The 244,040-nt window shown below is 43.7% G+C and overlaps 1 protein-coding gene and 1 long non-coding RNA gene across 3 annotated transcripts; one reads left to right on the forward strand and one right to left on the reverse strand.

The window, feature by feature from the left end:
* Positions 1 to 17,772: 17,772 nt before the first annotated feature.
* samd12 (sterile alpha motif domain containing 12) lies at positions 17,773 to 146,213 on the forward strand. Of its 2 annotated transcripts, none has more exons than XM_033019205.1 (6): positions 17,773 to 18,146; positions 63,468 to 63,643; positions 79,479 to 79,614; positions 93,926 to 94,066; positions 140,909 to 141,004; positions 145,017 to 146,213. In XM_033019205.1, the coding sequence occupies exons 1-6, from the start codon at positions 18,134 to 18,136 to the stop codon at positions 145,037 to 145,039; spliced, it is 585 nt and encodes a 194-aa protein (XP_032875096.1). In that variant the 5' UTR covers positions 17,773 to 18,133; the 3' UTR covers positions 145,040 to 146,213. The 2 variants fall into 2 exon arrangements, with proteins under 2 accessions (XP_032875096.1, XP_032875095.1); XM_033019204.1 differs by having other exon boundaries at positions 17,774 to 18,146; positions 140,906 to 141,004.
* Positions 135,818 to 146,686, reverse strand: LOC116971978. Its single transcript, XR_004411675.1, has 4 exons — positions 146,585 to 146,686; positions 137,607 to 137,611; positions 137,048 to 137,051; positions 135,818 to 135,828 (listed from the first exon to the last, which is right to left on the reverse strand). It is a non-coding gene; the product is annotated as an uncharacterized LOC116971978 (long non-coding RNA).
* Positions 146,687 to 244,040: the final 97,354 nt, after the last annotated feature.

The following is a 244,040-nucleotide window of genomic DNA, read 5'->3' on the forward strand; positions in this document are numbered from 1 at the left end:
TTGGTAGTTCATCCCAGCATCAATGCAGAAACGCCATAGTACCAGATACTAGGTCCAACCATCTTCCATTGTATTAATGGAAGGTCACAAGTGGACATGTTTGCTAATGATTGCACAATGCTTAATATCCATTTCAGTTATAGAGTCATAGAGTCATACTAAATGCACACTTGCCCTTTGGCCTAACTCAACCATGCCGACCAAGTGCACAATTAAGCTTGTATGACAATTATCAATGGGAAGCCAATTGACTTTATTTTAAGCATGGCCTCTAAATGTCACAATTGATTAAACTTAACATGATGGGCAGGCATCCTCACGTCACTTCTCAATTCAGTTCTTTGAGCCTTGCCAAGATGGAAACTGATGTAATCTGGAGCCGAGTTGGCCTGGCAAAATCAATTTTGATGGAAAATGCTGCTTGATAGCGTGATTGATGCCACAATCTATGACTTGTTTACAGGCTGGCTGAATGGTAATTAGCCAGAGTTTATGAGGCCTACTTTTCATAAACAGGATGTATCTGGCGTTTTTCACATTGTCAATTAGATGCCAGTGTTGTAATTGTAATGCAACAGCTTAACTTAGGGGCATCTTGCTCCCTAGTGCATGTCTTTAGTACCAGAGCCAGGATTTTTTTTTGTTACTATTGGTTTTGATATGCTGTAAACCCTCATTTAATGCTTCTCTTCATAATGGATTTTGGTCCCATTGCCTGCACTTAGTCCATATCCCTCCAAGCCATATATATCCACATACCTGTCAAAATGTCTTTCAAATATTGTTATTGTATCTGCCTCAATTACTTCCTCTGGCAGCTCGTTCAATATACCCATCACCATGTGAATGAAAATCTTGCCCCTCAGGCTCCTATTATAAATTACCCCTCCCACCGTAGACCAAAACCTCTGGTTCTTGATTCCCCTACAATGGGAAAAAGATTCCAGCAATCACGCTATCTATTCCTCCAATATTGTATACAACTCGATAAGATCATCGCTCAACCTCGTACTCAGGCCCTCAAGTCCAGGCAACATCCTCGCAAATCTTCTCTGCACTCTTTTCAGCTTAAGAGCATCTTTCCTGTCGCAGGGTGACCAAACTTGAGCACAATACTCCAAGTGCAGCCTCACCAACGTCTTGTACAACGTCTGTCCCTGACTGATGAAGGCCACTGTGCCAAAAGCCGTCTTCACCATCATATCTACCTACAACGCCACTTTCAGAGAATTAGGTGCTTGTACTCCTAGATCCCACTCATTAGGGTCCTACAGTTCACTGTGATGGCCATACCTGGTTTGTCCTTCCAAATTCGACTGTAATTCTTGATAACCATCTTCACTGTCTACCAGCTTTTCCCGTGTCGTAACACCTATTTTAATTTAGTTCCTCAGCAAATAAAACAGTTAATGTTGCAAGAATCCATATAATGTTCAATCATAGTCTGATAATTGGGAAGTAAGATTCTTGCCCCATAAGTACCAAGCAATGACTATTACCAATAAAAGGAGAGTCTGAATACCAACCTTAACATTTAGTAAGACTACTGTTGCCAAATCCCACAGGATCAACATCCTTGTACTAAATTGTCAACTGAGCTATCCACATAAATATTGTGGTTACAAGACCAGGTCAGTGGTCGGGCATCATGTTGCAAATATCTGACGTTGTGACACTCCCCAAACCTTTCCACTGTCTGAGATGCATAAGTTAGAAGCATGATGGAGGACTCTTCACCTACTTGGATGGAGTTAGTGTGTGCTGATGCAAGAAGATCAATCCTGTTCAAGACAAAGCAGCTTGTTTGATCGGCATGCCACCCACTTCCCTAAACATACATTCCAGCTTTCATCAGCTTGCAGTGGTTGCAGGGTATACCATGTAACAAATTCACTGCAGTTATTCAATGGTCTAATCTGGCAGCACTTTCCTAACACGTTACCTCAGCCATCAATAAAACCGTAAAGGGCCTGTCCCACTTGGGTGTCATTTGCGCGTCATTTACGCGACAACATGTATGCGTAACGACGCACGACGCACGCGAGTCGTGACTTGTACGTAATGCGCGCTTGGTGCGCATTACGCGCACATGGTGCGTGGTGAAGTAGGCAGTGACGAGCGGGGATCGCGCGCGGCGCCCCAGGATTATGGGATGTACAAAATCTTTGCGCGCCATCTGCGTGATGTGCAAATGACACCCAAGTGGGACAGATCCTTAAGACTTCATTACAGGGGAACTGTGGAGCAAAGCAGAACAGCAGAAAACAATAATGGATCTGTCCCACTTTGGTGATTTTTTAGGCAACTACAGGCGACTAAGCTGTCGCCATATAGTCTCCATGGTTCGCCTGTATGGTCGTGAGTAGTTTTCTCAGTCGCCCAAAGAGTTGTAGCGTTTATGTGGTCGCCCCTGGATTTTGAAATGTTCAAAAATTGTCGGCGACAGTTGGTGACAGTCGGCTTGACGCCAATGAGCGTAGCTTGACTTCTCCAGACATAGGTGCTGTCCTAGGTTGTCGCCAGGATGACGTAGGTTGTCGCCAGGTGACATAGGCTGTCGCCAGTGCTGACTTCAGTGAATTCCATTGGCGACTACCTACGTCAACCTAAGTCAACCGGCCACAGGTACCAGCGACTGATTTGACTTACCTTGTCGTAGCTTGTCACGGGTGAACGTAGGTTGCCGTAGGTGTGGTCGTAGGTGGACGTCCTAATGGGTCGCCGGTTGTCGGTAGCTTGCCATAGCTTGACGTCGGCAAGGTGGTAGGTTGTTGTAGCTTGTCGTAGACATTGTCGTAGGGGGGTCCAGTCAGCGTTTATTCGGCGACCTGCTACGACTATGACAGTCGCCAGCAGTCGCCGAAAAAATCGCCTAAGTGGGACATGGCGTTAAGACTTCATTACATGGGAACTGTGCTGCAAAGCAGAACAGCAGAAAACAACTAGGCTTCATGGGTCCACTCAATTTAGAGGTTACTCTAGGATGGAAATATATTGTCACTTTTTTCATCATCCCGCTGCTTATATCCTGGAATAATGTGCCCAGCAACACAATGGGAATATGTTGACCAGAAACATCATACACTTGAGGAAGATGACTCACCATAACCTTCTGAAGGACAATTACAGACAATCAATAAATGCTGGCCTTACCAGTGACTCCCAAATCCCTAGAAGAATGAATAAAAAATAGAGGAGAAATGCAGAGAAGAAAAAGATTCAAACACAGTGCAAGTGTACAGCAAATCGTGAATGCTGCTGTAATAGCTTGATGGGTCTTCCTGTTTGTGAAAGGGACATACAGATCAAGTATATGCAAGTTTCATGGAACAGTGTTATTCCGTGTGACATTATCCACTTCAGCATGGCATTAGTTTTACTGACGTATTGACATACGTCAGCTGCTGGCTTTTATGTTAAGGTGAGATCATCGCAGTCAGATCTTAAGAAGATTTACAATAATTCAGTTTCAGGCCAGTGTTGCAGCCAGATAAATGTGCAATTCTATGAAAGAGTGGGCAGGATGCTGCTTCCTGCGAGTCAGAGGGATCTGATAAGGATGATAAATAACAGTGCCTGCTGATGAGAAATACTTTATACATTGGTCCATGGTGGTGACTCTCTAAGGCTGCTGTGAGATGCTCTGGCTGAAGGCTACCTCAAAATTCTTTGAAGGGACTTAAATGTGGACTTTAAAATGCTGAATGATGGGGAAACATGCTTTGTCTGTGCCTCCCTTGTCTGCTCCCCTGTGTGAAGGAAAAGTAGATGAAGTCTTCATTCCCAGAGCATGGAGTTTGAATATTTCCAACTGCAATGGTGAGCAACAAACTGTGAGATATGTACGAAGGAACTGCAAATGCTGGTTTAAACCGATGATAGGCACAAAAAGTTGGAGTAACTCAGAGGGTCAGACAGCATCTCTGGAGAAAAGGAATAGGTGACGTTTTGAGTCAAGACCCTTCTTCAGTCGGCAGAGATCAGACTTATCTGCAACAACCGTGAAGCGGAATAGCTGATTCGGGTTGCTCGTGGGAGCTACATGTGAGGGTACAGGAGATCAGAGATCTCAGTGAGGATGAAGACAGCCCACTTTTTAATCAACACTGATTCAGAGGTGAAAGGATTTGTCTACTTTGGCTGCTCCATGCGTAAATCAGAACTTAGATTTTTGGGTAGGAGGGAACTGCAGATGCAGGTTTAAAATGAAGATAGACACCAAATGTTGGAGTAACTCAGTGGGACAGGCAGCATCTCTGGATGGAAGGAATGGGTAATGTTTCAGGTCGAAACCCTTCCTCAGACTGAGTCAAGGCAGAGGGAGATACAGAGATAAGGAAGTGTAAGGTGTGAAAACGAAACAAAGAGGATGGAGTTCTGAAAACTAAACAAAGGGGATGAAGATCAGTCCTTTTCTCTGTATCACCCTCTCCCCTGACTCTCACTGAAGAAGGGCCTCGACCCGAAACGTCACCCTTTCCTTCTATCCAGAGATGCTGCCTGTCCCGCTGAGTTACTCCAGCATTTTGTGTCTATCTTATATTTTTGTGAATAATGGGATTGGAAAGCTCACTATAAATTAATTTAGCTTATTACATTAATGTTGACCTTATTATGGGAGTTCAGATGAAACATACCAGAACAAACAAATCCCACTGACAGTTCAGGAGCTGGATTTCCCAACAGTTACTGGGGTGTAACAAGCGTGACAGACCTGAACCATTTAATTCACAATAAAGTTATATTTGAGAGATAAGGCAGCTGCATTGCACAAGCAGTTCTGTGACCTTAACACAAACAAATTGTTTCTTTCAGGAACCAGTGGAACTTCTAATTGGACTTATAAAACAGGGTGTGATTTGAACAAACACGGTAGAATGTATTTACACAGGCACACAAATAGGATGAACTTCAGACAAACCACAGGAAATAAGTAGAACAATTGCACCACACAAATGCCTTTGTTGGAATTTGATTTGTCTGTCGATAGGATTTACAAGTTAACACACAGTTGGGACACCATGGTTACACCGTTTGGACTTGTCCCCAGCTACCTGTGTAAATGTTAACATCAATGCTGTGAAACCTATTCACCATCTTTTGATGCACGGATAAACTTAGAACCTTACCCGACAAGATGGCGTTTTTGGTGTTAATGGCCTAGCATCAACAGAACCGATTTACTAAATCCAATACTTCATGGTTTAATAACAAACGCACAGGATAAAGAGGGTTGCATTCATCAAAATGCCATTAATAGGATATTTATGTCTAAAGAGTTATGCCCCTGTCCCACTTAGGAAACCTGAACGGAAACCTCTGGAGACTTTGTGCCCCACCTAAGGTTTCCGTGCGGTTCCCGGAGGTTTTTGTCAGTCTCCCTACCTGCTTCCACTACCTGCAACCTCCGGCAACCACCTGCAACCTCCGGGAACCGCACGGAAACCTTGGGTGGGGCGCAAAGTCTCCAGAGGTTTCCGTTCAGGTTTCCTAAGTGGGACAGGGGCATTAGCAATCAAGGGCAAACATTAACAAATTGCAAAGGAGCTGTGGACAGGATTGATCACTTGGAACAGACTCCTCTGAGTGAGCATTGAAATGAGTTGAGTTCAAATCATAGTGTTAGAAAGCTGTATATGTGTGTGCGTGCCTGTGTGCGTGAGAGCAGTATTTAAAGTAGAAGAAAAGAGCATATTAACTTTTATAGCAGATTTGTATTACTCCAGTAATTGTAAGTATAATTTATATTGGGAAGAAAGGAACTGCAGATGCTGATTTACACTGAAGATGGACACAACACGCTGAAGTAACTTAACGGGACAGGCAGCGTCTCTAAACTGTATCTCTGAACTAAACTATAGTAGCTCTATTTCACCAAATGGAGACACAAAGGACTGCAGATATTGGAATCTTGAGCAAAACACAAAAATGCTGGAGTAACTCAGTGGGTCAGGTGCCATCTGTGGAGGGAATGGATAGGCAACATTTAGGGTTGGGATTCTTATTCAGCCTTATTGTAGTAGGCAGAGAAAACTTGAAAAGAGATGGGGCAGGATAAAGCTCAACGAGTGATATGTGCATCACTTGCACGATCCCTCTTCCACATATGTCTCTCTTCCTGGCTTTACGTTTCACTCCCCTACTCACCTTATCTGATGCCCTTTTATCTCATATTCAATCTCTAGCTTTTGTCACTTACTCTGGGGGTTTAGAAACATAGAAACATAGAAAATAGGTGCAGGAGTAGGCTATTCGGCCCTTCGAGCCTGCACCGTCATTCAATATGATCATGGCTGATCATCCAACTCAGTATCCTGTACCTGCCTTTTCTCCATACCCCCTGATCCCTTTAGCCACAAGGGCCACATCTAACTCCCTCTTAAATATAGCCAATGAACTGGCCTCAACTACCTTCTGCGGGAGAGAATTCCAGAGATTCACCACTCTCTGTGTGAAAAAGGTTTTCCTCATCTCGGTCCTAAAAGATTTCCCCCTTATCCTTAAACTGTGACCCCTTGTTCTGGACTTCCCCAACATCGGGAACAATCTTCCTGCATCTAGCCTGTCCAACCCCTTAAGAATTTTGTAAGTTTCTATAAGATCCCCCCTCAATCTTCTAAATTCTAGCGAGTACAAACCGAGTCTATCCAGTCTTTCTTCATATGAAAGTCCTGACATCCCAGGAAGGCAAGGCAAGGCAACTTTATTTATATAGCACATTTCATACACGAGGCAGACTCAAAGTGCTTCACATAAAAACATGTCATACAATAAAATGAAATAATAAAATTAAATAAAATAGAAGAATTAAAAGAAAAGAAAAGCAAAATTAAAAATGCATTATAAAAAGTGCAAAAGCTAAAGGAAACATAAAAGTTTTCAGTCTTGTTTTAAAAGTGGTCAAAGTTGAGGCAAATCTTAAATCTTCAGGAAGTTTATTCCAGCTATTTGTTGCATAGTAACTAAATCCTGCTTTCCCATGTTTGTATTTACTCTGGGAATCACTAAGAGATTGGTTTCAGAAGATCTTAGCGGTCTAGAAGGCTTATATAGTGGAAGCGTGTCAGTGATATACTTTGGTCCTAAACCATGTAGTGATTTATAGGTGAGCAGCAGGATTTTGAAATCAATTCTCTGACATACAGGGAGCCAATGTAAGGATTTAAGAATTGGTGTAATGTGTTGAAATGTTTTGGTCTTTGTTAGAACTCTAGCAACAGCGTTCTGAACAAGCTGTAGCTGCCTGACAGTTTTTTTCGGAAGACCTGCAAGGAGACCGTTACAATAATCTAGCCTACTAGTAATAAAAGCATGTACAAGTTTTTCTAAGTCTTGAGCTGACATGAGTCCTCTTAATCTTGCTACGTTTTTGAGGTGATAGTAGGCCGATTTTGTTACTGATTTGATGTGACTGTCGAAATGTAAATCTGAATCCATAATAACCCCAAGATTTCTGGCTTTGTTTGAAGTTTTCAGGGACAGAGAGTGAAGGTGTTAGGTTACTTTAAGCCTTTCTTTTTTAGCACCAAAAACAATTATCTCCGTTTTGTCGTTATTTAGTTGGAGGAAATTTTGGCACATCCAGTCTTTGACTTGCTCAATGCACTGGCACAGCAGATCTATGGGGCGATAGTCATTTGGTGATAGCGCTACATAGATTTGAGTGTCATCAGCATAGCAGTGGTGGTCAATATTATTATTTCGCATGATTTGCCCTAGTGGGAGCATGTAGATGTTGAATAAAGAGGGCCCTAAGATCGAACCTTGTGGGACTCCACACGTCACGTTGGTTGGTTCTGATACAAAGTCGCCAATGGAAACAAAATAGTTCCTATCTTGTAGATATGACCTGAACCAATTTAAGACTGTGCCTGAAAGCCCCACCCATTTTTCCAACCTGTCCAAAAGTATTGAGTGATCAACAGTGTCGAATGCAGCACTGAGGTCTAATAGCATTAATATTGAAACTTTGCCAGAGTCTGTGTTAAGACGGATGTCGTTTACGACTTTAATAAGGGCGGTCTCGGTGCTATGAAGAGGTCGAAATCCTGACTGGAAGTTGTCGTAGCAGCCAGTTGAGGCCAGGAAGTGATTAAGTTGCTGGAGGACAACTTTCTCAATTATTTTACTTATGAAAGATATTGGTCTATAATTGTTAATAATAGAGGCATCTAGGCTCCGCTTTTTAAAAGAGGTTTAATAACTGCAGTTTTCAAGGCTTTTGGGAAATTGCCTGATTGAAGAGAGCTGTTAACTATTTGCAGTATGTCTCTTGCTAGGCAGTCAAAAACATTCTTAAAGAAGTTGGTAGGTAAAGCATCAAGGCAGCAGGTGGATGGCCTTAGTTGTGTCACCGTTTCCACAAGAGTTTTAGAGTCTATGACATTAAAGCATGTCATCATTGCCACGTTACTTTTGCCTAAACAGGGTGGTGATCTAACATTTTTGTTTGAAGCGGAGATATTGATGGCACGTCTGATGCCTTCAATTTTATCAGTATAAAAGAATGCAAACTCATTGCACTTCTGCATGGAATAGAGTTCAGGTGGTATTTGTGTTGGGGGGTTGGTCAGTCTGTCAACAGTTGTAAATAGGGTTTTTGCCTTATTAGTGTTGTTGTTAATGATATTGGAGAAAAATGTTTCTCTAGCACTTTTTAAGTCTAAATTGTAGGCACGGAGGCTCTCTTTATAGATGTCATGGTGAATATGAAGTTTTGTTTTCCGCCAGATGCGTTCAGCTTTCTGGCATTCTCTTTTCTGGGCTGTTACAAAAGCCCAGAAAATGAATCAGTCTGGTGAACCTTCTCTGTACTCCCTCTATGGCAAGAATGTCTTTCCTCAGATTAGGAGACCAAAACTGTACACAATACTCCAGGTGTGGTCTCACCAAGACCCTGTACAACTGCAGTAGAACCTCCCTGCTCCTATACTCAAATCCTTTTGCTATTAATGCTAACATACCATTCGTCTTCTTCACTGCCTGCTGCACCTGCATGCCTACTTTTAATGACTGGTGTACCATGACACCCAGGTCTCGTTGCATCTCCCCCTTTCCTAATCGGCTACCATTCAGATAATAATCTACTTTCCTGTTTTTGCCACCAAAGTGGATAACCTCACATTTATCCACATTATACTGCATCTGCCATGCATTTGCCCACTCACCCAGCCTATCCAAGTCACCTTGCAGCCTCCTAGTATCCTCCTCACAGCTAACACTGCCCCCCAGCTTTGTGTCATCCGCAAACTTGGAGATGTTGCATTCAATTCCCTCGTCCAAATCATTAATATATATCGTAAATAGCTGGGGTCCCAGAACTGAGCCTTGCGGTACCCCACTAGTCACTGCCTGCCAATGTGAAAAGGACCCGTTTACTCCTACTCTTTGCTTCCTGTCTGCCAGCCAGTTCTCTATCCACATCAATACTGAACCCCCAATACCGTGTGCTTTAAGTTTGTATACTAATCTCTTATGTGGGACCTTGTCGAAAGCCTTCTGAAAGTCCAGATATAACACATCCACTGGTTCTCCCTTATCCACTCTACTAGTTACATCCTCGAAAAATTCTATAAGATTCGTCAGACATGATTTACCCTTCATAAATCCATGCTGACTTTGTCCAATGATTTCACCACTTTCCAAATGTGCTGCTATCCCATCTTTAATAACTGATTCTAGCAGTTTCCCCACTACCGACGTTAGATTAACTGGTCTGTAATTCCCCATATTCTCTCTCCCTCCCTTTTTAAAAAGTGGTGTTACATTAGCTACCCTCCAATCCTCAGGAACTACTCCAGAATCTAAAGAATTTTGATAAAATTATCACTAATGCATCCACTATTTCTGGGGCCACTTCCTTAAGTACTCTGGGGTGCAGCCTATCTGGCCCTGGGGATTTATCGGCCTTTAATCCATTCAATTTACCTAACACCACTTCTCGGCTAACCTGGATTTCACTCAGTTCCTCCATCTCATTTGACCCCCGGTCCCCTGCTATTTCCGGCAGATTATTTATGTCTTCCTTAGTGAAGACAGAACCAAAGTAGTTATTCAATTGATCTGCCATGTCCTTGTTCCCCATGATCAATTCACCCGTTTCTGACTACAAGGGACCTACATTTGTTTTAACTAATCTTTTTCTCTTCACATATCTATAAAAGCTTTGCAGTCAGTTTTTATGTTCCCTGCCAGTTTTCTTTCATAATCTATTTTCCCTTTCCTAATTAAGCCCTTTGTCCTCCTGTGCTGGTCTCTGAATTTCTCCCAGTCCTCTGGTAGGCTGCTTTTTCTGGCTAATTTGTACGCTTCATCTTTTGTTTTGATACTATCCCTGATTTCCCTTGTTATCCACGGATGCACTACCTTCCCTGATTTATTTTTTGCCAAACTGGGATGAACAATTGTTGTAGTTCATCCATGCAGTCTTTAAATGCCTTCCATTGCATATCCACCATCAACCCATTAAGAATCAATTGCCAGTCTATCTTCGCCAATTCATGTCTCATACCCTCAAAGTTACCTTTCTTTAAGTTCAGGACCCTTGTTTCTGAATTAACGATGTCACTCTCCATCCTAATGAAGAACTCAACCATATTATGGTCACTCTTGTCCAAGGGGCCACGCACAACAAGACTGCTAACTAGCCCTTCCTCATTACTCAATACGCAGTCTAGTATAGCCTGCTCTCTCGTTGGTTCCTCTACATGTTGGTTTAGAAAACTATCCCGCATACATTCCAAGAAATTCTCTTCCTCAGCACCCTTGCCAATTTGATTCACCCAATCTATATGTAGATTGAAGTCACCCATTATAACTGTTTTACCTTTGTTGCACGCATTTCTAATTTCCTGTTTGATGCCATCCCCAACTCCGCTACTACTGTTAGGTGGCCTGTACACAACTCCCACTAGCGTTTTCTGCCCCTTAGTGTTTCGCAGCTCTACCCATATCGATTCCACATCCTCCAATCTAATGTCCTTCCTTTCTATTGCGTTAATCTGCTCTCTAACCAGCAACGCTACCCCCCCTCCTTTCCCTTTCTGTCTATCCCTCCTGAATATTGAATATCCCTGGATGTTCAGCTCCCAGCCTTGGTCACCCTGGAGCCATGTCTCCGTGATCCCAACTATATCATAGTCATTAATACATCTGCCAATGAAAACCCCCATCGCCTGTACCCACCGACAAAGATCTTTGCCAACCAATCACAGGTCTGCCAACATTGGGTGAGAGTTGGGAGTGAGAAATTGTCCCCCCTCCCATTGGTACGGAACTTTTGCATTTTTCAGCTTGAAATTGTGCAATATTGTGCATACTGTAGTGAGTTTTTTAACTTACACTTGAATGCAATATATATGCTTTAAATTGTAGCTATGAATAAGGTTAGACTAAATTACATTCCTAATTACTTTCCACAGTAGAGCCCAGGCTCTGATCAACACGTGCAGCACATTAATGATCTTAGTGTATTCATGTATGGAAATCAGATTATAATCAAACACTTGGCCCATGATGACCAACCTGGGTCTCACTGCACACCTGGTACTACTGGCCCTGACTCCAGTTGCATACCTTCTCTCATTCCTGTCCCTGAGTCCAGGCTTACACCTGGCCCCCTATTCTACCCTGATCATAGCTGCTTACCTGCTTAGGTTTCCAGTACTGAACATTCCCCTGGTCCCAGCTTTGACTGCACATCTAGTACTATTCCAGACCTTGAACTGGATGCACACTTGGCCTTGCTCCTAGCCCCTTTGCACTGACAATATATCTGGCCCACACATAAAACCCCACATCTGACCCCCTGGACTTAACCTATTATGTTCAAGTCCACAGGTGCTTATCTAATGCAGTAATCTTTTATGGGGCACTTCACAGACCAAATTATGGATAACAAAATTTGCTACATCCATTGGCTTCCTTGTTATCTAACATGCTAGTTACTTTGTCAAAGAAGTCATCAATTGTTTGAACACAATTACTCATCCATAAAATTATACTCACTCAGCTGTATAAAAGCCCTGTCCCACAGTACAAGTTCATTCCAAGAGCTCTCCCGAGTTTGCCCTGATTCAAACTCGGAGATTTACGGTAATGGCCACTCGTCGGTCCTCGAGGCTCTCGTGGACATTTTTCAACATGTTGAAAAATCTTCTCGAGTCTTCCCGTGCTTACCTGCCATTAGCAAGTCTTCCCGAGTACCTGCCGTTCGCGTTACGAGTCGCTAAGAGACGTCCCCGAGCTCCGACGTACCCGCTACGTTCATTCTCTGTGCTTACCACGAGTTTGATTTTTTTTTAAACTCGGGAGAGCTTATGGAATGAACTCGTACCGTGGGAAAGGGCTTTTAGTATTCTGTTACCATTTCTTTAATTTTTGTAACAAACTGTCCTGAAGTCATTTTCACCCCCAATATTTTCAGTATTTTGCTGTCCCTCTCAGCTGGGACTTTTCCGAAATGCAAAGTCCAATAACTATATATTTAAGCAATATTATTCTATTAAATGTGATCTTGAGTACATAATATTTTTTGTGGTATTCATAACACAACAATGATAAAAAAAATCTTTGTTTTGATTGCACCTACCAACATGCATACCTTATTATATTACAGTTAATATGTCTCGAGGGCAAATTTTTGTTCCAATGCTCCCCATTCCCAATTACTTTTACATTGAAGTAATTGAAATCCAAGTGAAGTTTAAATGGCATCATGAAAGTAAAACCTCCGGAATGAATGATATTCATTACGTGGTTGGTTGGGGTCAGTATCAGCACAATTACTATATTAAACTTTGAAACTTCAGATGTGCTGGTTGAAGCTAAAACTAAAGACAAACAATAATCTTCTCACACATTCCCCTGCAAGTATCTCTGTCACTCCTTTAAAATATACCCCTTCTTTGAACAAGCTCTTAAACATCACATCTGAATCTGTTTCCATCTGATTACACTCCTTGAGGATGTTCATCTACGTGTTCAATTAATAAAACAACGAGATTGGGGACATTTCTATTCAACCTGTCAAAGGAATTGGGGGGGGGGGCTAGAAATAGTCAGTGAGGTAAACAAACATAATAGTTGAGTGGCAAATGACAATAGTGCTATCTTCCCAATATTTAACTGAAGGAAATAATGGGTTATCAGGGCTATATGTTGTGACAGACAGCCTGACACCTTGCATGTCATTTTAATATTACACTTATCCCATCCCCCTGGATGTTCTGGATTAATAAATTAAGGTGTTGTCAACTAATTACAAATCAGGCTAATTACAAATCAATAACATTAGCCAACTCCGAAACATGAGGCGCTGAGCATTGGGATCCATACATCACGGACAACTGGCCTCAGTTCCCCGCTCACATCTGGCAGTGTTCTCCGTCTGAACCAGTGGCCATGGAGCGTTTTTGAAAGGGGGGAGGCTGAGCAATCACTGATCACTGGCCTTGGGGGTACCCGGTGAGGGAGTGGAGCAACCGAGTGGGGAGAGGTGTTCCCCCTCCCAGGGTAGGGACTTTTTGAAATTTGATGTATTAAAATCATGTTTTAGTGCATTGTAGAAGTATGATTTCAATGTTTTTTGTATGAAGTATTTTTAAGAGGTAACTTTTTAAGGGGTAACATTTTCCATACAAAGGATGGTGGGTGTATGGAACAAGCTGCCAGAGGAGGTAGTTGAGGCAGGGACCATCCCAACATTTAAGAAACATTTAGACTGATACATGGATAGGACAGGTTTGGAGGTATGGACCAAAAGCAGGTAGCGTAGCTGGGACATGTTGGCGGGTGTGGGCAAATTGTGCCAAAGGGCCTGTTTTCACACTATATCACTCTATGACTACATTATACCTCCACCAAGCATGAATGCTTCAAAATCAAGTGATCGAGTTTTATTGCCATATACTCAAGCATAGAAACATAGAAAATAGGTGCAGGAATAGGCCATCGGCCCTTCGAGCCAGCACTGCCATTCAATATGATCATGGCTATTCATCTGAAATCAGTACCTCTTTCCTGTTTATTCCCCATATCCCTTGATTTCGTTCACCCCAAGAACAAAATGTAACTCTCTCTTGAAAACATCCAGTGAATTGGCCTGCACTGCCTTCTGTGGCAGAGAATTCCACAGATTCACAACTCGCTGCGCGAAGAAAGTTTATCCTCGTCTCAGTCCTAACTGGCCTATCATTTATTCTTAAACTGTGACCCCTGGTTCTGGACTCCCCCAACATCGGGAACATTTTTCCTGCAGTTACAGTAAGTGAAAATCTAGCAGGCAAGCAGGATGCTTTCTCCAACCACCCCCATTTGAAGTCCACTATCTTCCACCGTTTCTACCCAGTGCTTGGTACTTACTTCCAGCAGCCACTGGTTGTCCTCCAGGATGCACTGATCCATGCCGGTCACCTGGGTGAATTTGGCACAGAGACTCTCACGGCAGCGGCACAACGCTTCCGATGCTTCCAACGGCCCAGGACTCTTGCACTGAGGCTGCTCCATGGCCGGAGCTGCAGTGAGCGACTCGCCAGCCCGGCAAACACTCGCCAGCCCCGGCTCCCCGTCCGCATCTGCCCCCGCCGCTGCTTCTGCTTCCAACACCCGTGGCCCATGCAGTTGATATGAGTTTTGACATTTTCGTTGATCACAGAATTTCTCACAATAGAGCGTGAGAAATTTGTGATCAGCGTGAGAATTTGACGAAATGCGTGATTCTCACGCTCAATGCATGGGAGTTGCAGCCCTGCCTCTCTATCCCCCCCTCTCTCTACCCCTCTCCTCTCTCCCCCGCTCTCTCATCTCCCTCTCTCCTCTCTGTCCCCTCTCTCCTCTCTCTGTACCCCCCTCTCTCGTCCACTCTCTCTCTCTCCCCCTCTCTCCTCCCTCTCTCTCCACCATTTCTTCTCTCCCTCTCTCTCTCACTCCTCCCACCTCACTCTCCTCCCTCTCTCTCCCTCGCTCTCTCATCCCCCCCTTCTCTCCGCTCTCGTCTCCTCTCACCACCCTTCTCTCTCTTCCCCTCTCTCTACACTCTCCCCTCCCCCTCTCTCTCCCCTCTCTCTCCCATATATATCTCTCCCTCACCCTCTCTCTCTCTCTCTCTCTCCGCTCACCCCCCTCTCTATCCCCTGTCCCACCCTCTCTCTCCCCCTTCCCTCTCTCTTCCCTCTCCCCCTCTCTCTCTCTCCTCTCTTCCCCTCTCTCTCCCCTCTCTCTCTCCCCCTCTCCCTCTCCCTCCGCTCTCTCTCTCTCCCCCTCTCTGCCCTCTCCCACCCTCTCTCTCTCGCCCCTTCTCTCTCTCCCCCTCTCTCCCCCTCTCTTCCCCCTAACTCTCTCTCCCCCTCTTTCCTCTAACTCTCTCTCCCCCTCTCTCCTTCCCTCTCTCTCTCCCCCTCTATTTCTTCTCTCCCCCCCTTTCTCTCACCCCCTCTCCCTCTCTCTCTCCCCCCTCTCTCTCTTTCTCCCTCCCTCTCTATCTCCCCTCTCTTTCCCTCTCGCTCTCTCTCCGCACACTCGCCCCCTCTCTCTCCCCCCTCCCCCCCTCTCTCTCCTCCATTTCTCCCTCCCACCTCACTCTCCCCATTGCTCTCACTCCCCTCTCTCTTCCCTCTCTCTTTATCCTCTGTCTCTATCTCCTCTTTCTCTTTGCCCCCCCCCTCTCTCTTTCCCCCATATCTCCCTTCCCCCCTCTCTCCCTCTTCCCCCTCTCTCTTTTACCACCCTTCTTTCTTCCCCCTCTCTCCCCCATTCTCTCCTACCCTCTCTCCTCTCTCCACCCCCTCTCTCTCTTCCCTCTTTCTTTCCTCTCTCTCCTCTCTCTCTTCCCCTTTCCCCCTCTCTCTCCCCCCCCTCCCTCTCACCCCTCTCTCTCTTCCCCCCTCTCCCACCTCACTCTCCCCCTCTCTCCTCTCTCTCCTCCCCCTCTCCCCATCTCTCTCCCCTACCCTCTCTCTCCCTCCCCTCTCTCTCTCTCCTCCCTCTTCCCCCTCACCCTCTCCCTCTTCTCTCTCCCCATTCTTTCCCCCTCTGTCTCTCCCCTCTCTTCCCTCCCCCCCCTCTCTCTCTCCCCCTGTCTCCTTCCCCTCTCTCTCAGCCTCCCTTTGAGATTCTCTGTCCCTTCGGCCCAGAGACTCTCGCGGCAGCGGCGCAACGCCTCCGACGGCCCGGGACTCTTGCACTGAGGCTGCTCCATGGCCGGAGCTGCAGTGAGCAACTCGGCAGCCCCGCAAACACTAGCCATCCTGCAAACAATAGCCAGCCGCGGCTCCCCGCATCTGTCCCCGCTGCTGGTTCTGCTTCCATCCCTCCCTCAGCCCCGGTTCTCCAACACCCGGCCCATGCAGTTTATCTGAGTTTTGACATTTTCGTTGATCACAGAATTTCTCACGACAGAGCGTGAGAAATTTTTGATCAGCGTGAGAGCATGAGAATTTGTTCAAATGCGTGATTCTCACGCTCAAAGCGTGAGAGTTGGCAGCCCTGCAATCATTGGTGAGGGAATGAATGGCAGATGCTCGTTTAAACTGAAGGTAGACACAAAAGGCTGGAGTAACCCAGTGGGCCAGACAGCTTCTTTGGAGAAAAGGAATAGATGAAGTTTCAAGTCGAGACCCTTCTTCAGACTGAGAGTTAGAGGAATTGGAAATGAGTGATATGGACGGTGATGTAGAGAGATATACAAATGAATGAAAGATATGCAAAAAAGTAACGATGATAAAGGAAACAGGCCACAGCCCAAAACGTCACCTATTCCTTTTCTTCAGAGATACTGTCTGACCCGCTGAGTTACTCCAGGTTTTTGTGTCTATCTTCCACCAATCATTTGCCAGGCTTTGTTTCACCCTCACCTCTTTTCCAGCTGTGTCCCTCCTTCTACAATCAGTCTAAGAGGGGTCCCAACACGAAACTTCATATGTTCATTCCCTCCACAAATGCTGCTTGACCCACTGAATTAGTGCAGCACTTTGTGTAAAACTCTTATTTCACCAAATATGGATGTAATGGTGTCCTGTATTGTAAACTTACTGTGATTCCAATTGATGCACAGGTGTTTAAGTGTTTTAAGATGAACATTCATTTTCCCAGATTTCTGAAATTAAAAGCCATACAAAATTCTAGGGGATATTTTAACGTGCAAGCCAAATGTAGTCAATGACTGCTCATGAATTGTATGAGAATATCATTTGTAAACTAAATCACCCGTTGAGTTACTCAAGCATTTTTGTGTACCTTCGATTTCACAGCATCTGCAGTTCCTTCTTAAACATTCTTTTACATTTGACAATATTGCTATGCATTTGTTGTCAAGCTTAATTGGGCATGCATTTTTAGCTGTATAAATCCCCACGAATCGTTGGAATTCAAGTCAAAATGCTCATTGCAATCCCTTACAAATTACATTTCTGTTAAATAAATGACGTAATCGATCAGACTTTTCTCCCGCTGAATAGGACGCCTCTTTTGAAGGAATTTATTGCAAAATCTTTTGAAACACAATGTACATTTAGCATTTAATTTTATGAAAATAATCATACAGAATAACCGAGATTGTCGAGTGTTTGCATCAGACAGGTAACTTTAAAATAAATACAATGTCTTGGTACGTTCTGCTGCTGCTGCTGCTATCTGCAAATCGATCACGTCATTGCTGGCAATATAAAATGCTTAAAATAATCCGGCCGCAATTGGCTGCGGGATTTGTCAATGATATGATAGCGCGTTGAACCACCCTTTAGCTCCAGCAACCTGCTTTCATTACAAAGCACTTTGGGAATTAGAGTTTATGTCCACCGCGTCCGAGAAAGCGGTTGCAAATTGCCGCTGCGTTGCTGTTGATCTATTCGCGGGGTTTTTTTATTTGTGTGGTGCGGGGGGTTATCTAGACAGGAGAGGCAGCGCTGGCCGCGGCTGCTGATGTGTGTCGCTGCTGCAGTCGTGCAGGGCGCGAGGCGCGCTTCACTACTAGTCCCGGGGCCCCGCTCGCTCTCTCTCGCTCTCTGGGCAGCTGCAGGTTGCGCTCATCACCCGAGTAACAACACACCCCGCATTCCAGGCAGCCCGTGTCCAGGAACAGTTGCCCAGCTCAACATATCACTGAAGGAATAATGCTCGAATTAAGGAATTTGATATAATGGCTGTTGAAGGTAGGTGTTGCTCGCGTTTCCCCCCCCTGTTTTGGGGTATCGTTAGCAGCAAATATTGGGTTATTTTGACATCCTTCCCGGTTGAACGGGAAACCAGCTCTTGCTGTCCATTCATGTGATCCCCATTCGTGTTTGAGGGACGTCTGCCTGTGCAGAGGTAGAACTGAGCGTGAGATGTTGGAGGGAGAGGAGACTGACCTACATTTATCTCTAAAATCAAAGCCGCCTTGTGGATATTCGGCAGTGAAAGTCAATTATCCAAGGCCAACGTGTTAGTCGGGGAGAAGGCATCTGTATGACAGAATTGCATTATCTATACGTCTGCCTTAAAAAAAATAGCGACGTGTTTGACAAATTGTAACGAAAGTGTTATGAAACAATGTAATTGTGTATTCTGGTGTGATTTTTATTTATTTTTAAATCGTAGGCACCAGTGACAAGAATAGTTGTCCATCCCACAGTGTCCCAGAACAAGTGGCGAGCTGCCTGTTTACATTGTTGCTTTGAAAGTGCCCACAAATCAATCGATATTTCCCGAACAGAACTGCTTTAACATAGAAGCAATTCCTTATATTTCATTTTCATACAGTGTTTTCTTGTTACAGCATATCCTTTTTCCCCCCTAAAACTTTAAAAAACGGAATTTATAAACTTGTCGTTATGATGGAGCATAAACGGTTAAGGAAGGCTAACGATTATAAAGTGTCATTCCTCAGGATGCCTTTAAGATACAGGAAGACAAATTCTGCAATGTTTTGGAAAATGTCAACAAAGTAATATTTTCAACCTTTTAATTTCTAACAAGTACATTTCCTATTCCAACCACGCCCCCCTTCCATTCCCACATGTGAATTCGGTGAGTAGATATTGTAGGGTCGAATAATATTGAATTGGAAAGAGGAGTTGTGTTAAACTTGCAAAGATCCATACATATGATAGACACAAAAAGCTGGAGTAACTCAGCGGGACAGGCAGAGCATCTCTGGAGAGAAGGAATGGGTGCCATTTCTGGTCAAGACCCTTTTTAGGCTTCAGTTAAGAAAAAGTTGTGCAATTCTTGTCTCCAAATCTCAGAAATGCCTTTTTGTATGTGAATGCATGTAATCAATTGTATGCTTTTTTTAAAAAACTTTTTACAGAAGTCTGAAAGATAATTGAGAATAGTAGGGAAGTGAGAGGGAGAAATAGTTATCATCGCAATATGTGCATCGGAATTTATTTCTTAAAATAAAAATGGGAAATGCGCAGCAGATCAGGCAGCATCGGTGGTAAGAGAAGCAAAGTTAATGTTTGGAGACAAAGGGCCTTCATCAGCATTGGGGAAAGGACTACTAAATCTCCTAGTTCTCATGAAGGAACTTTTTGACCAGCAACATTCCTTTTCTTTGTGGCTTCTCTTTGTACTGCCTCTGCCAAACCAATTGTTCAATGTCATCTTGATTTTTTAACATTTATTTTTTACTTTAATTTAGTGTTTGAGTATGATGCAGATTGAGAAGGTTTGGAAAGTAAGGGTTTGAATTGTAAAGTTGAGGCATTGTTTAAGCAAGAGTTAATGTGGATGAGAAGTGGTTGGTATGAATTGGAGCAAAAGTAATGTTCGCAAGCTGTGGAGGATACATCACTGATGTGAAGCAAGAACATATGTCTACGCTTGTAGTCATGCCCACACAACTGAGCTGGTCATTAAGTTCCACTCCAAGGTAGATGATAAAGATCCCGTTCCCTTATCTGAAGAACAAGGAGTTTTGTTCTCGGCAGGATCCCTAAAGGCTGTGAATACAAAGTGGTCTAACTTGCTTTTGCATAATGTTTAACTCATAGCTGTCGTGTTTGCTACTTTAGTCATTGCCTACAAAGGCATTTCCTTGTTTTTTTTAATCTTGGCCTGCAGGTGATGTGACAAAGTCACATTCCTATTTTGCCTTTGACAGTTCATGGTAGGCTCTCTTTTTGAACCGATATGGTTCTGTGATGGTGTGATAATCATATAAAATTATAAAAGGACTAGAAACATATAAAATTATAAAAGGACTAGAAACATATAAAATTATAAAAGGACTAGAAACATATAAAATTATAAAAGGACTGGACAAACTAGATGCAGGAAAAATGTTCCCAATGTTGGGCGAGTCCAGAACCAGGGGCCACAGTCTTAGAATAAAGGGGAGGCCATTTAAGGCTGAGGTGAGAAAACGTTTTCACCCAGAGAGTTGTGAATTTGTGGAATTCCCTGCCACAGAGGGCAGTGGAGGCCAAGTCACTGGATGGATTTAAGAGAGAGTTAGATAGAGCTCTAGGGGCTAGTGGAGTCAAGGGATATGGGGAGAAGGCAGGCACGGGTTATTGATTGTGGACGATCAGCCATGATCACAATGAATGGCGGTGCTGGCTCGAAGGGCCGAATGGCCTCCTGCACCTATTTTCTATGTTTCTATGTAACATGGGCAGGGCCGGATTTACGTATAAGCTTAACAAGCTTAAGCTTAAGCATCGAGATCTAGGTGGCCACCTCTGGGCGCCCCCCTCCCCCCCTCTCTCTCTCTCTCTCTCTGTCGCTCTCCATCTCCGCCCGCCATCCCTATCCGTGTTCGGGCCACATGGCTCTGCTCTCTGCTCGCTCTTCATCCACCGGCACGGCAGGCTGCCTTGCACATGTGCACTGCTACGGCCTGCACATCCTCCCCCTGCACATGTGCACAAACACGGCCAGAACATCATCGGCCGCCCTGTGCATGCGCACTGCCACAGCAACTGGTCGGTGCTGGGCACTTTCTCCCTCGCTTTGAATTGTGGGAGATCTGGCCGCCATTGCTGTCCGGTCGCCGACCCGCCGCGACCACTGAAAATCAACGCAGAATCACTCCCTGACCTTGGATCTGGAGTAACACTCTGGAGTAACTCTTGCTTCTGGTTTCCTGGTCCTCCATAAATATTCTAAATGGAATTTAAACTGGAGGTGGTGGAGGGCTGAACAATAACAGCCTATTGCATTTTATTAGTTTATTTATTGTGTATATATATGGTCCATGGTATATAAACACACTGAACTTTTATCTCCTGTTCTGTATTATGTTTACTTATTCTGTTGTGCTGCAGCAAACAAGAATGTCATTGTCCATCTGAGACAATAAAACTCTCTTGACTCTTGACTTGGTCTTAAGCAAAAAAGTGTTCTTGGGGGGGGGGGGGGAAAGAGGTACCTTAAATTTAGTTGCATCTGGTTGTGTAACTATGGTAGGGTGAAGGCTATTCCATGCTTTAATTGTGCGGGGGAACTCCATGGAGCAGCCATAGTGTTTTAAGCCAATAACTCGGCACTAGCACTGGCAATAAATAAATAAAAGCACAGCTTTCCAGCCCCTTATCTCATTGGCCACGCTCAGCTGCAAATCGGTGTCAATCTGGTGGACCATCTTCCTCTAGTCGTGGGGGTGGGGGATTGGGAGGGGCCTCACAAGTGGAACAGCTTAGGGGCTCTCTTCATCTAAATCCGGCCCTGAACATGGGGAATAATATTGAAGATTGAATAATGACATCTGGATGGTTTTGTTTGAAATCTATGCTGTTCCAATGCTTTTTTTGATGCTGTGCTTGGTGAAAAGTAGCAACAGAGAGGCACACTGTTGGAGTTACCATGAATATCAGCCTTGGCAGTAGGGACATGCTCCCTCGGTTGTACAACCCATGTTGTAAGGTTATGTGAAATAACAAAAAAAAATGTAAACCAGATGTGGCAATCTTACTTTAAAAAACAAATTGCTGTAAACCAATCTCCAAAGAAACTCTACCTCTGTTGTCATCTCTGCAATGGGGTAAATTGGTTTTGTTAGTTTTAGCATCTAGTTGAATTCAGCCATTAGTATTTTATAGTGATTGGGGTTGGAAGATATGACTCGAGGACCTGGGTTATTCACTGAGGGGGTAACATTTTGTGCATATTTAAAATTCCTGACAATTTCTTACCTAATTTCTCTACCTAATCTGCTAAATCCTTGTGCAAGGTCCATTTTAATGGTACTGGACAATTCTGTGACAATTTTGTTTTATTTTGCCCTTATCAAATAAAATGGGATTTCATGTTGCCATGTCATAATCTTTTAGAATACATTGTATGATCTGACACTTTTGCTTACAATTTTCACTGAATCTCCACAACTCTCCTGTTTTGTGAGTTTCAACGATTCTGCACTCTCTGGGTGACAAAATCCTTCTAGTCCCTTTCCTGAATGGACAAGGTCTTAATTTGTGGTAGACCTATCATTTTAGACAGTTTAGCTGAGCAATTGTCAAATATTTTTTGTGCATTTCAATGACTGTGCTCATATTGAAAGTGAGCAACGGCAATTCAGCTAAGGGCTCTACTAAGTCGATAGATTATTCACTCCTCTTAATATAATTGGTTGGGTTTAGTTTAGTTTAGAGATACAGCATGGAAACGGGCCCTTCGGCCCACCGGGTCCGCACTGACCAGCGATCCCTGCAAATTAACACTATCCTACACCCATTAGGGACAATTTTTACATTTACCAAGCCAATTAACCTACAAACCTGTACGTCATTGGAATGTGGGAGGAAACCGAAGATCAAGGAGAAAACCCACGCAGGTCACGGGGAGAACGTACAAACTCCGCACAGACAGCACCCGTAGTCGGGATCGAACCAAGGCCTCTGGCAACGCATTCGCTGTAAGGCAGCAACTCTACTGCTGTGCCACCGTGACTGCCCTTGCATAACATACATGTTATATTAATCCATCAGCAATGAGACAGCTCAATCTTAAAGATTGAAAGTTGCTGTAAATTAAACTCCAACAAAACTCTACTTTAGATGTAGTCTCTGCCGTATAGTAGGCATTCCTTTTTACATGGAATTTAATAATTCTTTCAGAATTGAATATAATTATAGGGTGGAGTGTGGCAAGTTGGAGGGCTGCAAGGCAAATGCTGAGAACTACAGGCCTGTGAGCTTAACATCAGTAGTTGGAAAGTTACTGAAGAGTATTCTGTGGGATAGGATATACATGCACTTAGATGGGCAAAGGTTGATTAGGGATTGTCAGCATGGTCTTGTACATGGGAGGTCGTGTCTCATGCATCTGAGTTTTTGAAGTAGGGAAATCGAGAACCAGAGGGCATAGGTTTAAGGTGAAGGGGGAAAGACCAAAACGGTTGATGAGGGCAGAGCTGTAGATTTATATATGGATTTCTGCAAAGCATTTGATTAGGCTGCTCTGGAACGTTAGATTGCATGGGATCCAAGGAGAGATAGCTGAAGAAGGAAAATCAGCTTCATGAAAGGATGCAGAGGATGATGTTGGAAGGTTGTTTCTCAGACTGGAGGCCTGTGACCAGCTGGTGTCACCTTCCCTAGCTAACAATGATCCATTCAACATTTCCTTGATCATCGTCTGCTTTCAGCTGTCTTTTTCATACCTTCCCCTTCCATATCTCCAGCCTCTCTCTCCTCTGGCTGTATATGGGAGAAGGCAGAAGAATGGGGTTAAGACTGATAGATCAGCCATGATTGAATGGTGGTGTTGACTTGATAGGCCGAATGGCCTAATTCTGCTTCTATCACATTACTTTATGACCTTGTGACTCTCAGTCTGAAGAAGGGTCTTGACTCGAAACGTCACCCATTCCTTCCTCTCCGCCTGTCCCACTGAGTAACTCCAGCATTTTGTGTCTATCTTCGGTGTAAAACAGCATCTGCAGCTTCTTCCTACACCAATCCATGAAATGTTAATTGGGGCAGAATGATCTCCAGGATTGTGATGAAATTTCATGTTCCAGCTCTGGTTGTTTATTTAAATTGTAAGTACATGTATCTGTATTTAAATTCCAGAGCCAGAGAAAGCCCATGACCAGTGTATCTTATCCTCGTCTTGCTGTGAAGCGGGGAGCAATGTCTGTGTCCATATCACAGCAAGATTGTGGAAGACATAGCAAGCAGTAGTCAACCACCCTCAAATCAGTGCCCCACAGTAGGCTGGGCAGCAGAGCAATTTCTTCAACAAGCCAGTGATTGCCCCCTTCAGTATTTTGACTGACCGCACTGTTGTAAGAGCACTATTCCCTTATTATGTGTGGTCTTGGGTTGAGAATCAGATATACGGAGATAGTCTTTATTTGCCCATAACTGCTGATTGGTTGCTCCGATATGGTGGTTGCCATAAGATAAAAGCATTGTGCAAGCTTGCTGACATTTACCAGACAATGAGCATCTTGCAGGATTGATAATTCTCGTGACTCAATTGCAATCCCACGCATAGGTTCCTGAGCTGCTGTGGTTGCAAGTGATTGCTTGCATTATTGTAAATTTGGCCAATTTTGCATGTCACTGCATGCACATTGCATTCTGCTCCCACCTTGAGGTGGAGATTAATTCTCCACCCTTGTTTGAGAAGCGTAACTTTGTTATAACCCTTCCTCTGTGGTCAAAATATTAGATGTTGCAATTATTGCCAATATCCAAAGTACTACCGTGAATCTATTTGGGTGTAAAAGAAAAGTGACGGATCACAGAAAACTTCATTTTTATTAAGACAGATTAAATGACCTTATCAGAAAATGTATCCATGTAGCTCTGGGCACAGTTCCACTGGGTGCCCTGCGCCAACACAATTAACTGATGTTAAAATCATAATTCCTAAATTTACAATAAATAAAATGTTTTAATTTTTCCTGGCATCTGATGCCTCCCATTCATTTGAATGGCGCTGTGATATTCAAGAGAGTTTATTGTCATGTGTCCTAGATAGTGCAATGAAATTCTTGCTTTGCTTCAGCACAACAGAATATAGTAGGCATGAATACAGAACAGATCAGTGTGTCCATATACCATTATATAAATATATACACACATGAATAAATAAACAGATAAAGTGCAAATAAACAGATAATGGTCTATTAACGTTCACAGTTTCGTTTGAGGAGTTTAATAACCTGATGGCTGTGGGGAAAGGGTTATTCCTGAACCTGGACATTGCAGTCTTCAGGCTCCTGTACCTTCTACCTGAAGGTAGCGGGGAGATGAGTGTGTGGCCAGGATGGTGTGGGTCCTTGATGATGCTGCCAGCCTTTTAGAGGCAGCTCTTTGCTCTTGCATTTGCTCTTGCATTGACCTGGTGCAGCCTCGGGAAGTATATCACTAACAGAGAGCTAGGAAGTCTGCAGACGTTCATGCACTGTGGTGCTGGAGTCTATTGGAGAAGCCAGATGCATGGTGGAAGATGCCCTCAATGGCTTACGCCGGCAGCATAAAGGATATCAGGGCATCCTCACTTGGAAATGTGTCTGAGGCCCAGTAGCTGCACTGTGGTGGAAGATTTGCTCAATATGTCCAGGGCTCGTATGAGTAAATTACAATCCACTAATTACTTTGAAGGACAGTACATAACTAGTGAACAGGTACAGACTGTTCAGTTTATTAAAGATTTTGGGTGATTAAAAGTTTTTAAAATAAGCCTATCAGTGCCTTCTCTAAAGTCAAGCTTGGCAAAATGTTAAATATTTTCCCGTCAAGTCAAGTTTATTTGTCACATACGCATACGAGATGTGCAGTGAAATGAAAAGTAGCAATGATTGCGGATTGTGCAAAAAAACCCGACAAAACAGAATGGAACAGAATCAGTAATTACATATTTGTGAGAAAAAAACAGCAATTTTAAAAAGATACAACAGTAAATTAGTGCAGTAAGTTAGTCCCTGGTGAGAAGAGTTTACAGTCCTAATGGCTACTGTGAAGAAACTCCTTCCCATCCTCTCTGTTTTCACAGCATGACAGCAGAGGTGTTTGCCTGACCATAGCAGCTGGAACAGTTTGTTGCTGGGGTGGAAGGGGTCCCCCATAATGTTGTTGGCTCTGGATCTGCACCTTCTGATGTATAGTTCCTGCAGAGGGGCGAGTGTAGTTCCCATAGTGTGTTTGGCCGAACGCACTACACTATGCAGAGCCTTCCTGTCCTGGGCAGAGCAATTCCCAAAACAGATTGTGATGTTTCCGGACAAGATGCTTTCTACAGCCGCTGAGTAGAAGCACTGGAGGATCCTCAGAGAGACTCTGAATTTCCTCAATTGCCTGAGGTGGTAAAGCCGCTGCCTTGCCTCACTCACCAGTGCGGCAGCGTGTGATGTCCATGTCAGATCTTCTGTGATGTGGACTCCCAGGTATTTAAAGCTGCTCACCCTATCCACAGTAGTCCCATTTATCTTCAGTGGCGTGTACGTCCTCGGATGTTGTGCCTTCCTAAAGTCCACGATCAGCTCCTTAGTTTTTTTGACATTCAAGAGGAGGCTGTTGTCCTGACACCAGAGTGCCAGATGAGCCACATCTCCCCGGAAGGCCTTCTCATTATTTTCGGTGACCAGGCCCACCACCACAGTGTCATTAGCAAACTTGATTACAGAGTTGGAGCTGAACCTAGCCACAGAGTCATGTGTGTACAGGGAGTACAGTAGAGTACAGTAAGTAGAGTCTTGCATCTGTGTCCCGTGCCCAAGGAAGGGGGTGGATAGCAGAGTAGGGGCAATGAAAGGGCCACAGTTTTGCCCACCCTCGTCTTGTCATGCACTTTAAGTATGCAGTCACGCTAGTCGCTAGTGTGAAATCTGCTGTCCTCGTACACGAGTAGCCCAGTCACTGATTGAGAAATTGGTGGGCACAGAAGTCACAAAGACTGTTAATTTAGGACTTGCACAATAAAAGGTAGAGTGATGGAGAGGGTTGCAGAACAGCAGCATCTGCATGGTTCCCTGAACGTGGTGAGTCAGGTGGACAGTGTAGTGTGGAAGGCATGTGAAAAGCTTGCCTTCAGTGGGAAGGTTATTGAGCACTAAAGTTGGGACATCATGACGCAGCTGTGCAAGTCATTGGTAAAACCACACTTGAGGTAATGCATGCAGTTCTGGTCGCGCAACTATAACGAGGATGTTATCTGGGTTTGCAGGCTAGAGTTACAGGAAGAGATTGCCTAGGCTGGGACTTTTTGCTTTGGAGCATAGGAGGCTGTATTGAGGTGTACAAGATCATGAGGGGCATGGATAAAGTGAACACTCAATCTGTTTCACAGGGAAGTAGATTCTAAAACTAGGGGGCATAAGCTTAAGATGCACAACCTTAAATGTTTCCACTTGAAGGGTAGTATTTATCTGGAATGAGCTGTTGACAGGAAGCTTTAGTAGTGGATGCAATTATGACTTTTGAAAGCCATTTGGACAGTGATGTAGATGGGAAGGGTTTGGAGAAAAATGAACTAAATGCAGGCAAACGGGACGAGCCCAGTATGGTCAACACAGGCCCTTTAGCCCACCTTATCTGTTTCAATGCTGTACATCGAGTACTCTGACTCTATGTGACTGGATATATTGACTGGAACCGTATTTTAATGAGGGGAATTGGAGAAATAAGCAATACTGTATATAGTTTGAGCTCCTTGGTTGGGTACAATTCCGGTGTGTAGCATCATCTAGATATTTAACATTGAGCTATGACAAGGGGTAATTTTAGAATTAAAACCACATTTCACAAAACTGTCAATGTAATTAGGTTCCTCTTGTAAATGCGTGGCTTAAGAGCTCTGTTGCAAAATCTCTTTACAAGAGTTATGGAAACTAAAACAATGGAAGTTGATAATTGAGGAAGATGGTTAACTCATCTTGTTTCACTGATACAAACATTTTCAACTAACCATTTAAGTTTTTCTTCTGCTTCTGTTTTCCTGTAAATTTAGTTTTGCGTTTTAATTACTTTTGTGAAGGACTTTCATTAATCCACTTTGACTTTCGTATTTCAACTTGTGCCAGTTAACTCTGCTATTATGATTTAATTGATGTTTTAGATTTATACTTTAATTTCCTGCTGTCTTACATATCTCTGCACTCACCATCCTTCAATGGTTATAGTTATAGATGGCTCCACATGACATCAGGAAGTTGGCATTGCAAGATGTAGCGATTAAGGAGATAAACTGTTCTATTGCAACAGGACTGCAATGCAAAAAATACATTTGGAGTACTCTGACTAATTTGGAGTACTGCAGTATCAAAGGAAGGATATACTGATCTTGAGGTGGAATGTAGATTTAAATTCAGATGTGTGGGTGGGTGAAGGAATCCTCCTACAAGGAACAATTGTCAATGTTCACTTGAAATTGGATGTGATCTTATTGGAATGTGTGTGTTTGAGAGGTTTAACTGGATAGGTTCATGTGACTGGTTTCTCTGGCTAGAACCGGTAAAGCAACTACTTAGAAAAAAAAACTCATTTGGGAACTAGTAAAACATTTTTTACTTGGAGGGTTGTGAATTTGTCATAGGGAACTAAGGATGCTTGTTAGAAACATAGAAAATAGGTGCAGGAGGAGGCCATTTGGCCCTTCGAACTAGCACCGCCATTCATTGCGATCATGGCTGATCGTCCCAAATCGATAACCCGTGCCTGCCTTCTCCCGATATTCCTTGATTCCACTAGCCCCTAGAGCTCTCTTAAATCCATCCAGTGATTTGGCCTTCTACTCTGTTATTCTACTCTGAAAACTATAGCTTTGGACACTAAATGGTTGGTGCTTTTCATGCTTTATGATATATTGCCTTTAGTTCAGAAGCCCATTTGCCATAACAGTGAGATGCACAGTACCACACTTGTCAATTTTGTGGGCACATGTTGCTAACTCTAGGTTTGGAATTCTGCTTTGCCGCTCCAATATCATCTTATTGGGCTGGTATGCACATGCCTTGGTCTTATGTAATCAGACATAAGCGGAGAATCGTCTGCAATAGGAACAATGCTATCAACAATGACACCAATTTTTGTGTTGTCTATAAACTATGTCCCTGTTCTGGAAACCCCACCAGTAAAAGAGGTTTGCCTCTTTCTTCACAAACAATTATTTTCTAAATCCTAACCACCATCTTCCCCATGCTAATTATCTGACTCTGGGTGGTACAGCTAATGGCACTTCTGCACCTCAGCGCCAGAGACCTGGGTTCGATCCTGATCTTGGATGCTGACTGTGCAGAGTTTGCACTTTCTTCCTGTGACCACATGAGTTTCCTCTGGGTGCTCTGGTTTCCTCCCACATCTTAAAAATGTGTGGGTTTGTGGGTAACTTGGTTGTTGTAAATTCCCCTTAGTGTGTGGGTGAATGGATGCAAAAGTGGGCTAACGTTGAGTACGTATGAACGTGAGATCGATGGTCTGTGTGGACTGGGCGGGCCGAAGAGCTGTTCCCAGGCTGATCTTTGAATAATTCAATCAAAAAAGGGAAATGACAGTCTTGTTGTGTGGATCAAAAAAAATTAAACTTGTAACATTGATTTTTGTAAATCTGTACTGCAGTATGTCCTTTGTAAGATGATTCGAGAGGTTGCATGCATTTTATTTCTGGAGGTGACCAAATCTCTTAAACATGCCCTGGATGACCTATGCATTCATTGCAGTACCTATAAACTCAGCTGATCCAAAACATTTCACCACGTTACGCTTCCAGTCCAATACCTAAAATTTAAACTTATTTTAGATAAATTCTAAAATTTCACTCCTTAACCTTTCATTCTAGTAACTTGGAGCAGGAATTTCTTTGATCTTGGTCCATTTTAGGTTGCTCTGCCGTTCATCAAAACCTCACTGATCTTCTGGTTCAATGCCTCCACTATACCCACATTCTACATCTCCAAGAGTCCCCACACACTCCAGAGAAGAAAATTCCAAATCATCACTTGGCATGTTTTTAATTTATCTCGTTATGAAACTCTCCAGTCCTTGTTCTTTGGGAACCTTTGACGTTTTGTTTTGGAAGTGGTGCACAAGTTAGGAGGTGAGTTTGTCTTGTTTGAGAGCAGTTTTGAATGAAGTGGAAAGTCTGAAAGCAATGCTGAAGGCATAATGATGTGCACTGAATGAGGGGCACAATGGTTTTATTGACACTCAACTAAATTACCTCTTGTCTTTTAAACTTAAACACCAATTTTTGTAAGTGTTACAGCACATAGTAAGATGATTAGAGAGGTTGCATGACCTTTTTCTGGGGATGACAAAGACTCATCAGAAACCATGTTACTAAGAAGGGTTTCGGCCCGAAACGTCGCCTATTTCCTTCGCTCCATAGATGCTGCTGCACCCGCTGAGTTTACCCAGCAATTTTGTGTACCTTCGATAACTTCCAGCATCTGCAGTTCCTTTTTGAACACTTTGATTACTAAAATGTTTGTCGCCATGCCAAAGTCTGAAGGGGAACACATGATTTTCCCATTCCCCTCTCAGCCAAACCCAATGGCCTTCCACCTTGGAGTTCTCCCACATCTGATTCAAATTTACAGGCTCCTTTCAGCAGGAGCTTTTCCCAGTACCTGACAAGATTTTGATATTCTACTGACATGAATGGTTCTTCACTGAAGGATCCTCTCTATTGTCAATGCGATTACTTCAGATCCTCTTCTGCTACCTCCGGTCGCTTGCAAAGAAAAAAAAACATTTTGTAAAAAGACAATGGTTAACTATTTAAAAGTTTGTTCTAACATAAAGGAATTTCTGGAGACTTCATAATATATTTTTAGTCTAGTTTAGATAGGAAAATGGCCCTTCGACCCACCAGGCCCGCACCGACCAGGGATCCCCGCATATTAACACTATCCTACACACACTAGGGACAATTTTTACATTTACCAAGCCGATTAACCTATAAACCTGTACGTCTTTGGAGTGTGTAAGGAAATGGAAGATCTCGGAGAAAACCCTCGCAGGTCACGGGGAGAACGTACAAACTCCATACAGGCAGCACCGGTAGCCTCCCATTATACTCCACATCAACAGATTCAAGATTCAAGGGGTTTATTGTCATGTCAGTTCCATACATGGTACAATCCTGTGTGACAATCTTGTGCTGGAGGATTCCGTACAGTAAATTTAACATTACATTATAAAGTCCATGCATTAAATTATAGACTGAGTCCAGTTCAGGTGAGTTTCAGGGCTGGTTGGTTCAGCAGCCTGATTGCCTGGGGGGAAAAAGCTGTTCGAGTGTCTGGTGGTACGGGAGTGGTACAAAAGTTGTCATGTTTTGGCACAATTTTTCATGATTCATGTCCAAGTGGTCATACTTGTAGAGTTCTTAACTTGGCCATAAAGGGCCCTTTCTACGGGTGACATTGCAAGCTCGGCCTGGCCAAGCGAAGTTGTTGGTCCTCAACTGCTGTTCCAACGCTCTATGCAGCTGCAAGCCAAGTCCGATCCATGCGCTCGACTATTTGGAGTGGGGTCCAGTCCACACGAGCTCCAGGGCCTCCTGTGGCCCAGTTCACCAATGCCGCGATCTGGGCACATCGACTACAAACCTTCGTCCCTCACCGCACTCAGCCACCGCTCCGTCTCCGAGCCCCAGAGGCATCTCCTGCAGTGACCTCCCAGTATGCAGAATGTTTATGAGGCAAGACGCCAATCACGTCCTGGCATCTTTACTCCCTGCATCCGTCGCCACCATCGTCTTGCACGCAGGCCCCACAGTCCATAATATCTGTGCCGAACATAATGTAGAGATAGATTAATCTCATCTGTCCTCACACGATCCATTCCATTCCGTTCACTGCATGTCCATGTGCCTACAAAAAAACTCTTAAATGCTTCTATCATCATTTCTTCCAGCACCACCACTAGCAGCATGTTCCTGGTGTCTGCCGTGCAAAAAAAAACCCTGCTCCTTGTATCTCCTTTAAACTCTGCCCCTCTCACCTCAAAGCCTTGCCCTTGTCTGACATTTCTTCCCATTTAAGAATTAAATAGGTTTTTTTAATTTTTTTTATTACTGGATAGCTCAATTCTCATTTACCAATTGCACCTGGAAACAATACTGATAAGCTATAGAAGGTACTAGACTAAGTGGGACCCGTTGGGTCCCATGTTCACACGGGAGGGCTGGTCCCCCAACGCAATATTCCACCTCTCCACCAATTCCAATATTGGTTGCCAGTGGGGAGGCTTTCTGGAGTGCTGGTATGGGTTCTTGGGGGAGGCAGCTCAGTCCCTCAAGCCTGATCTGCTGGCAGCTAACTCATGGCTGGTGGGCTGGCAGTTGAATCATGATTATTCCTTGAAATTCCATTTCAAGCAGGGTGCAAGGCCACCAAATTCAAATCCATGTTCCTACCACTTCAAGCTGGATCCATGGCCACCAAATTCAAGTGCAGTTTCATACCACTTTCAGCAGGGTGCAAGGCCACCAAATTCAGTGCAGTTTCATACCACTTCAAGCAGGATGCAAGGCCGCCAAATTCAAGTGCAGTTTCATTCCACTTCAAGCAGGGTCGAAGGCCACCAAATTCAAATGCAGCTTCATACCATTTCATGCAGGGTGAAACCACCATAAAACCACACAAAACACCAAACTCACAGTTCAGTAGACATTCAGTGTGTTCAGTTGATTCACAGCTCAGACAGAGTCATGACCTCCCTCCCCCATCATGCAGAGACTGAGCCACACCCACACTTCTGGGTTTTATAACCCCTCCCCCTCCCACCAGAAAAGGTGTGGCTTTCAGGGCGTGATTGACAGGAGAGAGATTCTCAACATTTTTTAAACACTAATAACACTTTTATTTTTCATTGATGGGAAGAATTCCCTGCACCTGCTCAGCGGAAGGGGGACTGAGTAAGATGGCCAAAAATCACAGCCGTAAGTGGTAGCATTTTATCATAAATCAATATACAGTGCAAACAGGAAGTAAGTGCATTTGCAGTAGTGCCTTTTAACTTCAAGCCAAAGTACCCAAGCCACCATTTGCAGTAAATAGTGCAATTCAACTTCAAGCCAAAGCACCCAAGCCACCATTTGCAGTAAGAAGTGCCTTTCAACTTCAAGCCAAATCACCCAAGCCATCATTTGCAGTAAGTAGTGCCTTTCAACTTCAAGCAAATCACCCACCACCATTTGCAGTAAGTTGTGCCTTTCAACTTCAAGCCAAAGCACCCAAGCCACCATTTGCAGTAAGAAGTGCCTTTCAACTTCAAGCCAAAGCTCCCAGGCCACTGTTTGCAGTAAGTAGTGCCTTTCAACTTTAAACCAAAGCTCCCAAGCCACCATTTGCAGTAAGTAGTGCCTTTCAACTTCAAGTCAAAGCATCCAAGCCATCATTTACAGTAAATAGTGCCTTTCAACTTCAAGCCAAAGCGCCCAAACAACCATTTGCAGGCAGTGCCTTTTTACTTCAAACAAACCATATTTTCATTTTCACACCACATTAAGGGTGTAGACATGTGTAGACATTTGTTCAGTGTTATTCAGAGCTCAGAGAGACATGACCCTTGGCTTCATCCATCTTGCAGAGACTAAGTGAGGCTCACCACTTCCTGGTTTTATAGTCCCTCCCCCTCCCTCCAGCAGGGGCAGCAGAGGGAATGGTGAATTTTTAAAAAACATTGAAATCTCTGATTTTTCATCGATGGGAAAAATCCTCCACACCGGATTTAAGGCGGAGAGGGGCTCTGAGCGAGGTGGCCAAAAATGACGGCTGTAGGTGGCGGCGTTCTGTCGGAAATCGCAGCACAGTGGGCCAAAAGCGGTCAAGATCAGAGATTTAGTAATATAGATTGGAGACTGGAGCCAAGCAAGGTGAACCGTTTTGGACCAACTGATTTTCTGCATCAAATGGATAGTGTAATCTGGGGCATGTCTACAGGGCCTGTCCCACTTGGGCCGTCACTTACGCGACAGGCTGGTAGTGACGGTCGCGCTACGGTCCCGCGAGAGTTGCGGGCATCACCATGCGCTCGCACAGCCGTCTGGAGCCCGTGACGTCATTTGAAGATGGACACAAAATGCAGGGGTAACTCAGCGGGACCGTCAGCATCTCTGGAGAGAAGCAATGGATGATGTTTCGGGTCGAGACTCTTCAGTCTGAAAGACGGGTCTTGACCCAAAATGTCATACATTCCTTCTCTCCAGAGATGCTGCCGGTCCCGCTGAGTTACTCCAGCATTTTGTGTCTATCTTCAAATTTCTTGGCCCCGCTCTGGGAGTAGGAGTGCTCCTCCACGCCACTCCACACTCCTCCTCACCACTCCATGCGCCCGTCCCCGCGCTACCCACGCGCTACCCACGAGCTACCCACGCGCTAGCAGGTCGTGTAAATGGCGCGCGAAAGACAGCCAAGTGGGACAGGCCCTAAGCATTTCCTCCACAGATACTGCATTGCCCACTGAGTTACTTTGGCACTGTTTTGCTCAGGATTTTAGTATCTGTATTCCCTTGTTTCTATCTATATTTTAAATGGGCCTACACAGACTTGTGGTTTAAATTTTCATGCATGCAATTATATGACTGCCAAATATAAGGTATTTGAGGATTTAACTAGCTATCATTAGAAGAAACCTTGTGTGGATGCTTGTTTGTGTGAATGCCAAAGAGGTGAGTGGCCATTCATAGGAGGTTATTATTTATTTTTTTTTAACACACTAATACAGTGTATTAGAACTCCGAGTTCATCCGCATGTTGAGTCCTAAACCAGTTGTGTGGAAATTGGAACAGAAGCTGGGTGTTGACTTTAGACGTGTGGGAATCTGAAGAACCTCTTCCACTTAAGTTGAGTATCAAATAGAAATGTCAATGACTGACAGTGATGATAAGGACAGAAAACAGAAGGCAAATTTACCCCTGCTATATATCAAGTAGGCCGTTGCAGTCCATAAGCCTGTTCTGCAAGCCAGAAATTTTACAAACTCTCCATTTTGTCCTTGTACTTAAATTAAAGATAACTTATTCATCTCGGTCTTGGTATACTTGATGACTGAGCATTCGTAGCCCATTGGGATTAATTCGTTTTGACCCATGCTTTGCAAGGTGACGCAGTGGTTCGGTCCTGACTACGGGTGCTGTCTGTACAAAGTTTGTACATTCTCCTCAGGTTAATTGGCTTGGTATAAATGTAAATTGTCCCTGCTGTGTGTAGGATGGTGTTAGTGTGTGGGAATAGCTGGTCAGCGTGGACTTGGTGGGCCGAGGTGCCTGTTTTCGCATTGTAACTCTAAACTAAACTAAACATGTACATGTTGTTTTAATTATGCTTTTGTTCTTTTTCCCCGTCCCCCCGCCCCCTATGCCCCAATAACCCAAATTAATTGGCCATGGTTGAGGGGGTCAAGCTGTTTTGAGGGTTGATAAAATTCCAAGAACAATGAAAATTATTCTGGGTGATGCTGGGTTTCTGCCGTTGCTCAAGAGTGGGCGAACAGCTGGAGGTTTAATACAAATTCTTTCCTGCACCAGATCTGAAATATATCTTGTCTATCCACTGGACATCAATAAGGCACACACCTATTGCCATTCAAAAGTCCATATTTTTTGTTGCCTAGCTGGTAACAACACAGTACAAGGCAAAAGCAGATATGTCACGGTTGCTGAGTTCCATAGATTGACGTGGGGACAACAATGAGATGGAGAAAGCTGTTTACCTACTGCTGCAACGCCTAGGTGATCTTCTGGTCTACTAGCTCAGCTTTTGTTTGCAAACTCGACCATTCATGTTATTTAGTGTAAATAGACGTATTTAATTTTCCGGTTTTCACCTGTACTTTAAATCAGCTCCTCATGTAAACAAAGTGAATGTAAGATCATAACTTTCCAGCACTGCAGAACTACCATTCAAAATAAATTTGCAGGTGCTATGGGCATCCCCAGGTTACTAATGCCTGGTTTATGGACACCCCTACGTACAAATGTTATTTCATTCCAAAATCTGACATGCATGCAAATGTTTGCTCTTTCAAATGGCAGAAAGTTTCCCCTCTTCTCTTGGTAATTGTTCTTTGTTATTAGTCGTGTGTGCCTTTGATATGATTCAACGCTATGGTAGCATGATTGCTATATTGACGAACTTTTGTTTATTTTCCAAATTATGGACAATATCAACTTAAGAATATCTAAAAAATTTTACCTGTGCAAATAATCTGGCAAATTCTCCAAACGGGGCATTGGAGATGATGCGAAAGGAATGCTGATGATTATACATCCTGTTTTCTTTTAATTATCAATCTTCTTTCGTAGCTTCACAGCCCATGGACATAAGGGGATAGGATCAAGAAATGAGTAAAGTGCTTCCAAAATTCCAGTTTATCCACTCAACACAAACATTAATGCAGATGGGACCAAATTGCTAAATTTAATTAAAATGTAAACTGCATATCACAAAAATAAACGCATTATTATATTAACATAGAAAATTAGACCAGTGGTCCTTTACATTTGCTTCACTTTTCACTAGATGATGGATCATTCTTCATCTCAATACCATTTTCTTGTTCTCTCTACATAGATGTAACAAGTGAGAGGAGTAGAATTAGGCCATTTGGCCCATCAAGTCTATCCCAGATTTCAATCATGGCTGATCTGTCTCTCCCTCCTAACCCCATTCTCCTGACTTCTCCCCATAACCTCTGACACCAGTACCTATCAGACATCAGATGTCCTTTACATCTAAAATGTTTTCTGCTTTTAAAAATAAATCATCAACCTGACTTTTACAATCCTCTGTTTTGAGGTTCAATGCCCGTCAGAGTAATTAAATGTCTCTTATTAGTCCCAAATGTCTTGCCTTGTGATAACATCCTCCCTTCATTTTAGATGTAACAGCCAGAGAAACATCTTGCCCACATCAAGTCTATTGTAGCAAGTCTATTGTCTATTGTAGATATTCTTGCTTGCGTTTAAATCCTCCTGTAGTGAAGGCCAATATTGACCTTAACTATTTATTGCCTTGAATGCTTACTACAAGTGACCAGTGTACATCAGAGTCACATTTAAAAAAAAATCATTATTTCTCAATGTAACGCCATTTAAATAATTCCCAACCTTTCTGCTTTTCCAACTACTGGACTAGCAGGTTTAGCTCTATTACTTTGCATCGAAAGTACTTTTGCTCAATCTCTCTAAGCAGTAACTAGTGGGATGCAGTCTAGATCAGTGCTTGGGTCTGAGCGATTCATAATACAGTATGGCTCAAGGTGTGGGTGATGGAGCCAAATGTTTGAAAGTTTGCCTGCAATGTTAAATTGGAATGGATTGTGAATTCTGAGGAGGATGCAAAGCAGTTTCCTAGCGGTAGAGAATATTAAATGCCAAATGCAAGTGCTTTTAATAGTTGACATCCTTCAGTCTCCTGTATTTGAGTGATTTCTTGTTGTGTTTCAATAGATTTATGTACTATAAGTATTTTTTGCAGTGATAGCAATCCAGCTATTGGAGTTCAAACCCTGCCATGGCATCTTGTGGAATTTAAATGGTTAATAAACGATTTGTTTTTAAAGCAATTTGTATATGTGTCTTTTTACAATACTGCACACAATGTGACAAAGGGCCAAATTTCAAATTTCTTCAAAAGTTGACAAGCACTTTATTGGGTTCATAACTAACAGTATCAACAAAAAATATAAAAGATAGCATATTGATGGCAACTTTCCAAAAATGACATCAGAATACACAAGTACATTTTGTGTAACGGTTGTCGCGTGGTATCCTTTTCCTTTCCATGTTTTCACATGGAACAATAAAATTGCAAACACCGTTTCCACTTCATTCACCTGATCATGTAGTAGAATACTGCATCCATCACAATGGGATATGGGTCAGCTGCGGAGATGAGCGAAGAAATGGCAGATGCAGTTTAGCTTGGGCAAGTGTGAATGTTGCATTTTCGGAGGTTGAATGTAAAGAGAGAGTATACAGTTAATTCCAAAACCCTTTAAGGGCCTGTCCCACTTGGGCGTCATTTACGCGTCACGACGAGCGCCTCGTGCCGCGGATGTGATGTGTGCATGGTGCGTGGTGATGTAGGCAGTGACGCGTGGTCGCACGTGGCGCCCCAGGATTTTGTGATATACAAAATCTTCGCGCGCCATCTGCGTGACGCCCAAGTGGGACAGGCTCTTTACTACACGATGTGCAGATGGATCTTGGGGTCCATGTTCATAGCTTGCTAAAGGTGCAGCACAAGTAGATGGGGTGATATCGAGGGGCATTGTCAGGAAGTCATGGCACAGCTATATAGGACTATGGTTAGGCCACATTTTGAATATTGCGTGCAGTTCTGGTTGCCCCATTACATGAAGGAAGTGGAAGCCACAGTGTTTCAACTACAGGGAGAGGTTGTATAGCCTTGGATATTTTTTTCCTCTGGATCACCGGAGGTTGAGGGGAGATGAGAGAAGTGTATGAAATTGGGAGGCAATTGGTAGACAATCTGACCTTTTTCCAAGGGTGGAAATATCCAACGCTAGAGGGCATAGCTATAAGGTGATGGGGGGGTGGGGGAGAGTTTTAATGGAGATGCGTGGGGCAAGTTTTTGTTAGAGAGGTGGGGGCCTTGAATGGATTGCCATGGTGATGGTGGAGGTGGATACGATAGTGGCGTTTGAGGCTTTTGGATAGGCGCATGGAGGTACCGTGAATAGAGGGGTATGGAGCATGTGCAGGCTGTCACGATCAATTCAGCTTGGTATTGTGTTTCAGCACAGACATTGTAAACCAAAGGATCTGTTCCTGTGCCGTGCTGTTCTATGTTCTAAATATCCACCTTGGACAGACTCTACTATTGTTACCTATATGTGACCAGCATTAATATACTTCACCACCTGCAAAATATTCTGTTGGCTACTCTGACAGCTTCTCACTAAGAAACATCTTTCTCTGAGAAGCATGAAGGCAACCTGGCATTGGAGCACCGCCACCTGCAACCTCTTTGATTTTACAGAATCATGACTTGGCAATATATTGTGTTCCTTTGTTGTCACAATCCTGGTATTCCACACCCACCGTGTTGTGGGAATATCTCAACCATCACTTTCACAAAGGAAATTGGTGATGGGCTCTAAATACTGGTCCCAGGCTCGAGGCCCGAATCTAAAAAATACATTTTATGGTTGCAGGTAGACAAAAATGCTGGAGAAACTCAGCGGGTGATGGGGCATCTGTTAAGGTTCACTTCTTAATAAACAGACAACTCACAAAAAGGTTAGTTAGACCAACTCAAGCTTTACTGATCATCGGCCGGGAAGTGACGGGGATGACCAGTCAAGTAAGCAACACAGACTTGATTTGCCCTGTGCCACCACTTCAATGAACAAAGAGTTGCATGGTGTTTTATACTGTGTGTTTGTCACTTAGTCACATTCCAAAGATGTTAGTCATGGTCAGAGATACAGTCAATACGCATTACTGCAGGATGTGTCTGAGCTCTTGTCAATTAGTAGACACATTTCAAAGGCATCTTATCGGTTGGTACTTTCAAGACAAGACATCTCAAAGGCATCGATCATTGTCTCAATATACCTCACTGAGAAGTCTGAGCTTCTCCCTCATCAATTGGTCGACGCATTTCAAAGGCATCGGTCATTGTCTCAATACACAGCAACCTGAGGCAAGCCCGGGCTTGTCTCTCTCTCTTATCAATCCACTGAAAAAGGCCTGCTTGAAACTAAATCCAGGATTCCATTAAATATATTTTACATATTTAAAAGCATTTAACCTTTTCGCATCTATGGAGTGAAGGAATAGGTGACGTTTCGGGTCGAGACCCTTCTTTCGGAGAGAGGAGGAGAACTTCTTCAAAGTTGGCATACCTTGAGGAGATTTCGCAGTGGAGTAGACAAAATGTTTAAGAAAGAACTGCAGATGCTGGAAAAATCAAAGTTGCACATGTGTTCATTTTCATAATTTACCAGGTGAAGTAGATAGTAAGAAATCTCTGCATGACATCTCCAACAGCAGGTTGCTTTTGGTTGCCCAACTTGGAGGGCACTTAAATAGCAGTCTTTTTATCTGTGACATCTGGTACATCGTGCTGGCAAAATGCAAACTGATACATCTGGATTTTGTTTTTGTTCCATAAAATCAGACGAATCTTCTTGCCAAGATTGGAATTGCTGATTTGGAAATTTTGCAGGAACCTCAGCCTTTGAAATGTTGCTCTAGACACTTTTCAACATTTTTATTTTGTGGTTTCTTGCGACAGGATGGTGGTGGCCCGTCAGTGACGACAATGGCAGGTTGTGCAGTCTCAATTCTGGTGAGTTCTGATATGGCTCACGAATCGGAGAAGAGGGCTGCACAAAAACTTGTGTGTGAATGGGTTTAAGGTGGAGAAGCTGTTGCACTGTAACAATCCCACCCTCTCGGCCGCAGAAGTCAGAATCCAGTGGTATGAAAAATCATCATGGCTGGAGACTTCTTGGCTGCCGTGGATGGCCATGTCATCTTTAGTGCTCTGACTAGTCCTTTGCATTCAAAGTCAAAATCAATTTTATTCGTCACATGCACCCGAAGGTGCAGTGAAATGAATTTGCCACCAGCGATACACTTAAAAGGAACACACAATACACAATAATTCCACACTGTGTTGCTGTTTCCCCTTTACGGCCGTTGATTCATAAAGATCTCGTCGGCCTGGTCCGCCAAAGCAGACTTTCCATGGAGGATGAGCATGTCTCACAGGTTGAACTGGACTACATGGTACCAGTTGCAAGGTTATGCCTTGACCTGACAATATGCAACTACCAAAGTGCTCAGATTCTATCGTTCCTCTTGCCCATGACTAAGATATACTTGGGCGTTTGAAGTCAAGAGTGTTTTATTGTCACGAGTACCAAAACAGAACATTTAAATTCTTATGATTAGCACCATTATTTTGGGAAGGCACAATATAAAATTATTTATGAAAGATGACCACGGAGCTGCAACATTGGATAAAATACAGGCCTTGCTGTTGCTTACTTAACTATATATATGGGATTGGGACATTGCTGTTAAGGCAAATGAGAAAGGTCGTGAAGAAATGATCATTCTTGAACTATGATGTCCTGCGATAAGTGTGCACGCCTTGAGGATTATATTTTCGCTGCTGATTACTTTCATTTGGAAATGTAGGATTTATCCAAAGCAGATTGATTTTCGATAGATCTTCCTTATCCTGACAACCAACTGCAAAATTAGTTGGGTGGGAGGCGATGAGGATGTGAATACCATGCAATTCCTGCATTAACATCTTGTCCAAGACTGAACTACTTGTTACACCTCTGCATTTATTACCGGTGGAATGTCTACTTCATGTAATTGCTCTCTAATACTTACGCAAACTTGTCATAACCGTGGGCAGTGGACGTGTCTAGCTAACGTGAAGCATTCGGGAGACGAGGTAGATGTGCTGAGCCAACTGGTGTTTACAAGCAAAAATTAGCGGGTTCCTTCTGCTCCCTTAATTATTAAATCTGAATCTTATTGCATTTGAATCTGATTTCCTGATTTTGAAAATGAGCTTGAGGAAATTGGAACTATCTTCAGGACAGAGTCCATGTTTAGATTAAACACCTTGCTTTCCCTATGGTCCTTGGCCTCTCACGACCAAATTTGATTGAGGAAGCTATTTGTGGGAAATTTCACCCAACATAGACAATTTAATTTGTTACATGTTTGGACTGAACTAATTATGACTGATAATGAACCTTATTTCTTCTCACATGGCCAGTGGACACCTGCAGAATCTCTGGGAAGATCTGCCAGAGGTCAGTCACCCCGAAAGCTCTCATCAAATATCCCGACTGGATAGGCCATTTTAAAATCTACAGGGAATATCTGGGAAAGTTTCTATGCAATGTAAAATGCTAATGGTTTTAGTTGTGTTAATTCTACCTGTTGGAGCTAATTCTAATTGTGTTATAATATTTAATGTAATATTCAATGCTGAATAGCATTTTTCTTATAGTAGGGTGACAAAAACATTGCACACTACTCCAATTGCAAACTCACCAATGTCTTCTACAACTGTAACATAATATCCAAATTTGATACTCAATTCCCTGACAGCATCTTATCTACCTACAATGCCACTTTTGGGGAACTATGTATTTGTACTCTTTGTCTCTCTGCTCTACAATTCTGCGAGAGCCCTACCATTTCAAGGTCCTGCCCTGGATGATTTTCCAAAATGCAACACCTCGCACATCTGAATTAAAATCTATTAGCCATTCCCCAGCCACTTGCTCAGCTGATCAAGATCTCGTTATAGAAACATAGAAAATAGGTGCAGGAGGAGGCCATTTGGTCCTTCGAGCCAGCACCACCATTCATTGTGATCATGGCTGATCATCCACAATCAGTAACCCGTGCCTGCCTTCTCCCCATATCCCTTGATTCAGCTAGCCCCGAGAACTCTATCTAACTCTCTTTTAAATTCATCCAGTGAATTTGCCTCCACTGCCTTCTGTGGCAGAACATTCCACAACTTCACAACTCTCCGGGTGAAAACTTTTTTTTCTTTTTTCTCTCATCTCCGTTTTAAATGGCCTCCCCTATATTCTTAGACTGTGGCCCCTGGTTCTGGACTCCCCCAACATTGGGAACATTTTACTGCATCTAGCTTGTCCAATCCTTTTATAATTTTATGTTTCTGTAAGATACCCTCTCATCCTTTTAAATTCCAGTGAATACAAGCCCAGTCTTTCCAATCTTTCCTCGTGTGACAGTCCCGCCATCCCGGGGATTAACCTCGTGAACCTATGCTGCACTGCCTCAATAGCAAGTATGTCCTTCCTCAAATTAGGAACCAAAACTGCACACAATACTCCAGATGTCCTCTCACCAGGTCCTGTACAACTGCAGAAGGATCTCTTTACTCCTATACATAAATCCTCTCGTTATGAAGGTCAATATGCCATTAGCTTTCTTCACTGCCTGCTGTACCTGCAAGTTTACTTTCAGTGACTAATGTACAAGGACACCTGGGTCTCGTTGCACTCCCCTTTTTCTTAATCTGACACCATTCAGGTAATAATCTGGCTCCTTATTCTTGCTGCCAAAATGGATAACCTCACATTTATCTACATTATACTGCATCTGCCATGCATTTGCCCACTCACTCAACCTGTCCAAGTCACCCTGCAACCTCGTAGTTTTGTGTCATCTGCAAATCTGCTAATGTTACTTTTCATCCCATCATCTAAATCATTAATATATATTGTAAATAGTTATGGTCCCAGCACCGAGCCTTGCGGCACTCCACTTGCCACTGCCTGCCATTCTGACAGGAACCCGTTTATTCCTACTCTTTGTTTCCTGTCTGCCAACTAATTCACTATCCATGTCAATACCCTACCCCCAATACCATTTGCTCTAATTTTGCCCACTAATCTCCTGTATGGGATCTTATAGATAGATAGATAGCCTTTATTGTCATTCAGACCGAAGTCTGAACGAAATTGCAGCAGTCATACATATAATACAATAAAAAACAACAATAAACACATATTAACATCCACCACAGTGAGTCCACCCAGCATCTTCTCCCTGTGATGGAGGCAAAAGTTTTAGGTCTGCAGTCTCTTCCCTCCTCTTCTCCCTCTGCACTGAGGCGATACCCCCCGGGCGATGTTATAAATCAGTCCCGCGGCTCAAACACTCGAAACTGCCGCCCACGTCGAAACTGCCGCCCACCAGTCCTGCAGACGCAGCCGCTGGCCCGTGGCCGAACCCCGGCCTCAGGCCACCACCGCCAGAACACCGTCCCAGACACCCTCATGTGAGTATCGTGCCGTCTTCAGCCTGGGACCATAACTATCAAAGGCTTTCTGAAAATCCAGATACACTACATCCACTGGCTCTCCTTTATCCATTTTACTTGTCACATCCTCAAAAAATTCTAGAAGGTTAGACAAGCAGGTTTTCCCACTCATAAATCCATGGACTTGGACCAATCCTTTTACTGCTTTCTAAATGCACCGTTATTACTTCTTTAATAATTGACTCCAGCATCTTCCCCCCCCCCCCCCCCCACCAATGTCAGGCTAACTGGTCTATAATTCCCCGTTTTCGCTCACGCTCCTTTCTTGAAAAGTGGGATAACATTAGCTACCCTCCAATCCACAGGAACTGATCCTGAATCTATAGAACATTGGAAAATAATCACCAATGCATCCATGATTTTTAGAGCCACCTCCTTGTGTACCCTGGGATGCAGACCATCAGGCCCTGGGGATTTATCAGCCTTCACTCCCATCAGTCCAATACTATTTCTCACCTAATGCAAATTATTTCAGTTCCTCTGACTCCCCAGATCCTCTGACCTCTAGTACATCTGGGTGATTGGTTGTGTCTTCCATAATGAATACAGAACCAAAGTACCTGTTCAACTCTTCTGCTATTTCCTTGTTTCCAATAATAATTTCACCTGTTTCTGCCTTCAAGGGACCCACATTTGTCTTTATTAATCTTTTTCTCTTAACATACCTAATGAAGGTATTACTATCTTCTTTATATTCTTGGCCAGCTTACCCTCGTACTTCATCTTTTCACCCCGCATTGCCCTTTTTGTTACCTTCTGTTGTCCTTTGAAAGTTTCCCAATCCGCTGGCTTCCTGCTACTCTTTGCTGTGTTATACACCTTTTCTTTTAGTTTTATTCCAACCCTAACTTTGCTTGTCAGCCACAGTTGTCTCTTACTCCCCTTAGAATCTTTCTTCCTCTTTGGAATGAAATGACCTTGTATCTTCTGGATTATGGCCAGAAATTCCTGCTGTTCCACCGTCATTCCTGCTAGGAGCCTTGCAGCTCAACACTGACCAGATTGAGGAGTTATAGGTGGACGTTGGGAGGAGATGAACACTCCTGACCCCTGTCTCCATCGGGTGTGGATTTGCAGTTTACCAAGGAGTACAAGTTCCTTGGAGTATAGCTGGACTGTAAACTGGACTGGTCCAGGAACGCTGAGGCACTGCATAAGAAGGGACAGAGCCGTCTGTACTTTTTGAGGAGGCTCCACTCTTTCAATAAGATGCTGCAGATGTTCTATCAATCGGTGGTAGCCAGTGCCACCTTCTTTGCTGCCATGTGCAGGGGCAGCAGAGCGAAGGCTGCAGACGGCATCAGAATTAACAAGCTCATCAGGAAGGCTGGCTCTGTATAGGGGGTGGAGTTGGGTTCATGGGAGGTGGTCTTGGAAGGGAGGATGCTCCTTAAACTGCGGAGCACCCTCGACAATACAGCTCAGCCCCTCCATGACAGTCCTAGAGTGATACAGTGTTGAAACTGACCCATTGGCCCAAATTGCCCACACCAGCCAATATGTCCCAGCTACACTAGTCCCACGTGCCTGCATTTGGTCCATATCCCTCCAAACCTGTCCTATCCATGTACCTGTCAAACTGTTTCTTAAACATTGGAATATTCCCTGCTTCAACTTCCTCCTCTGGCAGCTTGTTTCATACACCCACTGCCCTTTGTGTGAAAAGGTTGCCCCTCAGATTCCTATTAAATATTTTCCCCTTCACCTTGAACCTATGCCCTCTGGTCCCCCCCCCCCCCCCCCCCCCCCCACCCCAAATCTTTGCATGTTCCCTATCCTGGACTTTCCACTCAACAATTTAATTTCATGTTTCATGCATTTTGTGTTTTATGACTCTTGGCAAACCAACTTCCCTCCTGGGATAAATAAAGTTCTATCGTATTGTTTCCTCCTACATCCCAATAATGTTGGTACGCTAATTGGACTCTTTAAATTGTCCCTGGTGTAGGTGGGTGCAAGATAATTAAATGTTCAAAGCTTACAAGGTGAACTCATTGCACCATTGTTAGGTTCCTAAAGGTCAAGCAGTGGAAAGTACTTCAGAACAGGTTGTACCTGGTGACTTTCTTGGCACTGTAGCATCTAATTAAAACAGGCTGGGCTGTGCCTTGCAGGGAGGTAGACGGGCTGAGGCAGGATAGATGATGGATCCTATGACTTCTCTTCCTGGTTTTGTTGACGCTTACATTAGACTATTGCCTGTACCTGATCTCTAATTCTGTCTGTGATCAGTTTGTCATTGTCCAAACCAAATAGTAACGATATGCTATTCTTTCACTTCCTGTCTAGACCAGAAATGTCAATGCCAATAATGAGAATTTCTTCGTGAAGCTGTACCACAGTCCTAGGGGTACATGGATCCCTCGCTGGCATTGAGGCCATCTATCACCCATACATCAAAGGACACACAGTGCTGGAGTAACTCATTGGGTCGGGCAGCATCTTTGGAGAACATGGATAGGTGAAATTTTGGATCGGGACGAATAAGTCTGTAAAAGAGTCCCGACCTGAAGCGTCACCTATCCAAACGGGAGACCTTGCTCACCTGCCTTGCTCACCTGCCTTGTCAAATGCTGCCTGCCCGACCTGTTGCAAGCTTATTTTAAGTCATTTCAAATCATCGTTGATCTTGGACTGACAAAGCAACACTGTCAATGGTATTTTGATTATTTATTTGCTTTGACAGATGCTCCCTGGGTGTAATTATTTGCTCTAGTCCAACTCTGTCCCAAACTCTCCATGTCCTGGTTCACTTTAGTTGCGATCCTGATTTTGTTTAGTGAGCCACTCAGTCGCATCATGCTCTTTCCCAGACCTTTTAATATTCCATATGAATTTAATTTGCATTGCGTAAGAGTGTATATTGGAAGCAATCGCTTTTATTGTATTGTATTGTTATTTTCCTGAGTACTCACATACCCAGAGGAAACAAAAAAACGTTACTCAAACCAGTGTCCATTCAGTGTGCAGTAAAAAATAAATAGAAATAAAAATACATATATCATGAACAAATTTAACACTACTCTCAACTAAACATCAACAGGCGTTCCGATCGGCAGCGGCACGACAGTGGCTCTGTCCAGGTTGGTGGTTGGTGCGCGATACTTTGGCAGGGGGCAAAGTCCGTTTAACAGTCTTATAGCCTGCGGGAAGAAGCTGAGGAGCATCCTGCTGGTTTTGCAGCTAATGCTCCTGTACCTCTTCCCAGATGGCAGGATGGAGAATATGTGATGCGATGGGTGGTAGGGGTCTTTGATGATGGAGATGGCTCTGTTGATACATCTCTTCCTGTATATGTCCAGCAAGAAAGGGAGTGGAGCACCAATAATCCTGCTGGCGGTCTTCACAATCCTGTCAAGTTGGTGCCGTTCGTACGCCTTGCAGCTCCCAAACCAGGAAGTGATGCCGTTGGTTAATGTGCTCTCGATTGTCCCCCTATAAAAAGTTCGTAGATTTGTAGTGGGGAGACCTGCTTTACGTAGTCTTCGGAGAGGGTGTAGTCGCTGCTGGGCTCTCTTGACCAGTGCTGTGGTGTTGGTTGCGGACATCAGGTCATCTGACCGGTGGAGTCCTAGGAACTTCACGCTGCTGACCCTTGCCACATCAGCTCCATCGATGTGCAGAGGTGTATGGTGTTGTTTTCCCACCCTCCTGAAGTCAACCACCATCTCCTTAGTTTTTCCCACGTTGAGAATGAGGTTGTGGGATTTGCACCATCCTGTGAGCAGCTCCACCTCCATCCTGTACGCCGACTCATCATTGTCACTGATGAGACCCACCACTGTTGTGTCATCAGCGAACTTGTTGATGAAGTTGTTATTGAGTCTAGCAGTACAGTCGTGTGTAAGCAGACTAAACAGCAGGGGGCTTAGGACACAGCCTTGGGGCGAGCCAGTGCTCACGGCTATGGTTTTTGATGTCCTACTGCCCACCCTGACTGTCTGCTGCCGTTGTGATAGAAAGTTCAGGACCCAGTTACATGTGCCAGCATCAACCCCCAATAGCTCCAACTTCTCCACCAGCTGCTGCGGAATGATTGTGTTAAACGCAGAGCTGAAGTCTATGAAGAGGATCCTGGCATAAGTATTTTTCCGATCAAGGTGTGACAGTACGAGGTTCAGTGTTGTTGAGACTGCGTCCTCTGTGGATCGGTTGGCTCTGTAGGCGAACTGCAGTGGGTCTAGGTCGGCAGGTAGACTCTTTTTGATGTGCTGCATAACCAGTCGCTCAAAACACTTTATTGCTATGGGTGTTAGAGCCACTGGTCGAAAGTCATTATGGCAGGCTGGGTTTGGTTTCTTCGGGACAGGGACGATGGTGGCACTCTTAAGACAGTTGGGCACTACTGCCTGGCTGAGTGAGATGTTAAAAATGTCTGTGAAGACATCTTTCAGTTGCTCGGCGCAGTCTCTTAAAACGCATCCAGGAATGTTGTCCGGCCCTGCAGCTTTGCGTGGATTGATGCTGGCAAAGGCCTTTTTAACTCCGGCTGCGGACAGCCTGAGCGACTGGTCACTGGGAGATGGCAGTAGTGCACATGTCTGGGTGCTGTTTTTAACCTCAAACCATGCGTAGAACTCGTTCAGTTCATCTGGTAGAGAGGGGTCGTTTTGGCATATCCGCAGCGGGGGGGGGGGGCTTGTAGTCAGTGATGGTATGAAATCCCTGCCACAAGCGACGTGTGTCTTTGTCATTTTCGAAGTGGCTATTAAGTTTTTGCCCATACAGCCTCTTCGCTTCCCTGATCCCCCGGGATAGGTTACTCCTTGCCAGTCTGTATGCTGCGTTGTCCCCAGATTTGAATGCAGCATTCCGGATTCTCAGTAGGGAACACACTTCCCCAGTTAGCCAAGGTTTCTGATTGGCACGCCTCCTGACGGTTTTGACCACCGTTACATCATCAATGCATTTATTGATGTATCCGATGATGGATTCTATGTATTCTTGGAGGTTGATGCCACTGTCATCTGTTGCTACCTCTCTGAAAATGGCCCACTGTGTGGTTTCGAAACAGTCTTGTAGTGTTGCGGTAGCTCCCTGTGGCCATGTTCTGACTTCTTTGACCGTTGGCCTGTCCTGTTTCACCCTGGGTCTGTATGCAGGTGTGAGCATAACCGCTAGGTGGTCAGAGTTGCCGATATGGGGGAGGGGGGCTGCTTTATATGCATCTTTAATGTTGGTGTACACCAGGTCTAGTTTGTTCTTTCCCCTGGTTGCAATGTTCACATGCTGGTAGAATTTAGGCAGAACAGATGTAAGACTTGCCTGGTTGAAATCCCCAGCTGCCATGAAGAAAGCATCTGGATGTTCCCTCTGCTGCTCACTGATGTTGTAGAGCTCTGTCATAGCATTCTTCACGTCCGCGCTCGGTGGTACATAGACGGCCGTTATGAAGACTGCCGTTAGCTCCCTGGGTAAGTAGAAGGGTCGGCATTTCACAGTCATTAGCTCTACATGGGGTGAGCAGTAAGTGGAAATCACCACAGCATCCTGGCACCATGATCTGTTCACATACACAGCCAGTCCCCCTCCTCTTGCCTTACCAGCTAGCGAAGCTACTCTATCAGCTCTGTATAGCATAAGTCCCTCCAACTGGATCGCAGCGTCTGTGATGTTCTGATTCAGCCAGGTCTCCGTTAGGACGTAGACACAGCAGTTCTTCACGCTTCGTTGGGAGGCTCTCCACGCTCTGAGGTAGTCCATCTTGTTGTCGAGGGAGCGGACATTTGCCAACATGACTGTAGGCACTGCCGGTTTGTGAGGGTTCGCGTTTAGCCTAGCGTAGGCTCCTGCGCGCTTCCCCCGCTTCTGCCCCCTGCTACACCGCTTGCGTTGTTTTCCCACCAGCGTTGTTCCAGGTGCGGGTGCAGCCGCGGTTCTCCATGGGCCTGCGCGCCTCCGTGGGCCTGCGCGACGCAGAAGTCTCGGCTCCACCGGGACGCTCCGCAAGGTAATGTTGCAACAAGAAGCCTTGTTGCCGATTTTTAAAAGGACCTGCCGCTCGTACTTACGCACATACACACTCTCCTCCGACACACACTCTTCATACACACCACTCGTTCCAAAAAACCGCGAAAACACTGAACTTTCACTGGGAGAGATCGCTGCAAACTCCGGTCGCGCCGCCATCTTGCCCTAACTCCCAGGGCAAGATCTGTATTCCACAGATGTCACCACCTCCTGCCCTAACATCTCCTCTGAAACATGCTGCTGTGCCCCCGAGAGCAAAATGCCTTGAGCTTTTGAGACTTGAAGGAATAGTGCAGTGCTGCCATGATGGAGCAGGCTTGGGCTTTTGTAGGTTGGGATTGTCCTGTCCAGATTGGAATAACATGCGGCATGGTTTCTGAAATTGATATTGGTAGTATTGAGTGGCATTTATTGCTATATTTTGCAATATTGGTAGTATTGTGTAGCAATAGGTTGGCACGGTGGCGCAGCGGTAGAGTTGCTGCCTTGCAGCGCCGGAGACCCTGGTTCGATCCCGACTACAGGTGCTGTCTGCACGGAGTTCGTACGTTCTCCCCGTGACCTGCGTGGGATTTCTCCGAGATCTTTGGTTTCCTCCCACACTCCAAAGACGTACAGGTTTGTAGGTTAATTAGCTTGGGTTTATATACTTGATACAAGTGTAAATTATCCCTAGTATGTGTAGGCTTGTGTTAGTGTGCTGGGATCGCTGGTCGGCGCAGACACGTTGGGCCGAAGGGCCTGTTTCCGCACTGTATATCTAAACTAAACTAAATCTAAACTAAATTTGTTATTTTATCACAAAGATCTGAATCCCAGGGTATTCCTAGTGCTGCACTGTATTCTAATATTTATTCAGAAGGACAGATCATATTAATTCTGTTGATGCCGCTCATATCCTCGAATATTACTTTTTCTGTTTAGGAATGCCTTAAAACAAAGGCGTTTTTGCAGCACTGGGGGATGTGAGCATTCCTTTGCCGACTGTGCTTCTGCCATTTGCAGACACGATGTTTGTCTGAATATGTGGAATTCTTTTGCTTTTGCAGTAGGTGTAGGAATTGAGCAAGAACACAGGAGGTCCCGTATATACAATGAATAATTATTAGCTAACTGTGCTAGTGCTTTTAGAGTTGTAGATGTAGCCTGGTCTATCACACCAACCAAACTCCCCACCATCGACACTCATCTATACTTCCCATTATCTCCACGCTCCACTCCAGTCATTCCTTCTCCCTGCTCCCATTGGGCAGAAGGTTCAATGCTGGAAAACATGCACACCAGACTCGGGAACAGTTGCTTCCCTTCTGCTATTAGGTTTCTGTTCCTTCCAGAAGCGAGGGTACTGTCCAATTCACCTCTGCCATACTGTGGCATTGGACTCCGTCTATGGAACTGATGTACTGCAATGCTGAAAACTATATTCTGTATTTTCACCTTTGCTCTACCCATTGTACATGACTTTAACTTGATTGTATTTGTGTACAGTTTTATCTGAGCTGATTAGATAGCATGAAAAACGAAGCTTTACACTATACTTCAATGTTTTATTGTAATACGTACTGAAATTCGTACTTGCAGCAGTAGCATATAAAGTTTGGTACAAACTTCTGTCTGTACATGTGACAATAATAAACCTAAGCATTATAAAATTAGAGATCCTGCCAAATAATTCATGAAACAGATGAAGTGCCTTGTAACATACCATCGTTAGCACGTATGTAACACTGATAGAATTGCAAGACCTCTTAAATGATCCTAATGTTTTGTAGGAATAATACTAATGTCCCAGTTAGCACTCTGATAAATACACCTAGTAATACTAGTAGAAAAACTGAGTTTGCCTCAGGATGAAATTGTGAGGTAGTGCTCACAATGGCAGGGACAGGCTAGCTGCACAATTCTTGCCATGCCTATCTACTTGGGATTTGGTGCTCAGGGCCAGAGCATCCACTTATGTTGGGCTGTTTTCATAAGCAACAAAATGTCCTGTGGTCTATTTGTGAATACTATTGGGCAGCACGTGGAAAATGCATATGCCACATTTTCACATTTTGTTTTTCACCCGCAGAAGTCAACGAGGGCAGATTCTGATTGACTTTTAAGGTTCCACAAGGGACTTCATTAATTTTTTTTTCTATGCATTGATTCTGTGTTAATGGAACTAATTAAGCCCTCTAAATGGGCAATGCATCTTATTTGCAGAAACACCCTGGAATGTGTCCCAGTGTTGGCAGACTTTGTTCCTGCTAACTACTTGAAATATTGTCTGAATGCTAAAGATGACATATGAAGTATAATTTATTGACCACTTTACAAAGGTTTTGCCCTGGTCAATTCTTCCCTTCCCACCCGCACCACCCCCTCCCCGGGCACTTTCCATTGCAACCGCAAGAGATGCTACACTTGTCGCTTTACCTTCCCCCTCAACTCCATTCAAGGACCCAAGCAGTCGTTCAAGGTCCGACAGAGGTTCACCTGCACCTCCTCCAACCTCTTTTATTGCAACCGCTGCTCTAGATGTCTGCTGATCTACATCGGTGAGACCAAGCGTAGGCTTGGCGATCGTTTTGCCCAGCACCTCCGTTCGGTCCGCAATAACCAATCTGATCTCCCAGTGGCTCAGCACTTCAACTCCCTCTCCCATTCCGAATCCGACGTTTCTGTCCTGGGCCTCCTCCATGGCCAGAGTGAGGAGCAGCACCTCGGGCAGTTTACACCCCAGCGGCATGAACATTGACTTCTCCAATTTCCAGTAGCCCTTATTGTCTCCTCCCCTTCACAGCTCTCCCTCAACCCTCTGGCTCTTCCTCTTCCTTTCTTCTCTATCTCTTTCTCCACCCCCACCCTACATCAGTCTGAAGAATGGTTTTGGCCCGAAACTTTGCCTATTTCCTTCGCTCCATAGATGCTGCCGCACCCGCTGAATTTCTCCAGCACTTTTGTCTGCTTACAAAGTTCTGGTTTGACTTGAACACTGCAAATTTCAGAGCTGTGGGCAAAGAGGCAGGGAGTAAGAACAATTGGTTAGCTTGTAGTGAGGGGCAGAAAGACATAAGCAGTCAAATTACTTCAGTTGGTGCTGCATGGCATGAGGTATGATTCTGGTGCAGATGACAGCTGTACATCTGTTGTGTGCTCTGATCTATTTACCGGCCATCACTCCAGTTCTCAACATTTTCTCCTAAACTGTGAAGTGTGGCATTTTTCTATGTTGTGACCTATTTGGCAGTCCCTTAAAATGTTGGGAGGTAAAATAGAAGATACACAATGGTAAAGATCATGGGTCTGTATCTGATATCAATTGAGTTCAGCTTACACCCATTCATGTTCAGCAAAACTCTTGGAGATAAAGCAACGCACCCAAAAACTGTTTAAATAAACTTTTAAAACATGAGCTATTATAGTATAAAGCACTACAAATATTATAATAAAATGTCATCTTATAAAACAATTGTGATTATAAAATGTTGCTAAATGCAATACACTCATAATCTCTTTGTACTACAAAGATCTTACACGGCTTCCAACTATTACTTAAATTCAGCTATAATTATCTCTAATCTCTGGTTCGGAGCAGCAAACACTCAAAAAGAGCATGTTATGAATCTAAAGATCAAATCCAGTCAATTGTTTCCTTCCAAGTTTCTCCAAGCTTGACCACCAACACACAAACATACCTTGTTATCAATTTAAAAAAATGATAATTGAACCAGGTCCCTCGCTTTGATATTCCATGTGAGTGAATTGTCATATTGGTCCTCGTTCGGCGTGTTTTATTGCCATATGTCACAAAACAGAACAATTACTTATTTCAGTAGCAGCACAACAGGTTTGTGAATGCAGTACACACAATTGGTAACACAACAAACAAACAAAAATAATTTCTCTAAATCAAAAAAACCCAATATAGTTCAAAAACAAAACAAAGCAAGAGCTTAGTTGGAGTTTGTTCTGTTCAATAACCTGATATATGTTGGAAAGAAGCTGTTCCTGACATTAGTTTTCAGACCACCTTTCCAATGGCAGAATTGAAATGAGAGTCGCCAGGGTGGTCTTGGTCCTTGATGTTGGATATCTTACACGAGTTCCGATTTTTTTGTATCAGCGAACAGGATTGCTAGGAATGGAAAAAAAATACGCCTGCTGGCCGGAATGGTCCCGGGCGCGCTGAGCAAAAAAATACCACTGCGGGCCGGATGCTTGCGAGAGAAAAAAAAATACGCCTGTGAATGATTTCGAGTTACGGGCCGCATTCGTCCTGTGGGCCTTAGTTTGTCGACCCCTGACTTAAGAGGATGTTGCCAGGACTTGGTCCGAGCTACAAGGAGAGGTTGAGCAGGCTAGGACTCTGATTTGGAATGCAGGAGAATAAGGATTGATCTTGGAGGTGTACTAAATCGTGAGAGGAATACGTCGGGTAAATGCACAGAGTCTCTTGTCCAGAGTAGGGAAATCAAGAACCAGAGGACAGGTTTAAGGTGAGAGGGGAAAGATTTAGCAGGAACCTGATTGATAATGCTTTACACAAAGGGTGGTTGGTGTATGGAACAAGCTTATGACTGTGTGATATCCAGTCAAAGAAAAGATTATATGAATCAAGGGATATGGGGAGAAGGCAGGCACGGGATACTGATTGTGGATGATCAGCCATGATCACAATGAATGGCGATGCAGGCTCGAAGGCACAAATGGCTGCTTCCTGCACCTATTTTCTATGTTTCTATGATTACAATCAAGTCGTCTACAGACTGCAGATCCTCTTCTGGGATCAGTACACAAAGAGTTAGCTAGCTCTGGACCCATCTATGAAATCTTTTCAACAAAGATGCAGCCCCTTCCCCTCTACCATTCTCTTCTAGCTGACAGAACTTGTTCTTTCCCCCTAGAACTTCTCCTTGGATTCCTCTCGCTTCCTACAAATGAAGTGTGTAATTGTAGAAGATAGACAAACAATGCTGGAGTAACTCAGCGGGTAAGGCAGCATCTCTGGAGAGAAAGTGGGTGATGTTTCGGGTGGAGACCCTCTTCAGACTGATGTCAGGGGAGGGTGCAGGACAAAGATAGGCGGAGACAGTAAGACTAGTGGGAGAACTGGGAAGGGGAAGTGGATGGAGAGAAAGCAAGTGCTCTCTGAAGGTAATTGTGTAATTGTCGACATTTGCATTGGCCCATCTACACCTGTCTTTTTGTTGGCTACATGGAATAGCCCTCGTTCCAAACCTACTCTGGCACCATTCACCAACTCTCTGATTTATATCAACAACTGCATTGTTGCTGCTGCTTGCACTCGTAGAGAACCCAGCAATTTTATCACCTTTAGATATAGTTTTTTATTGTCATATGTTCCAGATAGGACAATGAAATTCTTGCTTGCTGCAGCACAGCAGAATATGTAAACATAGTACATAACGGGAGAAAAAAAAGTTTGGTGTGTATATATACACATGCACACATACTCAATATATAAACACATAGTGCAATAATAATAATAGTCTGTTGTGGTTTCGAGCTTATTTGTTGTCGTGTTTAATAGCCTGATGGCTGTAGGGAAGAAGCTGTTACTGAATCTGGACGTTGCAGTTTTCAGGCTCCTGTACCTTCTTCCCGATGGCAATGGTGAAATGAGTGTGTTGCTAGGATGATGTGGGTCTTTGATGATATTGGCTACCTTTTTGAGGCAGTGACTTCGATAGATCCCTTCGATGGTGGGGAGGTTAAAGCCGATGATGGACTGGGCAGTGGTCACAACTTTTTGCAGTCTTTTCCGCTCCTGGACGTTCAAGTTGCCGAACCAGGCCACGATGCAACCAGTCAGCATGCTCTCTACTGTGCACCTGTAGAAGTTCAAGAGAATCCTCTTTGACATGCCAAATCTCCGTAATCTTCTCAGGAAGTAGAGGCGCTGATGTGCCTTCTTTATAATTGCATCATTGTGCTGGGACCAGGAAAGATCTTCGTAAATATGCGCGCCCAGGAATTTGAAGTTTTTGACCCTCTCCACCATCGACCCGTTGATATAAACGGGATTTACTGATCTTGAATTTGCTGGAGCCATTTCTGATACTTCTCTCCTTTTTCTAGATCTCTTCATCAACATCTCTGGAGACAAGCTATCCACCAATATCTTTTGTAAACCCATTTCCATTTCTATCTAGACTACACCTCCTCCCACCACATCTCCCTGTCCTTTTCTCTCTGTTTCTCTGTATCTGCTCTCGAGATGAGGCTTTCCCCTGTCACAACTTCGGAAACTCTCCCATTCAGAAACTTCCCTTCCCACCGTAAATGATGGAGCATTCACTGAGGGAGCAGATAAAAATGGTTCAAACGTCCACTCATCCCAATTTCTTCTTTATATTTTGAGCCCTCTATCTAGAGCTTGTATGGGACACCGTTGTCAGCATTGGATTTCATGCCTCCTAAATATTCTGCAAAGATCTAGTTAATGGATTACTTTCTGAAATAAACTTGTCACTGTGATGTCAGGAATTCAGCAGCCGATCTCACTAATGCAGTGAAATAATTGAAAAGGTTCATTTTATTCATTTTCATTTTAGTAGTGTTGGTTAAGGAGCAACAATTGGCCAGAACGTGGGGCAAATTTACATGCTCATTGAAGTACTCTGGTATGTTCTATACCTAATTGAATCATAAAATTAGGCCTTTATGTAATATCTACTTTAAAAGTTATTTGAAGCCCTATGGAATTCACTCGGTACCAAAGTGTCAACTCTAATTATGATACCACATCTTTGAAGAGGAACATGAACCTTCTGATTTGGCTGAGTGCTACTGAAAAACCGCTAGCGGTCTGCAACAGACTATTCAATCTTAAATAAACATGCTTGTACCAGGTGGAACAGTCTTTCTGCGAATCAAGATTCATTACTTTTGTGATAAGTGAAAGTCCATTCGATGTGGCACTGGCACCTTGTGTGCACTTGGTGAGTGAGTCTGGGACTTCCCATATTCCAATGTGTAAATTTGAGATAAATCCCTTTGTATTTCTTTGTTACAATGTTATTGGCTAACAATCCACAAATATGCCCCTGAAGTCTTGTCCTAAACACTGCGCACCTATTTATGAATAACTATGTGTGAATAACTATGTGTGAATAAATGTGTGTGAATAAATATGTGTTTATGTATGTGTGTGTATATATGTGTGTGTGTATGTACAAATGTGTGTGTATATGTGTGTGTGTATATGTGTGTATATATGTGTATGTATAAAACATATTTAGATCTATAGATGTACATTGGTTCGCTATTGAGACAGACGGTAAATATGAAATGCCTCTGAGGGCGGTGGAGGCTGATCACTGGAGACTTTCAAGAGAGTTGGGTAGATCTCTTAAAGATAGAGGAGTGAAGGGATATGGGGAGAAGGCAGGAACAGGGTACTGATTGTGGATGATCAGCCGTGATCACAGTGAATGGCGGTGCTGACTCGAAGGGCCGAATGGCCTACTCCTGCACCTATTGTCTATGAGAACTTTTTCACCCAGAGTTGTGAATGTGTGGAAATCTCTGCCACAGAAGGCAGTAGAGGCCCATTCACTGGATGAATTTAAAAGAAAGTTAGATAGAGCTCTAGGGGCGAGCGGAATCAAGGGATATGGGGAGAAGGCAGACACGGGTTACTGATTGTGGATGATCAATAAAGAAAATTCAATTCAATTCGATCACAATGAATGGCGATGCTGGGCCAAATGGCCTCCTCCTGAATCTATTTTCTATGATTCTATTACAGTCGATAGCAACATCATGGATATCTCTACCACAGTTAGCAACATCATGGATATCTCTACCACAGTTATGTTCTGGTGATTTCATTTATTGTTTGTGATATCAATAGAAGAATTGTGGTTCTGTGATTATTGAGATACTGTACAATAGCAATAGTTTGGCTTATTATGGATGGTTCATATTAGGTATACCACACGACTATTACTCTGTCAGCGCTCTAGTATAAGCTGAGTGATTATTATATAGATGGGGGCAGAGGTTTTCATTTAGAGTTTATAATCTATGCTTTTGCTTCAATCTAGAAATCTTACAACCCCGTGTTTTCTTTCTGAAGACTTAAAGTCTTCAGCACAGTTGGTGGAGCTGCAGCCTCGAAGCTCCAGAAGCCCAGGTTCGATCCTGACCATGGATACGTCCTGTGTGGAGTTCTCCCTGTGACTGCATGGATTTCTTCCAGGTGCTCCGGTTTCCTCCCACTTCCCAAAGGCGTGCGGGTTTGTAGATTAACCAGTCGCTGTTAAATTTCCATGAATGTGGAGGGATTGGATAAGAAAGTGGGCTCATGTAGAACTAGTGTGAGCCGTGATTGATGGTCAGTGTGGACTTGGTGGGGCGGAGAAGTTATTTCCATATTGTATCTCTAAACTTGCTCTTTCTAATCAAGTACTTTTAGTCATCGGAGGAGATGTTAGGTGCAAATCCTTATCTGACCACTATGTGGCAGCAATGTATTTAGTTCAAAATTTAGGTCAATGTTCTGAAATAACTTTCCACTTGGCAAAATATGACCTTCAACTGAAGTTTAAACTACAGTTTTGATTTTAAAATGCCAGTGTGAACCATTTTGCAGTCGGCAGTGACGGTTTAAACTTTAGATAGACACAAAAAGGTCAAGTAACTCAGCGGGACAGGCAGCATTTCTGGAGAGAAAGAATGGGTGATGTTTAGGGTCGAGGCCCTTCTTCAGAACTGTCTGAAGTTACTCCAGCTTTTTGTGTCTATCTTCAGTTTAAACCAGCATCTGCAGTTCTTTCTTACACATTTAGACTTTAGATGTCGAAACGGGCCCTTTGGCCATCGAGTCCACGCCGACCAGCAAAAAATATCCTCCACATTAGTGACAATTTACAATTTTACTGAAGCTGTACAAACCTGTACATCTTTGGAATGTGGGAGACACAGGTGCACTTGGCGAAAGCCCACGTGGTTACGGGGAGGACGTACAAACTCCATCCCGTAGTCAGGATTGAACCTGGTTCTCTGGTGCTGTAAGGCTGCAACTCTATTGTTGCGACACCGTGCTGCCCAAAGATACCAGAGCTTTCTTCTACGATCTTTGGTGCTGCCCACTGTCACTCTTCTAGGTAAGTAGCAAACCCAAGCCGCCTGCTAATTAACAAAAGCCACGTAAAGATGCGACCTTTAGCAAAGTGGTGTGATTTCCAATGATTCTCTGACATCTCATGACAATGTCTGAAAACGGGCAATTGCATTGAAGATGTTCAAATTCTAACCACAATTTTTTTTAAATAAAATTCTTTAATTTTTTTAAATATTTAACTACTTATGTGGAAGTAATAAACATAAAGAACTTCTAGAGTGTGCGTGTTAAACTTGAAATGCAGAAGCTGGTATCAGCGTGTGCCTGCTTTCACAGGATTTTCCTTTTAAGTACTATTATTGAACTGTAACAATATAATATCCAAGTTCACTTCACACGAGACAAAGTTGGAATTTTGAAATTAGAGAGAAATATTGTGCCAAAAGGTTGTTAATCAATAATTATAGATTAGTTTTCCAATTAAAACTCCTCATTCATTAAAAATGCATTGTTTTATATGACTCGATTTAAACAAGAATAAACAGTTAAGACACTAGAAATAAAGAAATGAAATGCATTACATTTACAAAGAAATGTGAATCAATTGAAATTTGCCTATCTTTCTCTGGTATTCCTTATTCTAGTAAGTGGAGTTATATACCTGTGCCAGTTCTAAATTTTCACAGGATTAGCATGCTCATTTCGCAAGATAATTGCTATAAACCTGCAGAAATTTGCACTCTACCCTTTTAAACTCCTCGGATGTCCAGCATTGGTGCAAAGTAAACATGAGGATAGCCATCAGTTACATGGAGGTTTAAGACTAGGGCATTTGGACCCTCTGTTCAACAGTGAGCAAACATTTTTAGTTTTGTTGATAATAATTGTTCTCCGTTCTGAGAAACTGCCTGATTATAGGCAAACATTTTGGACCAGAGATCTCTGATGCATTTAAGCAGAGGTTATATTTTGTAGTTTTCCACTGTTTTGCTAATTTTTATGGGTTTTTTTAGTTTAGAGATACAGCACAGAAACAGGCCCTTCGGTCCACCGAGTCCACGCCGACCAGTGATCCCCTCACATCAACACTATCCCACACACACTGGGGACAATTTACTATTTTACCAAGCCAATTAACCTACAAACCTGTACGTGTTTGGAGTGTGGAAGGAAACTGGGGCACCCGGAGAAAACCCACACGGTCACGGGGAGGACGTACAAACTTATAACAGGATATAGTCAGGGTCGAACCCAGGTCCCTGCTGTGCCACCGTGCTGCCCAATCACACAGACAGCCAAAAAAGGGCCTTGGATCCTGCATCCTGTGAAAGCAGGAACACGCTGATACCAGCTTCTGCATTTCAAGTTTAACACGCACACTCTAGAAGTTGTCAGATTTCCTCCATTGTAACTCTGAGAACCTGTAGCTTGAGATTCTCACTGTTAATTGAAGACCAATGCCTGTCCTATTGATTTTCCTTTTAAGTACTATTATTGAACTGTAACAATATAATATCTGTTCAGAACTGCTTTAATTTGGCTTTAAAACTATATTTCTGGTAATATTTCTGTTTATACGATGGTATTGAACTTTTGTGGAGGAGATGTTATTAAAAAACAGTATTGTGATGTCCTTTTTAGTGTTTGTGTATGTATATATAATGTGTGCATTAGATAATGTGTGTGTGTGTATGTATAAATAAAAAATAAATAAAATGTGGTTTCTGATTGGTAAGTTACTCTCTCGGTCAGATCTTGAGTTTTGCCACACATTTCAAGCACTGGCAAAGCATTCCCTGTACATGGAGCTAATGGTGCAGAATAAAGGCAGAGAGATAAGGGATGAGGTCTGATCCAGCAAAGGAATAATTATTGAGAAATATGGACATAGGGCCAAGATGCTCAGTCCTTTGAACATGCACTGCCCGACAACATGATCATGGCTGATCTTTACCTCAACGTCATTATCCAGTCTTATCCCCACATTATTTGATTTTTTAAAATATCCAAAACGTGTTCAAAATGTATTCAGCTGTGGGGCTCCCCACAGCCCTCCCAATGTAGAGAAGTCTTAAGATTTACCACCCTTTTGAGTAAAGATATATCTCCTCATTTCAGTCCTATGTGGTCCACCTTCATTTTGAGAATGTGACCTTTAATTCTTGGCAACTAAGCCAGAGAAACAGCCTTCCTATGTTTGCACTAAGTGCTCAAAGAATTTTGTATGTTTCACCGAAGCCATCTCTCACTTTTCCTAAAGAATAGAAACCTCGTCTCCATTTTTGGCAGACTCATCATCCAAGAATGAGTCAAGTGACTTTACTGTATTCCCTTTGTAACAAATATATCTTTAAGGTAAAGAGAGAAATTGTATCAAGTATTCCAGATGTGGTTTCACTTAGGCATCTTATACTCTTGTACTCAAATCTGTTGCAATAAAGGTTGATTGGAAAAGTGATGGAGGGGAAGTTGGGAAAAACTCCTCCTGTGGGGTTAACACAAGGGGTTTATATTTCTGGAGATGGTCGTTCTACTTAAGATCACATTCCAAATTAATCATGTGTAATTGGCATGCCAAGTAATAATTATTATCAAATAATTCAATCAGATGCTCTGGTCCGCATACTTTCTTTGTTCGTGGAGAACATGGCATCAGTTAAAAAGATCTGGACCAGTTTGTTCAGGCCTTCTATGTCTGCACCTCGGGTGAAATAGTTGTTTTTGCATTAATCCAATCTTGTTTTTTTTTCTTTTTTTCTTTCTTGTTTTTAATGCACGTATGAATGTGTTCTTCAAAACCAGGTTGCATTAGGTCTTGATACTGTTCAAACTAAGAACATTGAGTTTGGGTCACAAATTGGCTGCTTTAGTTTTAAAAAGATTCTACTCAATTCAGCTTTTTTCCTTTTTGGTGCTCTAAGTTGTGCTTTTAATATAATGGATATTTACCATGGTAAGTGGTATCTCGGCAACCCTCGTTATCATTGTGCAAGCCAGTTTTAGTTCAGGTAATACGGCACGGAAACTGTCTTTGGCCCAACTCATTCATGCCAAACAAGTTGCCTCCCTGTGCTGGTCCCATTTGGCACATGTCCCTTTAAACCAAACCTATCCATGTTCCTGTTCAAATGTCTGTCAAAGTACTCTCCTCCAGCACGGCCTCTGTTACCTTGTTCCACATACCCACCATCCTCTGCCTACGGAAAGTTGCCCTTTGAGTCATCTTTTAAACCTTTCACCTTTAAACCTAGGCCCTTTAGTTTTCGACTCCCCTGTCCTGAGAAAAAAAGACTGTGACCATTCACCTTATCTATGCCCCTCATTTGATATGGCGCTGTAAGGTCGCTCTGCAGTTCCTATGTTACAGGGAAAAAAGCCCCAGCCTATCCAGTCTCTATTACGCAAGTCCTCCAATCCCAGTAACATCCTTGTGAAGCATTTTTGCATCCCCTCCACCGTAATGACATCCTATAGCTCAGCAATCAGGGGTACCACAATCTTCCAAGTGCAGTTTCACCAACTTTTTGAACAGTTGTGACAATTGATCTTATTGCTTCCATTCTATGTTCTTGCATTTCTAAATTGCTTAATGTCCAAACATTGAGGCAACAATAACATCTTTCTAGAATGAGAAAATGCTCTTAAAGCTAATAGTGAATACTTGGGGAACTTGGCCACTTAAATTATTTCTTAAAGATTACAATGGCACTGAATGGAAGTTGCTTATAAAGTATGTGATATTACAGTCATAGAAGTGAACTGAAGACCAGATTCTATAAACCCTGCTGGAATTATTATTTAACACATTTCTGAATATTATATTGTTTCACATTAGACTATTCCATAAAGAATAGATAGGGTGCTGAACTGTTAAGGGACTGTCCCACTTACACAATATTTTTCGGCGACTTGCCGGCACTGGTCTTGGTCGCAGCAGGTCGCCGTAAATTTTCAACATGTTGAAAATCCAGCAGCGACCAGAAAAATGTACGACTCTTTGGGCGACTACTCACGACCATACAGGCGACATGTCATGGGGCAACACCTGTTTGGTCGTGAATAGTCGCGCAAAGAGTCGTATCTTTTTCTGGTCGCTGCAGGATTTTTAACATATAGAAAATTTTCGGTGACATGCTGTGACTATGATGGGTGCCAGCCAGCAAGTCGCCGAAAAAATCAAAAAAGTGGGACAGGCCCTTTAGTGTTTTTGAATGAGATAATGAAGTTGCATTTATTTTATTCAAGTTCTCAAATGCTATTGTTTTTAAATAAACACACACAAGTTATTCCTGGTGTCCTGGCAAATATATTTTTTTTTCAGTAACCATCATTAAACACAGAATATCTGGCCATTATTATATTGCTATTTAGGGGGCTCACTGAATGCAAATTGGCTGCTGTGCTTCCAGCATTACAAGTGCCTTGACTTCAGAGTGTAAAGCATATGGGACATCAGAGCTTCAGAAATGTACTAAATGCACATCTTGCTTTTTTGGTTTCTGCTTTGTGCTCTCTCTGCACCCTCACTTTAGCAGTGCCTATAATCTTGAATGTGGAGAGATTTCCACAATGGAAGATTTATTTCTCCTCCAGCCTGACTGTTCACACAATTTGCTTTTCCACTGATGGTGGCTGGATTGACATGTTTACTTATGTCTTATTGTTAAACTTCCATTTCACAGCTGTTCATTGTAATAACCAGAATGGTGTGGATCATGCTGTTTGTACTGAAGATGTAAGCCTACAAGTACTTGGTGATCCAGAGGTCTTGAATTCAAATGATGAAAAGATTTTAAGAATTGTGGAATCAAATGACATTCCAAAGACTCTTCACGTGCCTGAAACCGAATCGGTGAAGGTAAGCGCAGTTGCAATTGGATGTATCGTTCAGTTTTCCGACATCTAACAAAACGCAACCATCTCAAAGAATGAGGCACCTAGCCATAAATATTATATGTAATCGGTCTTGTGCCATTCAATATTGACTAAAATGTAAGAATGCTGAATTAAAAAAATTACCATTATTCTTAAACTGGTAAATGAGGGTAATCTCTATGTTGTATTTACTAAAGAGAAGAAAGCAAAGGCCTAAGTGTGAATGTGTTACCAAGTATGGGAATAGTGAAGAGAATTGATGAGCTTTAAAATTTGCCGCGCCGATGGCAGTAATGTTATTTTCCCCAAAATTGGTGACGTTGTGGTTAGTGAGGAAGGTGGTCCCAGACTGCAGGAGGATATCAAGCTGGTTGAAACTGAGAAAATGTCAGGAGATGGAATTTAATCCTGACAAGTGTAAGGTCATAGGCAGCGAGTCAGACAGCATGCAAAGAGGCCCTTCAGCCCAACTCGTCCAGCCGACTAAGAAGTCCCATCTAAGTTAGTCCCACACCCGCGCTTGGCCCATGTCTCTTTAAACCTTTCTTATCCCTGTACCCATCTAATTGTCTTTTAAATGTTATAATAGTACCTGGCTTGACTATCTCCTTTGGCAGATCATTCCATTTACCCACCATCTTCCGAGTGGGGAAAAAAATAATTACCTATCTTGAACCTCATCTTAAACTGATATCCTCTGGTTTTTGATTTCCCCTATCCTGGGTAAAAGACTGCATTCACTATCTATTCCCCTCTTGATTTTATACATCGCTATAAGATTATCGCTCTCCCTCCTGTGCTCCAACAAATTAATTCTTAGCCAGCCTAAATTCTCCCTATTTCTCGGCCCCTCTAGTCCTGACAGCATCCTCTTAAATCTTCTTTGCATTCTTTCCGGCCTAAAGACATTCTCGTTATAGCAGGGTGACCAAAACTGAACACAATACTCCAAATGTGGCCTCGCCCACACCTTGTACAACCAACATAACATCCTAACTTCTATGCTCAAGACCTTTAACCATCCCCTCGCCAGGTCCTTTCCCTTGCAACCACAGGAGATGCAACACCTGTCCCTATACCTTCCCCCCCCCCCCTCTCCACAGAGTCTGAAGAAGGGTCTCGACCCAAAACATCACCCATTCTTTCTCTCCAGGAATGCTGTCTGTCTCACAGGTACTTCAGGATTTTGTGTCTACCACTAACTGATGTTGGTCAACGCACCAAATGCCTTCTTAACCAACATCGACCTGTGATACCACTCTCAGGAAGCTATTTACCTGCACTCCTAGATGCTCTGCTCCACATCACTCCCTATGGCCCTACCGTTCACTGTGAAGGTCCAGTCCTGGTTTAATTTCCCAAAAAATGCAACACCTCACACGTATCTGCATTAGAAACTCCATTCGCCATTCCTCAGCCTACTTGCCCAGTTGATCAAGAGCTGGTTGTAATTTTTGTTATATCTTCACTATCGATGATTCTACCTACTTTTGTATCATCTGCCAACTTGCTAATCGTGCTTTGTACATTCTCATCCAAACCATTGAGACAAGCAACAATGGAGCCAAGCACCAATCCCTGAGGCAAGTCACTTGTAACAGGCGTCCAGTCTGTAAAGCACCCTTCCACCACAGCCCGCTGCTTTCTTCTCGGAAGCCAATTCTGCATCCAGTTAGCTAGCTCTCCCTGGATCCCATGTGATCTGTCCTGGTAAGTTGATAACTTTTGGGAAGTTATTAGGGGGAGGTCTTGTGCAGTAAACGATAGAACACTAAGAAATGTGGATGCACAGAGACACCTATATATTTACCTGAAAGTGGCGACATGGGTTGATAGCATTGTGAAGAAGACAGATGGCACCCTCCCCATATAGGTTGTGACATGACATTACATGTTGGTGGGGCCACATTTAGAGAAATATGAAGAGAGACGCAAAAAGCTGGAGTAACTCAGTGGGTCAGGCAGCATCTCCAGAGAAAAGGAATAGATGATGTTTCTGGTTGCGATCCTTCTTCAGACTGAGAGTCAGGGGAAAGGGAAATGAGATATCGATGGTGATATAGAGAGACATAGAAAATATGAATGAAAGATATGCAAAAAAGGAACAATGATAAAGGAGACGGGCCATTGTTAACTGTGTGCAAGGTGAAAATGAGTTACAGACTACTCACTAGAGCCTCACTAGGCTGCCTGGATTGAAGGACTTTCATCATGGGGAAAGTCATTAGGGGTAGGACTTGTGCAGTAAATGTTAGAGCATCCACCCCTCGTAGGTTATGACATAACATTACATGTTGGTGAGGCCACATTTAGAGTATTGTTCAGTTATGGTCGCCGCACGAGAGAAAGAATGTGATTGCAGTGGAGAGGGTGCAGAAGAGGTTCACTAGGATGGTGACTTTCATCATGAGGAAAGATTGGACAGGTTGGATTTGTTTTCCCTGGAACAAAGGGGGTTAAGGGGTTACCTGAATAAAGTACGTAAGATTGTGATGCATAGATGGGGTGAATAGTCAAAAGTAAGTTAAGTGAATCAACAATTGGGCATAGGTTATAGCTGAGTGGAAGAAGTTTTAAAAGGAATCAGCAGGGTATGGTTTTTTAAATCTCCAAGAAGGGTTGACATTGGGAATGTGCTTCCAGAAGAGGTGGTGGAATCTAAACAATCACTACATTTGAGTAACATTAGATACTTAAATTTGCAGGGCAAAGGAGAAAATGGGCAAATAGGATTAGTATAGATGAGCAAAAAGGTCATTTGGAGGGGCACATTTCAGTACCCTACAACTGGCCCTATGACTCCGTTTAGTCAAGGTAGTTGGAAATTTATTTTTTCCAAAAGGGTGGGAGGTATACCAACATCGCATTTCAAGTTATGTGAAGAGCAGTGCATATTATATTCATTTAAGGGCATGATATCTTAAAAAAATAACTGGTCATCTGCCATGTGGACAATTTGTCAATTCAGATTTTCCGATTACAGGGGCTCCCAAGTTATGAATGACATGATTTATGGAAATCTAACTTTACTATGTTTAAGAAGGAACTGCAGATGCTGGAAAATCGAAGGTAGGCAAAAATGCTGGAGCACTGGGCAACGATTCGGGCCGAAACCCTTCAGTCTGAAGAAGGGTCTCGACCTGAAACGTTGCCTATTTCCTTCGCTCCATAGATGCTGCCTCACCCGCTGAGTTTCTCCAGCATTTTTGTCCACCTTTACTAGGCTTAAAACAAAGGGAAGAAGTTGAGTAACAATAAAATGTTTCACAGTATTCATTAATGATGCATAAATTATATATTATTAGTTCAAATATGGGCAATGATAGGGTGGTTACTCCATAAAAGGGGAGAATTCTAACTAGTGCGTGTAGAGCGATACAAAATGATTTGCCATAAAGCCATTCCTGAGATACAGAGAAATCGGCTGATGAGAAGGCACCTTTGTCTTCTGGGGACTGCTTGTATAGAAGCAGATCGCATCACATATGCTTGCCATTCTCTAAGTGTGGTAAAGGTTGTTCTGAATAGATAACATCCATGTCCATGGTTGGCCATTTGTTGATGATTGTTTGGTCAGGAGTGTTTAATTGATATATGTACTGGCAATGGGGCAATACATTTTTTATTTCCATTTTTAATGGGCCGTAAATGCAATTACACATAGATAAATATGTAATAAACATGATGAAATCTTTGAATTAATGGGTTGGACCCAGGGCAGGTTTAGTTTAGAGAGAGCATGGAAACGGTCTCTTCGACACACCGAGTCTGCACCGAACAGCGATCCGCGCACATTTACACTATCCTACGCACCAGGGACAATTTACATTTATACCAAGCCAATTAACCTACAAACCTGTATATCTTTGCGAGAAACCGAAGATTTCGTAGAAAACCCATGGAGAACGTCCAAACTACATACGGACAACACTCATGTCGGAATGAACTCTGGTCTCTGGCGCTGTAAGGCAGCAACTCTACCACTGTGCCACCCTTTCAGAGTTATGCCAGCCCAGGAACTTGAAGCTGTTGACTCTCTCCACCGCTGTCCCATTAATGAAGACTGGTTTGTGGATCTCGGGCTTTGCCCTCCAGAAGTCAATAATCAGCTCCTTGGTCTAGATACGGGTGAGTGCGATTCAGTCGGCAGATGAAATGCCAGAGTTGAAGAGGAGATGAGGATAAGGAAGGAAAAGGAGGAATAGAACTTAAAGCTGGAGGCAGGGGTATGGATGAAGGGTGGGGGATAAAATGGAAATGTGCGACTCTGGTATGGGCGATGTGTACGAAAAAAGCTGGGTGATGTGAAATGGTCTGAGAAATGTATGCTCTGAGAAAGGGTGGGTGCAAAGGAAATTGAGAGTGTATTGCTTGAAATTGAAGAATTGGATGTTCATGCCATTGGGCTGCAAGCTTCCCAAGCAGAATATGGGTGCTGTTCTTTCAGTTTTGTGTGGCTTCATTCGGGCAATGGAGACCCAGGACACAGAGGTCGATATGGGAAGGAAGCTAAAATGGTTAGCTACCAGGAGCTTCAGGAGGCTTTGGTGGACAGGTCAAGTGTACGGAGAAACTGTTGCCTAGTCTACACTTGATCTCATTGAGGTAAAGGAAGCCACGTTGAGATCGCTGAATGCTGTAGATGAGGTTGGAAAAGGTGCAACATGAACCTCCATCTAGAAGGACTGTTAAGGTCCCTGGATGGAAGTATGAGAGGTGGTGTGGGGACTGGGTTGGGGATATTTGCTATTAATTTTTGTCCATGTTTCCTGGGTATACATTGAGTATGTATGAGAGTTAGAAACCATTTCATATTTTACATGGTAGACAAATGTTTTACATGCATCCATTTGTGCACATACACTCATTGCAAGCTGATGATCACAATCTACTTGCTGTTGAAAATGGACAATAAATAGTGTAATCAGCAGCTATGGTTTCTAGCAGAAATCCTGGCTTGTGATAGGGAGTCACTTGCCACAAGAAACACACTATTTTAATGGCTAATTAAATTAAAGGGCCTGTCCCACTTGGCCGTCATTTGCGCGTCTCGTAGATGGCGCGCGAAGATTTTGTACATACCAAAATCCTGGGGAGCCGCGTGCGACCGCGCGTCACTGCCTATGTCACCACGCACCATGCGTGCATCCCATGCGTGTCACGACGCGCGCGTTGTGCATCGTGATGTGTAAATTATGTCGCGTAAATGACGGCCAAGTGGGACAGGCCCTTAAGGTGTCCTTGCTCTCTTGCACGATGCCACTGCCTACCTGTCTGTGGTTGTTGTGTGGGGAAGCAACAAATGGTAAACATGCTGAGCAGTAGGTGGTGAGATGATCATGTCATTGCCTGAAAATTGATGCAAATACATGCGGTTTAGAAGCCGACCTAATTTTCATGGAGGTTTGCAATTTCTCCGCCAATTTTCTCCATTCTCACCACAACCCCATGAACATTTTTCAGATTCTACCGCACACATAATAGGAGCAATTTACAGAGGGCAATAATCCTATCAACATAACTTTTGGGTGTGTGAGAAAGTGGTGCACTACAGGAAAACCCATGTGGGCATGAGGCATGTGTCAACTTCATACAGAATGCACTAGAGGTGAGGTTTGAACCTGGATTGCAGAAGATTATGTAATAGGCCTACCAGCTACACACATTTTCACTTTCATCCAGTGACGTTTTCCCCTTTATTCCCTTGACTTCATTTCTTCCATGACTCCTTAATGCCATAATTGGTCAATTGCTTCCTTGATATGAAGGTAATCGCACTCTCCTCTCCATAGCAATTTATCCCTTTGGAATAAAGCTCTGGTCTGGAAGTGAATGGTCCTGGCAAAACTCCAACTGAGCATTGATGTGCAGAGTAATTGTTTCAATTTTGTTCAAATGTATTTTCAGTAAGATAGACACAAAAAGCTGGAGCAACTCAGCGGGTCAGGCATCTCTGGAGAAAAGGAATGTGTGATGTTTTGGGTCGAGACCCTTCAGACAGAGTCGGGGAAAAGGAAACGAGCGATATAGACGGTGATACAGAGGGATATAGAACAAATGAATGAAATATATTTGTTGTCGAGTTAATAATGCGTTACACAGACAATGAAACTCGCCAGAACGACAGTGAAACTAGTACAACAACTTGGGTGGGGGTGGGACGGAGAGAGGGGTTGCAATGAGTTACTTGAAGTTAGATAAATCAATATTCATACTTCTGGGTTGTAAATCACCTGATTCTCCAATTTGCTTTTGGCCTCGCTGTGTCCACCCCATTGTGGACTGGTTCAAGTTAAATTTGGGATCATTATTGTCAGTAATGCTTTTCAGCACTTTGATTACATTTCATTTGGTTGGTAATTATCTGGAATTAATTGATTCCAAGTTTTGTGGATGGAACAATCTGGATAGTTTTCTCCATTGTCAGGTAAATTGAGACATAGACACAAAGCTGGAGTAACTCAGTGGGACAGGCAGCATCTCTGGAGAGAAGGAATGGGTGATGTTTTGGGAAATGTCTTCCATTCCTTCTCCCCAGAGATGCTGCCTGTCCTGCTTAGTTACTCCAGCTTTTTGTGTCTATCTTCGGTTTAAACTAGCATCTGCAGTTCCTCCTTGCACAAATTGAGGCATAATTTTATTTGACCAATTTGGGTAAAGATGTGGCTAATTCTCGAAGACAAACCTTCAGTACATATGGTTGAAGCTGACAAGGCCAGTATTGATTGCCAATCCCCAACCGGCAGCAAGAGGCCTGTCTCGAATGGCTCCAAGTGCAGAGACCGTGTGGACTTGGATAAGAAGGGTAGGCTAGTGTTGTAAGGGAGATGGTGTCTGGATACGTTGCACAACTTGCAGTTGCAGGGGGGCACACCAGGGAGCAGGAATGTTGAATGGGTGGGGAGGGCTCAGCAGACCAAGGAGTTGGGGGAGAGTGGTGCCTGTGGATAGAAACTGAGGAAGGGGAGGTGCAGGAAGGGGATGATGAAGAGGGGGAGATGGGACGTTGTAAGGATCCTTTTGGAACAGGTGGAGATGACAAAGGCATTGTGCTGAATGCTAAGATTAGTGGTATGTAAGGTGAGGCCCAAGGGAACTGTGATCTGTCTGGGGGAGTGGGGCGGGAGCAGATGTGTGGGAAATGGAGGCAATGTGAGTGAGGCTTCTGGCAACAGTTGAGAGGAAACCACATTTCTTGAAAATGGAGGACATTTTGGAAGTCCTAGAACAGAAAAGCTTTTCCTGAGAATGGAGGTGGCAGAGCCTGAGAGAAAGATGGTGGCATCTATGCAGGAGACGGTGGGAAGAGGTACAGAGTCGGTGGCGTTTGTAGTAGTATTCATGGTTAGATTGTGTCCGGAGAAGCAGAAAAGGGGAATTGTCGGAAATGTTGGGGTAGGTAGTTGGACTTTTCTTGGAGATGCCTGTTGCATGGCATATCTGTGACACAGATGTTACTTGCCATGTTATTTAATGTTACTTGCCACATCAAACTATGTCTAAATATCATCATGGTGTTGCTGCATGTAGGCACAGACTGCTCTATAATTTCTAAGCAATTGAATCCCAAAGCAGTACCCTTTGGTGTCAGTGCACCAGGTTTTGAATGTGACACTGGGGACCTGTGTAAACACACATTCAGAATTAAAAAAACTTTTCCTTCCCAGAAAATGGAACTCAAACTGATAACGTTTGAAAACCTAAGAATAAAAGGATCCATCATCACAAATTAAGGGCAGATTATGTGTTTATTCTCTGAGTGTTTTTGGTAAGACTGCTTTGCTAATATTAACAGGCGAAGTAACTGCTATGCTCCAGACATCACATTAATGATGAAAGGAAATTCTGTAGGCTATGATAACATTGCATTTGCAACTCTTTTGATGATCTTAATAATGGTACCTCTTATAGCAAAAGCAACCGTGCTATAATACATTTGTCTTGCATAATTAATTTGTCTCCCATAATAAATAACAAGAGTGCAATCAGTTTTAGTGAGTACTGAGGATGGAACGTTGATAACATAATTAATGTTTATGGTGGTTTGATTTGAAACCACATACTAAGTTTGTGATTGTTTGCTATGAATTTAAAAGTATCAGATCTAAAAGCCCATGAAGAGTCAATTACCATTTGCAAAAGCATCTTGCAAAAGACGCACTCTTCATTCAACTCGAGGTCTTCCCGCTGCACTGGATGGACCATACTACATCGACGGGCAAGGTTAAGGATAGAGTAAGAGGGGTCTGCCTTCCAATTGCGTGGTGCTTGGATGTGGTGGCCCTGGAGAGCTCCTGCTCCCCAGAACTGGAATATCTTGCAATGAAGTGTTGTCCCTACGACCTGCTGGGCAATTCACTCCGGTCATCCTGACAGCAGACTACATCCCACCCCAGGCTGGTGCTATGCTTGCACTTGAGGAAGTGTACACGGTCACCAATAACCTTGAAACAAGGTATCCGGACTCCTTGTCCACAATAGAGGTTGGCCAAGGAAAAAAAGAAAAGGGGTTGCCCCAGGAAAAGCTAGAGAAGAGGTGGCCAGACAGAAATGTCTGAGAGTGGGCTCAACTGGGGAGATCTCAAAAGAACTGCCAACAACCGAGTGAGGTGGAGGACATCTGTCAATGGCCTATGCTCCCTAGACGAGCAAAGGGCTTAAGAAGAAGAAGTAGACTCAGGCCAATCTCATGTGCCAAAGTACTTCCAGCACATCTCCTTCCCAACAAGAGGCTCAAGTAAACCTAGACCATTGCTGCACAAACATCTAAAAAAAACATTCTACAGACCACATGTTGGTCAATCTCATCACCCAACTGTGCTTCTGTTCCCTGCTTACAAGCAGAAACCGAAGCAGGAAGATCTGGTATAGGAAGTAGTGAGGCACTGTTCTATGGAAACAGATGACACCCTTTGAGTCTTTAGACTGGTCCATATTCAAGAACTCTGGCTAACCTAGAATAACATACCACATCTGTCACAGACTTGATCAGCAGGCGTGTGGGGGATGGTGCACCAAAGAAGATGATATGTGTATTCCCCAACCAGAAATCTCCGTTGAACTGCGACGTCCATTTCCAGGTGAAGTACCAGTCTGCAGCATTCCAGTCAAGTGATCTTGAGCAGTACAAGAAATCTGTTTACAACCTTCGCAGAGCCATTGAGGATCAAGCTGGAGTCTTGAACAAGTGCACGGATACACGTAGATTGTGGCAAGACTTGCAAGGTCTGAGGGGCTACAAAGTGGAGGTTGGCAGTATTGTTGGAAGCCATGGTTTCCTCCCTGATTAACTCAATGCATTCTATACCTGTGTGGAACAGAATGCCGGTGTAGGAATGTCACCCACCCCACTGGTCTATGGTGCACCTGTACCAATAGTTGCTGTGGCATATGTAAGATCGGCCTTCCTGAGAGTGAATCCATGGAAAGCAACTGGTCCGGATGGAGTCCCTGGCCGCATCTTCAGGACCACTGCTGATCAGCTGGCAGAGGTATTCATAAACATCTGAAACCCCTCGCTACTCAATTCTGAGGTTCCCACCTTTTTCAAGAAGACCACTGTCATCCCAGTGTCAAAGAAGAGTACGGTAATGTGCCTTAATGACTAGTTCAGTGGCTCTGACGTCCATCTTCATGAAGTCCTTCCAAGGACTGGTGATGGCGACAATACATGATGATAATTGAGCCAATTACAGTGTATAGATACACGATAAAGGGAATAATGTTTAGTGCAAGGTAAAGCCAGTAAAGTCCAGTAAAAGATAGTCCGAGGGTCACCAACTAGGTAGATAGTAGTTCAGGCTTCTCTCTAGTTGTGGTAGGATAATTCAGTTCCCTGATAACAGCTGGGAAGAAACTGTTCCTGAATCTGGAGGTGTGCGCTTTCACATTTCTAAACCTTTTGCCCGATGGCAGAGGGGAGAAGGAGTGGCTAGGATGTGACGCAACCTTGATTATGCTGGTGGCCTTACCGAGGCAGCGTGAGGTATGCTGGGTGATCTTGGCCCTAAACTCCTCTCTGGAACACCTAGACAACAAGGACTTATGAGACTCCTTGTCATCGACGAGAGCCATAATCTCACCCAAATGCATTTCCAAACCAGTGAGCATCGGTGAGAACAGCACCTTCACAATAATTGGTAATGCCTCCTTCACAATAATTGCCTAGCAAGGATGCCTTTTCAGTCCCTTACTGCACTTCCTATACACACGATGGTATGGCCAACTTTGGCTCTAACTCCATCTGCAAGTTTGCAGGTGGCCCCACTGGCGAGGGCCAGATCATGAACAATGATGAGACCGAGTGCAAGAAGGAGCTAGAGAACATAGTGATGTGGTGTCAGGACAATAACCTCTCTCTCAATGTCAGCAAGAGAAAGGAACTAGTTACCTATTCAGGATGCATGGTGGAGTACATGGAATCAATGGTGCAGACAAATGTAATAAAAACACAATGCAGAGGCTGGCTTACACCAAAGATAGACACAAAAAGCTGGAGTAACTCAGCGAGACGAGCAGCATCTCTGGAGAGAAGGAATGGGTGACATTCCGGGTCGAGACCCTTCAGACTGCCTAGGGATAAGGGAAATGAGACATATAGGCGATGTAGAGAGATAAATAACAATGAATAAAAGATATGCAAAAAAGTGACGATGATAAAGGAAATAGGCCGTTGTTAGCTGTTTGTAGTGCGACTTGGGTGGGGGTGGCTTATATCAAAGATGGACACAATGTTGGATTAATCCAGCGAGTTAGGCAGCATCTCTGGTGAAGATGAACAGGTGCTGTTTTAGGTCAGGACCCTTAACGTTGCATATCGACTTTCTCCTGAGTTGCTGCCTGTCCGGTTGAGTTACTCCAGCACTTCATGCCTATTAATAGTGCAGAGTGGAAACTGTTGAGAGCTTCAAGTTCGTGGGCATTAATACAAGAGACATTTATTTGTCACATGTACCAATTGGTACAGTGAAATGTGTTGTCACCATGCAGCCATACGAATAATAAAGAGCACAGAACACGATAGACTTTAACACAGACATCCCCACACAGCGGAATCAAAGTTTCCCACTGAGGGAAGGCTCTAAATTTCAGTCATCCTCCTCCGTTGTCTTCCATTGTTCACCAGTGGTCGGGGGGGGGGCTCCCGAACCCCTCGCAGTCGCTGCCATGGGCGGCCCGATGTTCAGGCTCTAATATTACGGAAGATCTGTTGTGGACCACCCGCACTGATGCGACAAGCAAAAAGGCACACCCACGCCTCCACTTCCTGAGGAGACTGAGTAAATTCTGTGCATTTCCAGTGACTTGTACAAACTTCTACAGATGCACCATGTCCCTATTCCTCCCTTATCACCTCCATCCAGGGACCCAGAAGTCTTTCCAGGTGAGGCAGAGGTTGACATGCACCTCCTGTAGACCTCATCTACTGCATCCAGTGTTCCCGAAGTGGCCTCCTGTACATCGGAGAGACCAAACAACTCGGCGACTGATTAGTTGAACATTTGGTGCTCAGTCTGCCGAGGCCTACTGGATCGCCCTGTTGTAAACCGTTTTAACTCCCCGTCCCATACTGACCTTTCTGTCCTGGGCCGCCTCCATTGCCAAGTGATCCCACACACAAACTAGTGGAACAGCACCTCATAATCCTCTTTGGTATCTTGCAAGCCAGCAGGATGAACATTAAATTTCCAATTTTAGGTAACCTCTATGCCACACCCACTTATTTGTACCCCCCCCCCCACCACCACCTTCCCCTACATTCCTTCCTTCGACTTCAAAATTCCTTACTCTTCAATCCTTTTGTCTCATCCCTTCTGTTTTTTCATTTCTCCCTCCCATAATATCTAAAGGGTCCCAGCCTGCAGGTCATGCTGCCTGACTCACTGAGTTACTCCAGCACTTTTTGTCTTTTTTTGTAAATCAGCATCTGCAATTCCTTGTTCCTAGATTTAAAAATATATGGTCAGGTTGCATCAGCTTGGTTTGGGAACAGTTCTGCCTTAAGGGGCTGTCCCACTGAGGCGATTTTCTTTCGGGACAGCCGGAAAATAGGTTGTCGCCACATGGTCGCTGGGTGACGCCTATATTGTCGTGAGTTGTCTCCTGAAGTGTCGTAACTTTCTTTCTTGTTGCCGCTGGATTTTGAAATGTTCAAAACCTTTCGGCGAAAGTGGGCTTGACATTGCCTATCTTTTCCTGTCGTAGGTTGTCGCCAGGGTGACGCCAGGTGACGTTGGTTATGGCCGGTGCTAGGTTAGATGAATTCCATTGGCGACAACCTACGTCATCCTACGTCAACCGGTGATAGGTACCGGAGACTGAATTGTCTTCAGTTGTTGCCGACAGGATCGTTGCTTGTCGTATCTTGTCGTGGGTGGACGTGGATTGCCTTCGGTTGTCATAGGTTGTCGACTGTGTGGTTGAAGTGTGTGTCGACTGTGTGGCTGATGTAGCTGTGGTCGTAGGTGTGGTCGTAGGTGGACGTCCCAAGTTACAAGAAATTATGTTGACATAGCTTGACGTCGACTAGGTGGTAGCTTGTCATAGACATTGTCGTAGGATGGGTCCAGAAAGCCGTTTTTTCGGCGTCCTGCTATGACTGTAACTGTCACCGGCAGTCGCCTAAAAAATCTCCCAAGTGGGACAGGCCCTTAAGACTCCAAGAAATTGCAGAGTTGTGGATGTAGCCCAGTCCATCACACAGGCCAGACCTCGGACCACTACTCCATCTACACTTCATGCTGCCTTGGAAAAGTAGCCAATCTAATCAAAGACTTGTCCTGCCCCAGTCATTCCTCCTCTTCCCTGCTCCTGTCTGGCAGGAGGTACAGAAGGCTGAAAGCATGCACTGCCAGACTCTGGAACAGATCCTTTCCCTCTGTTATCCAAATGGTCCTTCCAGAAGCTAGGGAACTGTTCGAATGCCCCTCTACCCAATTGTGGACATTTGACTTTGCCTGTGGAACTGATGTGCTACAATGCTGAGAATTATATTCTACACTCTATCTCCTCCTTTGCTCTATATATTGTACCTGAGTTTGACTTGATTGTATTAATGTATGGTGCAGCTGATCTCAAGGTTTCAAGGTCAGTTTATTGTCACATGTACCAGTTAAGGTACAATTAAATTTGTGTTACCATACAGCCATACTAAGTGAAAAGCGACAAGACACACAACCACATAAAAGTTAACATAAACATCCATCACAGTGGATTCCACATTCCCCACTGTGATGGAAGGCAAAAAAGTTCCATCTTCTTCATCTTGTTCTCCCGCGGTCGGGGCAATCAAAGCCCTCACAGCCGACGATCGAAGCCCCCGTCGGGGTGATCGAAACTCCTTCGTCGGGGCGGTTGAAACTCTCTGCGGAATGGAGCTCCCGAGTCGGCCTCTTCTTACCAGAGGGCGCGGGTTTCATGATGTTAAAGTCCACAGGCCCCGCGGTTGGAGCTTCGATCCCCGGCAAAGGGATCGCAAGCTCCACGATGTTAAAGTCCTGCAGACTCCCGTGGCTTGGAGTGCTCGTCGGCCTACAGGATGCATGATGCATATTCAAGACCAAATTTGAATACATGTGACCCTGAAGTTACAGCCATTTGGGTTATAGAAGTTCATCCTTGCAGAATTAACAAGCATTGCCCAGAAATTTGGAATACGAACTCTGAAGAAGGGCCTTGACCTAAAACGTCACCTTTCCATGTCCCAGAGATGCTGCCTACTCACCCGTGTTGCTCCAGCACTTTTGCTTTTGTGTTCTACCCAAGATTCCAGTTTCTTGGATCTTCATTCATAATGTCTTCAGAAAGTGTACACTAACCTCATCTGTAAACGGTGGACTGTCACTGGTTACACTAAGAACTTCGGTGGGGGTGGGTTTGCACTAGTATTGATGTTATTAATTTATTTAATTTAAATTTTAATTTATGCCCTATCTGTTTGAGAAGCTGCAATGACCCAAATACATTTGCTCAGTCGCTTATGCTGTTGTATTAATCATTGGCATTTATTTATTTATTTAATTCTTTATTTCGAACAGAATTAAAGAATAAAAAGCATATGTGAAACAGCATACAAAAAACTAAACAAGAATATTTATAAAGTGTCATAAACAATATCTATAAATAAATGAAATTGTATGTGGCCGAAAAGGAGCAGGAAGAAGCCAAATCTTATTACTTCCCACCCCTTATTCAACTGCTTATAATTATCTTATACAAATTTAGCAGCTATATGTACACCATGTGTACACCAGCAGTTATATGTACACCAAATTATTTACATTTACACACTAATCAAATATTTACAAAGCCATACAAAAAAGAGTGAAAAAAATAAAAAATAAAATAAAAAACCCTCATATATTATACAGTATCTTTGTCATATATATATACAACCCATCACCTTATAATCACCCTTCCCAATACAATCAGTATAACAAATACCCCACTCACAATCACCTATCCTCATCCCAATATCCTTTTTTAAAAAAAGTGTTTTTGTACACCTTTTTAAACTGAATTATGTTTGTGCTAAGTTTTATCTCCTGTTCCAGACCATTCCACAAATTCACACCACAGATTGCTATGCGCATACTTTTAAGAGTTGTTCTGACATTGATTTTCTTTTAATTATGTTCCCCTCTCAAATTATACCCACCCTGTCTTTCCATAAACAGATTTTGTATATTTCTTGGAAGTAAATTATTTCTTGCTTTGTACATGATTTGCGCAGTCTTAAATTTAACCAGATCGGTGAACTTCAGTGTATGTGACTTTAAGAATAATAAATTGGTATGTTCAAGATATCCAATGTTATTGATAATTCTTATGCTCTTTTTTGTAATGTGCATAACGGCTGTAGGTTGGTTTTGTAGGTGTTACCCCATATCTCCACACAGTAACTCAGATATGGCAATATGAGTGTTTATACAGAGTATGTAATGATTTGTGGTCCAGAATGTGTCTTGATTTTCCCAATATTGCCATAGACTTTGCCAGTTTTGCTTTGATGTGGTTTATATGTGGTTTCCAGCAGATTTTGTGGTCTAAGATCACACCAAGAAATTTATTTTCATATACTCTTTCTATACTTATGTTATCTATTTTCAATTGTACTTGAGGGTTTGTTTTATGTTTTCCAAATAGCATAATCTTTGTTTTGCTTTAGAGACAATTTGTTGACATCAAACCACTGTTTTAATTTATTCATTTCTGATGTGATGACCTCCAAAAGCTGCTTCAAATTGTCACCGGAACAAAAAATATTAGTGTCACCATATTTTGTTCATTTTCACTACTTTCATCTGGTTTAATGATCTCATTTATTCCAATATCCTTTATCCTGTTACAGTTGTTTGTTGAGCTGGCCCTCCACATGTTCATTAATGTTGTGTTGAGTTTACATTTTCTCCCTGTGACTGTGTGGATTTCCTCCGGATGCTCTGGTTTCCTCCTACACCTCAAAGATGTGCGGGGTTAAAGATTAATTGGCCTCTGTAAATTGCCCATATTGTGTAAGGGGTGTATGAGAAAATGGGATAACATAGAACTAATGCGAAAGGAATAACATAGAACTAATATTATTAGTTTATTATAAGGAACATAATAAACATGGAACTAATAGGGTCTTTGGCGATAGAGCAAACATAGCAATGAGTGATTGATGGTCAGCTTGGACGCAGTGGGCCAAAGGCCCTGTTTCCATGCTGTATCTCCAAACTAAACTAAAACATTAGGTTGCTAAACTGTCTTCGAAGAACAGCTATGTTTGGTTTAATATAATGTGATGTTAATATTAATGGAGGTTTTTTTTTTTCCAGTCAAATCCTGGTCAAGTGAAGCTCAGCAAACCAGTAGCTCTGTGGACTCAGCAGGAAGTTTGTAAATGGCTGAAGAAGCACTGTTCCAATCAGTATCAGACCTACATCGAGTCCTTCAAACAGCATGATATAACAGGTAACGTAACAATCTAATGAGTGGGGAAAGAACGCCGCATTAAGGTACATCATGATTGGTCTGAAGAAGGGTCTCGACCCGAAACATCACCCATTCCTCCTCTCCAGAGATGCTGCCTGTCCCGTTGAGTTACTCCAGCATTTTGTGTCTACCTCATGATTGAAGACGTTAATACTTTCCTATGTTATTCTTTCTCCCAGTGTACCTATCCAGCTTGCATCAAGTCATCTAACAATTTGCTGAGTGTAGATGGCTTGGGTATCATTTCACCTCTCTTGGATTGTCTAGCAGTTGCTGCTAATGCTGATATGGAGGTATTTCCCTGATACCTCCCCTGCAATGGTCATGATGGAAATTGCATATGGCGAGTGTGAACTGAGTGCAGCCGCTATTTTGCCATGGTTCAGTTTGTATTAGTCACCTTGCTGTGCTTGCACACCATTTCTAAATTTGAATTTCACTAGATCATGGCAGCTTTGAGGGAAACATTTAATTAAATTGTTCACAATTATTATACAGAATGATTCTCCGAAATATTTTGCCCAAAACTGCAGATTTATTATAACTGATGTGTTTCCAGATTGAGGTACCCAGATTTAAATAACGTTAGTTCCTCTCTGTAACGCAAGTCGGGGCCTGATCAACCCCGGCTGGGTCGCCTGGGCGAGGGTGTCTGATGTTGTGAGACCCAAAACACCCGATAATCCCAGATCACATCGAGGATCCGTCCCAGCGCATCTAGAAGATATACATTTCACACTGGAGTCTGGCTCAGCCAGTGGCACCTAGGAATACACTGGGTGACAACCACAAATAATTTGGTGACTAATGGAGAGACAGTTGACGGCACGGATAGACGGCACCCGGGACAGGCTGGGTTAGCACCCCAGTCTGTGTCTTTCGTGAGAAAGACACCCAATAAAGCTACGCAAAGGCCTAATGAACCACCGTGGCCTAAAAATCCATCGGGCAAGAATGAAATGCTCGGGGAAGGGGAAAGAGGTGTAGCGCACTGGCCTTGAACCAGGTGAGACGCAGGAGGAGCCCGGCCAGGACTCACCCCACAGAGCCCAGTCCCTCCACGCGCAAGAATCTCCCAACCCCTGCAGAGTAGTTATTAAGATGGCTGATCCGTGGGCGGTTGCTGCTGGGACGCAAGACGGGGCCTGATCAACCCCAGCTGGGTTGCCTGGGCGAGGGTGTCTGATGTTGTGAGACCCAAAACACCCGATGACCCCAGGTCACATCACTGAGGATGCGTCCCAGCGCATCTAGAAGATGTATAATTTTCACACTGGAAAGCATATTTATTCCCCTGATATTGCTTGTGTAAAGCCCTACGTATATTCAAGTTTATCAAACTTTCCCTTTTTGTGGATGGGGTCACATTGGGGAAGGGTAGAAGATCTATGCATGCATTGATGCAAGTTTCTACTTTCAAGAGACGGGTAAGCAAGTAATTGTACTTTGTTTTCTATCATGTTCATTATTTATAATTGGGTAAGCACGTATGTAAAAAACAAATTGTGACTAGGACAGGCCACTTGGCCCCCCAAGCCTGCTCCATCATTTATTGAGATGATGGCTTGTACGAGGACAACACCACTGTAATGGGCCAATATTAAATAATGAGGAATACAGAGAAAAGATTGAGAACCTTATTAACCTGGAGCCAAGGCAACAATCTTGTCTGTCAATGTCAGCAAGACAAAGGAGATGATGATTGACTTCAGGAAACAAAACAGTGCACACACCCCAGTATATCTTGGCGCCAAAGATCGAAAGCTTCAAGCTCTTATGGGTCTGTCCCACTTGGCGATTTTTTTTTTTTAGGTAACTGTCGGCGACAGTCATAGTAGTAGCAGGTCGCCGAAAAAACAGCGACAATCTACGACAGCGCCTACATCAGGCGAAGTTAAGCTACGCTCATTGCCGTCAAACCCATTGTCGGCCAGAAAGATGCTACGACTTTTTGCATGACTGAGGAGATGACTCCCGGCAGCCACCGGCGAACATGTGGCGACAAACTAGTCGCATGTAGTTGCCTAAAAAAATCGCTTAAGTGGGACAGGCCCATTAGGAATAAAGATCACCAGCAATTTAACCTGGACCGACCACATCGAAGCTATGGCTAAGAAAGCACACCAACGCCTCCACTTCCTTAGAAGTTTTTGCTTCAAACTTCACCATCCTCACCAACTTCTACAGATGCACCACAGAAAACGTTTTATCGAGATGCAACACAGCCTGGTTTAGGAGCAGCTCCCTCCAAGAACGCAAGAAATTAGAGTTGTGGACGAGGCCCAGACTATCACGCAAACCACCCTCCTTTCCGTTGATTCCATCCACACTTCACGCTGCCTTGCAAGGCCACCAGCATAATCAAGGACCAGTCTCACTCTTGTCACTCCCTCTTCTCCCTGCTTCCATCAGACAAGAGGTGCAGACGTTTGTTAATATATACCTCCTGATTCAGGAACAGTTACCTCCCAGCTTTTATCAGGCAACTAAACAGTCCACTCATCAGCTAGAGTACGATCCTGACCTCATTGGAGACCTTACAACTATCTCTCATTGGACTTTATCAGACTTTATCTTGCACTAAATGTTGTTCCCTTTATCTGTGCACTCACTGGATTGTCACCTTGTCGTGGTGGAGAAGCTTGTGTGGCCCTGAGATCCTGAGAGCGATGCAGTCTGGAGCTATGCTCCTGGTAGGGTCACCCATGGCAGTAAGTTCGAGGGGGCGGTCCCTGACAAAGAGCAATCCAACCAAGCCCTCAATGGCAGAAAAGGGTCTCGGGTCATCTTGGACTCCATGCCACTGGATCCTGACCCAGATCTGTCAAGAACCTTGTGGTGGCTGTCTGTGCACCAGTCTCCCTACGTTAAACAAAGTCATGCACTGGCGTCCTCCATATAGGGAATAACACCCATGGTCAGCCATGACCGAAGGGAGCCTAAGAAGAAAAAGTATCTGTGGACTGTAGACGGGTTGATTGTAATCAGCTATAGTCTTTTAACTGGATAGCACGTGAGCAAAAGCTTATCGCTGTACCTCAGTACAAGTGGCAACAGTAAACTAAACTATATTATAACCTCAATTTCTCATTCCCAACTACATATGGGGAAGAGAATTTGCATTTAATCTGGCTCAGTTGTTCAATTCTTTTTCCAAATAATCGACCCTGCTTGGAGTTTTTCTGAAGAGGAAAGTGCTCGCCAAATTCTTTCTGTAAAGATTCAACATTTTATTTTTCAATCAAGCCCCCTCTCCCTTTTCCAAAATTCTGCTGATGCAAGCCTAGCCTGCCCAATCTTTCTTCATAGGTGGCCCATTCCAGCTGCTGTCTAATAAACCTTTGAACTATGACCAATGCATTAAAATCTTTCCTAAATAAAGGCATCAATAGTGTACACAGTACTTCCAATGTGTTCTCATCAAAGATCTCTATAACTGCAGCATAATTTCTCTACATTTGTATTCAATTTGCTGGCAATAAACGATAACATACTGTTAGCTAATGTTCAGCATTAATTGTGTATAATTTTGTTCTTGTTTTTCATGATGTTGTATTCAATGATATTTAATGGAAATTGTGTATAGCCCAAATTCCCTTTCAATAACAATTTTCACCTGCAAGAAGTGAATTCTTAGTAATTGGAATCCACTTTATATTTTGTGTGCCAATGCTTTGTATAGTGCTAATAGGGTCCTTTTTTAAAATATCATAATTTGTTTTAAAACAAATGTATAATTGAATAATGCATAAAGAAGCACTATGAATCACCTGCCCAAGTTGCAATAATCAGGTTGTCAGCTTCCAATGAAGCACTTGGCAATTAGACAGCAGCAACATAGCGGCTATTGGGGAAATAAGTTGTAGGGAAAATGAAGAGTGCTCCCAGATGTTGGGATTAATTCACTGAAGAGTTTAACTGGAAGATGTTACCAGGATCCTCTCCACTCTCCAACTAGTTTGACTGTCCTCCGGATTATATTTTGCTTTGTATGCCTCGTTGTCACCTTCCCCTAGTTAACAATGATCTATTCTACATTCTCCTTGAACTTCGTCCCCTTTGATCTCTCATTTTCACACCTTACCCTTCCATATCTCTCGTTTCCCTCTCCCGACTCGGTCTGAAGAAAGGTCTCAACACAAAACTTTGCCAATTCCTTCTCTCCAGAGATGCTGCCTGTCCCGCTAAGTTACCCCAGCGTTTTGTGTCTATCTTCATTGTCAGCAGGAAGTATGACCTATGAACTGGGGCCGAAAAAGTTGCCAGGGCCACTGAGAAAAGCTTGTGTCAAGTATGTGTCAAGTTGTTCTTACCCCCCCACCCCCCCCCCCCCCCCCCACCCCATCCCCCTCCCCATCCCCCTCCCCCCCCCCCCCCCATCCCCCTATGGAGCAATGTAACAAAGAACTTCATGATCTTGCAAATTAGATGAAGGTAAGCAAAAGGCCAGTATTTTTAGTTTAGTTTAGAGATACAGTGCGGAAATAGGCCCTACGGCCCACCAGGTCCGCGATGAGCAGCGATCCCTGCACATTAACATTATCCTACACCCACTAGGGACAATTTTTTACATTTACAACAAGCCAATTAACCTACAAACCTGTACTTCTTTGGAGTGAGGGAGGACACTGAAGTTCTCGGAGAAAACCCACACAGGTCATGGCGAGAACGTACAAACTCCGTACAGACAGCACCCGTAGTCGGGATCGAACCCGGGTCTCTGGCGCTGCATTCGCTGTAAGGCAGCAACTCTGCCGCTGTGACACAATCTTTTAATTAAAAATGTGCTCTGGCAAACATGTCAAGCCTCCAAATATAAGATATTGAGGGTCATCTTCTCCATTAGCTTCACATTGTGAAAATTGGATTTGAGGCCCCCTGGTGCAACTTTTGTTAAAACTGGAGATGCCCATCAGGCGGAGAAGTTGCAGAAAGCCATCAAATTAATTGAGCAGGGATTAATTAGTTCATAGAGTGCTGCAAGTGAATCAGCAGAAAGGTACATGGGGACATCATCTGCATTATCCGGGTTTTCCCTGTGTTATATCGTGTTTGTGTCATTTGTAGCTAATGACCACACTCATCTCTCCGTTGCCATCAGGTAGAAGGTACAGGAGCCTGAAATCTGGTACATCCAGGTTCAGGAACAGCTACTTCCCCACAGCCATCAGGCTATTAAACACAACTTCAAACAAACTCTGAACTACAACAGCCTATTGCACTTCATATGTTTATTTATGTGTATATGTATGGTCTACTAATCTGTTCTGTATTTATGCCTACAATATTCTGTTGTGTTGCAGCAAACAAGAATTTCATTGTCCTATCTGGGACACATGACAATAAACTCTCTTGACTTGACTTGAATTGTGCAGGATGTTCAATTCCACAAGGGAATTATTTAATGCCCAATGGGACAATGCCTCCAACTTCAATCTGGAAGTTGCAAATGTTGAGCAAATGCATCCTCTGGGAATCTACGTTGTGTTCTTACTCCAAGTCTTGTGCACCCACTTTCTGGTCAAAACCGTTGGATTTGTTGAGTGTTCTTCGCCAGGCACCATGTCCTGTAATTTTTTTGGCTGATTCACGCAGTTTGCATTGCTTTTTTTTTTGTTTATGTGAGTGCCAAGAAATTTGAATGAGTCAGTGGTGGATATGGGTTTGCCGGAGATGAGTAGGGGGGTCTTGGGTTGTGCCTTTCCTCTGTGCTTTGTTCAAAATGTCAGACAATTTGGATTTCCCCTGTGGTGAAGAAGTCTTAACACGAGCCAAAAAATTTGATTTTTTTTTTTAACCATAATTTTTACTGTGAAACACACTATACTATAAGTATACTATACTTATACACATTATAAAGCAAACTCAATGCTAGCATTTATTTCAAGAGGGCTTCTATACAAAAACAGGAATGTAATGCAGAGGCTCTATAAGGCACTGGTAAGGCCACATTTGGAATATTGTGAGCAATTTTGGGCACCATATCTGAGGAAGGATGCGCTGGCTCTGGAGAGGGTCCAGAGGAGTTTTATACGAATGATCCCAGGAATGAATAAGTTAACCAATGTGAGCATGTCAGCACTGGGCCTGTACTCGCTGGAGTTTAGAAGAATCGGGGGGACCTCATTGAAACATACAGAATAGTGAAAGGCTTGGATAGAGTAGATGTGAAGAGGATGTTTCCACTAGTGGGAGAGTCTAGGACTAGAGGTCATAGCCTCAGAATTAAAAGATGTTCTTTTAGGAAGGAAATGAGGAGAAATGTCTTTAGTCAGAGGGAGGTGAATCTGTGGAATTCTTTGCCACAGGGTTGTGGAGGCCAAGTGAATGGATATTTTTAAGGCAGCGATAGATAGATTCATGATCAGTACAGGTGTCAGTGGTTTATGGGGAGAATGGGGTTAGGAGGGAGAGATAAATCAGCCATGATTGAGTGGCAGAGTAGACTTGATGGGCTGAATGGCCTAATTCTACTCCTATTCCTTATGACCTTAAGATACTAGCAAACTGGAAATTATTTTTTTTTTTAATTACGAAGAGATCTGTGTTATTCAAAGGAGCCCTTATAGGGGCATGAGTGAAGTTGGTGGTTGCCTGTGGTTGTGGGGAAACCGTCAACATGCTGGAGATACTGTCACTTGCTACCTTACAAAGTAAATTGTTATTCCTTCGTGAACACAGAGCTTCCATGACCTCCGAGCAGCAAATGGTGATGGTTGATTAGTGATGTCTGCAATGATCCAGTGACTTTCAACTCTCCAGATAGCTCCAGACAAGATAATGTGTCTGAGGGTCATCAGACATCTGTTGTTGAGGCCTTAACCTGAAGCTTGCAAAGACATTTCTTCCAAAAAAAATATTATGGATTGACAAAAATGTGACATGGTAGCACAGCGCGAGCGACCCGGGTTCGATCCGGACTACGGGTTCTGTCTGTACAGAGTTTTGTACGTTCTCCCTGTGACTGCGTGGGTTTTCTCCGAGATCTTCGGTTTCCTCCCACAATCAAGACATACAGATTTGTAGGTTAATTGGCTTGGTGTAAATGTAAAAATTGTCCCTAATGTGTGTAGGGTAGAGTTAATGTCAGGGGATCGCTGGTTGGTGCAGACTCGGTGGGCCGAAGGGCCTGTTCCGCACTGAATCTCTAAAAATAAAAAATAAAAATAAACATAGCATGTAGATGATTTGTTGATGGACATTTCTGTGTCTCTATCCTTTGGTTATTGACTCTTACCCTGTCCTGAACCCTTCAGTAATGAAGTGTGCCTGTGATGTTTATTCCCAGGATGGCAGGACTGTCATATGTTGATAGAATGGAGTGACTGGGCTTGTATTCACTGGAATTTAGAAGGAAGAGAGAGGATCTTATTGAAATTAAAATTATTAAGGGTTTGGACACGCTAGAGGCAGGAAACATGTTCCCGATGTTGGAGGAGTTCAGAACCAGGGGCCACAATTTAAGAATAAAGGGTAGGTTATTTAGAACGGAGATGAGGAAAAACTTTCTCACACGGGGGGTTTAAACTTTCTCACACAGAGTGAATCTGTGGAATTCTCTGCCTCAGTAGGCAGTGGAGGCCAATTCTCTGGATGCTTTCAAGAAAGAGTTAGAGCTCAAAGTTAGCGGAGTCAGGGGTTATGGGGAGAAGGCAGGAACGGGGTACTGATTGGGGATGATCAGCCATGATCACAATGAATGGCGGTGCTGGCTCGAAGGGCCGAATGGCCTACTCTTGCACCTGTTGTCTATTGTATTACCAATAATGCCCTTACTGAGCACAGCAGCCGCATGCAACAGAAAGCACTCCCTGCTGGTTTAAGCACACTGGACTTTGAGGTGTTTGAGCAATTTTGAAACTGCCTTGAGCTTACATAACATCAGCAGAATGTCCTTTTAAATCGCAAGTAAAAAATAAAGCATACTATGCACCTGGTTTATTGACCCTCTTTGTGCGGAGCTTTGAGTTCTGAAATCTGTCAGACGGGGTTGCTATGTTCTTTGAACAATTACTAATATCATTAGGTGTACATCCGATGAAGGGAACATTCTGGCCTGCTATTAAGTATCCTGACTGGAAGGCTCAGTTAATTTGGTAATTAGTGTGGTTTTAGACAGTGATTGTTCACATTATTTACTTCAGGTAAAGTCAATATTTAGATTGTTTAGCACTGAAAAGGAAGTGCTTTATATGATCTTTTTTGGCAGAATTTCCATTCATTTCGTACAATTTTCAAAATTAAAATTGCTGCACCTGTACTGTATTCAGGGTGGCACAGCGGTAGAGTTGCTGCCTTACAATGCCAGAGATCCAGGTTTGATCCTGGCCACGGGTGCTGTCTGTACGGGATTTGTACATTCGTCCAATGACCTGCATGGGTTTTCTTTGGGAGCTCCAGTTTTCTCCCACGCTCCAAAGACGTGCAGGTTTTGTAGGTTAATTGGCTTGGTTTAAATGTAAATTGTCCCTAGAGTGTGTGGGATAGCGTTGGTGTGCGGGGATCGCTGGTCAGTGCAGACTTGTGGGCCGAAGGGCCTGTTTCCACGCTGTATCTCTAAACTAATTCCACTGAGATACCTGGGCCTTGTGATATTTCTGTATTAATATTCCAGTAATTATTATATCTTTCATAAAATTTACATGCTTGCCATCAAATTTCACAAGTTATATTTGTATTCAATTTTTCATTTTCAATTTCCCATTCAAATCTGATTCTTTCCCAGTCGAGTTTAGTTTAATGTTGTACGCCCAGTGAGTTACAGGTAAAATGAAAGTCTTGCAGCTGCATCACACAGACTTGGACAAACACACAAAAGCACACATTGTATGGATTACACAAAATTCTCCAAGACAATAAGAAAAAATGTGCAAAAAAAAACAAACATTATTGCAAGGCGCCATTAGAAAAAAATTGTCCTTGGCAGTGCAAGAAGTGGCCCATACTGTTCTAATATGGGGGTAGGGTTAGGGTTACACAGATTGTTACAAGAACTTGATAGTTGATGGAAAGAAAGCTGTTCCTGGACCTGTTGGTGTGTGACCTCCAGCAGATGGTAGCAGAAAAGATGGCACGCCCGAATTAGTGGAGACTATAATGTAGCTGCTTCTTAATGGTAAGGAGGGCCTGCAATATCTGTGCTGAATATGATGCCAAGACCAACTCTTATCTCCCTGCACGTAATCCATATCCCCCGCCCATTCTCTACATATTCGTGTGCCTACACAAAAGTCTCTTCAATGCCGCTATCTTTTGTGCCACGACCCCCAGTAGTGTGCTCCAGGCACTCGTGTGTGCGTGCGTCCATTCAATTGGCTTACTTTTCTTGTTTTTGTGGTTTAATTAAAAAAAATTCAGAACTCAAATGTTTTAATTTAGTTTACTTTAGAGATACAGCGTGAAAACAAACCCTTCAGCCCACCGAGTCCGCACTGACCCCCAGCGATCCCGGCACACTAACACTATTCTACACACACTAGAGACAATTTACATTTATAACAAGCCAGTTAACCTATAATCCTGTACGCCTTTGGAGTTTGGGAGGAAACGGAAGATCTCGTAGAAAACCCTCGCGGTTACCAGGAGAAGTTACAGACAGCACCTGTCGTCAAGATCCAACCCGGGTCTCTGATGCTGTAAGGCAGCAACTCTACTGCTGTGCCAACATGCCGCCCAATCTATTTAGAGTTTTTGAATGATGGTCAAAAGATTTTAAAATCTTTAAAGTACATTTTAAAACTACTTCAAGAGCCCATGGTTTGTTTGCTGCTTGTGAGCTGTTCGGTTTCATAGTGCGACCACGACTGCCAGTCTTTTGAAGGATGGCGGGCGCTAGTGGTGAGCAAAGGTGGCAGGCCAGGTGGAAGTCAGTCTAACCCATGCACTCAGTTAATTATTTACTAAGATCAGCTTTTTGCTTGAGGCGGTCCATGAGCTGATAGTTGCAGTGAGTCATTAGTATTGATATTTATGACCAACGATAATGTGCACGAGAGGCAAGCAGCTCTTACAGTGAGAACTAATTACATTAAGAAATTAGCCTGCATTTTACTGCCTGGGAAGCAACCAGCATCTGATACCCTTAGGGAGCTTTAGTTTAGAGATACAGCACGGAAACAGGGCCTTCGGCCCACCGAGTCCATACCGACCAGTGATCCCCGCACTTTAACACTATCATGCGCGCACACACACACCCATACACCCACACACACCCACACCCACACACACACACACCCACACACACACACACACAATACACACACACAATTTACATCTGTAGCAAGCCAATGAACCCACAAACCTGTATGGCTTTGAAGAGTGGAAGGAACCTGAAGATTTCAGAGAAAACCCACGCGGTCATGGGTAGAATGTACAATCTCTGTACAGACAGCACCCGTAGTCGGGATCGAACTCTGGTCCCTCGCGCTGTAAGGCAACAACTCTACCACTGTGCCGCCTTTACTTAACATTCTCTCATCCTCTTGCCTGCTCCAAAATCAATGGTGGTGATCTCTCTTTTGTAGGCTTTAGTTGGAGTGTGGGAGGCAAACCTGCTGTTTGGCACAGAGCTGAACAAAATAAAATTCAAGAAAACTTTCACAGCTGGTGCCTCAAAGTCAATTATTAAATTAATATTTTTGAATGCTTCAAACATTCAGAAATTTCAAAAATAAATCAAACTAGTAGCTTTGAAAATGAAACAATTTGAGAAATTCTGAATTAACTAAGACTTGACCCTTGCTGCTGTTTCTCTCTTCATACAAAGAGAGCAGTGATGTTGCTGCACCAAGTCTAACCTGCTGCAGGTAATCCAAGTTCACTACCCAGCAACTCCATATAACTGTGCTCCCACTTCAGAGTTCATGAGTAGTATGTTGTTGGAGTCCTTGCTTCAGTTGGCAGTAACTTTGAGATTGTAATTTATGTGTGGAAGTCCCCGTCTTTTTAGGGTGAGGTACTGCAGAGTATTATTAAGGCACTGTAGAATGAGGGTGGAGGAAATGAATGATTGAGGACATGTCATAGAAACATAGAAAAATAGATGCAGGAGCAGGCCATTCGGCCCTTCGAGCCAGCACTGCGATTCAATATGATCATGGCTGATCATCCATAATCAGTACCCTGTTCCTGCTTCCCCCCCCCCCCCCCAATATCCCTTGATTCCTTTAGCCATAAGAGCAAAATCTAACTCCCTCTTGAAAACATCCAGTAAATTGGCCTCCACCCCCTTCTGTGGCAGAGAATTTCACAGATTCACAACTCTCTGGGTGAGAACGTTTTTCCTCTAAGTCCTACACACACTCAAGGGACAATTTACACTTATAACAAGCCAATTAACCTGCAAACATATACGTCTTTGGAGTGTGGGAGGAAACCAAAGATCTCGGAGAAAACCCACAAGGTCACGGGAAGAACGTACAAACTCTGTACAGACAGCACCCGTAGTCAGGATCGAACCCGGGTCTCCGGCACTGCAAGCGCTGTAAGGCAGCATCTCTACCGCTGCGCCACGCCGCCACCATGCCGCCCAATTGTGAGGATGTTGTGAGGAACTTTATTTTTGGAAGTTGGTGCAAATTGCTGAGGCTTTGTCACTGACTACAAATTCTCTGCCTTTGTCAGATGACAAGTTTCCTACTGGAAGAGCTTTGGCATTTCAGCAGCCATAATTTGTCGTCTTTTTATACCAGATTTATAAATTTCCTGTGAAAATCCTTCCTAAGCATGGCATAAATGAGGATTGTCCTGTTCTCTTGATGTCTGCTGTCTAATATCTGCAGACCCCTTTTCAACATTTGAAAGTATTCAAAGTATTGGATTGCACATTGTACAATAGACTTGTGAAGCATTTGTAAGCACTGAGCCCTCCATGAGATTGGACAATCTGAGCAGCTCTAACAGGCCACAATATCATAGATGAGTTTCCTAAGCCTCAGGCAGTGCTTGCTGGTGACATTAAATTAAAATGCCTTTTCAATTAAATTGAATAATCTGTTGTTACCATAGATTTGTGGTGAAAGTGGTTCTAATTATGGGCATGTTTGGGCTCTTTAAAAATGGGCTCTTTAAAAATGGGCTCTTTAAATTATGCCGCATGCCGCAGACCATTTACTCAAAAACAATCAAACTCACCGCAGTTAAGCTGGGTTGACAAATATTAATGATTAAAAGCTATAAGTACTTGGTGAATTTACCATTCTCTAACCTTTCTTTTTCATTTCTGTTTGGCTAATAAATCATGGTTGCTATTTACAAGATTATGTTTCAGTCATTCTTTGACAGGTTATTGAATACATTTTATGATGATTTACAGTGACTTTTAAATGCATTGTTTGTATTTTGCACTGCATTGCTATTCGAGTTCATTGATCCTCTATAAATAAAATGAATTATGAGCAACCGAGAAAATGACCCTCTGCAAAAAAGATGAAGTCATCACTGCAGTGGACCTGGGAGAGCAATGCTAATGAATTCAATGAATATGAACCACTAAACTGCCTCTAATGAAGGGTCCGTTTTGCTTATTAGGTCAAGCAACCGCAAAATATTGCTGTGGGAATTTGTGACGGTATCGTGGACAATTCTTACATGATTGTGTAACTTCAAGCTTGCTGTTCATCGCTCTATGTGGAGAAGACCAGATACCATGTGGACAATGCTCTTTACCTAGTCGCTTCATTTTCATGCTAAAGTTCATTTAGTTTGAGAGATACAGGCCCTTCGGCCCACCGAGTCTGTGCCGACCAGCGATCCCCGCTCATTAACACTATCCCCACACACAATTTATACATACACCAAGCCAGTTATCTGACATCCCCTGCACGTCTTTGGAGTGTGGGAGGAAACCGAAAATTGGAGACAATATCCATAGTCGGGATCAAACCCGGTTCTCCGATGCTGCAAGGCAACAACTCTCCCGCTGCGTTACCGTGCTGCCCTGGACTGGCTGCGTTCAAGATGAGAGGGGATCTTATGGAAATGTATAAAATTCTTCAGAGCTAGATGCAGGAAAAATGTTCCTCTTGTTGGGGAGTCCAGTACCGGGGTCACAGTTTAAGAATAAGGTGTAAGCCATTTAGTACTGAGAAAAACATTTAGCACTTTGGGCTAACGGAATCAAGGGATATGGGGCGAACAGGATGACTGACTTGACTTTGCCTGGGTTTGGTCGTGATTCTGGATTCCCATGATAAATGAGCCCACTGCACTAGATGAAGTCACTTTGTGCCAACCTTCGCTCCATTGGTGATCACGAGAACTGCAAGGATAATGCTCATGTTCAAACCATAATTCCAAGAAATGCCTGTTGGTTTGAAGGCTAGGTGTTATGACATTTGCAATTCTATTTAACTTCCATTAAATTCAAATGGTTTTGAGTGTGCCTCTGACTAACCTCTCAAATAAGCTTTAAATCTGAGTATGTACTTTAATTGACAATTATTTTGACCTTCCATTATACAGCTCCACAGGGTAAAGCTGATCACATAGGATGTAAATCTGATCTTTACAACCTGAGTAGTTTGTTTTTCCATTTATGTAAATTTTGACCATTCCAGTTGAAGATGTGTTTATAAATGCTCAAGTTAACTGTGTGTTTCCGGTTGGCGGCGCGACTCACATCGCAGCGGCCCCTGCAGCCTGTCTTTTTTATAAATTTTGTCTAGTTAAATGTAGTTGTTGTGTTTTTTTAATATTATTTCTAACTGTGTATATATGGGGGGAAACGGGGGGGAACTTTTAAAATCTCTTCCCTGCATGGGAGACCCGACCTTTTCCCTGTGGGAGCGTGGGGAGCGGTAGTGGCTCGCTGCTGCGGCCCGACTCCGGAGCTCAGAGGCTTCAGCCACAGGTCCGGTGGACTGTGATATCGGGAGCTCCCTGGTCCGTTTTTCAGAGCTCCGCAACGCAACTTCTCCCGCCCGTGTCGCAGGGTTGGAATGACCCGGAGCGGGGCCGTACATCGCCCGGCGCGGCTTTAATGGCCGCGGGACATTCCAACGCCCGCCGGGGGCACCCCGTTGACACATTTAGAGCTGGAGCGGGGCATTACAGTGCCCGACGCGGCCTTAATGGTCGTGGGACTTACTATCGCCTGCCTGGGGCTTCAACATCGGAGGAGGAGATTCACTGTGATGGATGTTTGTGTGAATTGAATTGTTTGTGTGACTTGTAGGAATTGTTTTGTTTGTATGGCTATAGAAACAGAGTTTCGTTTGAGCCTCACTGAGGTTCAAATGACATTGAATAAATATTGTATATTATATTATATTGTATTGTATTGTGTTCTTAGGTCGAGCGCTTCTGCGATTGACAGATAAAAAACTGGAAAGAATGGGTATTGCCCAAGAAACACAGCGACAGCACGTACTCCAGCAAGTCCTGCATCTGAGAGTCCGGGAAGAAGTTCGAAATTTGCAGCTACTGACTCAAGGTACGGAATACAGGCTTGGATAGAGGTACTTAGCCAAATTAGACTTTTAAAATGTATAAGATAAATGAATTCAGTAGATATTTATCCTTGTCTATAGCCATCATTTGGCTGAACTTTGGTTAAAGGACAAATTTTCAGTCAAGCTTTTGGTAGAACATTGTAATGTTATTATTGAAGTTGTTATCATTTGGGATACATAAAATACTATATTAACCATGTTTTAACCATTTTGGGCAATATGTTCTTTAGGATAATTCAGAAATGCCATTGGAAAACATGTTGTTTCATTATAGTAATTCTGAAATTACATTTTGAAACGACAATAGACAATAAACAATAGGTGCAGGAGTAGGCCATTTGGCCCTTCGAGCCAGCACCGCCATTCAATGTGACCATGGCTGATCATCCCCAATCAATACCCCGTTCCTGCCTTTTCCCCATATCCCATGATTCCGCTATTTTTAAGAGCCCTATCTAGCTCTCTCTTGAAAGCTTTTGACAATATAACGTTCGGCTGTAAAACCCATTTATAATATTCCCCCTTTCTTCAACTCTTATTACTAATTCCAATCGTACTACAATATTTCCATCCTGGGACGACCATGTCCTCCAACCCAAGCCTCTTGCCCCTCCCTTTCCTCTCGCATCCCATGGACTGTTGTACCTTCAACCATTTGTCTGTTCATTCTAGTAGTTTTCCTCTTTGTCCCCTTGCCATCTCCTTGCTTAAAACCTCCCTATTTCTTCAGGCTCTGTTTGCTCTTCTATTGACTTTTCGTTTTATCCGTTGTTTTCTGATTTATATTGGAAAGACCAGACTTAATTAAGAAAGATACAAAATTAATTTAATATATTGTATTTGAAATAATATACATATTTCTAAATGTCCATACAGATTATAGTAGACAAAATGTGTAGGAAGGAACTGCAGATGCTGATTTAAATTGAAGATAGACACAAAATGCTGGAGTAACTCTGTAAATAACAGTCTGAAGAAGGGTCTCAACCCGAAACGTCACCCATTCCTTCTCTCCAGAGATGCTGCCTGTCCCGCTGAGTTCCTCCAGCATTTTGTGTCTATTTCAGCATATAGTAGAAAATATATATTTATGGATCACATGATTACCAGATGTAATGTGAGATTAATAAAGCAATTACAACAGTTTGCAAAGAATTACAAATTGCATTCAAGTTGGCCTTTATGTAGACATGATAAATTTGAACAAAGCACTACTACTCTGCAGCCACTTTTATCTACCACGTTGGAAAGAATGTTAAGTGGTAGTTAAGAGTGAAATAGATAATTGACGAATTGAGATTGATTGTAATGTAGTAATATTTTTTTTTTTTTAAAGATCTCTAGCTCCTACACAATGATTTGAGTGATCATTACTTTTACTCGCAGAAAAATTAATCATACTTTAAGTTATGTCAAAAGATCAATGCATATTGCATTTTAAAGTATAGCAGTAAAATATAGTGGTAATGTAGCAAAGTAACAAGACACTTTCAATATTCAAGTTAGACAGATCAATTATTTATTGTATTTTACCTTTGCTGAATTGGAGTCTATTTTCTCAGCTCTTCAGGCCAAATGCTTGCTATCTTCTATATTACAAAAAGTCTGTTCTTGACCGGTTTTGGCCATCTGTGCTGCGATTTCCGAGAGAACACCGCCACCTACGGCCATCATTTTTGGCCACCTTGCTCAGAGCCCCCCTCCGCCGCATGTGTGCCGAGGATTTTTCCCGTCGATTAAAAATGACAGAGATATTAATGTTTTTACAAAATTCCCCATTCTCTCTGCTGCCCCCGCTGGCGGCAGGGGGAGGGACTATAAAACAAGGAAGTGGTGTGCCACACAGTCTCTTCAAGATGGAGGAAGGCAGAGGGTCACGTTTCTCTGAGCTGTGAATAACACTGAACATGAAGGTTGGTTAAGAAGGTTCAATGGTTGGGTATTAATGGTGGAGTAGCAAGATGGATTCAACAGTGGCTGAATGGGAGATGCCAGAGAGTAATGGTGGATGGTTGTTTGTCAGGTTGGAGGCCAGTGACGAGTGGGGTGCCACAGGGATCTGTGTTGGGTCCACTGTTGTTTGTCATGTACATCAATGATCTGGACGATGGCGTGGTAAATTGGATTAGTAAGTATGCAGATGATACTAAGATAGGTGGGGTTGCGGGTAATGAAGTAGAGTTTCAAAGTCTACAGAGAGATTTATGCCAGTTGGAAGAGTGGGCTGAAAGATGGCAGATGGAGTTTAATGCTGATAAGTGTGAGGTGCTACATCTTGGCAGGACAAATCAAAATAGGACGTACATGGTAAATGGTAGGGAATTGAAGAATGTAGGTGAACAGAGGGATCTGGGAATAACTGTGCACAGTTCCCTGAAAATGGAATCTCATGTAGATAGGGTGGTAAAGAAAGCTTTTGGTGTGCTGGCCTTTATAAATCAGAGCATTGAGTATAGAAGTTGGGATGTAATGTTAAAATTGTACAAGGCATTGGTGAGGCCAATTCTGGAGTATGGTGTACAATTTTGGTCGCCTAATTATAGGAAGGATGTCAACAAAATAGAGAGCGTACAGAGGAGATTTACTAGAATGTTGCCTGGGTTTCAGCAACTAAGTTACAGAGAAATGTTGAACAAGTTAGGGCTTTATTCTTTGGAGCGCAGAAGGTTAAGGGGGGACTTGATAGAGGTTTTTAAAATGATGAGAGGGATAGACAGAGTTGACGTGGAAAAGCTTTTCCCACTGAGAGTAGGGAAGATTCAAACAAGGGGACATGACTTGAGAATTAAGGGACTGAAGTTTAGGGGTAACATGAGGGGGAACTTCTTTACTCAGAGAGTGGTAGCTGTGTGGAATGAGCTTCCAGTGAAGGTGGTGGAGGCAGGTTCGTTTTTATCATTTAAAAATAAATTGGATAGTTATATGGATGGGAAAGGAATGGAGGGTTATGGTCTGAGCGCAGGTATATGGGACTAGGGGAGATTATGTGTTCGGCACGGACTAGAAGGGTCGAGATGGCCTGTTTCCGTGTTGTAATTGTTATATGATTATATTATATGGTTATATGTCTACTCAAACGTAAATGCCCTTAGTGGTTCTAAAATGCTTGCAGAATGTGTCTATTGGTCCTAAAGCTTGCAAAACAAAGTATATTGGTTCTAAAGCTTGCAAAAAATGTCTATTGGTTCTAAAGCTTGCAAAAAAAAGTGTCTATTGGTTCTAAAGCTGGCAAAAAATGTCTATTGGTTCTAAAGCTTGCAAAAAAATGTCTATTGGTTCTAAAGCTTGCAAAAAATGTATATTGGTTCTAAAGCTAGCAAAAAGTGTCTCTATTGGTTCTAAAGCTAGCAAAAAGTGTCTCTATTGGTTCTAAAGCTTGCAAAAAAAGTCTATTGGTTCTAAAGCTTGCAAAAACGTGTCTATTGGTTCTAAAGCTTGCAAAAAAACGTGTCTATTGGTTCTAAAGCTGGCAAAAAATGTCTATTGGTTCTAAAGCTTGCAAAAAAATGTCTATTGGTTCTAAAGCTGGCAAAAAATGTATATTGGTTCTAAAGCTAGCAAAAAGTGTCTCTATTGGTTCTAAAGCTTGCAAAAAAGTCTATTGGTTCTAAAGCTTGCAAAAAAAGTGTCTATTGGTTCTAAAGCTTCCAAAAATGTCTATTGGTTCTAAAGCTTGCAAAAAATGTCTATTGGTTCTAAAGCTTGCAAAAAATGTCTATTGGTTCTAAAGCTGGCAAAAAATATGTCTATTGGTTCTAAAGCTTGCAAAAAAATGTCTATTGGTTCTAAAGCTTGCAAAAATATATATATTGGTTCTAAAGCTTGCAATAAAATGTATATTGGTTCTAAAGCTTGCAAAAATAATGATTATTGGTTCTAAAGCTTGCAAAAAATGTCTATTGGTTCTAAAGCTTGCAAAAAATGTCTATTGGTTCTGAAGCTTGCAAAAAAATGTCTATTGGTTCTAAAGCTTGCAAAAAATGTCTATTGGTTCTAAAGCTTGCAAAATGTGTCTCTATTGGTTCGAAAGCTTGCAAAAAAAATGTCTATTGGTTCTAAAATGGTTCATAATAGCGCTCCAGAAAGCGCCCCTCACCCTGCCCCCCCCCTCTCCCCTGGTTGGCTTGGCTTGGGTGTGTCTTGAAATTGAAAGGCACTACTTACTGCAAATGGTGGCTTGAAGGTGAAAGGCACTACTTACTGCAAATGGTGGCTTGGGAGCTTTGAAGTTGAAAGGCACTACTTACTGCAAATGGTGGCTTGGGAGCTTTGGCTTCAAGTTGAAAGGCACTATTACTGCGAATGGTGGCGGGAGCTTTGGCTTGAAGTTGAAAGGCACTACTTACTGCAAATAATGGCTTGGGTGTGGCTTGAAGTTGAAAGGCTCTACTTACTGCAGATGGTGGCTTGGGTGCAATGGCTTGAAGTTAAAATGCATTACTTACTGCAAATGGGGGCGTGGTGCATTGGCTTAAAGTAGAAAGGCACTACTTACTGCAAATTGTGGCTTGAAGTTGAAAGCACTACTTACTGCAAATTGTAGTTTGGGTGCTTTGGCATTAAGTTGAAAGGCACTGCAAATGGTGGCATGAAGTTGAAAGGCACTACTTACTGCAAGTGGTGGCATGAAGTTGAAAGGCACTACTTACTGCAAATGGTGGCTTGGGAGCTTTGGCTTGAAATTGAAAGGCATTACTTACTGCAAATGGTGGCTTGGGAGCTTTGATTTGAAGTTGAAAGGCACCTCTTACTGCTAATGGTGGCTTGGGTGTGGCTTGAAGTTGAAAGGCTCTACTTACTGCAAATGGTGGCTTGGGTGTGGCTTGAAGTTGAAAGGCACTACTTACTGCAGATGGTGGCTTGAGTGCAATGGCTTGAAGTTAAAATGCATTACTTACTGCAAATGGGGGCGTGGGTGCATTGGCTTGAAGTAGAAAGGCACTACTTACTGCAAATTGTGGCTTGAAGTTGAAAGCACTACTTACTGCAAATTGTAGCTTGGGTGCTTTGGCATTAAGTTGAAAGGCACTGCAAATGGTGGCATGAAGTTGAAAGGCACTACTTACTGCAAGTGGTGGCATGAAGTTGAAAGGCACTACTTACTGCAAGTGGTGGCTTGGGAGCTTTGGTTTGAAGTTGAAAGGCACTATTACTGCAAATGGTGGCTTGGTTGCTTTGGCTTGAAGTTGAAAGGCACTACTTACTGCAAATGGTGGCTTGGGAGCTTTGGCTTGAAGTTGAAAGGCATTACTTACTGCAAATGGTGGCTTGGGAGCTTTGATTTGAAGTTGAAAGGCACCTCTTACTGCTAATGGTGGCTTGGGTGTGGTTTGAAGTTGAAAGGCACTACTTACTGCAAATGGTGGCTTGGATGCAATGGCTTGAAGTTAAAAGGCATTACTTACTGCAAATGGTGGCGTGGGTGCATTGGCTTGAAGTTGAAAGGCACCACTTACTGCAAATGGTGGCTTGGGTGCATTGGCTTGAAGTTGAAAGGCACTATTTACTGCTAATCGTAGCATGAAGTTGAAAGGCACTATTACTGCAAATGGTGGCTTGGTTGCTTTGGCTTGAAGTTGAAAGGCACTACTTACTGCAAATGGTGGCTTGAAGTTGAAAGGCACCGCTTACTGCAAATGGTGGCGTGGGTGCATTGGCTTGAAGTTGAAAGGCACTACTTACTGCAAATGGTGGCTTGGGTGCTTTGGCTTGAAGTTAAAAGGCACTACTGTAAATGCACTTACTTCCTGTTTGCACTGTATATTGATTTTAGACAAAATGCTACCACTTACGGCTGTGATTTTTGGCCACCTTATTAGTAAATTAGTTTTTAAAAAAATGTTGAGATTCTTTCTGCTGTCAATCATTCCATGAAAGCCACACCTTTTCCGGTGGGGGGGGGGGGGAGGGGTTATAAAACCCGGAAATGTGGGTGTGGCTCAGTCTCTGCAAGCTGGAGGAGGGAGAGGTCACGACTCGCTGTCTTTAGTGGCTTTGCACCTTACTTCAAATGGTAAGAAACTGCACTTGAATTTGGTGGCCTTGCACCCTGCTAGAAGTGGTAAGAAACTGCACTTGAATTTGGTGGCCTTATACCCTGCTTGAAATAGAATTTCAAGGATTAGCCGTGAGTCAACTACCGGCCCACCAGCCGTGAGTGAGTGAGTTGCCAGCACAACAGGCTTGATTGACTGAGATGCCAGCCCAAGAATCCATTTGGCGCACAAATTGCATACTAGTCCTCTGGAAACCAGTCCCTTCAGCCCACAACACCCATACTAGCGCTCCAGAAAGCCCCCCCCCAACTGGCCACCAATATTACAATTGGTGCAGAGGTGGAATATTGCGTTGGATGACCAGCCCTCCTGTGTGATGCTTTAGTATTTTTTTTAAAACTAATAGAACTTTTATTTTTCATTGATGGGAAGAATTCTCTGCACCTGCTCAGCGGAGGGGGACTGAGTAAGATGGCCAAAAATCACAGCCGTAAGTGGTAGCATTTTGTCTAAAATCAATATACAGTGCAAACAGGAAGTAAGTGCATTTACAGTAGTGCCTTTTAACTTCAAGCCAAAGCACCCAAGCCACCATTTGCAGTAAGTAGTGCCTTTCAACTTCAAGCCAATGCACCCACGCCACCATTTGCAGTAAGTGGTGCCTTTCAACTTCAAGCCACCATTTGCAGTAAGTAGTGCATTTCAACTTCAAGCCAATGCACCCACGCCCCCATTTGCAGTAAGTAATGCATTTTAACTTCAAGCCATTGCACCCAAGCCACCATCTGCAGTAAGTAGTGCCTTTCAACTTCAAGCCACACCCAAGCCATCATTTGCAGTAAGTAGTGCCTTTCAACTTCAAGCCAAAGCAACCGCCACCATTTGCAGTAAGTAGTGACTTTGAACTTCAAACCATAGCTCCCAAGCCACCATTTGCAGTAAGTAGTGCTTTCAACTTCAAGCCAAAGCACCCAAGCCACCATTTGCAATAAGTAGTGCCTTTCAACTTCATGCCACCATTTGCAGTAAGTAATGCATTTCAACTTCAAGCCATTGCACCCAAGCCACCATTTGCAGTAAGTAGTGCCTTTCAACTGCAAGCCAAAGCACCCAAGTCACCATTTGCAGTAAGTAGTGCTTTTCAACTTCAAGCCAAAGCAACCAAGCCACCATTTGCAGTAATAGTGCCTTTCAACTTCAAGCCAAAGCTTCCAAGCCACCATTTGCAGTAAGTAGTGCCTTTCAACTTCATGCCACCATTTGCAGTAATTAGTGCCTTTCTATTTCAAGACACACCCAAGCCAAGCCAACAAGGGGAGGTGCTTTCTGGAGCGCTAGTATGAACCGCTTTAGAACCAATAGAGACACTTTTTGCTTTAGAAGCAATAGACATTTTTTGCAAGCTTTAGAACCAATAGATATTTTTTTGCAAGCTTTAGAACCAATAGAGACACTTTTTGCAAGCTTTAGAACCAATAGACATTTTTTTGCAAGCTTTAGAAGCAATAGACATTGTTTTGCAAGCTTTAGAAGCAATAGACATTTTTTGCAAGCTTTAGAAGCAATAGACACGTTTTGCAAGCTTTAGAAGCAATAGAGACACTTTTTGCAAGCTTTAGAACCAATAGAGACAATTTTTGCAAGCTTTAGAACAAATAGAGACACTTTTTGCAAGCTTTAGAGCCAATAGACATTTTTTTGCTAGCTTTAGAACCAATAGACATTTTTTTTGCAAGCTTTAGAACCAATAGACATTTTTTTGCAAGCTTTAGAACCAATAGACATTTTTTGCAAGCTTTGGAACCAATAGGGACACTTTTTGCAAGCGTTAGAACCAATAGACATTTTTTTGCAAGCTTTAGAACCAATAGACACTTTTTTTGCAAGCTTTAGAACCAATAGACATTTTTTTGCAAGCTTTAGAACCAATAGACACTTTTTTTGCAAGCTTTAGAAGCAATAGACACTTTTTGCAAGCTTTAGAAGCAATAGAGACACTTTTTGCAAGCTTTAGAACCAATAGAGACAATTTTAGCAAGCTTTAGAACCAATAGAGACACTTTTTGCAAGCTTTAGAACCAATAGAGACACTTTTTGCAAGCTTTAGAACCAATAGACATTTTTTTTGCAAGCATTTTAGAACCACCAAGGGCACTTACATTTGAGTAGACATGTGTTCAGTGTTATTCACAACTCAGAGAAACGTGACCCTCTGCCTTCCTCCATCTTGAAGAGACTGTGTGGCACACCACAGAGAATGGGGAATTTTGTAAAAACATTAATATCTCTGTCATTTTTAATCGACGAGAAAAATCCTCGGCACACATGCGGCGGAGGGGGGCTCTGAGCAAGGTGGCCAAAAATGACGGCCGTAGGTCGCGGCGTTCTTTCGGAAATCACAGCACAGATGGCCAAAACCGGTCAAGAACAGACTTTTAGTAATATAGATAAAGGGTCATAGATGCATACAAAGTAATGAGCTTGTCTCACTTGGTGATTTTTTTTTTAGGCAGCTGCCGGCGACTGTCATGGTCGTAGCAGGTCGCCGAAAAAAAACGGCGGCAAACTACGTTATCCTGGCCACAACCTACGACAGCACCTACGTCAGGAGAAGTCAAGCTATGCTCATTGGCGTCAAACCCACTGTCGCCAAAAAAATTTCAACATTTTGAAAATTTAGCGGCGACCGGAAAGACGCTATGACTTTGTGTGCGACTGAGGAGATTACTCCCGGCGACCACCGGCGAACATGTGGTGACAAACTAGTCGCCTGTAGTTGCTTAAAAAATCGCCATAAGTGTCACGTATTAGAAAGTAATTGGCCGTCATATTTTGTGCACTGCAAGGGAATTTTACAATCGATTATCAAATTGCAAAACATTCAACAATTCCTAATGATAAATCATGATTATTAAAGGTTGCCAAGTCAAAGATCAATATGTTGATGAATTCCAGGTTTCTTGCTTTGTAAGGCAAATCCCTTCCTAGTATTCTAACTGACTTTTAATGAGGAGCATAGTATTTTCATGCAAAGCATTTCGGCTTATGAGCTTTCTTTGCCAGTACTAGAGATGAGGTCTGCATTAAAACTCGTGTCTCTGACTTTGTTAATTTTACGCTGGAAACCAAGGCCAGGAATTTTTTAAATCAAAAATAATATTCTATGAAATTCATTTTCATGGAATGTCTTTTTTTTAGATAATGTTAAGTTTGGCAATAAACAAATCCATTAGTGTTTCATGTTAATTCACCTATTGAATCCATCTCTATGTCCCCACATTCCTGTATCATACAGATTTGGATATATACCTTTTTCCCTAAGATTTGGTTAAATTCAAGATATCCCATTTGGTAGTGTTTCGTTGTGTTTAGAAGAATCAAATACACAGGACAAGATGTTAAGAAGTCCCTTGTGCCAATAGGTGGGGAGCATTTCACGACATTCGTTGATTGTTGAGAGTGGTAGACGCTCAACATCTGTGGGGGGGGGGGCGGGGGGGGGGGGGGGGGGTGGGGGAGTGGATACGTATATCTTGGCCTGGGTAACCTTTAGGACAGTTGGGCACAGGACACATCATCAGTAGTGTACCCTTGCATCACTGGGTGTTTCGGCCTTTTATCACTATACACCCTCCACAAGGGCGGCCCGCTGCAGGATGATCAGCCCTCAGCGCGTGTCCGGTGTCAAACCGTCCCAAAGATTCACCCTGAAATACTTGGGGCCCAGCATGGATCTTTCCGCTTGAGCCAAATCCACCGGCTGCTTCTTTCAGCCGCCTCTGAGAGTGATCTTATGGTCTTCCGCAGAGCCTGACCGTGGATTCCAAGCTCCTTCAGCAGTCTGATGGTAGATGACGCAACAAATCCTCTGCATCCCACTTCAACTGGATAGACTTTGGTGTTCCAGCCACGCTGCGTTGCCTCTGCTGCAAGCTCTGCGTAATGCAGCTTCTTACGCTCATAGGCCTCCTCAACAGAGTTCTCCCATGGAACTGTGAGCTCTATGATGTAAGCAGTCTTCTGTGAAGGGGACCAGAACACCAAGTCTGGCCTGAGGTTGGTGGAAGCAATTTCAGGTGGAAAAACTAGTTGTCGGCCAATGTCCGCCAGCATCCTCCAGTCGCGGGCCCTGCATAGGTTTCCTTCTTCTGATCTGGTGGAAGGATGTTTAGATGTTTTCTGTCCTTCTCGGACAAAGGTTGTTGCCCTTAGGGGGAGGGGGTTGCTTGCTCTCGGAGGCAAGGAGTTGGTCGCACACCGCCTGTTCTCAAGGGCTGATGCCAGGCTTTTTAGTACCTGATTATGCCGCCACGTGTATCTCCCTTGCGTGAGGCTGGTCTTGCAGCCTACCATGATGTGTTTGAGGGTCGCTGGAGTTGGGCAGAGGGCACAGGTTGGATCCTCGCCGTACCACTGATGGAGGTTCTTTGGTGATGGAAGCACGTCATAAGTCGCTCTGATGATGAAGCTGATCTTGCTTGCTTCCATTTCCCATAGTTCTTTCCAGCTGATCTTCCTCCGCTCCACACCTTCCCACTGCATCCATTGCCCCTGTTTGGCAAGAGAGACCGCCTTTGCACTTCTTGCGGCCTCCTCTTGTCGCCGCACCTCCTCGACCACCAATGTCCTCCGCTCTGATGTTGTGGCCTTTCGCCAAGTTGGTTTACTTGTCGTAAGGCCAAAGCCTCCTCTTCCCTGCTGGACTTGCCCCACGATGTCTTTGTATCTCAGGGCTGATGAAGCTTGCTGTAATGCATCAGATGGCGTCCACTTCCGGCCAGTTACTAGGGGCGGCGCAACAGCACTGATGGTCTTGTCTCTAGAGTCCCTCAGTGTCATCTGAAGTCTTACTTTAGAACACTTGTATTCCTCTGTTAGACTAGTGAGAGGTAGTTCCAGGACCCCTTTGCCATATAGGCCGATGTTAGTTAGACATCGTGGGACCCCGAGCCATTTCTTCGCGTATGAAGTTATGGTTCGCTCCATCTTCTCCACAGTTGTTATTGGGGCTTCATAAATGGTCAGTGGCCACATTGTCCGAGGAAGGAGTCCAAACTGTAGGCACCAGAGCTTCAGTTTCCCAGGCAGTAGGGTCTGATTGATGTTCTCCAGGCCATTGACAATTTCTTGCCTTAGTTGTTCCACCTGCTCTTTATCCTTGAGACTTGCATTGTACCATCTGCCCAGGCTTTTAACTGGCTGTTCAGACACTGTTGGTATAGGGTCGTCACCGATACAGAACCTTGTGTCTCTAAGCACCCCCTTGACTATGGAGATGCTTCGAGATTTACATGGTTTGATCTTCATTCGGGCCCACTTGATGTTCTCCTGCAGCTTTCCAAGTAGCCGCTTGGTGCATGCTGCAGTAGTGGTTAGTGTGGTCATGTCGTCCATGTATGCCCTGATGGGTGGCAGACGGAGCCCAGCCCTGGTTCGTTCACCGCCCACCACCCATTTTGAGGCCCTGATGATGACTTCCATGGCCATTGTAAAGGCCAAGGGTGAGACTGTGCAGCCTGCCATGATGCCTACTTCCAAGCGCTGCCATGTTGTACTGAAGTCAGCTGTTGTGAAGCACAGCTGCAGGTCTTGGAAATAGCTCTTGACCAGTGTGGTGATGAGCTCTGGTACATGGAAAAAGGCAAAAGATTCCCAAAGGAGTTCATGGGGAACTGAACCAAATGCATTGGCCAGATCGAGGAAGATCACATGTAGGTCTCTCTTCTCCTTCTTAGCTGCTTGGATCTGGTGCCAGATCATGCTTGTATGCTCCAAGCAGCCCGAAAATCCTGGAATTCCTGCTTTCTGTACAGATGTATCAATGTACTTGTTTGTTACCAGATAGGTGGACAGCCTTTGTGATACAATGCTGAAAAAGATTTTTCCCTCGACGTTGAGGAGACATATTGGCCGGAATTGGCTGATGTCTGACGCATTCTTTTCTTTAGGTATTAGCACGCCGCCGGCCCTTCGCCACGCCTTAGGTATTGTTTGCTTCTTCCACACCACCCTCATGAGCTTCCATAGAAAGCGTAACACATCCGGTGCGTTCTTGTAGAGCTTGTATGGTACTCCATTTGGCCCCGGAGCTGATGCTGCTCTTGCTCGCCGGACAGTGTTCTCTACCTCTTTCCATCTTGGAGGGCTGGTGTCCAGGTTGAATTCAGGTGGTTGAATAGGCGGGATGTCATGTGGGATGACTAACTGCTCATGCCTTTTCGTGTCTTGGTGGGCCTTTTCCAGGTGTTCCTCCAATTCCCGTTTTGATGTTTTCAAAGTTCCACTTTTTTCCTTTGCGAAGAGGTCTTTGATGAACTTGAAAGGGTCTTTGTAGAACCGTGTTCTTGTGTGTTCTTTCTTCCTGCGAAGTTTCCTCAAGTTCTCTGCTTTTCGCAAGGTTGCCAATCGGCTCTTGATGTCCTCTTGGAGTAGCATGAGACCTTCTCTCTCTGCCTCAGTTGCTTTTTTCCATTGCTTTTTCAACTGTCTCCTCTCTCTGATTAGCCTCTCGATCTCCTGCTGCCTCCTAGACTTGATTGGTGTTGGTAATTTCTTTCCACCTCTCCCTTTACTCACCCCAAACCGTTCTTCTCCATAGCTGTAGATTGTGTTGCCCATCCTTTCAAGCTTTTCCACTGCTGTGCCCGCTTGTTGCTCCAAGATATGTATAAGGTCACTGTTGACCGTCTCCCACTCTTTCTTTTCAACAGCTTTGGGCCATTTCACTCCAGGTTTGTGCCCTTTGATCTTTCCCTCCAATGGAGGTCTTTGTCGTTGTTGCGTGGGCTCCTCCACCGGCATTTCTGTGCTTGTATCACCCTCTTCAGTGACATGGGTGCTGATGCTCTGCGAACTTTGGTTTGAGTCCTGTCGCTGTGCTTCACTCGACTGATTTGACTGGTTGCTTCGTAAGAAGTACTGGTCAATGCAAGGCCCATGTCTCTGCTCTCTCAAGCACTTTTTCCTCCCTTGGTGGATCTTCAAGCCCTTCACTGATGTAATTTTCTCCCAACCACAAATGCACACCTGAAGTTTGTGTCCCGCAGCTGTTGTGGATGTCTCATGTGCCATGCTCTCCTTGTCAGTAGTCGTTTCCGTTCCTTGGTCTGTAACCGTGTTATCAATCGGTGAGCCATCTTCCGCCCCCGCTCTCGCAGGCTCTAGGGGTATTCTCTTTAATTTACTTTTAGTAGCATTTAGCGGGTGTCTCCAACTAACTGAAACAGAAGAGATACATCGTAGACACAGACCCTTCAGCCAACCGCTGAAGTTGGTATGCTTTTTTGGCCATTGCTTTATTATGGCTGGTCCATGACAAATTGCTGGTGATATTTTATTCCTACAAACTTGAAGCTTTCAACCATCTCTACTTCAGCAGCATCAATGTATGCCAGGGTGTGTGTACACTTTAGTCCATCACAATCTCCTTTGACTCGCTGACATTGAGGGAGAGGTCATCTTGGAACCAAGTTACCAGGTTCTCAAATCACCTTTCTGTACTCAGTCTCATCATTATTTGATATACAGCGCACTAGGGCAGTGTCGTCTGTGAACTTATAAATTGAGTTGGATTGGTATGAATATATAAGGTGTATAATCGGAGAACGCATCCTTGCAGGGCACCAGTGTTGACGATTATTGTAGAGGATGATTTGTCAACCATTCTCACTGCTTGTGGTCTGTTGGTCAGGAAGTCGAGGATCCAGTTGCAGAGGTGAATGCTAATTCCAAGATCAATGAGTTTGGAGACGAGCTTAGATGGAATAATGGTTTTGAAAGCTGACCGATAGTCAACAAATAGGAGTCTGACATAGGTGTACTTCCTATCTAGGTGTTCCAGGGATAAGTGTAAAGGGCCAGTGAGATGGCACCAGCCATGGAACTATTGTAGCAGTAGGCGAATTGCAGTGGATTAAGGCTGCTTGGTAGATTGGAGTTAATGTGTGCCATAACCAGCCTCTGGAAACACTTCATGTTTTTGTGTGTGGTCAATGTAAGCTGTTACATTACTTTCTCTGACCTCCAACCCATTCAAGTACCTGCAAGTATGCTACTGCACATATACGCCTGCCCCCCTGCAGTTAAATAATGCCTAGCTAGGAAAATGAGTGGTTGCAGGCTCTGCAGTCCATGTCTCTATGATTCACCTGTCCCAGTCAGTCACAGGTTCTGCTTCTCCAACCTAGATCACAAGTGGGCCACCCTTCTGTGTGCGCCTGTATGTTTTGGTGTAGAGGGGAGGAGGGACAAGGGAATATGCATGATTGGGGTATTAATGCCCTCAGGTGCAAAGTGTGCAGATGTGCCCACGTTTTGTATTTTTACCACATCTAAAAACAATCCTAATTATGTCTACTTGAAGTACTAGATCATTTGTCTTGTGACCACCTAATGTCTGCAGTAATATCATGGGCAACGTTTGCAGATTCATAGCTGCAGCCAAGTAACTCTGTGTTCTAGCTTACTTTTACAATTTTTTCATATACTAGACTAAGTGTGACCCGTTGGGTCCCAGCTTCACATGGGAGGGCTGGTCCCCCAATGCAATATTCCACCTTTCCACCAATTCCAATATTGGTGGCCAGTAGAAGGGGGGGGGCTTTCTGGAGCGCTAGTATGAGTGTTGTGGGCTGAAGGGACTGGTTTACAGAAGGCTAGTATGGACATTGTGGACCGAATGGAATCTTGGGCTGGCGGCTCAGTCACTCAAGCCTGTTGTGCTGATAGTTGTCTCACGGCTGGTGGGCTGGCAGTTGACTCACGGCTATTCCATGAAATTCCACTTCAAGCAGGATGCAGGGCCACCACATTCAAGTGCAGTGTCCTACCACTTCAAGCAGGGTGCAAGGCCACCAAATTCATGCAGTGTCCTACCACTTCAAGCAGGGTGCAAGGCAAAGACTGAGAGTTGTGAACTGGACTGTCATATCCTGAGAGAATGGAGAGGCTGGGCTTGTATACTCTGGAGTTTAGAAGGATGAGAGGGTATCTCATTGAAACATATAAGATTATTAAGGGTTTGGACACGCTAGAGGCAGGAAACATGTTCCCGATGTTGGGGGAGCCCAGAACAAGGGGCCACAGTTTAAGAATAAGGGGTAAGCCATTTAGAACGGAAATGAGGAAACACTTTTTCTCACAGAGAGTTGTGAGTTTGTGGAATTCTCTGCTTCAGAGGGCGTGGAGGCCAGTTCTCTGGATACTTTCAAGAGAGAGCTAGACAGGGCTCTTAAAGATAGCGGTCAGGGGATATGGGGAGAAGGCAGGAATGGGGTACTGATTGGGGGTGATCAGCCATGATCACGTTGAATGGCGGTGCTGGCTCGAAGGGCCGAATGGCCTACTCCTGCACCTGCCCAAAACCAACAATTCATTTGAATCTGAAATGCTTTTCATGTCAATTCTAAATGTTTGGATGAATCTGCATCCACGGCCCTCTGGGTTAGGGAAGTCCAAAGGTATATAACTCTCAGAAGAAGTTCATTTCAACTCCGTTTTAAGTGGCAGTCCCTTGTGCTGAAATTCTGTCTCCTTGTTTTAGATTCCACTGCAATTGCAACCAATATTGGAGCACCTACCCTATCAATCCCGCTGACATGTTCTACATTATAATGAGATCACTTGACCTAGAGGGCCAAGGGCTGTGTATTCTGGTTTTCCGCATATGATGGTACGCTCATCCTAGAATTCCGTCTAGGTGTGGACTTGTATATATCGCCGAGACCAAGCGCAGGCTCGGTGATCGTTTCACTGACCACTTCCTCTCAGTCCGCCTAAACCTTCCTGATCTCCCGGTTGCTAAACACTTTAACTCCCCCTCCCATCCCCATACTGACCTTTCTGTCCTGGGCCTCCACTGTCAGAGTGAGGCCCAATGCTAGGGCAGCTCACAACCCAGCAGTATGAATATTGACTTCTCTAACTTCAACTAACCATTGCTTCCCCTCTCTCCACCCGTCCCCAATCCTAGTTCTCCGACTAGTTTGACTGTCCTCCTGATTAAATTATACCTTCCCCTCAGGTAACAATGAACTATTCTACATGTTCTTTGATCTCTCGTTTTCACACCATACCCATCCATATCTTTAGTTTCCCTCTCCCCTGACTCTTAGTGTAAAGAAGGGTCTCGACCCAAAATGTCACCATTCCTTCTATCCAGAGTTACTCCAGCATTTTGTCTATCTTTGGTGAAAGATGTACCCTTAAATTAGGTGACCAAAATTGTAGTTTCATGTGAAAACATTTTAACTCCTACACAGTCGTTGAAAGACTTCCTTACCAGGTTTATAATCCCCTTTATAATAAAGAGCAAATTCTACTTGTTGTACAATTTGCTGTAACTGTACAGTAATCTTTCCTGTTTCTTGAATGAAAGCACCCCAAATTCAATTGTTTAATAGTTTGTATTTTATTTTTAATAATCTGATTCTATATTCATCCTCCTAAACTGGATGAAGTCTTGCGTTATTGTAGAAAGTAAATCTTTATGGTGAAGAGGCAAAGTATTGATGTGTCGGAATTTACTGGCTAAAGGAAAAGTAGTCGGCATAAATGTCTATTTTTGGGCTGCTAAGATGTAATGTGGCACGTCACAGGGATTGATACTGGGGCCTCAACTCTTTTATAATTTAATAAATGACTTGGATGAAGACACCAAAAGAATGATTGCTCAATTTGCTGATGTTACAACGGCTAAAATAAGAAAATAAGCTCTGAAGAGGGCATAAGTAAGCTGCAAAATGTAGGTATGTTACAATACTTACCTTCAGCAGCGCTGCAATTCTGCCACTGACCGTGTGCGCGATTTTGGCGCCTTTGAGGGGGGGGGGGGCGGGGTTAAAACACAGTTTTTTTCCTAGGTACACAAAATTGCTGGGGAAACTCAGCGGGTGCAGCAGCATCTATGGAGCGAAGGAAATAGGCGACGTTTCGGGCCGAAACCCTTCTTCAAACTGATGGAGGGTGGGGAAAGAAAGAAGGAAAAAGGGGAGGAGGAGGAGGAGCCCGAGGGCGGGCGGATGGGAGGAGACAGCTAGAGGGTGAAGGAAGGGGAGGAGACAGCACGGGCTAGCCAAATTGGGAGAATTCAATGTTGATGCCATAAGGACGCAAGGACCCCAGACGGAATATGAGGTGCTGTTCCTCCAATTTCCGCTGTTGCTCACTCTGGCAATGGAGGAGACCCAGGACAGAGAGGTCGGATTGGGAATGGGAGGGGGAGTTGAAGTGCTGAGCCACCGGGAGGTCAGGTAGGTTATTGCGGACTGAGCGGAGGTGTTCGGCGAAACGGTCACCCAACCTACGCTTGGTCTCACCGATGTAAATAAGCTGACATCTAGAGCAGCGGATGCAGTAGATGAGGTTGGAGGAGATACAGGTGAACCTTTGTCGCACCTGGAACGACTGCTTGGGACCTTGAATGGAGTCGAGGGGGGAGGTGAAGGGACAGGTGTTGCATTTCTTGCGGTTGCAACGGAAAGTGCCCGGGGAGGGGGTGGTGCGGGAGGGAAGGGAAGAATTGACGAGGGAGTTGCGGAGGGAGCGGTCTTTGCAGAAGGCAGACATGGGGGGAGATGGGAAGATGTGGCGAGTGGTGGGGTCACGTTGGAGGTGGCGGAAATGGCGGAGGATTATGTGTTGTATTTGCCTGCTGGTGGGGTGAAAGGTGAGGACCAGAGGGACTCTGCCCTTGTTGCGTGTGCGGGGATGGGGAGAGAGAGCAGTGTTACGGGGTATGGATGAGACACTGGTGTGAGCCTCATCTATGGTGGCGGAGGGGAATCCCCGTTCCCTGAAGAACGAGGACATTTCCGATGCCCTGGTATGAAATGTCTCATCCTGGGAACAGATGCGGCGTAGGCGGAGGAATTGGGAGTAGGGGATGGAGTCTTTACAGGGGGCAGGGTGGGAAGACGTGTAGTCCAGATAGCCATGTGAGTCAGTGGGTTTGTAGTGTATGTCGGTCAGGAGTCTGTCCCCTGCGATGGAGATGGTGAGGTCAAGGAATGGTAGGGAAGTGTCGGAAATCGTCCAGGTGTATTGGAGTGCCGGATGGAAGTTGGTGATGAAGTGGATGAAGTCAGTCAGTTGTGTGTGGGTGCAGTTTTTTCCTACCTTGTCCTGGATTATATTTTGTTGGAGTGCAAGCTTTTGCTGAAGAATCGTTCCCGACGGCCGTTCTGTGTATTTTTTTTTTAAATCGCCCAACTAGTTCAGCGCTGGAGTCATTTTAAAATCAGCTTCTAAAGCCGTCAACGGGGACGGATTTCATGTAGGTGACAGGTAAAAGAAAGCCGTTTATTTTTATGTATAAAAGTGGTCCTTAAGATGCCTTTAGTTCACATTTAAAGTTGCGAAACGGTGATTTAGTCCCCATACGAACCGGCATGCCGATAAGGAGGTCTAAATCACCGCAAACCGCAGCGTTCCAAAAAATGATCACATTCCAGAAAAACCCACTCGCAAGATGATTTAAATGGCCATTAATTTACAGGTACTAAACATTAAATTTCTTCCATTTGGCCTATAAATCCATGACAAAGAGATTTTAAAATTATGTTATATTGTGAATTCTTGTGTGAATGTTATTTGGACACTTAGGCTATTTAAAAATGTTAATCTATTCTTAAGAAATTGATAGATGTTTAGATCTAGTAATTGAATTTTGTAATTAGCTACAATTAGGTAACTAACTAATTATATGCTTTAATTTCAAGTCATCTAAGTAAGATTGTTTCATATTTGTTTCAAAATGCTTCAACCTATAATAACTGAAAATTAATTTTAGTTCTTTTAATTTTTAAGAAAGTTATGGCCATTTGACTTTTTATGCTTTATCTGATGGGATAAATTACAGACATGATTTTTTTAATCTAAAATTTTTTGTAACATTGCTATAAAATGAGGATATAGCTGGATTGTGTGAGTGTGCAAAGATCTGGTAATAAGTTGTCTGGGAAATAGTCAAAGTGTCTTTTTTTGGCTGGAATTTTTATTTTATTTCTTAAAGCATTTTGGCCTGATGATAGATTGTAGAGGATTTGAGTTTCCTATTGAATGATTCATTGAAAGGTCAATATTCAGACAGAGCAAGTAAAACTAAGAGAATGTTCTCATTTGTTGCCATGGGGATGAAAATGTTAGGGATGTTATGTTTCAATTACCATAATATTTGTGAGAACTTTTCTGAAGCACTGTACAATCAGTGTTGGTGGTTTCATTTAAGGACAAATGTTCATGTGTTGGAAACTGTTCAGGAGGTTTTACTGAAAGAGGAGGGTTGTCTTGAGGAAAAGTTGAATAAGCTGCATTCTTATCTGTTGAACTTCAGATGAATGATTGGGGACTTGGTTGAACCAGGTTAAAACCTCATGTTGAGAGGATACTTCTACTTGTGGGCAGGGGGCGGAAATCCAGGTGGGGGGGGGGGGCAGGGGGGACGCATCCCCCCCTGTTTTGAGAGGTGGGGGACGATCCCCCCCATTTTTTGTAATCCGGATTTTAAAACCCGGTGAAATCTCCGCTTTCCGTGAGACAGTGGGGGTGGGACTGCTGATCGAGGGCGCCGATTGGACGAGAGAGACGTCGGTCAGTAGGCAATGGGGGCGGGATATGATGATTCAGCGCAATGATTGGAGGAGGGAGGTTTCGGTCAGAGGCGGAAGTAGGGAGTGTGGGACTGAGGATAGAGCGCGGTGATTGGAGGAGGGAGACATCCTGGGGGGAACGACTGCCCAGGTTTACAGCCAGCGTGGAGAAGCAGCACTAGCTCCACGGCTCCAGACTGGTGTCCCGTCAGTCCAGGCAGGGCTGTAGGTGAACCGGCGAGACAGGCAGAGTTGAGCTGGATTTAGCGCTGCTTCTCCGCGTTGGCCGTAAGCCTGGGCCGTCATTCCCGTAATTACCATCCACAGGGCCCACGGCTAAAGCCTCCGAAGCCTCGCGCACACGTGTGTGTGCGTGCGAGTGCGCGTATGTGTGTATGTGTCCTCGCCCGCCAAGAAATTGTGTGTGTCCCCCGGCCCCCCCCCCCCCCCCCCCCCCCCCATGTTTTGATAACGATTTCCATGCCTGCTTGTGGGAGAATCCAGAATGAAGGATCGCTGTTACACAGTGAAGGGTTGACTGTTTGAAGACGATGGGGAATTTATTTTTTTCCCTGCATATCGTGAGTGTTTGAAACATTTAGAGATAAATATTGCTTTTGGTGTAATATTTGTCGTATGTGCTGAGATGGTGAAAAACTTTGCATACTATCCAGTTAAATCATGCTATAATGTAAGTATAATCAAGCCATACACAAATATAATAGTGCATACAGAAAAATAAACGGAATGCAGAATGTAGCGATAGTGTTACAGCTGCAGAGGAACTACAGACCAACAAGGTGCAAGGTAGAATTGGAAAATCAGGATTACACCCTCATGCCCCTGTCCCACTTAGGCGATTAGGGAGGGGGAGTCATGTTTGTATGATGGGCTGCATCCACAACTCTCTGCAATTTCTTGCGATCTTGGGCACAGCCATTGCCAAACCAAGCTGTGATACATCCCTGTAGGGAACTGTCGACAGTTCATCAGTGGAAATATGGTACGAGTTGTTGGAGGAATGCCAAGCAAAGATACTAAAGGAGCAAGATAGACCACTTGACGAAAAAGCCGTAGTACGGTCATGGGCTCATGGGTAATTTTTTTCGCGCCATTTTGGGAATCAAATATATGAGGGTTTTTTTTAATGGGCTTCTGTCATGGCGTCCACATCTACACGCGTAGTGAGCTGTTCTGCTATAGTTCTCGAATCGCCAATGTAAGCGATTCGAGCACTTTATAGCAGTCTTTCTTCAGGTTCCCCACTAAAGACGAAAGGTAAGAAAAACATTTTCTTTATGTCGTGTGGCCTGCCAGATCTCTTCCTATAGCTCAGATTGCGGAGCCGGGGGTCGCCAGAACAATTGCTGTGATCGCTGGCCCGCGTAATATAACACCCTGAAGCCGCGGTGTGCGGAGCTTCTAGTCGCGGGGGCAGCGTGCACTTTCCCTCGTGGAGTCTGGGATTCCTCGCCGGAGAAAAGCTTCGACCGCCGGCCCGCGGCCTATAACATCGTGAAGCCCCAGTCTCCGGTAGGAGGCGGCCAATTCGGGACCTCCAAGCGGCGGAGATCCCGAATCGGCTTGTGTTTATGCCGGTTTGAAATAGTGCTTAAAATACATGATAAATGGTATTAAATATACACAATGTACACGGATCAATGGTGTTTAAAATACATGATAAATGGTGTTATAGGAAACAACGACATGCCACGAGGGGCACACATTAAAGCCTTAATTTCCTTCCCAATGTATGATGACTGTAACATATACAATTCTATTCTTATGATCCCGACAATGTATTATATTATATAAGACATGTTTTGGTACATGAGCAAGTTATTAGAAAGTCTTCTTTTATAGATCTAGACTTACCACAATAATAAAGGTAGACAAAAATGCTGGAGAATTTCTCCAGCATTTATTGTTTACATTCTGTGTTCCAGCATCTGCAGTTCCTTCTTAAATAATAATAAAGGTATCAATTTTTACACTGCTGTACATTTTTGGTTTTGTTCTTGTTGAAAGGCATGCATGGTATTGTAGGCTCTTCTACATTTAAGATAAATTGACCCATTAGAGGAGAAATGCATCTTGAATATACATGTCTCTCCCCATCCCTGAAAACAATTACATTTAAGTGACATATCATCCATTCTGCAGTTATGTAGTTATAATCAGATTTGTTCTTATGTTAATTCTATATGATATTTTACTGTAATTTTGGATGTCGACAGTGGGTCCAGAATACTCGTTGACAAGATCTCTGACACCGAACTATGGAGTACTTGTCAAAGAACTGCCGTCTTTGTTCTGACCACCCTGTATATCTCACACATAAAACAATAAATTATGTAAATCTTATAAAACAATAAATTATGTAAATCAAATATGACAGAAAAATAAAGTGTTATCCTTGTTTATGAATTTTGAGGTAGAATGATTTAAAATTGAGTGGATTGATGCAATATACTGCTAACCCACATATGTTTAGTTATGAGATATTCACATTTAAAAACTCACTCAGTAGCTCGGGTGGCTGCGAGCGGCCGCCAGGACCGAACAGCGGGACCACAGCTAGACCCGGGGCTCGCAGTTGACCTGGGAACTGCAGCTAGTCCCGGTGTGTCCTGGTCCCGGTGTGTCCTGGCCCCTATGCAAAAAAGACTGCAGACCCCTAGACTAAACCAAACCCTCGAACCTGTCCCGCCATCCATTTTTCAAAATTTAGCAACTCAAATGGTGGTGCGTCTTCATTGCCGGGAAATACGGTAACTCATTTCCCTCAAATATATGTTAGATTATCCTCAAATATATGTTAAATTAAAAACTAAACTATGGTAGCAATGCACAGTATTCATGTCTAAAACTCGCACTTCTGCATCAATGTAGGTATGTATACACTATATTTCTTTACACTAATATAGAATGAAAAAATATCTTTGCATGTGTTCATTATATTTTATTCACAATATTAGGATTTCAGAGAGAGAGATTGAATGAAAGAAAAAAAAGTTCAACAAAATTAGAGATCACAAGAAAGAAACTAGAGAAATATACACATGTGTGTGTTATATATTTATGTACATATATATCACACATTTATACGCATCATATATATATATACAGTGGCTTGCAAAAGTATTTATACCCCTTGAACTTTTCCACATTTTGTCACGTTACACCCACAAACGTAAATGTATTTTATTGGGATTTTATGTGATAGACCAACACAAAGTGGCGCATAATTGTGAAGTGGAAGGAAAATGATACATGGTTTTCAAATTTTTTTACAAATAAAAAACTGAAAAGTGTGGCGTGCAAAAGTATTCAGCCCCCTTTACTCTGATACCCCTAAATAAAATCCAGTACAAACAATTGCCTTCAGAAGTCACCTAATTAGTAAATAGAGTCCACTTGTGTGTAATCTAATCTCAGTATAAATACAGCTGTTCTGTGAAGGCCTCAGAGGTTTGTTAGAGAACATTAGTGAACAAACAGCATCATGAAGCCCAAGGAACACACCAGACAGGCCAGGGATAAAGTTGTGGAGAAGTTTAAAGCAGGGTTAGGTTATAAAAAATATCCCAAGCTTTGAACATCTCACGGAGCACTGTTCAATCCATCATCCGAAAATGGAAAGCGTATGGCACAACTGCAAACCTACCAAGACATGGCCGTCCACCTAAACTGACAGGCCGGGCAAGGAGAGCATTGATCAGAGAAGCAGCCAAGAGGCCCATGGTAACTCTGGAGGAGCTGCAGAGATCCACAGCTCAGGTGGGAGAATCTGTCCACAGGACAACTATTAGTCGTGCACTGCACAAATCGGGCCTTTATGGAAGAGTGGCAAGAAGAAAGTCATTGTTGAAAAAAAGCCATAAGAAATCCTGTTTGCAGTTTGCCACAAGCCATGTGGGGGACACAGCTAACATGTGGAGGAAGGTGCTCTGGTCAGATGAGACCAAAATTGAAGATTTTGGCCTAAATGCAAAACGCTATGTGTGGCAGAAAACTAACACTGCACATCACCCTGAACACACCATCCCCACTGTGAAACATGGTGGTGGCAGCATCATGCTGTGGGGATGCTTTTCTTCAGCAGGGACAGGGAAGCTGGTCAGAGTTGATGGGAAGATGGATGGAGCCAAATACAGGGCAATCTTGGAAGAAAACCTGTTAGAGTCTGCAAAAGACTTGAGACTGGGGCGGAGGTTCAACTTCCAGCAGGACAACGACCCTAAACATACAGCCAGAGCTACAATGGAATGATTTAGATCAAAGCATATTCATGTGTTAGAATGGCCCAGTCAAAGTCCAGACCTAAATCCAATTGGGAATCTCTGGCAAGACTTGAAAATTGCTGTTCACAGACGCTCTCCATCCAATCTGACTGAGGTTGAGCTATTTTGCAAAGAAGAATGGGCAAAAATTTCAGTCTCTAGATGTGCAAAGCTGGTAGAGACATACCCCAAAATACTTGCAGCTGTAATTGCAGCGAAAGGTGGTTCTACAAAGTATTGACTCAGGGGGGCTGAATACTTTTGCACGCCACACTTTTCAGTTTTTTATTTGTAAAAAAATTTGAAAAACATGTATCATTTTCCTTCCACTTCACAATTATGCACCACTTTGTGTTGGTTTATCACATAAAATCCCAATAAAATACATTTACGTTTGTGGTTGTAACGTGACAAAATGTGGAAAGGTTCAAGGGGTATGAAAACTTTTGCAAGCCACTGTATATATATATGTGTATATATATATATATACACACACACATATATATATATATATATATATATATATATATATATATATATATATATACACACACACACACACACACACACACACATACATACATATATATATATAATATATATATATATATATATATGTGTGTGTGTGTGTGTGTATATGTGTGTGTATATTATATATAGATATGTGTTGGTGTGTGTTATTTATATATATATATGTGTGTGTGTGTATATGTTATATATCTATCTATATTACTAAAAGTCTGTTCTTGACCGGTTTTGGCCATCTGTGCTGCGATTTCCGAAAGAACGCCGCCACCTATGGCCGTCATTTTTGGCCACCTTGCTCAGAGCTCCCCTCCGCCATATGTGTGCCGAGGTTTTTTCCCGTCGATGAAAATGACAGAGATATTAATGTTTTTACAAAATTCCCCATTCTCTCTGGTGCCCCCGCTGGCGGCAAGGGGGGAGGGACTATAAAACCAGGAAGTGGTGTGCCACACAGTCTCTTCAAGATGGAGGAAGGCAGAGGGTCACGTTTCTCTGAGCTGTGAATAACACTGAACACATGTCTACTCAAATGTAAGTGCCCTTAGTGGTTCTAAAATGCTTACAGAATGTGTCTATTGGTTCTAAAGCTTGCAAAAAAATGTCTATTGGTTCTAAAGCTTACAAAAAGTGTCTCTATTGGTTCTAAAGCTTGCAAAAATTGTCTCTATTGATTCTAAAGCTTGCAAAAAGTGTCTCTATTGCTTCTAAAGCTTACAAAAAGTGTCTATTGCTTCTAAAGCTTGCAAAAAGATGTCTATTGGTTCTAAAGCTTGCAACAAAAATGTCTATTGGTTCTAAACCTTGCAAAAAGTGTCTATTGGTTCTAAAGCTTGCAAAAAATGTCTATTGGCTCTAAAGCTTGCAAAAAAAGTGTCTATTGGTTCTAAAGCTTGGAAATAATGTCTATTCGTTCTAAAGCTTGCAAAAAATGTCTATTGGTTCTAAAGCTTGCAAAAAAATGTCTATTGGTTCTAAAGCTTGCAAAAAGTGTCTCTATTGGTTCTAAAGCTTGCAAAAATTGTATCTATTGCTTCTAAAGCTTGCAAAAAGTGTCTATAGCTTCTAAAGCTTGCAAAAAATGTCTATTGCATCTAAAGCTTGCAAAACAATGTATTTTGCTTCTAAAGCTTGCAAAATGTCTATTGCTTCTAAAGCTTGCAAAACAATGTCTATTGCTTCTAAAGCTTGCAAAACAACGTCTATTGGTTCTAAAGCTTGCAAAAAGTGTCTATTGGTTCTAAACCTTGCAAAAAATGTCTATTGCTTCTAAAGCTTGCAAAACAATGTATTTTGCTTCTAAAGCTTGCAAAATGTATATTGCTTCTAAAGCTTGCAAAACAATGTCTATTGCTTCTAAAGCTTGCAAAACAATGTCTATTGGTTCTAAAGCTTGCAAAAAAATGTCTATTGGTTCTAAAGCTTGCAAAAAATGTCTATTGGTTCTAAAGTTTGCAAAAAGTGTCTCTATTGGTTCTAACGCGGTTCATACTAGCGCTCCAGAAAGCGCCCCCCCCCCCCCCCTCCCCTCCCCTGGTTGGCTTGGCTTGGGTGTGTCTTGAAATTGAAAGGCACTACTTACTGCAAATGGTGGCTTGGGAGCTTTGGCTTGAAGTTGAAAGGCACTATTACTGCAAATGGTGGCTTGGTTGCTTTGGCTTGAAGTTGAAAGGCACTACTTACTGCAAATGGTGGCTTGGGTGTGGCTTGAAGTTGAAAGACACCACTTACTGCAAATGGTGGCATGAAGTTGAAAGGCACTACTTACTGCAAATGGTGGATTGGTTGCTTTGGCTTGAAGTTGAAAGGCACTACTTACTGCAAATGGTGGCTTGGGAGCTTTGACTTGAAGTTGAAAGGCACTATTACTGCAAATGGTGGCTTGGGAGCTCTGACTTGAAGTTGAAAGGCACTACTTACTGCAAATTGTGGCTTGAAGTTGAAAGGCACTACTTACTGCAAATGGTGGCTTGGGAGCTTTGGTTTGAAGTTGAAAGGAACTACTTACTGCAAATGGTGGCGGTTGCTTTGGCTTGAAGTTGAAAGGCACTACTTACTGCAAATGGTGGTTTGGGAGCTTTGAATTTGAAAGGCGCTACATCCTGCAATGATGGCTTGGGTGTGGCTTGAAGTTGAAAGACACCACTTACTGCAAATGGTGGCATGAAATTGAAAGGCACTACTTACTGCAAATGGTGGCTTGGGAGCTTTGACTTGAAGTTGAAAGGCACTACTTACTGCAAATGGAGGCTTGGGAGCTTTGGCTTGAAGTTGAAAGGTACTATTACTGCGAATGGTGGCTTGGTTGCTTTGGCTTGAAGTTGAAATGCACTACTTACTGCAAATGTTGGCTTGGGAGCTTTGACTTGAAGTTGAAAGACACTACTTGCTGCAAATGGTGGCTTGGGAGCTTTGACTTGAAGTTGAAAGGCACTACTTTCTGCAAATGATGGCTTGGGTGCAATGGCTTGGTTAAATGCATTACTTACTGCAAATGGGGGCGTGGGTGCATCGGCTTGAAGTTAAAAGGCACTACTTACTGCAAATTGTGGCTTGAAGTTGAAAGGCACTACTTACTGCAAATGGTGACATGAGGTTGACAGGTACTACTTACTGCAAATGGTTGCTTGGGTGCTTTGGCTTTAAGTTGAAAGGCACTACTTACTGCAAATTGTAGCTTGGTGCTTTGGCATTAAGTTGAAAGGCACTGCAAATGGTGGCATGAAGTTGAAAGGCACTACTTACTGCCAATGGTGGCTTGGTTGCTTTGGCTTGAAGTTGAAAGGCACTACGTACTTCAAATGGTGGCTTGGGAGCATTGGCTTGAAGTTGAAAGGCACTACTTACTGCAAATGGTGGCTTGGTTGCTTTGGCTTGAAGTTGAAAGGCACTACTTACTGCAAATGGTGGCTTGGGAGCTTTGGCTTGAAGTAGCAAAGGCACTACTTACTGCAAATGGTGGCATGAGGTTGACAGGCACTACTTACAGCAAATGGTGGCTTGGGTGCATTGGCTTGATGTTGAAAGGCACTATTTACTGCTAATGGTAGCATGAAGTTGAAAGGCGCTATTACTGCAAATGGTGGCTGGGTTGCTTTGGCTTGAAGTTAAAAGGCACTACTTACTGCAAATGGTGGCTTGAAGTTCAAAGACACCACTTACTGCAAATGGTGGCGTGGGTGCATTGGCTTGAAGTTGAAAGGCACTACTTACTGCAAATGGTAGCTTGGGTGCTTTGGCTTGAAGTTAAAAGGCACTACTGTAAATGCACTTACTTCCTCTTTGCACTGTATATTGATTTTAGACAAAATGCCACCACTTACGGCTGTGATTTTTGGCCATCTTACTCAGTCCCCCTCCGCTGAGCAGGTGCAGAGAATTCTTCCCATCAATGAAAAATAAAAGTTTTATTAGTTTAAAAAAAAATGTTGAGAATCTGTCTCCTGTCAATTACTCCATGAAAGCCACACCTTTTCCGGTTGGGGGGGGGGGGGGGGGGGTTATAAAACCCGGAAATGTGGGTGTGGCTCAGTCTCTGCAAGATGGAGGAGGGAGAGGTATATATATATGTATATATATATATATATATATATGTGTGTGTATATGTATATGTGTGTGTATATGTATGTGTATATATATATATACACACATACATATACACACACATATATATATATACATATATATATACATATATGTGTGTATATGTATGTGTATATACGGGAGTTTTTACGGACATTTTCAACCTCTCACTTCTGAGGTCTGAGGTCCCCACCTGCTTTAAAAGGGCATCAATTATACCGGTGCCCAAGAAGAGTAAGGTGACATGCCTCAATGACTATCGACCAGTGGCACTAACGCCGGTGGTGATGAAGTGCTTTGAGAGGTTGATCATGGAGCAAATCAACTCCTACATCGACAAAAACCTGGACCCACTGCAGTTCGCATACCGCCACAACAGATCAACGGTGGATGCGATCTCGCTGGCCCTCCACTCCGCACTGGACCACTTGGACAACAAAAACTCATATGTCAGGCTGTTATTCATTGATTACAGCTCGGCATTTAACACAATCATCCCCTCCAAACTGGTTACCAAACTCGCAGAACTGGGTCTCTGCGCATCCCTCTGCAACTGGATCCTTGACTTCCTCGTCCACAGACCACAGTCTGTTCGTATTGGTGGAAATGTGTCAGCCTCAATAACAATCAGCACGGGAGCACCTCAAGGCTGCGTGCTCAGCCCCCTGCTGTACTCACTCTATACCCATGACTGCGTAGCGAACCACAGTGCGAACTCCATCATCAAGTTCGCTGACGACACCACTATTGTGGGGCGTATCACTGATGGGGATGAGTCGGAGTACAGAAGAGAGATCGAGCAACTGTCCATATGGTGCCAGCGCAATAACCTGGCCCTCAACACCAGCAAAACCAAGGAACTGATTGTGGACTTTGGAAGGAGTAGGAGGGGGACCCACAGCCCCATTTATATCAACGGGTCGATGGTTGAAAGGGTCAAGAGCTTCAAATTCCTGGGCGTGCACATCTCTGAAGATCTTTCCTGGTCCGAGAACACTAATGCAATCATCAAAAAAGCACATCAGCGCCTCTACTTTCTGAGAAGATTACGGAGAGTCGGATTGTCAAGGAAGACTCTCTCTAACTTCTACAGGTGCACAGTCGAGAGCATGCTGACCGGTTGCATCGTGGCTTGGTTCGGCAATTTGAGCGCCCTGGAGAGGAAAAGACTACAAAAAGTAGTAAACACTGCCCAGTCCATCATCGGCTCTGACCTTCCTTCCATCGAGGGGATTTATCGCAGTCGCTGCCTCAAAAAGGCTGGCAGTATCATCAAAGACCCACACCATCCTGGCCACACACTCATCTCCCTGCTACCTTCAGGTAGAAGGTACAGGAGCCTGAAGACTGCAACAACCAGGTTCAGGAATAGTTACTTCCCCTCAGCCATCAGGCTATTAAACCTGGCTCGGACAAAACTCTGATTATTACCAACCACTTTCTGTTATTTGCACTATCAGTTTATTTATTCATGTGTGTGTATATTTATATCATGGTATATGGACACATTTATCTGTTTTGTAGTAAATGCCTACTATTTTCTGTGTGCTTAAGCAAAGCAAGAATTTCATTGTCCTATACAGGGACACATGACAATAAACTCACTTGAACTTGAACTTGAACTATATATATATATATATATATATATATCTGGTCATCCAACGCAATATTCCACCTCTCAACCAATTCTAATATTGGTGGTCGGTTGGGGGGGGGGGGCTTTCTGGAGCGCTAGTATGGGTGTTGTGGGCTGAAGGGACTGGTTTCCAGAGGGCTAGTATGCAAATTGTGCGCCAAATGGATTCTTGGGCTGGCGTCTCAGTCAATCAAGTCTGTTGTGCTGGCAACTCACTCACTCACGGCTGGTGGGCTGGTAGTTGACTCACGGCTAATCCTTGAAATTCTATTTCGAGCAGGGTATAAGGCCACCAAATTCAAGTGCAGTTCATACCATTTGAAGTAGGGTGCAAAGCCACTAAAGACAGCGAGTCGTGACCGCTCCCTACTCCATCTTGCAGAGACTGAGCCACACCCACATTTCCGGGTTTTATAACCCCCCTCCCCCCCCCACCCCAACCGGAAAAGTGTGGCTTTCATGGAGTGATTGACAGGAGAGAGATTTTTTTTAAACTAATAAAACTTTTATTTTTCATTGATGGGAAGAATTCTCTGCACCTGCTCAGCGGAGGGGGACTGAGTAAGATGGTCAAAAATCACAGCCGCAAGTGGTAGCGTTTTGTCTAAAATCAATATACAGTGCAAACAGGAAGTAAGTGCATTTACAGTAGTGCCTTTTAACTTCAAGCCAAAACACCCAAGCCTCCATTTGCAGTAAGTAGTGCCTTTCAACTTCAAGTCAAAGCTCACAAGCCACCATTTGCAGTAAGTAGTGCCTTTCAACTTCAAGCCACCATTTGCAGTAAGTAGTGCCTTTCAACTTCAAGTCAAAGCTCACAAGCCACCATTTGCAGTAAGTAGTGCCTTTCAACTTCAAGCCAAAGCAACCAAGCCACCATTTGCAGTAAGTAGTGCCTTTCAACTTCAAGCCAATGCTCCCAAGCCAACATTTGCAGTAAGTAGTGCCTTTCAACTTCAAGCCAAAGCAACCAAGCCACCATTGGCAGTAAGTAGTGCCTTTCAACTTCATGCCACCATTTGCAGTGCCTTTCAACTTAATGCCAAAGCACCCAAGCTACAATTTGCAGTAAGTAGTGCCTTTCAACTTAAAGCCAAAGCACCTAAGCCACCATTTGCAGTAAGTAGTACCTGTCAACCTCATGTCACCATTTGCAATAAGTAGTGCCTTTCAACTTCAAGCCACAATTTGCAGTAAGTAGTGCCTTTCAACTTCAAGCCAGTGCACCCACGCCCCCATTTGTAGTAATGCATTTTAACTTCAAGCCATTGCACCCAAGCCACCATCTGCAGTAAGTAGTGCCTTTCAACTTCAAGCCACACCCAAGCCATCATTTGCAGTAAGTAGTGCCTTTCAACTTCAAGCCGCACCCAAGCCACACCCAAACCATCATTTGCAGTAAGTAGTGCCTTTCAACTTCAAGTCAAAGCTCACAAGCCACCATTTGCAGTAAGTAGTGCCTTTCAACTTTAAGTCAAAGCTCCCAAGCTAACATTTGCAGTAAGTAGTGCCTTTCAACTTCATGCCACCATTTGCAGTCAGTGGTGTCTTTCAACTTCAAGCCACACCCAAGCCATCATTTGCAGGAAGTAGTGCCTTTCAACTTCAAAGCTCCCAAGCCACCATTTGCAGTAAGTAGTGCCTTTCAACTTCAAGCCAAAGCAACCGCCACCATTTGCAGTAAGTAGTGCCTTACAACTTCAAACCAAAGCTCCCAAGCCACCATTTGCAGTAAGTAGTGCTTTCAACTTCAAGCCAAAGCACCCAATGAACCATTTGATGTAAGTAGTGCCTTTCAACTTTATGCCACCATTTGCAGTAAGTAATGCTTTTCAACTTCAAGCCATTGCACCCAAGCCACCATTTGCAGTAATAATGCCTTTCAACTGCAAGTCAAAGCACCCAAGCCACCATTTGCAGTAAGTAGAGCCTTTCAACTTCAAGCCAATGCACCCACGCCCCCATTTGCAGTAAGTAGTGCCTTTCAACTTCAAGCCACACCCAAGCCATCATTTGCAGGTAGTGCCTTTCAACTTCAAGCCAAAGCAACCAAGCCACCATTTGCAGTAAGTAGTGCCTTTCAACTTCAAGCCAATGCTCCCAAGCCACCATTTGCAGTAAGTAGTGCCTTTCAACTTCAAACCAAGGCTCCCAAGCCACCACTTGCAGTAAATAGTGCCTTTCAACCTCATGCCACCATTTGCAGTGCCTTTCAACTTAATGCCAAAGCACCCAAGCTACAATTTGCAGCAAGTAGTGCCTTTCAACTTAAAGCCAAAGCACCCAAGCAACCATTTGCAGTAAGTAGTACCTGTCAACCTCATGTCACCATTTGCAGTAAGTAGTGCCTTTCAACTTCAAGCCACAATTTGCTGTAAGTAGTGCCTTTCAACTTCATGCCACCATTTGCAGTAAGTAGTGCCTTTCTATATCAAGACACATCCAAGCCAAGCCAACCAGGGGAGGGGGGGAGGGGCGCTTTCTGGAGTGCTAGTATGAACCGCTTTAGAACCAATAGAGGCACTTTTTGCAAGCTTTAGAACCAATAGACATTTTTTGCAAGCTTTAGAACCAATAGACATTTTTTGCAAGCTTGAGAACCAATAGACATTTATTTTGCAAGCTTTAGAACCAATAGACATTTTTTCTGAGCTTTAGAACCAATAGACATTTTTTTGCAAGCTTTAGAACCAATAGACATTTTTTGCAAGCTTTAGAACCAATAGAGACACTTTTTGCAAGCTTTAGAGCCAATAGACATTTTTTTGCAAGCTTTAGAACAAATAGACATTTTTTTGCAAGCTTTGGAACCAATAGACATTGTTTTGCAAGCTTTAGAAGCAATAGACATTTTTTGCAAGCTTTAGAAGCAATAGACACTTTTTGCAAGTTTTAGAAGCAATAGACACTTTTTGCAAGCTTTAGAACCAATAGAGACAATTTTTGCAAGCTTTAGAACCAATAGACACTTTTTGCAAGCTTTAGAACCAATAGACACTTTTTGCAAGCTTTTGAACCAATAGACACTTTTTGCAAGCTTTAGAACCAATAGGAATTTTTTTGCAAGCTTTAGAACCAATAGACATTTTTTTGCAAGCTTTAGATAGATAGATATATAGCCTTTATTGTCATTCAGACCGAAGTCTGAACGAAATTTCAGCAGCCATACATACAATACAATAAAAACAACAATAAACACATATTAACATCCCCCACAGTGAGTCCACCCAGCATCTCCTCACTGTGATGGAGGCAAAAGTTTTAGGTCTGCAGTCTCTTTCCTCCTCTTCTCCCTCTGCGCTGAGGTGATACCCCCCCCCCCCCCCCCCCACCCCCGGGCGATGTTACAAATCAGTCCCGCGGCTCAAACACCGCGGCCCGGGGTGGTCGAAGCTGCCGCCCACCAGTCCTGCAGACGCAGCCGCTGGCCCGCGGCTGAACCCCAGGCTCAGGCCACCACCGCCAGAACACCATCCCAGCCACCCTCACGTGAGTACTGTACCGTCTTCAGCCTCGGGCTGGGCCACCCCGACATGGGCGCCGAACCTCCCTCTGGCCGGGCCGCCCCGACTTGGGCGTCGCTTCTCCATCTGGCCGGGCTGCCCCGACTTGGGCGTCGCTTCTCCCTCTGGCCGGGCCGCCCCGACTTGGGCGTCACTTCTCCCTCGGGCCGGGCCGCCCCGACATGGGTGCCGAACCTCCCTCGGGCTGCGAGTGCCGCACGTCCCCGAGCTCGGCCGCTCCGACGGGAGCCTCGTTCCACCCTCGGGCTGGCCGCCCTCACGGGAGCGTCACAACCTCTCACAGAAGCACTGTTCCAGCCCTGAGCCGGACCGCCCTCACGGGAGCGAGCTCAGGGCGAGTCCTGATGGGCTCTGCCTCCGGAGCCTCGAGGTCGCCAGCTCCATTAGGCCTCAGCGCAGACGGAGGCAGAGAAGGGGAATATGACAAAAAAGTCGTATTCCCCCGCAGGGAGAGACTGCAAACCCCGTTTCAACCCCCCCCCCCCTAAAACACAAACTAAGAACCAAAAACTAGACTAACCAAAACGAAATTAACAACACAAAAAACACAAACAAACGGAACTGCCGGTGAGCCGCTGCTGCCAGGGCAGCGCCGCCACTCCGAACCAATAGACATTTTTTTGCAAGCTTTAGAACCAATAGACATTTTTTTGCAAGCTTTAGAACCAATAGAGACACTTTTTGCAAGCTTTAGAACCAATAGAGACACTTTTTGCAAGCTTTAGAACCAATAGACATTTTTTTGCAAGCTTTAGAACCAATAGAGACACTTTTTGCAAGCTTTAGAACCAATAGAGACACTTTTTGCAAGCTTTAGAACCAATAGAGACAATTTTTGCAAGCTTTAGAACCAATAGAGACAATTTTTGCATGCTTTAGAACCAATAGAGACAATTTTTGCAAGCTTTAGAACCAATAGAGACAATTTTTGCAAGCTTTAGAACCAATAGAGACAATTTTTGCATGCTTTAGAACCAATAGAGACACTTTTTGCAAGCTTTAGAACCAATAGACATTTTTTTGCCAGCTTTAGAACCAATAGACACATTCTGCAAGCATTTTAGAACCACGAAGGGCACTTACATTTGAGTGGACATGTGCTCAGTGTTATTCACAGCTCAGAGAAAAGTGACCCTCTGCCTTCCTCCATCTTGAAGAGACTGTGTGGCATACCACTTCCTGGTTTTATAGTCCCTCCCCCCTGCCGCCAGCGGGGGCAGCAGAGAGAATGGGGAATTTTGTAAAAACATTAATATCTCTGTCATTTTTAATCAACGGGAAAAATCCTCGGCACACATGCGGCGGAAGGGGGCTCTGAGCAAGGTGGCCAAAAATGACGGACGTAGGTGGCGGCGTTCTCTCGGTAATCACAGCACAGATGGCCAAAACCGGTCAAGAACAGACTTTTAGTAATATAAGATATGTGTGTATATGTATATATATAATGAATACATGTATCTGTCTGTCTGTCTGTCTGTCTGTCTGTCTGTCTGTCTGTCTGTCTGTCTGTCTGTCTGTCTGTTTGTCTGTCTGTCTGTCTGTCTACTATTAAAACTTTGTGTGTGTGTGTATGTGTGTTTGTGGGTGCCAGAAGTGAGTTCAGTTCAGGTAACAACTCCTCCCCCCCTTATTTATTATAAACAAAGATCATAATGGTCTATCATAGAAGGCTAAAATCGACCAAGATAAACTCCTGCAAAATCCAATGGACTAACGTGGATTAAACTGGAGGCATAACGGGGAATCGGATCTTATTCCTAAAATGGCGGAAGTGACGATCCGTTGCGTTCCGATGCGTACTACACGTCAGTCCATTGGATTTCGTAGGAGTGGTCTACCATGTTCCTCTAGTATCTTTGATGCCAAGCCTCCTGACACATTGGTGTGCTTTTTCTACCTATAGGCTCAATGCGGTTGGATCAGGACAAATTGTTGGTGATATTTACGCCCAATAACTTGAGGTTCTTGACTGTCTCCACTTCAGCACCATTGAAGCTGACTTGGTATCCATTGGTTAGGAAGTCGAGGATCCAATTGCTGACTCCAAGGTCTGAAAGTTTGAAGATCAGTATGGTTGGGATTAAAGGTAGACAAAAATGCTGGAGAAACTCAGCGGGTGAGGCAGGAGAGAAGGAATAGGCAATGTTTCTAAATGTTTCTAAATGTTTCTAAATGCAAACTACAAAGGGGAACAGTGCATTAGAGATAGAGTGAGTATTAGCACCAGATACAGTACTTGGTGTGGCACCAGGGACAGCACCTAGTGAGTACTACTGCTCAGTGGGTACCACCGCAGTGAGGACCTGCCCTCAGTGAGTATCAGCAGGTACCGGCACACTAATCACACTAAGTCAGAGGGTGATGAATTTGCGGAATTCTTTGCCACAGAAGGCTGTGGATGCCAAGTCAATGGATATTTTTAAAGCACAGACTAGACTAAGTGGACGGGTCCCAGCTTCACATGGGAGGGCTGGTCCCTCAACGCAGTAATCCACCTCTCCTCCAATTCCAATATACACACACACACTCTCATTGGCGGAAAACCCGGGGGAGCCAGGGGGGATGTGCCCCCCCCCCCCCCCCCCATGTTTTCAGAGGTGGGGGACGGTCCCCCTCACGTTACAAGCTTTGGAAGGTATGTTGGGTTTAATAAGTAGTCGGTCGTTTCGATTCGAGACGCTCGTTCATCACTGCATTCTCTGACTCACAAAAACGATATGCTGTCTATGTGACTGTTAACTGCTATCGATATCCCATTCCTGCATCCTTAGTAATTATAATTGTGTCACATTGTTTTCGTGAGTCAGAGGAATGGAATGGAGTGTTAAATTCCTCGACACATCTGAGTTTTAATGACATTGTCTTTTGTCTATCTCCCGTTAATTTTATTCAAAGGAAGGCGAAATACTTGAAACAAGGTCAGTTCACGAAAACAATGTGTTAGCTGTCACTGTTAATTGCTGCATCGAAATCCATTCATTAATCCTCATAATATAATTGTGGGAGCTGACCTTGCTCCAAGTATGATGCGTTCCTTTGAATAAAATTAACGGGAGGCGCGGGCACAATTATCATTTGAACTTTGGAGGCTGATTTACGTAGGGAAGAAATAGGCGACGTTTCGGGTCGAGACCCTTCTTCGGACCCTTTGTGAACATCGAAATGTCTGACGGTCCAATGCGGAGATGTTTGAAGAGAAGGCATCCATTCATACTTCATCTCAAAAGGAGAAACAAAGAACACTGCATTCATTTTTCATGCGGGTATCACTTTCCAAAAGGTATATTTTAAGTGCTGATCAACTACCTATCTTTTCTCATTTCACTTTTTTATATTTTGTATGAATATTATTGCATGGAAGAAACTGCAGATAATCTACCATATTATGTGCGAGCAGCCCGTTCTTATTCAGTGATACCATCCATGAAAGAATGCTACTTAATCATATACTTTACCCGGGACTTGCACTTATATCATTTCAGATGGGCTAGGGAGGCTTGCGACGTTCATCGGCTCTACAGTTTGCAATTAATGATAGGAAACAAACTTCATTCCAATGTACATTTTAGGGTCAAAGTTCCCTTCGCCGTTTTAAGTGCATTAAATAAACTTGTCATAAAAATAACAGAAATCATATTTACTAATTGAAATTTAACTTCTGGCAAATTTTCAATGTTTTGATTGAACTTTGTAATGTAACCAGCTTTTAAACACAAACTTTCCAGTTTTAACTTCTAACTGAAATATCGATGTTATAAATAAGTCGAGCTATATCTGACTAAATTTAAAATTGGCGAGAAAGCGAACTATTATGTTCAGGTCTTCCAATGTATTTTTATTCGCCTCTGTAATAATTTGGGGGAAATAAAAAAGTTGACATGACAATTTAAACACAGACACAATCGTTAACTAACAATTCACACTTGTAAATATTGATGTAAATGCGAGGACAGAACTTGTGGGCGGAAAGTTCCAATGGTGAACAAAGTGACACAAAGGAAAGTCTAAGTATGGTTTTACTAAATATCTTTATAATAAGGCTTATTTATGCAGCCGTTTTGAAAACTCGTGGATATCGGTTCCCACAATTCATCTCCACCCCCGCTGGACCCACGCTACCCCAGCTGGGCTCATGCCAACCCCGCTGGGCCCACGCCACCCCCGCTGGGTCCACGCCACCCCCGCTGGACCCAGGCCACCCCCGCTGGGCTCACGCCACCCCCGCTGGGCTCACGCCACCCCCGCTGGACCCAGGCCACCCCCGCTGGGCTCACGCCACCCCCGCTGGGCCCACGCCACCTTCAACTTCGCCCCCCCCCCCCACCATCATTTTTCCGCAATTAGAATCCCCTGTCTGGACTCTTTCTGTAAGGTGGCTCCTGTTAGGAATTGTTGGAAATTTAGCCTTTGTTCCTCGTGGTCCTGTGAGTTCAACAAGTAAATGCCCCTTTAATGGCTCGATATCTCACCATCACTTCCATCTAAGGTCACACACATGGAGTCAGGGCTTGTATGTATCCCCAGGCCTCAAGGAGAGCACTGAACAAAAACCTGATTCAAATAAGCAACAAGGAATCAAGGAGTTCAGAAATATTTTAAGTCTAGTTTTATTTTAAAATCTTTACACCTTAATGTGTAAAATCATCCCCTTGTTTAGCTTTATCTTCCATACATTTGCACCTTTTGAGCCATAAGGTTGTGGGAACAATGTCTTTCTGGGACCTAAACACAAAATCCAGGCTGACAGTTTAGAGGAATAGTGGGAAGTGCTGGTCTATTGGAAGTGGCATATTTTGGATGCTAAACAGTTGTGTAGAATAATTCAATGATGCTGTCCAAAGCAGAATAGGGAGAGTCTTGAATGATATGCTTCTTATAAGGAGACAAAAACAATGCGCAGATCTCCAAGGATATGCTCGCCAATGAAGTACAGACTTATTGTAAGCCTTCCCTACTTTTATACTCCATTTCTTGCATTAAAGGTGGTATCAGAAAATGTGGATTGTAACCAAGAGCTTGATCAAATCGAATGTCCTTATTTGATACTCCCTTTGTAGAATGAATTACTCTTCCATGTTGCATTGAGATATTTACAATGTGGTTGCTATGACTCATAGGTTACACATTTGAAAGTGTGTTGCATTGTCTAGGTGTTAGTGTTATTTGTGGGAGCTTGCTGTGTACACTGTGGCTGCTGTGCTTCTGGTGGTTACCATAATTCTAATAAATAATTAATGGATTGGTGAGGGCTTTGGACCATCCCAGACATTATATGGATGCAACAAAGAAGTGAAATTGTAACTTAATTTTATTTGACTTCAAGCATGTTGGGATCTGATTTCGAATTCCATATTTACACAAAGGGCTTTATTTAGTTTGCAAAGGCTCAGATTTGTTCTAGCCAATCCTGACAAGAATTTCACAAATGATGATTGCCCTGTGTCTCATGAAGTCTGGGACAGTGGGAACATCAGCTCCTTAAGTCAAATTGGAGCGCTATCAGTGTTTCCACTTTGACGGAAATTATCCGAAATTCTGGTTCCGGCAGCTGGAAGTTTTGGGGGAAAAAATTGAGACCATCCACACCTGCGCAGTTGGGGGAAGCCGGTGACGCAGTAGCAACGCAAAATGACGCTGTATCTACGCGCGGGCGCAGTGGGCCCGGGCGGGTTCAGATCTCCATTTGCACTCCACACAATCACCTCGATGCCTCATGTCTACTCCAGGTCAGTAATGGAATGTTGCGCTGCAAGAGTGCCCGTTTCTCCGGGCCGGGGGGGGGGGGGGGGCTGCGGTGTCTGCGGCGCGGGGTCGGAGCCGCGCTGCGGGGGAGGGAGAGAGAGGGGGAGGGAGGGAGAGAGAGGGGGAGGGGGATGTGAGAGGGGAAAGGGGGGATTGAGACAGAGGGGGGAGAGAGAGGGGGGAGGGGGAGAGAGTAGAGAGAGGGAGGGAGGGAGGGAGGGGGGAGAGAGCAGTGGTGGGAGAGTGAGGGGGAAGGAGGAGGGGGAAGAGGGAAGGGGGGGATTATCTTTAGTGAGATTGCAAAATTAAGGTAGGTTTTAGAGCAATTATATTTTCTCCTCCATATGAATAATATCAAACAATTGGAACTGCTTTATTTTCCTTGATAACAATACTGAATATATGAATATATGACAAATATGAATTTCATAGTTTGCGACTTTCATTTTGCATCATTTTTAATGTGCACACAGTCGAACAGTAACAGGCAATCAAATCAACACACATTTTCTAAAAAAAGGTTTTATTTACTGCAAAAACTTACAGTATTTTATTTGCAGTGTTTGCATGCTCCTTTATAACATTTTACATTACATTTTACAGTACAACTTGATTATTAAAACAACCTTGATTGGTAAATTGATTATTAAATCAATTCTTGATTTAAAAAAGATGTATACAACGATGATCCAATCATCCCATTCCAATCATCCCATTACTCTTCACTCAACCAAAATTATTTCTGAAATATTGGTCATAATTTTGGTGCAAAAATGCTCCAAAATAAGGCTCAGAATGCACCAGAGAGCATCTAAAACCCCAGAGGCCCTTAAGTGGGCCCTGGACTCAGGCTGCAATGGTCTTTCAGCTTTGGGCTTGTGATTTGCGCTGCATGCACTTATTTCACACAAATCTTTGTAATTCTGCCTTGCCACCCCCCTTTATGAAAAGCTTCGTACAGGCCTGATTAGTATGAATCATTCAACATGGGAAGCATTTTATGTTTGTTCCTATTTTATTTGATACTAGACCAAGTGCAGACCCGTTGGGTCTGTTCCCGGTTGCGATTTGGACCAGCCGATCTGTGGCTTCCGCCAGAGTGACAGAGCCGGACCGGGGGTGGGGGGGAGTGGAGGAGAGCCGGGCAGCAGCAGCAGTTATGGTCGAGCGGGGCACACGATGAGAAGGTGGTCAGCGGGAGGCGAAAAAATGACTGTGGGGGGGGTTGAAGAATTTTATTAAAAATGTGCACAGAAAAATGACTAAATTTAATGAGGAGTGGATTTGCGAATGTAAAAATAAAATCGCTAGCGAAATGGTAAAAATCTCGGCGTTTTTGCGTCTGGTTTTCGCGGAGTAACGAATCAAAGGCAAAATCAAAATGACATACACCCACACACACACACACAGACACAGAGTTTTAAAAGTATATAGAAGAGTTCCTAATATTGAAGCTCTATCGCTTGCGGGTACCGCAAGGCTCGGTGCTGGGACCTCAGCTATTTACAATATACATCAATGATTTAGATGAAGGGATTCAAAGTAACATTGGCAAATTTGCAGATGACACAAAGCTGGGTGGCAGTGTGAACTGTGAGGAGGATGCTATGAGAATCCTTGGTGACTTGGACAGGTTGGGTGAGTGGGCAGATGCATGGCAGATGCAGTTTAATGTGGATAAATGTGAGGTTATCCACTTTGGTAGTGAAAACAGGAAAGCAGATTATTATCTAAATGGTGTCAAGTTGGGAAAATGGGAAGGACAACGGGATCTGGGGGTCCTTGTTCATCAGTCAATGAAAGTAAGCATGCAGGTACAGCAAGCAGTGAAGAAAGTGAATGGCATGTTGGCCTTCATAACAAGAGGAGTTGAGTATGGGAGCAAAGAGGTCCTTCTGCAGTGTACAGGGCTCTAGTGAGACCACACCTGGAGTCAGGCACATGCCGTGAGTAATTACTCAAGGTAAGCAGTCAGTCGGCTTTTTAAAAAAATCTTAAACCGCACATGCGCAGATTGTTCCCTCCGTAAAAATAAAAAATAAAAATAAATAACAATTCAATTTGCCCAAGGCTTCTAAATTTCCTTTATTTTTTAATTACTGAATGGGTGGGGGATGGAGGATGAAGACAGGTGTAGAGATTGTGGGAAAACGGGAGCACACCGGACAAGTTGAATCAGTTGTCATCTTATTGAATGACAATACTAATTCAAGGGACCAATTGGAGGGAGAGGTCCTTTCACAGCGTGTGAAAAGTCTGTGCCAGGGGTTAAAGATGCGGGGAGGGCAGGAGTGTTGAGAAGGAGGGGGTCGGAGATCATGTCAGACTCACTCACCGCTGCCGCAGCGCTCCGGACACGGACAGCAGAACTGGCCACTTCCGGGGAAGGAAGCTGCTCAGGTGACTGCGAGTGGCTGCCGAGACCCGACAGCAGAACCGGCTGCCACTTCAGCGCCATCTGCCGGCCCGCTTACCTCTGGCAGTGCTCTCCGTCTGAACACCTCTCACCTGCCGCTCGCCGACTTCACTCATGTCAGTTGGTTCCCGCAAATCCTTAAATTCCCACAGCCGAGTAACCTCAACCTTGATCGCGCTGTCAGAATTTAAGGATTTATGGGAAGCGGCTGACATGATTGAGGCCGACGATGGAGAGCACTGCCAGAGGTGAGCGGGGGCTGGCAGAAGAGGCAGTCCGTTCCCGGCGGCCACTCGCAGCCACCCGAGCAAATTCACTCCTCGGCCACAATGTGGTGGCTCCGTGCCCGGAGCGTCGCAAGTGGGTTACTGACCCCGATCCCCTCCTTCACAACGCTCCTGCCCTCCCCGCAACTTTACCCCGGGCCAGACTCCCCAAACACTGTGAAAGGAGCTTCCCCCCCCCGGGAAATACGGTATTTAAAAACATAAAGCACCAAGAAATGTACTTATCACGTTATTGGTAGACGAACTCCATTCTTCGCTCTTTGTTTCCTAATATACTCTTAAAATAATGACAATCCATATTTGAAAAACCCGCCAAGAAACTTGTGCTGCGCATGCGCAGTACAGCAAAGGCAAAATTTCAGCTGCCTTCAGACCCGCTTATCATTGACGGCTTGAAGCAGCGTTGATGGCACGTGGGCTGCACAGACCTTCGCGTGTTGCAAGTGCTGTGGTTGAAAGGCACGGAGAATTATGCCTACCTAAGAGATCGATCTCTTAGATAGGCATAATTCTCCCATGCCTTTACTATTTATATTTAATAATTACCATTTCATAATTTTAGTCACGGTAGGCAGTGCCTACCTTGCCTACCCTGACTGCACGCGCCTGCCTGGAGTATTGTGTGCAGTTTTGGTCCCCTAATTTGAGGAAGGACATTCTTGCTATTGAGGGAGTGCAGCGTAGGTTCACAAGATTAATTCCTGGGATGAGGGACTGTCATATGCTGAGAGAATGGAGCGGCTGGGCTTGTATACTCTGGAGTTTAGAAGGATGAGGGGGCATCTTATTGAAACATATAGGATTATTAAGGGTTTGGACAGGCTAGAGGCAAGAAATATGTTCCCGATGTTGGGGGAGTCCAGAACCAGGGGCCACAGTTTAAGAATAAGGGGTAAGTCATTTAGAACTTTCCCCCACAGAGAGTTGTGAGTCTGTGGAATTCTCTGCCTCAGAGGGTGGTGGAGGCCGGTTCTCTGGATACTTTCAAGAGAGAGCTAGATAGAGCTCTTAAAGATAGCGGTCAGGGGATATGGAGAGAAGGCAACAACGGGGTACTAATTGCGGATGATCAGCCATGATCACATTGAATGGCGATGCTGGCTCGAAGGGCCAAATGACCTACTACTGCACCTATTGTCTATTTGAAATGTTTCTATTAATTGTCCTGTCTTCCCATCATCTGAAACAAATACATTTTTGTATCTTTTTTGGGACGCTAAAAATTGATTCTGTCCCAAAATTTCCAAAAGCAAGTCCAGATACTTTTTTGTGTAGGAAGGAACTGCAGGTGCTGGTTTAAACTGAAAATACACAAAATGCTGGAGTAACAGCGGGACAGACAGCATCTCTGGAGGGAAGGAATGGGTGACGTTTCTTGTCAAGACCCTACTTCAGGCAGAGAGTCCCGGGAAAATGGGATGCTTCCCATGACTCTCAGTCTGCAGAGGGCTCTCAACCCGAAACATGACCCATTCCTTCTCTCCAGAAATGCTGCCTGTCCCGCTGAGTTACTCCAGGTACTTTATTAATCTGTTTATTTTGATAAAGTCCCTGGATTTTATTTTCATTGCCAAAATAATTTGGTCGTCTTATGCCTGCCATGGCCTTTGTCCCTTTCATTGTGAACACTCAACTTATTTCAACGCATAAAATTACCATCAGCAAATAATTGTGAGATGGTTAGGAAGACAAACTGAAATTTTCAACACTCAAAAGGAGCATTGGAGAGGTAAAAAACATAAAGGAAACACCTTGAAATGGAAATGTTAGAAATATCTCGCATCGCCTTGCACCAGACGATATATTTCATTCTAGGTTATGAATTATGCAGTATATTTGAAATTCTAATTGTGCAGCATCACTTGTATTTGGTGTGCTATGGCATCCAGAGAAACAATCCAGCTAACTGATTGAATTATCTGAAAAAGGCTCTCAACCCGAAACGTCACCTATTCCTTTTCTCCAGAGATGCTGTCTGACCCGCTGACTTACTCCAGCTTTTTGTGTCTAACTGATCTGTTTATTGATTGATTCAAGATAGTCCAATTAGACACTTCCTCCACAGTGCTATCCACTGTGGGGGGATGATTTTTTTTGTCTAACTGTAGTCCTGTAGGTCTGTGTCCAAGATGGCTGCCGTGAAGGGAGAGTGGACGCTGGCACGAATTGGTTGCCGCTGCTCTCTCTTCACACTGTGTTTTTGATTTTCTGTTTTTGGATTGAATTCTGTTTTTAATTTGTGTCATTGTGATGTCTTTAATTACTTGTTTTACTCCGATTATATGTTTTTATTCCGATTACTATGTAAGGTGTCCTTGAGATTTTGTATGAAAGGCGCCCATTAAATATAAAATTTATTATTATTATTATTATTTAATTTCTCCATCTGTGCTGCGATTGTTTATCTAAGCATGTGATTAAGTTCAAATAGGTTTTCTCCAACTTATTTGACTTTATCGTTTCACTTATCAAGATGCTTGCACCTATTCCTTCGCTCCATCGATGCTTCCTCAATCGATTGATCAATCCTTTCTCTTGATAATCTTCAGTTTATATGCATTATTCAACAGTAGACTTTGAAGTTTAGAATTTCAACAAAAGTCGGGGTTTTCTAAACCCTTGCACTCACCCCCATGTCACAACACTTTTGTTTTTCTTCTCCCTGTGTAAAAACAAAAAAAATATTTTCTTTTTAACAGCTACTTCTTTGTCCTTTAAAATATTGCTGGCCAACGTATAATTACAAAGATGTGTAAAATTGATGTTATGTTGGACAGTGAGTCAGATAATTATTTAACCAGTGAAAATTTGACATTTAAGCACTAAAATGCCTTCAGTCACTTCCTGGCGAGGATGCGACTATTGTCCGAGTCGCGCCCTCGCCCCCCTCCTCACGGCCTACCAACTGGATTGGCGTGACCTTTCCTGCCGGGACCGGACCAGAGCTTCAACAGCAGCGGCGCAGCGCTGGATACATCGCGGAGTGGGCGAGGCCTTACCTGGGATCGCCGTTTCGAGCCCCGGAGTGTTGGGCCTGCTGCATCGACATCGCCGAGCTGTGGTTGCGGAGCATCCAGCGCGGGCGGCGTTGACTTCAACATCGCGGAGTCCTGGGACCCTTTGGCGGGGTTCACCAGCATGAATCTCTGCCCAGCGCGGCCTGTGGACTTCGGGAGCCGCGGACTACGGTGGGAGGTGGAAGGTGGCCGATTCAGAGGTCCAGGCAGCTGAGGTTGTTCTACCTTTCGACGTCGGGGTTCCATCGTTCCCGGCGAGAGGGCCTGAACATTGGGTCGCCCGTAGCGGCGACTGTGGAGGGCTCGGGAGGCCCCGACCACGGGTGAACATTGGGGAACATCAGTGAGGAGATTGACTGAACTTTGGTTCCTTCCCTCACAGTGGGGAACTTTGGTGCCGCTGTGGGGATGTTTGTGTTGTGGACTGCCGTGTTCTGTGTTTTTGTGCTTTTTTATTTGTATGACTGTAAGGAAAATAGCATTTCGTTGTTTCTTAATTGAAGACAATGACAATAAATTGAATCAAATCAAAATCAATAAAAGTTTGACGTACACAATTTGCGCTAGATGTTGAGCAAATCTCCAGAAGACATGTGACACCAAGATACTGGTAGCAGAAATGTACATGGTAACCCAGCAAAAGAGTTGCTGGAACCCCAGGAAATTGCTACAAATTATCTAAGTTTCTTTTGAGGTTTCAGTGTTTCTTCCAAAATTTTATGAAGAATAATTTGAATTCTCAGTGGAAATTACCCAAACAAAAAAGAAGTAATATGCTGCATTGATTCAAGCATCAGATGAGGTGGATACAGCGACTGCTACTTTGAATAGATATTTCCCTGTGGAGCATATTAATGCAGTTTTGTTTTAAACCAGTTTCACCTCAGAAAAAGACTATTAAAGAAAGGGTGTTTTTTTTATTTTAAATAATTCCAGTAAAAATGCAGAAAGAACCAAGTCAAAATAAAACTAATTATTCTGCTTCCTACACTGACATCGCTTTTGCAAATTATTTCCCTTCTACCAAAACTTTAATGTTCAACTTCTGTAAAGATTTGCATGTTTTTGTGCAGTGAGCAGCATGCACTTGTTGTCCTATCTGTACTGTTTAAGATTTACTGTAGAATCTTGTAGAATACAGTAGACTTTGGAAAAATGTTGTGAATGCTTTGATCATGTTTTGATTATATATTTTATAATATGTATGTGGATGGAACTGCACATGCTTTGAATGAACTGCCTTTATTGCCCAGGAAAAAGCGCTTATTAAAAACATTTTTAATCTTAATATAAATGGGGGACCTATCTGACATGTAGAAGTACTGACGGACCCAGAAAACTAGATTTGCTTTAAATATATATGATTCCCCACCAATACATAATATGTGGTTAGATTCCTTAGTTGGAGGTTTTAATATCTCCAGACTAAAAATAATAAATATATATACTGGTCCCTGGATGCACAATTTCATCATTAATGACTTGTGTTAAGAATCCTCCTTCGGTAAAGTAAAGCCCATGGTAAACCTGTCATACCTTGCAGTATCTTCCCTGTCCTTGGGGTTGTCTGGGTTGCCAACTGTAGAGGCTTTACAGGATGTTTAATCGTGTGATATTCTAAACACATCTTATCTCACCGTTCAGTTTCAGTTTAGTTTATTGTCACGTGCATCGAGGTACAGTGATAATCTTTTGTTATGTGCTAACCAGTCAGCAGAAAGATTTCATGGTTTCAATTGAGCCATTTCAATCGAACATGATTTCAATCGAGCCATTTACAGTGTATAGAAACATAATAAGGGAATAACGTTTAGTGCAAGGTAAAGCTAATAAAATCCGATCAAAGATAGGGTCAACAATGAGGTAGATAGTAGTTCAGGACTGCTCTCTAGTTGCGGTTGGATGATTCAGTTGCCTGATAACAGCTGGGAAGAAACTGTCCCTGAACCTGGAGGTGCGCGTTTGCACACTTCTCTACCTTTGCACAATGTGAGAGGGGAGAAGAGGCCAAGGTGCGATTCGTCCTTGATTATGCTGCTGGCCTTGCCGAGGCAGCGTGAGGTATAAATGGAGTCAATGGAAGCGAGGTTGGTTTGTGTGACTGTCTGGGCTGTGTCCACAACTCGCTGTAATTTCTTGTGGAACATGATGTTGGATTGCAAATGTTTTTGCCAATTGTAAAAGTTAAAACCCTGCAGCTGAGCATACTCACTTGTGGTCATCCAGCAGGTATAGTCCAACAGACGGCAAGAACCAGGAAACCTGCTGTTAGTGTGCAAAAGAGAGAACCCGGGGAACCTGAAGACAGAGGAGCAACTCGCAGAGGTGAGAGGAACTTTTGACAAAATGAGAATTCACTGAAATTCTGTGGCTAACAATCCATAATCTCAAAACCCAACAATGTTAATGACTCTTCTGATGGTCGATCTTAATTAATAATAATGGATGTAAGATATCCTGCTGCAATGTTAATTCTATAAACCATAACCAGTATCACTTTGTACTTCACAAGAATGGTCAAGGCTTCCCTGTCACCTACATTGTCACAGGCTCAAGATGAGTTGTCTCTTGTAGACTGTTAGATGGACTCTGAAAGAGACAACTGGTGGTATAGTTTAGAGCTAATCTGTACTTGAATTTCAAGGATCAACGGGGCTGTTCAAACTGACTTTAACTAAACCACAAAGGGCCGTAATCTTGTGTTTGAGGTACTTCCCAAGCATATCACTGTAAACTCTTTCCAAACCATTCCCTGAGATTATATTTATTGTCAAAAATAGTTTATCTCCATTTTTTAATTTATACCAACTTCCTTTGCAATGAAGTTGTAATAACCTGAATTCTGAAAGTGTTTTGCTTAAGAACGTTGCTCCTCCCTTCCTACTTGCGCCAGTGAGAATCCATGCTTTCCATTTCCAGATACTGCGTGCTCCTAACCAAATGAAATTGTGGTGATTACCCGCACTATGCTCACTTGGTCACCTTTCGGGGACTGTTGCATTCTCAGTTCCAGTCACTGTCTATTAACGCATGGACCATTTGGCACCATTTAGATAATAATCTGCCTTCCTGTTTTTGCTATCAAAGTGGATAACCTCACATTTATCCACATTAAAATGCATCTGCAGGGAACGGGGATTCCCCTCCGCCACCATAGATGAGGCTCACACCAGGGTCTCATCCATACCCCGTAACACTGCTCTCTCTCCCCATCCCCGCACACGCAACAAGGGCAGAGTCCCTCTGGTCCTCACCTTTCACCCCACCAGCCGGCAAATACAACACATAATCCTCCGCCATTTCCGCCACCTCCAACGTGACCCCACCACTCGCCACATCTTCCCATCTCCCCCCATGTCTGCCTTCCGCAAAGACCGCTCCCTCCGCAACTCCCTCGTCAATTCTTCACTTCCCTCCCGCACCACCCCCTCCCCGGGCACTTTCCGTTGCAACCGCAAGAAATGCAACACCTGTCCCTTCACCTCCACCCTCGACTCCATTCAAGGTCCCAAGCAGTCGTTCCAGGTGCGACAAAGGTTCACCTGTATCTCCTCCAACCTCATCTACTGCATCCGCTGCTCTAGATGTCAGCTGATTTACATCGGTGAGACCAAGCGTAGGTTGGGCGACCGTTTCGCCGAACACCTCCGCTCAGTCCGCAATAACCTACCTGACCTCCCGGTGGCTCAGCACTTCAACTCCCCCTCCCATTCCCAATCCGACCTCTCTGTCCTGGGTCTCCTCCATTGCCAGAGTGAGCAACAGCGGAAATTGGAGGAACAGCACCTCATATTCCGTCTGGGGTCCTTGCGTCCCCTTGGCATCAACATTGAATTCTCCCAATTTGGCTAGCCCGTGCTGTCCCCTCCCCCCCTCCCCTTCCTTCACCCTCTAGCTGTCTCCTCCCATCCGCCCGCCCTCGGGCTCCTCCTCCTCCTCCCTTTGTCCTTCTTTCTTTCCCCACCCCCTATCAGTCTGAAGAAGGGTTTCGGCCCGAAACGTCGCCTATTTCCTTCGCTCCATAGATGCTGCTGCACCCGCTGAGTTCCTCCAGCAATTTTGTGTACCTGCCACTCACTCAACCTGTCCAAGTCACCCTGCATTCTCATAGCATCCTCCTCACAGTTCACACTGCCACCCAGCAGCAGTGGATTCAACTCGGAAATGCCAGCCGTAGGTACTCGGGGTTATTTTTTTTAATCGTGGACATTTTTCAACATGTTGAAAAAACTTCCCGACTTACCTGATGCCCCGAGTACCTACGGCCAGCATTACGAGCCGCTACGAAATATCTACGGACTCGCTACGGACTCCTACGGACTCGCTACGGACATTCTCCGAGTTTGAATCAAGGGGAAAACTCGGGAGAATTCGTGAGTAACTCAGGAAAGTGGGACAGGGGCTTAACAGTCCAAGATCCCTTTTCACATCTATGCTTCTTAAGGTCTTGCAATTTACTATATAATTTCTCTTTGTATTTGACCTCCTCAAGTGCAACATCTCAAACCTGCGTGACCAAGCGCAGGCTCGGCGATCATTTCACTGAACACCTCCACTCAGTCCGTCGTAACCTACCTGATCTCCCGGTGGCTCAGAACTTCAACTCCTCCCCCCCCATTACCAATCTGACCTTTCTGTCCAAGCGCAAATTGGAGGAACAGCAACTCATATTTCGCTTGGGTAGTTTACACCCCAGCAGTATGAACATTGATTTAACTAACTTAAGATAGCCCTTACTTTCTCTCTCCTTCCCCTTCCCAGTTCTCCCACTAGTCTTACTGTCTCTGCCTACATTCTATCTTTGTCCCACCCCCTCCCCTGACATCAGTCTGAAGAAGGGCCTCGAACTGAAACGTCGCCCATTCCTCTCCAGTGATGCTGCCTCACCCGCTGAGTTACTCCAGATTTTTGTGTCTACCTCTGATTAAACTCCATCTACCATTTCTCTGCCCATATCTCAAATTGAAAATCGTGATCATATTAAAACTGGAGCATTGTTAAGGGGCTGAGTGGCCTATGCCTGCTACTAATCCACATAGAGTTAGATTTGGATGGATGACATCCGAGTTGGCCAGTACTGACGGCATCTGGGAGATTGGTTGTAACAAAAATGAACTGCAGACACTGGTCTATACCTTAGATGGGCACTAAATGCTGGCGTAACTCCAGCAAATGGTTCAGCGAAGAGCTTTGTTTCTATCTATGTTTCTATGTTTTGCTGCATGTTATATAATCAAATCAGATAACACTGTACATTAGTACATTCAAGCCATACTCGAGTACAATAGGAAGAGCAAATGGGAAGATGTTGCTTGGAAATGGAAAATGGATAGGTGACGTTTCCATTCCACTCCAGAAAACACGACACAAATCAAAGATGTGAAAAATAAATACAAAAGTAAACCAGCATCTGCAGTTCCTTCCGACACAAAAATTGTTAGTGTTTAAAGTGAACTGCAGTCTGTAGGAAGTTAGTAATGGTGTAATTGTGTGAATAGAGAAAAGGCAAGTGGAGTTTAACTCCATTGACGAGACTGAAGAAGGGTCTCGACCCAAATAATTGCAAGTGCTGGACAGGTAACATCTGCAGAGAACCACAGTTAACACATTAGGCCAATGAACTTCCACATTCTCAGAACATGGCCATCTATGCGCTGGATTAACTAAATACAGATTGTACAACTTCTTTGTAAAACACCTCTGTTCAGTGACATTTTAAACTTTCAGTTGCTCTTCAATTTAATACCCCAGCCCAATCCCACTCTGTCTTTAGTCTCCTAAAATAATTTCAGCAAAGCCTGGCACACACTCAAGCATCACACTTTTGCCAGGTACATCACAGCCTTTGCATTGAATCAAACAACTTCAGTCAAGCAATCTCTCCAAAGATGGACACAAAATGCTGGAGTAACTCAGCAGATCAGGCAGCTTCTCTGGATAGAAGGAATGAATAACGTTTCTGGTCGAGACCCTTCTTCAGACCAAGAAGTCATCAGTCTGAAGAAGGGTCTCGACCCAAAATCTACCCATTGGCCCCTCCTTATCTGGATCCACATATTACAAGCCAGATCCTGCTGCCTTCTCCCCTCATTATAGGCTATCTCTCCTTGACACTCTCAGTCCTGATGCAGAGTCTCAATCTGAAACATTGCCTCTCCCTTTGCCTCCGTAATGCTGCCTGACCTCCTGAATTCACCCAGAGACCTTTTTTTTCACGATTTGTGTTTTCTGGCCATACCAATGTAGGTTGTCACATTACTATTGAGTTCAGCTCTAGCGTTCCATTCTGCCATGTTCTGTGCCTGGATGTGACTTCATTTTTCTTTCCTTCCTCCAGCCTCTCTGGGCAACTCGCTGTAAGGTCCAGTTTTCGAAGCTCGTGTTTCGAATTGTTGACACAAGGACAGAAAGCTGTGGCTTTCCATTCTCGGCTTCCACTGCGGGATGGTAACTCCGGAGTGCCGGAAAACCACTATCCTGAGCAACTCTTCCAGAAGCTTTTGAGAACTGGTGGAAATTGGGACCCAAATGTACATCATCATTTAAATTATTCAGCTCTTCAACACTCGAGAAGACTCATTAACAATCTCAGTTATTTAACAGTCGATCTTTTTAAGCCAATTAGATACCTAACAAAACTGCGTTGATTATCCGTTGGTGTTGTGTGATAATGGTTCAGTTAGTGTGAGGTTCAAAAATCGTTTGGCACCCTTAAGTTCTTCCTTATGCCAGAAGTCAATGCTTCTTTTAGAAACAAAAAAGAACATAGAAATGAATTACTGTAATGACTGTGAAATAAATACCAACCAATGTAAAGAACACACAGGGAAGAGGACAGTAGCTCTCACCTTTACACCTGCAGCATGATGGTTGGCGTGATGAACTGAAAATGATACCATCCACCACATTCAGTTTTTCATAGGACTTGCAATTGCTATTATACCACTTTGCATTATTTTGCAAGCTTCTAAGTTGCAAGATGCAAGAACTTTCAGAAAGTGGATTCATGTTCATAGTATTAATACAAAAAATTGTTGTTCCTCCTCAGTGCTTCCTTCCTCCTTTACACTCTCCAGAAATCCATCATATTAACCTAACCTAGCCACTAAATCTCATGAAGGGTCTGGGAATGCAAGCAGAATTAGAAACCCTTTGAATTTACACTGATAGTTACTTAAAACAACGAACAAAAACTTTAATGTAAAAATTAGTTAGACATTTCTTTCAGTTATACTTTGTGAAAAGGATGTGTTGATCTGCAACAATGTTATCCAACAAATGTAGAAGAGGCAAATACTATCAATTTTTGTTAAAATGCTTGCTGCAGATTGTTAAGACTATAAAATACACAATCTAGTGTTATAATCCAATATTTAAATATCTAAATGTGATTTTTAATTTACTCAACTGAAAATTGTTAAGAGTAGTGTTGCTACTGAAAACCAAACTGTAAAGGGCCTGTCCCACCGAGGTAATTTTTTCGGCGACTGTCACAGTCATAGGGGGGTTCTCCAAAAAAACGGAGACTGGACCCCCCCACGACAATGTCTACGACACCCTTCCACCTAGCCGACAACCGGTGACCCATTAGGACATCCACCTACGATCACACCTACGACAACCAAAGTCAACCTACGTCCACAAGCTACGACAAGGTACGACCCTGTCGGCGACAACTGAAGACAACGGCAGACAATTCAGTTGCCGGTACCTCTCGCCGGTTGACATAGGTTGATGTAGGTAGTCACCAATGGAATTCATTGAAGTCAGCACCCGGCGACAACCAACATCACCTGGCGACAACCTGCGTCATCCTGGTAACAACCTATGTCAGCACCTACAACAGGAGAAGACAAGTCACGTCAAGCCCAGTCGCCAAAAAGTTTTGAACATTTCAAAATCCACCTGTAGTCGCTGAAAAAATCTCCTGTGGGAAAGGGGCTTAACTCACCCAATCTGGTGTTACAATCCAAGATTTAAATATATGTGATTTTTAACTTGCTCCACAGTCTAAAGGTAAGATCTAGCCTTTGGATTTACTTTATGTGATTTTAATATTTCAGATGAACTCAGCTTGCAATCTGTATGATTCAAGTATTTTTATTATATTACAGTTCTACTTGTTTTTCTCTGATTTTTTTAATTCACTACAATATAATCTGCATGTGGTCATTTGCATATGGGTGCCCAGCCCCACCCCTAAGTATTGACTTTCAATACATTTTTTTTTAATTTATTGACTTGTTCGGAAATTGTCCAAATCACAGGAGAAAGAGCAGAGATAGAAGTAGATACTCAAGTTGTCAGGACATGATGAGTGGTGTTCACAAGGTTCTATGTGGAGACTGGAATTAATGAATGCACATGTGAATTGGATAATGGATGGAGAGACACATGCTCATATACCAATGATACAAAGATAGACAAGATTGTAACCAGTTCAGACGATGCATTAAATGACAAATATTATTCATAAATGGCAAAACTGTGGTATCTAGATAATTTCATTAAAGTGCCATGGATAATTTCAGTGGAACTTATTGGCCTTTGCATCCAAAGAAGTAAATTGCAGAGGGATAACTTTACCACAATAACGCAAAGCCTACACCCGGAGCTTTTCTGAACAACACGTCTTAAAAAGCATATTTGATCACAGAAAAAAACATTCTTTTTAAAAGTCCTAGGTGTTTCACGAGTGTCATTGGCCAAAATTTCTACATGCAAAGGATTGTTTAGAACTCGTTCACAAAGGTGCATGGATGCCGGGTCAAGTCCGAATTTTAAATATGAGTGGTGAATTTGTGTTACTAAAATCTTTATACCATTGATTAATAGGCAGGTATATGGAGGTTAATTATCCTCATTTTGTTCCTATGTTCCTTTGACCTCTTGTCTATACAAGTAATACAATGTGGGTCAGGAAGCACATCCTAAATAAAATGCATTTGGCAGATTCTATTGGCAATTAGTACTATTAAGTTCTACTTTTTTAATTTTGAATTGAACCTCCAGGTTCATGTTAAAAAAATTTTTTAATGGGAATTATTAAACAAGATAGTGCTGCTTACCACTGAAAATATTGAGAATGTTTCCTGTTCTTTCTTTCCATTCACTTGGCCCTCGTGTCAAATTCAGCAGATACACAGGCATTTTATTTTTAGGATCGTTACACTTTGTACAAAAATGACACTGATCCCTGTCAAATGTTTTGCACAAAAAAAATGGATTGTCTGGGGAAAATGATTTTAGCAAGTGTAATTCCCATATATGTAAATAATGGTATGCACAGTTAAATCACTGGTGTACTTTAAATCATCCTTTGAAGATATACTCATATTCGAGTGAAGTCTGCAGAGCTGCATTCTTAATCACTGAAGAATTGTTAGCGTTCAGCTGCATGTGAATATACTACTTTTGAACAACCTTTCTGAATGCAAAGTCATATCAGAAATGATTAAGACCAGCAATTTTTACCTGCTGTTTGTGAAAGTCTTTAGCCAGGTAACTTATGCATAAATCATGGTTCAATGTCATTAGGAAAGATTAAGGAAGCTAAATTCATTCATTTACTCAGAGAGTGGTCTTTACTCAGAGAGTGGTAGCTGTGTGGAATGAGCTTCCAGTGAAGGTGGTGGAGGCAGGTTCGTTTTTATCATTTAAAAATAAATTGGATAGTTATATGGATGGGAAAGGAATGGAGGGTTATGGTCTGAGCGCAGGTATATGGGACTAGGGGAGATTATGTGTTCGGCACGGACTAGAAGGGTCGAGATGGCCTGTTTCCGTGCTGTAATTGTTATATGGTTATATGGTTATAAATCCAAAAGAATAACTATTAAGTAGGCAAAACATTTTTCGGTGGAACGGTGGCGCAGCGGTAGAGTTGCTGCCTTACAGCGCTTGCAGCGCTTGCAGCGCCAGAGACCTGGGTTCGATCCCGACTATGGGTGCTGTCTGTATGGAGTTTGTACGTTCTCCCCGTGACCTGTGTGGGTTTTCTCCGGGATCTTCGGTTTCCTCCCACACTCCAAAGACGTGCAGGTGTGTAGGTTAATTGGTTTGGTAAATGTAAAAATTGTCCCTGTAGGATTGTGTTAATGTGTGGGGATCGCTGGTCGGCGCGGACCCGGTGGGCCGAAGTGCCTGTTTCCACGCTGTATCTCTAAACTAAGCTAAATTTAAATTGTGAACATTCATTCCAAAGTTAATAGTTTACCTTGCATGCAAGTGAAATGACTGTTCTTGACATAACACATTGGGTGAACATGTTGGCATTAGACTTGAGCTATGAAACATCCCTTGTTCTGCATTTGTTCTGAATGGCTAATCGGCTAATCAATACAGGGTTGCATCTTGGAGATCTCCAGAGCTAAACAGCAAAATCAGTTACTTGTGATCACTCAGTAATATGTTCTGATGATATGTTACCTGTTAGCACAAGTTAGCATGAGTCACGACTCGTCATTTATTTTTACCTAGAAGTTGAATTAGATTCAACAAAGTGATTTTGAAAGTTGCTGAATATCATTTTTGTCCATCTAGTTTGCAAAAATTGTAATCCTTTGAATTTTCACTACCCGCCCCATCCCGAACAAAAATAGAAAAGGAATATGCACAAATTTAATTTAAATTTTTGTTTGAAATGGACAGCCTAGTAAAAATTACATAATACCACCACACTCAAGAACTTTTATTTCAAACCTGCGAACATGGACTGAAAAGTTAGAAGAAAATTGATAATTAAATTCAGAACTAAATTTTCCCCATCTCATCTGCTTCTTAGTCATTTCCTCTGCATCCACTTCCTGTTATCACCACTTCTGCTGTCTTCACATTTTCTCTGGTCCCCTTATCCACTAAATTTAAAGTAAATCTAAGTGACCTCCGTGCCCTGTTAGTATCAGTGCTGTTAACATAATGGGGACTTTAAGTGTTTATTAGAACCTCTTCTCTTAACACTTAACAGGTTCTACATTATTTTTTACACATTTGCACTTGTGAAAAAGATTCTGCAATAATTGTGGTTTCCCTTCGTACAATCATTTCTAAACTTTTTTATTTCTAAATTTGCAGTACACTGACTGAACAAATGAAATTTAAAAATGTTTTGTTATCTTGGGTTGTAAGTGGTTTCTAGGTTTTCTACCAATTGTTTTCACTATTCTCTCCAACAGTAAATTGCCATGGTCAAGAAAAACAATGCTTTGGAATAATTACCAAGCAGTAATCAAAGAGACAAACCTAATTTGAGGAAGGACATCCTTGTGATTGAGGCAGTGCAGCGAAGGTTCACGAGATTGATCCCTGGGATGGCGGGACTGTCATATGAGGAAAGATTGGAAAGACTAGGCTTGTATTCACTGGAGTTTAGAAGGATGAGGGAGGATCTTATAGATACATATAAAATTATAAAAGGACTGGACAAGCTAGATGCAGAAATAATGTTCCCAATGTTGGGCAAGTCCAGAACCAGGGGCCACAGTCTTAGAATAAAGGGGAGGCCATTTAAGACTAAGGTGAGAAAAAACTTTTTCACCCAGAGAGTTGTGAATTTGTGGAATTCCCTGCCACAGAGGGCAGTGGAGGCCAAATCACTGGATGGATTTAAGAGAGAGTTAGATAGAGCTCTATGGGCTAATGGAATCAAGGGATATGGGGAGAAGGCGGGCACGGGTTATTGATTGGGGACGATCAGCCATGATCACAATGAATGGCGGTGCTGGCTCGAAGGGCCGAATAGCCTCTTCCTGCACCTATTTTCTATGTTTTGCTCAAGTACTTTGTAATAGTCATCTACATGTAGGAGGAGTTCCATAAAATTGGCGGTAGCAGTTTGACTTTTCTCTATGGTGTGTCAGAGCAGATGTGGGCAGAAACATCAAAAGATTATAATCATAGCCAATTTAACGAAAATATACATTTTATTTCTAGAATGACAAACTAGCGTTTTTGTGCACAAGGACATTCCATTATGCTTCAGACTGTTTTTACAATAAAGTTTTGCTAACGCCAATTGTTAATATTACAAACACCTTGTGTTTTCCTGTTCAACTGGAAAACTCTGTAATCTAATTAAGAATTGTTTTGCTCTGAATAAATGTCTTCATTCGAACAAACAGATTTAAAACACTGTGGTGCAATCTATCCAATTCTTTGACTTGCAACTAGACAAACTATGTGCGAACTGAAAAGTAATGCCATAGCTCAGTGAAGCTTTGGGAATAGAAACTTATCCTGAAAGAATTTTGGATGAAGAAAGATGAACTGTCTATTTATGCATGTATAAAAATGTGATGTTCACAATAAAGATGTATTGATTATAGTATTTATGATTAGCATCAGTAGTTCTTGTTGATTGCCTGCAATTTAATATTGTAAATGCATTTTCCAGAGTACAAAATATTTTAATATTTATTTTGAGATGTATTAAACAGTAATTTCAAGTAAAGTAGGGTTATTCATTCAGACCGTGATTTGTTCTTTTCTTATCATACATTACACTTGTCATTCATATTCACACCCTCTTCAGTGAAAACAGAAGTATCCCTTTATGACTGTGCCCTTGTGGCCTCTGGCTCCTGGTTCAGATTGTCCCTTGTGTCCTCGATGTGCCCTACTATTTCCCTGGTTATCCTCTTGCCCTGAATGTTCTTAAATGTTCTATGATTTTTCATGCTGGTAATACGTATCCTCTTTACTCTTTTTATACCCCTCTACCCCTCTCATACTTTTAATGGACCTCATCTGTATTCAGTTCTCAAATCCTGTGGCATACTTCAATATTTTGCTTTATCCAATGCTGCTCCCATCCAACCTATGCACCTCCCCAATAACTTACAGATCTTTATTTGCCATAGCTACCTAGTTACCTTGAAACGTGGAGTTATGGTCACTATCTCCAAAGTGTTCCCTCCACTTCTGTCACTTTAAACATTTGCCTGGCTGATTTCCCTAAGATTTGGTCCAGTACTGAACTTTCTCTAATAGGGTGTTGGTTTATTACTGTCATGTATACCAAGATAGAGTGGAAAGTTTTAGTTTGCGTGATATCCAATCAAATCAGATAATACTATATGTGAATACAGTCAACTACAATAGGTAGAGCAAAGAGAAAAATACCAGATCGCAGAATATCGTTTTTATTCTGCAGAATAACATAGTTCCAAAGGAATAGAAACAATCTCTACTGAGGGAGGTTGGAAGGACAGGACTATTCGGTCCATAGCGTATGAAAGGATTGTTCAGAAAGTTTGATAACGAAGGAGGAGAAGCTGTTTTTGAGTTTGGTGAAAGATGTTTTCAACTTTTTGTATTTGCTGCCTGACAGGAGATGGTAGAATTCAATTCAATTCAATTCAACTTTATTGTCATTGCACAGATACAAGTATAGGTACAACAAAATGCAGTGTAGCGTCTGGTCATAGTCATAGTGCAAGATAGGAATTTAAAAAAAATACAGAACAAGCATACATTAGAGTAAGAAGAGTACTGGTTAACAATGTGGATGGAGAGACCAAAGATATCTAGCGACGGGACTCCGAGTTCAGCAATGTAAGTGTGTTGTAAGAAGGAAGAAGTGTGTATATATTTATATTATGGTATATGGACACACTTATCTGTTTTGTAGTAAATGCCTACTATGTTCTGTGTGCTTAAGCAAAGCAAGAATTTCATATACAGGGACACATGACAATAAACTCACTTGAACTTGAACTTGAATGACCAGGGTGAATGAGATCCCTGTTCTCTTGGCTGCATTTTTTTTGAGGCAGCATAAAATATAGATGAGTCTGGTCTGTGTGATGGACTGCACTCCATCCTCAACTTTCTCCAATTTCTTGGGAAAAGCGGTACCCGAACCAAGCTGTGATGCAACCTGATTGAATGCTTTCTATGGTGCATCTGTGGAAGTTGGTAAGAGCCGCACGAGATATGCCAAGCTCCGTTAATCTCCAAAGAAACTAGAGGTGTTGGTGTGGTTTTTACAGTCAGAGTTTCAATGTGCTTGGTCCAGGAGAGATTGTTGATAACATTTATGCATAGGAACTGGACGCTCTCAACCATTTCCACCTCACCACCTTTGATGTTGATAGATGTACATTCTCCACCTCATTTCTGAAGTCGATTACATTACTGAATTTGACGGAGAGTTTGTCTTGAAGCCATTCTACTACTAAGCCCTCTATCTCCTTCCTGTACTCCATCTCAATGTTGTTCAAGATCTGGTCCACTACAGTGGTCATCAGATCATAAGTGAGAGGAGCAGGATTAGGCCTTATGGCCCTTAAAATCTACTTCGCCACTTAATCATGATCATGCGGTACCCCACTAGTCACTGCCTGCCATTGTGAAAAGGACCCGTTTACTCCTACTCTTTGCTTCCTGTTTGCCAGCCAGTTCTCTATCCACATCAATACTGAACCCCCAATGCCGTGTGCTTTAAGTTTGTAAACTAATCTCTTATGTGGGACCTTGTCGAAAGCCTTCTGGAAGTCCAGATACACCACATCCACTGGTTCTCCCCTATCCACGCTACTAGTTACATCCTCGAAAAATTCTATAAGATTCGTCAGACATGATTTACCTTTTGTAAATCCATGCTGACTTTGTCCAATGATTTCACCACTTTCCAAATGTGCTGCTATCCCATCTTTAATAACTGACTCTAGCAGTTTCCCCACTACCGATGTTAGATTAACTGGTCTGTAATTCCCCGTTTTCTCTCTCCCTCCCTTCTTAAAAAGTGGGGTTACGTTTGCTACCCGCCAATCCTCAGGAACTACTCCAGAATCTAAAGAGTTTTGAAAGATTATTACTAATGCATCCACTATTTCTGGAGCTACTTCCTTAAGTACTCTGGGATGCAGCCTATCTGGCCCTGGGGATTTATCGGCCTTTAATCCATTTAATTTACCCAACACCACTTCCCGGCTAACCTGGATTTCACTCAATTCCTCCAACTCCTTTGACCCGCGGTCCCCTGCTATTTCCGGCAGATTATTTATGTCTTCCTTAGTGAAGACGGAACCAAAGTAGTTATTCAATTGGTCCGCCATATCCTTGTTCCCCATGATCAACTCACCCGTTTCTGACTGCAAGGGACCTACATTTGTTTTAACTAATCTCTTTCTTTTCACATATCTATAAAAACTTTTGCAGTCAGTTTTTATGTTCCCTGCCAGTTTTCTTTCATAATCTATTTTTCCTTTCCTAATTAAGCCCTTTGTCCTCCTCTGCTGGTCTCTGAATTTCTCCCAGTCCTCCGGTATGCTGCTTTTTCTGGCTAATTTGTATGCATCATCCTTCGCTTTGATACTATCCCTGATTTCCCTTGTTATCCACGGATGCACTACCTTCCCTGATTTATTCTTTTGCCAAACTGGGATGAACAATTTTTGTAGTTCATCCATGCAGTCTTTAAATGTCTTCCATTGCATATCCACCGTCAACCCTTTTAGAATTAATTGCCAGTCAATCTTGGCTAATTCACGTCTCATACCCTCAAAGTTACCTTTCTTTAAGTTCAGAACCATTGTTTCTGAATTAACAATGTCACTCTCCATCCTAATGAAGAACTCAACCATATTATGGTCACTCTTGCCCAAGGGGGCACGTACAACAAGACTGCTAACTAACCCTTCCTCATTACTCAATACCCAGTCTAAAATAGCCTGCTCTCTCGTTGGTTCCTCTACATGTTGATTTAGATAACTATCCCGCATACATTCCAAAAAATCCTCTTCCTCAGCACCCCTGCCAATTTGATTCACCCAATCTATATGTAGATTGAAGTCACCCATTATAACGGTTTTGCCTTTGTCGCACGCATTTCTAATTTCCTGTTTGATACCATCTCCAACTTCACTACTACTGTTAGGTGGCCTGTACACAACACCCACCAGCGTTTTCTGCCCCTTAGTGTTTCGCAGCTCTACCCATACCGATTCCACATCCTGCAAACTAATGTCCTTCCTTTCCATTGCGTTAATCTCCTCTCTAATCAGCAACGCTACCCCACCTCCTTTTCCTTTCTCTCTATCCCTCCTGAATATTGAATATCCCTGGATGTTCAGCTCCCAGCCTTGGTCACCCTGGAGCCATGTCTCCGTGATCCCAACTATATCATAGTCATTAATAGCTATCTGCACATTCAACTCATCCACCTTATTACGGATGCTCCTTGCATTGAGACACAAAGCCTTCAGGCTTGTTTTTACAACACTCTTACCCCTTATACAATTTTGTTGAAAAGTGGCCCTTTTTGATTTTTGCCCTGGATTTTCCGGCCTGCCACTTTTACTTTTCACCTTGCTACCTATTGCTTCTACCCTCATTTTACACCCCTCTGTCTCTACGCTCACACATTTAAGAAACCCTTTCCCTTTAACTCCATCCTCCACTAGCCCATTCGACACCCCACCCCCCTTATTCAGTTTAAAACCACCCGTGTAGCAGTGGCAAACCTGCCTGCCAGAATGCTGGTCCCACACCTGTTAAGATGCAATCCGTCCCTTTTGTACAGTTCCCCCTTACCCCAAAACAGATCCCAGTGATCTAAGAATCTAAATCCCTGCCCCGTGCACCAGTTCCTCAGCCACACGTTCAGGTCCCGTATCTCCCTGTTCCTGCTCTCGCCAGCACGAGGAACTGGAAGCAAACCGGAGATAACAACCCTGGAGGTCCTGCTTTTCAGCATTTTTCCGAGCTCTCTAAAGTCACGCTGCAGAATATTCATCCCCTTCTTTCCGACATCGTTTGTGCCGACATGCACTACCACTTCCGGATGTTCACCTTCGCCCTTGAGGATTTTCTGCACTCTGTCCGTGACATCCTGGATCCTGGCACCAGGAAGGCAGCACACCATCCTCGCATCCCGTCTGTTGCCGCAGAAACCCCTGTCCGTACCTCTCACAATGGAGTCTCCTACTACAATGGCGTTGCCTGCCTTAGGCCTTTTTTGTTTTGGCTCAACAGCCCTATTCGCATCACAAGCCAGTCCGCCGCCCAGTGTAAACACCTCTTCTGTCCCGACAGCTTCTAAGTGGGTGAACCTGTTCACAAGAGGTACAACCCCCTGGGATGTTGGCATTCCATGCTTCCCTCCCGTTCTCACTGTCTCCCACCTTCTCTCTTCCAGTACCTTAGGTGTAACAATCGTACTGTAAGACTTGTCGAGGAACGACTCCGTTTCTCGGACGAACCGGAGGCCATCCACTTGCTTCTCCAGTTCCCCAACACGGCCCTTCAGGAGCTCTACCTGGATGCACTTCTCGCATTTGTAGCAGCCAGAGGCACCAGCTGTGTCCTTGACCTCCCACATACTGCAAGCATCACACTGAATCAGCTTGCCTGACATCTCCTTCTTTCGTCTCTCCCTCTGCAGTGTTTTGCGTAGTCTCCTCTCCTCAGCCTCCTCTCCGAAGACTCTCGAGCCAAAGACTCACACTTTGCTCACAGGGCACTTCCCTCACAAGGCCGCTCACTCACTGCCGCTCCCTAAGAGCAGTCTTACTTAAATTGAATGATAAATTGCCTGATTTACCAATTTACAAACCAAATTCCTCAGTTTTCAGCTGTTTTCCCAGCACTGACTCACTTCTCTCCTTCCACTTGGGCTAGAGCCAATCAGTCGTATCTCTTGCTAATCTCCTCCTGTTGCTGCTGTTGTTGCTCCCAAAGCTACAGCAGTTCCGAGTCAAGTCTGCCTGTCCTTGACCTGTACTTAAACTGTTTTCACTTCTCTCCTCCCACTTGGGCTAGAGCCAATCAGTTGTATCTCTTGCTAATCTCCTCCTGCTGCTGCTGTTGTTGTTGTTGCTCCCAAAGCTACAGCAGTTCTGAGTCAAGTCTGCCTGTCCTTGACCTGTACTTAAACTGTTTTCACTTCTCTCCTCCCACTTGGGCTAGAGCCAATCAGTGTTATCTCTTGCTAATCTCCTCCTGCTGCTGCTGTTGTTGCTCCCAAAGCTACAGCAGTTCTGAGTCAAGTCTGCCTGTCCTTGACCTGTACTTAAACTGTTTTCACTTCTCTCCTCCCACTTGGGCTAGAGCCAATCAGTCGTATCTCTTGCTAATCTCCTCCTGCTGCTGCTGCTGTTGTTGCTCCCAAAGCTACAGCAGTTCTGAGTCAAGTCTGCCTGTCCTTGACCTGTACTTAAACTGTTTTCACTTCTCTCCTCCCACTTGGGCTAGAGCCAATCAGTCGTATCTCTTGCTAATCTCCTCCTGCTGCTGCTGTTGTTGCTCCCAAAGCTACAGCAGTTCTGAGTCTAGCTCTCCCACTCCCTCTCTATCACCCTGTCCCCTCAGCATTCCCGGAATCATTGACGTTTTGCAGTAGACAAAAATGCTGGAGAAACCCAGCGGGTGAGGCAGCCGCCTGGCCCGCTGAGTTCCTCCAGCACTCTGTGTTTTTTGTTTGGCTCTGAAGTTGAAGTTGGCTCAGCGGGACGGGCAGCGGCTCTGGGGAGAGGGTTGTGTTTCTGGTCGAGACCCTTCTTCAGACAATCACAAGTATTCTCATCGACGCGAGTTCAGTTCGGTCTGAAGAAGGGTCTTCTCTCCAGAGTCGCTGCGCTGCCTGTCCTGCTGAGTTACTCCAGCTTTATGTCTATCTTCAATTTCAGAGAATTACAATTTCTCACGGGGGGCTTATAACGTCTCTAACCCCCTCTGGGACCCTCTGAACACCTCTAAACCCCCTCTAGCCCCGCTATTTCCCTCTATTCCCCTCTAAACAATTGAAAAAACACCTGAACCCATCTGAAGCCCTCTAAACCGTTTAAACCCCTCTAAACTAGGAGGCTGCAAGGTGACTTGGATAGGCTGGGTGAGTGGGCAAATGCATGGGAGATGCAGTATAATGTGGATAAATGTGAGGTTATCCAATTTGGTGGCAAAAACAGGAAAGTAGACTATTATCTGAATTGTGGCCGATTAGGAAAAGGGGAGATGCAACGAAAAATGCTCACGGCAGACCAAACGTGTTAAACAGAAATTGGTCAGATATTGAGCTTTACACAGTGAGAAATCATGTGAAATAATCACTGAATTTAATTTTAAATGAATGCACCTGCATGTTATACAGTTTAGTTTGGAGATACCACCAGATAGTCTGGTTGATACAACCAGATTAGTTTGGAGATACAACCAGATTAGTTTGGAGATACAACCAGATTAGTTTGGAGATACAACCAGATAGTCCACTGAGTTCGCACCGACCAGCGATTTTTGTTACAGATTTGACAAATTTATTTGGCGGCCAATCAAACGCTGTCTCTAAGGGGGTTACATCCAATCACCAACCAGCTTGCCTTAAAATTCCCGAAACTACACGAAATATAAACATACATAAATGTTTACTTTTCTAGAGTAGGGGCCCCGCCATCAGTTTTCTAATTGGGCCACGCAATTCCTAGCACCGGCCCTGAGTAGACCTCCTCCGGACCCTCTCCAGAGCCAGCACATCCTTCCTCAGATATGGTGCTCAAAATTGCTCATAAATACTCCAAATGGAGTCTGACCAGCGCCTAGTAGAGTCTCAGCATTACAACCCTGTTTTTGTATACAAACCCTTTTGAAATAAATTCTACCATAGTGTTTGCCTCCTTTACTACCAATTCGACTTTGCAGATTAACTTTTTGTGAATCCTGCACCAGTACTCCCAAATCCCTTTGCACCTCCAATTTCTGGATTCTCTCCCCATTTAGAAAATAATAGATAGATAGAATTTATTTGCCGTGCAACCAGGGTCGGTGGTATTTGGGTTGTCAGCAGCGGTACAATAATAAAGAACACACAACCACAATAAAAATGTAACACAAACATCCACCACAGCATTCATCACTGTGGTGGAAGGCACAGAACTTGGCCAGTCCTCCTCCATTTTCCCCCGTGGACAACGCAGCCGTTGCTGTGGGCGTCCAGATGGTAAGGGACAAAGTCAAAGTCAAGGTAAGTCCAGGATCGGCTCTTCCCCTACGGAGACCGCGTCACCCCTACACCTTTATTCCTTCTACCAAAATGCATGACTCCACACTTTGCTACACTATATTCCACCTGCCACTTCTCTGCCCACTCTCCCAGCCTATCCAAGTCCATCTGCAGAGTCCCTGCTTTCTCCACACTACCAGCCCCTCCACCTATTTTCGTATCATGCGCACACTTGGCCACAAAGCTTTCAATCATTAATGTGGATGTGGTGTCATCTGCAAATGTAGATGGAGTTAGAGCTGAATTTTGGCTGTACAGTCTTGAATGTATAGTAGTAGTAGTAGTAGTAGGCCACCTGGCCATGGGTGGTGCATCTTGGTCGGATGCAAGCCTGGGCGATGTCATATGGAGGACAGGCTGTTGCCCATGCAGCACGTCCCCCCTCTCCACGTCGCTGATCGATCCAAAGGAACAGAAGGGCCGTTACAGTTTGGCACCAGCGCCGACGCAGGAGCTGCCAGCGCGAGGTTGTAGACAACGACCAACTGCCTTAGGGCTTCTAACTCCGGATTTTCTTGAGGTTTACTCCTGGAGCCTTTTCCATGACTGGATATGGCCACAAGGCAGTGGAGGTTTTAAATCAGAGTTTTCCCTCTCCTAGATGGACTGCCTTCCCAGGCTGATGAGCCCCATCTGCCCGAGACTCGTGGGGGTCTATAGCACCTGCCCACTGCCCACAATGTATAGAGTGTACAGTAAAGGGGAGAAATCCTTGTGGGATCAGAAAGTCAAGAACCCAGTTGTAGAGAGCATTGCAATCTCTAAAGTCCAGGAGTTTAGAGATGAGATTAGATGGAATTATGATGTTGAAGTGCTTTGAGACTGGTGATGGCGCACACTAATTGCAGCCTCCCACACAACTTGGACCCACTGCAGGTTATCTATCGTCGCGACAGGTCCACGGCATTGCTATCCCCCTGGCCCCACTCTGGCACACCTGGGCAAAAAGGACACCCATGTCAGACTCTTATTGACTAACCCCATTCTCCTGCCTTCTCCAATCAGGTGAAATATAGAAGTGCGAAAACAACTGTCACACTTTCAGCTTCAGGGACAGTTTCTTTCTTCCCAGCTTTTATCAGCAACTGAACCATCCTGAGCCATTCCGAGCAGTCCTGAACTACCATCTGCCTCATTAGAGACCCTCGGACTTTACTGGACTTTCTTGCACTAAACATTATTCCCTTTATCATGTATCTATGCCCTGAATGGCCCAATTATAATCATTTATTGTCTTTTCACTGACTGGTTAGCATGGAACAAAAACTTTTCACTGCACCTGTACCTAATTACAATGAAGTAAACTAAACATTAGTTGACAGTAGGAACATTGAAATCTCAGGGCCTATCCATGTGCCTGTCAAATGGCCCTGTCCCACTGTACGAGTTCATTCAAGTGCTCTCCTGAGTTAAAAAAAATAATCAAACTCGTGGTAAGCACGTAGAATGAACGTAGATGGTACGTCGGAGCTCGGGGACATCTCTTAGCATCTCGTAACGCAAACGGCAGGTACTCTGGAAGAGTCGCTAATGGCAGGTAAGCTCGGGAAAACTCGTGAAGATCTCTCATGATTTTGTACACTTCTATAAGATCCCCCCCCTCATCCTCCTGTGCTCCATGGAATAGAGACCCAACCTGCTCAACTTCTCCCTCTAGCTCACACTCTCGAGTCCTGGCACCATGCTTGTAAATATCCTCCGAACCCTTTCCAGCTTGACAATATCCTGTGCTCCACTCTTTGCCAGATTCCTTCTGCCTAATTCAATCAGTCAGACCCAAAATATCACCAGTCCATTCCCTCCACAGATGCTGCCTGACTCGCTGACTTTCTCCAGCTTTACACAGACAGACAATTTGGTGAAGAAGGCAGCTTTGTCTTCATCAGAGGGAGAACTGTATACAATAGTTGGGGCATCATATTACAGTTGCACAAGACATGGTGGGACTGCGCTTGGAATATTGTGTGCAGTTGTGGTCACTGTACTATAGTAAGGATGCTATAGAATAGAGAGGATACAAAAAAGATTCACAAGGATGATGCTGGGATTGGCGGGCTTGAGTTATAAGGAGTGACTGGATAGTCTGGTATTGTTTTCTGGAATGGAGGATATCGAGGGATGTATTTGCAGAGGTTTATAGTTAAAATTAATGGTCACTGTCTTTTTTTCCCCCAGGGTTGGGGAGTCTAAAACTAGAAAGCATAGGTTTAAGGTGAGGTGGAAAGGATTTAAAGGGGAACTGAGGGCAGGTTTTCTTTTTCACACAGATGGTATGGGTATATGGCTCAAGCTGTCAAAGGAAGTTGTAGAGGTGGGTCCAATTATAGCATTCAAATGACATTAAGACAGTTGCATGGATAGAAAAGGTTTAGAGGGATCATCAGGTCATAAGGAATAGTAGAATGAAGCCATTCAACCCATCAAGTCCACTCTGCCATTCAATCATGGCTGATCTATCTCTCCCTCCAACCCCCATTCTCCTGCCTACTCCCCATAACCTCTGACACCATTACTAATCAAGAATCTATCCATCTCTGCCTTAAAAATATCCACTGACTTGGCCTCCGCAGTCTTCTGTGGCAAAGAATTCCACAGATTCACCACCCTCTGACTGAAGAAATTTCTCCTAATTTCCTTCCTTAAAGAAAGTCCTTTAATTCTGAGCCAATGACCTCTAGTCCTAGACTCTCCCACTAGTGGAAACATCCTCTCCACATCCACTCTATCTGAGTCTGATCTGGGTCCAAATGTCCTGGTTTGGATCTGGGCCAAAGGCAGGGAAATGGGACTAGACAGAAAGGCACCTTGGTCACCATGCAAGTTGGACCTGCTTCTGTGCTCATGATGTTAAAACTATTATCTCCATTTGTTACATTAGTATGCATTGACACATTGCCCCACGGTATACATGCATAGGTTTGTAGGTTAATTGGCCTCTGTAACATTACCCGCAGAGTGAATGACAAAGTGGGATAACATGGAACTACTGTTAATGGGTGAGCGATGAGTTACAGCATAGACTGGTTGGGCTGAAGGACCTTTCATGCTGTGTCTCTAAACTAAACTTTTCATGGCATTGTCTTTATTGTGTTCCATGCAACAGCATTCATTTGCCAACTTCAAGGGTTAACAGTTTTAAACTTTACTACTTCAACGGCTAACCGATTCCTCAAAACGCTCTGCAACTCTCTAACCTGACACACAGGATGGCAATCTAGTTGCTACATTTGTCGTGACAAAATTCTGCAGATCATTCCTACACACTTTTACTCCCCCGCCCATTCCCACACTGACCTTTCTGACCTGGGCCTCCTCCACTGTCAGCATGAGGCCCAACACAAATTGGAGGAACAGCACCTCATATTTCGTTTGGGCAGCTTACACCCCAGCGGTATGAACATTGACTTCTCTAACTTCAAGTAATCCTTGCTTTTCCACTCTCTCCATCCCTCCCCCATCCTAGTTCTCCAACTAGTTCTACTGTTCTCCTAATTAAATATTACTGGTTGTATGCCTTGTTGTCACCTTCCCCTCAGCTAACAATGCACCATTCTACATTTCCTTATCACCATCTGTTTTGATCTGTTGTTTTCACACCTTTTCCTTCCATATCTCTAGACTCCCCCTCCCCTGATTCTCAGTCTGAAGAAGGGTCTCGACCCGAAACGTCACGCATTCCATCTCTCCCAGATGCTGCCTGTCCCGCTGAGTTACTCCAGCATTTTGTGTCTATCTTCAGTGTATGACCAGCATCAGCAGTTCCTTCCTACACACCCAGTGAGTCACAGACTTGGTCTTCCTGCTCCAAACAGCATTGTGAGAGTCACATTCAGATGTTAATCCGGTCTGAACTTTAATTGATATACTTTTGGACTCCAGGATTACTCGCAAGATTTGGCAGTAAGGGTAAAAAGCCCCTCAATGAATGATACGCAAGACAAATAAAAGTTCAGTCGTGAGGGTTGTGTTTTAAATGTTGTAGGAAATTCAATCAAAACACTTCTCTTGAAGTGTCCTTTACTGCAGAAGCCTCATATGCACAGCTGCCAATGATAAAACTGTGTGTTCATGAAGTTGGTGCCATTGAGACAATTTGGCTGTTTAAGCCAGAGAATTCTTTCGAGGTGAGGAAATTATGCCTCCTACGGAAAAGCAGGAGAGGAAAAGCAGCAGTATTCCCAAGCTTCCTGAGGTTGGAAACAATTTTCTGACATGGCCAGTTTTGCGTGATCTGGTTTCAGCCTTCACCCTCGAAGTTGGCTGTGATTACAGTCGTGACTGTGGGTGATGTAATCTCATTGCACAATAGCCATTTGTGGTGGGCCGTTAAGTCATTGATTTTCCAAACCAAAAGACGTGAGGCGTGCAATGAAACACAGGACTCTGTACACTAGTAAGGAGGTAAGACATGGGAAGAAATAGTTAACATTTTCTGTCAACAAATCAAGGTGCTCTAACCTGGTTCCTTGTTACTGACCAAGATTGTTTCTGAAGCAGAAGGTACTCCATTTACATTAGCTAGTTCTGCAAATAAGCATCATAAGATGAATGGCCAAACCACACCTTCAATGTTCTCTCACAACCAAAATTCCCAGTTTGCCTTTACCTAACCACACAATTTACACTGAGGTAAAGTGTTTATGTAATTTATTCATAAAATACATGAATCCATTCCGTAACCTTTAAAAACAACCCTAGTGAATGAACTTTTCTTTGTCTTATGTTCTATGCATTTTAGGGTGTGGCCTCATTGCCAAATCTTGTGGTGCAATCCCGGAATCCAGAACTATAACAAACTGGAGATGTGTGTCTTTCACACAAGGTCCCTCTTTGTATCTCTCCAATTTTGTTTCCAATGGTGAGGGAAGGAAGTATGATTCATATCTTGCCTGATGCAGCCTAGCTGTCCAATTTCAAATCAAGTCAAGTCAAGTCAAGAGAGTTTATTGTCATGTGTCCCAGATAGGACAATGAAATTCTTGCTTGCTGCAGCACAACAGAATATTGTAGGCATAAATACAGATAAATACAGATCCGATCAGTGTGTCCATATACCATAGAATATATATATACACACACATAAATAAACAGATAAAGTGCAATAGGCTGTTATAGTTCAGAGTTTGTTTGAAGTTGTGTTTAATAGCCTGATGGCTGTGGGGAAGTAGCTGTTCCTGAACCTGGATTTCAGGCTACCAGATTTCAGGCTCCTACACCTTCTACCTGATGGTAGACTTCAACCAAATATAACATGCCAGCCACAATTGATCAAGCAGAGTTAAATGCAGCAATGAAACTATTCTGCATATAAAGCAAAGATAGACACAAAAGTTGGAGTAACTCAGCAGGACAGGCAGCATCTCTGGAGAGAAGGAATATGGGTGACGTTTTGGGTCGAGAACCTTCTTCAGGCCAAAAGTCATGGGAAAAAGAAACGAGAGATATAGACGGTGATGTGGAGAGATAAAGAACAATGAATGATATGCAAAAAATTAATGATGATAAAGGAAACAGGCCATTGTCAGCTGTTTGTTGCGTTAGAACGAGAAGTTAGTGTGACTTGGGTGGGGGAGGGATAGAGAGAGAGGGAATGCCGGGGCTACCTGAAATGAGAGAAATTAATATTCATACCACTGGGATGTAAGCTGTCCAAGCGAAATATGAGATGCTGTTCCTCCAATTTGCATTTAGCCTCACTCTGACAATGGAGGAGACCGAGGACAGAAAGGTTAGTGTACGAATGGGAAGGAGAATTAAACCGTTTAGCAACCAGGAGATCCCAGTTGCTAAACAGATAAAGGAAATGTGAATGATACACTTCATTCACCTCTCTAAACTATTTGCACCAAAAGTGGAGAGTTAAACTAGGTGTGAACAGCGTGCCAATGTAGCATGAAACACGTTTCAGTAAGGCATACATCCTGAGAGTGGCGAGAGAGAGAGAGTGAATGGGGGAGTAAAACCGTACAGAAGGAAGAGGATAAAAGAGTGCGCTCACTTACCTCCTCCGGAGACCAGGTGTAGAATAGGGGATGAGCCGGCACCGCCATTCAATGTGACCATGGCTGATCATCCACAATCAGTACCCCGTTCCTGCCTTCTCCCCATATCCCCTGACTCTGCTATCTTTAAGACCCCTATCTAGCTCTCGCTTGAAAGCATCCAGAGAACCGGCCTCCACCACAGAACACAGCAACACAGCAGTTCCCGATGAGGCCACATGGGTGGAAGAACGGTCTCGACCCAAAAAGTCACCCATTATTCTCTGCAGAGATGCTGCCTGTCCCGCTGAGTTGCTCCAGCATTTTGTGTCCATCTTGACTAGATTAAGAAAGAGGCAAGTTGTGAAAATGTTCTTGGGAACATTTTGGAAATAATGATCTTAATTCTGTAAGCTAAGTCAAGTCAAATGGAGTTTCTTGTCATATGCGGAAGTACAGTGAGGTGCAGGTACAATAGAAATCTTGCTTCCAACAGCATCACAGGCATGCAGACATAAACAACACTCAGAAACATACATTATACATACATTCATGAAACCAAAAAGAAGACATTGGTGCAAACACAATTAGAGAGAAGGAATGGGTGGTGACGTTTCAGTTCAAGACCCTTCTTCAGACTCTCTGTCAGGGGAGAGTGAGGCACAGGGATATGGAGGGATAAGGTGTGAAAATTAGAGAATAAACAGGGCAAAGCTCAAACAAAATATAGAATAGATCATTTAAAATTGAAGGACTGCTGAATAAATAAATTAGGAGAGTGTACAATATGCATTGTTATTGAAAATTGTAATGTCATCAAGTTATATCAGTTGACACCAGTTGGATGTTTAAAATAGACATTCAGTATGTATTTTTAATTACTTGGTTAAAAAAAATCTGGCCATTGCAAGCAATGAATGAAGTGCAAGGAAGCTTGATTAAATGAAAGATTTAAAGGTAATTAATAAATACTTTATTGATCCCCTCAGGGAAATTCAGATGTCCAGAAGAATTGATTTTGAAATTTGAAATAATGATGCGTTTGAATAATGATAGATATAGCAAATGCTCCCTCATGAGAACATTTCAGAACTAAGCATCGGGACTAATTAAACTAATTAGTACAGTCAAAATAAGTAAGATAAAACGCTCTTGATTCCGTGGTTAATTGCATTTGTCAAAACAGGGCGGACCACGTGAAGGTTGCAATCTCCCACCCCGTCACAGTCACGCAAGTGGTGGAAGCAAATATCACAGATGCTTTCAAAAATAATCTAGATAAATACTAAAGCAAAATGAGGTTGGGAAAATATGTTCAAAGGCGGGATGACATAGATGGACTGGAATGGTTGTGGAAAGCTAACCCAGTCTAGCCAACTGATTTTCTCAACTGCAAATTCTATGTAATTTCTATGACGTTGGACTGCAGTGGAAATGGTAGCATGGATGACAGATGCATCCTTTACAGCAGTTGTAAATGTCACAACCTTTACAAAGGTCTGGTAACGCACGAGAGAGTTTTAAATGCCAAGCCATATCAGCAAATTAATATATGATAACTGTTCTGTTGCTGGATCAAAATCACTAGCATTCAGACTAATAATACCAGCAAGAAACTCAGAAGAAGGAACAGTGCATTTTCTCTGATCCCAACTGTCTTTTTCAAATTAAGAAGAAAATGTCAGTTGAATTGTGAAAGTAGTTCAATTTAGTTTAGAGATACAGCGCGGAAACAGGCCCTTCGGCCCACCAAGTCAGCACTCACCAGCGATCCCCGAACATTAACACACATTAGGGATAATTTATATTTATACCAAGCCAAATAACCTACAAACCTGTACGTCTTTGGAGTGTGGGAGGAAACCGAAGATTTTGGAGAAAACCCACACGGTCACGGGGAGAACGTGCAAACTCCGTACAAACAGCACCTATGAGAATCTATGATTCTATCTGACCGGTGGATGATGAGACCTATCACTGTGCTCTCGCCCTGCATAGGGGGTTGTTCAGAGACTAGGATAAGGTCTCAACACTGGATGGATCCATCAGGAACACAGTGGGTGGATCCACAGCAAACATTGACATGGAGGAAGAAGTACAGAAAGAAAATTTAGAATTTGGAAGAGGGAAAGTCAATTCACAAGGCAGGAAGAGATAAGGGGGGGGGTGCAGTGAGACATCGTTGACAGTAATAATGTGATGATCCAGGGAACGAAAATCAACGTCTGTGCAATAATGAAAATAATGACACCAGTGCAACTATAACAATAGACCAAAGATATCTGAGACCTAGCTGCAGAGGTGAAGAAAGGTCTGAAGAATGGTCTCGACCCGAAACATCACCCATTCCTTTTCTCCAGAGATGCTGTCTGTCCCGCTGAGTTACTCCAGCATTTTGTGTCCATCTGAAGGGGGTGATTTGTTGGCAATCCTGACATGGTTAAGAGTTTGTAATTGAAAAGTCTGGGTGAATGCACGTTTGGTTAAATTTATAATTATGTATAGACAGATCTTCCTCCAGCAACATTGTTGGAATGCATCCAATCTCTGTTTCATCTTCACATTGAATTTCCATGTCTCACTGGCATAGAGGGCTGTAGGGAGGACTACGGACTGGAAGAGCTTGACTTTTAGCTCACTACATCTCCATCTACTGTGAACATGCTGCCAAGATAGGTAAATCTTGTGGCGTTTTCCACAGGTTCCCCATTGATTATCAGTTGGTCTATTGGCTGCTCGTCTCCAGTCTGCATGGTCTTAAGGGCCTGTCCCACTTGGCAATTTTTTCGGTGACTGCCGGCGTCATATCAGTGTCGCCAAAAGATTTCAAAATCCAGCGGCGACAAAAAAATGTTGCGACACTTGAAAAAACACCGCGGGTCATACATCATCACGCCGCAAATTTTTCGGTGACCTGATACGTCAGTCAACGATGCCGGCAGTCGCCGAAAAAATCGCCAAGTGGGACAGGCCCTTTAGTCTTCTGGCAGCTGATCTTTAATCCAACCTTTGATGCATTCTCCTCCAGAGCAGTTGTCATCTCATGAAGGGTGTGTCTCGACTCTGCTAGCGATCCAATGTTATCGGCAAAATCTAGGTCAATGAGGCGTCTTCCTGTTCTCCATGGTATTCCAAAGTCAGGTTTGTTCATCCTGAAGACTAGCTACAGAGACCACATCACAAACGAGGAGATCTACCGGGAAATGCAACCAAGCCTCTCAGACAGGACATAGAGCTACGCAGGATGAAATCTGCAGGACGTGTACTCAGAACGTCACCAGAACGTGCACCTAAGATAGCAATGACATGGCAACCTGACGGAAGAAAGAACAGAGGCCGACCAAAACTCACATGGAGGCGAACATTCCAGAAGGATTTGGAAGCCCGGGACACTAACCTATCGAGGGTGGAAGACGTTGCACATAACTGAACAGAATGGCCAAAGCTTGCTGTCCAATGCACCCAACAGTGTGGGAGGAACTAAGTCTAAGTAATAGACAGACTCTACAAATAATTACTTCTGTGATTTTTTAACATATATTTAACTGGCAGTATGTTTATAAATGGCAATAGATGCTGTTCTCTTTATTGCTTTTCTCAGGGGAAGCAGTGAAATCAATATGGGTGTTAGTGTATCTTTATGAATTTCATGAACCAGCTTGCTGCACTTTGTTCTAATCATTGCTGTAATGTTTCAGAAACATTTCCATCAGTGAATAATGTTCTGTTGTAAGCGTGGTCCAATTGGAGTGATGGTTCTTGTCACAACAACAAAGAAACTTACAGAGACAATGAAATTCAACCCCCAAAGCATCAGTAAAAGTTCAAACTATTTCTGAATAATTTAAATCACATTTTCAGTGCGGCAATGATGCCATTATTATCCCCCTGGCTGCATCCTGCATCCTAAATAAAACAGCAAGTTTTGCTACTCAAGAGTAAAATAAAGAGAGATTATTTTCACTGCACTCCTCGAGCTGTTTTTACGAGGCTGCAAGAATCTGGTATGGATAAAACCCACAAAAATCCATAGTGACACATGAATATGTAAGGGGCAGTAAATTACAGCTCATAATTACATAATGATAAATTATTCCCTATGACAGATGGAAATGGTAATCAGGATATTAATACCTGGTTTCGACAGGAGATTTCTACATGAGATTTATTAGTTATTGGATTGAAACATGCCTTTATGACTGATATTTGGCTTAACCACAGGTTTTATGCTAAAGAATCATGAATGAACATTTTAAGGTTCCAGGCTAAAATTAGGGTTCCAATCAAAATGAAGGAATTATTTGAAATCCATGAAACTTCAACTTCAATTAAAACTCCAAATATTTTCAATTGCGCATTTTTTAAAAATGTTTCAATTTATCTTAATGATTACGAAGAAATGCAGTAAAAAAATGTAATGCTCCTTTTTGGGGATGGAGGGAGTGGGTTTAGGGAGCATCTGAGTGCAAGTTTTCAGTAAACGTTAAGTATCCACACATGTACTATTTTTTAATAGGTTATAAATTCAAAGCCTAAAGGGCCTGTCCCACTTGGGCGACCTAATCCGCGAGTTCTGGCGAGTTTGCCCTCGACTCATACCCGCAGCATGGTCGACACAAGGTCGTAGGAAGTCTTTGTAACTCTCCTTCGTGCTCAAGAGTGGTCTCTGCGTATTTGAGGCCTCAGATAAGTCGGGGCGTTTTTCTCAATATGTTAAAAAAATGCCCGCGAGTAAAAAAAGGTCGCCTTGGAAAAAAAATCGATACTTTTTTTACTCATAGGTTTAGTTGTAGTAGGTCGTAGTAGGTCGGCATGTTGGTCGTAGGTAATCGAGGGTAGTCGAAGGTAGTCGTAAATAGTCTTCATCATAGTCGAAGGGAGGTCGAAGGAGGTCTTCTACATAGTCGAAGGAGGTCTTCAACATGTCATTTTGTCAAACTCTTCTAAACTCGCCAATTAGGTCGCCCAAGTGGGACAGCCCCTTTACTTTCTGGATTTTAAATATGTGGCGTGGATGTTTATAAAGCAGGGATATGAAATTGTATGCTGGTGCTAAAATTTAAGGAGTTGACTATTCACCAATCGGAATCAAAGTGCAAACCTGGATTGGTATCATCCATTGAGCATTGTAGACACTTCTCTGGTACCTGAATGGTTTCCAAAGTGTGTACATACAATGGCAGTAGAAATCTTACTAGACACTATGTTAGTGAAAGTAATAGTGAATGCACTGATGGAGCAGAATGCAAATGCAAACATTTCCTGGTCAGGCACGTCACTCTGGATATTCTTCCAGGAGTTTTAGTCACAATACATACTCGTGAATCTGAGGTGTTTTTCACCGAGGTGATTTGCAATCACTAGCTTGTTGGCCTTCAATGATATCTGGACAGGCTGCTAGGTGCATTTGAACATCAACATCAAGCAGTCTCAATCAACATCACGCAGTCTCACACCATCTAACAAGTACTGCTTTGCCTTTATGTTGTAAATGAGATGTAACTCCTGGGAAATCATTTGATTTGACCAATGGTCACATTCATTCACGCTGCTAATTACTTTCGCAAAAGTAAGTTGTGTGTGCAACCCCTCTGTGTTATCCATAGCCAGCATTGACGGGGAAACCATTCATCACTATTTGTGTAATAGAATGAGTTATATAATCCAGTCAATTACTTTGTACCATGGAATAAGGACATCACAATGCGATGTCAGCACTGACATGTCTTCATTTCTCTGGAAACTTGGAATGTTTATTTCACAGGGTGTAGTGGTAGAGTTACTGCCGTACAGCGCCAGAGACCCGGTTTCGATCCTGACTACGGGTGCTTGTCTGCATGGAGTTCATAAATTCTCCCTGTGACCTGCGTGGGTTTTCTCCGCGACCTTCGATTTCCTCCCACACTCCAATGACGTACAGGTATAAATGTAAATTGTGAAATAGTGAATGTGTGGGGGGATCACTGGTCGGTGCGGACTCGGTGGGCCGAAGGGCCTGTTTCCGCACTGTATCTCTAAAGTAAACTAAACGTGAATCATGAGTTTCTGGATCAAGAATTTCAGTTCACTGTTATTTTGAATTCAAAGCATTTGTACTTGAGCTTTCCCCACTAATTTCTTCTCTTATTCTGGGATCCAAGAAGTGTACAAATATTAGCGATGCATTGTAGAAAGCAAAACGCTTACAACATAAAATAAGTGGAAGATAGACACAAAATGCAGGAGTAACTCAGTGGGAACATTATCCAGAGATGCTCCCTGTCCCACTGAGTTACTCCAGCATTTTGTGTCTATCTTTGGTTTAAACCAGCATCTGCAGTTCCTTCCTACACAATAGGTGGAAATTTGACAGGTGTTGGAGAAGTCTGACTAAGTGTACAAACTGATTTTGTTTTGATTACAGACCATTCGTGATATTAAAAACATTACATGAAAACTTATTAAAGCTTCACATTAAGAGAGTAATTCTAGTAAGAGAATTTAAGAAAGAACTGCAGAAGCTGGAAAAATCAAAGGTAGACATAAATGCTGGAGAAACTCAGCAGGTGAGGCAGCATCTATGGAGAGAAGCAAATAGGCGACATTTATTCCATTGTCGCCTATTCCTTCACTTTATCTATACATAACTAAAACTCTGATCTTGTTATCTTGCGGTTTGGCAGTCTTTCTATTTGCGCGAAACGGTTTGTGATATCGCTACGATTTTTTGCCAGTTCACTCGCCGTTCTCCTGTGCTGTGAGTGCACCAAGTTTCGTTCCGATTGGTTGAATGTCGTATAACTTAGCAAAGTTTAAAAATCTTAAAAACCGTGCGTGCGCAGATCGACCTCTTCTCCCAGTCAGCGGCGCGCGGATTAGTCTCTTCCCTTGTCACTCCCCGGGACAGTCCGCCCCTTCCTGCGCCATCGCGTCTTTACTGGAGCTGAGGATGGCTGGCGGAGGTTTCCAACCGGACTTTCGGAAGGACCCGAAGGGGAAATGAGCCGTGCCTGCGCAGTTAGGGGCTATGAGTGAGTGGTGGAATATTGCGTTGGGGGAACGGGTGAGTGGTGGAACATTGCGTTCTGGAATGGGTTGCGTTGGGGGACCAGGCCTCCCATGTGACTGGGACCCAATGGGTCCCACTTAGTCTAGTACTCATTAAAATAGCAGGTGACCTTCAAAGAACTATTTACAAATGCCATTACATATAAATCAATTTTATGTTGAATATTTTTACATACACAGCATAATATAGCGCACACATAACATGTGAAAATTACAACAGGCACCAAGAAGCACCATGGTTAACTAATGACAAAGATTGGTGGCTTTAATTCAAATAGCTCCAAGCTTCAAATGCTGCCCAGTCTCATAGACGGCATTGCATCTACTGCTTTGTTTAACATTCTTCCTTTCTTGAGTGCCTGCCAGCTGTGCTTGGATGTCTGGTACTGGGCAGAAATGCCCCGGCTCCCCTCCCCCATCCCCTTCCACGGCTGTTTTGTGTGGCACATTGTCATAGTGTGACTAATCTCCTGGGCAGCACTGTGCTGCTCCAACCTTGCCTAAACATGTTTTGGTTACTTAATCATTCAGTTCTCACAGTCAATACCTAGAAACAATGTTCACTGCATGCAAATACACTACTATAATTTCACATTGAGATGTAAAATTAGGCACAAAGCCCAAAGGAAAGATAGTACTGAGATTGCATTTCAATTGCACTGCAAAACCACTATGAAGCAATACTATTTTGCACTATATGAAACAGCTTTGTATATTTTTTTTCTTAAACTTAATCGGTACGTGACTTCCATCTCTTTACAACTGTTTTGGTTAGAGAAAGTCATCCTTACAGAATTCATAAATCATATCCAGACATTTGAAATAATGGAATAAAATCTATTCTCACGGAATTTACGTGAGAAAAGTAAACAAATCAGCATAACCTTGTTTTTTCAATGTACTGGTGCCATGTACAGAAGATGCAGTGTTGTGTTATGAAAAATTGGGACTAGCAGTATCTTCTGTGAATGCAGAAGTTTCTGTATATAATACTTCTTTTATGGAATAATATAAGCAAAGTTTTTGATGAAATTGCTGGAGTAGTGTAAAGGAAACCAAAATTAGACACAAATGCTGGAGAAACTCAGCGGGTGAGGCAGCATCTATGGGGCGAAGGAAATAGGCAACGTTTCGGGTCGAAATCCTTCTTCAGGCTTCAGAAAGGAAACCAAATTAATTGGTTTAAGCTGTAAAATCATGGTTTCTGCAATACTTGATGGAATTCCTGACTAATCCTTACAAACATTGAATGTTCTTTAAATTAGACTTTATCTGGTGCAGGACAATGGCTTTGCTTGACTTGTTCCAATTTACAGTATATAACAGGATTGCCAACTGCTTCAAAGTATTACAGCATTAATACAGGAGATGTGTTCCAGACTGCTACACAAACATTGACTGTTGTTAAGAGACAATTTATCATCCATTTGAAAATGTTCCTCTTCCTCCGGTTTCCTCACATTTTTAAAAGGAGGGTTCATCTTCAATGGGCTCATCTTCCTGTAGAGCTGAATAGAAAATGGTGATGGAATCTGGATTGGGATCTTGCAAACCACAGCTGTACAATTCCTGGGAGAAACACATAACAAGGAGCTGCACTCATAACATTTTAACATTTGATTTAATGCCGAGAAATTGGACGCTGCTTCTAAAGCAATGTGGTTAACTGGTTTGTGGTTGGTTTGTTTGTTTGGAAACTGCAGCATTGCACAAGACTCTACTTCCTGAGAAGATTACGGAGATGCGGCATGTCGAAGAGGATTCTCCTAAACTTCTACAGATGCACGATAGAGAGCATTCTGACTGGTTGCATCGTGGCCTGGTTCGGCAACTTGAACGTCCAGGAGCGGAAAAGGCTACAAAAAGTTGTGACCACTGCCCAGTCCATTAACCGGCTTTGACCTCCCCACCGTCAAAGGGATCTATCATAGTCGCTGCCTCAAAAAGGCAGCCAAAATCATCAAAGACCCACACCATCCTGGCCACACACTCATTTCACCATTGCCATTGGGAAGAAGGTACAGGAGCCTGAAGACTGTAACGTCCAGGTTCAGGAACAGCTTCTTCTCTACAGCCATTAGGATATTAAACACAACAACGAATAAGCTCTGCGCTCTGAACTGCAAAAGACTATTATTATTGCACTATATTTGTTATTTATTGAACTTTTTCTTTTTTTCTCTTCCCCCGTTATATACAATGTTTACATATTCACATATTCTGTTGTGCTGCAGCAAGTAAGAATTTAATTGTCCCATCCGGGACATATAACAATAAAACACTCTTGACTCTTGACCTAAGCTTGGATATTGTATATTGATTTCTCTAACTTCAAGTAACCTTTGTATCCCCTCTCTCTCCATCTCTGCCCCACCCAAGTCATTGCAAAGTCATCTTGTTGGGGTCTCATTGTCCGTAACTCGTTTTCTCCTCGCCCAGAGCTAACAATGGCCTTTTCCCTTTATCATCATTACTTTTTTGAATATCTTTCATTCATTTGTTCTATATCTCTCTACATCACCATCTAGATCTCTTTTCCCTTTCCCCTGACACTCAGTCTGAAGAAGGGTCTCGACCCAAAATATGTCCCATCCCTTTTCTCCAGAAATGCTGTCTGACCCAGTTATAACAATACTCCAGTTTTTTGTGTCTATCTTCAGTTTAAACCAGCATCTGCAGTTCCTTCCTAACCCAAGATGTTGTGCGCTATCAAACAACGTGCGACCTTTCCCTTCCTTACCTGATAGATCAGGAGAGACCAGGGCTGGATCCAGGAGAAATGTGGGCACACAATTGCATTTGGATATTACAAGTGTGGTGAACTCCATAGATCAGAAATGGCAGGACTAGAACAGGGAGAATATGGGCCACATTTTCATTTGGAAATTACAAATACATAGAAACATAGAAAATAGGTGCAGGAGTAGGCCATTCGGCCCTTCGAGCCATTCAATATGATCATGGCTGATCATCCAAAATCAGTACCCCGATCCTGCTTTCTCAACATATCCCTTGATTCCATTAACCTGAATTCTCTCATGAATACATCCAGTGAATTGTCCTCCACTGCCTTCTGTGGCAGAGAATTCCACAGATTCACAACTCTCTGGGTGAAAACGTTTTTCCTCATCTCAATCCTAAATGGCCTAGCCATTATTCTTACACTGTGACCCCTGTGTTGAACTCCATAGATCAGGGAATACCAGGGGTGGATCCAGGAATAATATGGACCATATTTGCATTTGTAAATTATGGATTTGCATCTATTACACGTCATGTACGTTACTGTGCCCATCTGGAGCTCTTTGTGCTCCAGCAGGCCCAGAATAAAATCACACGCTATTGTGAAACCTTCATGGATCCCGTTCTTCAGAGTGTTTCAATTTCTAGTGAGCTCAGATCCAATGATACAAAGAAGCATGGCGGAACTCCATACACTTTTAAGCCCCCTGTCTTGCCCAGTTTTCACTCTAAATGTAGTTCAATGATTGGATATTGTGCTGTTTCAGCTTCTAAAGGTTTCAGATGGCCACCTGCCATTAAAGCCCAGATCCCATAAAACCGAAGAAATAAAAAAATAAGCCATCCATCCAGTTCATAAGATCATAAGTGATAGGAGCAAGTAATAGGCCAATCTACTCTGCAATTCAATCATGGCTGATCTATCTCTCCCTCCTAACCCTATTTTCCTGCCTTCTCCCCATAACCTGACACCTGTACTAATCAAGAATCTATCTATCTTTGCCTTAAAAATATCCACTGACGTCCTCCACAGCCTTCTGTGACAAAATAATTCCACAGATTCACCACCCTCTGACTAAAGAAATTTCTCCTCATCTCCTTCCTAAAAGAACATCCTTTAATTCTGATCCTATGACTTCTCCATGGATTGTCATCTTCTCGTGGTGCAGAAGCTTGTGTGGACCCGAGATCCTGAGAGCGATGCCGTCTGGAGCTATGCTCCTGGTAGGGCCACCCATGGCAGTAAGGTCGAGGGGGAGGTCTCTGACAAAGAGCAATCCAACCAAGATCTCAACGGTGGAACAGGCGGAGGATGATGGCTGACCTTAGTGGAGCGTCACAATGGCTGGGAAGGCAGATGAAGGCTGCAGCAGAAAAGTGTCTCTGGTCGTCTTGGACTCCATGCCACTGGATCCTGACCCAGATCTGTCGAGGATCGTGTGGTGGCTGTCTGTGCACCAGTCTCCCCACATTAAATAAAGTCACGCACAGGCGTCCTCCGTATAGGGAATAGCACCCTGGAGGCACCCATGGTCAGCCATGAACATGACCTCTAGTCCTAGACTCACCCACTAATGGAAACATCCTCTCCACATCCACTCTATCCAAGCCTTTCACTATTCTGTGTGTTTCAATTAGGTCCCCCCCCCCCATTGTTCTAAACTCCAGTGAGTACAGGCCCAGTGCCGTCAAACGCTCATCGTCGGTTAACGTACTAATTCCTGATTGGTTCCTCATCCAGGTTGAAAAACTAAACCAACTTATGCACACACAATGCTGTCCCGAACACCGGAAGCCTCCTGGAATCCCCATTTGGCACAGGAATAACAGGCAGCCATTTCATCCTTGAAGACATTTTTGTACATAGTTAATTAAGGCCATGATTGCCACTAGTTTAGATGCTGGACTGGTGTCCCAGAGGTCACTAATGATTCAAAGACATGAGTTTGATAACCACGGAATTGATGTTCACTTTTATTGAAATAAAGTGAAATATAAAGAGGGCAACTTAATGTCTGTAAAACTACTGATTTACATAAAAAAGCATCTATCCTATTCAATAATGTCCTTGAGGGAAGGAAATGTGTTGTAGGAAGGAATGCCAGACTGATAGTTGTCAGTCTGGCTGAAATGACTTGAGCTACACGGCAATATGATTGCCACTTAACTTGACAATCTTTCATCAAACTGCACCATCAAAACATAGCAAGAATGAATTCAAACATCCACTCCTTACAGGCAGAGATGCAATAGACTGCAGATGTTGACAACTGGAGCTGCATCTGGATCCAGATGAAGGGTCTCAGTCCGAAACGTCGACTGAGCATTTCCCTCCACGGATGCTGCCAGACCAAGTTGAGCTCGTAAAGCTGCTCTCCTCTTTTTGGTACATGCCCTTGTGCCTCCAAGATCCCAAGAGAGCTTGGCAGAGCAGATGGTGAATGGTGAAGGCTGGCGAATCTCTAGAAATCTCCATGCCAATAAGTGATGGAAGTTGGAATATGGCACACAGTTAAAGTGAAGAGGAATGAATATTTGAACAGAGGGAGAGATTACTGAGAAGAGGAATTGAGGCCAGCATAGATCAGCAATGATCCTATTAACCAGTGGAAGAGCAGGCTTGAAGGGCTTCATAGCCTACTCCTGATCCTATTTTCTTGAGTTCTTTTGACCTCTATGTTCTCATATTCTTTGCCATCTGCCCCCCACTTAAGTGACCTGTGGTTGTGGTCATCCCATTACAGGTTGGGTGTGAAGGCTTTGTGCAGGGTGCAGAGGATGTTTACTAGAACGTTGGTACACAAAAATGCTGGAGAAACTCAGTGGGTGCAGCAGCATCTATGGAGCGAAGGAAAAAGGCAACGATTCGGGCTGAAACCCTTCTTCAGACTGATGGGGGGTGGGGGGAGGGGAGGGGGGGCGGCGAGAAGAAAGGAAAAAGGAGGAGGAGGAGGAGCCCGAAGGCAGAGGGATGGGAGGAGACAGCCCGAAGGCTGAGGGATGGGAGGAGACAGCAAGAGCTAACAAAATTGGGAGAATTCAATGTTCATGCCCCCAGGATGCAGACTCCCCAAGCGGAATATGAGGTGCTGTTCCTCCAATTTCCGGTGTTGCTCGCTCTGGCCATGGAGGAGACCCAGGACAGAGAGGTCGGATATGGAGTGGGAGGGGGAGTTGAAGTGCTGAGCCACCGGGAGGTCAGGTTGGTTATTGCGGACCGAGCGGAGGTGTTCGGCGAAACGATCGCCCAGCCTCCGCTTTGTCTCACCCATGTAGATCTGCTGACATCTAGAGCAGCGGATGCAATAGATGAGGTTGGAGGAGATGCAGGTGAACTTCTGTCGCACCTGGAATGACTGCTTGGGTCCTTGAATGGAGTCGAGGGGGGAGGTAAAGGGACAAGTGTTGCATCTCTTGCGGTTGCAACGGAAAGTGCCCGGGGAGGGGGTGGTACAGGAAGGAAGGCAAGAATTGACAAGGGAGTTACGGAGGGAGCGGTCTTTGCGGAAGGCAGACATGGGGGGAGATGGGAAGATGTGGCGAGTGGTGGGGTCACGTTGGAGGTGGCGAAACTGACGGAGGATTACTTGTTGTATGTGATGGCTGGTGGGGTGAAATGTGAGGACTGGGGGGACTCTGCCATTGTTGTGAGTGGGGGGATGGGGAGAGAGAGCAGTGTTGCGAGGTATGGAAGAGACCCTGTTGCGAGCCTCATCTATGGTGGAGGAGGGGAACCCCCGTTCCCTGAAGAATGAAGATATTTCAGATGCCCTGGTGTGGAAAAGACTAGAACGATGTTACTAGAATGATGTTTAAGAAGGAACTGCAGATGCTGGAAAATCTTCACCCGCTGAGTTTCTCCAACATTTTTGTCTACCTTTATTAGAATGATGCCTGGAGTTGAGGCTATTAGCTACAGGAAGAGGCTGGACAGACTTGAATTATTTTACAGAAAGTGCTTTATCTGGAATGCAGCGTTTGTGAGGAGACCTGATAGAATATATAAAATTAGGAGAGGTATTGATATGGGAGACAGGGCAAACCTTTTTTCCCAGGATGGAAATATCAAATAATAGAAGGCGAGTTCAGATGAGAAGGGCGTGTTTTTACATAGATAGTGGTGAGTGTCTGGAATGTGCTGCCCGAGGCAGTGATGGAGACAGATACTATAGAGGCATTTAAAAATCTTTTGGATAGGCAGAGAATGCAGGGAATGTAAGTATGTGGATTAAGTGCAGGCAGACAAAGGTTGCTCTTGTTATCACGGTCTGCAGAGCCACTGTGGGCCAAAGGGCCTGTTCTTGTGCTGTACTCTATGTTCCATGTTCTATCTTCCGGCTTGCCACCCGATATCTTTTCTCCCCATCCCATCAGTTAATTTGTAATTGAGTAAGTGAAGGATACCACATGGAAGCAGTCCACGCCGACCTCCAATCACCCATCCACACTAGTTCCATGCTGTACCCACTTTTGCATCCACTCCCAACCCATTTGGGGGCCTGGCCAAGATGCCCATTCGCGGGTCCAGGCAGCGGGTAATCGACGGCCACACCAGGGGTCGGCTGCCTGCCCCTTTTCCAGGCCTACGTCCCTAGAGAGGGAACACGCGGTGTCCACGGGGACTTTGGAGGCCTTCAGTGAACGCTGGTCGCCGTGAGAGGCCGAGTGTTTAACTGATGAGGATGACGTTATTTTAAAATTGATGACTGTTGTTTTGTACACTCCCACAAAGGCAGTTTTCATCGTGTTACCCTTTTGTAAGTTTGTTTTGGTTTTCTGAATAAAAGTATTTGTATAATAAAAATAAAAAATATAAAAAACACATTTGGGGGCAATTTTCCGAGGCTAAGTAATCTACAAACCTGCATGTCTTTGGGATGTAGGAGGAGAGTGCAGCACCTGGAGGAAACCCACGTGGTCACAAGGAGAACGTGCAAACTCCACTCATTCAGCAGCCGAGGTTATGATCAAAACTGGGTCTCTGGTGATATGAGGCAGCCGCTCTACCAGCTGTAGCATTGTGTTACCCACTGTGTTTCTCTTCCATATTTTCACTCCAGAAGCAAATGCAATGTTGGACCAGGGTTGTGATTGGGACGAGGTGAAGGTAAGGGGCATGTTACAAGCAGAACATGGCCTTTCCTAGCGATCATCCAAAATAGATGTGAAATTATGGGTAGATATGCACACTCTCTCAGTTTAATATTGAAGATTCAGAAGCATGCCTTCCAACCCAGCAATTTGAAAATCCATTGCATGCTCCAGTTTTCACCATGTCATTTAGCTCACCCTTCTATAGGGTGAAACTCCACTTGCCTTTTCTCTATTCACACAATTACATCATTACCAACTTCCTACCAACTACAGTTTACTTTAAGCACTCTGCCACTTTTTGTGTAGGAAGGAACTGCAGATGCTGGTTTACATCGAAGATAGATGCGAAATGCTGGAGTAACTCAGCGGGACAGGCAGCATCTCTGGAGAGCAAGAATGAGTTATATTTCGGGTCGAGACCCTTCTTCAGACCAAGAAGTCATCAATCTGAAGAAGGGTCTCGACCTGAAATGTCATCCATGCTTTTTCTCCAGAGATGCTGCCTGTCCCGCTGAGTGACTCCAGCATTTTGTGTCTGCCAATTTTTGTATCATCTGAAATGTCTTTAATCAGGACCCTAAACTTGAGACTAAAATGTTACTGGAAAGAAATTGGTCAATCCTACATATTAACCATGTGAATAAGTGGGGAATTGTGACATTTTGTCCAGTATGCAGTGAATGGAGGGATATGAATCATGTTAAGGCGGAAGAGATTGGTTTAATTTAGCGTCATATTTAGCACTGACACTGTGGGTCGAAGGGCCTGTTCCTGTGCTGTTTTGTTCTGTTTTCTTTGTAAAATTGAGAGGACTTCCCCACTGACTAGTTGAGAAATGGCCTGACATTCTTCGACTAACAGAAACACACCTTTCAGTCACAATCCCTGGATACATCCTGACCCAACAGCAGGACAGACCAAGAGTTATACATCCTGAGGATATACCCCTCAGCACTGACCCCAGATCCCACAATGTCTCCAAGTACCAAGTCACAGCATCGATCAAGGACATCTCGTACTGATTGCCATCAGTGCTTCTCCACGTTGGTTAAATTGGGAAAGTTGGTCAAATGCTGAATGTACCAAGGGCATCGAATTTTAGTTTTGTTTCATTTAGAGATGGGGGTCAAGGAAAGAGCGTTCACGTCACGGCCCTGTTTCCACCAATCTTTCCACCACCACAAACAAGAAGCGACAAGACAGACACCATTGTATGCAGAGGCCGATAAGTGTATTCAGCTTTGGCTGAACAACTTCTAATCTAGTGTGTGGACCCGATAAGAAGAGTTTAGAGATACAGCGCGGAAACAGGCCCTTTCGGCCCACCGGGTCTGCTCCAACCAGCGATCCCCACACATTAACGCTGTCCTACACCCACTAGGGACAATTTTTACATTTACCAAGCTAATTAAACTATAAACCTGCACGTCTTTGGAGTGTGGGAGGAAACCGAAGATCTCGGAGAAAACCCACGCAGATCACGGGGAGAACGTACTAACTCCGTACAGTCAGCTACCGTAGTCAGGATTGAACCTGGGTCTCCGGCGCTGCATTAGCCGTAAGTCAGCAACTCTACCGCTGCGCCACCGCGCCACCCTACAAGAATGTACTCTTGGGGGGAACCTTCAATAACTATCAAAAGAATGGTTTAATGAGATACCAATGACTGAGCTAGGCGGCCACTGAAGGATGCAGGGTTGATCAGACCTTCTGCATGTGATACAACTGCTGGACCTCGAGTTTACCAACCTACGTATAGTGAATGCACCTGTCTATAACAATATTGATAGGAATGATAATCAATATTGGTACAAGGTCACATTTTTACATTGAAGACATTTTGATCCTGACATGAGGCACTGCGCTGATGCTAATTTGACCAGAAGTAAGATACACGCAGAAATACATGCGTGAAATACCTGGGCCACTAATAACAATAGAACAGGATTTCATTGCAACTCACTACCTCATGTGTTCTCACTGCCTATACGATTGCTGCCAAGCCAGGAGAAACACAGTGATTCAGCAAGGTGTGTAGAAGAACATATCAGAAACAGTAGCAGACTAATCTAAAACTGAGGTGCCGATATGTCTGGTTGCGACCAAGCCTGGTTTGGGAATAGCTCTGCAAAAGGCCTCAAGAAATTGCAGTGAGTTGTAGATGGAGCCCAGTGCATCACTCAGACCTGGCTTCCCACCATTGACACCATCTACACGATACTACGCTGCCTTCGTATAGCAGCCAACATGATCAGACTTTTCCCACCTTAAGGGGCTGTCCTACTGTATGAGCGCATTCAAGAGCTCTCCCGAGTAAAAAAAAAAAATCAAACTTGTGGTAAGCACGGAGAATGTACGTAGCGGGTACGTCGGAGCTCGGGGACGTATCTTAGCGGCTCGTAATGCTAACGGCAGGTACTCGGGAAACGCGGCAAGCTCGTGAAGACTCGTGAAGATTTTTCAACGTGTTGAAAAATGTCCACGAGAGCCCCGAGTACTTACGAGCGGCCATTACCATAATTCTCCGAGTTTGAAAGGGGAAACTCGGGAAAACTCTTGAATTAACTCGTACAGGCCCTTTAGTCTTTCCTTCTTCTCCCTGCTCCTGTCTGGCATAAAGTGAAGAAGTTTGAATTAGCACCACCAGACTCAGAAACAGCTTTTTTCAGGCTTCTGAATGGTCCTTCCATAATCTAGAGCATTGTCTGATTCACCTCTACCCCATTGCAGACATTGGACTTTGTCTCTGGAACTGATACTCTACAGTGCTGAGAACTATAATCTGCACTCTGTATCTTCCCTTTTGCTCTAAATATTGTACTTGAGTTTGACTTGATTGTATGTATGTATAGTATTACCTGATCTATTTGGATAGCAGGCAAAACAAAACTTTTCACCGTACCTCTGTAAATGTAACAATAATGAACCTAAACCTGGTGAATCTGCAACGTAAGCCTATAAATAATGGAATGTATGGATATGGACTGAGCTAAGCAGCCCTACAACCAATGAGCAGTGCATTGTATAATTCTATGAAGAATTTGTTCAGTTGAGTTTATTTAGAGATACAGCGCGGAAACAGGCCCTTCGGCCCACTGATCTGCACCCACCAGTGATCCCAACACATTAACACTACCCTACACACACTAGGGACAATTTGCATTTATACCAAGCCAATTAACCTACATACTTGTACATCTTTGGAGTGTGGGGGGAAACAGATCCCAGAGAAAACCCACGCGGTTACGGGGAGAACGTACAAACTCCATATAGACAGCACCCATAGTTGGGATCGAACCCGGGTCTGTGGTGCTATAAGCGCTATAAGCCAGCAACTCTACTGCTGCGCCACCGTTCCTCATATGATATAGCATTATTTGGCTGCATTCAGCAACATACCATGGGTTAAAAAGGGACAATCTACAATGACAACAGCCACATGCCAGGCAATGATCAGATCCTCATGTTAGAGTATAACTACATATCTTCTGTATCTAATGGAATTTTCATCCCTGGCATCCCATCATCAATGTCCAGGCCCAAAATAATTGAACCAGCAGTGTGAAATACCACAACCACGAGAAGCTCAAAGACTGGGTATTGTTGGTTGTAACATGTTCTTGTTGTCATTTACAAGCCACAACTCCAGAGTGTATGCGAATAGTTTCCACCAGCCTGGATAGTTGCAGCTCCAAAAGCACTCAAATATTCAGCACCATTCAGAACAGCTTGATGGATACTAATCTACCATCCTCTTCACACCCTTTGCCAGCAACACACCATGGCTGCAACGTGTACCATCTACAAAATCACCATTTCATGAAAAGACTTCTCCCAAAACTGCCATCTGGTGAGACAAGAACCGTACTCCTGTAGAAAGGCCATCTCCAAGAAAACGGCACATAATTGTGATGTAGAAATATATACCTTTCCTTCACACCTAATGGGTTTGAATCCTTAAGATTTCTACAGAACTGACAATACACCTTCATCACAAGAACTGCAGTGATTGCATCACTAACATATAGGGCTGAATCATAAATTTGGCTTTGATAGAGAAATGCACATCCAGTGAAAAAAAACGCACATAATTATTTATATGTTTATTGTTGTTCTTTGCCAATGTATTTCCTTCCTCCCCACTCCGACCCGACCACTAAATCCCTATTCCAAAGATGGACACAAAAAGCTGAGGTAACTCAGCAGGACAGGCACCGTCTCTGGAGAGAAGGAATGGGTGACGTTTCGGGTCGAGTCCCTTCAGTCTGAAGAAGAGTCTCGACCCGAACGTCACCCATTCCTTCTCTCCAGAGATGCTGCCTGTCCTGCTGAGTTACCTCAGCTTTTTGTGTCCATCTTTGGAATAGGGATTTAGTGGTCGGGTCGGAGTGGGGAGGAAGGAAATACATTGGCAAAGAACAACAATAAACATATAAATAATTATGTGCGTTTTTTTTCACTGGATGTGCATTTCTCTATCAAAGCCAAATTTATGATTCAGCCCTATATGTTAGTGATGCAATCACTGCAGTTCTTGTGATGAAGGTGTATTGTCAGTTCTGTAGAAATCTTAAGGATTCAAACCCATTAGGTGTGAAGGAAGCAGCTGCAGTTCCTTCTTACACAAATCCCTACTGCAGCAGAATTCCAGGGGTCATTCAACTTGCAAGACACTTGTTCAGCAGATAGCCTCAAACTAACCCCGAAATGTACGTGAACAAATCAATTCAACTAACAAATCATTTTAAAATCAAAAATCATGCCACAGCAGAAAATTAATTTATTAACATATAATGCTTTTCATTAGCCCACTGCTTATTATTTAGAATTATTGGTTTTAGTTTTCCTGTCATTCAGCAACATTTAATTCCACGGTCAGTTTTAAACAAGGTAACATTTCAGAAAAGACTCAACAAGAACATCCCATTGACTCATTAGACAGTTTTACTAACTCGTCCTATTAACTTGATTTCCCATTGATCTTTTATTATTTGTTTATTTTGTAAATTAATTGCATGGTTAAAATCTGTACCAAATTAGAATAATCTTTTTCCATTCAATAATCTTAGTTTCAATAAAACCGCCATCTTTCAATTGGTTGTGAATGCTTCTAAAGATTTTGTGAAGCCTTCGTAAAGCATGAGAAGCAAGTCATACTGAGCCTCACCCTGGAAATTAACTTTGTTTGTTGTACGTGTCTATATGCGTTGGTGTATCATTAGTCATGGATACTTATGCCAACACCGTCAACATCCCCTCCTCTTTAAAGTTATGTTAACACTCTTTGTTATTGCAAATGAGATGTAATGAGATCACAGCAATCATTAAAAATGATTTACACATACTGTTAATAAAACCACTCCTTAGCTTGTTCTATTGGGACATAGGCTTTCACTAGTTGAGGATTGTTTAATATATTGGACACTAGCCAGATGTCAAGAGTCAAGAGTATTTTAATGTCATATATCCCAGATAGACCAATGAAACTATTACTTGCAGCAGCACAACAGAATATGTTCCAAAAATGATTAATAAATAAAAATAATTGTTTGATAGTTGGAGCTGTCAAGTAATTGCCGTTGACGTTCAAATCTACACAGGCGCAGCAGGTGAATATCAAACTTTTTGTGTGTTTGCTGGCAGAATGGTAAGAAACCAAGCATGTCAAAGATTATTTTGTATTGTTGACATTACTTGCTTCATGAATGAACAGTAGTAAATGTTTGTTAAATGTGGACAGGTATGTAATACATTTTCCTGCAGTGTGTGTACCTGAAATAGGGCATAGTCTATGAATTAATTGCACGTGGCTAAAATAGTGAGATTATAAACATCAGGTGGACACAGGAAATGATTCAAGAATGTTCTCGAAGCCTCCATGAAAAATTATAACTTCCCCATCAATTAATGGGAATCTCTGGTCCACACGATGGGAAATCCAGGATGGAACTTGAGTCTTTACATTGAAGAGTGTGTGGAAATGCAGAAGGAACACGCTGCTTCGCAAAACTGCCCAACATGGCAAGGTCTACGGGTCACACATTGCTCTCATCAAGCAACTCAGAACCAACAGAACTGGTGAGGAAGCCAGTCATCCTCAGTCTCAAAGAGCTGCTGAAGAAGAGAGAGTCTGAGGAGCCCCAGCAAGTTCCATTTAGCAGGAACACAATGACTAGTTTTTGGTCCAATGTTGCTGGGTTTCAAAGGGAAAATACGTTTATTTCATATATTTCATAATAAAAATATTGAAGGGCCTGTCCCACTTAAGCGACTTTTGCGGTGACTGCCGGCACCCGTCATAGGTTGCCGAAAATTCTCAACATGTTGAAAATTCAGCGGCGACCAGAAAGACGCTACGACTCTTTGGGTGACTAGGGGACTACTCACGACCATACAGGCGACACCCTGGTGACATGTCTCGGGGTGAAGTCTGTATCGTCGTGAGTAGTCGCCCAAAGAGTCGTACCTTGTTCTGGTCGCCGCTGGATTTTCAACATGTTGAAAATTGTCGGCGACCTGTAACGACCTATGATGGGTGCTGGCAGTCGCTGAAAAAGTCGCATAAGGGGGACAGGCCCTTGAAGATTTAGTGCAGTCATTTTAATGCTCATTCGACCATTAGATATCACACCTTTTATTAAAATGGTGCCTATGAAATGCTTCTCTATTGGTCCATTTGTCAGGCACAGGCACCACCCCACTTCAACAGATATTAAAAACTAGACCACATTGAATCAAAGGTGAACAAGATCGGTTTCAGATTACACATCTGCTCCTTTACCAGAACTGTGTAATTCTACCTCTGTAATATCAACCACTCCTTCCTGGTTTTTGTTTGCCCTTTGCTGAAATATCCATCACTCTAGATTTCATTACTTCAACATATTTTAATTGGCCTCCTTTGTCCCATTCTCTCCAAATTTGCATTCACCCAAAACTCCACTGTTCTCGTCCAAACTTGTACCGTTGTAGTTAGTCATTGCTTTTGCAATCAATGACCAATAACAACTCCCAGTTAAGCAATGCTTTGGTTTTAAAATCATTCTTCCTTTGAAAACTACCTGCGGCCAATCTTTGGTTGTTAACTTTAACATATCTTTGCATCGCTTGGTGTCAAATGTAGTTCTCTGACTACTTCTGGAACAACCTCTGTATGGTTTGCTTCAGTTCAGGTGCTACAGTGCATTCAGAAAGTGTTCAGGCCCCTTCACTTTTTCCACATTTTGTTATGCCTTATTCTAAAATGGATTACATTCTTTTTTTTTAAATCATCAACCTACACACAATACCCCATAATAAAAAAGCAAAAACAGGTGTTTAGGCATTTTTGCAAAGTAATTAAAAAGAAATAACTGAAATATCACATTTACATAAGTATTCAGACCCTTTACTCAGTACTTGGTTGAGGCACCTTTGGCAGCGATTACAGCCTCAAGTCTTCTTGGGTATGACGCTACAAGCTTGGCACACCTGTGTTTGGGTCATTTCTCCCATTCTTCTCTGCAAATCCTCTCAAGCTCTGTCAGGTTGGATGGGGAGCGTCAATGCACAGCTATTTTCAGATCCCTCCAAAGATATTCGATCAGGTTCAAGTCCAGGCTCTGGCTGGGCCACTCAAGGACATTCACAGACTTGTCACAAAGCCACTCCTGCATCATCTTGGCTGTAGGCTAGGGTCATTGTCCTGTTGGAAGGTGAACCTCCGCCCTAGTCTGAGGTCCAGAACGTTCTGGAGCAGGTTTTCATCAAGGATCTCTCTGTACTTTGCTCCGTTCATCTTTCCCTCGATCCTGACTAGTCTCCCAGTTCCTGCCACTGAAAAACATCCCCACAGCATGATGCTGCCACCACCATGCTTCACCGTAGGTATGGTATTGGCCAGGTGATGAGCGGTGCCTGGTTTCCTCCAGACGTGACGCTTGGCATTCAGGCCAAAGAGTTCAATCTTGGTTTCATCAGACCAGAGAATCTTGTTTAATAGCAACATAATTTTGTTCAGACCGAAAGGTCTGAATGACAATAAAGGAATCTAATCTACTCTTTAGGTGCCTTTTGGCAAATTCCAAGCGGGCTGTCATTTGCCTTTTACTGAGGGTGGCTTCTGTCCAGCCACTCTACCATAAAGGCCTGATTGGTGGATTGCCGCAGTTATAGTTGTCCTTCCGGAAGGTTCTCCCATCTCCACAGAGGAACCCTGGAGCTCTGTCAGAGTGACCATGGTGTTCTTGGTCACCTCCCTAACCAAGGCCCTTCTCCCCCGATTGCTCAGTTTGTCTGGGTGGCCAAAGTTGGTTCCAAAGTTCTTCCATTTAAGAATGACGGAGGCCACTGTGCTCTTTGGAACCTGCAATGTTGCAGAAATTGTTCTATACCCGTCCCCAGATCTGTGTCTCGATACAATCCTGTCTCGGAGGTCTACGGACAATTCCTTCGTCTTCATGGCTTGGGTTTTTACTCTGACATGCACTGTCAACTGTGGGGCCTTATATAGACAGGTGTGTGCCTTTCCAAATCATGTACAATCAATTTAATTTACCACTGGTGGACTCCAATCAAGTTGTAGAAACATCTCAAGGGTAATCAATGGAAACAGGATGAACCTAAGCTCAATTTTGATAGATAGATAGATAGATAGATAGCCTTTATTGTCATTCAGACCGAAGTCTGAACGAAATTGCAGCAGTCATACATATAATACAATAAAAACAACAATAAACACATATTAACATCCACCACAGTGAGTCCACCCAGCATCTCCTCACTGTGATGGAGGCAAAAGTCTTTGGTCTGCAGTCTCTTCCCTCCTCTTCTCCCTCTGCGCTGAGGCGATACCCCCCGGGCGATGTTTTAAATCAGTCCCGCGGCTCAAACACCGCGGCCCGGGGTGGTCGAAGCTGCTGCCCACCAGTCCTGCAGACGCAGCCGCTGGCCCGTGGCCGAACCCCGGACTCAGTCCACCACCGCCAGAACACCATCCCAGCCACCCTCACGTGAGTACCGTACCATCTTCAACCTCGGGCTGGGCCGCCCCGACATGGGCGCCGCTTCTCCCTCTGGCCGGGCCGCCCCGACATGGGCGTCGCTTCTCCCTCTGGCCGGGCTGCCCCGACATGGGCGTCGCTTCTCCCTCTGGCCGGGCCGCCCCGACATGGGCGTCGCTTCTCCCTCTGGCCGGGCCGCCCCGACATGGGCGCCGAACCTCCCTCGGGCTGCGAGCGCCGCACCTCCCCGAGCTCGGCCGCTCCGACGGGAGCCTCGTTCCACCCTCGGGCTGGCCGCCCTCACAACCTCTCACGGGAGCACTGTTCCAGCCCTGAGCCGGACCGCCCTCACGGGAGCGAGCTCAGGGCAAGTCCTGACGGGTTCTGCCTCCGGAGCCTCGAGGTCGCCAGCTCCATTAGGCCTCAGCGCAGACGGAGGCAGAGAAGGGGAATATGACAAAAAAGTCGCATTCCCCTGCAGGGAGAGACTGCAAACCCCGTTTAAACCCCCCCCCCCCCCAAAACACAAACTAAAAACCAAAAACTAGACTAACCAAAACAAAATAAACAACACAAAAAACACAAACAAACGGGACTGCCGGTGAGCCGCTGCAGCCAGAGCTGCGCCGCCACTCCGAATAGTGTCATAGCAAAGGGTCTGAATACTTATGTAAATGAGATATTCCAGTTATTTCTTTTTAATTACTTTCCAAAAATTTCTAAACACCTGTTCTGCTTTTTTATTCTGGGGTTTTGTGTGTGGATTGATAATTTACATTTTTTTTTAATCCATTTTAAAATAAGGCTGTAGCGTAACAAAATGTGGAAAAAGTGATGGGGTCTGAATACTTTCTGAATGCACTGTATGTTAAATATTAAACAGAATGCTGTTCAACTCCATCACAAATAAGTTCAATCCAATACTCATCCTACGAACACTCATTTATAAAAAATAATTGGATACTAACTGGAAATTGGAACTGTATAAATATACCATTCGTAACCTAGGAGGAGATTGAACCCAAAGTGGTGCTTGATGCAACTCCCACATAATCATTCTGCATTGCTCAGACACTCAAAGGTTAAATGTGGTGAGCTTTCATGGGAACATACTTTTCTGGCAAGTCAGTGCAGCTCAACACAATTACAAAGTAATTCAGAAACAATTTTGAATCACTCGATTTTAAAAGCATTTATCAGGCCATCCAAATTCCCGTTTCTCAGCTTTCATCATACATGATTGTTTGCGCATTAATAATTACAAGAAGCCATCAATAGCAATATTTGGCAGACAAGGTTTTTTTCCCTGGAAAATGTAAGGAATATCAATTGGAACTGGTCTGGAAACACCTGGTCTCAGAAACCAGGCAGATCGGAACTTTGTTAGTAATTGGATGGAAGAGGCAGATACAATATCAGTGGAAAAGGAACCACCATTCCATTCTACAAGGTTGCAATATACAAGGGTCCAGTGGTCACAACTGCCTCAGAGCTGCCTTCGACTTTGAGCTCAACGGATGATTAAATTGAGAATTTCAGATAGAGTGCAAGGAATTGCAGATGCTGATTTACAAAACAAGTGCTGGCGAAGGGTCCCGACCCAAAACAGAATTAAAGGGTGCTCTTTTAGAAAGGAGGTGAGGAGGAACTTCCTTAGTCCGAGAGCAGTTACTTTGTGGAACTCATTGCCACAGAGGGCTGTGGAGGCCAAGTCAGTGGATATTTTTAAGGCAGAGAGGCAAATTCTTGATTAGAACGGGTGTCAAGGGTTATGGGGAGAAAGCAAGAAAATGGGATTCGGAGGCAGAGATCAGCCATGATTGAATGGTTGAGTAGACTTGATGGGCCGAATGGCCTAATTCTACTCCAATAACTTGTGAACCTGTGAACACCGCCTATCCATGTCCTTCAGGGTTGCTACTTGACCCGTTGAGTTATTCCAGCACTTTATGTTGATTTCAGATAGTTTAGATTAGTTTAGTTTAGTTTAATTTAATATAGTTTGGTTTATTGTCATGTGTACCGAGGAACAGTGAAAAGCTTCTCTGGGAGCTCCAAGAGAACTCGTTCTGCAAAATGAGATGGCCATTTGTAGGGACAAAATTCCCATCATAAAAATATGATCATATAAAAATTAAATTCTAAAGCCAATAAAGTACAAAAACAACTAGGAAGTACAGATAAAAGTATAGAAGAGAACGCAATTGCTTAGGGCTATGCAGCATTTCGAGAAACATCCCAAATTATCTCAGTACATTTATTTGACACATGCTATCTGTGGAGGCCTCAATAGGCCCGACTATGGGTGAACTGGGGATGGGGACTGGACTTTGAGCCTTCCCTCATAATGGGAACCATTGTGGGGGGATGTTTTTATGTTTAAATGTCTTTATTATTGTTATGTCTGTATTCTTTCTTTATGTGCTGCACGGAGAGGACGCTGGCGCTGTTTGTTCGCCGCTTCTCCGTTTGCTATTTGTCTGTTACTATTGTAAAGCGACTTTGAGTCTTAGAAAAGCGCTATAAAAATTAAATTTATTATTATTATTATTATTATCTATTGTTATTTAGGAAAGTATAACATGGAACGAGACACCTTGGTTCACAGGGTCCATGCTAACCATCAATCACATCAATCACACGTTCACACTAGTTCTATGTTATCCCACTTTCACATCTAATCCCTACACTCACTAGCGGCAATTTAATAGGCCAATTAATCTGCAAATTCTGCATGACTCAGGGATGCATCCAGGGGAAACACACGTGGTTGCGGCATGCATGCAAACTCCACGAGGACAGCACTCAAGATAGACTCAGCAGAAGGACTTGGACAAGTTGGGAGAGTGGGCAGAGAAGTGGCAGATGGAATATAGTGCAGCAAAGTGTGGAGTCATGCATTGTGGTAGTAGGAATAAAGGCGTAGACTATTTTCTAAATGGGGAGAGAATCCAGAAATCGGAGGTGCAAAGGGACTTGGGAGTGTTGGTGCAGGATTCCTAAAACGTTAATCTACGTCAAATTGGTGGTAAAGAAAACAAAAGCAATGCTAGCATTTATTTCAAGAGGGTCGAGAATACTAAAACAGGGATGTAAAGGGCCTGTCCCACTGCGGGGACCTAATTGGCGAGTTCTGAAATGTTTGCCCTCGACTCATACTCGCAGCATGGTCGACACAAGGTCCAAGGAGGTCTTTGTAACTCTCCTTCATGCTCGAGAGTTGTCCCCGCATACTCGAGGCCTCAGCTAGGTCTCGCCGTATTTTTCAACATGCTGAAAAATGACCGCGAGTAAAAAAAGGTCGGCATGGATAAAATTGAACTTTTTTTTACTCATAGGTTGGGTCGAAGTAGGTCGTAGTAGGTCGGCATGTTAGTCATAGGTAATCGAGGGTAGTCAAAGGTAGTCGTAGATAGTCTTCAACATAGTCTAAGGGAGGTCGAAGGAGGTCTTCTACATTGTCGGAGGTCTTCAACTTAACACTTTTTCAAACTCTCCTAAACTCTTCTAAACTCGCCAATTAGGTCGCAGCAGTGGGACAGGCCCTTAACTGAGGCCTCGAGTACGCAGGGACTACTCTCGAGCATGAAGGAGAGTTACAAAAACCTCCTAGGACCTCGTGTTGACCATGCTGCAAGTATGAGTCGAGGGCAAACTCTTCTAAACTCGCGAATTAGGTCGCCGCAGTGGGACAGCCCCTTAATGCTGAGGCTCTATAAGGCGCTAGTCAGGCCATATTTGGAATATTGTGAGCAATTATGGGAACCATATCTGAGGAAGGATGTGCTGGCTCTGGAGAGGGTCCAGAGGAGGTTTACAAGAATGATCCCAGGAATGAGTGGGTTAACCTATGGTGAGCGTTTGATGGACTGGGCCTGTACTCACTGGAGTTTAGAGGAATGAGGGGGGACCTCATTGAAACATACAGAATAGTGAAAAGCCTGGATAGAGTGGATGTGGAGAGGATGTTTCCACTTGTGGGAGACTCTAGGACTAGAGGTCATAGCCTCAGAATTAAAGGAAGTTCCTTTAGAAAGGATATGAGGAGGAATTTCTTTACTCAGTGGTGAATCTGTGGAATTCTTCACCACAGAAGGCTGTGGAGGCAGTCAATGGATATTTTTAAGACAGAGACAGATAGATTCTTGATTAGTCCAGGGGTCAAGGGTTATGGGGAGAAGGAAGGAGAATGGGGTAAGGAGGGAAAGATAGATCAGCCATGATTGAATGGCGGAGTAGACTTGATGGGCCAAATGGCCTAATTCTGCTCCTATCACTTATGAGCTTATGAACTAATGGCCAAGGGCAGGATCAAACCGGGCCTCTGGCATCGTGAGAAGCAAATCTCCCAACTGCCACTGTACCTTATATGTTCTATTCACAGCAACATCTCACAGTCAGGTTAACAGAATAAATCTGCTTTGGCACTGGTAGTGGAAAGAGGACCCTAACACACAAAGTCTCCTCTCTTCCTTGTAATACCACCAAATCTCTAGCTTTCACCTGAAGCACAGGAACAGGCTGGCAAAGTGTCAGTGTCATCAGAACAATATCTTCCTGCAATTCTCTATCCATAATTTTATGTAGCTTCTAAATGCACTAAAAGCAAACCAAAGTTTCTTACATAAAACAATATTAGTCCAAAAGCAAAATACTACATGTATTTGAAATTGTAAATAAAAATAATAAATGCTAGAAACATTGAGCAGGTCGGTCAGGCAGAGCTAGGGATCAGTGGTGGTACAGTCGTTAAGTAACTCAACTAGTAGTTTTGTTTAGCCCATCGAGTCCACACTGACCAGCGATCCCCGCACATTAACACTATCTTACACTACGGACAATTTACATTTATATCAAGCCAATTAACCCACAAACCTGTACGTCTTTGGAGTGTGGGAGAAAACCAAAGTTCTCGGGGAAAACCCGCGCGGGTCACTGGGAGAAGGTACAAACTCCGTACAGACAAACACCCGGAACCAGGATTGAACTGGGGTCTCTGGCGCTGTAAGTGCTGCAAGGCAGCAACTCCTATGCTGTGCCACCGTGCCACCCCAGGAGTAATCAGAAGGACTGGAGGAACAACTGGGAGGCAGGAGTCCATATCCCATGGTAGTGCCTATGGAACTTTCGTTCAGTTGATAACCTGGAGTTCAAACAAAAATAACAATTAGTAATGACTACGAAACTATTTTATTGTTGCAGATTGCCCTTCAGAGGAAGGAAATCTGCCCGCTTTACTTTGGCCCATATGTGACTGCAGATCTACCAATGCGCTTGTCTCTTAAATGCCATCTGAAATGGCCAAGCAAAGAGACAAGTTCAGGGAGAGAGGTGTATGTGTAGGAATGAACCACGATGCTAGTTTGAACTGAAGAAAGACACAAAATGCTGGAGTAACTCAGCGGGACTGGCAGCATCTCTGGAGAGAAGGAATGGGTGACGTTTCGGATCAAGACCCTTCTTCAGATATAGGGATGGGCAGTGAATGGCGAAGTTGACAAAGATGCCCAGCTCCTGAAAAAACATAATCCTGTGAATTAAAAGAAACAGAGATTTCCATTCAGATTGATCACCTTTCATTAGAATTCAGTAACAAGGTCAGTGTCAATAACTGGAGAACGGAGTCTGTTACTGGTGCAGATATAATAGTTTTGGTCTGATTCATTTTTAATTCATGAAAATTTCCACTCAAGTCACAAATAGCACAGTGGTCAAGAGAGATGTGCAATCATCAGTGTACACGTGGAAACAAACACTGTGTTGCCAGGAATGTATTGGTACAGGAAGGAAAGCCATTCCCACAGATTTACGAACTTTGCATGCTTGCGAGATCTGGATAACAAGCACACTTACATCAGACTCCTCGTCATTGATCACAGCTCTGCCTTTAACCCCAACCAAACATCTCTAGATTTCAACACCACCCTCTCCCACTGGATCCTTGGCTTGCTGACTCACACACTGTAACCAGTAAAGGGCCTGTCCCACTTGGCGATTTTTTTGGCGACTGCCGGCATCATTGACTGACGTATCAGGTCACTGAAAATTTTGCAGTGTGGCGCGGGCATGATGACGTATGACGTGCAGTGTTTTTGCAAATGTCACAACATTTTTTTTTGTCGTCGCTGGATTTTGAAATGTTCAAAATCTTTTGGCGACACTGATATGATGCCGGCAGTCGCTGAAAAAAATCGCCTAGCGGGACAGGCCCTTAAGGCGAGGCAACAAAACATACTCTGTGATAATGGCCCACTTTGCTGCATTCACAGCCTCTCTGCTATATTTAAGAGGGAGTTAGATGTGGCCCTAGTGGTTAAAGGGATCAGGGGGTATGGAGAGAAGGCAGGTACAGGATACTGAGTTGGATGATCAGCCATGATCATATTGAATGGCGGTGCAGGCTCGAAGGGCCGAATGGCCTACTCCTGCACCTATTTTATATGTTTCTATGTTTCTATGCTTCTGCCTTCTTGACTGTTTGCCCAATTCTGCTCTGACTCAAATAACGAGTCTGTAGATAGTGGTGGACTGTAATGGACTGGATTTTGAACAATGACGAAATGGAGAACAGGAAGGAGATAGTGTGCTTAGTAACGTGGTGACTCTCCCATTGTCGGCAAGATGAAGGAGTTAGTCATCGACTTTAGGAAGTGAAATGGATTACCCAACCTAGTTAGCATTGAATGTTGCTCACATGGTGATGGTCGTGAGCTTAATGTTCCTAGGCCAACCACATATATCCAATTCAAGCTTGAGATGAAGTATTTCACCTTGCGATCTCAGGACTTAACACTGAATTTAACAATTTCAGCTAAGCAGCTTTTCCAGTTTGTACTCGGAACTCATCAGTTCTAATGATGGGGCTTCAATCAGAAATGTCCACTCTGCAGAGGTGCTAACTGACTGCTGAGTATTTGAAGCATTTTCTGTGTTTGTTGTTGGAACTTGCATCTCTCACTTCCAAAGTGTTTCTTTCCTTTATCCTGTTTTCCTCTTTTGCTCTCTCGTTTTATTCAACTGCCTCTATTGACAACCTCTCCAAGTAAATTAGCAGCAAACATATGCTTTCCCCATTGTCAAACAACATGTCATCCAACCTCTTGATATCCAGTCCCACCCTGGGAAGAAGGTACAGGAGCCTGAAAACTGTAACAATAGACAATAGACAATAGGTGCAGGAGTAGGCCATTCGGCCCTTCGAGCCAGCACCGCCATTCAATGTGATCATGGCTGATCATCCCCAATCAGTACCCCGTTCCTGCCTTCTCCCCGTATCCCCTGACTCCCCTATTTTTAAGAGCCCTATCTAGCTCTTTCTTCAACGTGTCCAGAGAACCGACCTCCACCACCTTCTGAGGCAGAGAATTCCACAGACTCACAACTCTCTGTGAGAAAAAGTGTTTCCTCGTTTCCGTTCTAAATGGCTTAGCCCTTATTCTTAAACTGTGGCCCCTGGTTCTGGATTCCCCCAACATCGGGAACATGTTTCCTGCCTCTAGTGTGTCCAAACCCTTAACAATCTTATATGTTTCAATAAGATATCCTCTCATCCTTCTAAACTCCAGAGTGTACAAGCCCAGCCGCTCCATTCTCTCAGCATATGACAGTCCCGCCATCCCGAGAATTAACCTTGTAAACCTACGCTGCACGCCCTCAATAGCAAGAATGTCCCTCCTCAAATTAGGGGACCAAAACTGCACACAATGCTCCAAGTGTGGTCTCACTAGGGCCCTGTACAACTGCAGAAGGACTTATTTGCTCCTATACTCGACTCCTCGTGTTATAAAGGCCAACATGCCACTCGCTTTCTTCACTGCCTGCTGTACCTGAATGCTTGCTTTCATAGACTGATGAACAAGGACCCCCAGATCCCGTTGTACTTCCCCTTTTCCCAACTTGACATCCAGGTTCAGGAACAGCTTCTTCCCTACAGCCATCCGGCTATTAAACGTTATAACCTTCAAATAAGCTCTGAACTATATAGACTTTTACTATGATTATTATTGAACTATTACTCTCTCGTTCATTATATTGTTTACTGTGTACTATGTTTACATATTCAGTTGTGTATTACACATTGTGTTGCTGCAAGTAAGAATGTACTATTCTATCTGGGACATACAACAATAAACCACTCCTGACGGTTCCTTCTATCCCAGCCCCTCCACCCCTCCACCCACACACACACCTACAACACTCTTCCCCACCCCACACGCACACACCAACGTCCATGCAATTAAAAACATGTAAATATTTTTCATCTCCATCTCTTTTCGGTTCAGACACAAAGTAATTAACATGAAACATTCATTGAATCTCCCACGTAAAGGCTGGCTGATGGAGTTTTTCCATCATTTTCGTTTCCTGCAGTTTTCTGCAGTTTTTTTTACTTTCCCTTCCTTTTTGTTGCTCTTGGCCAGTTGAAACCATTACTTTCCCTCACCATGGTGTTGCTCCCAGAAAAGTCTTTATTTTTGGTCCATTGACAGCAGGGGACACAGAATTGACTGAAATTAGGAATAAATGATACAGCTCTTCAGCAGACGACCCAGTAAACTACCTTCACGTCTTGATTTCAACATTATTTCACCTGCTTCTTGGAATGCAAAGACAGCCCTCAGCTTCTGTAAACTGTTCTATCAAACGCTTTTCATAATCATGTTCATCATAATCATAATCATACTTTATTAGCCAAGTATGTTTTGCAATATACGAGGAATTTGATTTCCCCGTCTTTTAAGACTACAGTTGGACAACGTACAAAGGGGCTCTTTGTCACTGAGGTCTATCATCAGCACCTACACCTCAAAACGTCAACGTAATGATCTCTCTATCTTTATCATCTATCACCTTCAGTCCATCTTCATTTTTCTCACCTTGAATGCACTGTAGCTTTTCAAATCAATCAGCATCTTTGCCACACTCCAATGAGAATTTTGCTGCATCAGCCCAGAAACAGCTCCCACCAAGGTCACAAATGAATTATTTGTAAGTATCTGCAGTGATCTATCTGCAATCTTCAACTCAATCACACCATGCACCTTTAATGTCTTTCCACCTTTATCCAGCCAGGAAGGCTACTCTTGCCAATTGCGAACCTTATCTACCTGAATGAACCAACTTAATTTAGGTAGATAAGGTTGGCAATTGGTTTATTATTGGTTTATTAATTATGAAAATGATGATGATGACGATGATGATGATGATTATTATTATTATTAATGTCACATGTGCCAAGATACAGTGAAAACATTGTTTTGTTTGCTATCCAGCCACATTATTCATACTGAGTAAAATCAAACTGTACATCTGTGCAAAAGCTATTGCAAAAAGAAAAAGCTAACAGAGTGCAGAATATAATGTTACAACTACAGAGAATCATCATCATCATCATCACTGAAGAATTATTCTTCAGACTGTCCAGTGAAGAAGTGTCCAGAGAGATGCTGCCTGGCCCGCTGAGTTACTCCAGCTTTTTGTGTCTATCTTCGGTTTAAACCAACATAGGCAGTTCCTTCCTACACATCAAGGGTCACTCTTCTGGACTCAACTATTCTGCAAAGCAACAAATCTGCATTTGGTTTCTCTGGTTATATAGAAGACCGTATACAGTGCCCTAAATTGTAAGAGTTATAAGTGAATTGCTGCTTGATCTGGAAGGAGTGTTTGCTGGGAAGCCAAGAGATATCAGATTCAGATTCAGATTCAATTTTAATTGTCATTGTCAGTGTACAGTACAGAGACAACGAAATGCATTTAGCATCTCCCTGGAAGAGCGACATAGCAAATGATTTAAATAAATAATAATAAGTGATAATAAGTGTCCGGGGGGTGGGGGGGTGATTGGCAGTCACTGAGGTACGTTGTTGAGTAGAGTGACAGCCGCCGGGAAGAAGCTGTTCCTGGACCTGCTGGTTCGGCAACAGAGAGACCTGTAGCGCCTCCCGGATGGTAGGAGGGTAAACAGTCCATGGTTGGGGTGAGAGCAGTCCTTGGCGATGCTGAGCGCCCTCCGCAGATAACGCTTGCTTTGGACAGACTCAATGGAGGGGAGCGAGGAACCGGTGATGCGTTGGGCAATTTTCACCACCCTCTGCAATGCCTTCCGGTCGGAGACAGAGCAGTTGCCATACCATACTGTGATGCAGTTGGTAAGGATGCTCTCGATGGTGCAGCGGTAGAAGTTCACCAGGATCTGAGGAGACAGATGGACCTTCTTCAGTCTCCTCAGGAAGAAGAGACGCTGGTGAGCCTTCTTGATCAGAGTTGAGGTATTGTGGGTCCAAGAGAGGTCATCGGAGATGTTGACTCCCAGGAACCTGAAGCTAGAAACACGTTCCACCTCCGTCCCGTTAATGTGGATGGGGGTGTGCGTGCCGCCCCTGGACTTCCTGAAGTCTACAATGAGCTCCTTGGTCTTCTTGGAGTTAAGGGCCAGGTTGTTGTCAGCGCACCATGCTGCTAAGTGCTGGACCTCCTCCCTGTAGGCCGACTCATCGTTGTTGCTGATGAGGCCAATCACCGTTGTATCATCTGCATACTTGATGATGGTGTTAGTACCATGTACAGGTGTGCAATATAAAGGCAAATGTTGCATCACCTGCATCAAAGACAAAGGTATGGTTGAAAAAATAAACAGTGACATAATTATTATAACAAATGAGGGATCAAAAGTTCGACAGTTATCTTTTTGACTGATGCTGTAATGAATTGTTCAATAGAGTCTGGAAGAATTGGGACAAATGCTGGAGGAATAGGGAAGGAAGGCAGAAGAAGATTATTGTTAAGAGCAAAACAATAAATTGGCAGCCTAGGTCCTTTCTGAGACGGAGCTGCTGAGAGCTGCAAAAGCTGATGAGATGGCATGTGTTATCTGTACCCCAATACCTGAAAGCTACTGGCACTCAGTCGGACGTCTGTAGATGACCATGCCCAACATAACATAGCTGCTTGTATTATGCCAATCAATGAGATGATGCTCATGTGTGAATGAATGAATGAATGAGTATGAATGAATGAATAAGTTTATTGGCCAAGTATATACACATACAAGGAATTTGCCTTGGTGCTCCACTCGCAAGTAGCAACATGACATACAGTAACAATTAAGAATGGCACATAAAACATTAAACATTAATAATAAAACATTATAGTTTAAACATGTGAATTAAATGAAATACCAGAGCAAAAAGAGGCTACAGACTTTTGGTTATTGAGTAGAGCTTCTGCTCGTGGAAAAAAAGCTGTTTTTATGTCTGGCTGTGGCAGCTTTGACAGTCTGGAGTCGCCTTCCAGAGGGAAATGCTTCAAAGAGTTTGTGGCCAGGGTGAGAGGGGTCAGAGATGATCTTACCCACTCGCTTCCTGGCCCTTGTAGTGCACAGTTCGTCAATGGGGGGAAGGTTGCAGCCAATAACCTTCTCAACCGATCGGACGATTCACTGCAGCCTCCGGATGTCGTGCTTGAGCCAAACCAGACCATGCTGGAGAAGGTGAGGACAGACCGTATAGAATTCCAGTTCATCATATGCAATACTGACCAATTGCCAGTGTTGTCACTTTCCCAAGTCAGACAAAGCATTGTTCCATCTGCACACAGTTAGACAAGACAATGTATGGAAGAAAGAACCCTGAGCAGTGCCAGTGTAAGGGATTACGGAATAGTTGCTTGATTATTCATCTATCTGCAGCGGCGAGCGTATTTGACTTTGAAGATATGATATCCTTAGTCACAATGTCAGCAAACTGGGCTTCCTGCTGTGCAGATGGAAGCGTCTGAGTTGTACATACAATTCAAGAGTCTTGAGTCAATAGTGTTTAAATGTCATATGCACCAGGAACGGGCATGTTAACGCAAAAAAAAATCATGATGTATAAAATCATGAGAGGAATAGATCGGGTTGGCGCACAGAGTCTCTTGCCCAGAGTCGGTGAATTGAGGACTAGAGGACATAGGTTTAAGGTGAAGAGGAAAAGATTTAATAGGAACCTGAGGGGTAACTTTTTCACACAAAGTGTGATGGGTGTATGGTACAAGCTGCCAGAGGAGGTAGTTGAGGCTGCAACTATCCCAACATTTAAGAAACAGTTAGACAGGTACATGGATAGGACAGGTTTGGAGGGATATGGACCAAACGCAGGCAGGTGGGACATGTTGCCCGGTGTGGGCTAGTTGGGGCCAAGGGCCTGTTTCCACACTGTATCACTCTATGACTCTAACACAACAAATAAATATTCAATAATCAATAATACAATAACTTATCAGTAATACTTTGAACCAGACCATAGTAGTGCCAAGCTAAGTACGGAGTGCAACCTTATACAAAGTCTATACTAGTTTGGTGCTGAGATAGGATTGTGGTTAGCAGGATGGTTCATAAGCTTGATGGTTGATGGGAAGAAATTGATCTGGAACCTGGAGTTCACAGTTCTTAGACTCCTGTACCTTCTTCTCGATGGTAGCAGTGAGAGTGAGGAAAGGTTGGTGTAGGTCTTTGATGATATTAACTGCCTTTTTGCGGCAGCCCTTCCTGTAGATCTCATCAATCACCATCATCATTCCCGGTCACTTGAAGCGAGTATGACTGTCCTCTCATGGAGGACGCCTGTGCGTGACTTTGTTTAACGTGGGGAGACTGGTGCACAGACAGCCACCCCACGGTCCTTGACAGATCTGGGTCAGCATCCAGTGGCATGGAGTCCAAGATGACCGGAGACCCTTTTCTGCTGCAGCCTTCATCCGCCTTCCCTGCCATTGTGACGCTCCACTAAAGTCAGCCATCATCCTCCACCTGTTCCACCGTTGAGGTCTTGTTTGGATTGGTCTTTGTCAGAGACCTCCCCCTCGACCTTACCGCCATGGGTGGCCCTACCAGGAGCATAGCTCCAAACGGCATCGTTATCAGGATCTTAGGACCACACAAGCTTCTCCACCTCGATAAGGTGACAATCCACTCATCAATGGTGGCGAGATCGATGCCCATGATGAACCAAGCAGCGTTCACCACTTTCTCTAGTTTTCATCACTCTTTGGATTCAAGTTTCTGAACCAGGCCGTGATACTGTTAGTATGATCTCTGCTGTAGACTGTCGACATACATAGAATATTTGGCTACATGCTGAATCTCCTCAAACCTCTGAGGAAGTAGTGGTGTTGATGAGCTTTTCTTGTGATGACATCAATGTGCTGGGGCCCAGGACAGATCTTCAGACTGATGCAGGCTCAGGAATCTGAAGCTGTTGACTCAACCAATGTCCTGTCGATGTAGACAACTACATGGATACTTGGTTTCCCTTCCAGAGGTCATCAACCAGCTCCTTGGCTGTGAGCAAGATTGTTGTTCTAGCACCAATCAATAAGATTATTGATCGCCCTCTGCACTGATTCATCACTATCCAATTTTCACCCAACAGTGGGATCACAGGCAAATTTAAATATGTTGCATAGAGACAAACAGAAACCCAGTTCCCTGAGTTTGACAATAAATGTAGAGGTGATAATGGTGTTGAAGCTGAGTTGGAGTCAATGAACAACAGCCTGACCTACAGGTTCATGATGTCAAGTGGTCAGTGCAGAGTGGCGCAGCGGTAGAATTGCTGCCTTACAGTGCCAGAGAACCAGGTTCGATCCTGACCTCGGGTGCTGTCTGTACTGAGTTTGTACGTTCTCCCCGTGATCTGCATGGGTTTTCTCCAAGCTCTTCGGTTTCATCCCACAGGTTTGCAGGTTAATTGGCTTGGTGCAAATGTAAATTGTCCCTCGGACCTGTTTCTGCTCTGTGTCTCTAAACTAAACTAAAGCCAGGGAGGACGCGTTTGTTGTGGATCTGTTGTGGTGGCAGGCAAATTGTGGTCAGTTCAGGTCTCAGGTCAATGATGAATCAGGTCTTTACTGAAAAGGGAGTTGATATGAATTGAATTGAATTGAATACTTTATTGTCACATGTGACATTCTTTGCGAGGGCACTTACAAAGTCATTCATCATTAAGTCATTAAGATATTCGTCGTAACCCATCTCTTGAAGCACTTCATCACAATGGACATAAGTGCCACCAGGTCGACATTGAGGCATGTTTAAGAAAGAACTGCAGGTGTTGGTTAAATCAAAGGTAGACACAAAATGCTGGAGTAACACAGCGGGTGAGACAGCATCTCAGGAGAGACGAAATTAGTGACGTTTCGGGTCGAGACTCTTCTTCAGACTGAAGAAGGGTCTCGACCCAAAACGTCGCCAATTCCTACTCCAGCATTTCGTGTCTACCTTTGACATTAAGGCATGACGCTTTGCTCTTTCTCAGCACTGGTTTTATGGCCATCTGGTTAAAGCAGGGGGAAACCTTGGATCTTTGTATTGAGAGGTTGAAGATGTCGACAAAAACTCCAGCCAGTTTATCCGCGCAGATTTTTGGATCACAACCAGGAACACCATCATGAAGGATCTTCTGACATTGGTCTCAGCGATTGAGATCAGTATCACCAGGGGCTGTAGGTGCCCGTGAAGGTACACTCCCCGTTGTGGTGCTCTCCCTATTGATGCGAAGTACGACATGCAAGCTGTGACCATCACCAAGAGACATTAAATCACGGTGCCTCCCTTAGCTGTGCTGATGGGATTAGCCACCGATTCTCTGATGGAGAATTTTTTTTCCAATTTTTGCTTTGCCAAGTCTCCTCCATGGTTTATAATACCATAAATAGCCTTTCTGGGGGAAGTTCCAAAGCACTACACGCTTGGGGATTTTTGAAGTTATCGTTTAAGGTTTTTCAAAGCTTGGCCTTGATTGACCTGAGCGATGAGCCGTCTTTTCCTTCAACTCGGCTTCTGTATGCCTGCATTAGCTTATTTCATGCAGATGCTTTCTCTATCCTAGCCAGTAAAATATGTGCTCTGCCATTCTCGGCATTCTGCATTGACTGAAGCATATTTTTGATGCACATGTGGCCAGAATCCCCTTGGAAGCCAGTAATTTGACAGCATGGAATGTAACTAATTCCTGCTATCATATTTCATCCAACAAAGCTCCTGGTGAAAGAACTGTTAGTTGGGTTAAAACTGGTTTGGTTAATGTTTGAGATACCTCCGTATGTAGTTCACATTGGAAATTATGTTTGGAAAAGGTTTTAGAGGAGAAAGTGAAGTTAAAAAGGTGGGGATGACTATTGTAAGTTTGTTTTCAGATGTTAAGCTTTCAGATGTTAAGCTCCTGCATTGTACAATTTATAGAACAGTACAGCACAAGAACAGGCCTTTCAGTCCACAATGTCTGTGTCAAACATGATGTCAAGACCATTGCTGTCGACCTACGCATAAACCATATCCATCCATTCCCTGCATATCCATAAGCTATCCTACAGCCTCTTAAATGCCAGTATTGTATCTGTCTCAACCACGACCCTGTCAACACGTTCCAGACGCTGACCACCGTCTGTGTAAAAAAGTTGCCCCACACAATTCCTTTACACTTTTAAAGTCACTGAAGCAATGCTACCTCAAGATCGATGCCAATCAGAAAATGGTCATCTATGTCTAATCAGAAAGTAGACCCTACTGTATGCATTTCAACTTCACTTTTACTCACTGTTGTCTTCGTCGTTCATATGTGCCTGGCAATGTTCCCAGTGTTTGAATGGATAGGAAATGGAGAGGAAAAATGTGGATGCGTTCAACTGATTACCCAAAATAAATTGTGGAATGAGAGAAACGTTTGAAAGAGGCAAGAATGCAAGAATGTAGATAGAAAATAACACGTTATGCAGCTATCCTGATCCATCAGCTTTGCCAAGACCCCAACAATGCACCTGACTCTGGAGGCGAGCTGTCTCATTCACAGAGATTGAAGTCAAGTCAAGTCAAGAGAGTTTATTGTCATGTGTCCCAGTAGGACAATGAAACTCTTGCTTGCTGCAGCACAACAGGGTATTGTAAGCATAAATACAGAACAGTTCAGTGTATCTATATAGCATAGACCATATATACAGTGTACACATAAATAAACAGATAAAGTGCAATAGGCTGTTATAGTTCAGAGTTTGTTTGATGGTGAGTTTAATAGCCTGATGGCTGTGGGGAAGAAGCTGTTCCTGAACCTGGATGTACCCGATTTCAGACTCCTGTACCTTCTACCTGATGGCAGCGGAGAGATGAGTGTATGGCCAGGATGGTGTGGGTCCTTGATGATGTTGGCAGCCTTTTTGAGGCAGCGACTACGATAAATCCCTTTGATGATGGGGAGGTCAGAGCCGATGATGGACTGGGCAGTGGTCACAACTTTCTGCGTTCTTTTCCGCTCCTGGACGTTCAAGTTGCCGAACCAAGCCACGATGCAACCAGCCAGCATGCTCTCTACCGTGCACCTGTAGAAGTTCGAGAGAGTCCTCTTTGATATACCGACTCTCCGTAACCTTCTCAGGAAGTAGAGGAGCTGATTTGCTTTCTTTATAATTGCATCAGTGTGCTGGGACCAGGAAAGATCTTCGGAAATATGCACTCCCAGGAGTTTGTGGTTCTTAACCCTTTCCACCATATAAACGGGATTGTGGGTCCTTATCCTACCCTTTCCAAAGTCACAAAGAACAAAGCAGGCATGCGTTTTCTCCAGCAATTCACCCTTGCAGTCTCTATCTTTGCAAGAAAGAAGGGTGTGGCCCAGTAGCTGTCCTGTGATATGCTTGAATGATGAAGGTTTAAGGTTTGAATAACTCCAAGTGCATGCAAGCTACGAGTTGCACTGGTGGTAATACATGAGGCTGAGACTTAGCATATAAACTAAAGGCTTGGTACCGACTTGACAATTTGCTTGCCAGGGGCTGGCGCGTGTAATGAATTAGGGATTAGGCTCTAAGTGCCATTGGTGGGATGCACTATTTATATAAGGGCCTGTCCCTCTTGGCGATTTTTTCAGTGACTGCCAGCATCTTTGACTGACGATTCAGGTCACCGAAAAATTCGCGGCGTGACGGGGCGTGATGTGGCAGTGACGTGGCATGACACGACGTATGACGCACGTCGTTTTTTCAAAAGTGTCGCAATTTTTTTTGTCACCGCTGGATTTTGAAATGTTCAAAATCTTTTAGCGACACTGATATGACGCCGGCAGTTGCCGAAAAATTCGTTAAGTGGGTCAGGCCCTTAACTCAACTTCATTGCTTGTGTCTGGTCGCTAAACACTACCACAAGAAGATCTATAGCTACTCGTCTGTTCACTCCTCTTGCAGTTTGCAGTATTATTTGCCTCAAGTGACATTCTTACATGATCATTAAACATTAAACAGGCAACATCAAAGAGCTGCATTGTACAATAACATTTTTCATAAAACGTTTATTCATTTCTGCAGAACATGAGAATAATATAATGTAACATTACCGATAAGTTTCTTTTACAAAAAGCAAATTTGCAAATTACTTCACAAGGGATAATTATGTTTTGTAGTCGAGACCCTTCTTCAAACTGAAGAAGGGTCTCGACCCGAAACGTCACCTATTCCTTCTCTCCAGAAATGCTGCCTGTCCCGCTGAGTTACTCCAGCTTTTTGTGTCTGTCTTCAGTTTAAACCAGCATTTGCAGTTCTTTCCTGTATAATTTCTGTATTATACATAGCTTTTTCTCATTGAGGACCATGTAAAAGCCATCCCAGTGGAGTCTCAAGAACACTTGCAAATTTTAAACCTATGTTCCCGTAAACTTGCTTAGATTTCACATTGGGCAATCAGATCGGTGCTCGGTAGATGTATCATTTATCAGCCAGTAAGAGAGTAATGCTAAAAGCAGCTGTGCCCATAAAGTTGAAAAAACACAGACTTTGTTTAACTAAAGGGCCTGTCCCACTTTCACAACCTAATTCACGGCCTCTGCCGAGTTTGCCCTTGACTCATACTCGCACATGATCGCCACGAGGTCGTAGGAGGTCATAGGTAGGTCGCAGCAGGCCGTGATGCTAGTCGTAGGTACTCGTGACATCAAGTAGGTCGGGGGGGTATTCTAGCCTGATGAAAAATGTCCGCGAGTAAAAAAGCTCGTGAATTAGGTCGTGAAAGTGGGACAGGCCCTTAAGGAAGGTTTATGAAGGATATGACTGCCTGGTCTTTGAGTGCTCAGGACTCCATGTGGTCTTTAGCATAGATGAGGTAACTTACTTCAAATTCTCCTTTTATACAAGAAATGCTCATTTATATATTCAGAAAAATAAATGTATTTTGCTATTAATAAGACTAATGTACATTGTCCACTATTTACTATGTCACTGAAAAAGTTTAAATTATTACAGTAAGGCGAATTTCCTGGTTGGAATTTGACATAGATCTTGAGACAGACGAACCTTGTAAATTTCTGCAATTCCAAAAATTTCACATTTCATTCTCAACAAAAAAAATTGTCACATTCTATTGTTCTACCTCCAAAATGTTCTGACAGTTTCCAATGGTGCCCTTTTTTGGGGGGTTTGATATTGAAAACTGCGCAGGTTCATTAATTAGCAGTATGAAGAAGGGTTTCGGCTTGAAACGCTCCATTCGCTCCATAGATGCTGCTGCACCCATCTGAGTTTCTCCAGCACTTTTGTCTACCCAGGATCAAGAATTAGCAGGACATCCAGGGCAGAGGTAATGACTTCCAAAGGAATGCTGTCAAAATTATAAACCATTTTCAGGCAATGCAGTTTTTACCTCTGGTTATATTAACCATTCTCATTATTTCTTAACCTACCTGATCTCCCGGTGGCTCAGCACCTCTACACCCCCTCCCGTTCCCAATCTGACTTTTCTGTCCTGGGCCTCCTCCATTGTCAGAGTGAGACCCAGCGCAAATTGGAGGAACAGCAGCTCATATTTCGTATGGGTAGCTTACACCCCAGCGGTATGGACATTTACTTCTCTAACTTCAGATAGCCCTTGCTTGCTTTGTCTCTCCATCCCCTTCCCCTTCACAGTTCTCCCACCAGTCTTACTGTCTACGCCTAAATTCTATCCTTGACCCGCCCCCTCCCCTGACATCAGTCCGAGGAAGGGTCTCGATCCGAAACGTCGCCCATTGCTTCTCTCCAGAGATGCTGCCTCACCCGCTGAGTTACTCCAGCATTTTGTGTCTACCTTCTCATTATCACCTACTTCTAGGACTGCTGTGAGCAAATAGTTAAACCTTTGGGTTTTTGTAATTTCTGTGCATACTCCTAAACCCCCCCCCCCCCCCCCCCCCTTTCATTCAATTCAATACAACAGAGATGCAACTATAAGGAAGTGCTACTTGGCATATCAAATAACCAAGGCTGTAGAAAGGCCAAATCACTGGGGCGGTGGTGGGGGAGGGGAGGGAGGCATGTGGGGAAAGAAGAAAATGTAGAAAGTTAACAAGAAGAGACAAAGCGGTAGCACAGAGTAGCAAAACAAGTAGCAATAACAATAGTGACTCTGCACAGGACGATGCAAAGAGTTAGAGTAGGAAAATGGTTCTTCATCAGAAAACAAATGATATTTCTAACTGGATTGATGAACTGATGGCATAAATAGAAATATATGGATACAGTAGCCAATAGTTCAATGGTTTCTTTATTGTCACGTGTACCAAGGTACAGTGAAATACATGTTTTGCATACAGCTCAGTAAGACTATCCTCGTACATAAGCACAACTGCCCAGGTCAATACAGCATGAACAGAACAGCCCACGGAGTCCATATGCAAGAAGTGCCATTTTGGGGCTATTTTACAGTCCCGGCTGCAGCTTGGCCACAAAGCCCGTTGCAGCCGTCGCCTCCATTCTGGTCATCTCAAGATCCGGTCCCTCTCCACGCCAGGCCCTCTTCAGCCCTCGTTCCCCCGGGGGTGCCTCCCACGGCCGACCTCAAGGGTGCGGAAGGTCGTCCAGGCCCAGCGTCTGCCACCATCGACTTCCACCCCCTATCCGATTCCCAGTCCACAGGGTGAGCCCCAGGTTGCTGCAGGACCTCCAGTGGCCCTCTCCACCATCGAGGTCCTGCACTATCTCCCACCCCTACTCCACTTACCAGCCCTCTGTCTGACTCCCTCCTCTGCGGTCTACGGGATGAGCAGAGGCCTGGATCAGCGGCAACCTCTCCGGGCTGGTCCATGTTGCCACGGCAGCGAGCCAGGCCTGTTGTCAGGCAAGGGCGCAGCCGCGACCAGTCGGGAAGAGACCATCGCAAACTGAAGCCATTGATGAGATGTAGTTTCAAATTGACCAGGATTGGGAAATGAATATTCTGAGGCAAATGATATTTTGGAAGCATAAACAGAAATATAAGATCAGCATTGAGAAGTGATACTGTTTCAAAGGATCCAGATGGATAATCAATTTGACTGGAGATAAGGAAAAGCAACAGTAGTTACTCTGTAGGACAGTAAATTATGAAATATTATGGGCATGCAGGAAAGGTGCTTCAATAATCATGGATAATATCTATGGATAGAATAGACAAATCAGATTGTCAATTGCAGTCTTGAAGATGAGTTTATCAAATGTAAAATAGACACAAAGGCGCTGGAGTAACTCAGCGGGACAGGCAGCATCTCTGGAGAGAAAGAATGGGTGAGGTTTCGGGCCGAGACCTGTCTTCAGACTATTTTATTGTCCTTGCTGCAGTTGGCCCCAAAGGCCCGTCACCTCTATTTTGGTCGTCCCGCGATCCAATGTCTCACTCCATGCCTGGGCCTCTTCAGCCCTCGTTCTCCAGGGGGCACCTCCCGCAGCCAACCTCGAGCACCCTCTCACTTCAGTGTAAACCAGCATCTGCAGTTCCCTCCCACATCTATATCAAATGTATTTGGATCTGTTTCTTAGAACAAAATATTGTGGAACCAATTGGGAAAAAAGGTAATTTAGATCAAGACATAGTCAACGAACCAGGCTCAATTCATGATAAATGATGCAGCAGAAAGGAGTTATCATAATAGAATAGAATGTCATATGCAGTGTGAGAATGAGAAACTTAGGTCTGAACCTAATGTCTTAAAACCTTAATAAAGGCAATTATGTGTCATGATGGCAAATAAAAAGTAAAATATGATTGCATATGATTGAAATCTGAAACAAAACTGAAAATGCTGGAAGTACATGTGTTGGGGAAGAAATTTGAATGGTAAGAACATCGATAAGCAATAGTAGACATATTATCAGGTACCACTTCATAATTCTTAGTTAAGATAAGCGTCCATTGAAAAATAAAGACTCTACAAGATGAATGTTCTCTCTGGGGCTAAAAAGGGAAGTAAAGGATAGTATCACATTGAAAGAAAATGTAAACAATTTTACAAAGATTAATGGTAGGTCAAAAGATCGAGAAAACATTTCTGAACCAGCCAAAGATAGCTGAAAAAATAATAAAGAGGAAGAAAATACTTTAAGAGTGTAAAGTAATAAACGACAGTAAAAGCCTACAAGCATATAAAAAGTAGAACAGTTAAATTGAACATTAGTTTATTAGAAGATGAATGAAATAAGAAAATAGCAGAAACTTTGAATAAATAGTTTGCCTTTGTCTTCAATGTGGAAGGCACTAAAATTTACTAATTTTACCTCCCCTAGAATCTGAGGGCAAAGGGGAGGTAGGGACATAAAACGATCACCATTTCTGGAGAAAAGGTGACAAGCCAAGTGACAAGCTGACAGTGAAGTGAAAACTGACAAATGCCCTGGATATGATGGCCTTCATCCAAGGGTTTTAACACCTGAGAGACCGCACACTTTGGTCGTGCTTGTTACGGATCTGTGGAATACTCTACCTAAGAGAGTTATGGAGAATTAATTCTTCAACATATTCAAGCTGGAGACATACAGATTTTTGTTTTTTTAGGGGAACAGGCTGGAAAGTGGAACTGGGGTTAAGATCTTTATTGAATGGCAGAGCCATATTCATATGGCCATCGCAGTAAGATCTGACTCCGAAAGGGCCTGTCCCACTTGGCCGTCATTTGCGTCTCATTTACGCATCATATGTAAAGTAGGTCGACGCGTCGTGATGCGCGATGTCGGTGCGCGTGAAATCATTAGAATACCCTGCGGCGCGCGGGTAGCGCGCGAGGATTTCGTTCAGTATGAAATCCTGGAGCGCCGCGCGATGTCACGCGCAACTCCACACTTCACCAAGCCTCTCCATGCGCCCGTCCCGCGCTACCCACACGCTACCCGTGCGTCACAACGCGACGACCACATTTTTGGAGGTTGCTTAAATGGTGAGCAAATGACGGCTAAGTGGGACAGGCCCTTAAGTCCCATCTGCCTCCAGTGACTCTTCATGCCTTCGCTTACCATGTGTTCATCTAGCACCACCATAAAAATATTCAAACACTCTTCTTCCAATGCCTTTTGGAGAAGAAAATTCCATAGATTTGCAACCCTGGAAGGGGTAAAAATTCACCATCTTAGTTTAATTTAGTTTAGAGATACAGTGTGGAAACCCCACCGAATCCACGCCGACCAGCAATCCCCGTACACTAGCACTACCCTACAAACACACACTAGGGACAATTTTACATTTATACCAAGCCAATTAACCTATAAACCCGTACATCTATGAAGTGTGGGAGGAAACTGGAGTTCCCAGGGGAAACCCACACGGTCAAGTGGAGAACGTACAAACTCGGTACAGGTAGCACCCATAATCGGGATCGAACCCGGGTCTCTGGCGCTGTAAGGCGGCAACTCTACTGCTGCGCTACCGTGTCGCACATCTCTGTGTTGAATGGGCAGCCTTTATTTTTTAACAGAGACCCAGAGTTACAGATCCTCCCTCAAGTGGAGACATCCTCAGGATGATCAAAGGTGGAAGAAAACCTAGCACAAGCTAATGCAGCAAATGATAGGCAGCAAATAGGCAGATGGGGCTCCTAAGGGACCGTGTTAGGAACCTGGAACAGCAACTCGATGACCTCTGTCTGCTCAGGGAGAGCGAGGAGGTCATAGAAAGGAGTTACAGGGAGGTGGTCACACCAAGACCATGGGAGACAGAAAACTGGGTCACAGTTAGGAAGGGCAACGGGCAGAGGCAGGGACTGGTGAGTACCCCGGTGGCTGTACACATTGAAAATAAGTACTCATGTTTGAGTAAGGGTGGGGGGAGACAGCCTACCTGGGGGCAGCGACAGCGACCGGGCCTCTGGCACAAAGACCGGTCTTGTTGCTCAGAAGGGTAAGGAAAAGAAGAGGAGGGCAATTGTAATAGGGGACTCTATAGTCAGGGGGTCTGATAGGCGATTCTGTGGACGCAGACAGGAGACCCGGATGGTAGTTTGCCTCCCTGGTGCCAGGGTCAGGGATGTGTCTGAACGGGTCCAAGAAATCCTGAAATGGGAGGGAGAGGAGCCTGAGGTTGTGGTACATATAGGTACCAACGACATAGGTAAAAAAAGAGAAGAGGTCCTGAAAGAAGAATTTAGGGAGTTAGGTAGAGAGTTAAGGAGAAGGACTGCAAAGGTAACAATCTCAGGATTACTGCCTGTGCCACGCGACAGTGAGAGTAGGAATGGAGCGAGGTGGAGGATAAATGCGTGGATGAGGGACTGGTGCAGTGGGTATGGATTCAAGTTTCTGGATCATTGGGACCTCTTTTGGGGAAGGTGCGACCTGTACAGAAAGGACGGGTTGCACTTGAACTCGAGGGGGACCAATATCCTGGCGGGGAGATTTGCAAAGGCTACTGGGGAGACTTTAAACTAGTATGGTTGGGGGGAGGGACTCAAATTGGGAAAGCTAGCAGTCAGTGTGTGAGGCAGGAGGCAGAGAATGGTAGCACTCTGACCCAAAATGTAGGGGAGAGAGAAGAAAAAGACAATAAACAGAGAATAAGAGAGGGTGGGTTTCTTAAATGTGTATATTTTAATGCTAGGAGCATTGTAAGAAAGGTGGATGAACTTAGAGCCTGGATTGACACCTGGAAGTATGATGTTGTGGCGATCAGTGAAACATGGTTGCAGGAGGGCTGTGATTGGAAACTAAATATTCCAGGATTTCGTTGCTTCAGGTGTGATAGAATTGGAGGGGCAAGAGGTGGAGGTGTTGCATTGCTTATCAGGGAAGATATTACAGCAGTGCTTTGGCAGGATAGATTAGAGGGCTCGTCTAGGGAGGCTATTTGGGTGGAACTGAGAAATGGGAAAGGGGTAGCAACACTTATAGGGGTGTATTATAGACCGCCAAATGGGGAGCGAGAATTGGAAGAGCAAATATGTAAGGAGATTGCAGATATTAGTAGTAAGCACAAGGTAGTGATTGTGGGAGATTTCAATTTTCCACACATAGACTGGGAAACACATTCTGTAAATGGGCTGGATGGGTTGGAGTTTGTAAAATGTGTGCAGGATAGTTTTTTGCAGCAATACATAGAAGTACCTACTAGAGAAGGGGCGGTGCTGGACCTCCTGTTAGGAAATGAGACGGGTCAGGTGGCAGAGGTATGCGTTGGGGAACAGTTCGGGACCAGTGATCACAATACCATTAGTTTCAATATAATTATGGAGAGGGTCAGAACTGGACCTAGGGTTGAGATTTTTGATTGGAGAAAGGCTAACTTTGAGGGGATGCGAAAGGATTTAAAAGGAGTAAATTGGGACAGTTTGTTTTATGGGAAAGATGTGGAAGAGAAATGGAGTACATTTAAAGGTGACATTTTAAGAGTACAGAATCTTTATGTCCCTGTTCGGTTGAAAGGAAATAGTAAAAATTGGAAAGAGCCATGGTTTTCAAGGGAAATTGGACACTTGGTTCGGAAAAAGAGGGAGATCTACAATAATTATAGGCAGCATGGAGTAAATGAGGTGCTTGAGGAGTATAAAGAATGTAAAAAGAATCTTAAGAAAGAAATTAGAAAAGCTAAAAGAAGATATGAGGTTGCTTTGGCAAGTAAGGTGAAAGTAACTCCAAAGGGTTTCTACAGCTATATTAATAGCAAAAGGATAACGAGGGATAAAATTGGTCCATTAGAGAGTCAGAGTGGACAGCTATCTGCAGAGCCAAAAGAGATGGGGGAGATATTGAACAATTTATTTTCTTCGGTATTCACCAAGGAGAAGGATATTGAATTATGTGAGGTAAGGGAAACAAGTAGAGTAGCTATGGAAACTATGAGATTCAAAGAAGAGGAAGTACTGACACTTTTGAGAAATATAAAAGTGGATAAGTCTCCAGGTCCGGACAGGATATTCCCTAGGTCATTGAGGGAAGTTAGTGTAGAAATAGCAGGGGCTATGACAGAAATATTTCAAATGTCATTAGAAACGGGAATAGTGCCGGAGGATTGGCGTACTGCGCATGTTGTTCCATTGTTTAAAAAGGGGTCTAAGAGTAAACCTAGCAATTATAGACCTGTTAGTTTGACGTCAGTGGTGGGCAAATTAATGGAAAGGATACTTAGAGATAATATATGTAAGCATCTGGATAAACAGGGTCTGATTAGGAACAGTCAACATGGATTTGTGCCTGGAAGATCATGTTTGACTAATCTTCTTGAATTTTTTGAAGAGGTTACTCGGGAAATTGATGAGGGTAAAGCAGTGGATGTTGTATATATGGACTTCAGTAAGGCCTTTGACAAGGTTCCTCATGGAAGGTTGGTTAAGAAGGTTCAATGGTTGGGTATTAATGGTGGAGTAGCAAGATGGATTCAACAGTGGCTGAATGGGAGATGCCAGAGAGTAATGGTGGATGGTTGTTTGTCAGGTTGGAGGCCAGTGACTAGTGGGGTGCCACAGGGATCTGTGTTGGGTCCACTGTTGTTTGTCATGTACATCAATGATCTGGATGATGGTGTGGTAAATTGGATTAGTAAGAATGCAGATGATACTAAGATAGGTGGGGTTGTGGATAATGAAGTAGATTTTCAAAGTCTACAGAGAGATTTATGCCAGTTGGAAGAGTGGGCTGAAAGATGGCAGATGGAGTTTAATGCTGATAAGTGTGAGGTGCTACATCTTGGCAGGACAAATCAAAATAGGACGTACATGGTAAATGGTAGGGAATTGAAGAATGCAGGTGAACAGAGGGATCTGGGAATAACTGTGCACAGTTCCCTGAAAGTGGAATCTCATGTAGATAGGGTGGTAAAGAAAGCTTTTGGTGTGCTGGCCTTTATAAATCAGAGCATTGAGTATAGAAGTTGGGATGTAATGTTAAAATTGTACAAGGCATTGGTGAGGCCAATTCTGGAGTATGGTGTACAATTTTGGTCGCCTAATTATAGGAAGGATGTCAACAAAATAGAGAGAGTACAGAGGAGATTTACTAGAATGTTGCCTGGGTTTCAGCAACTAAGTTACAGAGAAAGGTTGAACAAGTTAGGGCTTTATTCTTTGAAGCGCAGAAGGTTAAGGGGGGACTTGATAGAGGTCTTTAAAATGATGAGAGGGATAGACAGAGTTGACGTGGATAAGCTTTTCCCACTGAGAGTAGGGAAGATTCAAACAAGGGGACATGACTTGAGAATTAAGGGACTGAAGTTTAGGGGTAACATGAGGGGGAACTTCTTTACTCAGAGAGTGGTGGCTGTGTGGAATGAGCTTCCAGTGAAGGTGATGGAGGGAGGTTCGTTTTTATCATTTAAAAATAAATTGGATAGTTATATGGACGGGAAAGGAATGGAGGGTTATGGTCTGAGCGCAGGTATATGGGACTAGGGGAGAATACGTGTTCGGCACGGACTAGAAGGGTCGAGATGGCCTGTTTCCGTGCTGTAATTGTTATATGGTTATATGGTTATAAATGGCCACAATATCACTTCACTGCTCTTGGTTTATTCAAGATGGACAGTTACCATATTGGACTGAGACACTTCCTCTGGGCTGAACATAAATCTGTATGCACTTCATAGCAATGCTTTCCATTTTAAACTCCCCTCTGCACCAAAGACTGCCTGAGTATGTTGGATAATCAATGTATCTTTTACTGGAGGGACCTGAGACTGGTGAAACACCAGGATAAAAGTCAAAGAGGCACAATTCCTGCCTAGTGTCTATATATTTATGTCAGGTAAGCCATAATAATAATTTGCTACATTTCAAAGTGTGAATTTATTATTGTGAAGTTACTATTGACTTTCCCACTGCAGCTTGGAATTGATTGATGACCAAAGCAAGAATCAGTGGATAGAATCTGAATTTCATTCCTGTTTTCAGTTTTCTATTTAAGGGCCTGGCCCACTTGGACGATCTAATCCGCGAGTTCAGACGAGTTTACACTCGACTCATACTCGCAGCATGGTCGACACATGGTAGGAGATCTTCGTAACTCTCCTTCATGCTCGAGAGTGGTCTCCGCATACTCGAGGCCTCAGCTAGGTCGCGGCATTTTTTTCAATATGTTAAAAAGTGCCGGCTAGTAAAAAAAGGTTGCCATGGAAAAAATCGATCCTTTTTTCACTTGTAGGTTTAGTTGTAGTAGATCGTAGTAGGTCGTAGTAGGTCGGCATGTTAGTCGTTGGTAATCGAGGGTAGTCGAAGGTAGTCGATGGTAGTCAAAGATAGTCTTCATCATAGTCGAAGGGAGGTCGAAGGAGATCAAAGGAGGTCGTATTCACTCTCCACTATTCGGTGTCCAATTTTCCCGAAGTTAGTCGTAGCTAGTCGAAGCTGGTCTTCAACATAGTCGAAGGAGGTCAAAGGAGGTCTTCAACATGTCATTTTTATAAACTCTTCTAAACTCGCCAATTAGGTCGCCCAAGTGGGACATCCCCATTACCCTTTAGTTGTATAGACTCATGAAGTGTTTCCTCCTCCCTGCCATATACTCAGTTTACCCATCTCCACAATGTACTAGAAAACTGGTACAACCAATGGAGAGCTCCCAACAGTGAATGAAAATCAGACAATCTGCTGATGCTGGAAATCTAAATGTTCAAAACAGAAAATGCTGTAAATACCTACTCAGGCCAGCAGTTCAAGCCGCCTCTGTGGGTAGAAAAGTAAAGATGGAAGCGGAGCCTTTCTTTAAAGCAAAGGTGGAGAGGTACTTGAGACTGCAAGGGTGAGATGTCACTGCGGGTGGACAGGATTGCAAGTTCAAGGCCATTCCACACTGTGCAGGAAGATACACCGAAAAGCTGTGCTGCTAAAATGGAATAAAGTTGGCATAACATTAGTTTTTCAATGTTTGAAACCAACACAAGTATTCTGAAGATTTATTATAGTTCTAAACATCCGGGGTAGGAAGCACCACGCCGGTGCAGACATAAACAACACACTGAAGTGAAAAACATTAACAAATAATGGGTGAAGTCAACTCCCGGAATCTGTGTGTATGAACTCATTTCCAAAAAGGTTACTGGAGCACTTTTCAGGTCATTCTCATGTAAGCGTTGGCCCCTCATGCGGAATTGTCTTCCTTCTGTGTGCAATGAGATATATTTCACTGAACTACAGGCTTGCCAGGGATAAACATGCAGACTTGAATGATGCAGGGTCTTGACCCAAAATGTCAAACATGCCTTGGCCATCACAGATGCTGCCTGACCCCCAGCTTGCATTTTGATCCAGACCTACATCACTAAAAAGGAAGTGAAAATATTTTCCAGACATTTACAGTAATTCCTTGGTAATTTCAGTTGCCTGTTCGTCAACTTGTGGTTACTCTTCTTGGAACTAGGTGTGACCGTTGGCATTTTTACATGGAAGCATACAACTTGTGAACAAGAGTAAACGACTCAACCCTCCAGCCTGCTTCAGCACTTAAGAAGATCATGGTTGAATCTGATTATAACTTCTCGCCTGCATTCCCATCCCCTCACAGTCCCCATTTCACCCTCGTATTCATTAAGTATCAGTCTACCTTTAAAAATATTTAAATACTTGGATTTCATTACCCTTTGAGAAAGAAGGCTCCAGTGACTCAAGGCGGTCTGAGAAAAAATATTTCACATTTTCTCTGTCTTAAATTAGTAGTTTTCTCATTTGAGGGGTGACATGGTGACGCAGCAGGAGAATTATAGCGCCAGAGACTATGGGTGCTGTCTGTGCAGAGTTTGTACGTTCCCCACATGACTGCGTGGATATTCTCCGGGTGCTCCGGTTTCCTCCCACACTCCAAAGACGTAGAGGTTTGTAGGTTAATTGGCTTATGTAAAAATGGTAAATTGTCCCTTGTATGTAGGATAATGCTAGTTAGTGTACGGGGATCGCTGGTCAGCGCAGACTTGATGGGCCGAACTATCTCTAAACTAAACAAAAAAAATGGGTGAACCCTTAATTTGAACAGCGGCCCGTTGTTAGATTCTTTCACAGAACGAAACATCCTCACCATATACACCTGATTGTAATTTCTCAGGACCTCAGAATTTTTCAATCAAACCTCCTCTCACTTTTCTAGGCTGGTCTGTTCAGTCTTTCCTCAAAAGGACATTCACCAATTCCAGGTATTAGTCTAGGTAACCTTCTCCCAGCTAGACTGACAAGATCTCACTGCGTCTCAGAGCTCTGAAATCTTCCACCATTTAGATAATGTGCTTCTTTTGTGTTCCTGCTCAAATGGGCAATTTTCCCATTTTATCCCCTTTTGATCCTCCTGTCACCTTTCGCTTGACCCATCCATATATCTTTAAGAAGGAACTGCAGATGCAGGAAAAATTGAAGGTAGACAAAAATGCTGGAGAAACTCAGCCGGTGAGGCAGCATCTATGGAGCGAAGGAATAGGTGACGTTTCGGGTCGAGACCCTTCTGCAGACTGATGTCGGGGTGGGGGGGGGGGGGGAAGAAGAAAGGAAGAGGCGGAGACAGTGGGCTGTGGGAGAGCTGGGAAGGGGAGGGGAAAGAGGGAGAAAGCAAGGACTACCTGAAATTGGAGAAAGTCAATGTTCATACCGCTGGGGTGTAAACTACCCAAGCGAAATATGAGGTGCTGCTCCTCCAATTTGCGGTGGGACTCACTCTGGCCATGGAGGAGGCCCAGGACAGAAAGGTCGGATTCGGAATGGGAGGAGGAGTTGAAGTTCTGAGCCACCGGGAAATCAGGTTGGTTAATACGGACTGTGCGGGCGAAGCGATCGCCAAGCCTCCGCTTGGTCTCACCGATATAGAGCAGTTGCTGGCCCTGACGGCATCCCCGGTCGCGTCCTCAGGGCCTGTGCTGCGCAGCTGACAGACATCTGGACTGACATCTTCAACCTGTCACTTGCCCAAGCAGTTGTCCCCACGTGCCTTAAAACCACCTCCATCGTGCCAGTGCCAAAACACTCCACTGCGGCAAGCCTCAACGACTTCCGCCCAGTTGCACTTACCCCCATCATCACCAAGTGCTTCGAGAGGCTGGTCCTGGCACACCTCAAAAGCTGCCTACCCCCTACACTGGATCCCTATCAGTTTGCCTACCGCAAGAACAGGAGTACGGAGGATGCCATCTCAACGGCACTTCACTCCGCCCTCTCCCACCTCGACAACAGAGACACTTACGTAAGAATGCTGTTCATCGATTACAGCTCAGCATTCAACACCATTATACCATCTAAACTGATCACCAAACTCGGTAACCTGGGCATCGATCCCTCCCTCTGCAACTGGATACTGGACTTTCTAACCAACAGACCACAGTCTGTTAGGTTAGAGAAGCACACCTCTTCAACCCTCACCCTGAACACCGGCGTTCCACAGGGCTGTGTGCTGAGCCCCCTCCTCTACTCCCTCTTCACCTATGACTGCACACCTGTACATGGTACTAACATCACCATCAAGTATGCAGATGATACAACGGTGATTGGCCTCATCAGCAACAACGGTGAGTCGGCCTACAGGGAGGAGGTCCAGCACTTAGCAGCATGGTGCGCCGACAACAACCTGGCCCTTAACTCCAAGAAGACCAAGGAGCTCATTGTAAACTTCAGGAAGTCCAGGGGCGGCACGCACACCCCCATCCACATTAACGGGACAGAGGTGGAACGTGTTTCTAGCTTCAGGTTCCTGGGCGTTAACATCTCCGATGACCTCTCTTGGACCCACAATACCTCAACTCTGATCAAGAAGGCTCACCAGCGTCTCTTCTTCCTGAGGAGACTGAAGAAGGTCCATCTGTCTCCTCAGATCCTGATGAACTTCTACCGCTGCACCATCGAGAGCATCCTTACGAACTGTATCACAGTATGGTATGGCAACTGCTCTGTCTCCGACCGGAAGGCATTGCAGAGGGTGGTGAAAATTGCCCAACGCATCACCGGTTCCTCGCTCCCCTCCATTGAGTCTGTCCAAAGCAAGCGTTGTCTGCGGAGGGCGCTCAGCATCGCCAAGGACTGCTCTCACCCCAACCATGGACTGTTTACCCTCCTACCATCCGGGAGGCGCTACAGGTCTCTCCGTTGCCGAACCAGCAGGTCCAGGAACAGCTTCTTCCCGGCAGCTGTCACTCTACTCAACAACGTACCTCGGTGACTGCCAATCAACCCCCCCCCCCCCCCCCCGGACACTCCTCCCACAGGAAAAACACTATGTCTGTATATATGCTAATGTAAATATTTATTCAAATCATATGCTATGTCGCTCTTCCAGGGAGATGCTAAATGCATTTCATTGTCTCTGTACTGTACACGGACAATGACAATTAAAGTTGAATCTGAATCTGAATCTGAGTTGACACTAGTGCAGCGGATGCAATAATTGAGGTTGGCGGAGGTGCAGGTGAACCTCTCACCTGGAAAGACTGCTTAGGTCCTTGGATGGAGTCAAGGGGGGAGGTAAAGCGACAAGTGTAGCATTTCCTGCGGTTGCAAGGGAACAGGGGAGGGGGTGGTTTGGGTGGAAAGGGACAAATTGACCAGGGAGTTACGGAGGGAGCGGTCTCTGCGGAAAGCCGAAAGGGGAGGAGATAGGAAGATGTGGCCAGTTGGAGGTGGAGAAAATGTCGGAGGATTATTTGTTGTATGTGACGGCTGGTAGGGTGGAAGATGAGGACAAGGGGGACTCTGTCCGTGTTACGAGTGGGGGGATGGGGAGTGAGAGCGGAGCTACGGGATATAGAAGAGACCCTGGTGAGAGCCTCATCTATAGTCGAAGAGGGGAACCCCGTTCCCTAAAGAATGAGGACATCTCCGATGCTCTGGTTTGGAACATCTCATCCTGGGTGCAGATGCGGCGTAGACGGGGGAAATAAGGAGTAGGGGATAGAGCCCTTACAGGAAGCAGGGTGGGAAGAGTGTAGTCCAGATAACAATGGAAGTCAGTGGGTTTATTGTAGATGTCGGTCAGTAGTCTGTCACCTGTGATGGAGATAGTGAGGTCTAGAAATGTCTAGAAAGGGAAATGTCGGAAATGGTCCAGGTGTATTTGAGGGCCGGATGGAAGTTAGTGGTGTTTCTGCTTGTCCTTGTCCCACCAAACTTATTTCCACATACCTCAACTCCATCCTATCCCCCCTGGTTTAATCCCTCCCTACCTATGTCCAAGACCTCACACACTCTTCGTCTCCTTCATGACTTCCATTTTCCAGGCCCCCACTCCCTCATCTTCACCATAGATGTCCAGTCACTCAACACCTCCATCCCTGGTCAATTCGTCCCTTCCCACCCAAACCACCTCTTCACCTGGTACTTTCCTTTGCAACCGCAGGAAATGTTACTTGTTGCTTTACCTCCCCCCTTGACTCCATCCAAGGACCCAAGCAGTCTTTCCAGGTGCGGCAGAGGTTCACCTGCACCTCCTCCAACCTCATCTATTGCATCCGCTGCTCTAGGTGTCAACTGCTCTACATCGGTTAGACCAAGTGTAGGCTTCCCGATCATTTCGCCCAACACCTCTGCACAGTTCGCAATAACCAACCTGATCACCCAGTGGCTCAGCACTTCAACTCCCCCTCCCATTCTGAATCCGACCTTTCTGTCCTGGGCCTCCTCCATGGCCAGAGTGAGTCCCACCGCAAATTGGAGGAGCAGCACCTCATATTTCGCTTGGGTAGTTTACACCCCAGCAGTAGGAAAATTGATTTCTCCAATTTCAGGTAGTCCTTGCTTTCTCCCTCCTTCCCCTCCCCTTCCCAGCTCTCCCACAGCCCACTGTCTCCGCCTCTTCCTTTATTCTTCCCGCCCCCCCCACCCACCCACTCCCATATCAGTCTGCAGAAGGGTCTCGACCCGAAATGTCACCTATTCCTTCGCTCCACAGATGCTGCCTCACCCGTTGAGTTTCTCTACCATCCATCTATCTTTATAGCATCCTTATTTTTTCCTCACAACCCACTTGCCAAGCAGTCTCTATTTAGCCAGCAGATTTACCAGTCATATTTTACCACCTTCATCCTAACGATATAAAAGGTAACATGTTGAGACATCAGGCCTTTGGCATATCACTAGTCACATCTTGCCAACCAGAAAAAAAGAGCCATTTATATCTGCTCTGTGTTTCTATTATATTTTAAATATCCACGTTTTAAATTCATGGCTGCAAACGGATCACATTATGGGCATTTGCATGTGGCAGGAAGTGATGAGGCAGATTTTATTGTTCCTTGTTAAGCCTGAGATAATTTGTAACAAAGGTTTTGTGAATACAGCCAATCATATTAATACTCATAGGGACCGTAATTGAAGACATATTAACATAGTAATATGAACCGCAAAAAAAAAATGTTGCTTGACATGATTGTGCAAATGCTCAACACATTTGAGTCAAACTATACTGCCACTTTAATGGAGGCATTGTATAGATTTGTGGCTTTTTAAATAGTATTTGGATTTAAGATTGTAAATGTACAAATGCTTAATAACAGAAAGGATAATTTTTGCTATTTCATTCCTCTCTCTTTTCCCTTTTTTTTATCGTTCCTCACAGCAGTTATTAATTACCAGCTGCAATGTCTGTTCTGAAGAGATTTCTTATACTACTTCTTGCCTTGGGGGACATGTGTGAGAGGGCTGTGGTGTGATCTTCCGACACTTGGCTCTCTCGATCCTTTCTCCTCTGCTCAATGTCTTTGCTTTGTGCTTCTCTAAAAGGAGCTAGTCTAGTTTAGTTTAGTTTAGAGATACAGAGTGGAAACAGACCCTTTGGACCAGCGAGTCCACGCCGACCAGCGATCCCCGCACATTAACACTGTCTTACATAAACTAGGGACAAATTACACTTAAATACCAAGCCAATTAACCTACAAACCTGCACAGCTTTGGAGTGTGGGAGGAAACCAAAGATCTCGGGGGAAACCCACGCAGGTCATGGGGAGAACGTACAAACTCCGTACAGACAGCACCCGTAGTCAGGATTGAACCCGGGTCCCCGGCGCTGTGAGCGCTGTAAGGCAGCAACTCCACCGCTGCGCCACCGTGCCGCCCGTGTAGTCAAAGAATGATCTCATTGCGTCTCCATCACCCATTCCCCAACTTCCCCACGATCTCTGAGGTTCCACATTTTTCAATGCCAACTGCATTGTCTAGAAAATGATCCAAGCCAGACTTTATAAAGTGCTTATCATTAACTCAAGACGTCTCAAAGCACTTTACAGAAAATTGCTTTTGAAGTATAGTCTTCATTGCGGGAAATACGATCGTAAATTTGCTCACAGCAACGTGATAATGGCCAGAAAAGAAAGATTCCTCTGTATATTTCAGAGCAGTGCCATGGGATCTTGACAGAGCCCAGAGAGAGTGGGATCAATGTAATGTTTCATCTGACGGATAGCCGGCAGGAATGCATAATACTCCCAGCATTGAGAGTGGCACGGTGGCGCAGCGGTAGAGTTGCTGCCTTACAGCACTTACGGGTTCGATCCCGACTACAGGTGCTGCCTGTACGGAGTTTGTACGTTCTTCCCGTGACCGCGTTGGTTTTCTCCGAGACCTTCGGTTTCCTCCCACACTCCAAAGACGTACAGGTTTGTAGGTTAGACAAAAATGCTGGAGAAACTCAGCGGGTGAGGCAGCATCTATGGAGTGAAGGAAATAGGCAACATTTCGGGCCGAACCCCTTCTTCAGACTGATGTGAGGGTGGAGGGTGGGGGGGGGGGGGGGGCGGGAAGAAGAAAGGAAGAGGTGGAGCCAGTGGGCTGAGGGAGAACTGAGAAGTGAAGAAGAAAGTAAGGACTACCTGAAATTAGAGAAGTCAATGTTCATACCGCTGGGGTGCAAACTGCCCAAGCGGTATGAACATTGACTTCTGTAATCTTCCTTTCTTCTTCCCGCCCCCCTGCATCTAACGGATTTGTTTTTTTTAAAGATAATTAATATGTAGATAGCTTTATTTTTGCGTATGGAGTCATTTATTGTAAGTTGGTGTATTTAGTTGTATAATACTTTGGTTTTGGGCTTGGTTTTCTTAGTTGAGTGCTTATCCCGGAGTTATAGCTCGTACTTTATGTTTAAATTGTAATTTATTCAGCTTTAGAAATGTACTTTAATGGTCCTCATTAACACGATTTAGATAAGGTAAAGTGATGTTCCATAAATGTTTTTAATCTGTTTCCCTATTTCTGGCTGTAATGAAATTTGACTATCAGCTTGATGGGAGGGAGGGAGGGCGGGCAGGGTGGATTACTGCCTCTTGATGTGCTATTAATTTTTGGACTTTTGATTATATTTACTGCAATACGACAGTGCTTGTAGCACCAGCACTTTGGAAGACATCGAACTATTTCTGTGCAGACAAATCATTTTAAATATAAACAATTGGAAAATAAATTCAGATTAGTTGATTGTGAATTCTGATTTATTTTGTTTGCACCAGGCAACATTATGGTGTGAGTTGAATTAAATACATTGGCACTGAAATTTGGCAGGGGCCCTTTTGACATTAATCTAGTGGGAAATTGGTAGAAATTTGAGATCGAAGCATTCCCTGTGGGAAATGGGGGCAATTGTTACATGACATACCAATCGTTACATTTTAATGGCTCATTTCCCCTACAAAATGGGAAATATATAAAGTACTTTCAAAATACCAGTCTTCCCCTAGCTCTTCTAATAATTTGCTGTGTTGATCCATCAAAACAAAGTATTTTGCAGATCAAAAAGTTGCTGTTACAATCTCAGTCTCAGCTGATATTAACTAAAACATTGCTATGTTTTAGTCTGAAGAAGGGTCTCGACCTGAAACGTCACCCATTCCTTCTCTCTAGAGATGCTGCCTGTCCTGCTGAGTTGCTCCAGATTTTTGTGTCTATCTTATTGCTAAGTTTTATCTGAGAGGAGTAAAGATGGGAATATTTGTAACATCTCACCATTTCTACCTCTGTCGCATAGGGCTGTAATGGTTGATTCATTATGTGCCTGCCTCTTACCTGCAGTACTGGACACAATGCGTGCCACTGTGCATTACTCAGCAAAGCTTTGATGGTGTTTGCTAATCTCTCCCTTTGGCAATAAACATATTGCTCTGATCTACTTGTCTTGCGTAGGAGGCTGCCAGTTCAGCTCTCGTATAATAATGATGCCAAGTTTAATGGAAAAAAATAATTTCTCAACTTTCGAGGCTGCTGACTACTGAATTTCCTTTATTTTGAAAGAACGTGGGAATAAAAATGTCCTTAATATGATCTCTATCACCTTCATTTTCCAAGCACATGAAACATTTCATAGCCTTGAGTTAATATGTAGAATGCCACTCTGCAGTGTTAAGCCTAATAATTTACCTTTTTATCATATCGTGATGGCTCAAGTGTAATTTAATCCGTGCTAATACGATTAGAATGCAGTTTTGTTCCAGCAAAGTTTTCAAAAGCAGCTCCTGTTTTGTTGATAACATTAATCTGTTTAATCTTTCATGGGAATTGGCAATCCTGTTTTATGTCCAAAAGGAGCAGCTATAAACCCCTTACTGGGTATTGCTACACAATTAATACTACTGAAAAAAAATGAAAGCCAACTGCATGGCACTGCTAGGCAAAGAGCAATGCATTCCTTCACCAATTAAAATGACATTTGATATCTTCAGCATAGGTATAGGGCTATAAGGCAGACATTGGTGCACTTTGTCTTTATGTGTAAAAGATGAGTGTTTGGATAGGCTTTATTGGCAGTGCAGGTGGCGGGGTCAAGTACAAAGATTGGTACCCATCCAGACATCACTTCTTTTAAAATCATCCACATCTCAGTTGCAAATTTCCAATATCAATAATCAGACATAATATAGTCATCAGATTGAATAAATAAAGCATATGCATTTCTGGATTGCCTAGACCTCTGCAATTGTCTACAACCATCTGCAATTGCCTACAATTTGGCACATTGGCCTACAGTCACAATATTGAGTATAGAAGTTGGGAGGTCATGTTGCAGTTGTATAAGATGTTGGTGAGACTGCATTTAGAATATTGTGTTCAGTTCTGGGCAGGGACATGCGGTCAGGGGAGGCAGAGCCTCACCTGTCATATTCCCAATGAAAATAGGTGTTAAGAAAAGTAAAGAAAAATAATAATAAAATAAAATAAATATAAAGATTTTTTCCACTGATCTGTGTTATAAATGTCATTTCTATATGAATCTAATCATTTTTTATAGTCAAAATCGCCAAATTTGCGCAGCTCCCGCTGCAAATACAGGGAGAGATGAGGCAGCGACGAACTGAGCCTCCCCTCTAATTGTGCAACCCCTCAGAAACTGCATGGAGTGCGGCAATAAGCGTGTGCCTGTTACTATCTCTATGTATGTCACCAATGTAATGTTTGTAAATCCCTTCATTACATGTCCTCACGTTCCATAGTCCAGGCAACTTATTTCACATGTAAATATATTAAATTTGTGCTCACTGGTCTCATCATAAAACTGCAATGAAAAAGCACCAGAGGAGGCAGCGATCACATCTGCCTCACAAGGGGGCATGTCTTGAGCCCAGTGGACGAAGAGTGGCGTCAATTACGTGGGCTGAGCCTACATAATTGACGCTGCCTCACTCTCCCTCCACGTTAGCTCGCTTCAGCAGCGGCGGCGCAGCACTGGATTCCACCGTTGGTGGCGCTGACTTTCCAGCCGCGGGCGGCGCTGACTGGTAGATTGATTCGTTGATTTGTAACAGCCGATTCAGCTCTGGTCCGCTGAGAGCTCCCAATTGGCCCTCACTCCTAAGGGGGCCCCGTGCTGGGGTAATGTACTCTCGGCTCGGGTAGATCTACCCCGGGTGGAGGGGGGAGAGAGGGGTGGAGGGAGAGTAGAGGTGTGGAGGGGGAAGCAAGGGGTAGACGGGGAGGGGGGTGTGAGGGGGAATGGAGAAGGGGAAGAGAGGGAGGTCCCTCATGGTCCCAGGGCAGCACTCCCACCCCTCCAGTCGCCGTGCTTCACACACACAGCCCCTGCTCCCGCCTCTCTCTCTTTTCCCTTCTCTCCTTCCCTCCCTCCCTTCTTTCTCTCCTTCCCTCCCTCCATTTTTTCTCTACTTCCTTCACTCCCTTCTCTCCTTCCTCCCTTCTCTCCCTCCCTCCCTTCTCTCCTTCCCTTCCACACACACACACACACATAACGCACAGACAACTAACACACACACACATCTCTCTCACACACACACACACACACACACACACACACACACACACACACACACACACACACACACACACACACACACACACACACACACACACACACACACACACACACACACACACACACACACACACACACACACACACACACACACACACACACACACAACTAAGTTAGGATGGGGTAGAAGCCCAAAAGGCAAGATGGGGCTGAAGCCCAAAATTTAATGCCTGGACTGGTTTTTCACCAATGGCGTCAATCTGAAGAAGGGTTTCGGCCCGAAAAGTCGCCTATTTCCTTCGCTCCATAGATGCTGCTGCACCCGCTGAGTTTCTCCAGCATTTTTGTGTACCTTTTCACCAATAGTTATTGGTTTGCCAGGATCTAGTTAATTAAATTACTTTTTTTTCATTTCACAGTCACTAAAACAAGTGGTATTGTAACTATGTACTTTTCAGAGGTGATCTACACATTCTGTTTGTTACTTGTCGGGTTACATGTGTGCAATTTTATATTAAAATGTAGCTTAGATCTGTTTGCTCCATTAACTCACAGGCACTTTTTAAGCGCACATTTTGATTACTTTCTATTCTATCATAGAGATTTAAAGTCTATAATAGACTTTATTTGTATTTCTATGATTCTACAGACCTTGTCTGGGAATCTGGGCCTCACCAAAATTGTTCCCAATTGGGCCCCGCAGCTCCTAAGGCCGGCCCTGCGTGGCAACGCTCCCGCCCCTCCAGCCGCCGTGCTTCACGCACACAGCCCCGGCTTCTCCCCTCTCTCTCCCGGGGGAGACGCGGTGATCAATACAAGGAGCGCCGGGCCACTGATACTAGCAGGGGCGGAAATCCAGGGGGGGTAGTGGGGGACACCCCCCCCCCCCCCTGTTTTGAGAGGTGGGGGACGATCCCTCCCCATTTTTTGTAATCCGGATTTAAAATCCGGATTTCTGTCCGCTTACCACAAGACAGTGGAGGTGGGACTGCTGATCGAGGGCACCGATTGGATGAGAGAGACGTCGGTCAGCAGGCAATGGGGGCGGGATATGATCATTCAGCACAATGATTGGAGGAGGGAGGTGTCGGTCAGAGGCGGAAGTAGGAGGGGAGTAGAGTGCGGTGATTGGAGGAGGGAGATAGGGTCATAGGATCATAACGGGTGCCCTGGACACAGGTGCCCAGGTCATAGGGTCACAACGGCAGCCCTGGACACAGACCTGCACCTTATCCGCAGCCAGGATTGATCCCGGCTCTCCAATTGCTGCCGAACCGCCACTGGACCATCCCCGTCCTCACCGGAGTGCCCCCCGGGGGTGGCCAGAGACGTCGGGAGTCAGAAGGGAGCTGTGTCCCCAGGCAGCACAGAGAAGCAGCGCTAAACCCAGCTCAACTCTGCCTGTCCCGCCAGGCTAACCCACAGCCCTGCCTGGACTTGCAGGGAAATATGGCACAGGTTTACAGCCAGCGCGGAGAAGCAGCGCTGGTGTCCCGACACTCCAGGCAGGGCGCGGCCGCCAGGAAATTGTGTCCCCCCTGTCCCCCCCATATTTTGAAAGCGATTTCCGTGCCTGGATACTGCCCAGTGCCTCCCCAGCCATTGACCTCACCGCACGTCACTGGTTCTGGGTACCATGTTATAGGAAAGATATTTTCAAGCTTGAAAGGGTTCCGAAAAGATTTACGAGGATGCTGCTGGGACTGTAGGGTGTGAGCTATATGGAGAGGTTGAATAGACTAGGACTCTATTCCTTGTAGCGCAGCATGATGAGGGGTGATCTTATAGAGCTGTATAAAATCATGAGGAATAGATCGGGTAGATGCACAGAGTCTCTTGCCCAGAGTAAGGAAATTGTGGACCAGAGAACATAGGTTTAAGGTGAAGGGGAAAAGATTTTAGGAATCTGAGGGGTAACTTTTTCACACAAAGGGTGGGTGTATGAAACAAGTTGCCAGAGGAGGTAGTTGAGGCTGGGGCTACCCCAACGTTTAAGAAACAGTTACAGGTGCATGGATAGGATAGGTTTGGAGGGATATGAACCAAACGCAGGCAAGTTTGACTAGTCTTCTTCTTGCATATGGCGTGCACAGCCTAAAGTTGTAGGTCAACTTGTTCTATTTGATCTTGTTTGTGCACGTCGGGTTGATTGCATTAGTCGAAACAGGGTGGACCACGTGAAGGTTGCAATCTCCCACCCCGTTTGACTTGGGTAGCTGGGACACTTTGGCCAGTGTGGGCAAGTTGGGCCGAAGGGCCTGTTTCTACGTTGTATCACTTTGTGACTCTAAGACTCTAATATATAGCCTCTCCATCTGTACTGCAACTTGGTCCTTGGCAATGCTCACTTCTTCCACTTGGAGACATTGACACCCCTTTCTACTGTTGCTAAATATATCAACTGTGATTTTAATGGCCAAAAGGACTGGTTTGCACTATACCCAACCTTGCTGCTAAGTGGGTCTTGAATTTCATCTGAATGACTAATTGGGCTGTGATACCTTTTATGGATTTTACATCTAACTCTCATAAAAGTGTACATTGAAAAATATACACCATCTTCTAGGCTAAGAATGATATATGTACTTAATATGAATATCCACAAAACATTTACACAGTATTTATGTATAGTTTCAATTCTTTGGTCTCTCTGTAACATAACATTTCTCCCTTCATAGAGTATACAGATACTGGAATAATGCTCAGATTATGTGGAGAATGTGCAGCATATTTTATTATTCCTGCACTTTTCATATTGGATCTCCTGACTGGACACACTTAATCTCTCACCAATCTTATTTCCACATTGAGCATAGGATCCTTCATGTTTGATATCATCCATTTGCTCACATTTGCAACAGCAAAGCAGCCATTAATAAAATTAAATTGTGTTTGACGTGACCGGATTGTTAAGTGCAACATTCAATTCCTATTTTCTACTCTACCCACTTTCTCCTTTGGAGATGTTTAAGAAAGAACTGCAGATGCTGGAAAAATTGAAGGTAGACAAAAATGCTGGAGAAACTCAGCGGGTGAGGCAGCATCTATGGAGAGAAGGAATGGGTGACGTTTCGGGTCAAAGTCAAAGTCAAAGTATCCTTTATTGTCATTCAGACCTTTCGGTCTGAACAAAATTTCATTGCCTTGCAGTCATACATATAATAAAATAACAAAACACACAATAAACACAAATTTAACATCCACCACAGTGAGTTCACCAGGCACCTCCTCACTGTGATGGAAGGCAAAAGTCTTAAGTCTTTGTCTCTTCCCTCCTTGTTCTCCCTCTGCGCTGAGACGATCCAGGCCTCCGATGTTGTGACCGGGTGATGGTAAGTAAGTCCCACGGCTCAACCGTGCTCCGCGAAGGACCGGTTCAAACTCCGAAGTCGGGTCGCCGCCGCCGAAACGCCGCCACAGCCCCGAGTCGGGCCGCCGCCAGAACGCCGGAACTGAACTTTAGACTGAAGAAGGGTCTCGACCTGAAACGTCACCCAAAACCTTTTGACCTCCCAGCAGAGCGAGATATCCGTCGGGGAATGTTGCCGACTGGCCCGCTCCAGGAGTACGTACGTGCTGAGGGATGCACTGAAGCTCAGTGCAGCTAACGCCAAGGCACTGTGGGGGAGGACCACAGTCTAGGGTCCTTCCGCTGCTGGACATTGGGGGGCAGGGTGTGGTGGAGACGCCCCTCAAAATAAGGGAAGGGATTTCACGCCAGGAGTGTTCTTTGTGAATGATCCACGACAACATACACAGTGAAAGAAGTCTTTATTCCATAAGTAATCCAGAACATTTAACTGCCAGCCATTCATACCCAGCTCGGCGTGGCTTCTGAGAGCTAGCTGACCTTGTTAGTGTAGTACCGTAATACCATGTAATGGGTGGCATGCATATATGTGTAGTGGAGATTATAAATGGCATAGATTAATAAGAGGTAATCTACAGGTATGGGGTAAAATTGTGTTTGGGTAAATATCTCTTGAACGTTAGTATAGCCCCCAATAGTGTCAGAAGAACATTTTTCCACGGTACATGTATTGCATATTTATTACCTGAATAATGTCTATTTTGAAATATAAAGAAGGATCCAGCAACTTTAAGGCAGTAACTTTGGTGAGCAGTTAGATGACTCAGGTCTTTGAGCGTGTGTGTAGTCTGAGCCAGGACAGCACCTGGCATTCGCTTTACAGTTCCATGTCACATTGTGTGTCCTATTGATGTTTCCAGGGGAAATATGGTCAGTTGAGTGTTGCATGACGGGAAGCAATTCATGTCCAGAATGCTGGAGTAACTGAAGAAGGGTATCGACTGAAAACATGACCCATTCCTTCTCTCCAGAGATAACCATATAACCATATAACAATTACAGCACGGAAACAGGCCATCTCGACCCTTCTAGTCCGTGCCGAACACATAATCTCCCCTAGTCCCATATACCTGCGCTCAGACCATAACCCTCCATTCCTTTCCCATCCATATAACTATCCAATTTATTTTTAAATGATAAAAACGAACCTGCCTCCACCACCTTCACTGGAAGCTCATTCCACACAGCTACCACTCTCTGAGTAAAGAAGTTCCCCCAAAGGGTTGAAAGATGCTGCCTGTCCCGCTGAGTTACTCCAGCATTTTGAATCTATCATCGGTTTAAACCAGTATCTGCAGTTCCTTCCAACTCATGTTCAGAAAGGGTTGAACTCAAGCAAGAGCGATAAAGGGAGAATATTTATCACCAGGAAAGAAATGTCTTTTAAGTTTTTCCATGATCGCTGACTTACATATTTTACTAAGTACTATATTGATGTACATCAACATTTTGAATTCATTAATGTTATGGGAACTCATTTGTACGTGGATGTGTCGATAAATCAGGAATTGTTAATCCATTGGGCAGAATTGTGCAGGCAGATTGTTGTAGTTGCAAAGAAGAGGTCCTGCACTGAATTTCATGCAATTATTGACTGGTTGAATAGCAGCATTACAATACTGCTGCCTGCTCACAAAGAGAGAAAGTTAAGGACTTGTCCCACTTGACGATCTTTTTCAGCGACTGCCAGCATCACATCAGGGTCGGCAAAAGATTTTGAACATTTCAAAATCCAGCGGCGACAAAAAAAATGTTGCCACACTTGAAAATACACCGCGCGTCATACGTCATCACGCCGCATCACGCCGAATCTCACCACAAATTTTTCGATGATGCCGGCAGACGCTGAAAAAATCGCCAAGTGGGACAGGCCCTTTAGGAGTTATAACATCACTCCTGGATTTGACTGCATTACTTAGATTGACATGAGCATTATTATTATTATTATTATTATTATTATTATTATTATTATTATTATTATTATTATTATTATTATTATTATTATTATTATTATTATTATTATTATTATTATTATTATTATTATACATTATACTTATGGGCGCCTTTCAAAGGACTCTCAAGGAAAAGGCCCTCACTAGGGTCTCCTCGATATCCCACAACTCCGCTCTTGCTCCCCCTCCCCCCATTCGTAACAGGGATAGTCCCCCGTGTCCTCACCTTCCACCCCATCAGCCATCGCATACAGCTTATAATCCTTCAAAATTTTCACCACTTCCAATGGGATCCCACTTCTGGCCACATCTTCCCATCTCACCCCATTTCTGCTTTCCACAGAGACAGTTCACTCAGCAACTCCCTGGCCAACACGTCCCTTCCCATGCAAACCACTCCCTCTCCAGGTACTTTCCCCTGCAACCGCAGGAGATGCAACACCTGTCCCTTTACCTCCTCCCTCGACTCCATCCAAGGACCCCGACAGTCTTTCCAGGTGAGGCAGAGGCTCACTTGCACCTCCTGCAACCTCATCTACAGTATCCGCTGTTCCAGTTGTCAACTTCTGTACATCGTCGAGACCAAGCGTAGGCTCGGCGATCGTTTCACTGAACACCTCCACTCAGTCCGCCTTAACCTAACTGATCTCCCGGTTGCTCAGCACTTTAACTCCGCCTCCCATTCCCAATCTGACCTTTCTGTCCTGGGCCTCCTCCAGTGTCAGAGTGAGGTCCAGCGCAAATTGGAGGAACAGCACCTCATATTTTGCTTGGGTATCTTACGCCCCAGCGGTATGAACATTGACTTCTCTAACTTAAAATAGCCCTTGCTTTCCCTCTCTCTCCATACCCTCCCCCTTCTCAGTTCTCCCACCAGTCTTACAGTCTCTGTCTACATTCCATCTCTGTCCCGCCCACTCCCCTGACATCAGTTTGAAGAAGGGTCTCGACCCAACACGTCACCCATTCCTTCTCTCCAAAGATGTTGCCTGTCCCGCTGAGTTACTCCAGCATTTTGTGTCTATCTGCACACTCTGAGGCAGTTGTTTTATTCAGATACTGGAGCTTATTATGATCTCTATTCAAACTTGTGATGCGACAAAAATGAGTTTTTCTACATATATGGTTTCTTGTTAATGCATTTGGTTAAATCTAATTGGATTAGCAAACCCCATCCAGTCTTTCCAAATGCAACAGACTGCAAGAGCACTTTCCTGAGGTATCATTTTGATGTACTGGATAAATAATCCAATTTCACATTGGTAAAACTATCACATCCTACCTCATGAGCACAAACTGGACTTCTTAACATCGATTCTCCCTTGCTTTATGCAACTCAGTTTTTCTTTCAAACAACCATTCTTGAGTGCCTTTGGTTGATGCCTTGGTCATATTAACACCGCATCACTACTGACTTAAAATAATAGTACTTCACCAGCATTGAGCACCAGTGGATTCTCCAAATGGTCTGAAGAAGGGTTTCGGCCCGAAACGTCGCCTATTTCCTTCGCTCCATAGATGCTGCTGCACCCGCTGAGTTCCTCCAGCAATTTTGTGTACCTTCTCCAAATGGTTTACAGGTTTAAAATATTCAAATTATGACTTCCTATCAGACCTACATTTTTACATCCCTGGAGCAGTTATGTTCCAAAATAAAGTTCTCAATGTTTTTTTAAATTCCTTTCACCTTTTCCCTTTGTTCAGATTACCAAGCAACATTGGAAAATGGCAAGCATCCATTTTCATTTCCCTTGCTATCTCACATTAGATCATGCATATTTGAGTAGTTCCTCAAAGTTTTCAAAGTAACAATGACTACAAAACTACCTGATTATCTAAAACTCATCAACTTCACTCATGTCCCTCTGGTATCCTTATCAGGTCCAGTCTATGTATGAATCCAGTCCCACTCTATATATTTGACTCTTAAGTGACCTCTAAAATAGACTAGCAAACCGTTTAGTTGTATCATGACAGCTAAAGAGCGAGCGAGCGACCCCAGGCCTGAATTTAAGCAATAAATTTGGACATGCCAATGTCACTCCGGTCAACTTTACAAACTTTTGTGGACAGCAGTCAAAATTAGTCCCACAATCTGGTCACACAATCATTGGCGGTCAATCGAAACGAGTATGACTGTCCTTTCATGGAGGACGCCTGTGCATGACTTTGTTTAACGTGGGGAGACTGGTGCACAGACAGCCACCACACAGTCCGTGACAGATCTGGGTCAGGATCCAGTGGCATGGAATCCAAGACGACCGGGGACCCTTTTCTGCTGCAGCCTTCATCCGCCTTCCCAGCCGTTGTGATGCTCCACTAAAGTCAGCCATCATCCTCCGCCTGTTCCACCATTGAGGTCTTGGTTGGATTGCTCTTTGTCAGAGACCTCCCCCTTGACCTTACCACCATAGGTGGCCCTACCAGGAGCACAGCTCCAGACGGCATCGCTATCAGGATCTCAGGACCACACAAGCTTCTCCACCACGACAAGGTGACAATCCACGGAGACGAGGTCACACAATGACCTGACCAAAACATACCTTACAGATAACGTGCAAGATTCCTCCTGTCTAATCCCATGGTCATCCTGCGCAGTTGGCAGATCAGGCCTATGAGCGATTTATGGACTCCAGACGCCATGAAGTCTCATACCATCAGTTCAAAAATGGGCAAGGAAACCTCTTTACCACCCAGCATTCTCTCTCAGCTCATCCATGTTAAACAACTTGGAAAGGCAAAGAAAATAACAAGGACACAAAATCTACACAGGGTGGAAGACTTCAATATCCATCTCCAAGAATGGTTCGGTAGCACCCGCATAATTTGATTAGACAAGCTCCTAAAAGACCAAGCCGTCAGACTGGATCGACAATGGATAGTGAGTGAACTGATTTAAGATTATTTCACAAAAGTAGAATAAATCTAGTCCAGCTAATTACAGCCCAATCAATCTACTCTCAATTATCGGTAAGGTGGTAGAAAGAGTGTATTAAGTGACACTCACCATAAACATTGCTTACAATTGCCCAGGTTGGGTCTTGCCAGGTTGACTCAACTTCAGACCTCACATTCACAATTTTTCTCCAAATGTGGAACATATGTCTAAACTCCACTGGTGAGATAAGAGTAACTGCCCTTGACAACAACAAAGCAATTGGCCAGGCATGGTATCAAAGATCTCCGGTTAAAATTAAATCAATGGGCAATATAGAGTGAAGAGTTCAATGGTTAAAGTAGATAACTCACCTCTACTTTCTCAAGGGCAATTGGGGATGGGGCATTAATGGATGACATCCCAGCAACACCCAGCTCTCCAAAGTTGAGTAAATAATAAAAATAATTCAGCTTTCTTTTGCAAACGGATACAAAATGTCCTATTATATCAACGGAGGTTTTCCTCCTTGCTTTGACAGGAAATCTTTGATTCCTTCTCCCCCTCCCCCCTTTTCACACGAGAGTGGGGGAGAACCTCTTCAAAGTAGGTATACCTTGAAGAGATTTTGCAATGGAGCAGACAAAATATCTCAAAGTGTCTCGACCCGAAACATGACCTATTCCTCATCTCTGGAGAGGCTGCCTGACCCACTGAGTTATTCCAGCTTTTTGTATCTATCTTCAGTTTAAACCAGCATCTGCCAATCCTTCCTACACATTTTGTCTGCTCCACTGCAAATTCTAGTGTCTACTTTAAAGTTCTCCTCCTCTCTCGAGTCTGAAGAAGACCCGAAATGTCACCTAATCCTTTTCTCCAGAGATGCTGCCTGATCCGCTGAATTACTCCAGCTTTTGTGTCTATGCCAGATTTGTTGATCTCTTGGTGCATCTTGCCCTGCTGACAGAATAGACCCACCAGAATAGACCCACCAGTTGTTCTCAGTGTCAGTTCAAGTCTTATAGTGACAGTCATTTCTGAACTGAACTAAAACATTACTAAGTTTAACATTACTAAGTTTACCACAAGGCACTGCTTCTTAATGTAATATGACCACATCAGCTTTAAAGTGGCAGTCACACATAACGTGAGCCACAAACCAACATACTTGTACCATTCACAACATATTGACCACTGTGGCAGACCAAGCAGGTTGCTTGTATTCTTTGCATATCACTTGAACCCAACGTTATCTCATTGCCTGTTCATCGCAAAAAACATTTCCTTCCTCACAGTTTTACCCATTTATGCTCTGCCATTGGCTTTCTACCACTCAAACCAGACTGAAATGCGTTCATTATACCTGTACTCAAACAATGCGATCATTTCCCTTTCATTCTCATAGCTCCATAAGATTCAGTCCCCTTTGAAACTGTGCTATAAGTATGTTTTCTCCAACCGTGTCACTTCTCCCCTGAGCTATAATTGCTCTCAGTCCCTCATCTCAAATCCTCATGCTTGTACTGAAATCATTGCAAGGATTTTTCCTACCATATTTCTGTAAACCTTTCTTCCAATCCATCCAAATCTTTCCATTTATTTGAGCTTAGTATATATTTTATACCTTCATCTTTCTATTGGCCACACCTTGCCTTCAGATTTACAGCCCATTCCTCTTCATTTATTTTCTTCCTGTGCAGATCTATTTACATCATTCCCAATTTTGCTTCTCAGTCTTTCATTTTTTTACTGATTATGCTTTTTACCACATGTTAAGAATATTATTCAAAGGCAAATTGTTCTAGTTAGTTGTATGCAAGCTAATTATTAGTCTATTTTGTACAAGTGTGGGTAATACAAATTGAAAGGATATTTGGGGAGCATATTGGATAGATTCAGTCGACTGATATCGTCGGTTTTGGTTTGAAGGGAATTTTGAGAATTTGAACACTTTCCAATGGAATAAAGGCTGATAGAAAATTGAAAAATGCAGTTTCAAAATGTTGATGTCAAGAATCTTAATGGGGGAAATTTAATGGTGATCCATTGACGACATCAATTTAAACTGTGAAAGAAGGAGACAAATAATGGTCCTGACCTGAAATGTCACCTTCCATGTCCTTCAGAGAAGCTGTGCGATTGGCTGCGTTAATCCAACGCTTTCACTTTTTCTTTGTCAACTAATATCTGCGGTTCCTTATGTCCATATTTTACTCGGGCGGATCTTGTTTCTGCTGAAAGCGTTGCCTCAGGCAAGCAAGAGCTTTCGTTTTTTTTTTAAGGGAAGATTAAATAAATAAAGTAAAAGCACAATTCAAAAGAAAGCAAGCCTTTTGTGCCTGCTTGAAAATATTTCATCAAAGAGTCAGTACAAACATAATTGATCAAATAGCATCCTGCCATTTTGTGAGTCACAGCAAGTTATTGTAGTCATAACTGTTTCATTAAATTATTTTACGATTATGTTGATGATTATTAATGATATTTCTTTACTTAAAATTCATGACAAAGTGCAGAAAATTAGATGAGCTCAATTTTTTTTACAGGGAGCCTTACAGTGTGTGTTATTGTCTGGACTCCAAGAGAAAGAAACTTATGGCTATTTTGTCAATGTTCTGTAAGGATAGTTTGGGTGGGGGCAGGGTGAAATAGGGTGGGAGGGGAGAACAGTCAGAAAACACTAAAAATAATTTACAAATATTAATTTGATGGTACTAAACCACTTTTTGCTGCCAATGATATTAGTGTCATGCTCCAACACATTAAACCACACCAAAGCAATAAATATAGTGCAAATGAAATCTTGCCTGAATGCAATGTCTAATTGCAGTTGTCAATCAGAGTTATTCATTTTTTCATTGATATTCACAAGTGCCACTGCCATCAAAGAGTAGTTATCAGAATATCTGTGGACCACAGTATTCCATAGTCATTAATCTTCCATTAGCAACCCAATTAAGAACACGTTGTATGCCCAGAGACATTCTTGAAAGATTGCCAGAGCTCCCTTTGATGTTATCAATCTACATTCCAAACATTGTTTTAAATAGGAGCATGTCAGTCATTTCTTCCAAATGCATACATCACTTCTTCATGTGCTGGATATTGACCAGAACATTATCATTTAAAAGACCGCACCAATTTAACTTGACAGTCCGCAATTTCCTGGAAAAACTATCATGTAATTATGTTTTATAGTTCAAATAAAATATCAATCAAATTATCTCTGCAGTATAAAAATATTTTGCCTTCTTTCAGGTAAAATATTGGGAGCAATCTACCGTAGGATTAGAATCTAGCAGAAGGCAATGAATGTTTCTAAACATTTTGTCCAATTTTGATTACATTAAACATGAATCCATTTCTGTGGAAATATGGATTTTAGTCATATTTCCACTAATCTGTACTGCTACCTTTGATAAATATTTTCTTGAAAAAATCAAGAAAAACTTGTTGACAATTATCATTTTCTATCAACTTTAACTAAAACATTGGACTTACTACTTTATAGGCCATGACCAAAGACAGGAACACATGAATCTCATTCAATGGTAGATTTCAAAATGGATTATTTTGGCATCTCATAGAAATATAATAGAAACCATGGTAATTACAATGATTTAAAATAGTGAGAACTTTTACCAATTTTATCCCAGCACATTTGCCTGATATTAAAACTGAAATCAGAGAATTCAATAAGTGGAGAACCCCAATGCCAGCTGTTTGATTGTGTGGACTGGGACACTCCCGGTGAGCAGTGTGCCGGGACACTCCTGGTGAGCAGGCCCACCTTGCCTGTGCAGACTGATGACGGAAGACTTGCCCGGTAGGCCCGGCTTGCCTGCAGCAGACTCCGGATCGACCCCGAGCCATTGCATTGACAGGAACTGCACCATCGAGAGCAAGGAGGAACCAAGAGTGAGGTGGACCGGTGAGAGCATTGGGGGTGGGCACCGAGAACAATGGGGGACCCCGCATGTTGGGGCTGCCGAGAATAGAGGGGGAACCGGAGTGGTGGGAGAACTGTTGCCATGTGCGGGGGCAGGGGGAGGAACTGTTGCCATGTGCGGGGGCAGGCAGAAGATAAGACTGTTCGGTACTTTCATAACTTTGTCAGCACCAACACCTGGCGACACGTGTACTGTCTAGGTTGTATGGAAAACTAAGCATTTCACTGTACCTAGGTACATGTCATAATAAAGTATCATTCATTCATTGAGATTTTTTTGGGCTATCTTCTTTCAGTCATCACCCCCACCCCCCCACCCACCCCACCCCCCCCTCCCCCCCACCCCGTCCTATTCAGTAGGCCATTAACAATGTTCAAGGTTCTATTTTAATAGATATCCATCAGGTAGTTAAAAAACCCATGCTTTAAATTAAGTTAAATGGTGAATGATGGCAGACTATTTTTCCAAGTAGGATCTCTCATGTGAATCTGATCCTGTCTTCATCGGATACTGAATAGTTCATAATGGGACCTATTGTTATTTTGATTCAGTAACCAGCCAGGATAAGTTCTCCTTTCAGGATATGGTGTTTAAGCTTTGGGACAAGTTGTAAGTTTATGCAGTAAGCACAGATTTCTAGTAACCCTTTCAGCGATCCAGATGTGTTTCAGTAGTGGCTGCTATAGAACATACTGTAGATTGGACTTTGCTGTCTGTGTGTTTTCTCTCACTGTGTCACATTCACACTTCTTTCCTGAGCTAAATTTTTTTGCAGTCCCCTAAACCATACCAAAAAACATTTGGGCATTGCACAATATATTCTATGGCTTCAATGATCTCTGGAATTCGTTTCTGGAATTCTGGAATTCGTTTTGATCATCCACAGGCCTGGTGATTCCATGAGTGATTATTGCTATATTGTGGTAGATGGAAGTGTGTTATTGGTACTTATTACATTGCATCATTCACTGGTGTACTATGTTTTGCACCAAAGACACACATTATACCTCTTGCCAACACAGCACTTGTAGTTTAAAAATAACCACGATGTACACCACAAAATTCAAAGCTCTAATATGTTAGCTGTAGTTTAGGGAGATAAATTCCACACCACATAAATATCGTTCTCGTTGAATTTTAGTCTTCAAAATTCAGATTCAAAATCAAAAACGCTAACTTGTGTCGAAGATAGACACAAAATGTTGGAATAACTCAGCGGGACAGGCAGTATCTCTGGAGAGAAGGAATAGGTGACGTTTCGTGTTGACACTGATGTCAGGGGTGTGGCTGGTACATAGATAAGGAAGTGTAAGGTGCAAAAACAGGACCAAGGGACCGGAGATCAAGGAAAATGTAGAACAGATCATTGTTAGTTGGGAGAAGGTAACAACAATGCAAACAGATAAAATGTAATTGGAGACAGTAAGACTAGTCGGAGAACTAGGAAGGGGGAGGGGATGGAGGGCAAGGGAGAGGCAAAGGCTACTTGAAATTAGAAGAGTCAATTTGTCATACCACTGGGGTGTAAACTACCCAAGCAAAATATGAGGTGCTGTTCCTCCAATTTGCGCTGGGCCTCATTGACAATGGAGGTGGCCCAGGACAGAAAGGTCAGTGTGGGAATGGGAGGGGTAGTTGACTCCCCTGACATCAGTCTGAAGAAAGGTCTCGACCCGAAAAGTCACCCATTCCTTCTCTCCAGAGCTGCTGCCTTTCCCGCTGAGTTGCTCCAACATTTTGTGTCTATCTTCATTTAAAACAGCATCTGCCATTCTTTCATGCTAACTTGTGTCGATTGCACATTCTGAGTGTTTGAGTGTTGGCTAAGATAATGCACAGTTCCAACTCATAATGAACTGGGAAGCTGAATTGTTGTGTATGCATAAAGAAAATGTAAACACAAATGTGGACATGTTCAATATGTTTTTAAAAGGCATGAATAGTGAAACAAAGATCAGCTGCATAACTTTGTGGATTGAAGAGAAATGGTGGTGGGGGGGGGGGTTGGAAAAATAGGTGCCTGAGAAAAAAGTCCTGAAAACACTCTTAAACAAAATAATGAAAAGAAATAGATTAATCGGTTCCCAAACCATGATGCAGGAATCAGATCATCCTGTTGATGATTTCCTTACAAGGCTTGAAACACTGCCAGTAATGCATATTCAAGGGAATGATGTGGTTTCCATACTGATGGACGAAAGCTTTGTTTCGGAAGATGTTGATTATACTGTAGATAAACCCAGGGTAGAGCAAGCCACAGTGGATGGACAAAAGTGCTGAATGCTCAAACAGCCATCATCCAGAGCAGTCCTGCAAATGGAAATAGAGTAAAGCAATTTAACAAAAAGAAGAAAAGTGTTAAAAATATACTGAATGTTCCGTTGACGCTCTGGCCGTCTGCATGGATGCACAGAAAAAATGCGTGTGTGGACGGGACATCGAAGGACAAAAAGCGGAAGCCAAGAAGTGGAATCCGGGATACCAAACGGATACGACGTCAAAAGGATTCGAACCTGAACGGACACGATGCTGAAAGGATACGAAACCGAACGGACATCACATCACAAAGACAAAACGCAGAACGGACATGACGTCGAAAAGCCGCCGAACAGCATGACGTCTCTGGGGGGACAGGATTTGTCCTAGACAGTATCAGCGATTGATCCAGACCCCTGTGTCAATCACATCAGTGGCTGGGGGGAGATGGGGGGAGCTTAAGCTTGCGTTTGTAAAATGGTGGCATTGACTCCAAGCTGCTGCGATTGCCACAGAGGCAGTGATGTGATGTACACCGCGGGGGTCAGGATCAATCGCTGACCTTTGTCGATGACTAACAATGTCTCGGACCTATCCCATCCCCAGAGACGTACAAGGTACAACAATTTAACTATTTCAAAATGTAACAAGGTACAACAATTCTTGCAGCAAATATGGATGTTTTAAAGTGTTTCGTACCTATTAATCATTTCGGCTTCATGAGTGTTCGGCGTCAGATTGTTTTTTGGCATAAAATCTGACGGGGAACGAACATAACATTGAAAAGCCTCTGTGGCAATCGCAGCAGCTTGGAGTCACTGCCACCATTTTACAAACGCAAGCTCAAGCTCCCCCCACCTTCCCGTCTCCCCCCAGCCAGTGAAGTGATGGATACAGGGGTCTGGACCAATCGCTGACCTTTATCGATGACTGACAAGGTGTCGGACCAATCCCGTCTCCGGAGACGTCATGCCCGTTCGGCGGCTTTTCGACGTCATGTCCGTTCTGCTTCTTGTCTTTGCGGCGTGGTGTCCCTTCGGGTTCGTATCCTTTTGGCATAATGCACTTTCAGCTGCTTCATGTCCTGTCGGCGCGATGTGCTCTTGCTATCTTGACTTTTCGGCGTGATGTACTTTCGGTATCTTGGCTTCCACTTTTTGGCTTCGGCTTCTCGTCCTTCGATGTCCCGTCCGGGTACCGAAAAAATGCCCCCTACACAGATCAAATTACAGGTTATCTGACAAGCTCAGCCATTTTATAAGCTTATTAAGGCAAAAAGGGTAACTAGAGAGAGAATAGGTTTTAGGTTTAGCTTTACTATTGTCATGTGTACTGAGATACAGCAAAAAGGTCCTCAACGAATATTTCTCCTCGGGTGCTACTGGGGACAAAGACATTATGACTCGGGAACTTGGGGAAGTTAATGGCGAGATCATGAGGACAGCCGTAATACAGTTGAGGAGATGCTGAATGTCCTAAATCGTAAAAAGGGAGATAAATCTCCCAGACCTGATCAGGTATATCCAAGGATTCTGGGAGGCTAGTGAAGAATTTGCAGGAGTCCTGGCTGAGATATATGAGTCATTGTTAGACACGGGTGAGGTTCCAGATGACTGGAGGGTGGATAATATTGTGCTGTTATTTATGAGGATTGCAAAGAAATGGGAGCTATAGACAGCAGTAAGCCCAACTAATTTGGTAGGAATGTTACTGGAGAATTCTGAGGATAAGATATACATGCATTTGGGAAGATGGGAAATAGAATGGTTTTGTATGTGGGAAATTGTGTCTCATGAATTTGATTGAGTTTTTTGATTGAGGAGGTTGATGAGGGCAGGGCCATAGATGTAGTTAATATGGACGTCAGCAATGCCTTTGATGAAATCCGCATGGTAGGCTGCTCTGAAAGGTGGGATCCAGGCAGAGCCGGCTAATTAGATACATAATGCGCTGGATGGTAGGAAACAGAGCAGAGAAGATCTACACGGATGTTGCCAGGACTCAAGGTCCTGAGCTGTACGGAGAGGTTGGACAGGCGAGGAGCGAAGGGGGCTGAGAGCGAAGGGGGCTGAAAGGTGATCTTAGTGTGGTGTATAAAATCATGAGGGGAACAGATAGGGTGAATGCACCCAATCCTTTTCCCAGGGTAGGGGAATCAAGAGCTTGAGGCCATAGGTTTAATGTGAAAGGCATCCCTCTCACACAGATGGTGGTGGGTATATGAAACGAGCAGCCAGATGATGTATTTGAGGCAGGTACCTTAACAACATTTAAAAGACATTTGGACAGGTAGATGGATAGGAAGGGTTTGAAGGGATAGGGGTCAGGTAAATGGGACTAACTTGCATGGGGCATTATTGATGGCAAGGACACAGTGGGTTCTAGTGCCTGTTTTCATGTTGAGTGATTCTAGGACTCCATTTAGGATAATAGGAACAATTAAAAAGTGACAAAAAATAGAAGAAATACAAAAGATCCAGGGAAAAGAAATGAAAATCAAACTTTCATGCCATGGGAGATGATAGACAGCTTGAGGGCACACTGGTCGCCTGCGTGGAGTGACCTGATGTGATGGTCCAAGAGAAATTAAATCTACACGACCACCCAGATCAGCAAAGAGTGACAAATAATCACACATTCACAATCCTCTAACTAAGCTAAACACAAAAGAGCTGCAGATGCGGGAAATTTGAAATAAAATCTGAGAATGCATGTAATACTCGGGAATCATCGGCAGGCAGACAAGT

The sequence above is a fragment of the Amblyraja radiata genome, chromosome 4 (genome assembly GCF_010909765.2).
Source record: "Amblyraja radiata isolate CabotCenter1 chromosome 4, sAmbRad1.1.pri, whole genome shotgun sequence".
Classification (NCBI taxonomy): domain Eukaryota; kingdom Metazoa; phylum Chordata; class Chondrichthyes; order Rajiformes; family Rajidae; genus Amblyraja; species Amblyraja radiata.

What these genes read in the sequence shown, in the direction of transcription:
- samd12 (XM_033019204.1), top strand. An exon ending in CTGAAACCGAATCGGTGAAG is followed by an intron (nt 63,644 to 79,478) that starts GTAAGCGCAGTT and finishes TTTTTTTTCCAG; the next exon opens with TCAAATCCTGGTCAAGTGAA. An exon ending in CAAACAGCATGATATAACAG is followed by an intron (nt 79,615 to 93,925) that starts GTAACGTAACAA and finishes TTGTGTTCTTAG; the next exon opens with GTCGAGCGCTTCTGCGATTG.